The sequence below is a fragment of the Stomoxys calcitrans genome, chromosome 3 (genome assembly GCF_963082655.1).
Source record: "Stomoxys calcitrans chromosome 3, idStoCalc2.1, whole genome shotgun sequence".
NCBI classification, from domain to species: Eukaryota; Metazoa; Arthropoda; class Insecta; order Diptera; family Muscidae; genus Stomoxys; species Stomoxys calcitrans.
Window position 1 is genome coordinate 124,381,610 of NC_081554.1, and position 225,743 is coordinate 124,607,352.

The window sequence follows — 225,743 nt, forward strand, 5'->3', positions numbered from 1 at the left end:
TTTATTTGTTTGTATGTCTGATGATTTGTATATAAAGTTATCGCCTTCATCGTTTGCGCATTGTTTTGTTTGTTGGTTTGTTGGTGTGACGATTTCTTGCTATTTCGTCGTATTAGTCTCTTTTTGTCTGTCCATCGAAACAAGGTGCCGAGCTGATGTTGTTGTTTTGGTTTTTTTTTCGTTGGCGCATTATTAGCGTATAAAAATATACAAATTGTTGTATAAAGATGTGGTTGTGTATGTATGATTGGATGTATGTTTTTAGTGCTTAATTTATCTCCTTCCCCCCCACCCCCTCCCCCCCACCCAAAATAAATACATATAGTATATTCTCCAACAACAACTTTGTCGGCGACAGTTGGCAGAAGGCAAACTGAGCAGAATTACCTATAGAAACAACAACAACACTAATAAAATACTGAGCAGATATTATAACCGTCATCGCCTCTGAACGATGACTTTTAAGCAGTGACAAGCAGTTAAGTATGCAGCGAGCCATAAGCGGGTACGTTACGTCGGACGGTGTATGGCGACTCTTTCTTCAATTCTTCTTCTTCTGTTAAGTCGGTGGCCATAAAGAAAACCATTCGATTAAACTCGGGATATCGAAATTTTTTGTTTTCGATTCGTTTTCAATTTATTGGTGTTGTGATTTATTTGCTCATTGGTGTTCTTCACTCAGTAGTGAAAATATTAAAAAAAACACGTAGTTAATGGTTGTCCTACACTACGTTTATCCCAAATAGTCGTTCGTACAAGTGTTAATCAAGAGTTTTTTTTAAAAAAAAGGTCAATATAATTTTGGAATCGATACCTACTATGTGCATAACAGTGCCTGAAGAAATTAATAACCAAATTCGCTTTTAAATATCAATCGAAGGTCCCCAACCACTCTCGCGTGTGCCTGTTAGCGCAGAACTGGCCAACTGAGTTCGGCGTTTGGCGCTGCAGCATCAAAGCAGCGGCAGCAGCAACAACAACAACGGTATGTGCTAGTAGAGTTGCGGTGGTAACTTGTCCCTCCTTAAAAAATTATGACCCACCTCAATCTATTGGAAAGGCAAAATCGTTAACGGGTAGGCGTGAAACAAAACAAGAGTTGATTATCAAAATTTCGCAACGTCAATATTAATCACATAATAATTTTCAAGTTCACGTTTTTCTTTTTTATTTTTAATTGAACGATAAGTAGCATAAATATATCGGAATAAATACATACACATGTATGTATAACTAGCTTGGTGTGCTTCGCTACACGCAAACGAGTTGGCCCAAAATTTAAGGTTTGCCCTTATTTGTAGCATTTGGGCAATGTAAACGAGCCAAAGAACTAAAACTTTGAAATAAAGATGCTATATTTTAAATTTAATTTCGTAATCACTTCACAGATCAATGTTCAATTGATATTTTTTGAAAAACTCTTTTTTTAACTGAACATCTTAACCTAAAGAAACTAAACATTCAAGACGCTCCATTTTCTAAGGCTATTTTGCGTCTTTGACTAAGGTACGCTGTTGTCTTGTCCCAAAGTCAATTTTCTAAGTTTCAAGGATATTTTGGCATTCATTTTAGATTTTTATCTGTAACAACAAGACACAAAGTTAAGGATCTACTAGCCTAGCATTTCAAAAAAAAAATCCTTAATGTCAATGAAAATATATTTCACCAAAGGAAAGCTTTTCTTAAAAAGTTAGAAGATTAATCATGGTGTCCAAAAAAGTGTGTTTTGTTCGACGCGTCCACTGAGATCGAAATTTTGTTTTCGTTTTACCAAAAAAAAAAAATTAAATCCCACCACCGGGTTTAGTGTTCATTTGTAATGGTGTTACTGATATTTCCAAACTTGATGCAGCTTTAAAGAAGTTTTTTTTTTGCAGCTCTATTTTTATACCCTCCACCATAGGATGGGGATATACTAATTTCGTCATTCTGTTTGTAACACCTCGAAATATGCGTCTGAGATCCCATAATCGTCATGTCATTTTAAGTCGATCTAGCCCTGTCCGTCGATCTGACTGCCTGTCGAAAGCACGCTAACTTTCGCGGAGTAAAGCTAGCCGCTTGAAATTTTGCACAAACACTTTTTATAAGTGTAGGTCGGTTGGGACTATAAATGGGTCAAATCGGTCCATGTTTTAATATGGCTGCCATATAAACCGATCTTGGGTTTTGACTTCTTGAGCCTCTAGAGGACGCAATTCTCGTCCGATGTTTTGGTATCACTTCCGACAACTGCGCCAAGTATGATTCAAATCAGTTCATAATCTGGTATAGCTGTCATATAAACCCATATTGGATCTTGACTTCTTGAGCCAATAGAGGACGCAATTCTCATCCGATTTGGCTGAAATTTTGTTCAAAGGCTTCTCTCAATATACGTGGGTAATATGGTCTAAATCGATCAATAGCTTGACACAGCTCCCATATAAACCTATCTCCCGATTTTGCTTCTTGAGTCCCTACATGGCGCAATTATTATCCGAATGAACTGAAATATTACACAATGACTTCTACAATGTTCAGCTTTCAGTTATGGTCCGAATCGGACTATAACTTGATATAGTTCCAATAGCATAACAGATCTTATTCAATATTCTTTGTGGGCCTAAAAAGAAATACGGCGCATAGAACTCGACAAATGCGATCCATGGTGGAGGATATATAAGATTCGGCCGGGCCGAACTTAGCACGCTCTTACTTGTTTATGTTATATTCGTAATCTTCTCCCGAATATTTTTCATTTGAGTCTCAGAACTTCCTTGAACCCAACTTTTAATACCATATTCGTATTGTACTGTCCAATACCTTTCATTTGATACGAATACTGTCCCGATCATTCAACCTTGTTTTTGGGTGGTGTTTTTCGGGTAACGGGGGAGGATGCGGCCCTTCCAATGTCAACGAATTATAAAGCCTATTCCTACTTCCTGACTATATTCGTAATCTACTCCCGAATACTTTTTATTCGAGTCCCATATTGTCATTATTTGTTCTCTACTCTAGAATACCTTTTATTTAAGTCCCATATTGTCCCAATCGGACCACTTTATTTTTGTGTGGTACTTTTGGGGTAAGGTTAGGGTCCACCCCGCTTGAGATATGAAAAATTTATATAGCCTATTGCTCCTTCCGGACCATTCCCCAAAATCTGTGAAAATTTTAAAGGAATTAGTTCAGCCGTTTTTGAGTCTATACGGAACAAACAAATTTACAAACCCACAAATAAACAAATAAGCCAACAAACACAAATTCATTTATATATATATATATATATATATATATATATATATATATATATATATATATATAAAGCAAGCTAAAAGTAACAGCTGATAACTGACAGAGGAAAGAATGCAATTACAGAGTCACAAGCTGTGAAAAAATTTGTCAACGCCGACTATATGAAAAATCCGCAATTACTTTTTGGGCAACCCAATATATAGATAGAAGAAGAAGATAGATAGATTTATTAATGCTTATAAGCATTTTGAGGTTTATACATAAAACCGTTTGGTGCTGAATCTATCTATTAAAAGCTTATAAAACCTTTTTATTACCTCGTTATCGGATAAAGTCGATGGTGTTTTATCATCATAATTATATTTACTTAAATGCTTTTCGTTCATCAAATGTGTTATCGTATTTGTGGGACTATATCGTTGTCACCAACAATTAATTATAATAATATACCGACATTTTAACGGCCTAATCACAAAACTTCATAGGTTTATTTGACGGATTTCCTTTATAGAACTGTCAAAAAAAACCTATTTCAAATCTACATTAAGTTCGGTGAATAAGGCTGTAAGTGTGAAATAGGCATTTAGGGTTCATATTTTATGCTTTAATACACTTGGAACAATGTCTATGATATAAAAGCAAAAAAAAATTACTTCACTATTTGTATGTCTTCCACTAAAAGATGGAGGAGGTATACTGGTTACGCTTTTTAAATTCCTGATAGCAATGACATTGAAGTTGATTCTGCTCTGCCCGTCTATGTGTCGAAAGTACGCTCACTTTTGCAATCAAGTTTGACAATGATGGAAGCGTCTCGAGAACACCTGAAAAGGAGGTTTTAGAGGCTCTAGGACAAAACGTATGAAATTTCAGACAATTCGCAGCAAAACTTGTGCTCTTAGGGGCTTTTAGGGAAGTTAAATTGATGTTAGGTGTTATATCGGAGCTCAAATCGCAATCTGTTATTTTCGATTGCACTGGTCTTTTATGTAAACCACATTGGCCCAAATTATCTTTTCTCTGTAGCTGTTATATTTAGAACTCACATAACAAAAAATAATTTTTATGGTTGTGGTCACCCACTGATCTTATCGTTGAGATAAATCTCTATGGGGGTATTTTGATAAGAGAGAGCAACACATACCCAACTGACGATGTGATATGCGCACTTTTTCATAATTCGTCATGCCTGAAAAATGTTCATTATATTCCCAGATCTGCCGATGCGTCATAACATTTCAAATGTGTTAATGCTTCTAAGCTTTTGTACAATCTGAGCAGTGATACGTTAGGTTGAAAAAAGGGTGCAGATATTAATCCGCCCCATGCCACTATAAAGTAACCTCTAAAAAGAAAATTTTATGTTAGGAATTCCGTGCTACATACAAAATCCTAAATTGTTTTCAATACAACACCCCTAATTTGGTTCATGTCTGATATAGTGACCCCACCTAAGTGTCGGTATCTGTTAAACGCGAAAGCCGGGCAATAACAAAGGAAATGCTCCAAAGTCTCAGCCGTGATACTTACCACGTTTTTCTAGGTATTTCCTTTCCTCAATGGAAACAGTATCTTCGCAACGAGACAAATTGAGAACATGTAAACGCGCGAAAACGCGAAACGAAAAAGTCTTCATGCAGGACTGGGGAAGATATTCGCGGATGTGAGCAAAGCGATGATAGTAAACGGGAAAGTCAAACCACCTTTGAAACGAGACGTATACCAAGAGCTGCATTGTCTATGTCGAATGATCTGTCGATCAGACAATTTCTTTTCAGTAACTTTCCAATAGTCAAATCGTTCCGCCTAACATAAGTCTCATGGTCATTAAGCTTGACTGCACTTTGGAGAAAAAAAAACTAAAGTAATCATATACAAGCCTTTAAAAGGCTTACATAAATGATGGAAAAAGAACTTAATATTAAAGCATTAGGCAGTGTAGTGACATGAAACACAAAACAGCATAACGAACAGGGGGCCGACAATGAGAAAACCACCGATTTCTTAATTTTGGAAAGACTAATGTAGGCAAAGATCCTAATATTGAAACATTAGGTACTGCACTCATTTACTGGAGGGCCAATGATTGCGGTCATCCACATAAATTCCACCGCAGCAAAGAAAAGATTCATATTGCCTTAATTCACGAGCCACGGACGACCCTGTACAAAGTTTCTGGGCTGAACCATATCAATTACCAATTATTTTTTGCTTACACTGGAACTCGGCGGAGTATCTGCATAATTTGTCAAAAAATTTTATGATTAGATTCACGATTGGAGGGCCTCATGTGGCACTGCTTCTTGGACCATCGCTTTAGGTTTAGAACAGCACGGCCAACGCCGAATCTGAGAGATATATTTTAGATAGTTCAAGCATAGAAGACATTGACGAGAATGTCAACAGGATAACGATCTCTTCAAGAAAGGGAATACGACAAAAAAAAAAACCCCTTGATGGTTGGGGATATTCGCAACATTGGGAAAGAGGTCTTTGTACAGAACGCATCGAAAAAAGCGGCAATTTATTGGAGTGTATATTACATACGGCTCTGGAGAAAAGAGATACAACAAGATGATCAGAGTTACAAAACGTGCATCCTGGAACAGGTCGATAGCGTTAATGACGCCGCCAAAATAAAAATACCCCCTCAAAAAATATTCAAACTGAAACATTAGTGACGACATGTGAGTGAAAGCAGAGACAACGGAGGACATGTTGAGGCTTTTGATGAAAACACATTTTCCACAAGACGGGGCTTACGGAGATACCGAAAGGTTGATTAAAGACTTATCATTACAAAAATTATGGTAAATTCACCCGGACTTGATTTAATATTTCCGGCGTCCTACAGAAGGACGAGTACTTTCTGACGCACCATCGGGCCACTATCTTCTCAGACGGCCTAAGACTTGCATATACTCCGAAATCCCGTCAGGAAGCAAGGGTGGTGTTTATATCCTAGAGCGGCAAGACAAGTTATGTGACATCAAAGATCTACAGATCTATAAGCCTTACGTCCTTTCTGCTCAAAACCAAGGAACATGTTGTGGATACCATGATAGAGAGTAGTCCATCCAGCGAACTGTTCAAATACAAACAACAAGTCCATATCAAAGGAAGGTCGGTGGAGACTGCCCTGCACGAGGTTGTGGATAAATACAACAGGTTTAGAGAGTATGTCGTCTTGGGATAAGCGGGGTGATGAGGACCTTGTCGGCTAGGGCACTAGAGACTATTCTAGATATCCGACTTACAGATTAAGTGTGTGCCAGCCACTGCCGCCATGAGACTTAAGGCGATGGGAGAATGGATTGAGAATGGGAGCAGCTCATACTATCGCGGTATAATCGAGGCGACGATAGGAAACCTAGAAGCAATTGATGAGGATTCGTATTGGATACCCGAGACGACACTTGAGGTCGAGTGCGAGGCAATGCTGCCAACGGCGTCTGGAAGTTCATGCTACATCGATGGATTGAAGCAAGATGACTCTGTGGCCCTGGGGATCTTCATTGAGAACCCAGCGACTAACATTTGTTTCCAACTGCCTGCCGAGATCACGGAATGCGAGAGTTGGTATGATGTTTACGCGAGGACATCGAGTGTAAACATCATTATGGAGTAGTTAACTGGCATTCAGGGCGGTAAAATTGTTTGATTGCGGGGCCATAGCGTAGGAAGGGAGAATGAGAGGGCAAACGATTTGGACGTAAATGCCATTGGACAACCGTCAATAAACTTGGTTAATTTGTAGCTTTTCGGGGCGACGCAGTCCGAGTTAAGGGCGTGGGCGACGAACGCGCATATAATACTGTGGAACATTGAAACGGTCGGTAGGACGATGAAAATCCAATGAGGAGATTCGGATCGTGAGAAGACGAGGGTATTACTGAAAGAAAGTAAGAAGGAGATCGGTACAGCTTTCGGTATTATAACGGAACACAAAGGCTACGATCTCACTTACGCAGAATAGGTGCTGCGAGTGTAGCGTGTGTAGAGCATGTGGGAAAGTTGATGAGGTGTTGGAGCATTTCCTATGTTATTGCCCAGCTTTCGCTTCTAAAAAAACTTGCACTAGGTGAAAACACAACACCAGAAATGAACCGACTTAAGTTTGTGGTATTAAAAACGATTCAAAATTTTTTAGTAGCACTGAATTCCTGACTTTTATTCGAGTTATTTTTTAAACCCTCCACCATAGGATGGGGGGTATACTAATTTCGTCATTCTGATTGTAACTACTCGAAATATTCGTCTGAGACCCCATAAAGTATATATATTCTTGATCGTCGTGAAATTTTATGTCGATCTAGCCGTCCGTCCGTCTGTCTGTCGAAAGCACGCTAACTTCCGAAGGAGTAAAGCTAGTCGCATGAAATTTGGCACAAATACTTCTAATTAGTGTAGGTCGGTTGGTATTGTAAATGGGCTATATCGGTCCATGCTTTGATATAGCTGCCATATAAACCGATCTTGGGTCTTGACTTCTTGAACCTCTAGAGTGCGCAATTCTTATTCGATTGGGATGAAATTTTGCACGACGTGTTTTGTTATGATATCCAACAACTGTGCCAAGTATGGTTCAAATCGGTTTATAACCTGATATAGCTGCCATATAAACCGATCTTGGGTCTTGACTTCTTCAGCCTCTAGAGTGCGCAATTCTTATCCGATTAGAATGAAATTTTGCACGACGTGTTTTGTTATGATGTCCAACAACTGTGCCAAGTATGGTTCAAATCGGTTTATAACCTGATATAGCTGCCATATAAACCGATCTGGGGTCTTGACTTCTTGAGCCTCTAGAGGGCGCGATTCTTATCCAATTTGAATGAATTTTGGCACGTAGTATTTTGATATGTTATCCAACAACTGTGCCAAGTATGGTTCAAATCGGTTCATAACCTGATATAGCTGTCATATAAACAGATCTGGGAACTTGACTTCTGTGCTTCTAGAGGGCGCAATTCCTATCCGATTTGGCTGAAATTTTGCAAGACGTTTTTTATTGTTACTTTCAACAACTATGTCAAATAAGGTACAAGTCGGTTCATAATCTGATATAGCTGCCATATAAACTGATCTGGGATCTTGACTTCATGAGCCTCTAGAGGTCACAATTATTATCCGATTTGCCTGAAATTTTGTACGACGGGTTCTCTTATGACCATCAACATACGTGTTTATTATGGTCTGAATCGGTCTATAGCCCAATACAGCTCCCATGTAAATGGATCTCTCTATTTTACTTCTAGAACCAAGCAATTCTTATTCGAATTGGCTGATATTTTACACAGGTCTCCAACATATAATTTAATTGTGGTCCAAACCGGACCATATCTTGATATCGCTCTAATAGCAGAGCAAATCTTTTCTTTTATCTTTTTTTGCCTAAAAAGAGATGCCGGGAAAAGAACTCGACAAATGCGATCCATGGTGGAGGGTATATAAGATTTGGCCCGACCGAACTTAGCACGATTTTGCTTGTTTAGTATTTAGAGCGCACAAGAAACCTATTACTGGCTTAGGTTTGTGCGCATTGTGGCATGGGACTGATTAACATTCGCACCGCCTTTTCATTCTTACCTAACCTTAGTATTTCCCAGACTATAAGGCAATTTTTTAAAAACTTAAACGTTTTAGAATTCCATTATCACGTCGATTTAAAAAAAATCATTTCTTTTATTACCAAATGGGGCGTAGCTCTGAACATCATGTCTCGCTTAACGCCTAGGTTCGAGCACTACACCGAGAAAAAAAACTGCAAGAAACATTCAACACCTTCATTTGAATGTAAAAGAGTTGATTCTCAACAATTTTAGTAATTGAATTAATGATGTTGTTTGTTGATGTGAAATTGAATTGAATTGTGTTGATGAAAAAACTTTGAAATTTGAAGTATTTTCAACAAATTTGTTTTTTGAGTTAATTGTTGGTAGTCAAGGGGCATTTTTTCAACAAACATCTTACCAATTTCGGTTTTAAAAACAAATATAATTGTTAAATAGAATATGTACGACTCACCAACAAAAATTTGTATTGTTTTGCGCTCAAAAAACTAACGTACAAACTTTGTTATTAAGAATACATTTAATTTGTTGGCTAAGCGAATGATTGCTGCCACCGATTTATACTTTAGGTTGCTGAAATTTTAATTCGACTCATACAATCGGATATTGTCCGGCTGCAGACCATAGGGTAATCTGTTTTTATTACAACTAGAACACAAAAAACACTGTTTTTTTTTTAAGTTAGACAAAAAGTTGTATTTTTTCCTTTGTAATAGCATTTGACTGGTTTCCAAGATCGCGATATCGTTTGGAACCACCAAAAAACCTGTCGGTAGGATTTGTCAAAAATGTATGTCTTCAAGGTTGAAACTCTTAAGAGTATTTTCATTTTTAGCGCAGCAAGAAAAAAAATTGCTCCACTTCATATGTTTCTACCACATGAAGACATCCAACTATTGCAAACAAACACACTTGCCCAACTGTGTGTGATTTGTTGCAGGAAAATTGACAAATTTTGTAGTTCATTTTTCATATAAAGTTGTTGTTTTTCAAAATTGTGTTCACCTGTGTAGCGATAAATAAGACACCACAATGAGTGAAACAAAACATGTTAATGTAACTCACATAACACTCCCACCTTAGGGTATTATTGTTTCGATGATTCCAAACTGGTTTCTTCAAAGTCTTGATTAATTACATGCTTCTTTTCTCTCAATTCGCTACAGACAAAAAACTTACCGGGCAGCCGTTCTTGCGTCATTAAGTAACTTATTGGTTGTTTCTTTGCACCAACAAAGGTCACATACAACTGCAGAAGATCTGTGGAATGCACATATGAAGCTTTTTTCATTTTTCATGCCGTTTTGTTGTTTTTTGGTTGTGGTTTGGCAAGTCCAGTGTTACTTGACTTACTGATTTGTAGTCTAAAAATAATTTACCAAGTATTTTTCTGTTTCAACCAAAAGAGGTAATAAAAAACAAGTTGAAATCTTTTGTTTTGCTAAGAAACAACAATTTCGCCTTTCCGTTTGTAACACATCGAAATATTGATCTGAGTCCCAAAAAAGTAATTATATTCTTGTAGTGTTGACACCCCAAGTCGATTTTGCCATGTCTGTCGAAAGCGAGCTTACTTTCAAAGGTAATAAGATGGGCGTTTGAAATTTTATACAAATACTTTCAATTATTTTTTTAATTGTTGTTCATTTATGAAAGTTATATACAAATTAATTCACATAACGCCTCTATGCCGTAAGACATTTTAGAGGATGTAGTAGGCATTTAAATCAAATATTTTGTATATATTACAAAAATATCAATTAACAACTTATGGGTGTTAAATTTTGACGACCCACACAAACGAAAAAAGGACTTTGATTTGCGGATCTGCACCTGGAATGTCCGCACTCTTTATAGAGAAGGTACAGTATACGCGCTGGCGGATTTATTAGAGAAGTACAAGGCAGATATAACCGCCGTACAGGAAGTGCAATGGACTGGGAATGGCGTCACTACAACACCAAACGGTGACGAACTATACTATAGCTGCTATAACACGATACATGAATTTGACTGCGGATTTGTGGTTAGTCGGAGACTGAAACACCCTGTCTCCAGCTTTACTCCGTTGGATGAGAGGCTACCCACAATCCGCGTAAAAGCCAAATTCTTCAACATTAGCCTTATTTATGCCCATGCCCCACCGGAAGACAAAGACGAGCAGACCAAGCATATTTTCTACGAGCGCCTAGAGGGAGAATAGGACCGCTGCCTCGCCCATGATATTAAAATCGTTCTGGGAGTTTTTAATGCGAAGATAGGGAAGGAAGACAATTTTTGGTCCAACAGTCGGAAAGATTAGCCTCCACGAGATAACGTCCAGTAACGGAGGCCACCGAAGCGCAGAGGTTAGCATGTCCGCTTATGAAGCTAAACACCTGGGATCGAATCCTGGCGGGACCATCAGAAAAAATTTTCAGCGGTGGTTTTCCCCTCCATGTATAACTTCTCCCCAAAGAGGTGTCACATTATGGCACGCCGTTCGGACTCGGCTATAAAAAGGAGATCACTTTTCATTGAGCGCAATCCGTACTTGGGTACCGGAAGCATCCTCCAAGAAACCCATGGTACGACCAAGAGTGTCGAGATGCTTCTGAAGCCAAGTATGCGGCATATAGAGCAACCCTGAAATCAGTAGCAACGCGTTAGATGAAGGAGAGGTATCAGGAGAAAAGGAGAGGAGCCGAGGGGTTACCCGCTGAACTATTGTATTTAAGACCGGAGGCTGCACGCTGATAAGGCGTATGCATCAGCTTTTCTGCGCAATCTGGCCAGAAGAACACATACCCGATGATTGGAACCTCAGCATACTATGTGCCATACACAAGAAAGAAGATAGGCGGAATGTGTAAACTATAGAGGAATAAGTCTCCTTCCCATAGCATACAAGATACTCTCGAGCGTACTGTGTGAAAGATTAAAACCTAAAGTCAATGAGATAATTGGGCCCTATCAATGCGGTTTTAGACCGGGTAAATCCACCCTGGACCAGATATTCACACTGCGCCAAATCCTGAAAAAAACCCGAGAAGGACAAATCAACACCTACCATCTCTTTGTTGACTTCAAAGCCGATATCGATACCCCTTAACGTTGAAAGGTATTTCATGCCATGTCTGAGTTTGGTATCCCTGCAAAATTAATAAGACTCTGCAGGATGACACTTACCGATACGCGTTCCTCAGTAAGAATAGGAAAGAATCTCTTCGAACCATTGAAACCAAACGAGGTTTCAGACGTGGGGACAGCCTATTTTGTGATTTCTTTAATATCCAGCTGGAGAAGATTTTACGAGATGCAGATGTGAATAGATATGGCAGACTAATCAGAAGAGAACATATGCTACTCGCCTATGCCGACGAAATCAACATTATAGGCCGGTCACCGGAAGTAGTAACTACAGCCTTGGAAAGAATCGAAAGAGAGTCAATGAAAATGGGTCTGTCAGTAAATGGAGATAAGACGAAATGGATGACTCCCAAAACGCCTTGTACAACCGAGCAGATAAAGAAAATGGAGAAAGTTGGGAATCACTGAGATGGTCAGCAACTTTATCTACCTAGACACCGGCGTAACCGAAACGCATGACACCAGTTTTGAGATAAAGCGAAGCAGATAAGGCAGTGCTTGGAGTATTTGAGAGAAAGATTATTCGTAAAATATATGGATCAGTTTGCGTTAGTGGAGAATATAGGCGACGTATGAACCACGAGCTGTATGACGGCGATAGCATAGTTACACGCATCAAAATACAACGGCTGCGTTGGCTAGGTCATGCTGTCAGAATGGATGAAGAAGCTCCAGCAAAGTAGTCTTTTGAAGGCAAACACGGTGGTACACGCAAACCGGGAAGACCAAAAGCCCGATGGAAAGATCAAGTTGTGGGAGCCACCTCGATACTTGGTGTCAGAGATTTTAGAATGAGCGTTGAAGATCGAGGCGCTTGGAGTGCTATTCTACGTTCGGCAAGTGGAACAAATGTTTAGTAACAGCCAAAAAAAAAAAATTAATTAAGTTTCATTAGCTAGAATGAGAATGTTAAATCAGCTATTCAAAAGTCAAAACTAAAAAACCTTTTTTGGAATTTTTGAAACTTTGAGAAATTGGTAATTGATTTAAGATTTTGTGGCAAGTTGTTAAATCCTCGACTCACAGAATATTCAATGCGTTGCTTTGTGGTTTCAGTGCGGCACAATGCTCGAAGTTGCTGAGTGTTAAAACATCCTGATTTTGAATTATTTCAACAGAATGACGACTCAGATTATTGATAAATTTAAAAACATATGAAAGAAGTTGTAATTTATTTGGACCAAGTATAGGCAAGACGTTTGCAAAATCATCAGAATACAAACTAAAGTGTGATTTTTTAGCTATTATCTTGTTTAAACACTGGTTTGAAAAGCTCACGCACATTTCGTGTTTTGTTTCACTCTCAAACATCTTCAGTTTGGTCTATAATTTAACCATGAATCGTCTAACAAACGAACAACGCTGCAATTGTTGTCTCAATGGGTACGTAAATAAGCAAAACTGTCGATTTTGGAGTGAAGATCAATCAGAAGCATTGCAAGAACAACCAATGCTTCCAGAAAACGGCACAGTTTGACGGTTCATGGGCTGTTGGCATCATTGGGTCGTACTTCTTCTAAGATGATTCGAATCGTAACGTAACTCTGAATAATGGGAGATGATATCCAACTTTTTTTTTGCCCAAAATGCAAGAGCTTGACTTACGTGATATGTGGTTTCAACAAGACGGTGCCACATGCCACACAACACGTGTAACAATGGACCTATTGAGAGGCGAGTTCGGGGACCATTTTATTTCACGTTCGGGACCTGTCAATTGGCCGTCTAGATCGTGCGATTTAATGCCTTTAGACTATTTTTTTGTGGGGCTATGTTAAAGTTCATGTCTATACAGGCAAGCCCGCTTCAATTGACGCATTGGAAGACAACATTGAAGCATTCATTCGTGAGACAGCGGCCGAAATGTTGGAAAAAGTATGCCAAAATTTGACTAAGCGGATGGACCATTTGAGGCGCTGTCACGGACAAAATTTGCATGAAATAATCTTCAAACATTAAATTATAAGGACCGTACTATTTATGTGTTTTTTTTTAACTTTCCTATAGCTCTTAAAAAGTCACCCTTTACCTGTAGAAAAAGTACCGCCCAAGTTTAGAACTGCTTTTAAGGACCTATTTTGAAGTCGCTGCAGCGATTTCAGCTCCGAGCTTTTCTTATTGGCATATACCACCCCCAAGTAGTTTAGGTTACTGTAAATCAGTGCTTGGTAAATGAATAATTTAGTATCCTTGTTGAAATTATATTTAAACTTAAATAAAATTCCTAAGACTGGAGCAACTTAATCGTAATTTTTTTATCTGTTCATGCCAAGACATATTGGTTTGGTAATGTGGACCCAAATATCGAACTGAATTTACTTTTGTGAACAATGTGAACATATTTCTTCCGATTCCGTAAATATGACCCAATAAGATCTAACCCGTTGCCATTAATTAAAGTAGGTCAGTTTAGATTGTAAATGGGCCATATCGGTCCATGTTTTGATATACCTGCCATATAACCTGATCTCGGACTTTGACTTCTTGAGGCTCTATAGGACGCAAATCTTATCCGATTTGGCTGAAATTTTGTACACTGAAAACATGTCTGCTCTAAATTTAAAAGCAAAATTACTTTAAAGATCGTTAATTTCTTTTAAAGGAATCATTCGCTTTGGTGAAAAATATTTTCCATCATATTAAGGATTTTTTATTTTAAATGATAGGTTAATAAATGTTTAACTTTGCGTCTTGTTAGGTTAGGATAGTTTAAAGTAACAGTCTGCCAGGAGAAGCAAGATACCTTCTACTTCCTACCGTTGAACCATCCAGATCGCTTTAAAAAGCCCAACAACTTACGAATGTTCACATCCGCTAAATCCGACAAGTTCTAAAAGAAAGAACTTCTTCTGACAGCCAGTGCGGGACACACACACAGCAGATGTTCTATAGTCTCTTATTCCTCGTCGTCTCCACAGCTTCGGCGAAAGTCACTACTGGCAACCTTCAGTCTGTCAGCATATTTTCCCGATTAGACAGCGACCTGTCATGACGGAGACGTCTGTTCAAGCCAGTGACAGCAAAGCGGTAGACCTCTTCAATTCTAGATTATTTTAAATGTCCTGTACAGCAAAACACACAGGTATTTTGTATGTTCAGATATAGTACTAAAACGTCTTAAACGGATTTACACCAAGACCACATTCGGTTGCCTACTTCGCCGTCGTACGTAACCGCAATAGCCATGTCATCAGCGTACGCTACCACTTTTACACCTTTTTCTTCCAAAGGCAATAATAAATTTTTAATGGCTACTTTCCAAAGTAGAGGAGACAGTACAGCTCCTTGAGAAGTTCCTCTGCAGACCCATCTTTTTAGTTATACAGATCTAAGCCCGTTGTAATGTTATTAAAGAAAGATAGAAAGTTATTAAAAAAATTTCTTACGGTAATGTTGATGCCTAGAAAGTTCTCAAAGAAATGAGAACCTAAAGTGAATCTCCTTCTGACTGCCAGTGTGGGACACACACAGCAGATGTGTGTCCCTTATTCCTCGACGTCCTCGTAGCTTCTCCAAAAGTATTTTTTTGCTACCTTCAGTCTATCAGCATGTTTTCCGATCAGACAGTAACCTGTCATGACGGACACAATGACTGAGATCTCTGTTCTTGCCAGCGACAGCAAAGCAGAAGACCTCTTCAAGTCTATATTAGGCCACATAATTTTGGAATGTTCACATTCCACCCTATGTGACCACCTGTCATTCGTTGCTCCTTGGGCCTGATTTTGAATACTTAGCTTACATGTCACTAGAGGCATATTTCAGAATCCAGTGCCCCTGAAATGTATAAGGTAGTTCCTAGGCTTGCAAGCTGATCTGCTTTCCCTGGTGTGTCTCTGTGGCCCGGCACCCAGAGCACGAAAACTTTGAATGGTTCGGCCATCTCGTTGAGAGATCTGTGATAGTCAGTGGCTGTTTCTGAATTCAGAAATATGTTCCCCAGCGATTCAAGGGCTGCCTGGCTGTCCGATAAGATATTGTGTCAATCGACATTAGCCATCATCTTTAATTGCAAGTATCTCTGCTGGATATACACAGCATTGGTTGGATAACTTTCTCGATATGACCAGTCCTAGTTCTTCAGAGTGCACCCAAAGCCCTCCTGGTCATCTAGTTTGGAACCATTCATATAGAAGTCTATGTAACTTCTATTACCAGGGATAGTGTAGTTCCAATCGGTTCTTTCAGGAATAGTGGTACAGTACTTTCTATCAAAAAGCGGCTCAAGCTATGTATAATCTACACTGTCTGGAACATAGGGCATTGTATCAAGGATAGCATAGTGTCCGTAACCGCCGCATGACCAAAGAGAAAGTCCCCTAAGCCTCACAGCAGTGTTCGCTGAAATTTGTGTATCCACAATATACAGGGGCATTGGGTGTAGCATAGAATTCAGTGCAACAGATGGTATCGTCCCCAGCGCGGCTGTGACACACAAACGCCATCCACCAGACCACAACACCATATAGCGTTATTGGCATGACCATGATGATACATACCCTATGCATGACACGCGGTTTTAAACTTCAACGATTGCCAATGGCTCATTTGACTTGCCTTTCTTGTCCTTTCCAAAATTTTTGATTTGAAGTTCAATGTCCTGTACAGCAAAACACCCAGGTATTTTGCATGTTTAGATATACAATAGTACTCATATAAACTGATCTCCTGATTTGACTTTTTGATTTGAGCTCCTACACGAAGCAATTCTTCGACTAATGTATACAGTGTGTTATGGTCATTGACCACATTATTAATTACTCAAAGTTGGGAGAACTTATTTATGGGAGCTATATCTAAATCTAAACCGATTGTGATCAAACACTTTAGATATCGTTGTAGTCATCAAGAAACACGATTCGCAAAATTTTGGAAAAATTGGTGAATAAATGTGCTTGCAGTGGCTCCAGAAGTAAAAATCGGAGCTATATGTATGGGAGCTATATGGGAGCAATTTCGATAGGCTAAGTCTCTAGGCCAAAAAAGTGGCTGTGCCAAATTTGAAGACGACCGGATGAAAATGAAAGATCTATACTTTGTACACCAATTAACATGGACAAACAGACAGACAGACATAGCTAAATCGAATCAGAAAGCGATTCTGTGTCTATCGGTATACTTATCAATGGGTCTAGCAAATGGACCATATCGGTACAGATATAGATAAAGCTCCCATCAGGGACGTAGCCACTGGGGGGAGGCCCCCAAAATTATTAAGCCCCCCAAAATCATTAAGTCTAAGGAAAAAATTTAAATTAAATTTACTATAAAAAAAAATTTCTACCATTTTCTAAAATGATAAAATAAAACACAAACATAAAATAAATAAAACAAAGACAACATTTTGCTGAGGCTAGGGGTGATGTATCACCGGTTGAATTACAAGCTGTGCCTGATAGGCTGGTTCCCTGGCTTATGGAAATATACTCTGCTTGTATCAGAATGTCATATATACCTGTGGGATGGAGGGACACGAAGGTCATTTCCATTCCGAAAACAGGAAAACCTTAACACACGAAGGCGAATGACTTTCGTTCTATTAGTCTGACATCCTTTATGCTGAAGACTTTTGAGAGGTTAATAGACACACATCAAATATAGGGCAAATATCCCTGGAGATCGCCTGTCGCGGCAGCAGCATTCATATAGTAAAGGCAAATCCACTGAAACAGCACTTCACGACTTAGTCGGCTACATAGAGGGTTCTCTTGCTGTCAAGGAATATACAGTGGTAGCATTTTTTCACATTGAAGGTGCTTTCAATAATGTAAAGCCGACGTCAATCATGAAGGAGTTGGAGTTTCTGGGCATCAACTCTACCGTAAGAAAGTTTATTAATAACTTACTTACTAAAACATGCATTACGGCAGGCTTGGGATCTGTGGATCTAAAAAGTTGCGTCAGCAGAGGAGCTCCTCAAGGAGGTGTACTGTCTCCTCCACTTTGGAATATAGCCATTAACAATATATTATTGTCTCTGGAAAAAAGGCTCAAAAGTGGTCGCATATGCTGATGACGTGGCAATTGCGGTTAGGAGAAAGTTTCCCAGCACTCTAAGAGATATACTTCAGGAAGCTCTACGTGCAACAGCAAAGTGGGCTACAGAAAGTGGTCTAGGTATAAATCCGTGCAAGACAGAAGTAGTTCTTTTCAGCAGGAGATACAAGTTGCCTAAAGTGGAACCTGTCACTTTGGGTGGAAGGAATGTTCCATTTACAGAAAGATCAAAATACCTGGGTGTTTTGCTGGACAGGAAATTTAACTTTAAATCCAACATTTTGGAAAGGGCAAGAAGGGCCAGCCTTGCCCTATACACCTGCTATTATGCTATATGGTGTTGTGGTCTGGTGGACGGCGCTTCAAAAATCCACCTACTGCTCAATACTTAACCGGATCCAAAGGATGGCTTGTTTGTTTAATGCTACATCTTATGCCTCTGGACATTGTTGCTACCCAAATTGCAGCGACCACTGCCGTGAGATTAAGGGATCTTTCTCATTGGTCATATGGCAGTTACGGACACTGTGTTATCCTTGATACAATATCCGATGTTCCAGGCAGTGTGGATTACACGCTACCTGAGTCTCTTTTTGATAAAAATTACTGTACCACTATTCCTGAAAGAACCGATTTGAACTACGATATCCCTGGTAACAGAAGTTACATAGATTTATCTACGGATGGTTCCCAACTAAACGACCAGGTGGGCTTTGGGGTGTATTCTAAAGAAAAAGAACTGGTCATATCGAAGAGGTTACCCGACCACTGCAGTGTGTATCAAGCAGAGATATTTGCAATTAAGGAAATGGTTAAGATATAATGTCATTTCGACGATTGCAAGACTTGCAACTACCTTACACACTCCAGGGACACTGAAATCTGTGGGTATGCCTCTAGCGACGTATAAGCTAAGTTTTCAGGACCTGGCCCGAAGGGCAACGAATGATAGATGGTCACAAAGAGGGGGCTGTGAGCATTCCAAAACTATGTAGCCTCATCTAGACTTGAAGAGGTCTACTGCTTTGCTGTCATTGACTAGAACAGACGTCTCAGTCATTGTGTCCGTCATGACAGGTCACTGTCTAATCGGAAAACATGCTGACAGACCGAAGGTTGCCAGCTACGACTTTTGCAGAAGCTGAAGGGACATCGCACTAGCAGTTAGAAGAAGTTTCATTTTAGGTTCTCATTTCCTTGAGAACCTGTCTGATTTAGCGGATGTGAACATTCGCAAGTTATTGGGCTTTTTAAAGCGAACTGGAGGCTTCTGTTCCTGTGGTATCACAATGGACGAAAACGTCTATGTGAGTCTGATGGCAGACTAAACCTAACCTAACCTATCCTAGAGGCACCTTAAAATAATAGTAAAACAAAATTTTAATGAATTTTTTCTAAGCAAATTTAAAATTTTTCTAAAGAGAAAATTTCTGCGTAACATTCATTAATGATAAAACTTCAGCACGGACCGGACCCAATAGAAATAATTTTTTGAATTTTTTAAAATTTTTTTAAAGGCAAAATTTTTAATTAAATTTTTTCTAAAGACTAAATTTTAACGATTTTTAAAGAACTAAATTTCAGCGAGAAACTTTCTAAAGTCAACCTTACTTCGAGATTATTTTTTAAAGCCAAAATTTCAATAAATGTTGCATTTTGCAACACTGCATTTTGTTATGCAAAGTCTTTTTATTATGCTTTTTCTGAATTCCATAATACACAATACAGTATCTAAGGCAATTGATACGGAGCTCTTAATGATTAAGAGACGAAAGTCTAGAAACAATTTGTTAGATCCATTGGCTTTGTGCGTAGATTTGAGCACAGTGAAATATTATGAAAAACATTATAAAATTTACTTTTTGAATTATTGATTTTCTTCAAAGAAAATCTTTTAACAAGAAAAGATTTTGAGAATAATGGTTTCCTTATGTGTTATATACGAAAACCTTTAATGAAATGTTTACAAAAAGGTGGATATTAAGTTCGTGTTTCACAGTGAAATATCACTGTTCTTCACGATTACGTTTTTGAAAAACTACAAAAATGTCACTGATAACATAACCCTTTTTTTTAATTTTATCATAATTAATGGGAATGCCCTAATGAATGAAACAGAAAGTCTTTTTGCATCCAATCGTAAATAATATTAATTTTCAATGTGATACACTTAATCACAACTTAATACCCACCTTAAATGAGGAAATATGTTAAAATAATATTATTCAGCAGACTTTTATTGCCGCTAGGTCATTTGATATCAATTTGTGGGTAAAAAAAGAAAAAAGTGTACAACTCCATTAACATAGAAATATTTTTGTAGTTTCGCTTTTTAGTTCTACCACCTTTTCTTATTTTATCTGCAATGAATTAGGTAAACTTTAGGACTTGATGATTAAGACACGATGGAAATTATAAGCATATAGTTGGATGGTATTTTTGCCGAACATCTTTTCCATTAAAACGGATTTTTGATCGACTTTAATTAAGTTCGCAGAAGGAATTAGCGACATAATTTAAGCAGAATGTATGTGGTTCTTCGTAGAAGATGTTTAAAATTCATTTTTTTTTAAATATTTGGTAACAAGCAACTAGCTTGATGTTTCAGTTTGTTTGCGTACAATTTTATGGAAATAAAAGTTATTTAAACCTATAGACCGACAAAAACAATATCCTGTTGAAATCATAAAACTAGTTTGCCTATAAGTGGTGTGTTGGTAAGCAGTGCGAAATTCAGCCCTAGCTTTATGACCAAACGTCAACGCTAATGGGTCAGTGGCTGCTCCCAAAAGCGAGATATCTTAACCAATTCCACGGTAATAGCAGAATATTGGTAATTTTCGATTTTGATCATATGAGGGTGGGCCCCCAAAATAAAATCCTGGCTACGTCCCTGGCTCCCATATAAACCGATCTCCCGAGTTGACTTCTCGAGCCCCTGGAAGCTGCAATTTTTTGTCCGATTTTCCAGAAATTTTGCACATAGTGTTTTGTTCTGGCTTCCAATAAATGTGTCAAGTACGGTCAAAATCGGTCTATTACCTTATATGGCTCCCATATAAACCGATCTTCCGATTTGACTTCTTGAGCCCCTGGAAACCTCAATTTTCACCCGATTTGGCTGAAGTTTTGCACATAGTGTTCCGTCATGACTCGCAGCAACTGTGCCATGTACGGTCTAAATCGGTCAAGAACCAGATATAGCTCTCATATAAACCGTGGGTTCCCAAGATACTTGTTTAGGTTAAGATTAAAAAATAATTTTTTACAAAATAATTACTGGACAGTCATCTTTGAAGTAAAATAAGTCATACATATTTCAAAAATTCTTTTATAGTGTCTCTTTAATATTTCAAAAAAAAAAAAAAAATAAGCGCTGAGTAAGCCTGGAAGATATCGAGAGGAGGCGCAGCTGGAGATGATAAACAATTTGTATTCTAAAAATCTTTAAAATTAAAAGATAGGATTTAATATAAATACAAGGGAACAGTTCATATGGGGACTATATATATTTATGGACTGGGATCTCTATGAGTGTAGGGGGGCACAAGTGTACCTCACGTACCAAGTTTTAGCCAAATGGGATGAAAATTTATTTTTCTAGTGACCCAAGAAGTCACATCTGGGGATCGATTTAAATAAAAAGTATTTATGCAAAATTGTAAGTGGATATCTTCATTCGTTCAACGGACATTACTAGATCGACTCTGAATTAATTTTTTTATAGTCTTGGAGATCACTATTTAGAAGTATTACAAACGAAATGATTAGTTGAGTCTACCTCCATACTATGGTGGTGGATATAACAAATATATGAACAACTAACACAGATCCCTATGTGTTGAAAATTCAACTCCTACCGCTTAAAGTAGGCGTGGCATATGTCACTCCAAACTTTTTCAGGGTCATTTTGATGCCCTCACAGTTCAAAATTTTAGATTGCCTGCTGCTTCTTAGAATTTGTTGACTCTAAAACAAGAGTGCATAGTGCGGTGGTTATGAAGTATTTTTTTCATTTTTGCATTATATTTCTCTTTGTACATTTGATTTATATTTATATTGACAAGAGTTTAGATAACCCAGTTATTTAACATTTTTGCAATTATTGCTTTTTTTCTATCAACCAACGCGCATGTCCCCTTTGAATGCCGTGTATTGGAAAAGAATGTAGTGCTTATTAACATTTGTCTTAAATTTCTGAACGTTACAAAGGGTGGGAAAAACATTAGCCGGAAGTCGATTCCATATACCAATGGAAAAAAGAATGCTCTATGTAATGCATTGTCCAGTCCGATGGCCAATCAATTACAAACGGGTGTGGGTTCCTGGAATATCTAGTATTTCTGACAAACATCCTTACATCAGGAATAAGAAGACGAATATTAAATGAACACACACCTTTCATGGTGTGAACATGAAAGGTGTGTGTTTATCTGATATGCGCTGTTCAACCGATTGAACAGCGCCAAACAACCCACATTGCGGCGATGTTCAAGGGAGGCAATAGAATTGGATACCCTGCTGTCCCCAACCAACGACATCGCTCTCCTCTGTACACGGTCCAGTAGCTTCAGGGATGGTTTTGAAGCTCCAGCCCATACACGTGAGTTGTACTTCATTTTCTGCCTTATGAAAGTGGTATAGGTGTTAACAAGATCAGAGGGAGTGAATTAATTTTTACACCGTTTAAGGAAGCCTAAGCACTTGAATGCTTCTTTCGACACTTCAAATATATGTTTAGACCAACAGGCATCACTTTGTATTTTCATGCTCAGAGCATCAAGAGCTTCTGATTGCTCAACATCTATACCGTTGATAGACAGACATGATCGAAATGGGTAAGCGAAACGTTTGTGTGACAACAAACAACATTGAGTCTTCTGTGCATTAAAATCAACATGATTCATTCGATACCACTCAGAAATGGCCAGCAAATCCTGGCAGAGCGTATTGTCCATAACCCGCCTCTTGTCCTCAATCTCTCGAAGACTTGGGCTATGTAGAATGAGTACGAACGACAGAGACTTCTGACTTAACAGGTCGTTGATGAAAATAAGAAAAAAAAGAGAAGAAGAAATGATTGAGCCCTGGGGTACACTTGCGGTCAAGTTATGCTCATGGGATGAAAACATATCTATAACGATTCATATAGTACGTTATCTGAGAAAGCTCTAAATAAATCGAACGAAGCCATTTCCGGCAAATGCTTCGATAGTAGTGCACGGTGTTAGTCCCTATCAAATTTCTTGGAGATATACAGAGCCACATCCTTACTCTCACAAAACTGTTGGATTGAGCGACTCCAATGTTCCAACAGAAATGCCATGAGGTCGCCCGTAGAGCGATTTTTGCGGAACCCATGCTGTTGGTCGTTAAGAAGGCCTTTAGACTCTAAATATTGGGTTGACCAAAAAGTAATTGCGGATATTTTAAAAGAAAGTATGTAAATGCATTTTTAATAAAACTTAGAATGAACTTTAATCAAATATACTTTTTTTACACTTTTTTTCTAAAGCAAGCTAAAAGTAACAGCTGATAATTGACAGAAGAAAGAATGCAATTACAGAGTCTCAAGCTGTGAAAAAATTTGTCAACGCCGCCTATATGAAAAATCCGCAATTACTTTTTTGGGCAACCCAATACTTCACTAGATGGTTATTAACCATGCTCACCATAACCTTGGAGAGAGCGGAGCATATCGCAATTGGTCGGTAATTCGCATTGTTGTTCGCCTCACCTTTATTGGGTATTGGCTGAACGTTCACAACCTTCCGGGAAGACTCCCACACTATAAGTAAGGTTGAAAAGGTTGCGTAATGGACGGGCAAGCGTCGAAGAACACTTGCGCAAGACAAGGTCATCCGGGCGAGAGGATTTATTTACTTCGAGATTCTGAAAAACCTTTTTAACTCCATGATATCGATGACAAGGAAAGTAAAATACGCACTAAAACTTATTTGAATTATTGAATAGGAGGTGTGATTCAAAAATAACCATTATTTTCAAGATTAGTGCGTTAGGTATGTTCGAATTTCCCTTTTTTTTCTCTTATGTTGGTACACATGTCTGTTATATATGTTGGTAATATCAGCCATTTTGGATTGTAAGTTTGTTTTTGACAGATAAAAAGGTTAGTAGTAGTGTTATGATGTGCTCTTCGATTTTTTACTATTCGAAAAAATGGATCAGAGAAACTGTATTAAGTTTTGTGTAACCAAAAAACGAGTTTCAGTAGTGTTTCGAGGATTGGAAAAAACGGTACAAATTGGAAAAATATCTAAGGGAGATTACTTTGAAGGGGATGAATAATTGATGAATTAATAAATACTTTGTGAAAAAATAAAATAACGGTTATTTTTTGATCAGATCTCGTATAATGATTCAAAGATATGATGGGTGTGTTGAATTTGTTCACCTAGCCGATTTACCTTTTCTGGCGCTCAATATTTGATAGCATACCTTAAGGCGTTTGCTAATTTTCCCATGAACATTTATTTTATGCCCGAAGTATTTCAAATTTGTTTCTTTACTACAATATTTTATTTCAGACATCATCTACAGCATGAGGAGACTTTTATCCCACATTCATCATCATCTCAGTAAAAGCTCATCAGTAAACTTGTCCGAAAGATGAACCATAATTCGTCTTCTAGTCTTAAGCTCTTCATTACCCTTATGATTGGCATAGTCATTGGCTTCACATTTTCTCAGGTGATGGACACATCTCGATATGAGATACCAAATTTAGGAACATCCTTAAAAAATCCCGATGTTTGGTCCAATAATCCTTGGCAAGAGGAATATGCTGCTTTTAATTTCAACGATACTAATGAAACAATTAATGAGTGGTCTGCAAATTTATCTGAACTCAATACCAAAATGGCAGACCAATTGTATGACGAGGTGAAAGTGCTTTGTTGGATTCTTACCGGACCAGCCAACCATGAGAAAAAAGCTATCCATGTGAAAAATACATGGGGTTCAAGATGCAATAAATTATTATTCATGAGTTCGGCGGAGGACTCCAAATTGGGGTCCATTAAATTACCAGTAGGAGAGGGCAGAGGAAATTTGTGGAATAAAACCAGAGAAGCTTTCAAATATATTTATGATCATTATTTGGACGAGTACGATTGGTTTCTGAAAGCGGACGATGATACGTGAGTACCCGGACGAAATTTCCATTCGTTGTAAAATACTTCATATCGGCCATTTCTCTTTTCAGCTATGTAATCGTGGAGAACCTTAGATTATTTTTATATCCCATGTCCACAGAAGCTCCAGTATATTTTGGCTGCAAATTTAAGCCCCTCGTCAGACAGGTGTGTTGTAGGATACTCTTCGATTGATTAATTTCTTCATATTTTCTTTGTAGGGTTACATGTCTGGTGGTGCTGGCTACGTTCTAAGTAAGGAGGCTCTTAAACGTTTTGTGGAGTTGGGCTACAGCAACAAAACTATTTGCCATCCTGGCAAAGGGGGCTCTGAGGACAAGGAAATGGGCAAATGCCTTCAAAATGTTGGAGTAGTTGCCGGTGATTCCCGCGATGATCAGCATCGTGGACGATTCTTTCCCTCTGGCCCTAATGGCCATTTGAAGCCAAAACCAAAATCGAATTGGTATTGGCGTTATATATACTATGCCACAGAAGATGTAAGTGATATTTTTATGGCAAACTAGGTTAAGTGAGCAACCAATGGCCTACCGTAGCGCAGAGGTTAGCACGTTTGTCTATGACGCTGAATGCCTGGGTTCAAATCCTTGTAAAAACTTCTCCCCAATGAGGTGTGGAAGTGGGGCACGCCGCATGCAATTTGCTAGAGAACGTTCCAATTACTGTAAATGTAAAATTTGGTTCAATATGTCCAGTAGTTTTGTGTATATTAGGGTTCAAATTCAATGTTTAATGACGAAAATTAAAAATTGCATCTGTTCTCATAATTTTAATATTTCGAGAAACGGTCAGTAATTTGGGATGTAAATAATTTGACAGTATGTTTTTTTTTGAAAAAAAAAAAAAATATGGATCATATGGAATTTATAGTTACCCAAACCAGAAGCGCTTAGTAAGACGAACTCGTGGAAGTGGATCCCGACTTAAGTAGATCGGGAAAAAATTTGTTCAAAAACGTTGGCCTTAGTGTTTTGGTTTTTATGTCTGAAGTATATTCTTAAACCTTTAAAAGTATCAGCTGCATCTGCTAGCAACAACAAAAGTTTTTAATCTTTTTAAACCCGCCACCATGGTATGGGATAATAACTCCCATATAAAGTGGTAAATCGATTTGACTTCATGAGCCACTAGAAGCCTCAATTTTTGTCCGATTTAGCTGAAATTTTGCAGCCAATCCGGATAAGAATTGCTCAATCAGTCAAGATCTAAGATCGGTTTGTATGGCTCCTATATCAAAACATGAGCCGATACGGCCCATTTCCAATCCCAACCGACATACACTAATAAGAAGTATTTGTGCAAAATTTCAAGCACCTAGCTTTACTCTTTCGAAAGTTGGCGAGCTTTCGACAGAAAAACGGACTGACGGACATGGCTAGATATACATACTTAAAATGTCATGACGATCCAGAATATATATATGGGATCTTAGATAAATATTTCGAGGTGACGAAATTTGCATGCCCCCATCCCATGGCGGAGGGTATAAAAAGCCGTATGGAATGTAAACAGGCACTGAGACACACATCTGCATTTGTCTACTATTCAATATCTCATTCAATAACTTCCACAAATCTGGCTGTGGCAACCTTTTTATTGGTCTACCTATGTATGTATTCAAGGCATGACAAGTATTGTCGCTTCTTACTTTTCGCTTCTGGGGGATACTGGGGGCTTTATCCATTTCTCATGTATAGAAAAGTAGAACAACAATAATACAATGGTATTTTAAATAGGGAAATGCCGCTTACCTATTTGATACGTGTGACGCATGTGTGCTGTCTACTGTTAACAATAACGATGACCCTTTTTACTATGTCATAAAACGCATATGCGCAGTCTGTGCTCAGAATTCTTTTACAAACAGCGTGTGCGATAAACAACAACAACAAAAGGTAATCCTTTTGTGTGCAAAAAGGCCGCAACCTTTTTTCTTCCGATTTTCTTTCCAAAAATCTTGTCTTTCATTTTAGTTCTTCTAACAAAGCCATCATAAATAAGCAGCAGTAAATTCTGAAATTGCAGAACTTCCGCTGTAATAGCAGCAAAATTAACTACTAAAAATCAGCAGACAGTGTTTGCTTTTTTCAGCAGACTTTTTTTCCAAGAGTGTATGCAATTAATTAAAGTGAAATTTGCGTTGCCGCAGCGACATGTCGCTGTTTTTTTTTTTTCAAATAACTCATCACCATCATGAGTTCGCATTTTCTTAAAATTAAATTAAAAAGTTAATATGTTAATCAAATCCACAGTTTGAATGTTGAAAGAAGGGAACTACAAAGTACGGATCTTATTTTTAACAAAAGTCCCATAGAAAATTGCGAATGGTCCTTTTTGAAATGCATAAAAACAGACCACGTTAAATTAAATGGGTAACAGATAAAATGTCAGCTATAAAAAAGTAATTAATATCTTACAAAATAGCTCTGAAATTGAGACATTTCAACACATGCTAAATTTTCTTTAAAATGTAATGATTCATGAATAAAGTATCAACAACTAACGATTTTCTAAAATAATTATAAAAAAGCCTAACTTAGTGCAAGTGCCAACTTTGTGCACTTTTTTTTGTGGGAACTTAAGTCCTAACCTAACCTAACACCCGGTGCCACTACAGGGATATATATGCCCCATAATTTTACTCATAGAAGGAGCAAAATTTTTACTATTTTGGAGACACTTTAATTAGTAAATATGAAAAAAGCTGAAAAATTTACCACATTCGTTCATAAAAGCTAATCAACACATAGATGTTATCAGGTTAACCAAAAAATGTGCATAAACAGTGCTTGTGAACGAAACGTCCACACCCGTCTGACAGCGTCTTGTGTACAGTTTTTTAAAAGATTCCAAAAGTTTTTGTGTGCTGATGAGTTTCGGACCTGTGCTCCATCCATCCCATTAAATATTTACAAACCCCTTACCACATTGCACCACAGCCTGCTATGTAGAGATGTAGTCGAAGTTGATTTTTTAGACTGTAGTTACTGTAGGTTGAAAACTATAATGGGAACTATATCTAAATCTGAACCAATTTTGATAAAATTTGGCAGAGGTTTTTAAATGATTAATCCAACATCCCATAGCAAATGTCATGCAAATCCGCCTTTTCATGTGTAAATCGGGCGAATTATATATATGCGAGCCAAAGCTAAAACTGAACCGTTTTTTACCATAATTGATAGCATTTGTCCTTGGACTAAAATAGTGATATGTGAAAATTTTCGAGATGATTGGAAAACAAATGCGATCTGTACCTTAGTTACAAAAAGAAAACGACAGACGGACTATTAGAACTGAGAGGATTTGCGGACAAACGGACATGGGTAAGCAGAATCATCAAGAGCTACTGAGTCCAACTAAAAATTTTTTCACAATCACAGTAGTGGTGCAGGGTACAGTTTTGCTGTTGCAATAAATTCCATATAAATGTATACTTCGTTTAACAATTTCATGCTGGGACCTGGGAACTGGGAATACTCAACTTGAATTCATAGAAAGCACTACATCCAACTTTGGATGCCGTTGTAGCATGTGTTATCGTAAACCGATCGTCATAATATTTAGTACTTCGCTTAATGGGATCAAAAGGTATATTGTATTACTCATTTAAAAGCCTCTGCAAAATTTAATCAAAATCGGTTCAGATTTACAAAAAATGGAGTGTATGTGTTTCTCTATTTGCCAAAGAATTATCTCTCTTATAGGATGAAACGGTTTAATGTACATACAATGTTTTTGAAGTCATCTACACATACATATTTTGTAGGCATAATGTTTAAAACGGTCGGTGCATGAAACAACACTGGTGCATGAAACAACACCGGTGCATGAAACAACACAAATTCATCCACGCTTGTTAACAACATTTCCAACAACTTCTGGGTATGATAATGTGCATGATTTTCTAACGTCTTTTTTCTATCATTGTAGGACTGTTTTAAGAAAAAATATGCAAAAAAAGAATCTAAACTTTATCGAGCGAGAACGAAAGTTGACCCGATGTAAACAACTAAATACTTATTTAAATATACTATATTTATCGATTTGTGTCTTTGTCTTTGCCTATGTCTTTCGAATAGGAAAGCAAAAGAACAAGGTGGGAAGGTGGTGTGCAAAACTATATTGGGCTGACTACAATGATCGCCATTTCGGCATTACCAGGGGTCTCATCAGATTGTTATGCCACTAAAACTATATTTGGCTTTGTGTGTTGCTGATGATAGATGTCCCTTTGAGCAGATGTTGGCTGTTGGATTTAAAATTTTTCTTACTGCACTATAAGAAAAATTTGACTAACAAGACCCAACATTTCATTCGAATCGTATGCTTCCCCTATTGCAAATATATATTTGCCCATGGTGAGGTATTAAGAGTCTAATGGCCTTCTTAGCGATCAACAGCATGGGTTCCGCAGAAATCGCTCTACGGGCGACCTCATGGCATTTCTGTCGGAACGTTGGAGTCACTTAAGCCACCAGTTTGGTGAGAGTAAGGTTGTGGCTCTGCATATCTTCAAGGAATTTGATAGGGTCTGACACGGTGCACTACCATCAAAACTTGCCGCATTTGCCGGAAATGGCTTCGTTCGATTTATTTAGAGCTTTCTCAGAGATCGTACTATATGAATCGTTATAGATATGTTCTCATCCCATGAGCATGAATTGACCGCAGGTGTACCCCAGGGCTCAATCCTTTCTTCTTCTCTTTTTTTCTTATTTTCATCAACGATCTGTTGAGTCAGTAATCTCTGTCATTCGTAATCATTCTACCATAGGTCAAGTCTTCGAGAGATTGAGGACAAGAGGCGGGTTATGGACAATACACTCTGCCAGGATTTGCTGGTCATTTCTGAGTGGTATCGAATGAATCGTGTTGATTTTAATGCACAGAAGACTCAATGCTGTTTGTTGTCACACAAACGTTTCGCTTGAGCAATCAGAAGCTCTTGATGCTTTGGGCATGAAAATACAAAGTAATTTTCGTTGGGCTAAACAAGTATTTGAAGTGTCGAAAGAAAGAAGTGCTTAGGCTTCCTTAAACTGTGTAATAATTACTTCACTCCCTCTGATCTTCTTAACACCTATACCACTTTCATAAGGCCGAAAATAGAGTACAACTCACGTGTATGGGCTGGAGCTTCAAAATCATCCCTGGAGCTACTGGCCCGTGTACAGAGGAGAGCGATGGCGTTGATTGGGGACAGTAGGGTATCCAATTCCATTGCCTTCCTTGAACATTGTCGTAATGTGGATTGTTTGGCGCTGTTCTATCGGTACTTTCATGGTGTGTGTTCATCCGATATTCGTCTTCTTATTCCTGATGTAAGGATGTTTGTCAGAAATACTAGATATTCCCCCCTCCAATTCCTAATTTTTTATTCGCCAACGCAATGCACTGCATTTATAGGGGACATCCCCAGCGTGAAAAAGGATCAGGAGCAAACTTCTCACATTTAACTGAGTGCTGTCTGATTCAAGTTTAAGCTCAGTGTTGAGGGACCTCCTTTTTATACCCTTCACCATAGGATGGGGGTACACTAATTTCGTCATTCTGTTTGTAACACCTCGAAATATGCGTTTGAGAACCCATAATGTATATATATTCTTGATCGTTCGTCAGTCCGTTCGTCTGTCTGTCTGTCGAAAACACGCTAACTTTTGATGGAATAAAGCTAGCCGCTTGAAATTTTGGACAAATAATTTTTATTAGTGTAGGTCGGTTGGGATTGTAAATGTGCCGAATCGGTCCATAATTTGATGTAGCTGCCATATAAACCGATCTTGGGTCTTGACTTCTTGAGCCTCTAGAGCTCGCAATTCTCATCCGATTTGGCTGAAATTTTGTTCAACGGCTTCTCTCATGCCCCTAAACTTACGTGCCTAATATGGTCTAAATCGATCAATAGCTTGATACAGCTCCCATATAAACCTATCTCCCGATTTTGCTTCTTGAGCCCCTACAAGGCGTAATTATTATCCGAATGAACTGAAATATTACACAATTACTTCCCCAATGATGTAGTCTTTTAGAGGCAAACAATCTGATGGGGCCCCAGGGAACACTGAAATCGCGATCATTACATTACATTTTTGCACCGCACATTGACGTGACTCTTTAAAAGGTTTTATATTGTTTTGTTTTCCTATTCGCAATAGAAGCAAAGACGAAGACACTTTCGGCAAAGCTGGAAGTAAATAGAATAACAAAATGAAATAATATTAAGACAAAACGAACAAAACTAAAAAATATTTGTACATTTTCTCGTTGCAGGGTTTGAACTGTTGTTCGGATTATGCCATATCATTCCATTACATACATCCGGACCAGATGTATGTAATGGACTATTTAATTTATACACTACGACCTTTCGGTATATTACCGAATTCACTGCAACTGCCACCTAAAAAGGATATGAACGAGTTATTGGATAAATGGAGAAATGAAACATCAAATAATCCTTTATGATGAATATTATCCTCAGTAAAGCATATTGTGATTGAGAAGCAAAATTTATTGCAGAAAATTGCCTATAAATCGAAATACCTATAAGTCAAACTTAAATTATTACAAAAATAAACTTAAACTTTTCGAGTTCATAGTAAGAACTTCATAACCTGTTAAAAGGCTTAAAAATATTTGCAATAAGTCGAATTGGATAATTGGTTTGTATGGTTGCTACATCCAGAATACTAAATCAAAAATTGCAGGAAAACATTCCAAATTTTAAACTTAAAAAATCTCGAACTTCTTAACAATAATTAAAGCACGCCTAATACAACATAAGAAGCAATTCCGTCTCAAGGACATACAAATTAAGTATGAGACAGCCACTGAAGCTTTGAGACTAAAATCGATGGAAGAGTGATAAAAGACAGAAAAGAACCTGTTTGGATTGGAAAAGTTTCAGAGACAACACTTGAGGTCGACTGCAAGGCACGAACTGCATTAACACAAGCAAATGGTCTATAAAGGATATCGAATGTGCCACCAAGTAATTTGGGATAGACGGTGGTCGGAATTGGTACCCCATCGACTCTCATATCCAAAGAACTTCCACTGCCCGTGAAATGAACAATGTGGCTGATGATTTGGTGGTGTATATCTCCTACTCCTCTTGTCGTCAACGTGGAGGCTCGAAGCCCCATACACCACCCAATCTTCAGCCACATTGTTCACTTCACTAGAATTATGAAATTTGTAACGAATGTTGGTCTTGGGTCATAGGCACGGGATAATCGTACGTTTAGCTACTAAAAAGTACCAAAAAGTTCCAAATGGTACATATTATGCTATGCTCTTAGGCTCAAATTAAAGTGCGTCTCGAAAAAATAAGTTTTTAGAAAATCGTACCGGAAGTAGGAGAAACAGTACATTTAGTACCGCAATTGGTAATTTCTTTGTCAATTGGGTGTCTATAAGAGTTTTCATACCCTTCACCATAGGATGGGGGTATTCCAATTTTGTCATTCTGTTTGTAACTCCTCGAAATGTACGTCTAAGACCCCATAAAGTATATATATTCTTGATCGTCATGACATTTTAAGTCGATCTAGCCATGTCCGTCCGTCTATCTGTCGAAAGCATGCTAACTTACGAAGGATTTAAATTTTAAAATTTTGCACAAATACTTCTTATAAGTGTAGGTCGGTTGGGATTGTAAATGGTCTCGACTTCTTGAGCCACTAGTGGGCACAATTCTTATCCGATTTGGGTGAAATTTCACATAACGTGTTTTGTTATGATTTTTAATAACTGTGTCAAATGTGGTTGAAACCGATCCTTAACCTGATATAGCTGCCATATAAACCAATCTGCGATCTTCACGTCTTGAGTCTCCTGAGGGCGTAATTATTATCCGATTTGGCTGAAATTTGGTTTTTTTGTTTTGTCTCCCATGATATACGTGGTAAGTATGGTCCGAATCGGTCTCTATACTTATAAAGCTCCTATATAAACCAATCTCTCTTTTTTACTTCTTGAGCCCCTAAAGGGCTCAATTCTTACTTGAATTGGCTGAAATTTTACACAACGACTTCTACTATGGTCTCCAACATTCAATTCAATTATGGTCCGAATAGGACCATAATTTGGTGTAGCTCCAATATTATAGCAATTATTTTCTTTTATCCTTTGTTTGCCTAAAAAGAAATATCGGGAAAAGAACTCGTCATATGCGATCTATGGTGGAGGGTATATAATTTTCGGCCCGGCCAAACTTAGCACGCTTTTAATTGATGCAAATTTGTAGCATTAGGTACTAAAAAAGTACCATAAAGGGTAATTTTTAAGAGCTATAGGAAATTTAAAAAAAAAAAACATTAAATTCAGAAAAATGCATGAAAACTTTATTTGAATCGATAGTACGTACCATATAATTTAATGTTTTAAGATTATTTCATGCAAATGTTGACCGTGACTGCGCCTCAAACGGTCCATCCGCTTAGTCCAATTTTGGAATACTCTTTCCAACATTTTAGCCGGTATCTCACGAATATATGCTTTAATATTGTCTTCCAACGCGTCAATTGAAGCGGGCTTGTCTGTATAGACACGAGCTTTTACATAGCCCCACTAAAAACAGTCTAAAAGCGTTAAATGTCACGTTCTAGGCGGCCAATTGACCGGTCCCGAAAGTGAAATAAAATCTTCACCTAACTCGCCCCTCAATATATTCATTGTTACGCGTTTTGTATGTCATGTAAGTCAAGCTCTTGGATTTTGGAAAAAAAATGTTGGATGTCATCTCACAGTAGCGCTCACCATTCACAGTTACGTTACGATTCGTATCATCTTTGAATAAGTATGGTCCAATAATGGCACCAGCCCATAAACCGCACCAAATTGTGACTTTTCTGGATGCATTGGCAGCTCTTGCAATGCTTCTGGCTGATCTTCACTTCAAAATAGATAATTCTGCTTATTTACTCACCCATCGAGCCAAAAATGTGCTTCGTTGTAAAATGGAAAAAGCGCGCGAGCACACATTTTGACAATGAAATTCAATATTTTGCAAGCGTTGTTCGTTTGTTAAACGATTCATGGTTAAATTATAGATCAAACTGAAGATGTTTGATAGTGAAACAAAATGCGAAACGTACGTGAGCTGTTTAAACCAGTGTTGCCAAACAGATAACAGCTGAAAACTCACCCTTTATATTGAATGATCTGTTCTTTATTTGCATCACTTTGATTTCGTTTTGAATAAATTTTTCGGCACCCCACTTCTGGCTAAAAATTGCTAATTTCGATTTGAAGTTGTTTTTTTCGAAAAGTTTTGCCTATTTCGGTTTGTTCGATTTTAAGTAGAATGTTTCGGTGTTCTTCCTTTTGAGATTCGTGGAAAGAGCTTAATATCTTTGTGATGGATAATATTAATAAATAACTAGGACATACTTTCGTGGTTTTTGCTGATGTGGAGATATTTGTCTTTGTTCTACCTTTCCTCTCGAAGCATTAATTCAGCGTGCCCTTTTTTATTAGGATCTCAGATATCTTCGGTAAATTCAATGCCCATTTTAGTTTTGCTTAAGATGAGAAATTCGACGTTTTCAGTCATGAAATTCGCTCTAGTGAGCTTACAAGTTGTGGGCATCATTTTAAAAAAATGTGACCTATATACAGACAGCGGATAATGTAAGTGTCGATGAGTTGGATTCTGCGGATGGCAAATTAGAAGCAATCAATAGCAACCTTTCGCAATTTCCTATGTCTCGAGATGCATCAGCTGATTCTTCAATCACTTCCGCCACATCCTTTGGGCACCAGGCGTGTGCGACACATAAATAAGCACAGGACAGTATAGTACATCGCATCCTTTGACCGGCGGGCCTCGGGATTCTGCAATTTTAGGTAATGCTGATCGCAGTTTCAGAAGGTTAGGTACGTTCGTCAATCCTCTCGTTGCCTCCTTGTTACACTGAAATATTTGAAGGCGATTTCCTGGCTTGGCCCACTTTTCGAGATTTATTTCACGCGGTATACGTCATTAATTCCCGGTTGACTGATGTTGAGCGGTTATGTTATTTGGTGAGCTAGACTAGTGTTGAGGCTAGAGAATTTGTTTCGAAATTTCATTTGACCCATCGTAGTTTTGGACTTGCGTGGAAAGCTTTGAGGGATGCCTACGATAACAAGCGTATTCTGGTCCATAACCAGCTAAAACCCCTTTTTGCTTTCCCATTCGTTTTGAGTGAGACTTCTTTTAGTTTAAAATCGATTCAACAGCGTTAACCGAATACTACACAGTATTTGTTGGAGTAGTGTTCGAAATAAATCTGCTCTTTCGTCGTGGGCAGATTTGGATGCCTTTCTTTCCGAGAGAATTAGGACATTGATGTGTTTTCACGACCTCAGATCGTTAAAACACTCGAAAACAGAGAAGATTCGCGATCGTTTTACGAATTGTTCTACCAAAGTCTTCCATTTTCTACCTAATCTGCTTGTGTGGTTTGCCATAAGCAAAATCATAAAGTCTTGATTTGTACCGAATTTCGAGGGTTGTCTCCTTCTGATCGTTTCACATTGACTAAAGGTCACAAACTTATTATACTCTTGTACTATATGTAGACAGCGGTCTCACAATTTGACCCCTTCAATACTACATCCTCTCCGTCCACATTTTTGTCCAATTCAGTTGCTAGTTTTCGACTTGCAACTTCTCCCTCTGTGGAACTACCACATTCTTCAACATCGTCTGCGTGTACTCCTCGACAGGTATTTCATATGATCAATGTGGTTCACAAGCACTCCTTGGCCCGATAATATGATGGCGCAGTGGCAAACTATATAAAATGCCGCGAAATCCGCACTTGGGTACCGGGTACAAGAAACCCATGGTACGACCAAGAGTGTCGAGATGCTACTGAAGCCAAGAATGCGGCATATAGAGCAACCTTGCAATCAGTAGCAACGCGTTAAGAAGTGATATCGGGAGAAAAAGAGAGAGGAGAAACGTCTATTTCGCAGAAAGCAAAATGAATTAAATGAAAGGACGTGAGTGTGAGCGCATTGAGATGTACAGGAGTCAGAATGAAGTCTGGAAATTCTACCAAAGAAGTAGACATCAAACCGATGGCTTTGGTGCAGGCACATCCTCCTGCAGAGACAAAGAAGGAAATCTGGTAACTGACACAGATAACATGCTGAGGATATAGACAGAATATTTTACCCAACTGTTAGTGTCCGACGTTAGCGGAAAAGAGGATACCGCAAAACCTATCCCTGATGATGGTATAGAATGTTTGCCTCCTAGTCAGAATTGAGGTCCAAGTAGCAGTGACCCGACTAAAGAACAACAAGGCATCATGAGCCGACGGGTTACCCGCTGAACTGTTTAAACCCGGTGGCGGCACGGAACGCATACTCGATGATTGGAACCTCAGCATACTTTGTCCCGTACACAAGAAATGAGACAAGACGGAATGTGTAAACTTTAGAGGAATAAGTCTCCTTCCCATTGCATACAAGATACTCTAGATCGTACTGTGTGAAAGATTAAAACCTAAAGTCAATGAGATAATTGGGGCCAATCAATGCGACTTTAGACCTGGTAAATCCACCCTAGACCAGACATTCACACTGCGCCAATTCCTGGAAAAGACCCGAGAAGGACAAATCAACACCCACCATCTCTTTGTTGACTACAAAGCCGCTTTCGATACCCCTTTACGTTCAAAGCTATTTTGTAGCCATGTCTGAGTTTGGTATCCCTGCAAAATTAATAAGACTGCAGGATGACACTTGCTGACACGCGTTCCTCAGTAGTAATAGGAAAGAATCTCTCCATTTAATACCAAACGAGGTTTCAGACAAAGAGACATCCCATCGTGTGATTTTTTTAATATCCTGCTGGAGAAGTTTATACGAGATGCAGATGTGAATAGATATGGCACACTAATCACAAGAGAACACATGCTACTTGCCTATGCCGACGACATCGACATGATTGGTCGGTCACCGGAAGTAGTTACTGCAGCCTTTGAAAGAAGAGAGAGAGTCGGTGAAAATGGATCTGGCAGTAAATGGAGATAATACGAAATGGATGGTTTCAACTCCCAAAAAGCCTTGCACAACCGAGCAGATAAAGAAAATGGAGAAAGTTGGTAACCACAACTTTGAGACAGTCAGTAGCTTTATCGTTTCGGTTACGGCACCGCACGAATGACACCAGTTTTAAGATAAAGCGAAGAATAATACTGGCAAACAGATGCTACTTTGGACTAAGTAAGCAGTTTAGAAACAAGGCCACCTCTCGACAGACGAAGATTGCACTATACAATACACTGATACTACTGTGCTCTTACATGATTCTGAAGCATGGGTACTTGTGAAAGCAGATGAGATATTGCTTGGAGTATTTTAGAGAAAGATTCTTCGTAAAAAATATGGACCAATTTTCGTTAATGGGGAATACAGGCGTCGTATGAACCACGAGCTGTATGGCGACGATAGAATAGCTACACGTATCAAAATACAACGTCTGCGTTGGCTAGGTCATGTTGTCAGAATGGATGAAGAAGCTCCAGCAAAGAAGTCTTTTGTAGGCAAACACGGTGGTACACGCAAACCGGGAAGACCAAAAGCCCGATGGAAAGATCAAGTTGTGGGAGACACCTCGAAACTTGGTGTCAGAAATTTTGGAATGAGCGCAGAAGATCGAGGCGCTTGGAACGCTATTCTACGTTCGACTAGTGGAACAAATATTCTGTCATAGCCAATTAAAGTAAAGTAAAGTAATGTGGTTCACAATGGTGTTTCATATCCTGCACGAGCCATTGAGTCGTCTTTTGTGACTGAAAGTTTTCATAACAGTTCGAAACTTCCAGTTTGGTTAACTAGTGGTACGGTATCGGGTATAAGTGGCACTGTTTCGGCCAGACCTCACTTCAGAATTCGTCAATTGTGATAGAAACTACGGCTTTGGTTTTACCATCGATATTGGGTGTTTTGCGTCATTTACTGTTTCTGAAAAGCGCTCATCTCAAATGCCATGAATACAGCTGGCTAATCTGAATCTTTTTGTATCACGTCCAGTGGATATTTTGCTAAGAGCGGATTTGTATCCGAAAATACTAGTGAATCATTGTTTGAAAACCGTGGCAGGCTCGTTAATCGCTTAAAATAGTATTTTCGGTTGGCTTGCAACAGGTCCTATACCAATGGCTAATATTCGGTCATTATTCACTACAATAGGTGGAAAAGAGGTGGAAAAAGTAAACCACCTTCGAAACAAATGTACATTTGCTTGTCGCGATATTGTTGTGGATAATTTGGTCGCTTCTAACCGAAAACCTCAATTGCCTTTGCGTCACGAATATTCGATCCCAATAAGCCTTAGTGAGGCGACTTAACACTGCATTGGTCTTGTTGATCAACTCGATTAATATTCGTATGACATTATTCTAGTAATTGGGCGAAAGGCTTTTTTTTGGTTCTACAGGATTCCTACTGGCCGATTCGTTAATCTTTTCGTGAATGTGTAGCCTCTTCTGGCTTCGTCGGGGTACCTACTGGCCCAATCCAATCACGAGGGTCTCTTCTGGCTCAACAGGGTCCCTTTTTTGCCGATCATTCCAGTTTAAGGTGTAAAATGCGGAAAAGAAAAATAAAGTGAAAACTCACTTTCTGCACTATACCAGTTTTTCTCGTATTCTTAGTCTAGTTTTAGTGACAACATACCTCGACGTTGCAAGGTGACTGGCAATTTTTAAGTTCAATTGAAACATTCAGTTTTAATTTCGTATATTTATTTTATACGTGTTTATTGACCCTAACTTGATTGAAGTTCTTGTTAGAATCTTTCTACTCCCTTTGAGTGCAACTTTGGAGTTAAAATGTCAGATTCTTACATCCAACTAACCCTTTTTGTAATACTTGACCCGCCACCTTTCTCCATCTTGTAGTAATTATCACTCGTTTTCGTACTTTTGCAACATATGGTCCAATATTTCGTGGTTTGTAAGAGATAATCCTGTTTACCTCCTTTTATCGTGGATTGATTAAATAAAGCTTACGGCTACAATTTTATTCAAATCAGTCAGAATGCCTCTCTACTAACTGGTTCACCTCTATCAGAAGACAAAGACCCAAGCCATGCGAAACATAACTATTGGGTTGCCCAGAAAGTAATTGCGGATTTTTTAAAAGAAAGTAAATGCATTTTTAATAAAACTCAGAATGAACTTTAATCAAATATACTTTTTTTACACTTTTTCCTAAAGCAAGCTAAAAGTAACAGCTGATAACTGACAGAAGAAAGAATGCAATTACAGAGTCAAAAGCTGTGAAAAAAATTGTCAACGCCGACTATATGAAAAATCCGCTATTACTTTTTGGGCAACCCAATACATGCTGTCTAATCAGTACCTTCTGCGATGTTGCCACAGGAAGCATCCAAATCACTATCTTGCGAATAGGTATCCACCACAAAAGCCTTAAGGTAAATCAAGATGATCCAGAGCGTGAGGGGAATGTGGTCCTTAGAGAATGACCGGCAAACGTGATTAGTTCTGATTCAGCAGATTCAGCCACATCAACCCCTAGAGGGCAAGGATTGATTCCAACGTGCATGATGTATTTCTGATTGTGACCATGGACCACATTATACGTCACCTGTTTACTGTCCAGCCAGACCAAATCGACACACACACACACAGTTCCCTCGAGACGCAAACCCACCTTTGTCGCAGAGTTCTTGGATCTGGATATTCAGTAGAACCAATCAGACGAGGTTTAGGATACAACACACTGCTACAACAACAACAACTTCCGTGATGTTCAATAATTTGAAAAAATCAGTTGGAAAATCTGTTGCATTTCTTCGGATCAGTTACGGTTACGCCGAAAAAAGTCACCGATGTCCTGGGGTATGCAACCCGCTGGTATAAAGCTAGAGTTTGCTGCATTAATAAAAATTCGAAATTTCTTTCGGAAACGGCGATTGCTGTAGTTCCTGAAGCTTTCCCAATCGACATTTTTCTGATTTACAAACGTCCTGTATTCAGAGGTTATGAAGTCGGGGACGGATAATAGAATTATGAATTATGGGATCACGTTCCCAATGAAATTACGGGTTGCTAGGAAACAGCATTCTCCAGATCAGGTGACGCCATCAGAACATCTTCATTCAACGTGCAAAACATGAAGCCATCAATCTGCACTACCAGTAATACCAGGCAAGAACGCCATAGCTCGTGTTGTGCATTAAAGATTCATAGTGTTACTCGCTCAAAGGCAGATAATAATTGACTGATGTCGGGCTTAGAATCTAAGACACAATATACACTTTGTATAGCTCTACCTAGGGAATACATTTAGTTATTGTTGTTGAAACGCCCGTTAGCTCCTAGCTAAGCTTTCCGTGATAACGATGAACACCATACAGATCGGAGTTTGAAGCTCGTGTTATGCTCATAACAAACAAGACTCCGGCATTAAGGTGGGGACACAATACCAGACATGGACAGTTCCTAACTTAGATTTTCTTTTTCGAGGTTACTCTTTATCAGTTAGATCGCACTAGTCGATAACTGGGCATGGTCTGTTTAACAACCGCACCCTCTTTTCAACCTAACCTTACCCATGCTCATAGTTATCCCGTGCCGGGATACATGCAGTTATATACTTGTCCAACAGCCAGCCATGTAAACGATCAAAACTCAAATTTAAGTTTTAAAAAATTTTACTTGAGGATTTTATTTTTGTAAACTTACTTTCTTTGGATCATTTAAAGTTTATAGAATTATGCCTTACTTATGTATATTTTGAAGTTTCTTTGAATAGGTTACTTACATACATACATACATACATTAAAATGTTAATGCGAGAGCTGTTACTTACAATAATAAAACAAAATAACCAAAAATAAATCTTTAAATAAAACGCAAACAAACAATATCAATGGAAATATTTTGTGCTACAAAGCGTTTTGAATTGGTTCCTTTAAAATGAATCACAAATTAGATATAAAATTTAATTACGTTTTTGTTTCACTCTTGCCACCAACTTTTATCCTGGCTACTTTTTAAAACTATTTGCAAGGAAACTATTCTGCCAATTCCAAAAACGAATTGCTTACAAATCGAATACTCTTAAAGCGTCTCTTTCATCAATGTTTAACCCTTCCTCTTCACAAAAGGGACAATTTATTATGGGCAAGCGTTTAATCTACATACAATACCTAACTAGTTCATACATACATTTAATAGTATATCGATGATAGTACTCATTTTTTTGAAAATTGAGATTGTATATATCTGTATAATTAAATTAAAATTATCATATGGCAAATGATGTTTAGCATTTCTGCATTTCTGCACTACTTTAAGTTATTGGTATTTACATTTGAGGGGGTATTTTGATTTTTCTTTGGGTTGGTTTTATACAAAATTAATGAGGATTATTAATATTAAGTGATTTACGATGCTTCAGCCACATTCTCAGATGGTGCTATGGGCGGTGGCTCCGTTTTACCAGGTTTCAGCTTGTCCGGCAACATTTCGGGAGTATTGATAATGCCGTATGGCCTGAGATGATAAATCAGATAGTCTAGCACATACATTTGGTTGGGGGTGACATAATGAAATGAGACAGCGTGATCAGAGCAACAATCAAGACCCTGAAAAAATTTAAAAACTTAGTTTAGATAATGTTGAATAAGTAGAAAAATTCACTAGAATTGGCGACAAGACCGCAATGCCATAAAGTCTCAATGAAATATAGCCCCAAACGGAATACGAAATAAGGCCCAAACTTTTTACACGAACACACAAAATTAACAATAACTGAGGATTTATTTCGTTTTAGGACTTTATTTCATTTCAAAATAAAGTGTTTAATTTCTTATGAAATAAGGTTCCAAATTTAGAAATAAAATAAAGCCCCACAACTATTTCTTGGGACTTTATTTGGTATTACTAAATTTAAAATGAACAAGAGACAAAAGTCCCGCCGTGCGACAATTTAATATCCTACATCTACTCTTTAAGTGTAAATTGGGAGAGCCGATTTTGATGAATTTTGTCCAGCATTCCAAATGTTAATCAATTACTTCCAACTACCGTCTAGTCATGAAAGGAAACTTTGTGCAAAATTTTGAGAAAATGCTATGAGAAATGCCCTCGCAAAAGCTATGAGAATGAAAATCAGGAGTTCATACTAGCTAGCCCGGTGCGCTGCGACACTCACTAGAATTCCTTTTCGCAAAAAAAATTTTTCTTCAAATATTTTAAAGCCAGTGCCCAAAAAGACGCTCACAACGCCAAATTTTAGATTATTATTCTACTCCCAAAGACCTTTCATTAATGTCCCGACCATAGCACGGGCCCAACCTACAACCCAATCAAAAATGTTTGTTTAATTTTTTTGTGTCATAGAAAAATGCAATAACTCGTATATTTATACTTATATAATCTCTCTAGGCCCAACATTTCAAATAAAAGGCTAAATGCTTAGCTCTTTCCATTGAAATGCGTTACTGATCGAAAAATTCTCGCTTTATATGTGACTTAATTGGTTGGCGAAATTCCTTGAGCATCACTTACTTCTGTATGGCTTATTGATGTCGATTCCACAAAAGCTCGATTTCAAGTGGCTCTCAAATGTCAATATACTAAGAGCTTGTAAAATTATGTGGATGCTAGCGTGTTTATTGTGAGTGTTTCGGAGTACTTTTCTAGTAGAATTTGCATGAAATTTAAAACTATTGTTGACTTTTTATATCTTGTCCCATAAATCCGAATCATTTGTGCTATAACAACCACATAGTAAACTGTATTTTCCAAAAAAAGTCTTCAAGCTAATTATAAGGTTTAATTAAAAAAAAATTAATTTTTTTTTGTGTCTAACAACTTAAAAAGAAAAATGCTCGCCATGTCGAAGGCATTAGACGATTCTAAATGTTCAAACTTTAATGTCAGAATACAAATTCGAATTTCTAAATTATCTGATATATACGGACTGGACTTTCTCGCCGAAGTCGATTGCTTATTTTTTGAAAATTGATTTACACATCAATTGGATGGACAGAGTGCCCATTTGATGCCATTTCCTGCTTCGGGATTGATTGACATATAAGGCTCCACCAAGGATTGGTTATGTTCTTTAGACTACATACATTTAAAAGCTGGAGCTAAACTTGTATTCATATCAGGTAAGAATTGCACTCCCCAGTTTCGTAACGAGGTAACTCTGGAGATCGGTTTTTAAAGGTTTGAAGTCATAACAAAAGTCCTTGTGCACAATTTTCGCTAAATCGTGAAAAATGGCACCTTCAGAGGCCCGAAGAAGTGAATAGTGTCATAGGACGGATTAATATCCGCACCCTCTTCTCCACCTAACCTAACCTACACCAATGTTTGAGCATTCCATTTCATGCCAAAGCCTTTAAAAATAAGATAAGCGGAATACCTATTGGCATAGGCAAATATTAAACAGATGTTATTAATGCAAAAACAATAACTTCGAGTCGAAAATTCCTTTCCAAACAATTTTCTCCGAATATCGGATTTTAAAGACGAATGCGAAGAAATTGGTTCTCATTTTCAAAAAAAAAAAAAAAATTGATTTGACCTTTGCAGCTCTCATTTACCAAACTCTTAAAATCTGCTTGCTCCCCAAAAGCTTCAATTTGTGGGTGATTTGGAAGAAATTGCAGTAAATAAATTTAAATGTTTATGATATTATTCAGGGCTGTGTTTATTTAGCAAAATTTAGTCATTTATTTGGGCTCACATGCTTTGAAAGACTCGTTTTTGTGGCAAACGAGTCGTGTTGCCCTCATAAGTTTTAAAAGAAATACGCGTCGTTTTTAGAGGATTACAAAGGGAAAACGAGTCGTTTGCTCAAAACAGCTTTGGCCTTAATATAATATGAGACCATCGTGTTATAAAACACAGCAACGACTTCGCCTTGTTGATGCGCGAGTCGAATCCCCTGCTACTACTGTTAACTATTGAATGTATTCCCTGCATTTCAAACCTTCCGATTCTAAAAATTAACGTTGAGGAAAACTTTATTGGTTTACGAAAGTCGTTCGCGTACTTTATTTGCTAAGCAGTGGGCAGTGTGATTAATTGAGAAGCTGCCATATTTACTGGACGTTTTTCTCATAAGCAAAATTATATATTACATATCTTCTTTTTATAAACACTCTGGCATAGAGCCACGTTTTATTGCCATTAGAAAATCTAATTTTCCGTCCAAAAAAATCGAAAAACCCCTACATACAAGGTGGGGAGCAGCCCAAAATTGAAAAATGCCCAATTCACTCAATATTCTAATTTTACAAAACTTTTATATTAAGAGTAAAACCAAAATAAATCAAGCACGGATTATGTGTTCCAATTTTGATGAAATTGGGTTATAAAACATGTCATACCAAATTTCGTGCAAACCGCTTGAAAATTGCACCAAACATCATTATAAGTGAAAATCAAGGTATATACATGCATGATAGCTATGTATATCTTAATCTGAACCGACTTTAACCAAATTTCATTGCATTTGACTTTGAGCTATAAAAGTGGCATGTGGAAATTGATTGCATGCAAAATCAAACTGTACCCTCTACTATCACAGCCAAGCTAGTTGTGTAAGGCACAATATATGTTTCTATTTATAATAACCCAGTAGTCCATGCCACTAGTTCCAAGCCTGCTTATTCATAAGTTCCAAAGTAATCAGGACAAGTTTCACATTTGTTTACTTTCAGTAAAAACACATGGTGAATTTAATATGGGTTTGTCATTGGAGTAGCCAGCTGAAATTTGCTAATACCAAAAAATTAGTTTCGTAATTGATTTCTTGTGACATTTATCGATGTTTGAAAAATAATTTAAATTTTGTGCTTGCTCTCGGTTTTTCCTTTGTCACCCTCTCTACTTAAACAATTTTGTAAGTTTTGTCAGTGGTCGATGAGGAGATTTGAATTCATCGTCTTATGTATGGTCGCATCCTCTAGCCTACCGACATCACTTTGTTAATGATGGAATAACGCAATAAGCATAACTGCACCAAAATAATTTGCTCAAAAAAATTAAATTAAAAAAATTTAAAAATCACTTTAAAACAAATTTTTAATGAAGATACACACAAAAAAAAAAAATACGCCGAGTAAGTAAACCGACCCCTGTCAGCAGTAGCTTTTACTAGTTCGGTAAATAGTATTTGAGAGCCAAATGCAAAAATAACTAAATTTCTTGGAATTTTGCGTAAAATTGAACTGCAGGGACTAATTTGGCTTTAAAAGTTAGCTACTGAACTAGATGATTGTGCCAACTGGTTACCTGGAAAATGCCACATGAAGGTTTTCTTTATTTGCCTATTTTGAGTTATGACCGAAAATACGCAACTGGAGTCCCTAGAACTCACTACATCCAATTTGGACTTCATGTCAACGGATTATAGTTAAACGGCCTCCAAAATATTGCGTATTTTGCTTATTGGGATCAAAAGAAAAAAAAACATTAAAAATAAATGTATAAAATAGAAAAAGTGAACGCGTTTTATTTACCTATCTGTATATTAGATGCATTGCTAGGAAGTTCCTTACCCGAAGTATTTGGTCGAAATGACTACATATGGACATATAAACATGTTCGATTTAAAATACAAAAAGTGTATGTCCCGCATAAGTATAATATTGGTGTAACATTTTTTTCGGAATCGGAATCACAATAAGACGATCTACTCATGTCCGTCCGTCTGTCTACTGAAAGCACGCAACAGTCTTTAAAATTTAAGATATTGAGCTTAAACTTTGCACAGATTATTAAAGGGTGATTTTTTTGAGGTTAGGATTTTCATGCATTAGTATTTGACAGATCACGTGGGATTTCAGACATGGTGTCAAAGAGAAAGATGCTCAGTATGCTTTGACATTTCATCATGAATAGACTTACTAACGAGCAACGCTTGCAAATCATTGAATTTTATTACCAAAATCAGTGTTCGGTTCGAAATGTGTTCATTCACCGTAACGTTGCGTCCAACAGCATCTTTGAAAAAATACGGTCCAATGATTCCACCAGCGTACAAACCACACCAAACAGTGCATTTTTCGGGATGCATGGGCAGTTCTTGAACGGCTTCTGGTTGCTCTTCACTCCAAATGCGGCAATTTTGCTTATTTACGTAGCCATTCAACCAGAAATGAGCCTCATCGCTGAACAAAATTTGTCAAAATTTGAACACATTTCGAACCGAACACTGATTTTGGTAATAAAATTCAATGATTTGCAAGCGTTGCTCGTTAGTAAGTCTATTCATGATGAAATGTCAAAGCATACTGAGCATCTTTCTCTTTGACACCATGTCTGAAATCCCACGTGATCTGTCAAATACTAATGCATGAAAATCCTAACCTCAAAAAAATCACCCTTTATTATGTCCATAAGCAGGTTAAGTACGACTATGGCTACAACGGACTATATCCTGATTTAGCCCCATATAGGCCGATCTCCCGATTTAGCGCCCTAGGCTCGTAAAAGCTCTATTTATTATCCGTTTTGATTGGAATTTTGCATAACGATTTGTATTAAAATCCTCAACACCTGTGCCGTATATGGTTCACATCGGACTATGTCTTAATTTCGCCCCCACATAGACCGATTTTAAGGTCTTAGGCCCATAAAATCTGAATTTATTACCTGATTAAACTGAAATTTAGACAATAATTTGTGTTAAGATTCCCGATATCTGTGCCGAATGTAGTCCATATCTGTCTTAATGTAGTCCCCATATACAACGATCTCCCAATTTTAAATCTCAGGCTTATAAAAGCCAAATTTATTGCACGACTTCACTGAAATTGAACACAGTGAGCTGAGTTGTGTATGGTTTAGGTCGGACCATTTTTGGTATAGCCCTCATAAAATTGAAAATTGATCGCCCGATTGAAGGCCTTTCACCCATAAATAGGGAGTTTTTAACTAATTTTGCTGAAATTAAGAACATTGTGCTATGTTAAACCCCTAAATATCCTCCCCGAATATGATACTGATCGGATCACATATGGATTTTGTTTAAATTTTTGAAGAGTGATTTGTGGCGAGTGGAGTCCAATTCTGACCAAATATCGATATAAGTGCTGCAGGGTCATAATGGTGCATATTCCCCAATTGAATGTGGAGATAGCGATCCTCGTCAAGCTCAAAAGCCCGTTCTAGCCATAGGGCAGATCGCCGCGGGAAGATTATGGCCATTGGTCATTTAAAGGCGCAGGTAACTTTTCTTGTCATATCAAGTATCACTGGCACTGAGTCTTTAATCCGGTACCGCCCGGCTTTTCATGCTCATAGTCATACCGTAACGGATTTTAACGAAATGGTTTTATATATGCTGGTAGGTATACAATGTTTGGTCGGGCGAGCTTAATATTTTTTTATTTGTTTTAAAGTTTTGCTGTAGTTTGGTTGGACTGCAGCACCTCCAGCAAAATGTCTAGCTACGCCAATGTTCAAGACAAAAAGGAATCAATGTCCAGTTTTGCGCTGCGGCTTAGGTAAGCTGTCCTTTTATGCTGCCGGCAAAACACCACAACGACAAAGGGTTGCACATATGTCGTCATTGGAAATGAAAAACGTTGGTAGTATTCCAACTCCTGTGTCGGAAAATTAAATGGGCTACAACACAGCAAAGTTTAAAGCACACCCCGGGTACGACAGCATACCTGGATCCAGCAAGGAAACTGTGAAAGACACCAACATAGTGCTACGGTTACGGTAGAAACTTTGCCAGGACTCTTTGTAAATTTCATAACGTAAGATCTTACAGATCCAACATGAGCGTGTAAATCGAGGACTGATCAAGTTTCATAAGACCAGGCAGAAGTGGATGGTGAAATAATTCAATGAATAAATAGAAGAATGGATGAGACGATTGGTGAGTGTGAAAATAACTTTTGTTCCGGGTGGAATTATGAGCTTGGTAACCGTGAGATCATGCACTCGCCCGTATAAATTATACGGGTCATAGGATCGAATTCATAGTCCCTGTTATAAGAGATGTGAAGGTGCACACCACAAATCGCAAACTAAATTTGAATACCGTGGAAGGAAATTTCGACTCATTGATTGGCAGAAAGTGGATTTCATAGTTTTCAATGAGCTTAATTTTTGAAAACTATTTTCGTTATCAGAACAGGTTAGTGCTAGGTTAAAATGGATTCTCCACGCATTCTCCATGAATCTCAAGCACTACAGATGGCGTTTTGTTCGATTTGAAGATATCTTTAGTAATACGGCTAGTAAGTGGGATTATCCACCTATTAAACTACATCTAAGACAGAACGCCAGACCGGTATTTTCTTAGGCTAGAATAATACCGTTTGCATTAAGAGAAGCATACGCTGCTGAGATTGATAGGAAAATAGAATCTGCGTTCTTTAAGTAGACTTTTCGGAATGTGCCTGGACGACACATGGTGTTTCCAAGAAGGATGGACGAATCAAAATATCAATCTAAAACCCGATTCCAGAGCCCGAACAGCTTTTAACAAAATGAGTGGAGCGAATATTTTTTTGTTATCTTAACACCACTGGTCGAGGAGGAGTTGGCACATGCCTTTAAATTGAATACGCCCATCCATGGTTTAATTCGACCCACCCGTGCTGTGTATGGTGCTGCAAAAATACCAGCAATATGACGACGGCTATGGAGTCTGTTTTGCAGGGCATTTCAAACGTGTGAAACTCTTTCGATGATACATTACCCTATGCGAAATCGTAAATTGTTCTAAATGCGTATTGAGTGCAACGCCAGAGGAGTTTTTATTTTTAGAATTTGTTTTAGAATTGATGGGGATGGAATCCATAAATCTGATAATCATAACCATGTGGAGGAAGTGCAGGATGCACCTCAGCCGACAAGCCACACAAAATAGTAGACACACGTAGTAGACCACTGGATGCTGTTAAAAAAACCGTTCCAGTGGACGAAAGAGGGTGAGCACGCATACGAGGACCTTGAGAATGCACTTGCTTCATTACAAGTACTGGTACCGTAAGGAGGCAATCGTAGCACGAAGGTTAGCATGTCCGCATACGACGCTGAAAGGCTGGGATCGAATCCTGGCGTGAACATCAAAAAATTTTTTCAGCAGTGTTTATCCCCTTCTAATGCTGGCGATATTCGTAAGGAACTATAAAATTGTATGTCAGCCATGTAAAAACTTCTCTCAAAAGAGGTGTAGCTTTGCGGCACGCCGTCCGCACATTTACTGGCACGGTATAAACCGGCATTACTCAAGATGGATTTCTACCGGGTAAATACCCAACGCTTGGGTATTTATTCGGAAATTATTGGGTATTTATAATTTTGCCGATATCTTGCACATAAAAATATTTTCCAAACAATTTTTGATGATTTCGTATTCTTTGTGTATAAACCTGATCTTCTGATCTCATAAAATCGGATTTTAGTCATATATAGCAGCTGTATAGACCGATATCCAGACTTAATGTCTTGAGGCAATAAATTGATCATTTTTCATCCGATTTCGATAAAATTTGGCACAGTGATTTCTAGTAGACCCCTTCCCATCCCTGGAAAATGTGGTTCAGATCGGACCCTATTTGTATATAGCTGCCATATAGACCCGATATAGTGTAATGAGCCTATAAAAGGAGCATTTTTCATCCGATTTCGATGAAATTTGAAACAATCTGCAAAATTTGGGTATAAATGGGTAAATACGCAGGTATTTACCCTATTTACCGGGTAAATACCTTTTGAGTATTTACCCATCGCCCATCTCCAGGCATTGCCAATTATGCTTGCTACCAATGCCAGCAATGCGGCTTCGGGCGCAGTCTTGTCTCACTGCATGCTAGACGGTCGGACAACCTACCGTACCGTGTGAGCCTTACGCTATCGGGCTCTGAACGTACCCCCAGATAGACAAACAGACCCTTTCAATAACGACCGCCATTTTATACTTATTACGGAGCACAAACCACTTGCCCAAATTTAAAATCCGCATATATCTCTACCTGTTTTATGCATCTGAGTTGATTTCTTGTGGAACTTTGATTTCGATGTCGTATTCAAGGCTATGAAGGCCAAAACCAATGCGGATTATTGCTCAAGATCCATTGATGGGAGTGTAGTGGAAAATATGATGTAAGTCGAGGAATATAATGATATCGATTTATTGGCAATAAGCCAAATTGATCAATTGCCGATGAATGCTCAACGAGTGGCTTTGGAAACACGCAAAGACGAGGAGCTGGGAAAGATATGAGGATTCTGGAGCGCGGTAAGCTTCTCCGCGCATGTGGCTAAAAATCCCCGGAGATAAATTTCAAAGTTACAGGTGGCTGCTGGACTCGGGGAAGATTTACACTCGGGTCATTTAAGCAAGACGAAAGGTATCGCGAGTTAATTTGTGTATTGGTAGGAATTTGACGTTAGATCACCACTGGCACTATGCAAGTGGCCCTAGGGAGAGTATTTACGTAGACTGCGCAGGACCATTTCTGGGCACAACGCTCCTTTTAAAAACTGATTCATAGAGCAAATGGATTGAAGTCAAATATCCCCGACATATAGCTCAGCCGTTACAATCAACATCCTCGATGAATTATTCGCCAGCTACAGGCAACCAAATACAGCTGTTTCGAACAACGGAACATGTTTCGCATCAGCTGAATTCAAGTATGGAAAAAAGCGGCCAAAAATACAGAAAAGCAGCATTTATTTCCAGATTCGATGAACTTTGAAACAATGTGTTTTACTGTGCATACCAATGTCTGAACCGAATATGATCTAAAGAGGACTATATTTTCATATAGCTGCCATATAGACCAATCTGCCAATTTTCAGCAATTGCCGCATTTATTACCCGATTTCTCTGAAACGGTGATTATAACTTCGAGGGTTGCAAAAAGTTGCAGCTAAAATTTTACATGCAGCATCTTTACACCACCATTGGCATTGGACTAAAAAAGGGGAACATAAGTAACACCTTACTTGAAACCTAATTACACTGGCGAGATAACATAACAAAGCCTAGAAATAAAACCCTAATTTTAAATAATCTACAAAACAACTTGACATACACAATACTACATAAAACGTATGTTAATACCTTTCCTTTCATTATGAATTTTGTCAATATAAATTTGATTTATTTTTATACCCTCCACCATAAGATGGGGGGTATACTTATTTCGTCATTCTGTTTGTAACTACTCGAAATATTCGTCTGAGACCCCATAAAGTATATATATTCTTGATCGTCGCGACATTTTATGTCGATCTAGCAATGTCCGTCTGTCTGTCCGTCCGTCCGTCTGTCCGTCCGTCTGTCTGTCGAAAGCACGCTAACTTCCGAAGGAGTAAAGCTAGCCGCTTGAAATTTTGCACAAATACTTCTTATTAGTGTAGGTCGATTGGTATTGTAATTGGCCCATATCGGTCCATGTTTTGATATAGCTGCCATATAAACCGATCTTGGGTCTTGACTTCTTGAGCCTCTAGAGTGCGCAATTCTTATCCGATTGGAATGAAATTTTGCACGACGTGTTTTGTTATGATATCCAACAACTGTGCCAAGTATGGTTCAAATCGGCCCATAACCTGATATAGCTGCCATATAAACCGATCTTGGGTCTTGAGCCTCTAGAGTGCGCAATTATTATCCGATTGGAATGAAATTTTGCACGACGTGTTTTGTTATGATATCAAACAACTGTGCCAAGTATGGTTCAAATCGGCCCATAACCTGATATAGCTGCCATATAAACCGATCTTGGGTCTTGACTTCTTGAGCCTCTAGAGTGCGCAATTCTTATCCGTTTGGAATGAAATTTTGCACAACGTGTTTCGTTATGATATCCAACAACTGTGCTAAGTATGGTTCAAATCGGTCGATAACCTGATATAGCTGCCATATAAACCGATTTTGGGTCTTGACTTCTTGAGCCTCTAGAGGTCGCAATTATTATCCGATTTGCCTGAAATTATGTACTACGGATCCTCTCATGACCATCAACATACGTGTTTATTATGATCTGAATCGGTCTATAGCCCGATACAGCTCCCATATAAATCGATCTCTCTATTTTACTTCTTGAGCCCCCAAAGGGCGCAATTCTTATTCGAATTGGCTGACATTTTACACAGGTCTCCAACATTTAATAATATAATAATAGCAGAGCAAATCTTTTCTTATATCCTTTTTTGCCTAAGAAGAGATGCCGGGAGAAGAACTCGGCAAATGCGATCCATGGTGGAGGGTATATAAGATTCGGCCCGGCCCGGCCGAACTTAGAACGCTTTTACTTGTTTTTATTAATGTGTAGTTTTCACTTCACTTTTGCATTTAACTCACTTCTGAAACCAAGTAATTACATCTTCTCTCTTTTGGTGCTATTCATTGAGAGTACCGTTGGAATGAGTTAATCACATGTATACTTTTGACATGCCAAGCCTCTTTAGTTGAGTTTATGTATGCATATTTGGGACTAAACATTACACTTTTATTTTTTGAATTTTGGTCAATGGCAGCGACCACTGCCCAATGTGGATGTTAAGTTCCGCAAGTTCGCGGGACCAAACCACCTATCAACTAATGGCCAGACTAAACGATCGGTGCAAACAGTTAAAGGTACACTCAAGACAATGGGTGCAAACAGAAAAAGTCTTCAGAAGAAATTGAATATTTTTTTGCGCCAATGCAGAATTGCACCCCACTGCACAACTGGCAAGCCTCCTTTAATGTTGTTTTTCGGACGAATGTTACTTTGGATTTACTTCTATCTCAGAATATGACATCAAAGATGACTGAGAAACAGTATATTCAATTTAATGCAACCTTCCGTAATTTTGAACCAATACAGAGTGCATATTTTTTGCCCAATAACCAATGTTCAAACAAATGGCTGGCAGGATTGATATTAAGTCGACTCGGAGATTTACATTATGAATAGAATCCGGATTTGTATGCAAAATCAAAACTTTGAATCCATTTTTTTCCAAATGCGGAGGTATTTTGTAATAAAATTTAATTTTGTGAACATATAATGGCTTTAGAACTTGGATTCTGCGTGTGTTTATGCAAAACACCAACGAATATATCAAATAATTGATGGCAAAATTTCGATTTTGCATTAAAATCCGGACTCGAATAGTCTCACGATGGTAACGGCATTAAATGTCATATTGATCCTAAACGAAGAATTAGATTCTCGCCGGAATGCAGAATGATGTGGGAGAGGAGCATTGGCATATCTAGACATTTTTCTGGGAAGAGCTACGGCCCAACTAAAATAAAATTATTTTTTTTTGTTTCATATACCTGTTTTAAAAATTAAATCAGAGGGGTCGGTTTTTATCACATAAATGGTCTCTTGTGCGCTAAGTGCCTTGGGCACCATATACTTCTTTATGATTCTTGATGTTGGTTTCACCAAAGGAATCCAGTGCCGTATTTACTGTAAGTGTTTAAGCCTTCTTTTTAGAAAACGTAAACTATTCTTGCCAGTTCTTTTTGGCCTTATTTTTAATAGAAACAAATATTTTAAGTTTAATTTTAACAATTCTTATTACAATGACTTAAAGTTATTTTGTACATACGACATTGTTTGTTTTCAGACATTCAGTGGTCTGAATGGTCTAGACGTAAAAGCTGATCGCAAAAGTCGGTTCTAAACGATCACCTAATCGATATCAGAATACAATTTCGGATTTCCGAGTTATCTAATATATTCAGCCGAGACTTCCTCGCAGCAGATATAGTCGATTACTTGAGAAAATATTTGCAAATCTTGAGGACGGATGGCGAATTTAATGCCATTTAATTGCACCGAAGTTTTAGAACAAAAATTTCATTGAATCAATAAGTTCTTACTTAAACGGCAAAAGCGAAATATGTTTGGCTTATATACCTCCCACCAACGATGTCATTTGTTATATTCCTTGAACTAATACATTTATAAGCTGAATTTAAAAACTAGTTAAAGGTTATTCCAGGTTCTCAACAAGTCACATATGTTTGAATCTGACTGCAGTCATAACAGAAGTTTTTGTGCCCAGTGTAGTCAAAATTGAATAAGATTTACACCTTTTAGGGACTGAAGTATATGAAGATCGGTTCGAATTTCGGTCATTTGCAATCACAACTGTTCCGCATCAATAAGAAGTAATTGTGCAAAATTTAAGCTGCTAGCATTACTAGATATACATTACTAGATATTTCAACAGACAGACGGCGATCGAGAATCTCACATGGCAATCATGCACCAATATTTGGACGTTTAGCAAATGGAAAACCGAAATTTTACTAACCCTATCCCACGCTGGAGCTATAGAAATTCCATTATTTAACAAGTGTTGTTATTAGCGCAAATATGAGGTCTGATCAAAACCAACCGTTATTTTCAAGTATCAAAGAAACTGTATCAGGTTTTGTGTAACCAAAAAGTGCGTTTAACAAGTGTTTCGGAGTTTGAAATAATATCTGGGGGCATTACTTTGAAGAGGAAAATATAGTTATTGATGAATAAATAACGACAAAAATTTTAAATAGCCCTTTTTTTGATCAGGTCACGTATAATTTGTTGGGTTTCAGATCATTACTTCGATGAATTACAAACAAAAGGATTACTTCGATCGGTAACAAACGGAAGGGCGATGTTAGTATTAATTTGAAAGGGACAAGGTAGTTTTTGATGCATACAAAAATACATTTTTTTAAAATTTGAAAATAACATCATATTCCGTTTTTTTTATCAGATATTCGCCCTGCACCACTGTGGCTGTGATCAAATGTGAAGTTCGTCTCAGAAATTTCTGCTGATCCATTTATTCGCATATTCTTCCATTCAAAAAAATTCTCTACATCATATCTCCAAGTTCAAGTCATAAATTTTGACTCAATCTCCAAAACAAAGCTCCCATATTAGCAGAATATTCTTAGGAACTTATCTTCACTATTATTCACTTTTAGAGTCAACTGTTTTCAGTGGAATACAATTTATTTATTGTGCAATTAAGTTAAACGAAAATAAGTTTATATTAATTTTACAATATTTGTATGGACAAAAATTCTGGGGCTACAATTTTCTGGGTGTGGCTGAGCTACCTCCAAGACGCCCCGCCCCCTTAGCTACGCCAATGGAGAGGAGTGCTTTGTATTAATCTGGCATTCATATTATATGAATTGTAATTTTCATTCGATTGCAACCCTGACATATAGAAAGAGTGTTAATGTAAAAGAGTTACATTTTGTTTGTATTGTATTTTGTAAGTTGTATTATTTTGTTGCGTTTCAATATATAGAAAAATCTGTCTGCAAAACCATCATATATGTTCATAGAGTGTCACAAAAAACAAAAAATATTTTTTGTTTGAAACGCATACCCTCAATTTTTTCCCTTTTGATCCCAATAAGCAAAATACGAAATATTAAGGCGATTGGTTAACGATAACTCATGCCGCCATGACGTCCAAAGAGGGATGTAGTGCTTCTAAGAAATCTAGTTGGGTATTTTAGGTCCAAGCATGAAATTGGTAAACTAAGTAACATATGGAATATGAAAAAAAAAACAACAACAAACTTCGCCCTGCACCATGTGATCAAATGTGAGGTTCGTCTCAGAAATTTTTGCTGATCCGTCTATTCGCATATCCTTTCTGTGCTTATAGTCCATCTGGCGTTTGTGTCCAATCATTAGGCATATTACTTTTTTAGCTTAAAGACAAACGCCATAAATTTTGATAAAAGTCGGTTCAGATTTAGATATAGCTCCCATAGATATAATTCCCTAAATTTAAATTCCCTAGTTACTGCAACTGTCAACAGATTTGCATGAAATTCGGTGTGGATTAGTGTTACACATCTGATAGCTTCTGCTAAATTTTATCAAAATCGGTTCAGTTTTGGATACCAAATGAAAATCGGGCGATATGTATATGGGAGCTATATTTAAATCTGAACCGATTTCCACCATTAACCGATCGTCATGATGTATTGTATTTTGCGGAGGGTATGAGTTTCTCTATTTGCAAAAAAAAACTCCCTTATAGGATGGGAGGGTCTTATGTACATGACACGTCAGTTCCAATAGATTGGTCAAACTCGCCTTTGTCATGTTGGCTATGTGAAATGATTAGTGTGCTGGGATATTTTTCAAGAATCCAGTTTGGGAATATCACTTCATTTTGCGATCCCCCACACTGAAAAAATGTTTGTCCTAATTTTAAAGATTCCAGCCAAAAATTTGCATACTTAATTTAAAGATTATCAATTTCCTAACATTTTTATGAAACATTGCCTTAGGTGAAAAATATTTTCATTTATATTAAGGATTTTTTATTTTAAATGAAAGGTTAATAAATCCTTAGCTTTGCGTCTTGTTATTAAAGATAAAAATCTAAAATGAATGTAAAAATATATAATAAGTGTAATTCATTGAAGAACTCTATTTCTTAAAAGCCCACTTTTAGCATTACGCAAACGACTTAGAAGCGGATTACGCCATGTCGGTCTCCTTTCAGACTTAAACCTCACAGTGAAACATATATTGCGAAAGCATCTGTGAACTGTATTTGAAATTCGATTACAATTATGTGCAACCGGTAAGGATTTATAGATCTCAGATTTGCAAGAAAATTCCAAGGCATGATATTCCAAAATCATTTGAAACTCACACAAAAATGCCGTTTGTGAGTGAAATGCGATTCTCCATAAAGACATTTGGAATTTCGCCCGGAAGAGTTTATGAAATATTTTGGAAATGTTTAACATTCACTTTTTTGCAATATGACATTTAAACAAATGTTTTGAGCTAAAAGATTTCAATTAGTTTGCATTTGGACCCTTGAGACTTAAGAGTGCCTTCTTTCATTCATCTCTCCACTTCGACAAACGTTTTTACAGAATAAGTATTAGATGTGTAAAAAAGACTTACCTCATCTGTTTTGTAGTAAATGTATTTCCAGTACCAAAATTTCTTATCCGTATGATTTGGTATTAAATGATGTTCAGGAACAAAGGGAAAGAATCGGCCTCGAGCTTGAGCATCTCTGGAATCGCCAGCGATTACATGGACTTTCTCCAAGCATTTACCTATTTCCACGTCTTCAGCACCACTATTCTTTTGACTGCATAACTTTGGATTCGGAATAGCCCTTTCTACAAAACGTTTGACGGCTTCTTTGCTTAACGCATAACCAGCGCCACCAGACATATAACCCTGAAAATTATTCAAACAATATTATCATTGGCTTTTTCTTTCTAAAGCATTGCATTGGATCCATTATAATTAACCTGTTTCACAAACGGTTTAAAACGACACCCAAAGTATATTGGAGTCTCCGGGCTATAGGGATAAAGGAGAAACCGCAAATTTTCAACTATGGTATACGTATCATCATCGGCCTTAAAAAACCAATCAGCGTCATCCAAATGATTTGCATAGATATACTTATAGGCCTCCTTTGTTTTGGCCCACAAATTGTTGCGGCCTTCGGCTACGTTCAGAGCCACTGTACCAAGATCCTTATCTTCAGCAGAAGACATAAATAATAATTTATTGCACCGTTTGCCCCAGGTTCTCTTCACATGTCTTGCCTTGGACTGATGGTTCTTGGGATTGGTCATGATCCAGCAAAGGACACGTACTTCGTTGTAGAGTTTTTGGGCTACCGTGTTGTTTTCATGGACATGTTGATGGCTACCCACATCCATTTCCGGACCGGCCAAATCCATTAAGCCATGACTATCGTGAGGATCGTCGTTTACATCACCATGTTGATGACCTGAATACAACATCCACTCCGGCTTCTCTGGTGTGGATAAAACAAACAGTTCGGCCAGGCAAAATCCCACCACCAGACCCACTATAAGGGATACTAGGGAACGACGATTTGAGCGAGATCCTGACACAATAAAAATAATACAAAATTGTTGTTGCCACATGCAAAACTGCTAGACAATATTTACCTTCTTGCACAATTGTTCTGCCTAGTAAGCCGTTGGCGGTCATCTGTGAAAGCTTCATTTGTTGCCTTTTGTGGAGTGTGTTATATGTATTTGCAACTAAATGTAGTAACTAACTTTCTAACTTGTGTCGACCTAGGACATATTTTGAATCAATATCCCTTCAACTATATCGATTTATCACAACTGCTATTCTAATTGTTAGTACATAAATATATCTTTGGTATTTGATTTCTGTTGGTCGTCTTTGATTTTAATTCACATTTTCTGAAAAAAGAGAAAAACAGAGGTGTTCTTAGATATAATTAAAGATAATTTCCAAACACTTCAAATTTTATAAATAATTTGTATAATTCACAAAATTAGCCATAGCGCTATGTAAAAAAACCGATATTTGGTCGGATTATATCAGAATTATAATATTCCCTCTTTCCATTTTCACTGAAATACTTGACATATGTATACCCATTACCATAGAATGGAAGGTCTATTCATTGCTACTGCAAAATTTTTATATTAAACATGTCGAAATATCGGTTTTGACTCGTATTTGGACGTAAAATTCTAAGACCATTAAGCAGTCTTAGTCTTTATTTCTGTCCGTCTATTCGTCCCTCAGTTGTCATTCAGAATAGAGATATTGCACTGAAATTTGGCAGAGATCTGCCTAAGGTCCCTACGCAGGTTTTTTAAAGGGCTAATTCGGACGTAGAAGGCGTCTGCCCTTCCAAGAAAATTCACTAATTTGATAGCGCGACATACGCCAATCACCGATCCATTCCTGACCAGCTCATCTGCCGCTTCGTGAAATCTCTCTTCAACTTATTGATGTCTTTATACCAGGGATTGATATTATTTGGGAACTATAACTGACTATAGGCAAATTAGGACGTTACTTAATTTTTTCTACTTTACTCTTAAATGTATGAAAATCTGTGTACATTTTTATAGCTCTATGTTCACCCTTATCATTTTTGTCCAACAAATGAAGGCCAACGAATGTATGTGAGTCGCCAGTGTCGCTTGACTGCACACATACAATGGCACAGAATAGTCCACATACCCCACTCAAAAAACACGTTTTACAAAACGCAATTTTTTATGAAAACGTTGTTCTAAAAAAAATTGAATGTTGCTAAAATTGGTCACTATGGTTACTTGTGTTACAAATACATAATAATTATTGGCTAAAGTTATATCCAAATAAAAATGTCAGTTTACGTAGCTGCCATTGGCCAAAAGGTATGTAGACATATATGTGCCACTGTATATCGTGATAGTCCCCAGGGACTTCGGGACCGCAAACATGCCCGCCTAAAAGACGCTACACTCGCCAAAAAGCCTGTGTAATTCCCCGATTTCAGGGAATGAAGAATGCCGTCCCAGTGCCCCCACGTTCGTCCGACTCCCATAGTCTTGCGGCGATCTTCATTACCACACACCCAATATACAGGTGCATGCGACTTAGATTGAGAATGGTATTCAGCGCCTCTCTCATGGCTGATCTTTCCTCCAGAGATCAGCACTGCCACGGTATCCTGAATCTTCTCGCACATCTTGCAGAGGGCACAGTTGTACAGAGCCTTATGCCACACCAGACATTTAAAGGTGAAAATTGACCAATCAAATGTCATAAACATCCAGTGCACCGTTCCCGGCATAAGCCTTCAACTCTTTCCTGTTGAGTTCTGTCCCCTTTTGACCCCTTCTTCGACATTCTTTCCCCAAGTTAGTTTCGGGTCAACAATCACGACCAAAAACATGGCCTCCGAGGGAGCGGTAGGGTGCAAATGTCGATTCAGGACAGATCGGCTGAAAACACCCAACTTCCTCCTCATGGCGAAAAGTCAACGTAAAGTAACAAAAAACGGCCCACCACCATGATTAAGATGTCCATGTAGGCAACGACCCTAACTAAGGCCTCAGAATCCCATTGATAGCCAGAATCCACAAGATAGGGGACAAATCCCCTCCTCTCGGGGATGCTTTTGTCACAATATTCTTATCGAGGAATCTGCCAGTAATGCGTTGAAAATCCGGCCTTTCACCATCGTATCACCCCAATTTACCAAAAAGACTTCAACTACACGTTATTAAAGCGCCCTCTTTGTCCAAGAAGGCCCCCAAAACGAATTCGCCCACACCCAAATTCCCCTCGATGTAGCCAACTAATTCACTGTCAACCTCCGACCCTTAGTTGTTAGCCGCATACCAGTGAAGGGTGTAGACTGTCCCTAATAAATGTGTCACAATTAGTCTCTCCAGGGCCTTTAAAATGAAGGATTAGACACTGAATGACCTGTTCTACTTTAGGATAAAAACCACCCTAACCTTCCGCCACCTAGTAGGTGCGTTTTCCAGCAAAACAAAGTACCAAAAAATCATCTAAATGAGCCGTATAACAAACGGGCTTGCCTTTTGCAACATAGCAGAAAGTACGCCATCCGGTCACGTTGTAGGGTTCAAACGAATTCAGCGCCCAGAGTTTAGTTTCAGAAAGGCTTTCGAGACTCTATTTTCCTTTAAAAGAATCATAGGTAACAGATGGATTAAAGGGAAAGAACTAGCTATACTCGACAGTGGTGCGGCCAATCCTGGCGTAAGGATGCAATGTCTAGTGGCCTGTGACTATAAGGAACATGCTGGAACTGGGCAAGATTAATGCGATTGAAATTAATAAGCGGTTCTATAGGTGCTATCGCGATTAGGTTTCTAGGGGATGTTGTTGGAGTCCATCCAGCAGAAAATCGGGCATGAGAATGCTAACCAGATTCACGCAACTTAAACGATTTCAAAAGATGTCGAACAGACTTATCCTTCTCGTCAGGGGATGGCAGAGAAGGGGATTTTAATATTATTCCAGATGGATCGAATATAGAACGAATTTTAAATTGCGCAGAACTCGACTTAAACTTCTCTTTTCGTATCAGTGCTGCGCAGCGGTAGGGAATATTTGGGACAACTGGACAGACATTTCGACCATATTTTGGGTTCCTGGTCACAGCAAAGCAAAAGAAAAGATGAAGAAAATGCATCTGAAATGGCAAAAAAAAACAACACTTTAAGCTAAGTCTTTTTATGACACCCCCAAAAGATGGTTATAATTTTCTCTGTCATTGTTTGAGTAAGAAAAAGGAATCTTTTTCAGAGGAATTACAGTGAACCTCAAGGTGGCATCCGAAAATAGCTTGACATCCAGTGTTTAGTATAGTCCTCTTTTAACCTAAACCAAACTATGCAGAAGACATCCATGCCTGAAATGCCACAAATCGGACCAATGTTAGATATAAACTGACTTTTGTCTTCTCTTAAACTTATGAAAGGATAATTATATTCCATGAAGTACAAGCTTGGGAAGAATCAGCGCTGATTTTTCTTGTTAAAAAAATAGCGGGGATACTTCTCTTTATTGGTGAGCCCCAACGTTTTTTGTTAACAGCCGATACCAAACCTAATCGTTGAAGATCTTTCCTTGCTGTCCACTCACTGTCAGGCTTGGTTATGGCGGCTGTTTTGGTGTTCTTACTCTTAATTACCAGTAAACCTTTCACAGATCAAGCGTATCTATTGGAAAGCAAATATTGCCGAGATTTTTTGACTTCTGGTGCTTCAACGTTTCGCCTCTTTTGCACTTTTAAAACTGTTCTGAATTATTCTTTTTTGTCAATTCAATGGTTTCTTTTTCACTGGCTTGATATTTCCGCATTTTTTCAAAACCATTCATCAACTAATAAACACGTGCCAGTTTTGTGCATTGATTTCTGCTGTTAAGCTATCAAAAAGCCTAAACTACAATATAGTGGTTGCCACCTTAAACAAAAGCGCGTTACAGTGGCTTCATTGTCATTTTCAAAAGTGAACTTAAAGTACATACTTAACTTGCACAATTAACAATTTTGGTTAAATTTAGCGATGAACAAAAAAGTTTATAAATATTTCAAATTCACTCTTCGTAATTCTGTATCCAAATGTGATCGACACAGTATGTTTAAATTTGGACAAGAAGTCCAATACTTTACAACTAACAATTCCAAATTTCAATGATATGTGTAATGTATGAACTATATGGCGACTATATCAGGTTATGGACTGATTTGGACCATATTTGCCACAGTTGTTGGAAGTCATGCCGAAACAGCACGAATCTTATATGCACTCCATCATGGAACGACTTTGTCAAGTTCCTTAAATGAATTTTACAAATCTATATGAACTATATATTTCTATATGCCGTAGCGCAGAGGTTAGCATGTCCGCCTATGACGCCGAACGCCTGGGTTCGAATCCTGGCGAAACCATCAGAAAAAAATTTTCAGCGGTGGTTTTCCCCGCCTAATGCTGGAGCCTTATCATTGAGCTTAAACTTGAATCGGACTGCACTCATTGATATGTGGGAAGTTTGCCCCTGTTCCTTAATGGAGTGTTCATGGGCAAAATTTGCAATATGAACTATATCAAGTTATTGACCGATGTGGACTGTACTTGTCATGGCTGTTCGAAGTCATAGAAAAATACCCCTTAAAACAAATCGAGTAATAATTGCGCTCTCGTGAGATTAAGAAAGTCAAATTGGGTGATCGGTTTCTATGGCAGGTTATGAACCGATTTGGACTAGTTGTTGAAAGTCTTACCAACACCCACATATCAAAATTTCAACCAAATCGGATAAGAATTGCGCCTTCTAGAATTTCAAGAAGTCAAAACCCAAGATCGATTAATATGGCAGCTATATCAAAACATGAACTGATTTGGCCAACTACAATCTCAACCGACCTACACTAAAAAGAAGTATTTATGCATAATTTCAAGCTACTAGCTTCTTGAAACCGGTTTATTTGGCAGTTATATTATATTATGAAACGATTGAACCATGCTTGGAACAGTTGTGTCAAGTCATAATAAAACACCTCATACAAAATTTCAGCCCAATCGGATAAGAAATGCGACGTCTAGAGTCTCAAGAAGTCAAGATGTTGATTCTCAGATCAATATTTGAATGTGTTACAAACGTAATGACGAAATTAGTATACTCCCTTCATATGGTAGAGGGTACAATTAAAGTGTTGCGCTTTGTTTGTTTGTTTGCTTGCAGGATCTCGGAGATGGGTACACCGATTTTAGCGAAATATTGTGTACACACTTATGGCAATTCAGAGACACGAACCTGGTATATCGAATACCCTGGGGAGGGTCCAACCAACAATACCCCCAAAATTTATAGGTAACGCGAGTAGGGGTATGGATGTCAAATAAAAGGCATATCGAAGTAAAGTACGAATTTAATATACATTTTTGGAGCCTAGAGCGGTACCGCCCCATCCCTAAAAACCCCCCAACAAGACGTATTTACCGCTTGCGGAAATACGGGTATCAAATGAAAAGTATTTGGAAGTATAGTACAAATGTGATATAAAAAATTTGGTCAAGGTATCTGGGGGTCCGCCCTACTCCTAAAAACCCCCCAACAGAACGGGCTTGCCGGTTGGAACAATATGGGTATCAAATAAAGCGTTTTTAGAAGTACAGTACGTTTATGATCGCCACAACCCCCAAAAAACAACGGCACGTGATAACCATGATCATCTCACGGGTTGGATCTTCGAGCTCCAATCTTTGTGGGAGCTAGCGGGCGCGTCCACAATTTGCGGAGAGTGGAATTCTCCATACAGAGTAACAGTAATTGCTGTCGCGGGCAACCGAGTGGTGAGCCTCTGTGAGAGGTAGAGCTGATGTTTTTCTCATCGATACTATCGGCAAAGTTAAATTTTTTTGAAAGTTGAACAAAATAAGCGATCCAACACTAAATGTATCTTATAAGACACATTGCTCCTATAAAGGACGTAATTTTCATCCGATTGGGGTAAAATTTTGCGCAATGATTTTTCTCATGACTTCCAACTGGCTTTACAAAATTTGGTTTTATTCGGTATGTGCATCGGTATAGCTTCTTCATAAATAGATCTCCTCGAGATCTCCTTGAGAAGTAAAAAACGCATTTCGTTTGAAATATAAGTGATGGAAAATAAGCGATGGTATCGATACTTTCGATATTTTATTTTATAAAAATATCGAGTGTTGTGATTATCGATAGTTTGCCAGCTCTAGTGAGAGTCCGGCCCGTGATACTCGATATGACAAGGCGGGTTATTGGCGTCTTTAAATAACCAATGGCTATCATGTTCCCGAGGCGATCGGACTTACGGACCGGAACGGACTTGCTCACCTATAGGAGCTTGACGGGATCGCCACCTCCACATATAAATTTGGCGACAACAACAACACCGAAAACAGATATGTCAGGCGTCACAAAATGGGCATCAAATGAATGGTCTTAGGGGGTAGATTATGAATCTGGTATATAAATTTGGGACAAAGGCTGGGGGCCGAACCCAAGAAAGCTCCCAACAAGACACGTAGATAGATCGGGTACATATGAGATTTGAATGAAATGTCTTTAACAACAGAGTATGAACCTCATATTCATATAAGGGATAAAATTTTGGGTAACTTCAATATCGCGGCAATAATAAACTCGAATAGAATAACTTTGAGTATAAATTTTATTTTATTTGCGTCCCCTCCAATGTAAATAACTGCGAATGGTCATATAGGCTGACCAGGAGAAAATGAGAAGTCCATGGGAGTGGAGTTTGAACCCAATATCCAGTTTTAGTAGCAGAGCAGAGAACTGCATAAGACCCAATATTTGGCACTCAATGGACACTTATGATAAGATATCTTTACTCGTTTGAAAGTTAGCATGCTTTTGGACAAACAGATTATTTTTTAGCATAAAAGGGTAAATACATGGCGCCCTCTATAGGCTGAATAAATATAATCGGGAGATCAGTTTTTATGGTTATGGTTATGAACCGATTTGGACCATTTTTGGCGTAGATGTTGTAATTCAAAACAAAAGAGTTCATGAAAAATTTAAGCCAAATCGGATAATAATTACACCCTCTAGAAGCTCAAGAAGTCAAGATCAGAGATCGGATTATATGGCAGCTATATCAATTTATGAAACAATTTTGACCATACTTGGCATAGTTGTTAAAAGTCATAACAAAATCTTTCATACAAAATATCAGCCGAATCGGATAGGAATTGCGCCGCCTAAAGGCTCAAGAAGCCAAAATTCAAGATCGGTTTATATGACAGCTATATAAAAACATTTATTTTCACAAATCAAATTTGTTTTCCCAAATCAAAGCAATGTGAACAATTACCGATAAACACTTGCCAATTTGTAAATTTTTGCATGTTTTTTTTAAAGCAGAATTTTGCAACCATTTGATGTGATAACCAATCAGACGACTTCAACAAGCGTCTATTTGTTAGAAAGAGGCACTTCTCACCTTTCTGAAACGACAAACCGTTGCAATTTTACAATCAGAAAACTGCGAGTTGCCCTGTGACACCACTGGGGCGATCCACATTAATGTGGATGTGAAATGCAATATCTGGGACCAAGCTTCAAAATATGTATATATTCATAAAAACAATCTATTTTCCAAAAGACTTTATAGGATGTAGCGAAGCGTACCAAGCCAGCTAGTAGGTCTATATAACTGCCATATCAAATGACCTACAACATATATGTGGATATGAAATGGACCCATACACTTGAACCTCGATTATCCGGCTCGCTAGGGACCGAGCTTAGCACGAAAAATCGAAAAACAGGGTTAATAAAGGTTTTTTGAATGTCATTCAATATGTATTTATATTGATTTCTTTCAATACCATACAGATTTCTATGATCTTATATACATATAGCGGTATAAAAATAGAGTTTTTAAATAAATATACTAAATGTTATATATAATTATTTAAAGTACTTATGAAGTGATGTTTGTTTTTGAGCGTGTATTTTTTGTTTGAATAGATTTGTTTGAATGCGATGTACATGCATTACATCTGGCTCTGAAATTTCTGGAATTCTATGGTTTCCAAAAAATCCAAAAGAACACTGCATCCTTCTATTGTTTGAGCCAATATGAGTATTTCTGGATCTTCTGATACTTCGGAATCCCCATCATTCTCGTAATCTTCGCTTTGATTTGCCATTCGTATTATGTCGGTATCAGATAGAATAGCACAGGATGCGACATCATCATCGAACTCGGTTCACTTTGAGAGGTCATCAATAGAACATCCAGGCGGTATTACAATGTCTGATTGTCGCATTTTCGTCTTCTTGGGACAGCAGGTTGTTCCACACATTGCGTAATACTTGGGGTGTTACCTTATCCTAAGATATAGCAACTGTCCACAAAGCTGTCTTAATATTCGAAGACTTGGAGAAATCATGTCTGCTGTCTGCAGCTAAAAATTATTGGACGGTAAATTTTCGGTAATCGCATTTGAGCTTTGAATTACTCCTTGATCCATAGGCTGAATTAAGCAAAGTTGCGATTCGGTGGAAGAAATTTACTGCAACGTTTTCAGATTTCAGAACATTTACATATGGGTGTGTTGGACAATTATCTAGAAGCAAAATCACCTTCCAGTTTCTATCGAAGCCAATATTCTCTTACTTCTGGCACAAACTTGTTTTTGAACCACTCGAGGAAAAGTTCTTGTATTACCCAATTCTCTTATTTGATTTATAAATTCACGGAAGGTTGGGAACATTTTTTAATGTTCTTGAATTTACACTTTTTGATCGATTTTCACTTTCAATAATTCGCGTAAGTCTTCTACAAACAGAGTGGCTTATTTATAATCAGCGAATTCTTTTTCCCCTATCACTTTAAGCCGGCGATTTCTACATAATTTTTTGAATTTTTCTAGCCAACCAGTTGAATATTTGCATTCCAAATTTATGTTTAGTTTTTCATAAAAATATATCACAACCAAATTTAATGTCAGGCAATAAAATTGTTTAATTTGAGTCAACTCATCTGAAATTGGGGTGAAACTTTCTTGACGAAACTATTCGTATTGCGTTGCGAAATCAACTTTTTTTTCTGATAACAAAGCAATGGACATAATTTTACTGTGATCTTTCCGTTCTAATTTTTCCTGAATTTAAAGAACTTTACCTACCCTTTTTTCTCCTTTGTTGTTGAATCCATTTTCGAACAAACACCTTGACCGGTCAATTTTCAATAAGCTACTGAATGTGACAGGCTCTAAATAAAACATGTAAAAGCGTGATAAATTCGGCCGGGCCAAATCTTATATACCCTCCACCATGGATCCGCATTTGTCGAGTTCTTTTCCCGGCATCTCTTCTTAGGCAAAAAAAAAGGATATAAGAAAAGATTTGCTCTGCTATTAGAGCGATATCAAGATATGGTCCGGTTTGGACCACAACTAAATTATATGTTGAAGACCTATGAAAAATGTCAGCCAATTCGAATAAGAATTGCGCCCTTTCGGGGCTCAAGGAGTAAAATAGAGAGATCGATTTATATGGGAGCTGTATCGGGCTATAGACCGATTCAGACCATAATAAACACGTATGTTGATGCTCATGAGAGAATCTGTCGTACAAAATTTCAGGCAAATCGGATAATAATTGCGACCTCTACAGGCTCAAGAAGTCAAGATCCCAGATCAGTTTATATGACAGCTATATCAGGTTATGAACCGATTTGAACCATACTTGGCACAGTTGTTGGATATCATAACAAAACACGTCGTGCCAAAATTCTTTCATATAGGATAAGAATTGCCCCCTCAAGAAGTCAAGACTCAAGATCGGTTTATATGGCAGCTATATCAAGAAGTCAAGACCCAAGATCGGTTTATATGGCAGCTATTGGGTTGCCCAAAAAGTAATTGCGGATTTTTCATATAGTCGGCGTTGACAAATTTTTTCAACGGCTTGTGACTCTGTAATTGCATTCTTTCGTCTGTCAGTTAGCAGCTGTTACTTTTAGCTTGTTTTAGAAAAAAGTGTAAAAAAGTATATTTGATTAAAGTTCATTCTAAGTTTTATTAAAAATGCATTTACTTTCTTTTAAAAAATCCGCAATTACTTTTTGGGCAACCAATATATCAGGTTATGGACCGATTTGAACCATACTTGGCACAGTTGTTGGATATCATAACAAAACACGTCGTGCCAAAATTCATTCAAATCGGATAAGAATTGCGCCCATCGGTTTATATGGCAGCCATATGAAAACATGGACCGATATGGCCCATTTACAATACCAACCGACCTACACTAATAAGAAGTATTTGTGCAAAATTTCAAGCGGCTAGCTCTACTCCTTCGGAAGTTAGCGTGCTTTCGACAGACAGACGAACGGACGGACGGACATGGCTAGATCGACATAAAATGTCACGACGATCAAAAATATATATACTTTGTGGGGTCTCAGACGAATATTTCGAGTAGTTACAAACAGAATGACGAAATTAGTATTCCCCCCATCCTATGGTGGAGGGTATAAAAACACAGGGTATGGTGGAGGGTATAAAAACACAGGTTAATAGAGGCCCGGATAATCGAACTGTATGTATTCATATAAGTATTTTTTTTCCAAAAGACTTTTTAGGGTGTTACGCTTCGCTACACCCAAGCCAGGTAGTAGGTCTATATAACTGCTAAATCGAATGACCTTTGACATTTACAGCACTCACATCCACAATGTGTGTTTAACTTATACTACTCACTGTTCCAAGTCTTCCTAATTCGGATAGAAAAAGCACCGTTGTACTATATTAGACCTATAATACAGTAAATTGAATGATTTACAGATATGACAGCTATATCCAAATATGGTCCAATCAAAACCAAGGTGTTAACACAATGAGAATGATATTACAATGTCAAAATGGATGAAGAAGCTCCAGCAAAGAAGTCTTTTAAAGGCAAACACGGTGGTACACGCAAATCAAATCAAGACCAAAAGCCCGATGGAAAGATCGAAACTTGGTGTCAGAGATTTTAGAATGATCGCAGAAGATCGAGGCGCTTGGAACGCTATTCTACGTTCGGCTAGTGGAACAAATGTTCTGGCATAGCCAATTAAAGTAAGTAAGTAAGTAAAGTAGATATTACAATCAGCTCATGTTCCACCATTTGATGTTATTTTCATAGACTTAGAAAATTATTGAAGTGGTAGCGTAATTTTAATGCTTTTCTAGTTATTGTATAAATATGTATCGTACATCCTTCGGATCCTTCACCAAAAATGAACCTGTAGCTCAGTAAAAATTAATCGCTTAAATCTTTTCCCAAGTGCTTTTTATAGTTAAAATCATTTTCGTAAAGAGCACATCAGATAATAACATTTTGCACTATAAAATCTTCTAAGACAACAAGACTTGCTTGAGATTAACCTAAAGTAACAGCTAATTTTATAATTGCCTTATGCCATCAAGAACCAGGCCTCACCTTTCGAAACAAACAAACCATATGTAGCATATTTGGGTTTATCTATTTAAACGAATACATACGGATCTAATTAGTGGAAATAAAACGATATGGAAATGGAAAAGGCACAACAAAAAACATTCCGTCAAAATTATCTTTTTTAAGGTTGGACAATAAAATAAATGTCACTTTACTAGAAATGAATTCAAACTTGTTACGATATCAGTACAAACAAAGTACTCACCTCACCCAATAAGCTAAGGTAAGACCTTAACTTTATTCATTCATTCATTTCATTTCATTTATCTTTCCTACGAAAATAAAATTAAAGCGGGTTAGAACATCAAAATTTGTATTCTTTACGATACTAAATGGAATTGTTTTCAACATTGAATAGATAAAAATAAATAATGAGTTTGTTATGTGATTTAATTGACTTGCAACTATAAACAATCCCATATTTGCACAATAGATTTTAGTATAAAGCTTTCGCTGTAAAATATTTAGACCATATCAAGTGTAACTTCCGTCACTGATTGCACTGTTCTGTTCTAAAGAAGCATGCATCAATCGAAAATGAATTCAATAAAATCACAAAAATCCTAATGTTCAGCTGTCATACTTTGTCTTGGTTTCATTCCATTCTAGTTAGTGACGTCATTTGTGACACAATTCAAACATTAACCTCAGATTCTGTTTTGGTTCATTGGCTCAAGAGAGGTTGCATGTCATCTTCAGATTGCCCTGCGACCCTTCCATTCTCTACAAATAGTACGTGACATTATCTAAAACCTATAAAGTATATATCGAGCTCTTCCCGCGATAGATAGCGATACATGATGGATACTAGAGGATGTCCTCTCAATATATCGGAGCTGTACCATGCTCCTGAAATGAAATCTGAGCGAAAATGAGTTTGGTGTAAACGCCATTAAGGGTTCTTCATATGACATTTTGCATGGCCGCGATATGTAGCTTACATCAAAATTGCACATCAATACAGTTAAACCTCGATTATCCTGGTCTCTATTAACCGTTTACATCTGTTAACTGCCACGCTGTGCTTTTGATTTTGGACCTTGATAGAGGTTCGTGGTATACCTCTAATATCCATGCTTCAATAATGCTCCCTCTATTAACCGTGCTTACCTCTATTATCCGTGCTTCAATACTGCTCCCTCTATCAACTGGGATTACCTCATTATCCGTGCATCATACACATGATTTTTTGTTGTAAAATTCTGGGAATTCCTTTTTATTTTTATTTTGAGTTAAAGTTGACTAACAGGCTCAAACAACAAAATAGAAAAAAAAGCATGTAAAGTTCTTCCAACTCAGGCAAAATAAGAGCTGATTAAAGATTACAGTAAAAGCTTGTCCATTGTTTTTTTTTATCAGAAAATACGAAGTAGGCAAACAAATTTTACACGATTTAATAAAAATAAAGGAAACCATTTTAAAATATGCCTCTAGAAGTGTATGGTATAAACAAGCTGGAAGTAGGGCAACATCTACAAAATATTGGCTTCGATAAGGAATGGTTCTAGATAAGTGTAACCCAGTTGTAAATGTTCTGATATCTGAAAAAAATTACAGTAACATTTCTTCCACCATATTGGACATGCTAAATTCAGCCTATGTGATCCATATGGTAATCCGAAGCTTCATATACCGTAAATTAATCGACCAAAAAAGATATATTTATTACCCGATTTGAAATTTGGGACAGTAAGTTGTGTTAGAACTCTAAATATTCTTGTTCAATGCGGCCCGTATCGATCCAGATTTGAATATTGCTACCTATAGACCGATCTCTCGATTTAAGGTCTTGGGCGCATTAAAGACGTATTTAGGACAGTGAGTTGTATTAGGACTCTCGACGTCCTTGTTTAATTTGGCCTAGTTCGGTCCCGATTTGGGATTTTAAAAATAGCTGCCTTATAGACCGATCTATCGGTTTAAGGTCTTGGCGCATTTAGTGTCCCATTTCGCTGAAATTTTGGATAGCGGGCCCGAACAATATGGCCCAGATCGGCCCAAACCCCAAAATCGAAAATTGGCGAAATTCTTCTGTTACTGTGAAATTGGTAAAGATACTTAATATATTTTAATACCCTCCACCATATGATGGGGGGTATACTAATTTCGTCATTCTGTTTGTAACTACTCGAAATATTCGTCTGAGAACCCATTAAGTATATATATGTCCGTCCGTCTGTCTGTCGAAAGCACGCTAACTTCCGAAGGAGTAAAGCTAGCCGCTTGAAATTTTGCCCAAATACTTCTTATTAGTGTAGGTTGGTTGGTATAGTAAATAGGACATACCGGTCCATGTTTTGATTTAGCTGCCATATAAACCGATCTTGGGTCTTGACTTCTTGAGCCTCTAGAGTGCGCAATTCTTATCCGATTGGGATGAAATTTTGCACTACATGTTTTGTTATTATTTCCAACAAATGTGCCAAGTATGGTTCATAACCTGATATAGCTGCCATATAAACCGATCTTGGGTCTTGGCTTCTTGAGCCTCTAGAGTGCGCAATTCTTATCCGATTGGTATGAAATTTTGCACGACGTGTTTTGTTACGATATTCAATAACTGTGCCAAATATGGTTCAAATCGGTTCGTAACCTGATATAGCTGTCATATAAACCGATCTTGGGTCTTGACTTCTTGAGTCTCTAGAGTGCGCAATTCTTATCCGATTGGTATGAAATTTTGCACGTAGTATTTTGTTATGATATCCAACAACTGTGCCAAGTATGGTTCAAATCGGTTCATAACCTGATATAGCTGTCATTTAAACAGATCTGGGGACTTGACTTCTTGACCTTCTAGAGGGCGCAATTCCTATCCGATTTGGCTGAAATTTTGCAAGACGTATTTTATTCTTACTTTCAACAATTGTGTCACATAAGGTTCAAATCGGTTCATAACCTGATATAGCTGCCATATAAACCGATCTGAGATCTTGACTTCTTGAGCCTCTAGAGGTCGCAATTATTATCCGATTTGCATAAAATTGTGTACGACGGATTCTCTCATGAGCATCAACATACGTGTTTATTATGGTCTGAATCGGTCTATAGCCCGATACAGCTCCCATATAAATCGATCTCTCTATTTTACTTCTTGAGCCCCCAAAGGGCGCAATTCTTATTCGAATTGGCTGACATTTTACACAGGTCTCCAACATATAATTTAATTGTAGTCCAAACCGGACCATATCTTGATATCGCTCTAATAGCAGAGAAAATCTATTCTTATATCCTTTTTTGCCTAAGAAGAAATGCAGGGAAAAGAACTCGAGAAATGCGATCCATGGTGGAGGGCATATAAGGTTCGGCCCGGCCGAACTTAGCACGCTTTTACTTGTTGTTGTGGTCGCTATTGCAGTGCAGGAACTGACCCATTGGCGGTGACATTTGCTCTTAAAGTCAAAGCGAAATTTTGCACTGATTGCCAATACACTATTTATAGGCCTAATCTAACCCTTCAAACAAAGTGTGGTTGTCTTATGAATATCTTTTGGCTGTTGTATAAATGGCTTCGAACGTTAGACAATGGCAACGGCTCTTGCTGCAGCTCCGTGTGTCCAGTGTCGAATTCCAGCCGTTCGGATCTCTGATCATTGAGCTCGTCTCGAAAGAGAAACAATATAAAAAAATTGTGATATTAAATATTCTTCGCCCTAACAGGCCAAAATAAGAACTCGAGAATACAAATTCGGCAGAATCCGGCCGAGTTTCGAACCTGGCCGCACGGTGCAACAGCGTTTAAAACAATCACAAAAATTTTATCTTTTGAAAAAATTACATTGCGATTCGGTCTTTAAAAAAAATGCACTAACCCATTAACGACGAAAAATGCCCAAGAATATAGCTGCCTTAGAAAAATTCTAGCTCGAGTTAGGAAAGAGGTATCGTAATGAAATTTAGATTTACGTTAAAGTGGACGACTAAAACTAGCAACAACAATTTTTTCCTTCATGTTTTCGAGGTCCGGTGTATGGGTTAAAATTTTGTCTTTAAAAATGTCTATTGAAATTTGTATACAGAAAAATGTTTAGAAAAATGTTGTTTGGTACAGTTGAACATAATAAAACGACTTTTATGTAAAATGTAGTGAAGCACAATTCAAAATTTTTTGAAATTTTCGTTTTAAAAATAATCTCTAGGTTAAGTTGTCTTCAGAGAGATTTTCGCTGAAATATTGTCCTTAAAAAAATTCATTAAAATTTAGTCTTTAGAAAAATTTTTATTGAAATTACTTTTTCACAAAAATTTTGTCTTTTTTTAAGAAATTTTGTCGTAATAAAAACAATTTCGAGGGGGTCCGGCCCGAGCTGAAGTTGTGTCATTAGAGAATATTACGCTGAAATTTTGTCTTTAGAAAAATTTCATTAAAAGTTTGTTTTAACTATGTATATTATTATAATTTTGTCCTTAACAAATTTATGAATATGGACATTATAAATATTAAATTTTGTCATTTTAAAAAATGTTACTGACATTTTTTGTTTAGAATAAATTTAATTTAAAATTTTTTCTTTAGACGAGGTGGTTGGCTGCCATTTATACCGATCTCCCGATTTAAGGTTTAAGGCCCATGAAAGGTGAATTAATTAATTACCGAGTATGTATATAACACAAAAAAACGTGCTAAGTTCGGCCGAGAAGAATCTTGGGAACCCATCACCAAGGAATCTGCTAAAAATTTACAAAAAATAAGTTTAGTTGAATGGCATAATTTTACTCTACGTACAAAATTTTTAACAAACCAGGCAATAATTAATACAATATTTCTTCCAAACCATGCATTAATTATAGCTTCTCTATCTATAACCTCCATCCTTTGGTGGTGGGTACAAAAATTAATTAGTGTTTGGTTTTTTATTTGTGGTTATGTAAGCGGGGCCCCCACTCCCCTAAACCTCTTCCAAAATGGGAATATAAGCCGATCATTGCAATAAGGGGTTAAAATGAACGGTATTTGGGAGAAGACTACGAATATAAAAATAAAACTTGTGTCCACGTATCTAGGAGGCAATCTACCCCTGAAATTACCCCAAATAGGTTAACTGAACGACGATGACAATGCACAGTGGACGAAATGGCCAAACTAGCTGTATAGATGGCTTAAGTTTGGTAGGAACGCTTAGTGGTATGTAAGCTATCTTAAAGGCAAAAATTGCCCAGATACACGCAAAAAATAATTCGTTTCACATAAAGGACATTTTCGCCAAGTAGACTTCTTTTCAAAAAAACGTTGAGCTTTGTTTATGATAAAGGTACTTGTTTTTACGATTAATTCGTGCAAGAATTTGTGACAAGTATTAAGTTTTTTACCCTGACAATCACTTTTTTATTGATATGTAGAAAATCTTTTTCGGAATTTCAACTAGTTTTTCTTTATCTATTAATTAATTTGACGTGAACTTTATGTATGTTTATTCTTTTTTGTTTTTTTAATAGAATGTGCTTATGGAAAAAAATGCCAAGTTCAATTTAATGTTGAAACATAATTCAAACTCAAATTTTACCAATTATATGCACACACAATTTGATGCACAAGTCTATTAAAGGCCTTTCATTTTTGCACAACTCCATTATGTTTTGTATGAATTATGCTATAAATAAATTAAAAATTACTTATTTGAGTTGCTGTTTTCGCACATTGAAATATCTACTTTGGGATGGACATGTCTCTATCGCGTACATATTACCAAAAGATGTATGTGCCCTAGAAATTCTTGTCTAGCAGTCATGTGTCTGTTGCTCTAATGATTTTTAGCATAAGACATACCACCATTTTTTCAGAAAAAAATGTTGTTTGTGATAATAAGAGTGTTCGCGTACTTAAAAAATTGTGCAAATTGTTGCTGGAAGTGGGTCGCATACATCATTTGCTAACAGAAGTACTACTTCGCCGTAGACTTCTGTTACTAACACTCCGCTTGGATACACTTTTTCTTAGTGGTAGGCAACGCCTCATAGTTTGGGTATGTGCATTTCGAGCCTTCGTGCCGGATAGAAATAAGAGAGTTTAGTATTATATCGATCAATATAAAAGTGCTTCGTGGGGAGAACTTATTATGGTCCGTCTGACACCAACTTCAATATACATTAATTTTTGTGGCAATATTTTACTTTGAGTTTAACAACGATATTGTGGTATCGTTTCATTTTTCTTCTCTACAGTATAAGCTTTATAGAGAGAGAGAATGTTCTTAAATTATTGTGGATTTGAAAATGGTTGCGGGTAGAATATGATGATGGCTCTTTTTCTAGCCTCAACCATTTATGGAAATGTCTGGTGCAATTAAATCTTTATTTATTCATTTAAGAAGTCTGTTTATTTATCTTCAAAAATCGTTAAATCTTCGTACAATTTTTCCACATTTCCTTAAATTTTACTCTAAACATTCGATATATTTTTGATATAGGGAAATATTTTCCTTTTATTATTTATTAATCTTGACCACACAACATAAGATGTATCAAAATTACACATGTTCTCCTTTTTAACATAATTTATGTTTGAAAGCTCACAGCTAGTTTCGGAGCCTATGGTTTGTTGGCAATCTAGAATATCGAAGAACATAACCATTTCTAAGACGAAAATTGAATTATGACACGCTAGACTTGTCGTTTCGTTCACAGTGCAATGTGGTAAATAATGATAGACATTTTTAAGTAGAGAAAAAACCTTTTGAAACTTCTTTAACAAGTGCGAACCTAGCAACATTACAAAAAATACTAAGTACTTACTATGTATGATACATAGTAAGTAAGTAATCATATATTTCGCGTGGTTTAATGAAGACGCAGCGAAGCGGGCCGGTTTAAGCAAGTTTCTTAATTTAAAGCCAATATCTCATATAGTTATAAACTGCCATCAACTGTAATGTGTGTTCAAGAAACTTGGTTTGAAAGAAATGTTCTGGACTTGTATACCTGTAAGCAATAATGTACACGGCTGTCGAAGTGCTGTGTATTCAGGAACATCGACGTAGAGTGCTGCACAAAAAAATGTTCAGCTGTAAAGAGGAGACCCCTTATCATTGAGCTTTAAAACTTGAATCGGACTGTACTCATAGATATGTGATAAGTTTGGCCCTGTTCCTTTGTGGAATGTTCATGAGCAAAATTTGCATTTCCATATTAGAAAATAAACAAAAACAAGAAAAATCGTCCTAAGTTCGACGGGACTGAATCTCACATACCCACCACCATGGATCACATTTGTCAATCTTTGCGCGGAATTTCTTTATAGGCAAACAAAATATAATGAATAAGAATTGCCATACTATTGGAGCAATGTCAGATTATAAATCTATTCTGGCCATACTTGGCTTGGATTTTAAAGGCCATTGTAGATCCCATTGTGCAAAATTTCAGAATTACGCCCTCGAGAGGCTCAAGAAGCAAAATCAGAAGATCGGTCCATTCTTATTTTACTTTAATTGTCTATGAGAGAACATTTGTTCCACTAGCCGAACGTAGAATAGATTTCCAAACGCCTCGATCTTCTGAGCCCATTTTAAAATCTCTGACAACAAGTTTCTTGATCTTTCCGTCGGGCTTTTGGTCTTCCCGGATTGCGTGTACCAACGTGTTTGCCTTTAAAGACTTCTTTGCTGGAGCTTCTTCATCCATTCTGACAACATGACCTAGCCAACGCAGCCGTTGTATTTTGATGAGTGTAACTATGCTATCGTCGTCATACAGCTCGTGGTTCATACGTCCCCTATATTATCCATTAACGCAAACTGGTCTATATATTTTACGAAGAATCTTTCACTCCTAGCACTGTCCATCTGCTTTCACAAGTACCCATGCCTCTGAACTATATAACAACACGGGTAGTATCAGTGTCTTGTATAGTGTAATCTTCGACTGTCGAGAGGTGGCCTTGTTTCTAAACTGCTTACTTAGTCCAAAGTAGCATCTGTTTGCCATTATTATTCTCCGCTTTATCTCAAAACTGGTATCATTTGTTTCGGTTACGGCGGTGCCGAGATAGATAAAGTTACTAATTATCTCAAAGCGGTTCCCAACTTTCTCCATTTTCTTTATGTACTCGGCTGTACAAGGCGTTTTGGGAGTTGAAACCATTCACTTCGTTTTCTCTCCATTTACTGCCAGACCCATTTTCATTGCCTCTCTTTCGATACTTTCAAAGGCTGCAGTTACTACTTCCGGTGACCGACCTATGATGTCGATATCGTCGGCATAGGCGAGTAGCATGTGTTCTCTTGTAATTGGTGTACCATATCTATTCACATCTGCATCTCGTATAATCTTCTCCAGTAGGATATTGAAGAGATCACACGATAAGCGGTCTCCTTGTTTGAAACCTCATTTGGTATTAAATGGTTCGGAGAGATTCTTTCCTATTCTTACTGAGGACCGCGTATCAGCAAGTGTCATCCTGCAGAGTCTTATTAATTTTACAGGGATACCAAACTCAGACATGGCTTAAAATACCTTTGAACGTAAAGGGGTATCGAAAGCGGCTTTGTTGTCAACAAAGAGATTATAGGTGTTGATTTGTCCTCCTCGGGTCTTTTCCAGGATTTGGCGCAGTGTGAATATCTGGTCCAGGGTGGATTTGCCAGGTCTAAAGCCGCATTGATTGATTATCTCATTGACTTTAGGTTTTAATCTTTCACACAGTAAGCTCGAGAGTATTTTGTATAGACTTATTCCTCTGTAGTTGGCACATTCCGTCTTGTCACCTTTCTTGTGTACGGGACATAGTATGCTGAAGTTCCAATCATCGGGTATGCACCCAGATTGCACAGATAAGCTGATGCATACGCCTTATCAGCGTGTCGCCTCCGGTCTTAAATAGTTCAGCGGCTTCTGCTGTTTTGTTGTTCTTCAGTCGGGTCACAACTACTTGGACCTCATTCTGACTAGGAGATAAACATTCTATACCATCATCATTGATTGAGACCGGTCTATATGGGAACTATATCAGATTATGGACCTATGCAGACCATATTTGGCAAGTTTGTTCGAAGTCATGTATACGGTGATTGTGCCAAATCTTAGCAAAATCAGATAAGTATTATGTCCACTAGAAGCTCAATAATTAAAATTGGAAGATTGGGTTATATGGAAGCTATATCAGGTTTAAGACCGATTTTAATCATACTTGGCACGTAAGTTGGAAGTAATTGGAGAAGTCATTGCGCAAAATTTCGGCAAAGATAAGAATTGCGTGCTTTACAGGCTCAAGAAGTAAATTCTTGAGATCGGTTTATATGCACTCAACCAAATTAATTATTCAAAACAGCAAAATGTTTTTGCTAAAACAGCAGTTTTTGTCTGATGAAAATGGAAAAGCATACATTACTTCTGTTGGAATAAACATAAGGCTGTTGTTGTATTAACTAATATTTTGGGTCAGCAAAATTAGCAGAAAAAATCTGCTGTTTAAAAATCTCCTGAAAAAAATTTTATGCTATTTTTTTGTGTTTTTTTTTTTGTTTTTGTTACTGTAAAGAAGCTACAAGATCCATCCATTAATTGATACTGAATGGATGGATAATACAGCAGTATACTGTAGCAATACGAGAAATACTGCTACAATAGCAGAAAAATTAATTACTAATATTCAGCAGACAGTGTTTGCTATTTTCAGCAAACTTTTTGCTGTGAGTGTGGGAGCTATATCTAAATATGATACCGATACGGATACGGCATTTACAATCCTAACCGACCTATACTTATAGGAAGTATTTGTGCAAAATTTCAAGCTCCTTCAACTCCTTCGAAAGCTAGTATGCTCTCAATAGACAGACAGACGGACGGACATGGCTAGATCGACTTAAAATGTCAATACGATCAAGAATATATAGACTTTTATAATTTTACGCATAAAATTGCCAACTACTTGTTTTTGCATTTTGCATGATATTTGTTTGTGTCTTCATATGTTCTTACTTTTGTGCAGTACTGTATATACATAAAGATTAAGTATTTACTTGAGCTTTGCGAAAGTGATCATTTTGTAGAAACAATTGTAATATCGTTGGCTGAGCAGAAACCCAATGGATCATCATTAATGCTCAAGACCTTTTATAGGTCCCAAAAATGCAGCGCTAATAATGTAACGCCCTATATTATAGTTGCCATGAGACGAGCCATGAATTTGGCTTTGGATTTGTTGTTAGTCGAAGAATGACACACCTTGTCTCCAGGTTTACCCCGGTGGATGAGAGACTAGCCATAATCCGCATAAAGGCCAAATTCTTCAACATCAGCCTTATTTGCGCCCATGCCCCGACGGAATACAAGGACGAACAGATCAAGGATATTTTCTGCGAACGCCTAGAAAGAAAATTTGACCGCTGTCCTACCCATGATATTATAATCATTCTGGGAGATTTTAATGCGAAAATAGGGAAGGAAAATATATTTTGCCTAACAGACGGAAAATTTTCCCTACACCAAGAAATTTCCGATAAAGGATTGAGGCTAATATACATCGCCGAGGCAAAGTACATGGTAGCACCAGATTCCAACATTGAAGGATTCACACGGACACATGGTTCTCACCCGATCCAAACACCTTGTTGCAGCAAAGGCGAAAAATGTACGATCTGTGGAAAGCTGGACATTGAAAAGCTGCTAACACAACAGATGGATAACAAAGATATTCACACTACGCTAAATCCTTGAAAAGACCCGAGAAGGACAAATCAACACCTATCATCTCTTTGTTGACTACAAAGCCATACACGTTCAAAGGAATTTCAAGTCATGTCTGAGGTTGGTATCCCTGCAAAATTAATAAGACTCTGCAGGATGACACTTGCTGATAAATGTTCCTTAGTAAGAAAAGGAAAGAATCTCTCCGAACCATTCAATACCAAACGAGGTTTGATACAAGGATACAGCTTATCTTGTGGTCTCTTTAATTTCCTGTTGGAGAAGATTATACGAGATGCAGGTGTGAATAGATATGGCACACTACTCACAAGAGAACACATGCTACTTGCCTATGCCGGCGACTTCAATGTCATAGGTCGGTCACCGGAAGTTGTAACTGCAGCCTTTCAAAGAATCGAGAGAATCAGTGAAAATGGATCTGGCAGTAAGTGGAGATAAAACGAAATGGATGGCATCAACTCCCAAAACGCCTTGTACAACCGATCAAATAAAGAAAATGGAGAAAGTTGGGAACCGCAACTTTGAGACATTCAAAAACGAATGACACCAGTTTTGAAATAAAGCGAAGAATAATACTAGCAAACAGATGCTACTTTGGAGGCAATTTAGAAACAAGCCCACCTCTCGTCAGACGAAGATTACACTATACAAGACACTGATACTACCCGTATTGTAATATGGTTCCGAGGCATGGGTACTTGTAAAAGCAGATAAGGCAATGCATGGAGTGTTTGAGAGAAATATTTTCTTCAATAAATCGATTGTAGGGCACGCTATGTGTTTGTGGAACCTTGCTTCTGAAACCACATGACGACCAGGTCATTATCTTCGCATTCAGGTTAAAAATAATAAGTGAACATGGTGCGGTAGCGGTGTCCATTCACGGAAGCATCACGATTTGCATCGTCGACAAAGAAATATGGCCCAATAACGCAGCTGGCATGCAAACCGCACCAGACAGTTACTTTGGTGGATGAAGTGCTGATTCGTGAAGCACATGTGGATATTCACCTGAATAATAACATATGTTCTGCTTATTGACAAACTCATTAAGCCAAAAATGAGCTTCGTCACTGAAGATGATTTTGCTCTTAAAATAGCGGACACCGATTCCGAATTTCGGTGCTAAATTTTGATGATTTGCCGACGTAGTTCGTTCTTATACTTTACCATGATGAAAATCTTGAGTTTGATGATTAGTGTAAGAATGCGTTCACAAAAAAAATTCAAAGTTGTCAAGTGTCTATTGGAAAATCCTTCATAATGTTTAATATGTATATATATATATATATATGTATATTTATTTTTGATTATCTTGTTTATTCTAAATGAATAAACATGCTGCAGATGGCCTTTATAATGCCAATAGGCGTTGAGGCACTTAGAAATTTTAATTTTAATATATGTTTATAGAAATTAATAATAATATAAAAAATTTCGTATAAATGAATTCTGTGTGACTCTCCACGTAGCTTCTGAATTTCATAGAAATTGGTTCAGATTCGGATATAGCTCCCATATATATGTATTGCCCAAATTTTCACTTCTAGAGCGTTTATCTGCGTATTTATCAACCGATCATTTTCAAATTTTTCACATCAATGATTTCCACTACCACAATGTGTCCATACATTTCACACATACATGTCCATCGAAATAGGCTATGATTTAGATATAGCTAAAATATATACATATATTCAGTTGAATCTCGATTATTCAGGCTTATATTAATCGGTTACATTAATCGGTTAACCGGCATGCTGTGCCTTTGGTTTTGGACTTCTATAATCCGTGGTTTACCTCTACAAACTCTTTTGGGAATGACTTTTGGGAATCCCCTTTCTTTTTTTTTTCTTTTTTTGGAGTTAAAGTTGAGTGTCAAATGGCATTCAGTCTGCGCTTGAAGAAAGGTACCATGGCATGATCCAATGTTGGTCTCAAAGGGGCGTGATTCTACCATTATACAGGTCACTAATTAGAGAATAGATGGAAACATATAATCTTTTTGGAGCTTAGCGGACGGATGAGAAATTTATAGCACAATCTAAATCATAATCAAAGCCTATTGGTTACAGCTGGTCAAAGAGTGCTCATATATGCATATGTTCATCCGATTTCTGTACTGGAGGTTTGGTTATCCACCTGAAAACCTCTACCAAAGTTCAATCATTCGGAATTGGATATAGCGTCCATATTCCCAATTTCCCCCTTAACCTTTCGTTACACGTGGGATATATGTATGTAGTTCAAATATGTACTGATCGGCAGATTTGCGGTTGCGGACCAATAAAAGCCTGTTTTTGGAACAGAATTGTCTTTGACCTTTAGACATCAGTGCGGGATCGGGTCAGATCGGACTATTTTTAGGTAAAGCTGCTATATAAGCCGATTCGCTGAATTAACTTCTTGAGTTCACAAAGGGTGCATTTTGTACAGAAATTTTACGAAATTTGTAAATATGAATTTGTGCGAACTTAGTGTATTTTAACTTATTTGCCTGGACAGCAAATTCACATTATACCGTTCGCAACTTATTCATCTGTTCCTTGGTTTATCAGGACCCATATAAAATGGCAAATTCAGTGGATGAGAGTATCAGTTCTTGATTAATTGATGACAACTTCGATATCAATGCATACTGAAAGGTAGGTATAATAGGTACCGAATTTGCTTTCAATGTAGAGTACTATATTGCGTAGGTCTTTAATAGATCGGCATTTCTTGTAGGTATAAATATGTATGTAATGTAGTCAGATACACTGCAGTTTTTAGAATCCAAGTATGTTGTCAATGTTTCGGCTACGTATATAGTATACCAGATCGATCGTACTATCCTAAAATCACTTTTCATACTATTCGAAGAGCATTCGTCCGTGCGATGAATAAAACAATCTTCTCGAAGATTTTTATTCCGTAGGAGTAGCGAAATCATTGGACAATCCAGTGCCTGTGCGGATTTTAACAACTCTTCGCGACGACTATCTTACAACTCATTGCATAATAATCGTTCGTATGGGAGGCCACCGTAGCGCGACCCATGTATATTTTTCAATTTGCATACGTCGTGAAACAATCTTCTAGGACATAATTGGTTAATCCTACGGAAGTTTTAGCCACTCTTCGCGGCTATTATTAGTTTTAGCAACGCTTCGCTACGATTATACCGCAGCTCATTGCGATATTTGTTTGTTTAAAAATCGCCTGTGTTAACTTTTCACGATTTGTTTTTATTTTTATGTCTAGTGCTTATAGGACTTGAATTGAATTATGTTATTTTATGCTTTTTTGTGATTGGACAACTTCCAAACAAAATTCTTACTTGATTTATTTGACGATTGATACTATGTATGACGAATAATCCGAAAATTTTTTATAGTTTTTTCGGAATTGTCAGGATTTCGATGAACATACTTATCTTGATTTGCATTTTTAGATCTTGTTATTCGTTCGGGCGAGTAATGCTAAACTCTTATTTTATCTTATTTTAAAAATCTTCTTAAACACTCATTTATTACTTGCCCACAAGATTCTTCCGCGATTCTAATTCATTCCAACACTCTTTTGATTTACACAATAGAAACAAATATGGATAATTTGCGGAACACTCTTCCTCCTCACGACGGGGAAATCGTCTTCGTCTCTTAGACAAGCTCGTCCGCGATCAAAACCATCATCGCGGAATTCGCGTATTATTTGGTGATCGAAAATGTTTGCAGGGTAGTATCATTGCATCAGATATTCCCTGATATGCCATTGTATTCCGTTTTATGCTTGGGATCACTAGCATATCCACAATGGCTTAAATTTCTTCATCGCCTTTCCTAAGTCGTTCACCAGCGTCTTGAGTTGTGTATATATACAAATGTATAGCAACTTATTATTCTTACTGATCTTAGATTCATTAAAGTTTATTTTGAACCTAAGTAAGTAATTTATTTAATACTATCTCACTTTTCGTCTGTATGACATTATTTGACATATATTTAAGCTTCTTAAACTAATTTATATTCGATTTTTGAAACAATTCACTTGTAAAAAATTCAAACTTGAACACTAAATTTTTCGTAGAATATTCATCGTCTTTTTTTTTTGTCAAACTTAACTCCGTTTTATCAGATTTTTACGCACCATATTCACTTTCATAACAAAACTGGTGGCTGATTGTTCACAATGCCTCTGCTTAATTGAATATCGTATTCCATATTATGTGGTCATGAATAGTTGATGGCCACAGATAGCACTCTATCACAACTAATTCCAGACATGATCCCTCATTTAGGTTTATGCCTAATCAAATAATGAAGGTGTTTTTTTTTTTGTTACTTTTTTATCGCAGAAGTGCAAACAAAGGAATATAATTTGTTTTTGCCTTACGCAAAACAAGTTTAAACAAAAAATATGAATAAAAACCTACAGCTAGAGAAGAGTGTTACTTATAATGGTATGCAAACGGATGTAGTATTCGAAATAACTCCATGTTGAACTATAAATACTTTCAGTCGGTTTTTCCAGAGCCCATTGAGTCGTACACTAACAGTTCGAGACTTTCCAGTAGTCCGAATGGGAAAAAATTATTCGACTGCCATTAAAACTAAAAGTATAGAATTTTACCACGAGCATGATACAAGTTATGAGTTTGTAAAAAATCATAAGTTGTGAATGAGCAATCTTTTTCTACGAAATAACAAATTACAATCCATCAAACAGACGGACAGATATAGATAAGTGTCTTCATGGGGTCGGAAATAGATATTTCGAAATGTTTTAAATGAAAAACAAAACGAAATGAATATACCTTTCTTCAGTGGAATGTTCATATGCAAATTTGGATTGCATATGTTGACCTGATGGGTATATACTTTATTTGGTAAATAATGATATCTTTTTACCTCGTATCACGAAATTAATTGATCCAATTAATTTTTTTATATGATAATATCAATCGCAGATTCAGAAAACATTGATTAAAAAAAAGTTAATTAAAAAAAATGCAGATACAATTAAAAAATGATTGAAAATTTATTGATCTAATGGTTAAAATTTTCAATTAATCCAACAAAAAATATAATGGAAATTTCCGAAGTATTCAATTAATTTTTTAATTGATTAATTAAAAATATATTTGAAAATATTAAAAAAATGCAATTGCCATATTAAAACTTTTGCCGGAAAGCGAGATGTATAAAGCGCACCCTCGGTTTATATTTAATATGGTTCACATACGTTAAACTCCTGGAACACGAATTTGAGGTTTATGTTTGGATTCATGATAACTCCTTAGAAACAAACACCTACGGGGTTTCTTCCAAAAATGCAGCGGAAAATATTCTTTCTCGAATTATAAAAGGAAGAGTAGCGAGGCAAATTTAAGTCTAGCTACACTCTAAAAATTTTTTGGTAGAAATTGCAAAGAAAAATTAATTTTTTCTTGATTTTTAATCAAGTGTTTAAAGTAAACAAATAAACGTGAAATTTGATCAAAAATCAAAGATATTGGAGATTCAAACATGCAGTAGTGCAAAAAAACATAATGTACCTATAATTAAACACAAACTTTACAAGAAAAGGAAGAACAATAATACGCATGGCGACGCCCAGTTGCTTTTTTCGTGATACTGAGCAGACGGCACTTTGTTTATCTGTAAAATTTTTTACATTATAAAGTAAAAAAAAGGCTTAAATATTATGCATATTTGCAATAAAATTCTGCTTAATTCATATTAACATAAAGCAACCACAACAAAATCAAAAGTTTTCAATATGTGGAAATTGGATAAAATTGGATATAACAGAAGCCCACATACCTGAAAATTCTTACGATCTCATTATCAAACAAATAAAAACGTGCTAAGTTCGGCCGGGCCGAATCTTATATAGCCTCCACCATGGATCGCATTTGTCGAGTTCTATGCGCGGTTTCTCTTTTTAGGAATTGAATAAGAACTATTATGCTATTGGAGCTATATCAAGTTATAGTCCGATTCGGACCATAAATAAATGCCGAACATTGTAGAATTCATTGTGTAATATTTCAGTTCATTCGGATAATAATTGCGCCTTGTAGGAGCTCAAGAAGCAAAATCGGGAGATAGGTTTATGTGGGAGCTGCATCAAGCTATTGACCTTCGACACGTATGTTGGAGGTCATGAGAGAAGCCGTTGAAAAAAATTTCTGTCAAATCGGATGAGAATTGCGCCCTCTAGAGGCTCAAGAAGTCAAAATCCCAGATAGGTTTATATGGCAGCTATATCAAAACATGGACATATTTGGCCCATTTATAATCCCAAACGACCCACACTAATAAAAAGTATTTGTGCAAAATTTCAAGCGGCTAGCTTTACTACTTCGAAAGTTAGCGTGCTTTCGACAGACAAACGGACGGACGGACATGGCTAGATCGATTTAAAATGACATGACGATCAAGAATATATATACTTTATGCGACCTTAGACGCATATTTCGATGTGTTACAAACGGAATGACAAAATTAGTATACCCCCATCCTACGATGGAGGGTATTACAGAAACAAGTAAAAACGTGCTAAGTTCGGCCGGGCCGAATCTTATATACCCTCCACCATGGATCGCATTTGTCGAGTTCTTCTCCCGGCATCTCTTCTTAGGCAAAAAAAAAGGATATAAGAAAAGATTTGCTCTGTTATTAGAGCGATATTAAAATATGGTCCGGTTTGGACCACAATTAAATTATATTTGTGTTGGAGACCTGTGTTAAATGTCAGCCAATTCGAATAAGAATTGCGCTCTTTGTGGGCTCAAGAAGTAAAATAGAGAGATCGATTTATATGGGAGCTGTATCGGGCTATAGACCGATTCAGACCATGATAAACACGTATGTTAATGGTTATGAGAGAATCCGTCGTACAAAATTTCATCCCAATCGGATAAGAATTGCGCACTCTAGAGGCTCAAGAAGTCAAGACCCCAGATCGGTTTATATGACAGCTATATCAGGTTATGGACCGATTTGAACCATATTTTGCACAGTTGTTGGATATCATAACAAAATACAACGTGCCAAAATTCATTCAAGTTGGATAAGAATTGCGCCCCTTTAGAGGCTCAAGAAGTCAAGACCCAAGATCGGTTTTTTGACAGCTAAATAAGGTTATGGACCGATTTGAACCATGCTTCTCACAGTTGTTGGATATCATAACAAATCACGACGTGCAAAATTTCATTCCAATTGGATAAGAATTGCGCACTCTAGAGGCTCAAGAAGTCAAGACCCAAGATCGGTTTATATGGCAGCTATATCAGGTTATGGACCGATTTGAACCATACTTGGCACAGTTGTTGGATATAATAACGAAACACGTCGTGCAAAATTTCATTCCAATCGGATAAGAATTGCGCACTCTAGAGGCTCAAGAAGTCAAGACCCAAGATCGGTTTATATGGCAGCTATATCAGGTTACGTACCGATTTGAACCATACTTGGCACAGTTGTTGGATATCATAACAAAACACCTCAAGGAAAACTTCAGCCAAATCGGATAAGAGTTGCGCACTCTAGAGGCTCAAGAAATCAAGACCCAAGATCGGTTTATATGGCAGCTATATCAAAACATGGACCGATATGGCCCATTTACAATACCAACCGACCTACACTAATAAGAAGTATTTGTGCAAAATTTCAAGCGGCTAGCTTTACTCCTTCGGAAGTTAGCGTGCTTTCGACAGACAGACGGACGGACATGGCTAGATCGACATAAAATTTCACGACGATCAAGAATATATATACTTTATGGGGTCTAAGACGAATATTTTGAGTAGTTACAATCAGAATGACGAAATTAGTATACCCCCCATCTTATGGTGGAGGGTATAAAAAGGCGTTAACTTCGGCCATTCGTCACAATCCGGTGAAAAATGCATAATTTATGCCCCCATAGCAGCAATATCGAAATATGGTCCGATTTGGACTAAATTCGACACGGACATTGTGTAATCCAATAAGTACAAGTCATTGTTCAATTTTGAAAAAAAAAATTGGTCTTTTTGATAGCCATATCCAAATATAGACTGATCTGAACCATATACGACACGGATGTCGAAAAGCCTAACATAAGTCACTGTGTCAAATTTCAGAGAAATCGAATTATAAATGTGCTTTTTATGGCGCCAAGACTTTAAATTGGCATATGACAGCTATATATATCCAAATCTGAACCGATCTGAACCGATCGGGGCCAAATTGTAGAAGGATATCGACTGGCCTAACACAACTCACTGTCCGAAATTTCAGCAAAATCGGATAATAAATGTGGCTTTTATGGGCCTAAGACCCTAAATCGGCGGATCGGTCTATATGGGAGCTATATCAAGATATAGTCCGATATAGCCCATTTTCGAACTTAACCTGCTTACGGACAAAAAAAGAATCTGTGCAAAGTTTCAGCTCAATATCTCTATTTTTATACCCTCCAACATAGGACGGGGGTATACTTATTTCGTCATTCTGTTTGTAACTCCTCCAAATATTCGTTTAAGACCCCATAAAGTATATATATTCTTGATCGTCGTGACATTTTAAGTCGAACTAGCCATGTCCGTCCGTCCGTTTGTCTGTTGAAAGCACGCTTATTTTCGAAGGAGTAAAGATAGTCGTTTGAAATTTTGCACAAATACTTCTTATTAGTGTAGGTCGTTTGGGATTGTACATGGGCTATATCGGTCCACGTTTTGATATAGCTGCCATATAAACCGATCTGGGATCTGGACTTCTTGAGCCGCTAGAGGGAACAATTCTTATCCGATTTGGCTGAAGTTTTCCTTGAGGTGTTTTATTATTACTTCCAACAACTGTGCTGAGTATGGTTCAAATGGGCCCATGACCTGATATAGCTGCCATATAAACCGATCAGGGGTCTTGACTTCTTGAGCCATAAGAGAACGCAGTTATTATCCGATTTGGCTGAAATTTTGCATGAGGTGTTTTGTTATGACTTCCAACATCTGTGTGAAGAATGGTTCAAATCGGTCCATAACCTGACATAGCTGCCATATAAACCGATCTGGGGTCTTGATTTCTTGAGCCGCTAGAGGACGCAGTTATTATCCGATTTGGCTGAAATTTTGTATGAGGTGTTTTATTATGACATTCAACAACTGTGCTAAGAATAGTTCAAATCGGTCCATAACCTGATATAGCTGCCATATAAACCGATCTCGGGTCTTGACTTCTTAAGCCACTAGAGGGCGCAATTATTATCCGATTTAGCTGAAATTTTGTACAACGGCTTCTCTCATGACCTTTAATCTACGTGTCGAAAATGGCATGAATCGGTTTATAGCCTAATGCAGCTCCCTTAGAAACCGATCTCCCTATTTTACTTCTTCAGCCCCTAAAGTGCACAATTCGTTCTAGGTTTGGCTGAAATTTTACACAATAACTTCTACTATGTTCTCCAATATTCCGTTCAATTATGGTCCGAAATAAATAAACCATAACTCGATATTGTTCCAATAACATAGCAATTATTTTCTTTTATCTTTTGTTAGCCTAAAAAGAGATACAGTGGCAAGAGCTCGACAAATGCGATCCATGGTGGAGGGTATATAAGATTCGGCCCGGCCGAACTTAGCACGCTTTTACTTGTTAAAGACTGCAGCGTGATTTTCCATCCTACGATGGAGGGTATTACAGAAACAAGTAAAAACGTGCTAAGTTCGGCCGGGCCGAATCTTATATACCCTCCACCATGGATCGCATTTGTCGAGTTCTTCTCCCGGCATCTCTTCTTAGGCAAAAAAAAGGATATAAGAAAAGATTTGCTCTGTTATTAGAGCGATATTAAAATATGGTCCGGTTTGGACCACAATTAAATTATATTTGTGTTGGAGACCTGTGTTAAATGTCAGCCAATTCGAATAAGAATTGCGCTCTTTGTGGGCTCAAGAAGTAAAATAGAGAGATCGATTTATATGGGAGCTGTATCGGGCTATAGACCGATTCAGACCATGATAAACACGTATGTTAATGGTTATGAGAGAATCCGTCGTACAAAATTTCATCCCAATCGGATAAGAATTGCGCACTCTAGAGGCTCAAGAAGTCAAGACCCCAGATCGGTTTATATGACAGCTATATCAGGTTATGGACCGATTTGAACCATATTTTGCACAGTTGTTGGATATCATAACAAAATACAACGTGCCAAAATTCATTCAAGTTGGATAAGAATTGCGCCCCTTTAGAGGCTCAAGAAGTCAAGACCCAAGATCGGTTTTTTGACAGCTAAATAAGGTTATGGACCGATTTGAACCATGCTTCTCACAGTTGTTGGATATCATAACAAATCACGACGTGCAAAATTTCATTCCAATTGGATAAGAATTGCGCACTCTAGAGGCTCAAGAAGTCAAGACCCAAGATCGGTTTATATGGCAGCTATATCAGGTTATGGACCGATTTGAACCATACTTGGCACAGTTGTTGGATATAATAACGAAACACGTCGTGCAAAATTTCATTCCAATCGGATAAGAATTGCGCACTCTAGAGGCTCAAGAAGTCAAGACCCAAGATCGGTTTATATGGCAGCTATATCAGGTTACGTACCGATTTGAACCATACTTGGCACAGTTGTTGGATATCATAACAAAACACCTCAAGGAAAACTTCAGCCAAATCGGATAAGAGTTGCGCACTCTAGAGGCTCAAGAAATCAAGACCCAAGATCGGTTTATATGGCAGCTATATCAAAACATGGACCGATATGGCCCATTTACAATACCAACCGACCTACACTAATAAGAAGTATTTGTGCAAAATTTCAAGCGGCTAGCTTTACTCCTTCGGAAGTTAGCGTGCTTTCGACAGACAGACGGACGGACATGGCTAGATCGACATAAAATTTCACGACGATCAAGAATATATATACTTTATGGGGTCTAAGACGAATATTTTGAGTAGTTACAATCAGAATGACGAAATTAGTATACCCCCCATCTTATGGTGGAGGGTATAAAAAGGCGTTAACTTCGGCCATTCGTCACAATCCGGTGAAAAATGCATAATTTATGCCCCCATAGCAGCAATATCGAAATATGGTCCGATTTGGACTAAATTCGACACGGACATTGTGTAATCCAATAAGTACAAGTCATTGTTCAATTTTGAAAAAAAAATTGGTCTTTTTGATAGCCATATCCAAATATAGACTGATCTGAACCATATACGACACGGATGTCGAAAAGCCTAACATAAGTCACTGTGTCAAATTTCAGAGAAATCGAATTATAAATGTGCTTTTTATGGCGCCAAGACTTTAAATTGGCATATGACAGCTATATATATCCAAATCTGAACCGATCTGAACCGATCGGGGCCAAATTGTAGAAGGATATCGACTGGCCTAACACAACTCACTGTCCGAAATTTCAGCAAAATCGGATAATAAATGTGGCTTTTATGGGCCTAAGACCCTAAATCGGCGGATCGGTCTATATGGGAGCTATATCAAGATATAGTCCGATATAGCCCATTTTCGAACTTAACCTGCTTACGGACAAAAAAAGAATCTGTGCAAAGTTTCAGCTCAATATCTCTATTTTTATACCCTCCAACATAGGACGGGGGTATACTTATTTCGTCATTCTGTTTGTAACTCCTCCAAATATTCGTTTAAGACCCCATAAAGTATATATATTCTTGATCGTCGTGACATTTTAAGTCGAACTAGCCATGTCCGTCCGTCCGTTTGTCTGTTGAAAGCACGCTTATTTTCGAAGGAGTAAAGATAGTCGTTTGAAATTTTGCACAAATACTTCTTATTAGTGTAGGTCGTTTGGGATTGTACATGGGCTATATCGGTCCACGTTTTGATATAGCTGCCATATAAACCGATCTGGGATCTGGACTTCTTGAGCCGCTAGAGGGAACAATTCTTATCCGATTTGGCTGAAGTTTTCCTTGAGGTGTTTTATTATTACTTCCAACAACTGTGCTGAGTATGGTTCAAATGGGCCCATGACCTGATATAGCTGCCATATAAACCGATCAGGGGTCTTGACTTCTTGAGCCATAAGAGAACGCAGTTATTATCCGATTTGGCTGAAATTTTGCATGAGGTGTTTTGTTATGACTTCCAACATCTGTGTGAAGAATGGTTCAAATCGGTCCATAACCTGACATAGCTGCCATATAAACCGATCTGGGGTCTTGATTTCTTGAGCCGCTAGAGAACGCAGTTATTATCCGATTTGGCTGAAATTTTGTATGAGGTGTTTTATTATGACATTCAACAACTGTGCTAAGAATAGTTCAAATCGGTCCATAACCTGATATAGCTGCCATATAAACCGATCTCGGGTCTTGACTTCTTAAGCCACTAGAGGGCGCAATTATTATCCGATTTAGCTGAAATTTTGTACAACGGCTTCTCTCATGACCTCTAATCTACGTGTCGAAAATGGCATGAATCGGTTTATAGCCTAATGCAGCTCCCTTAGAAACCGATCTCCCTATTTTACTTCTTCAGCCCCTAAAGTGCACAATTCGTTCTAGGTTTGGCTGAAATTTTACACAATAACTTCTACTATGTTCTCCAATATTCCGTTCAATTATGGTCCGAAATAAATAAACCATAACTCGATATTGTTCCAATAACATAGCAATTATTTTCTTTTATCTTTTGTTAGCCTAAAAAGAGATACAGTGGCAAGAGCTCGACAAATGCGATCCATGGTGGAGGGTATATAAGATTCGGCCCGGCCGAACTTAGCACGCTTTTACTTGTTAAAGACTGCAGCGTGATTTTCACAGACGGACATGGTTAGATGGACTTAGATTTTTACGACTATCAAGAATGTATATACTTTATAGGGTCGGAAATGGATATTTCGATGTGTTGCAAATGGAATGACAAAATCAATATACCCACATCATTCGATGGTGGGAAATAAAAAGGTGAAAGATGTAATCATAATCTTCCTTAAAACACATTACAATTATTATTCTTTCCATTTCAGCAAAAGTGTGCTCTATCAATGGAAACAGACTTGTTCATAGAAAATATATCTAGTTGAATATGCACGCTGCAAGATAGTTTTAATATTTTTAAATTGTGAGGTAGCCTGGAGCACGAGCAAACTTTATAAAATGCCTATACAAAACATTGATCAACGTGGAAGTTTTTATTTTATTTCCCTCTAAATAAAATATTTTTGTTCTATAAGATCCATACACATTGAAAATATATTTTGTGAGGCATCTTGTTGCCTATTATTATCATTGTGATAATGGTTAGAAAATAGACATATACTAATAATAATTAATGTATTTTTATACCCTACACCACTACTGTGGTACAGTGTATTACAACTTATTTACAGTAACTTTATGGAGTAAATAAATTGGGGAAGTAAACCCAGCAGAAAAACATTAATATAGAATATGTTTTAATTGGATTGATGCTAAAGAAGCGATCATGTCATTAATATACATCTTTTGATCATAAATAAGATTAGAATTGCGTCTAGAAATTCAAAAGTAGTCGAAAAACTATTTTTAGGGGAATTTTGTCTTCTATGTATAGAAAGTGTTTATCAAAAGTTTGAGCGGCAATAAGAAAAAAGTAAGAGGTCTAGGCCGTTATTCTTTAAATGTAGAAGATTCATTTTCAAACCGGGTCCGCTCCGCTGCGCCTTCCTTTACTCTCTAACATTTTTTAGGATGGGGACACTTCGCCCTGAATGTGTATGTCGAATTCGTGCCACTGTAGCCTATGTCCGCCTATAACGGTGAACGCCTCCGTTCAAATCCTGGCGATGACATTGGACAAAATTTAAAGCGGTGGTAATCCCCTCTTAATGCTGGCGACATTTGCCATGCATGGTCATGTAAAAAATTCTCCCTATAGAGGTTTCGCACTACGGCATGCCATTCCGACTCGGCTATAAAAAAAAGTCCCTTATCATTGAGTTTAAACTTGAATCGGAAAGCTTTCGATGATGTGTGAGAAGTGTGTCCCTTCTCGGTTCCTGGGTAAATTTTTACTCCACTCCTAAATACCTTTATTTTGAGTTTTAGAGAGACTCTATGTAAGAGAGACTCTATGATTTAAATATACGCTTCGTCCTCTACTTTTAAATATATTTTATATGAGCTCCATAATGACATGATCGGTAAATAAATTCTGTTTGAGGATGGGGTGGACCCCAGGGTCACCTAGACTTGAAAACAAATTTTAATGTCATATTCGTAATCTACTCCCATATACCACTCATTTGAGTCCCATATAGACATGGTCGGCTAATATGCCCATTAGGGGGTACTTGAGGGTGAGGCGACCTCCCATTACATGGACCTATTTCTTATGCCATATTTGTAATCTACTGTCGAATACTCTTCATTTCAGACCTATATTGACATGAACGTCCAATATGTCTGTTTGGGGTAATTTGGGGGTTGGGGCGGCCCTGCGGGTACTTAGACCCAAATTTTTATACCATATTCGTATTCTATTTTCCAATTACTTTCATTTGATAGACATATTGTCCCGATCGGTCCACTTTTGATTTTGGATGGTGTTTTTGGGCAACGGGGGAGGGTCCGCCCCTTCCGAAATCAAAATATTATAAATCCTTTTTCTCCTTCCTGACCATATTCGCAATCTACTCCCGAATACCTTTCGTTTGAGTCCCACATTCTCACGATCGTCCAAGAAACCTATTTTAGGGGGTTTCGGGGTTTGGGCGGCCCCCTAGTTACTTGGACCCAATTTTTAATATGAAATTCGTACTCTACTCCTGAATACCTTTCATTTGAGTCCCATATTGTCCCTTCCGGTTCACTTTTATTTTTGGGTAATACTTTTGGGGTAAAGGGGAGAGTCCGCCCCCTTCCGATATCAAAAATTGTTATAGCCCATATTTCCTTCCAGACCAATCTACATAGTCTGTGAAAACTTCAAAGTAATCGGTTCAGCCGTTTACAAACAAACAAACACAAATTCAATTTTATATATAAGATTTTTGTTAATTTCAATTAAAAAGTATTATTGAATTAAGTTCAGATTCAATTAAAGAAATGATTGAATCAATTAATTTTTATAATTGAAAATGACAAAAATTTTAATCACGATCCTAAATGAAAAAAAGTATAAATTCAGTTAAAAAAAATTATTGAATCAATTACTTTTTTAATTGAAAATTGCCTATATATCAATCACGATCGTAATTGAAACAAGTAAAAGCGTGCTAAGTTCGGCCGGGCCGAATCTTATATACCCTCCACCATGGATCGCATTTGTCGAGTTCTTTTCCCGGCATCTCTTCTTAGGCAAAAAAAGGATATAAGAAAAGATTTGCTGTGCTATTAGAGCGATATCAACATATGGTCCAGTTTGGACCACAATTAAATTATATTATGTTGGAGACCTGTGTAAAATGTCAGCCAATTCGAATAAGAATTGCGCCCTATGTGGGCTCAAGAAGTAAAATAGAGAGATCGATTAATAGGGGAGCTGTATCGGGCTATAGACCGATTCAGACCATAATAAACACGTATGTTAATGGTCATGAGAGAATCCGTCGTACAAAATTTTAGGCAAATCGGATAATAATTGCGACCTCTAGAGGCTCAAGAAGTCAAGATCCCAGATCCGTTTATATGGCAGCTATATCAGGTTATGAACCGACTTGTACTTTATTTGACATAGTTGTTGAAAGTAACAATAAAAAACGTCTTGCGAAATTTCAGCCAAATCGGATAGGAATTGCGCTCTATAGAAGCTCAAGAAGTCAAGTCCCCAGATCTGTTTATATGAAAGCTATATCAGGTTATGAACCGATTTGAACCATATTTGGCACAGTTGTTGGATATCATAACAAAATACTACGTGCCAAAATTCATTCAAATTGGATAAGAATTGCGCCCTCTAGAGGCTCAAGAAGTCAAGACCCAAGATCGGTTTATATGACAGCTATATAAGGTTATGAACCGATTTGAACCATACTTGGCACAGTTGTTTGATATCATAACAAAACACGTCGTGCAAAATTTTATTCTAATCGGATAAGAATTGTGCACTCTAGAGGCTCAAGAAGTCAAGACCCAAGATCGGTTTATTTGGCAGCTATATCAGTTTATGAACCGATTTGAACCATACTTGGCACAGTTGTTGGATATCATAACAAAATACTTCGTGCAAAATTTCATTCCAATGGGATAAGAATTGCGCACTCTAGAGGCTCAAGAAGTCAAGACCCAAGATTGGTTTATATGACAGCTATATCAGGTTATGGACCGATTTACACCAAACTTTGCACAATTGTTGGATATCATAACAAAATACGTCGTGCAAAATTTCATTGCAATCGGATAAGATTTGCGCCTTCAAGAGGTTCAAGAAGTCAAGACCCAAGATCGGTTTATTTGGCAGCTATATCAAAACATGGACCGATATGGCCCATTTATAATACCAACCGACCTACACTAATAAGAAGTATTTGTGCAAAATTTCAAGCGGCTAGCTTTACTCCTTCGGAAGTTAGCGTGCTTTCGACAGACAGACGGACGGACGGACGGACAGACGGACGGACGGACGGACAGACGGACGGACGGACATGGCTAGATCGACATAAAATTTCACGACGATCAAGAATATATATACTTTATGGGGTCTCAGACGAATATTTCGAGTAGTTACAATCAGAATGACGAAATTAGTATACCCCCCATCTTATGGTGGAGGGTATAAAAAGATCCGGATTCAATTAAGAAATGATTGATTCAATTAATTTTTTAATTGAAAAGATTTCTATTTTCAATTAAATTTTTAATTGAAAAAATTTTATTTTTCTATGTAGAGGGCGTACTTCTTAAAAACACATTTTAATTATAAATGAAATATAATATGTAAAAATACGCGAGAGCCTTTAGTACTCTTGGCCAACCAATAAAAAAATTTATTAGTAAACTAATTTTGGCCTGTTTTGATACTTTGGCAAGAGAGATGAAATTATAGAGGAAGAAAAGAGGAAGCTACCCCATCTGGCTTAAGACACGAGAAAGGAAGAGAGTACATTCGTTTTTATCGCGGGATGAACATTGATGCTCACCCAAATCGAAATCGGCTTCCAGTATATCGGCTTCCTGGTATACCCCATACCAAGTTAAACACCGATGCAAAATTTGAGCCCAATCAGATAACAATAACGGCTCAAGAAGTCAAGTTAAAGGACCATTTCGACTTCGAATGTGAAGACGATTAAAAATATATATTTATGCAAAATGAAGTCGCAGATCCCAATTTCGAGGTACTATAAAAGGAATGGGTTTATTTGTATACCCCCATCATATGGTGGTAGGTTTAAACATTTTTATCGTAACTTTAAAGCAACAAATTAGGAACTTTGTTTTTCAACTCTTTAAGTAAATATGTATAGGGTAATTGTTTAGCTATTATCTATTTGGCAACACACATATTTGCGATTTGTGTCTGCTTAGCTCGTCAAGGCTAAGCTCTTCCTAACATATTTACCTTATTCTCTGAAATATAAATGCATCCTGGTACACACCAAATGTGCATTATGTCATGTGGTCAGAGTTTTTGCAAGGATTTAATGCATTTTATCGGGCGCTTCAACTCGTCATCTATGGTCTCCTTCTCCGTACTAACAGCATAAATATTGAGTTTTGAGGGTGGAAGATTTCCCCTCCGGATTTCGATTGCGGTAACTCTTATGCGGCAGACCTATGCCCGGAAGACAATAGTAGACAGTTGGACTCCATCTAAAGGTCTAGGTCTCATCGTTGTAAAGCACATTAACTGTCGCCAAATCGTCCCATTTAGGCATGGACATCCTAAAGATATTATCATTAATAGATTTAATTGTCAAGTAGTATGATAACTTTTCTAGTCTTTTCAAATTTCATAGAAAATGCATCAATACGTTATAAGGGAATCTTGAAAGTATTGTTTAAAATTAAGATTTTTTTTAAATAAGTTTGTCAAAGAAAACTTCATTGGAATATCATTTTTGTAGACAATGACCTCGAAATTAATTCTCTGAGAAAGCTTGCATAACATTTGGTTTCTAATGGAAAAGAAATTTTTATTGGAAATTTTATCAACATTAACTCTCAATTTAAGTGCTGTTGAAAATTTTACATTTGTTGCCACTCAAGGGCAGTAATAGAACTAACGATTTTATAATGAAAATTAAAACTTAAACGGGCGGACTCGAGTGTCAACCACTTAATTGAATCTTGTTTCTCGATTGCAGAGTTCGAGGTGTTGTTTTAAGTTATCATTGCAAATTGTTTGCTTTTTAACATGTTAAAGTGCCGCTGCATTGTTCATAGAGAATAGTGTATATGTGTACATTAGGGTGGTTTAAATTTTTTTGGCGGAACCTACCTGAAATGTTTCATTTTGTTAGATTTTAAGATTCCTAAAATTTGAGCCTTATTGGAAGAAGTTAACAAGTGCTGCTGAGCCTCAAAATTTTGAAAATCTCGATTTTTTGGCTATATGTCAACTTCGGCGACCCAAGTCTCCGAAACGACTGCAGCTATTTGCCCGGGCCATACATCAAATTAAAGGTCATTGTCTTTTTAACATTTTATGTTCAATGACGAAGAACGTAAGTAGTATTGAATTCGAGATAATAAGCCAATGTGCCTAAAAACGTGCAAGGTAACACTCGAGCTGAGAGTCAGTCTGTCGTTTTTATACGCTACACCATTACTGTGGTACAGGGTATTATAACTAAGTGCATTTGTTTGTTACACCCAGAAGGAAGAGAGATAGACCCATAGATAAGTATACTCAGAATCATTTTCTGATTCGGCCCGACCGATCCTCTTGGAATTTGGTAGGAGAATGGCAGCTATATCTAAATATGGACCGATTTCTATATATCATAAATATATATATATCTCATAGAAATCGTTCCAGATTTAGATATAGTTGCAACACATGTAAATCGCCCGATTTTCACTTCTATGGCCACTGCAAGCACATTTATTGACCAATCTTGCCGCTTTCCTCAAAGACTACCACAATATCTAAAAAGTTTGCTTGAAATCGGTTCAGATTTAGATATATCTCGCATATATATGTTCGTCCGATTTTGATAAATATTGCAATAAAGTACAACGCTTGTGTCGCAATCTGCCAACTGACAGCTCTATCCTAAAGATTGTCATTATTGCGGTTATACGTACTCAGAACGTTTTGACATACGAGCGCTATTTGTGTTGTTTACAGTAACTAAAAAGATTCATCTCGCCCAAACAAAAAAAATGGAATCAAATCGTGAACATTTTAGTGCGGTTATTTTTTACAGCTTTCGACGTTTATTAACTCAACAACAGTGCATCTATAAACTTAATTCAATTTGTGGCGATGAAGCTCCATCAAGGACCAGTGTTTATCAATGGTATGGTGAATTCCATCGAGATCGTAGTTCACTCTAACACGAATTTCGTAAAGTCATCCAAAATCAATTGTTGTTCAAAAACGATACGCGAGCTGGTATTGAAAGATCGACGTGTGACCTATCGTAAGATTGAGACAACCTTAGGCATTAGTGGGACCAGCATTCATTCAATATTGCATGAACATTTGACCGTCAAAAACATTTGTTCGCGTTGGATCCCACAGAATTTGTCAATCTCTCAAAAAATGGTTCGTGTCGATTGGTCGAAAGAAACGCTACAAAAATACAAAACAACTGCAGTTTTGAGCACTCAAAACATCAATTTGATGAGTCATCCACCGTATAGTCCTGACTTGGCACCGAATGACTTCTTTTTTTCACGTACGTAAAAATAAAACGACTCTGTTCAAGAAGCGGTTGAACACATCATGTTTTGGAGATACCTCAATCAGAGTGGCAAAAGTGTTCGACAATTGGTTCAAATGCATGAACCAGATCTTAATGGGGAATATTTTGAAGAACAATTAAGCGATTTTCGATGACTAATATTTGTTTTTGTGTTCTCTAATCCCTAAATATAAAAGGAAACCCTCGTATCAGTTCAAAATTATTGTAACTACGCTCTTTTAAGTGTAAATCGGGCGAATTATATATATAGGAACTAAATCTGAAAGTGATGTACGTAAATTTTTGTGATGATCGGAAAATAAATGTAATCTCTACCTTAATTACAAAAAAACGACAGATTGACACAAGGGTTACTTTGCACGTTTTTAGGGACATTGGCTTCATTATATTGAATTCAGTACTTCTTAAGTTCTTCGTTATTGAACATAAAATGTTAAAAAGAGATTGTTAAAGCCCATTCTCTTGAATGTATAACACGGTCAAATAGCTTTAGCCGTTTCATAGATATGGGTTGCCGAAGTCCCAAAGTCGCCAAATAGCCAAAAAATCTAGATTTTCAAAACTTTGAGGCCTTAGCAGCACATGTTAACATCTTCCAATTTTGCTTACATTTGGAAAATTAAAATCTAACAAAAGGAAACATTTTAGAGGGTTGACGCCAAAAAAATCGATTTCTTCCACCCTAGTGTATATATATGTACATGCAAGTTGATGGAAAATTAAATTATCTAATAGTTTTTAATTGCACTTATTGCAATTGATTCTGTTCTATAAGTTGTGCGTCTAATTGAGATAGATGTCATAGATATGAATCAAAAGTTGCCATATAGTTAAGAGACTTGGTTTATTTTAAACTGTAGTTCAAATATTATTTTGCTACAAAAGCCCGATGGAAAGATCAAGTTGTGGGAGACACCTCGAAACTTGGTGTCAGAGATTTTAGAATGAGCGCAGAAGATCGAGGCGCTTGGCGCTTTTTTTTGTCATAGCTAATTAAAGTAAAGTAAGTAAAGTACATATGTAATACCTAACCTACTCTTGGTCTGGTGTTGGCCGGCCGCAACGATCAATTATTGATCTTGCAAAATGTTTATTGTTTCCTATCTCAAAGACAGGGCGAGATATATAATATCATTGTTGGCAACTAGGAAACACTCCACATAGGCGGAGGGTGGCGATTTCGTTTAAACCCTGCAAGTCAACGGGACCTGATGGTGTGCTGCCTATGGGACTGCTTGGGATGATTTTTAGGAGTTGCATTTAGAATTTTTGGTTGCTGCGTTTTGCTGATGGTTAGGATGGTTTTCATTCCGAAGGAGGGGAAAGCGAATCACTCCCTGCATAAGAAGTACATGCCAATCAGACATTCATCAGTTTCAATTTGAAGGCCTTGATACATTTATTAGGAACCGTCTCACTTCTTCACTAGTATGTGGCTTTCAGCGTGGTTACACTACGGGTCGGTCGGTTGACAGTGCTTTTCATGATGTGATCGGCTACATGGTAGGTAAATTTGGATGTTGGCCACTTCACTTTGGCGGACTTCATGGACATAGAAGGGGTTTTTAGTAACATGAAGTTGGAGTCCATATATGACGCTTTGAAAGATATGGGTTCCCTTCCTCTTTTAATGAATTAGGCTGATGCAATGCTAAAAACCCCGATTATCAACTCATCGTTTAGGAAGATTGTGACCTGAGGAACTTCCTTAAGAGGGGATTTATCCCCTTTTTTGTGGCTTAATAGGGTTTTAAGATCTTTCGAAGGTGAGTGGGTGAAGTTCGGATGTCTTGTCATGGTCGTTTCCTATATACTATTTCCGTCCTCAATCAGGCGGCGTTGAGGAAGCTGTTTGGGTTGGCGAGATTCAGAGGGTTTGCATAAGCCCCAGAAAAACTGAGCTGCTGCTTTTCACCAGGAGGGGAAAGCTGGCGCTCTCTGCTCAGTCCAAGTACTTTGACGTGATTCTTGACCAGAAACGGTAAAAGGAGACTGAATGCGCTCTTTTCCGATTGCAACTTCCTAATAAGGGGTTTAATGTCGGGTTTGATTCAGGGTTTAATGTCGGGTTTGATTCACTGAATGTTTACGGCGAAGAACAACAAAACTTTTCGGGTCCATTATCGTCTTATTGAGTCCTTCTTCAAGTAAATCTGAACTTTTTTAATTAAATTGGTAGGCAAAAAAAATTGGGGAAACATTTTTATTTTACTTTGGGGCTTAATTTCACCATTTGGGCGCACAAATGTTTTTCTTTTTACCGTGATTTCAAGATCCGAATATGATCTTTGCTTTCTATTCAAATGGTATCGTAGCGAAGAAAAGTTGAGCTTGTGTGTTATTATTCAAAACACTTTGACTGGTCAGTGGGTCATAACTTTAGATACGCCATGTATCTTCATCAGCAACTTTGTCAAATTGTTTAAGGTGCCCTACCCAAAACTATTGAGTAGGGTGTAGAGCACGCTTGTGTTTTGAAACAGGGCTCAATAAGTCCTCCAACTCTTCTTAGCGCAGCAAGAGAGAAGAAAACCTTACTTTCCACTATTCCCATACAAACTAATCATCAATGCTAAGAACAACAAACACATCAACATTGCCAAACTCATTTTGTTATGCATTTGAACATTCTATGAATGTCACTGCAAGTGCTTTTTTGTGCTTAGGCAGCATTGGCCTACAGTATAAAGCTGGCAAAATATCGGTGGCACAATCCATATTTTATTTTTTGTCTGCATATCGGCAAAGCTATCGGCAAAGTTAAATTTTTAGCAAAATTTAACAAAAATAAGCGATCCGACACTGTATCTTTAAAACACATTGCGCCTATAGAGGGCGCAATTTTCATCCGATTGAGCTAAAATTTTGTGCAATGATTTTTCTCATGACTTCTAACTGACTTTATTATAGTTAGTTTTATTTGGATTATGCATTGATATTGTTTCTATATAAATCAATCTCCTGATTTTTACTTCACATTTTATTATTATATTATATTATTAAAAGAAAGATATTTATTATTAAAAGAATCGAATTTTGCGAATATCGATAGCTTACCAGCTCTACTACAGCACAGCGACGGGCCGGTTCGTTTGGTGTGTCTATTTTCGCACTTTTATTTTACTACAAAACCAACAATTTCCGAATTTTAAATAGGTGTCAACAAAAAAAATATTTTAGTTGTTTCAGATGTTTTGTTTGTAAAAAAAATTCTAAAACTCGAGCGATTTTTTAATACATTCTTCGACTTTTGCCTACTTTACTCAAAAAAATTTAAAACTATTTTCAAAAAGTTGAGTAATTTTTTAAAATATTTTTTGGTGTTTTGGATGAAATTGCATTATGAAAAAATACCCCAAATTCTAAATCGCAAATTGATCTCATTTTAATATAGGGACAGCATTTATTTGTGGGGTAGATTTGCATACTTGGGGAATCGTTTGTTTTGGGGTGTTTTTTCATCAAGAAAAAGCAACCCAAATTTGGGGCCTTTTTCATTTTCATTTTAGGGTGCAATTGTTTGGGGCCTCAGTCATGGCACCACTATAGAGGCCACCGTGGCGCGGACATAAGCATGTCCGACAATGACACCGAAAGCCTGCGTTCGAATCCTGCCGTGGAGTGACCCGAGAAAGCCGCTGCATGGCATTCGACTTTTGCATCTGTATGTTGGGTGCATGTCAACGAAGATCACCCTAAAACTGAAGAAGTCAGTAAACTGGCGCTTCTCAAACTTTAGGCATTCATCTCCTATCCAGGGATATGGAGATGCGTTTTGGCGGCGTACTATTTGCGGCCAACAGATGATATACGAGGTGAGTCATTCCTTGCCGACGGTTGGAAGTCATTTTTCCGAAAAGGGATATTTGGGCTGGGGATACCCCACTCTTCTGGCAATGTTTTTTATACACGGATGGTTCTAAAGCAGCGGTGCAGATCTCTACAGCGGGGAAGAGTTATCCGAGAGAGGCGCTGCATGTCGTTCTCGATTTTAGACTTTTGCACCTGCATGTTTGGTGTGTGTCAACGAAGATTACCCTAAGACTGAAGAAGTCTGTTACCTGGACCTACTCAAACTTCTAACATTCTTCTCCGATTTGGCGGCATGCTAATTGCGGTCAACTAATTATCTATTAGGGGAGTCCTTCCTTGTCGCCGTGGGTCTAAATTGGATGCGGCAACGGGATAGCAGTCTTGTAGCTTCTTTTTGGCGGAGGTCTTTACCGTCCTAAAAGCACTGAGTGTCAATATATATGTCGACATTCAAGCGGCGCTGAAGGCTCTACTGTCGGGTTATATCAGGTTGAGACTGGTAAGAAGACCTAAAGAACTTATTCGAACTTTGGGAAAGGCTGTAAGGCTCCGCCGGATTTTGCATCTTCAAGGGATTGCGGGGAATAAAGCGACGATGACCGCGAGAATGAAGCGTTGACTGATGCTGTTTGTGACAAAGTGACAAAGTCCCAGTGGCCGAGTATTCCCAGAAAATGACGTCGCTTGTCCGCAATCCAGACGTCTCAGTTATTGTGTCCATCATGACAGGTCCCTATCCAATCGAAAATCATGCTGACAGACTGAAGGTTGCCAGCAGCTGCTTTTGCATGTGAGGACATCGAAGAAGAAGAGGCTAAAGAACACCTTCTGTGTGTGCGCAGTCAGAAAGATGTCCACTTTAGGTTCTCATTTTGTTGAGAACCTGTCTGATTTAGCGGATGTGAACATTCGCAAGTTGTTGGGCTTTTTTAAGCGATCTGGATGGTTCAACGGTAGGAACTAGAAGGCATCTTTCTTCTTCTCTTGTTTCTGTGGTATCACAATTGGCGAAAACGTCTAAGTGAGTCTGATGGCAAACTGTCACCTAAACCTAACCGAACCTATCCTGGGTCCGAGGAATCAAGACTTAGGATTGATGACACACTTAAAGAAATTTTTTAGTAAAAACAGCAAACATTTTTGTTGCAACAGCAGAAAATCTGCTGAAAATGATACTGCAGTAATTTCTTGCTAAAACAGCAAACAGCCTGTTGTTTTCAGATAGAAAAAAGTTAACAAAAATACTCAAAGATATGATATACATTTCAAAAATTCCCATATATCCCCTTATTATAAAACGAAAAAATGTTATCCAATTATCGTCAATTTGGCAATATTTGAACGAATTAAAATAGCAGCACATAAAATAACTACACTTATTATATTTATGCTTAAAAAAATAATGTCAAAAATTGGCAAAATGTTTCAATGAATATATAGCATATTGCTCAATTGTAGTTTAAAATTTGTTTGTTTTTCTGAGTCTCAATTGCGAGGAGAAGACAAAAGGTAATGAATGAACACCTCTTTCCAAGCTTTGATTTCCTAAAGGCACTTAGTCCTCTTCTCATACTGGATTCCTGTAGAGGCCTGAATTGCTTGACTGAACTATTCTCCCAGCGTTGAGAGTTTCTTTCGGGTCCGCCTAGTTCCCTACTTTTTTTATTCATTTTCTGTCGTTGTTGATGTCTTGTACCGTGTTCTCTCTGCTCTCTTTTATCTATTTCTAGGGCTAACGCAATGGTAGTCTAAGTGAAGCAGCTAGTATCTGTGATTGATAGTCGCGTGGCCTCCAACCTAAATAGGACAGAGAAGCACATATGGCTCCGAAAGTATTTATACATTGATATATTTAATACCAAAAGGACCAACCGTAATCTTTTCCGGAATACTTTTCTTGTGAATTCCATAGTGACATGATTGTACATTATGCCTATTTGGGAATTTTTGGGGTCAGGGCGGTCCCCTAAGACATATTTGAACTCTTATCCAAAATACATTTGATTTGAGTCATATATTGTGCAGATCCGTCTATTTTTGATTTTGGGAACGTGCTGGTGGTAAGGGGGAGGGTCCGCCTCTTCCGATATGAAAAAATGATATAGCTGACGAGGTCTGATCAAAAAATTACCGTTATTTAAAAATTTTACAAAAATTATTTATTTGTTCATCAAAAACTATCTCGTCCCTTCAAAGTAACGCGCTTTTTGGTTACACAAAACTCAATACAGTTTCTTTTATCCATTTTTCCGAGCAGTACACCAACACAAGACAAACCATTTTATTTGTCAAAAATAAATTGGCAATCCAAAGTGGCTGATATTACCAACATAAATAACAAACATATGTACCAACATAATAGAAAACAATGCAAATATAGAACATACACTCAGAAAAATGGGATAGCTAATCTTTTTAATCTAATTTGGTTAAAATTTGATTAAAACAAGGAAAAATTGCAAATTTTTAGTTTGTTTTACTCATCTGCAAATAATCGCAAGTAGTTCATAAACTTGGTTTTTCGAAGTCATTTTACTTAACCTAGTTTTTTCTTAACAAGCTGAATATTCCTATAGCAAACAACGTTTTTATTTACCCAATATAAACATGTTGTTATGTTGAGTTCAACTCTTGCTACACCTATATTCTTCAAATTAAATAAATATTCGTTTAAAATTGTTTGCGAATTTCCAAATTTGAGTATTATTGAATAAATTTAGTTGATATATAAGATTTAACTTGAAATTTTGTTAAAAATAAAGTTTGGGTGACAGATTCTGTAACAGAGATGATTAAATCCATTAGCATCTCAGAAATTCCAAACCTATCTTTAATGAAGGTGCTTTTTAAACACGTTGTTTGTCAGTCATGCCATCATCAATCGGTTAAAAACGTAGAATACCATAACACGAGAGCGTTTGACTTGTGACTTAACTTTGTATAGGACAATAGATCCATGTTAGAAACCCTAAATAAAAAGCCATTTGAAACCTTTAAATGTTTATTACTCATATAAATTCTTATATAAAACGCCAAATCCGCCTTTTACATCTTCCTCTGTCTATTTGACATTCTACATGTTTACCAGTGACCCTTTTATGCTGGAAAAATGAGAATATTTTATGCTGTTATTGGACACTGTCTGTGTTCATAATTAAATCAAATATGCAATAGTCATGCGCAACGTCATATACCATTCAGAACAACGCAGATGCATGTACCGCCGACAAAAAGGCGTCAGCAACACACACAGATAACAGCTGAAGCCATGCAAACCATTTCGCAAACCATACGCATTCGCCAAGAAAAGTCGTACGCGGTAACAAGAAAAAAATGAAAAAGTGCAAAAAAATTAAATAAAATGACCAAGGTAAATTTTGGCGAGTTACGATATCTTTCTGTTCAAATAATATTTTTCTTTCTCTCGTTAGTTGTCATCGCTACTGCTCAGAATAACCCAAACATGCAGCGGACACGGCTTGAAATTTTGATAAGCATTAGAAATAAAAAACAATAAAAGCGTGCTAAGTTCGGCCGGGCCGAATCTTATATACCCTCCACCATGGATCGCATTTGTCGAGTTCTTTTCCCGGCATTTTTTTCTTAGGCAAAAAAGGATATAAGAATAGATTTTCTCTGCTATTAGAGTGATATCAATATATGGTCCGGTTTGGACCACAATTAAATTATATGTTGGAGACCTGTGTAAAATGTCAGCCAATTCGAATAAGAATTACGCCCTTTTGGGGCTCAAGAAGTAAAATAGAGAGATCTATTTATATGGGAGCTGTATCGGGCTATAGACCGATTCAGACCATATCAAACACGTATGTTGATGGTCATGAGAGGATCTGTCGTACAAAATTTCAAGCAAATCGGATAATAATTGCGACCTCTAGAGGCTCAAGAAGTCAAGATCTCAGATCGGTTTATATGGCAGCTATATCAGGTTATGAACCGATTTGAACCTTATTTGACACAGTTGTTGAAAGTAAGAATAAAATACGTCATGCAAAATTTCAGCCAACTCGGATAAGAATTGCGCACTCTAGAGTTTCAAGAAGTAAAGACCCAAGATCGGTTTATATGGCAGCTATATCAGGTTATAAACCGATTTGAACCATACTTGGCACAGTTGTTGGATATCATAACAAAACACGTCGTGCAAAAATTCATTCCAATCGGATAAGAATTGCGCACTCTAGAGGCTCAAGAAGTCAAGACCCAAGATCGGTTTATATAGCAGCTATATCAGGTTACGAACCGATTTGAACCATACTTGGCACAGTTGTTGTATATCATAACAAAACACGTCGTGCAAAATGTGTGTGTTTATATGGCAGCTATATCAAAACATGGACCATTTACAATACCAACCGACCTACACTTATAAGAAGTATTTGTGCAAAATTTCAAGCGGCTAGCTTTACTCTTTCGGAAGTTAGCGTGCTTTCGACAGACAGACGGACGGACGGACATGGCTAGATCGACATAAAATGTCGTGACGATCAAAAATATATATACTTTATGGGGTCTCAGACGAATATTTCGATTAGTTACAAACAGAATGACGAAATTAGTATACCCCCATCCTATGATGGAGGGTATAAAAAAACTAAAAAGTATTTTGGTGTATATTTAACTTGCAGGAACTTTTAAAATTGAAATGCGAAATACAATTTATGCAGTAATAGAATATTTTCAGGCAAATGATTTATGGGAGCTAAATCAGATTATAGATCGATTTGAACCGTACTTGGCACAGTTGTTAGAAGTCAAAACGAAACACTACATGCAAAATTTCAGCCAAATCGGATAAAAATTGCGGCTTGTAAGGGCTCAAGAAGCCAAATCGGAAGATCGGTTTATATGGGAGCTATATCTAAATCCAAAACTATATGGCCCATTTGCAATCCCCAACGACCAACATCAATATAAAGTATCTGTGCAAAATTTCAAGTGGCTAGCTTTACGCGTTCGACCGCTATCGCGATTTCGCCAGACGGACGAACGGACGTGGCTAGATCGACTCAGATGACCAATAACATATATACTTTATGGGGTCTTAGACGAATACTTCGAGGTGTAACAAACTGAATGACTAAACTAGTATACCCCCATTCTATGGTGATGGGTATATTAAAGAATATATTAGTTCCATTTAGTTAACGTTGAACCATAACGAAGTTCATTTGATGTAATTATATTTAAGAAATGCATTAACTAAAAACGAATAAAACTTAGCGCTAAAGGAGTCTTTAGCGCTATAGGAAGTTGAACTTTATTCGAAAGTAGTTTATTTTAACTCAACCATTGGATCAGTTTTTTTAGTGTGCATAGCTCACGAAATTTGAAAATAATGTTTTTTTTAATTGGACCTCGTATTACTCCTTTCAGACCATTCTACACAATCTGTAAAAATGTTAAGAAACTCTGCTAAGCTGTTTTTGAGTCTATACGAAACAAAATATTTACAAACCCACAAACAAACAAACACAAATTCATTTATATATATATATATATATATATATATATATAGAACATCTATATATTTTTCTGTAGATATATACATACATAATTTTTTTAACCGAAATACATACATATATTCAGCTTTCTTAAAAGAACATAGTTTTTGGAAAAAACTGTTTCAATCTTTAAAATTTTCAGCTTAAAATCAAACCTTTCATTTTGGCCGTTTTGGTTTAACCAGGTATAAAAAATCGTGGTCTTTCTAGTGTTAAATATCTATTTACTGCCAGAACCGCTCGATTCATTCGCCAACTCACCAAAACCATCTGTTTTTATAGAGGAAAAGCAGCCGATTTCAATGATTTGGGGAACGAATCAAGTGACAAAATGTTTGTGACTTGGCAGTTATTTTTAAAAATTCATTTAAGGGCGTAGCGAAGCACACCGGGCCAGCTAGTTATATATATAGAATTTGTTAAAAAAAAATGTTGCTTAGTTGTTAAAAAAAGTAATTAACTATGAAAGTATGTGGTTCAAAAGGCTTAGCTTTCCAATAGTTAGAGTATCGATATGAGCTCAAACAAATTGAATTTAATTGTAAACACCCCCAATCTAATTAACGAAATTAAAACACAAGTGACTTTGTCACACGAGCATATCTCAGATCAAACAGCCCAAATAATAGATAGACTACACAAGCGTGCAGCTGTTCTATTATTTTATTTCATTTTTTACTTTAAGCCCGAGATAATGCCTTAATTATTAATTTGTGTGTGTCGAAATTTTTTTATGCCGCAGCTTAATTTTGATCCAAATTAAAATAAATAAAAGCAACATTAAGTGTTGTCAAGAAGAACTATTTATACCCTCCGTCTATCATCTACGGGATGATTATGTACACTTTTAAAATTACTTAAAACAAGTTGTGTTAAAAAAAAGGAATAAATATTTTTTTTTTTTTTTTTTCAATTATATTCCTTCACCAAGTGTGTATGCAAAAATAACAACCAATAAATTTTAAATTTTGATTTTTATTCCAAATGCGTTGCTACTTACATTCTGGGATTTAGAGATTTCCACTACATTCCTTTTCCTCTCCTGTCGCCCAGAGATGGCACGCACAGAATAAATGCAACACCAAAAGTCACATTGCAGTCTACACTATCTTTCGAATTACATATACATTGCCCGCATGCTCGTAAAATAGCCAACTCGAGCATTGAAGCTCTGGCTAATCTCGGGCTTGACATAGCGTCTGTTATCATTTTTTTCATACAAAATGACAAGCATTGAAAAGACCCATGCGAGCATTCATACAGAAGGGGATGGGGGATTGATTATATTTTGTATAGACTGGGATATGCCGGCCGTCGATCTTTGCATGTTTAATTTAATCAGAGTTGTTTGTGTTTTTTTTTTCGTTCTTTCATTCACTTTGGCTTTGAGGGGTAGAAAAAAACTAAAACCATACAGAGGCTCGATGCAGCAAGCGGCCTTTTTTTATACGACAACAAAGCAAATTCTAGTATATCCCATCCAGAGTTGCCGTTTTCATATCTTTTAATACCCTCCCCCATAAGACGGAGGAATTCTAATTTTGTCATTCCGTTTGTAACACTTCGAAAAATTGGCCTTGGAGTTAAGCCAAGTCCGTCCGACTATCTGTGGTACGCTAACTTTCCAAGGAGCAAAGCTTGAAGCGCTTGAACATTTGCACAAATACTTCTAATAAGTGTAAGTTCGTTGGGATTGTAAATGAGCCATATCGGTCAATATTTAGGTATAGCTCCCATATAAACCGATACGTCGATTATAATTATTAAGCCTCTAGAAAGCGCAATTTTTATCCAATTTAGCTGATATTTTATACTATGACGTTTTCTATGATATTCAACAGAGTGCCAAGTATGGTCGGAATCGGTACATCACCTTATATAGCTCCCATACGAACAGATCTATCGAATTAACTTCTTGAGCCCCTAAAGAGCGCAATTCTTGTCCGATCTTATCCGAAACATCCAAGCCAAGTATGGTCGGAATCAGTTCATAACCTGACATAGCTGCAATAGCATAGTAATTCTTATCCATTATTCTTTGTTTGCCTATAAAAAGATTCCGGGCAAAGAATTTGACAAATGCGATCCATGGTGGAGGGTATATAAGATTCGGCCCGGTCGAACTTAGCACACCACTACTGTGGTACAGAGTATTATAACTTAGAGCATTTGTTTGTAACACCCAGAAGGAAGAAAGATAGGCCCATTAATAAGTATACCGACGACTTAGAACCACTTTCTGTTTCGATTTAGCTATGTCCGTCTATCGATGTTAATTTGTGTACAAAGTACAGGTTTACTTGATTATCTTGGTGGTGCATTCATACAAATGCCACATTTGGGAGTTAAATAAATCGAATCAATTTCTGAATTAAACGAATGTTGGTTAGTCAAGATGTAAAGGAAATAAAATAAATTGATATTATTATGGTTGCCTATTACGCAATTTCTTTTCGGAAATCAATTAAAATCCTTCAATTTCTGGTGATGTTCATTCTCATGGTCATTAGCTCGACTCACTGCCCTTTGGGTGAAATAACGTAAATTGATATTATTTTAGTGGCATTGAAAATAATAATTCATAGGGGGTGGAATTTTCAGGTGTTAAACTAAAGAGGTATCAACCCAACCTGGGTTTGGTACTGAAGCCTATAACAGTTTGGTATTAAAGCAATAGCTGTTTCGTAAATATTTTATTCATGCCAGGCTGCCGTGTGTTGATACCATACGGGGATGTTTTACTATCAATATCGCATGGCATCGAAATAACCACCTTTGGTATACCACACAGCATTGTTTTGCAAATATTCAACAAGGTTCTATTAAATCGAATGTCTGACCCACTAGAGAAAACGCTATGTAGGAATCACGCCGGTATCAAAGCGGGCAGATCATGTATTATAGAGCAATCAATCGAAAATTATACTAGGCTCTACACTGATAAAAAAAATTAAGGTGCCGCCTGCTATATTTTGTTCTCGTCATTGGCAAAGACTTTTGATACCATTTGGCATCAATTCAATACCAGACTTTTTACTTAAAATATTCATGCCATAATAAAATATTTTTTAAATAAATAAATAAATGTTTTAATACAATTTTAATGAGTAAAAACCTGTTCAAATAGCCGAAAGCGGTGAAAATGAAAATAGTAAAAAGGATACTCTACATCCAAAAAATGATAGTCTGTTGTGTGGAGAGCTATGCGGTGTTGGTATATTCATATAATACACTTCTGGGTTCATTAAGGGGTGGAATAATCCATGACGGTTTGGTACTAAAACCAATAACGGTATGGTGCTAAAACCAATAACTGATTGGTATTAAAACCAATACCAGTTAGGTAATAAGGCTAGTACCAAACGGTATAAATCATTTTATGGTTCTTCCATACCATCCGGTATTGTTTTTGTACCATACGGTGTTGCTTTACTATTAATACCGTATGGTACTGAAATGAGCACGTTTGGTATCTACTTTACGCTGGGTGCAGTTGGCGTTAGTAGATTATGAAAAGGCATTCGACGCCTTAAATAGAACATACATACGGGATGTACTTATAGCGAAAGGAATTCCACAAAAAATTGTGTAGATAATCATGATTAGCTACGACGGAACTACACGAGAGTGTTGCATGAACGCAGCGGACCCTTTTCTGCTACAGGAGGAGTGTGCCAAGAATGCAACCTCTTCCCATTACTATTTATTGCGTTCCTTGATACCGTGTTCGAAAAGCTGGACGACACACTATCAAGATTAGGCTGCAAAAAAGCTAGGGGATCTGGAGTACGCCGACGATGCAGTTCTTTAAACGTCGACTAATTCTAAAAAGGCAGGCCAAACTAAAAGCCCGGTTGTCGACGTCGCGCGGTTGCTTTTCGTTCGTCTGGGTTTATTTTTTCGATCTATATTCGTCTTTATAGACGATTTTTTTGTATTTATTTTTGATGAGTTATTAGCTCTTTTGACTTTGATGAATCTGTTTATACATCGAAATTCCTCCCTTTTTGCTCGAATTGCTGTTTAAACAAACTCTTGAGCGATGCGAAAAATTCGTTTCGAGATATACAAACAGGCTATAAATAAGCTATACGCAAAAGCTAACAAAAACAATGAGGATTTATGCAAATAACGAGCAGCCGTTTAAAAACTAAAATGATGAGGTTAACAACGTGGATCGCTTCAAATACCTCGGCAGCATCCTAGCAACAAATGGTGGTATGGTAGAATATGTAGAAAACCGAATAAGAAAGGCACAGGGAGCGTTAGCATTTCTAGGAAATATATGGGCATCAGAAACTATGGAGCTTAGCACTAAAACTAAAATATTTAAGGCGTATTCTAATAAACGGATCTGAATCTTGGCTTATCACCAGCATCACAACCAATAAACTACTACTACAAGTGTTCGTAAACCGATGTCTTCGAAGAATATTGAAAATATGGTGGCCTCGAACCATAGCAAATGAACGATTATGACATATAACTGGCCAACAAGCAATACGCGGTGGCATAACCCAAAAAATAAAGGACGAAATTGCACACTCAATCTTTCAGTGGAATCCCCAAGCACAACGCAACAGGATCAGGGCAAAAATACATGGAGAAGAACAATAGCAACAGAAAAGGAATATTCCATCGACGAATTAAGATGTTAAGCAAATGATAGAGGGAAATGGAAGGACTTTGTAAATAGACTAAATTTGTAATATGTTAACATATATAAACATGTCATAAAAATAATACAAACTTGTTTGGTATTAATTCACGATGTTGTTTTACTATCAATACCTTTGATACCGTACGGTATCAAGTTTTCTTTCGTTGTAGACACAAAAATTAGATGGAAAGATCACGTGAAAAAAACAAAAAATATGGAAATAAAAATAAAATTCTCTTCTTTTGCATAATTTGGGGTTGCACTGCCAAGAATGATGTATAAACCGCTAAGGAATGTGGGAGCTATATCTTATTCTGAATCAACTTCTTAGATACTGTGGTAGTCGTCGAGGAAAGCGTTGTGCAAAATTTTGGCAAGGTTGGTGAATAAATACGCTTGCAGTGATTCTAGAAGTGAAAATCGGACGATACACTTATATATGGCGGTTATATCTAAATCTGAAACAATGTTCTTGAAATTCACCAATAATATTAACAGTCATAAGAAAATCTTTCCTCTACAATTTGGAGAGAATCGGTTAACAACAAACGATCACTTTATTGCAATATTTCTTAAAATCGGACGAACATATATATGGGAGCTATGTTCAAATCTGAACCGATTTTTTTCCATTCAGTACGCTTTGTCTCTACGCCAAAAAAATGGAAGACGATCGGACGAAAATTGCGACCTGTAGTTTGTACACAAATTAACCTGTCGACCGGTATATTTATCAAAGGGTCCATCTCTCTTTCTTTTGATTGTTACCAACAAATGCACTAAGTTATAATACCCTGTACCATAGAGGTGGTGTAGGGTATAAATTAAAAAAAAAATTAATAATCGTACCATATTTAATGCACCTAGGTAATTACGAAACATCAATTTTGGGAGTGAGGACAATATCAGAAGAACTATCCATCAACACCTTCAAACATTCAAACCAAGTACAGAGACACGTTAACTCTGACTTAAATAATATTGTTTAAAACTTTCCAGTCATGAGAAGACTGCAACGGACGATACTAATGGAGGCTATTTCCACAACATATATTAAAAGTAGACCAAATTTGTATACCCTCCACCATAGGATGGGGGTATACTAATTTCGTCATTCTGTTTGTAACTCCTCGAAATATACGTCTGAGACCCCATAAAGTATATATATTCTTGATCGTCATGTCATTTATTTTATTCGAATTGGCTGAAATTTTACACAACGACTTCTACTATGGTCTCCAACATTCACTTCAATAATGGTCCGATCGGGCGATAACTTGATATTATAGCTCCAATATCATACCAATTCTTTCCTTTTATCATATGTTCGCCTAAAAAGAGATACCGGGAAAAGAGCCCGACAAATGCGATCCATGGTAGAGAGTATATAAGATTCGGCCCGACCGAACATAGCACGCTTACTGTTCATTGTTGCCCGGACGTTGTGGGTTCAAACCACGGCTTAGCCATGTTTTGCACCAAAAATTTTAGTAGCCTCCTCCACAGCAAATTTACTAAAGAATGACGATTTTGAAACCGTCTTTGCCCGAAATGGGTGTTTAGTGGAAAAATTCGGGTACTTTTTTTTGTTTTTTAAGGACAGTTTTATCTGCAAAATTCAAAATTTTCGTTTTCAGAAAATTGGAAATTTGATAATGGGCTTGTCAAGGGAGCCGCACCACCTAGGGCTTTCTAAAGTTATCTCTGCAAATGCAAATTTGCCGAGTCCGAACGGCTCACAGTGTTCCCCCGGTGGACAAAAATACAAAAATTGGAAATAAAAATTATTATAAAATCTTTTACAAATCTTAAAAAAAAACACTTCAAATAAAAAGAATTAAAAAAAATATATTTATATTTGAGGTCCCCCTTCAACTAATCGGCAAAAATAAAGCAATAACAGTTAAAATTGAAATTTTCAACAGAGTGGATCTAGAAAAGTCCGACTTGGGTCAGCCTAAATCTTTTTCAGTGTTCTTTAGGGAAGTGTTATGAATAAAAAAGTCAAATTTCAGCTGCACGAACTTGCACCATTTATATATTTTGGATTATTGTTTAAAAACTACTTTTAAATGGAATTCCAGCATATAAACAATCCTACAAAAATATTTGCCGAAAAATTCAACAACAGTTCCCTGACTACACCAAAACCCAAAACTTAACATAAACGCCCGAAATCAGTAAAACGGAAAACACTATTCAGGGATAAAGTCATACGGTGAAGTAAACGCCTTCTATAGGCTTAATAACTCAAATCAAGAGATTGGTATATATGGGAACTATATCAGGTTATACACCAGATCAGGGTTCATAGCAGAAGTCATTGTTCAAAAATTCAGAAAAATCAAATAATAATTGCATCCTCTGGTGGTTCAAGATGTTAAACCGGGAGATCGGTTTATATGGGAGCTTTATCAGATTATAGACCGATTAAGGCCATACTTGTGGTAGTGGTTGAGACTCATATCAGAGGTTATCGTGCAAAATTTTAGCCAAATCGGATAATATTTGCGACCTCCAGGAACTCAAAAAATCAAATTGGGAAATCGGTTTAAACGAAAGCTTTATCAGAATAATGACCGATTTGGATCATACTTTATTACATTCAAATGCACGTCAGTGTAAATTGTTTGAGCTCTATGTTAACTCTAACTATTTCTGTTCAACGAATACATTAAGAGGCAACACTGTGCGTCATGCTGCAGTGCGACACCTTTTTGGGGAGAAGTTTTACATGCCATAGAACCTCACAAATGTCGCCAGCATTAGGAAGGGATAACCACCACTGAAATATTTTCTTCTGATGTTCTTACTATGACTGCCGACATTCATGCCGCGTAAGGTCTGGTTCATAACCTTATATAACTCCCGAATATGAAATTTATTAGTTGAACTCCGATTACCCGTTTTTAGTTTCTGCCAATAAAGCGAAACAAAGAACTTGACAAATATGTTCTATAGTGGAGGTTATATAAGACCCGGTCGAACTCAGCCCATTTTTACTTTTAGATAGTCAAGTCCTTTGTTCTACATCAACAATTTACTTGTGGCAACACTGATTCAATCGAAGTATTGTCCGAGCGAAAAATAATGAAATATCAACGTACTCTGGACTCGCCGATAATTCTCTTCTAAGTCGCTGGTTTTTTTTATTATCGTTGATATTATTCGTCTGTTGCGGTTGTCGTCGCATTCGCTTGGATGGGGCCTGTTTTAAACGTTGCGCTTACAACGTCAGACGCATTTACTTGAGTTCCGTTTAAATCACGGGTAAACTATGCATGTACGAATGGCTGAATGGGCGTGCATGTGAATGTGGTTAGGGTATTGTATGAAGTCTAATTTGTTGTAGTTTCCATTCAGAGTGTATTTGTGTTCTGGGTGTATTTTTTCTTCTTTTTTTTAATTCATTTATTGTTAATTTTATTATTGTATTGTCGTTGTTTTTTGTTGCTATGATAAAAAACAACAACAACAAAATATTTTGCATATGTAATAGTTTCATACCTCTCAGTCGCCCTAAGTTCTTTTGTAGTAACAGAGGCCATGCGTCGCAGTTTTCCTACTTTTTGTTGTACTGTAGAGAAATCATTTATTTTGTATAAATACGAGCCCAATGATAACAACCAACTTCCAGCTGTAGCAAGCATGGAACGTAGAACTTCAAATTCGTATAAAGAGCTCGAGTGTGTCGCTTTTGTTTTCATTGGAGGACTTCCGTTGTAGTTTCGTTTCATTATTCCATGCTTTAATGCCATACAATAAAAAGTTTCAGTTCCGATTTAGTTTCAAATACCACCTAAAATTAAAAATTGTTGCCCAACTTATGATCTACGTATGGAAAAAAATAGTACATAAATACTTTTTTTGGAATAAACCAATATCTATGTTTCAGCTTTAATAGCAAAGTACTTTCATCTCTAGTATTCCCATGAACATTATGGCCCTGCCAATGCAACGATTATCAAATGCGCTCAAATATGTTAAACAGCTTTGACGATGTATACATATTCTCGGTTTACAGTGTCAACAAAGATCAGTCCACTGCCCAATTTCCTTTCTTAAGCATTCATCCTTCTAAGTCGTTTACGAAAACAGTGTCTCGTAATTTGATTTGAGGCTAAGGCTCGATATTCTGCGTCTCCGCAGATTGGTCCATCATTTTACAAAGAACCTATCACTCGAACACAGGTAGTACCCACGCTTTAGAGTCATATAACAATGAGAGAAGCATCAGTGTCTTATTATTATTTTTATACCCTCCACCATACTAATTTCGTCATTCTGTTTGTAACTCTACGAAATATTCGTCTAAGCCCCCATAAAGTATATATATTCTTGATAGTCATGACATTTTAAGTCCATCTAGCCATGTCCGTCCGTCTGTCTGTCCGTTCGTCCGTCTGTCTGTCGAAAGCACACTAACTTTCGAAGGAGTAAAGCCAGCTCTTTGAAATTTTGCACAAATACTTTTTATTAGTGTAGGTCAGTTGCGATTGCAAATGGGCTATATCGGTCCATGTTTTAATATAGCTGCCATATAAACCGATCTTGGATCCTGAATTCTTGAGCCACTAGAGCGCGCAATTCTTATCCCAATTCGCTGAAAATTTGCAAGAGATTGTTAGACTTTCGTTATGATTTCCAACAACTGTGCTAAGTATGGTTGTAATCGGTACATAACCTAGTATAACTATTATATAAACTGATCTGGGGTCTTGACTCCTTGAGCCTCTAAAGCTTGCAATTCCTATCCAATTTGGCTGAGATTTTGCATGACGTGTTGTGTAATGACTTCTAACGACTGTGCTAAGTATGGTTGAAATCGGTCCATAATCTGATATAGCCGTCATATAAACCAATCTTTAATCTTGACTTCTTGAGCCATTAGAGGGCTCAACTGTAATCCGATTTGGCTAAAATTTTGCATAACTTCCAACAAACGTGCTTAATATGGTTCAAATCGGTCCACAACTTGATATAGTTGCCATATAGACCGATCTGGGAACTTGACTTCCTGAGACTCTAGAGGGCGCAATTTTTATCCGATTTCCCTGAAATTTTGTACAATGACATTTACTGTGGTCTCCAACATTCAATTCAATTATGGCCCGAATCGGACCATAACTTGATATAGCTCCAATAGCATGGCAATTCTTTTCTTTTATCCATTGTTTGCCTAAAAAAGGATACCGCGAAAATAACTCGACAAATGCGATTCATGGTGGAGGGTATATAAGATTCGGCCCGGCCGAACTTAGCGCTTTTACTTGTTTTTTTTTTTTTTTTTTCATTCGTTCCCACGTCACTCGCATCCGCCCCTGCCGACGAAATGGCCTACGCCCAGTTCGTAGGGATGCGTTCGACCTATGAAAACTCAGCATCTAGTTAGGAACTTGAGTTGGATCAACATATGGCTTAGAGTATCAAAAAATTCAGACGCATTCCACGTTAAGCCTCTAAGCGCCAAGAGAAGAATTAACACATTAAGACGATACATTTTCGTTCTATTAGTCTGTCATTCTTTACGCTGAAGACTCTTGAGAGGTTGGTAGAAACTATCTTATGGCAAAGATTACTGGAGATCACCTGTCTCGGCAACAGCATGCATATAGTAAGGGGAAGACCACTGAAACAGCCCTTCACGACCTAGTCACCTACATGGAGGGTTCTCTCGCTGCGATGGAATATGCAATTGAAGGTGTTTTCAATAATTTTAAACCGATGGCAATCATGAAGGAGCTAGAGTTTCTAGGCATAAATACTACCGTAAGAAAGGTTTTTAATAACTTACTTAGTAAAAAATGCATTACAGCAGGCTTGGGAGCTGTAAATCTAAAAATATGGATCAACAGAGGAACGCCTCAAGGTGGTAAACTGACTCCTCTACTTTGGAATATGGCCACTAACAATAGTATGTAAGAAAAAGGTTTGAAATTGGTCGCGTATGCGGCTCACGTGGCTATTGCGGTTAGTGGAAACTTTCTAGGCACTCTTAGAGATATACTTCAGGAAGCTTTACCCGCGACAGTGAAGTGGGCTACAGAAAGTGGCATAAACGTATGTCCGTGCATAATAGAAGTAGTTCTTTGGCAGGAGATACATGCTACATTGGGTGAAGATAATGTTTCATTTACTGAAAGCACAAAATACATGGGAGTTATGATGGACAGGAAATTGAACTTCAAATCCAACATTTTGAAAAGGGCTAGAAAGGCGACTGTTGCCATATTGGCAAAAGTTGGTGATTTAAGCCGCTTTTTATGCACTGGGTGTTTACTGCAGTTGTCAAACCTATAATGCTATGTAGTGTTGCGTTCAATACTCCAACGGATCCAAATGAGGTTTTGTTTTTACATCGCAACCGCACTGCGAAAGACACCATCTGATGTACTGAATTTAATGCTACACTTAATGCTTCTGGACATTGTGGCAAGACAAATTGTTGCGTCCACTGCTGTGAGGCAAAGGGAGCTTTGTCTTTTGTCATGTGGCGCCTGCGGAAACTGATAAAATGTCCGATGTTCCATGTCCGATGTTCCACATTGCCTGAGTTGTTTTTGATAAAAAGTGCTATATCACTATTCCCGACAGAATCGATTCGAACTACAATATCCCTGGTAATAGAAGTTGCATAAACTTCTATACGGATGGTTCAAACCTAAACGATCAGTTGGGCTTTGGGGTGTACTATAAACAACTAGAACTGGTCATATCGAGAAGGTTACCCGGCCACTGCAGTGTGTATCAAGTAGAGAACCTTGCAATTAAAGAAGTAGTGGAATGGCTAACTTATAATGTCATAACGACAACTGGCATAAATATATTCTCAGACAGCCAAGCAGCCATTAAATCTCTGGAGAAGGTATTTCCGAATTCGACTGTGGCAGATCTCTCAACGAGATAGCTAAACAGTTAAAAAATCACCTGTTCTGGGTGCCGGGTCTCAGAGATATCAAAGGGAATTGTAGAGTGGACGGGTTTGCGAGACTAGGAACTACCTAACACATTCTAGGGGAGCTGGAATCTGGCGACATTTTAAGTTTTCAGGATCAGGCCCTAAGGTCAACGAATGATAGATGTCCACAAAAGGGGGATTGTGAGCATTCCAACATTTGGCCTAATGTAGACTTGAATGACTCGGAAGTATATTTCTTTAGACAATAATTGCATTTGGTCTTTTACAAATAATCTTATCAAATTGTTTGCCAATACTAATAATAATGATAGTGGCATGTAAGATCTGATCTTATTTGGGATCTTACCATGGTCCGGAATCAATATTAATTCAGCAACTTTCCTTTATGAAGGTGCGTACTCTAGCCGAATTCAAGATCTATTTAGCTTTGCTAACGATATTATGGTCAGTTGCACGAGTGTTTCTGCACTTATGAGATCAAACTGGGGACTTCGTGTTTTCGATTTCAATGAGTACTTCCTTTAGCGTTACTCTAGGGATATATTCTTGGCGTGATGTTTGAATGTTTTCTGTCATTGGGGCTGATGTTTTCGAGAAAATTTTACGTAAATGATGTGCAAAGGCGGCCGCCTTCTCAGCGTCTGTTCTAGCCCACGTATTTTGCAGGGTCCGAAAAAGATAGTTGGTTTTGTTCGGACGCTTTAGTTTCTTTGTTGCCATCCATAGAGAATAATTTGTTTTGCTCTCATACACAGAAAATAATGGACCAGAAATTTTCAATTAAAGTTTTAATTAAAATTAAATTTGTTTTCTAATAAGTATTATGGATTCAATCATTTTTTAATTGAATGTGCATTTTTTCAATTACTGTCGTGATTGAAAGTAAAAACAAGTAAAAGCGTGCTAAGTTCGGCCTGTTCAAATCTTATATTCCCTCTACCATGGATCGCATTTGTCGAGTTCTTTGCCCGGTATCTCTTCTTAGGTAAAGAAAGAATAATGATTTTGAGAATTGATTTTGGAGATCTATCAAGATATAGTTCTATACGGACCAGAAGTGAATTGAATGTTGAAGACCATAATAGAAGTCATTGGGTAATATTTCGGTCCATTCGGATAAGAATTGCGCCTTGTAGGGGCTCAAGAGGCATAATCGGGAAATCGGTTTATATGGGAGCTGTGTCACGATATATATCAATTAAGATCATATTGGACACGTATATTGAAGGTCATGAGAGAAACCGTTGTACAAAATTTCAGTAAAATCGAATAAGAATTGCGCCCTCCAAATGCTTAAAAATTCAAGATATCAGATCGGTTTATATGACAGCTATATCAGGTTATGTACCGATTAGAACCTTATTTGGCACAGTTGTTGAAAGTAAGAAAAAAATACGTCTTGCAAAATTTCAGCCAACTCGGATAAGAATTGCGCAGTCTAGAGTTTCAAGAAGTCAAGATCCAAGATCGGTTTATATGACAGCTATATCAGGTTATGGACCGATTTGAACCATACTTGGAACAGTTATTGAATATCGTAACAAAACACGTCGTGCAAAATTTGATACCAATCGGATATGAATTGCGCACTCTAGAGGCTCAAGAAGTCAAGACCCAAGATCGGTTTATATGGCAGCTATATCAGGTTATGGACCGATTTGAACCATACTTGGAACAGTTATTGAATATCGTAACAAAACACGTCGTGCAAAATTTGATACCAATCGGATAAGAATTGCGTCCTCTAGTGGTTCAAGAAGTCAAGACCCAATATCGGTTATATAGCAGATATATTAGTTAATGAAACGATTTGAGGAATACTTAGCACAGTTGTTGGACCTCATAACAAAACAACTCATGCTAAATTTCAGCCAAACCAAAATGCCATAACGATCAACAATATATGTGCTTTATGGGGTCTTAAACGCACATTTCGAGGTGTAACAAACCGATGATGAAATTAGTATACCCCCATTCTATGGTGGAGGGTATAAAATTTAATGGATTCAAAAAAATTTATAATCGGCCCTCAAGTTAAAAGTCAAATATGGCGCTTAAGTTAATTATATTAAAGGCTATTTTGTGCCCCACAATATTAGGGAAAGAAGATTTAATAGGCCTATACGTCCCACATTTCGACAAATCTATAACAATATCATGACAGACGGTTCTGTGTGTTGGATTAACCCCGACAACAACACTAAATCTAAAGGGCACCACTACCTGGCTTCCGAAATTATTTGGAGAACTCCCGCGACGGAGTTGCTATTTATACGGGTGCCCAAGGATCTTTGCCCAAACAACGCACTTCAAATTCATGTTCCAGGAGGTTAACATCCGTGTGCCTAATAAAGAAGTTAAAAAGAATTATAAAAACAATTCAATCATTTTTTAATTAGATCAATTAATAAATTAATTGAAAATTTCAAAAATGTCAATCATATTTTAATTGGATCAATTAAAAACTTTGTTAAAAATTTCAATAATTTTGTTAATTGAATATGCAATTTATTTAATTGAAAATTCTTGCAAATCCTTTTTCAAGAACGGTGATTATTATTATAATTTTCGTGATTAAAGTAGTTTCAATTAAAAAAATAATTGGATCATTAGTTTTGTGATTAAAGTAGTTTCAATTAAACAATTAATTGTTAATTGGATCAATTAGTATTAGTATTTTATTTCCTTTATTTCATTTCTAGTTCTTTGGTTCTACTATATAGTATTTATTTATTTTTATTCGAAGTTTATCTTCTTATCTGTGCACTTTTAATTTTGTAATTAATTGCACTTAATTTTGTAATGCCCCTATAATTGTTATTGAAGAAAATAATAAATCTTGCTGCATGAATGAGGAATGAGTCAAATATAGAAGTAAGAGTATATATATATATATATATAAATATATATATATATATATATATATATATATATATATATATATATATATATATATATATATATATATATATATACATATATATATATATATATATATATTTAAAGAATATTTGCTGATACATCATCCGGTCTTGCAGCTCTCCAATGATTATTAGCCATTCAGCACCTCATCTTCAGTAAAAATAATACTTTGGAAAAAATTCAACCTATCAACGTTATGACCATAACTGCAAAGATTGATAACTTTGTGTAGTTGCATTGGAAAAAGTAGGCGAATATATAACATATTTCCGGATCATCATACGATTCCCTACAATCAAGCTTGCCTAAAATTAAGGAACATTCCTCTTGGAATTTGGAAGTTGCTTCCTCATCCTGACAAGATAATCTCGCTCTCGTATAATAAGTGTTCAGTGAAGAGTTCTTAAATTTCTTAAGAGGTATACTTTTAACACCCAGCAAAATAAGTTGGAGGAGCATTTAATACGCTAATTTTTAAATGCTTCCGTAGAATATATAATTGGGGGAGTTATCAACGAAGTGAATTCTTTTGAAATTTCAAAGCGACATATCCTTGTTTATTCATTTCCACATTTCATTAAGGAACACGGTGAAAACTTCTCTCATACCAATGACTGCTATTTGATTCAAGTGTATGTTCAATGTTAAGTGACCTTCTTTCTATAGCCGATTCTTAACGGCGTGTAACAGTGCAACACCTCTTTTGGTGTGAATTTTTTTCATGGTAGATATACCATTTTTTCAGTGTGAGTGTTTGAACCATTCTATATTGAAAATTCCAAATTTTTAACTGGACACATTTTCGTACGTTACCATTGCAGGTTTTTCAAAAGTTTATTTAGGTGTTTGTGAAATATTTAACAGTTCAGTCAAACAAACGCAAATTTGCTCCACTTTGATCACAACCATATAGGGGTATGTGTCATAACACAAAATGAATTGGTTTATATCACTGAGAGGTATTTAAGTATTGAATTATATAGGGTGACCCACGAAAAGTTCGAAACCGTTAGGCGACCTTATAAATGTTCTCTAAATACGAATAAACCATAAAGCCGGTCAACTTTATCGGAACATCGGTTACAGTGACCTCGTCGGGATACCTCCCTCTTACACGTGTACTGCTAAATGGGCCCTTTATATTTAGTTAACGCCCGTGAATACTAATGTACTCCTACGTCAATTCCTACTCGAATACAGTGGATGGGTTGATCTATCATCAACTGTGTCAATAGTAGCAGTTCATGTTTCGGAAAAACAACTGTGTTTTCCTACATCTATGACAGCAGAGATAAGACACACACTTTTGGCTTAGCGCAGCAACACTTGACAATATACATAGGTTAACCAAACTAAGTCTTGTAGCACAATTTACGTTTTTGATAGATTATTGGTTGGTAAAAGGAAAACTTAAGGTATGGCTTATATATCATATGCCGGTCTAGAAAGCATTTCCATTATCGATAAAATTATAATTGTGTTAAGCAAAAACAAAGAATAGTGTAATTGGATAAATGCTAATGTAGAAGAAGTCATTAAATAACCTGTTTTTAACACCTGGAAATATTGGCCTAAAGGCCTGGTTATGCTCTCGTAAATGTACCGTAAATGTAAAGAACGTAGCAAATGACATTACAAACAACACTAATCTTGGGGCGAGAAAGGATCTGACGTCGAGGAACTTTAGGCATTCCACGAAGTGGTGTGTCCTTCAACTGAAGGAGTACGCGATAGCGGCCTTCCTGAATGTTGAGGGGGCATTTAAAAACGAGCATATGGGTCGACAATCACCGCCCTGAACCGCTCAGGAGTCCACCCGAGTTTCTTCCGGTGGACAGACTGTATGCTACGTGACAGGATTATCAATGCGGACTTCGGAGATAGTGTGTTCAAAAGGCGGGTGATAAGTGTTTAAAAGGCTGGAACCTAGTGGTAAACGAATTCCTGTTGGATGTAAACATGTTGCAACACATCAAGATTTATCTTCGGAGCTGTGGTCTATATTCAAGGTTGCGCTTAGGCAGAGGAAACTTGGCATGCTTTAGGAGACAGAATTTGGTCAAGGGTTCCTTCTACACACTATGGATGCGGTGGGCAGACGAGGAGGGGTTTAGACTACCTGGTACCAAGACCGATTTGAAAAATCTGCTTCGTTCTTCAGGCAGAGCTCTGTGCTATAACGATAGCCGCAAAAGAAATTCCGGGAAAGGATTTACAGTCTTCGAAAACAATATATATGGTGGCCCTCAAGGCTGTGGGTACTTGGACGGTGTGGTCGAAATGTGGCGCGTAGTGTGTGGAATTCCTGAATGTACTGTGAAACCGGTTTTGAAATTTGTTTAAACTTTTTATTTTATTTTATCAGCTGACAAGAAAACAGAACGTAAAATGTTGTTTTTACTGATTTCTACATTCCGGTTACAGTCGACAGACGTTCAGTTATCATTTGTATGTGTATTCATAAGCCAAAACAAAACAGCTGATACGTTTTCCTACATTTACGGTACGTTTACGAGAGCAAAACCAGGCCTTAAGACCCCATACATCATATGTATATATTTTTGATCGTCATAAGATTTTAAGACGATATAGCCATATCCGGCCAACGAAGCGGAGAGATTAGCATCTCCAGCTGTGACGCTGAACACCTAGGTTCAAATCCTGAGAAGAATATCACAAGGTATTTTCAATTGTGGTTATCCCCTATTCGAGCACCCAAATACGAAGAGTAAGAGAAAACTCACATTTTAAACTTCTTTCCAATATTAGGCAAAAACTAATGAGTGTCGACGGAAGGAAAAAACGATACTGTTTGTTCTAAAAATATACTATTGTAAAGGGTGATTTTTTTGAGGTTAGGATTTTCATGCATTAGTATTTGACAGATCACGTGGGATTTCAGACATGGTGTCAAAGAGAAAGATGCTCAGTATGCTTTGACATTTCATCATGAATAGACTTACTAACGAGCAACGCTTGCAAATCATTGAATTTTATTACCAAAATCAATGTTCGGTTCGAAATGTGTTCATTCACCGTAACGTTGCGTCCAACAGCATCTTTGAAAAAATACGGTCCAATGATTCCACCAGCGTACAAACCACACCAAACAGTGCATTTTTCGGGATGCATGGGCAGTTCTTGAACGGCTTCTGGTTGCTCTTCACTCCAAATGCGGCAATTTTGCTTATTTACGTAGCCATTCAACCAGAAATGAGCCTCATCGCTGAACAAAATTTGTCAAAATTTGAACACATTTCGAACCGAACACTGATTTTGGTAATAAAATTCAATGATTTGCAAGCGTTGCTCGTTAGTAAGTCTATTCATGATGAAATGTCAAAGCATACTGAGCATCTTTCTCTTTGACACCATGTCTGAAATCCCACGTGATCTGTCAAATACTAATGCATGAAAATCCTAACCTCAAAAAAATCACCCTTTATTTATTTATCTTTAGCTACGCCCATTATAACGTGCCAAGTGTAACTGCAAGCTTCAACAAAACAGATATACCTTATACTATGGGTATAAATGTTAGAATGAGTGTAACAATATAGGTATGGATTTGGTTGTGCGTACTCATTGAACAATAACAGAAACAGGTGTGTGTTGCATACGGGTGAGGAATATATTTTTTGTTTTCTTGTTCTATCTGTGATACCACAACAATATTCAAATTAATGGTAGTGAAACTAATAAAATCGTGTACAAGTCGTTGATGAGCACCAACACACATCTGCACATAATTTCATAAGCCCGCGGGCAACGGAAAGTCGAAGGGAGCAAGCAATATTTGTTGAATCACCACCAATATCTGTTTATATCTGTTTGGAGAAACCATAGGAAAACAGATATGCTACTCACTTGATCTCGTTGAAAAAAATAACAATAACAATGCTGGAAAACCACCAAACTGGTACAATCAGTTCTAACTGTGCGTGCCTTTAGTTTAAACCCCACTGGTGACAAGAGGTAAATGTAGCACTCATATGGAAAAATGGATAAAAATTAAAAGTTTAATAAAAAAACAACATTTAAATGTAAAATAAAAAAACAAAATACTCGAGCAATTTTTTTTTCTAATTTAAGACATTCTTAAAAATGAAAAACAAGAAGTCTGTTTTCAGCGGCATTTCAGAAGGCTTATTAACGCACTCTATCATCAGGGCTTGTGTAAAGTGTTAACTGTAGAAGTGAAAGGTGATGCCCTCTTCGCCAATGACACGCCATGCAAATTTGAAAGCGAGAGCTCATGGGCCTGTTATGTCTCCTGAGTTTTGTGTGGGTATTTTAAAATTACCTATTTTCCGCCTATACACGATGGGCCCAATCACCAGTTTCAGAGGCAAAAGGTCCATTTCTGAACTTAACAAACTTTATAAAGTAAAAACGGTGTTTTATGCCTATGAGTTTGGAAAGCACAAAAAACAAAATATTGGACCAAGGTGGAAACTCTGTATTTAGAAATGACCAGATAAAGTTGTCGGTAGTTTTGTTTAAATGAAGGGTTAAAAAAAAAATACATATATATGTATATATACATATATGTATGTATATATATATATATATATATATATATATATATATATATATATATATATATATATATATATATATATATATATATATATATATATATATATATATATATATATATATATATATATATATATATATATATATATATATATATATATATATATAATGCTCCTACAGAAATGTCATTTGAAACAAAATAAAAAAGTCTGGTAAATTGTTATTGTAGACTAAAATTTTGGATGTTAAGGTTTTTCGCCTTTTGTATGAATCGTAATTTTCCTCGTGTTCCTTAGATCACAATTTTGTTCCTGCTACCTAATATATACATCGGCAGAAAGGTAATTTTGTCTACTTTCATGTTTATAAGGATTAAATTTCCCGAATTTTCCCTCAATGGGGAAATGAAATCAGTATTAAGATATAGGTCCCTAATAAACCGATCTCTAAATTGATTTTTGAGCCCCTACAGGTCGCAATTATTATTCGAATTGCCTTAAGTTTTGCAACACTGACTTCTCCGATGACCGCCAACATCCAAGCCAGGTATGGTTCAAATCGGTCCATAACCTGATATAGCTTTCATATAAACCGATCTCCCGATTATAGTTCTTGAGACCATAGACGATGTAATTCTTTTCCGATTTGCCTGAAATTTTGCACGATCTGCTATAACCTCCAACATCCACGCCAAGTTTCACCTGAATCGATCCATAATCACATAAAGCTGTCATATAAACCTAACTCTCAATTTGACTTCTCTTCAATCGAGAGATAGTTTTATGTGAGAGCTATATCAGGTTATGGATCGATTCAGGCCATACTTGCCTTGGATATTAGAGGCAATAATAGACTATCGGCATTTAGGGGATCAAGAAATATAATCGGAAGATCAGTTTATACGAGAATTATATCTGGTTATGGACCGATTTGAACCGTATTTGTCGTTTATGCTGGCGGTCGTAGAAGAGGTCAGTATGTAAAATTTTATACAATTCGGATAATAATTGCGCCCGGTAGGATCTCAGGAAATCAATTTGGAGGAGGTCATTTCAACGCTCACTGCTAAAAGTAGGCGTCGCATAGATCATATTGACTTCATATTTTTCAGCGTCGCTTGTGTAATAACTGCTTCCGGTGACTTGTTGTCTCTAAAACCCCTCATTGGACCATAGTGCGCTAGGTGCAGACTATTCTAGTTATCTGCCCCATAGACATACAGATTAGTCCGGGGCAGCCACTGAGAACGGATAGATGATGGGAGCAAATCAAATCGTCGCGGTATAATAGAGGCGACGATAGAAAACCTGGAACAAATGGAAGAGATGAAGGACTTTACCGGGTCAATCCGGTTCGTTCAAATGGCTGTAATGGGATAATGGGATATACAGAAGACTGGCCTCAGTGCAATAACAATCAGGACGGTTAGGAGTGTAAAAAGGAAATTACGACCTTATCTGAGGATGGCACGATCCGCATTGTAAGTTTGGCTGGCCTTGGCTGAAATAAGGGGGAATGGAAGAACACGATTTGGTAAACTTATCACATAACAATGGGTGCTGTCCGATTCAGCCTAGCCTCTGCACTACGATGGCAACTGTCAGAAAACTTGGCTAACCCTTCGGGGCGATGCTGTCCGACTTAAGGACTTTGAATTCTTTTTTTTAGAGGAAATTTTGTTAACTTTCTGTGGTTTGACATTGGAGATTCTTTTGTTAAAATTTTGTACTTAGAGAAAAGTTTGATGATAACCGTTTCATAACCCCTAAATCGATTTTATTTCAGAAACTAGAACAACAGTTAAAAGTTTTTCTTCTTTCTTCTTTTAAACCCATTTTAGTTTAACAAATTTTAAAATGGTTAACTTTTTTATAAGAGTAACCGTAAAACCGATCCTTTCATATTTCAAAACTTGATCAAAAATATACTACCTTTTGAAATACATCGAAACCCGGTTTAGAAAAAGGTTTGTTTTTACACCCTTCACCATAGGATGGGGGTATAAAATCTCGGGTAACACCTCGAAATATTCGCCTACTTCTCTCATGACCATCACCACATGTGTTTAATATAGTCTGAATTGATCTATAGCCTCATACAGCTCCCATGTAAACCGATCTCCCGATTATGCTTCTAGTTCCCCTACAAGGCGCAATGGACTGAAATATTACCCAATAACTTTTACTATGGTCTTCAACATTCAATTCAATTATGGTCCGAATCGGACTATAACTTAATATAGCTCCATTAGCATAAAAATTCTCACCCATTATTCTTTGTTTGCCTAAAAAGAGATATTGCCAAAGAACTCGACAAATGCAATCCATGGTAGAGGGTATATAAGATTCGTCCCGGCCAAACTTAGCACTTGGTTTATTACACTAATTTATAACTTTTTAAAATCTTTTCGTGATTTTTCGAACCTCTTCCAGCTCGAGATCATATTCAATGCTTTCTATTCAAAAAATGGCATATCAAAGAACTGTTGTTATTCAAAACACTTTGACTGGGTAATGCATCATGATTTATGTTACGCCATGTAACTTCATCAGCACTTTAGTTACATTGATTAAGGTGCCCTACATACCCAAAGACTATTTGGACACGCTAACCGAAGTTTAACCATTAATTTTATGCCTTATAGCACGTTTACATTGAAATTGTTATGATCTGGATTTAACTAAATGCAAAAACAAATCCTGTCCGTTTAAACTGAGTTTTTGGGGATTTAAGTGGCATACACAAGCGAACATGCGTATACATGAATGTGCATATCACATCATATCAGAATTGTATTGGAAATCAAAGTTATGCCTGAATTTTGCAGAAACCCAAGGCCACTGACTATTTTTTCATTCTATTCTCAACAAACGTTTAGCGACACTTAGCAAAGAGATAAATTAGGTACCTTTGTCTATATTGATAAACTAGGTTCCTCAATATTGAATTTGAAGTATGGCATCCCTAATTTGATTAAATTAAAATGCAAGTTGCTGACACCGACATTAGCAGCAGCAGCAGCAGCCACATGTGTGTGCATACGTACATAAGTATCCAACAGAGCCATATTGTGTGCAGTTTGGCATTCTGAAATGCCGCAAAGGCTGTCTGTTTTTAAATTTTTGCACAATGGAGAAATGAGAGGAGACTATTGCAAAGGCACCAACAACAACAACAAAGATTGGATCTGACACAAACATTTGGTTTGGCCCATACGAAACACACGACGCACACATCCTCCAACTAGGTTTCACACTCTCTGCTCACTGAAGGTATTAAGAGGAGTAGGCAATTCGGTCTTTTCACCTCTCATCCAATTGGATGTTGATATGATTTGGAAAGATTGTAAAGACGTAACATAGGAAGAGAAGATAAGAGATGGCATGGAGCATGTCTACACAGAATCATCTCAATACAGCATAAACAATGAAAAACTTCATTGTATAATAAGCACATGGTTGAAAAATTCAGAAATTATTTAGTTTTCGCTGTTTTGCTTGTTTGTCCTATATATGTTTGTTATGCTAATGACACTCACTTTCTTTCAGGGGTTACACGACAGGACTCTCCATTCGGGCTTACATTGATTTTTTGCACATTTTGTTTGTTAAACTGTGGCAACCTGGTTGGTTAGCTTTTTGCCCTGTTATTGTTATAGGGGTTGTTTACCTTTTACATCATTTTTTTATGGTATGTATTTTGCTAAGATAGGCAATTTTTAACTAAATTTTCACTTAAATGCAATTTTTCCCGACTTATAACAATTTTGTTTTCTTAACGCACTGAGCAATTTGTAGTTTTAGTACGCTCGCAGAATTTGCCACAAACATTTTTTGCATGAAACAAAGAGGATGACTTTCTCACATTTTTCCCGTTTATTGCACAACGGGAGATTTTTAATTTTTCACTTGAAAGAAAATTTTGATTAGACTTGTGCGTTGTGTTATTCTTATTATTTGTTTTTTTCTTTTTTAAATATATAGCAAAACAAAGAGCAATCTCATTGACAATTACCAGCACCACCACCTCCTCGACATCCACTTTGAATGCCTAAGCCTTTGCTACTAACTATAACGACTATAACTGCGACCGGCAACGTCCGATGGCTGAGGCTGCAGCAAAGACTAAAAATTAAACCCCCAAAAACCATATGGGACGACGAGGTCTGCTTACTCTCTGTTCTGGCTCGCTGCCTTAATTCAAATACTCCCCTAAGTAGCGCAGTCGACTGCAGCCAGCCGTCTTTCATTTCATTGTCATTTTGCGCTACTGCCTCCCTCTCTGTGAACGAGCAGATGGTCACATACTCTCAGCCAAAGAAAATGTACTCACCACGTTCTGTTCGCTCAGAATACTTTTGTTTATGAGTAGGGATGTCAGCTTTTGTTTTTATTTTCTAACGCTAAGGCCTAAACAGAAGGAGCGCATTGAAAATACAACTTTGCAAACAAATGGTAAAAAAAACAACTCGAAAAAGTTAAAAAATTTTCGCAATACAAAGTGAGAGACCTCGATGTGTAGCTCTCCGCAGTAGATTTCACATCCGGATCCATTTGTAAAAACTATTAAACTTCCCAAACTTTTTAGTTACCAGCGCGTACACCCTAATGTCCACAATGTACATTTTCTATAAGTAGTCAATCTGCAGGTTGGCCATAGCCCTTGCGCGCTTGTATTTCTGCCACGCTCTCAACGAATTTTTTATTCAAAATATTAAAAAAACTTTTCGTGATTTTTCGAACATATTCCAGCTCAAGTTCATATTCAATCCTTTCTGTTCAAAAAATAGCATAGCAAAGAACCATAACAGTTGTACAAGTGCGTGGTGGATAGCGATTTCTAATACGCCATGTATCTTTATCAACACCGACGACTATTGAATACGGTGTAAAACATGCTTTTGTTTTAAAACAATTCTCAATAAATCCTCCATCTCTCCTTAAAACTCTATTACTCGGCATGTAGTTGTCTTATGACATGTCAAATTTAGCGCATGTTGAGTTGTACATGTCGTTTGTTACAAACGAAGCAAACATATGAGAAGCACATGGAATTTTTTTTCGATTAGAGTGTGTTCTATTCCTTCTGACAAAACATAAAGAATGAAAGCAAACCCAAATAAAATTGTTTTCGCAAATTTATGATTTAACCAGCTTTATCACAACTTAAACAAAACAGATTTTGCTCAAATTTTTAGGTTATGTCATACGAAAATAACATATAGGTGTAATAGCAAAAATGATGAATCGTATGTAAATTGACAATTTTGACAAACATTTTCAATTACATGTGAATACAAAAAGTGTCATGTCATAAGATATCTACATGCCGTGTAATAGCGCTTTTAAGTATTTTGTTCAGTTTTTCGAGCGGAATGCTATCAAACTCCATTTAGAAAATGTCGGCGAAACGTTGGCTGAAAATCGGCGCAAAAGTAGTACTCTGTTTATAGTGAGGAAAATGGCAACAAACTATTATTGTGGCAACACTTGGAACTATTGGCGGCATCATTTTAGTTTGTTTCATTGGTTCGAATTTCTTTATTTGTTTGAGAAAAAATATATAAAATAGAGAAAACAATAAGTACAGATAAAAAACGTGTTTTGGTATGGAAACAAAAACATTTGGTTGCTGTCAAATTTCGCTTGCGAAACAATTACAAATTTCAGCGGCTATTCCGAAAACAGAATAGAATACCAACACTTAGTGCAGTAATGGAGAAGCAAGCCTTACTTACCTCTATTCCGATACAATGAACTCATCAACATGACCAAACTCTTTTTGTTGTGCACTTGAACATTCCTTTCCTTTGACCCTTATGGTCGGTAAATTTGTCCGAATTGGAAGTGTTTTGGAGGTGGGGCGGCCCCTCAAGCACATAGCCGAGATATGAGATATGGGATTCGTTTTCTACAATCATTCGCCTTTGATTTGAGTCCCATATTGTCACGATTGGTTTATATATCCGTTTAGTAGATTTTGGGGGGTGGACGGTTTCCCCAGGTACTCCACCCAAATTAAAAAACGGTTTTGTTTTTTGGGCTAGGGTGAATCGCCCCACCCATACCCGATATGTGAAGTTTTTGAAAATGTGTATGCCTATTACGACCGGTCAAGGGTCTTGTTACATTTTGGTGTTTTTTTTCTGGCTGCGATCAGGCAATCTCTTCTCAGTTTCTTTCCAAAAATAAAAATCTCCTCTTTTATTTTACTTTTCATCTACAAACCCATCATAAACTGAGCAGCCGTTTTGAAATTGCAAACATTTAGCTGTGTAAGCAGAACTACTGCCTTAATAGCAGCAAACTAACTATTAAGACTAAGCAGACAGTATTTACTGTTATTAGCATGCTTCTTTCTATGAGTCGATTCTCTGATCTAGGGCAGTCGGCTGGATCCCCAATAACACCTTAAAGGACGACACACAAATCTCATAGACAACATATCCATAGCCAGCGCATATGACATGTATTCCTTCACAGGCCACCAGACATCGCATCGTCAAGTCGGAACTGTTTGCACAACCACCGAGTAGAGCCAACTATTTCACTTTCCTAAGATACTAGCTGACCCGGGTCCGCTCCGCTGCGCCTTCTTTTACTTATGGAACAAAAGTTTCCTTGGAATATTTATTTTCGACAATTAAAGATTTTCTAGTGAAATACCATGCTACGAAAATAGTATATCGCTTGATCGCCAGCAGTTTAACAATATTGGTCTACGAATTTAAGTTTGGATATAATGTGTACTCCCAGATACTTGGGCCTGAAAAAATATCAGCATCGTGCTCTTCTCTCAAATACCATTTATTCAAACCCAATATTGCTATTGGCTTAAGAGGAGTTTACAGGATGAGGCGTCCCCCAAACACATGGCCCCAAAATAGGTTATAATTTGGATATCAAATTCGTATTCTACTCCCAAATGCCTTTATTTGAGCCCCACATTGCGATGGTCACTTAAAAATTGCTATGTGTGGGGTATTTTGGGAAAGAGGTACACCCCCAGAAAATTGGTTCCGAAAATGGGTATCAATTCTTACTCTACCCCCCAATACTTTTCATTTAGGTCCACATTGTCATGGTCGTAAATATGCCCGATTTAGGGGTGTTTTGGGGATTGGAGTGGGCGCCCAAACACTAAGCCCGGAAAATATATCAGCAACGTGCTCTATTCTCATACATCTATATATCATTTATTTGAACCCCATATTGCCATTGGCCTCAAAATTGGATATCATATTCGTTTTCAAATCTCTTTTAAACTCCTTATTGCAAAAGTCAGCAAATATGTCCCGTTTGGGGTATTGGCCTTAAAAACTATAAATATTTAGTTCCACTCTCTTTACGACCCAAATTGTCTTGATGAGCAAATACGTCCTATTTGGGGGTTGTTATGGTGGTGGGACGTCCCCTAGAGAGTTGGTCCCTAATGTTGATAACTCCCAAATACCTTTAATTTGAGCCCCATGACCGGCTTGGGGGGTGTTTTGGGGGATGGGCGGCCACTCAGTGTGTTGGCCTTGAAAATATATATCGGATTCGTGTTCCACTTTAAAAACCCTCTTATTTGAGCCTCATATTGCAAAAGTCAGCAAATACTTCCTATTTGGGTGGTGTAGTGGGGGGTGTGGCCCCACAGACTCTTTTCCCAAATATTGATATCAGATTCGTGCTTTACTCCCAAAGACCTTTCTTTTGAACCCTAAATGGCTATGGTCGTAAATTTGTACCCTTTGGGGAAGGTTTTTGGGGAGAGGCGGCCCCCCAAAACTTAGTCCCATATTTGGATATCAGATTTTAATTTTACACTCAGATAACTTTTATTTAAGACCCATATTCCCATGGTCACTAAATAAGTGCTGTTTGGGGGGTGTTTTAGGGAAGGGGTCCACCCCCCAGAAATGTGATCCCACATTTGGATATCATATTCGTATTCTACTCGCAAATACCTGTCATTTGAGTCCCATATTGTCATGATCGCTTTATGTCCGATTTAGGGGTGTTTTGGGGGTGGCGTGGACACTTCTCCCGAATATTGATATCAGATTTGTGTTTTACTCCCAAATACCTTTCATTTGAGCCCCATGTGGATATGGTCGCAAAAGTCAGCAAATACTTCATATTTGGGTGGTGTAGTGGGGGGGGGGGGGTGTGGCCCCATAGACACTTTTCCCAAATATTGATATCAGATTCGTGCTTTACTCCCAAAGACCTTTCATTTGAACCCCAAATGGCTATGGTCGTAAATTTGTCCCCTTTGGGGGATGTTTTTGGGGAGAGGCGGCCCCCCAAACACTTGGTCTCATATTTGAATATCAGATTCTAATTCTGCACTCAAATATCTTTTATTTAAGCCCCATATTCCCATGGTCTGTAAATATTTGAATATCAGATTCTAATTCTGCACTCAAATATCTTTTATTTAAGCCCCATATTCCCATGGTCTGTAAATAAGTCCTGTTTGGGGGGTGTTTTGGGGAAGGGGTGGACCAGTAACGTGGTCCCACATTTGGATATCAGATTTGCATTCTACTCGAAAATACCTTTCATTTGATTCCCACATTGCCATGGTCGTAAATATGTCCGATTTGGGGGTGTTTTGGGGGTTGGGGTGGTCCCCCTAACACTTGGTCCGACAATTGGATATCAGATACGTTTTCTTATCCTAAATACCTTTCATTTGAGTCCCATATTGTGGTGATTGGTCTAAGTATATGTTTGGTTGGTTTTAGGGTGGGGCGGCCCATTCGAAATTTGGATACCAAATTTTTATTTTTAGGGTACTATATGAGAGCACACAAAATTTCGCTTAAATCGCACCACCCATCTCCGAGATCTGGCATTTCTGAAAATTAGGGAAAGGGGGAGGGTCTGCCCCCCCCCTTCAGATATCAAAAAATGTAGTACTCTATTTTCACCACGGGGTCATTATGCACCATCTGTGAAAATTTCAAGAAAATCGGTTCAGCCGTTTCTGAGTCTATAAGGAACACACAACATACAAACAAACAAACAAATCTACAAACAAACACAAATTGATTTTTATATATAAGATATGTCACAAAAGTAACAATTGAGTTAATCTCAATTGCAACGACAGACCTTTAAATGCCCAACTCTGGGCCCCAAGAGTTTACTCTCTCACTGCCACGCTCTTGAGTGGGTTTTGTATATTTCTGTTTGGCTTTCTTATGGTTGGGCAAGCACATGGAGGCAAAAGCAGCTGACAATAACCAAACATCTCTCCGGCAAATGTGTTTCCACCTCCCTTCGTGGCCCCTCTCCCATGCTTGGGGGTAAACCAAACAAACTAAAGTGAACATAAAAACACCCAGAGACCGAAAAAACTGCCGCAGTACAAGAGCAACCCCCATTTCTAGTCGAACGGTTTACGACAACGGTTTATCTCGTCGGTCTATATTTTCTGTTTTTTTCCATGTTTTCTTATTCATATTCGATACTATGCGATTCGATTAAGTGGCTGTGGTGACCAATGCCTTTAGCATTGAAATTTTAAAATACAAAACCCAAACACCAAAGTAACAACAACAACAGAAAGTGCTGTGAAATGTGAGAAGCGGAGTTTTACATGAACATAATTGACCGGCATTTAGAAATGTCAAATATAAAAATGAATTTGGTGACTCGGCTGTGTGAAAGCAGCATGGATTGATAAACATTTTGACACTTGGTCACAAAAGAAACCAAATATAATATTGCACACACACACAAAACATGCATAAATCAAAAGAAATCCAGAAACTGTCAATTCCACAGAGAGTATTGAAGTAGAGAGAGAGAGGGAGAGAGTGAAGAAGAAATGCGAACTGTTAAACATTAAAGTGCACCAACTGATGGTTAAAATGTTAAGTAAATGGGGATTAACAGTAGATGGGGGGTTTAATACTATTGCAAATTTTGTTGATTTGTTTTGACAAAAGCAAGTTTTTTATTTGGTGACATTTCATACTCGAAAAATATCATATTGCATAAATCATGAGATATGTTTTAACAATAGTGAGTAACGAAAATAACTAATGGCATAATTCGTAATGTTTTGTACCAACTGGCTTTTACAAGACTGGAATTCCAACCTCTTTTTTATAAACAAAACAACAGAAAAAAGTCTCCAAAAAATGTTCAATTAGTAATTTAATTAATTGAAAATGAAAAAGATTTCAATCACGACTGTAATTAACAAAATGATGGAAAATGATTTTTTGTATTAAACAAATTTATTTTTAATTATTGGAATTTTTTGCGTTTTTAGTCACAATCGTGAATAAAAATTTTGCTAGTTTCAATTAAAAAATTAACCGATTCAGTATTTAATTGAATTTGATAAAATGTTCAATAAAAGATGTGATTGAAAATCTTATCTTCAATTAAAAAATTAATAGTTAGTTTTAATTGAATCGAAAAATTTTTGAATTGCAAGATGGCCATTAACCTCGTTTACAATGCTCTTTAAATCGGGATTTAACGGCTCGATCTCCTATTTTCCCTTTATAAAATCAGCTGACGAGAGCCTTAAATTCGGATTTAATGGACAGTGTAAACAGTTTTAAGGCATGACATAAGTCATGAAAAATTAGTAGTGTTCCGTAAACAGCTGAGTATAATTTTTCTCGCGAAGTGCACCATCTGTCAACGAGTTTTGGTTGTGTGTGTATTAAACCCCGTTTACACTGCTTATGAGCTTCTTTAACATTTTAAAATTTGATATCAACAGAAAGTGTTTGCTGTTTTAGCAAAACATTACTGCTATCCCATTTTTAGCAGACTTTCTGCTGTTACAGCAAACATTTTTGCCTTTTCAATGAGTTTAAACCGATCATCCGAGAGTACTTCTTCAGCACCTGGAGTTTGCAATTTTTATCCAGTTCGACTTCTATTGCCTCCAACATTCGTGCAAAGTATGGCCTGAATCGGTCTGTAATGTGATGTAGGTGCCATATAAGCCAATCTTCCGGATGTACCTCTCGAGCCCTAAAAGTGCGCAATTCTCATCGTACAATGACTTCTGCTATGACCTCCGAAATTTGTGCCAAGCATGAATTAGAATCAGTTCATAACTTGGCATAGTTTCCATATAACATATTTCTTGATTTGATATCTTGAGCAACTACAAAAAGCTATTGTAACTAGAAAGACCAACCGGTCATTTTGACCGATTTTTGAATTTCATTGGAAATTCTGTTCGATGTAAAATTTTATTTTGGCCGAAAATTTATATAGCTTTTTATTGTACTGGTGCAATCGTTATGTTTAACATATTCTTTTATTTTAAAAAATATATATTTGCGGATATACGTAGTATGTGGTATACCTAGATAGACCAACCGGTCATTTTGAACCCTTGTATAAAACAGTACCGCTGTTCGCCAAATTTTATCAAAATACTACTTAAACCCAATTTGTAGAGGAATATAGGAACCCTGTGATAAAATAAAAGCACATTATAATTCCATGTATTTCTGTATTTCTTCGAATAAAAAAAAAACTCTAAACTTTTCTTGTGATATATTTCATTTTTCTATAATGTATGTAAAACCTTAGAAAGATTAAATGTTTTATATGAATACAAGCTGAATGTAGGCCGCTCCGTTGGTCTCTCAAATAATTGGACATAAATTTTGATGTCACATTCGTGATCTACTCCCAAATAACTTTCATTTGAACACCATTTAGACATGATCGGCTAATAGTCCCATTTGGGGGGTTCGGGGGATTTTGCGGGGTGGGACGGTCTCCCATTATAAGGCCCTAATTTTTAATTCCATATTCGTAATCTGCTCCCGAATACCTTTCATTTGAGTCCACATGCCTATTTAGGTAGTTTGGGTATCGAGGCGGCCACCTAGGTACTTGGACCCAATTTTTTATTTCAAATTCGTACTTTACTCCCAAATACTTTCATTTGAGCCCCATATTGTCCCGATGGGTCCAGTTTTCACTTTGGGTGGAAAGGGGGAGGATCCGCCCCATTACCATCTGAAAAAATTATATAGCTTATTTCTCTTTCAAGACAACCTGTGAACATTTTAAGAAAATCTGTTAAGTTGTTTTTGAGCCTACGCGGAACAAACAAATTTACAAACCCACAAACAAACACAAATTCATTTTAGTATATAAGGAAGATCTATATGTTTTTGTATGAATATATGCTTATATGTTTGTTCTTTAATAGTATTGGTGAAGGAACATAATGTATTAAAAAAATTGTTTCAATCTTAAAATTTTTCAGCTAAAAACCAAACTGGTCATTCTGACCGGTTTGGTCCACTTTCTTGAATTAACATTTTTTAATAAAGGGCTATTAATATTGCCATTTTCGGGATTTCAGCAGTTTCAATTAAAAAATTAATTAGATCAATTTATTTCGAGATTGAAACCGATTTTTATTTTTTTCTGTGTATGTAAGTTTTAACAATAAACTTCTCCATAAAGAGGTATCGCACTGCGGCACGCCGTTCGGACTGGACTTTAAAATGGAGGTCCCTTATCACTGAGCTTAAACTTGAACTGGACAGCACTCATTGATATAAGACGAGTTTGCCTGTGTTCCGTAATGGAGTGTTGGTGGGCAAATTTGAAATTTCAAAGGGCTTTTCATGCTTACGCCGGGATCGAACCCAAACATTGTTGTTGTTGTTGTTGTAACAATATGTTGTGTCTTCATCTTAAATTTGCTTGCTGGGTTTCGTTAAATATCCAGATATACAAACTCTGCAACTTGGATGGGTGCGTCTACAGTGATCTTGTAGTAAGCAGAGTAGGATCGCCTATGCGGATGAACAGGTGGCATGGTTACAAACGGGATTTAAAACTTCTGCTGAAAAGTAGTTTAGCCAGAACTCGGGTTTACAAACGAAGATTAATTCACTAGCCCAGCTGATGAAATTTTCCAATTTCAATGTTGTAATCAAATCCACCACCACTAGAATGTCAAATGTTTTGTTTTTTGTTCTTTTTTCATATTTTAATTTATACATTTCACATAAACATTCACAAATTTCTTACTTTTATGGCAGCTGCAAATAATAATGGACACAAAAACTCGTCAAAATGTCAATTTGACAGTGTACAAAAGTTTGACAGCCTAGTGGGAATTTGCGCACCATACCCACAGGGTTGTATCGTTGATTTTCTTGTTGACGAGCAAGTGACTTACAGCCTACACCAGTAATTCAAAATTTCGTTCATTCGTAGTTTACAGAAAAAAAAAATTTGCTTGTTTTTAGTCCAGTGGATGAACGAAATAATCGTCTCATGGATATACATACATTGAATCGGAAGAACGACATATCTGCATCGTGATTACAACTGATGGACGGACAGTCACACCGAAGTTTGTAATTCGTTTTAGTCTTGGGTTTAAGAGCGGTTTTTAATAAAAACAAAAAGGTCGGAAAAGGGGATGGAACGAGTCCTGAGGCCAAGCATTGAAATTCAGGACCTGTTTGGGGGACAAGATTTCTACTCTAAAATAACTAATTCTCGTTTTTCAGAACAATCACACCGAGACAGACAATCACATCGATTTAGACAGTGTTTTACTATAGTAAAGGTAGTCCCTTTAACCGTCTGCTTCAAATTTCAGCGAAATTAGATCAAAAGATTTCATTGTTTGTATGACAATCCACCTAAGTAGTGTAATATTAAAAAATTGCGATATGGTGTCACACCCTATGGAAAAATCAATCAAAGTATTTTTGGGGGTCAGGATATGAAAAACATCAAACGTGAAATTGAAGCACAAGGTTCGTTGTAGCTAATAGGCATGCCAAGGTGAAGGAATAGTGGAAAACACTTGAAGCAGCCAAATCCAATTTTTAGTTCACATTTTTATACCCACCACCGAAGGATGGGGGTATATTCATTTTGTCATTCCGTTTGCAACACATCGAAATATCCATTTCCGACCCTATAAAGTATATATATGTATTCTTGATCAGCGTAAAAATTTAAGACGATCTAGACATGTCCGTCCGTCTGTATGTTGAAATCACGCTACAGTCTTCAAAAATAGAGTTATTGAGCTCAAACAAACACAGATTCTTTTTTTGTCCATAAGAAGGTTAAGTTACAAGATGGGCTATATCGGACTATATCTTGATATAGCCCCCGCCGATTTAGGGTCTTAGGACCATAAAAGCCACATTTATTATGCGATTTTGCTGAAATTTTGGACAATAAGTTGAGTTAGGCCCTTCGACATCCTTCGTCAATTTGGCTCAAATCGGTTAAGATTTGGATATAGCAACCATATAGACCGATCCTCCGATTTAGGGTCTTAGGCCCATAAAAGCTACATTTTTTATCCGATTTCGCTGAAATTTGGGACAGTGAGTTGTGTTAGGCCCTTCGACATCCTTCGTCAATTTGGTTCAGATCGGTCCAGATTTGGATATAGTTGCCATATAGACCGATCCTCCGATTTAGGGTCTTAGGCCCAAAAAAGTCACATTTGTAATCCGATTTTGCTGAAATTTGGGACAGGGAGTTGTGTTAGGCCCTTCGACATCCTTTGTCAAATTGGCTTAGATCGGTCTTAGGTTCATAAAAGGCGCTATTATTGTCCGATGTCGCCGAAATTTGGGACAGTGTTTTATGTTAAGCCCCTTGACATACTTCTGCATTGTGGGACAGATCGGTCCCTATTTGGATATAGCTGCCATATAGACGGATCTCTCGGTTTTGTTTTGAGCCCATAAAAGGCGCATTTATAGTCCGAATTCGCCGCAATTTGAAACAGTGAGTTGTGTTAGGCCCTTCGACATCCTTCTTCAATTTCACTCAGATCGGTCCAGATTTGGACAGTGCTGCCATATAGACCGATCATTCGATTTAATGTTTTGGGCCCATAAAAGGCGCATTTATTGTCCGATGTTGCTGAAATTTGGGACAGAGAGTTAAGTTAAGCCCCTCCAAATATTTCTGCAATTTGGTCAAAATCGATCAAGATTTGCATAAAGCTGCCATGTAAACCGCATTTATAATCCGATTTATCTGAAATTTGACACATTGACTCATGTTAGGTTTTTCGACATCCATGTTGTATATGGTTCAGATCGATTTATTTTTTTAGATATTGCTATTAAAAAGACCAATATTTTGCTATACACAATTGAACAATGACTTGTACTTATTAGTATTAGGTCGGATCATATTTTGATATAACAGCTATGGGACATAAGGTATGCAATTTTCATCGGATTTTGATGATGGTTTACATATATACCCGAGGTGGTGGGTATCCAAAGTTCGGCCCGGCCTTGTGAGGTACTAAGAAGGTTCTTTATCATTGATCGTAAACTTGAATAGGCCACCACTCATTGATATGTGAGAAGTTTGCTCCCTGTTCCTTAATAGAATGTTCATGGGCAAATTTGCATTTGCATTGTTCATAAACAGAGTTTTTTTGAACCGGATTTTGATGAAATGCGATCAATTTGACACCCAGAGAAATTAGGTCCCTGATATTAGAAGAATTTATACAAAATTTTTGAACTTCTCAACAACAATTGAGGAATTTGCTTTAGGTATATTAATAAAAAAATTTGCTAATTTTGGGCGTTGTTTTTTTTTTTGTTTTTTTTTTTATTTAACAGCATTTATATAAAACAGTAGTAGTTATTTTGTCTACCCTTATTTAAATTCGTTCAAAAATAAGAAAATTTTAGAAAGTTTGAAAAAAAATGTACCTTGCATGATTGTAAAATTTCGAAATGAGATCGAATATAAAAAACAAAAGAACATTTATGACATTTTTGTATTTTTTTTGAATTTTTACCATATTAAAACAGCAGAAAATGTTTGCTGTTTCAGCAAAAAATTACTGCTGTCCCATTTTCAAAAGAAGGTTCTGTTGTTACAAATATTATATTATTGCAAATATTATTGCTGTTTTTGCTAACAAATTTCTCTGAGGGTATGTATATTGGAGATGGTGGCTACCCTGTCAAACTTATTTGTTAAGCAATCATTTTCAATCATCAAATTTGTTTACTTTTCGGCACACCCTTGCGTACATAGTTTTGCACTTATCCACTTATGCTTATAGTATTTCAATGAAATAATGACGTACACACAGCGTGCATATGACTCAAAACGTCAATTACGTAGATATGACTTTCGTTTTTGTTTTTGATAACAAGTGGAGATAGAGAGACACCCAAATATGCTCCATATGATCTACTCCTCTGCTATAGATACTACTTCGATACTCTGGTTATGTCATTACGACTCATAAATGTTTCGACAAGTGAGTGTTATTTGTCATCACTTTATAGCCCGTTTACACTACATGGTGTGAAAGACGGAGCATTTTTTAACAAGGAAAGCAGTACATGGTGGAAAACGCAATGCAATAAAGCATAATTTTAAAGAAATTCATAATTCATCAATTGAGGGAATGTAGTTTTACTTAATGAGAGTGTAAACCCCACATAACGCGAAAGTGCCAAGAGATTTTAGTGTTCGGACACTTAGATTTTTTTTGGCCATGAACTTAAGGGGCAAACTTCTCACATATCAAAGCGTGCTGTCCGATTCTAGTTTAAGCTCAATGATAAGGGGTCTCCGTTTTTATAGCCGAGTCCAAACGATGTGCCGCAAAGCGACACATCTTAGGGGAGAAGTTTAACATGACAAAATACCACACAAAGGTCGTCAACATTAAGAGGGGATAAATACCGCTGAAAAACTTTTTCTGATGTTCTCGCCGGGATTCGAACCCATGCGTTCAGGGTCAAAGCCGAACATACTAACCTCTGCCCTACGTTGGTCAATATGTGGGCCTGGTAAATTAAAGGACAAGTTTTTATGCATATTGCAAAGGATGTCATGGCATAGGCAGAGTTCCGTTTTTCTATTTAAATCATATTTTAACGAATGCAACTCTCATAAAATGAAATGGCCAAATTTCGGTCACCTCAATATGAGGCATTGGCGTTGTTGTATGTACAAATGGTGGCATATACTCACATATTAAAACCATTCACTGCTGTTTATAAATATAGTCCATTATTAAGTTTTTTTCAACAAATTGCCCTACAACATGGCAGCGAGGCTTATTGAATAATGAAGCGACATTAATGAGCCTCCAATCCCATTACGGATGTTATTATGGAAAACTCAAGCCTTCCAATTCCAATCAAAAAAATCAAATTCGCGTCATTTTGTTTAACAATCGTGGCTTATGACAGAAGAAACAAATATACATAATAAATAAATGCTACACCCTGGGACAATTTCTTCTTGACTCTCACCTTGCCTCGTGGAGAACCACTTGTGGTGGGTGGTGATGTCAGCCGATTGCCATTACCACCAAAAGTACATGAAATTATTGTTGCGTTTACAAAAAAGGCGATGGCGTACATTGACCGATGAAATAAATTTCCAAATCCATATTCAAAATGAAATGTATACATGTGCGTTATCATCATCTCTTTTAGTATAAATCAAATTAATCATTTAATAAGTGTGTTTAGTGTGAGATCATCTGAGTGAATAATAATAAGAAGAAAGCAAGAATGGTTGATTTATGGTTTCAAGAACCTATTTTCGAAAGATAATTTTGGTATCGAACCAAAACCATCTTATATAGATTTCCGGAGTAATTAGTTTGCAGAGGTGATCAGTAAAGAGGTAGAATTATAGCAATCTGGTGGTCATTAGGGAACATATTGGTCAATACATAGAGTAAGTGTACCACTAGTCGGCAGTTTAAGGATTTTGCCTTTTTCAATCCATTCTCCTTGAATGGGTGAAATTTGGTTTTTACAATTCGAAAGTTTGTTTTGATGTAGATGTATTAACCAAAAATTTCAATTTCTTGTATTAATTTTGTGAAATTTCCATTTCAAAAAAAAAAAGTCGTCGGCACCGTTTCCCAATGTTTGGCATGACATGTTCCTAAAGTAGGCATATGGTATTTTGGTAAAGTAAATATAAATTCTTAAAGAAAATAACTGCTGCACTTATTTTAAAGCACAGGGTTGATTTTATTAACTCACATACTTGACACAAAAAACAAGGAAAAACTAAAAAAGCCATCATTTTCTCGCCCGAGCCAAATATTAGGTGCCCACAGCCATAGATTATTTCTCATTTGGAGATCGGTATATATAAAAGCGGCATTTAACCAAGATTTGGTGTGGACCGTATTAGGAAAGCATGTAGGTTAGCATGCGGTTAAACAAACACCATTTTTGAGGCCAAGAAGTTCAATCGAGAATTAGATCTATATAGAAAGTATATCTAAATATAGTCCGATATGGACGATAATCGACTCGAATATAGATAGTATTATACTCCTCTCTCTCTCTCTCTCTACAACGCATTTATTCAAAACTTTGCGAAATCAGCTTCAAAACTAGCCTTTTATTTAATTTCTTAGCATATCAAAACTTGAAGATCTGTTTCGATCTTCGAATCTTTGTGTTAAATTTCGAATAACAGTTTTGAACATGTCCTCACCACATTCTCGATGAAGTCTAATTGTTCAATATAACCTATTTACGTTATATGATCTTGAGATTTTTATTTTGTATTTTTGCGACCAAATATGGCATCTATAAGTGATAACAGGACGAATACATGTTTGGTATAGCAAAAGCTTATTTTTGTAGTTAGAGTTGACTTTTGGTTTAGCAGGGAAAATAGAGCTATCCCGCACCTAACTGACTTGTTTCGAAGGTAAGGTATGTGCTGCTTAGAAGTTAACTTTTGATCTAATATAACTTTTATGATTTTATAAAAGTTTTAATAGGAATTGCAGAAAACTGGAATGTTAAAAGAATGGTTGGAATCTGCTTAGGGGTTTTGTTAAACGCAAAAATTAAAGCTTGCCTTTTTTTGCATTCCGTTTGCAACACATCGAAATATCCTTTTCCGACCCTATAAAATACATATATATTCTTGATCATCGTAAAAATCTAAGACGATCTAGCCATGTCCGTCCGTCTGTCTGTTGAAATCACACCGCAATCTTTAAATATAGAGATATTGAGCCGAAATTTTGCACAGATTCTTTTTTTGTCCATAAGCAGGCTAAGTTCGAAGATTGGCTATATCGGGCTTTATCTTGATATAGCCCCATATAGACCGATCCGCCGATTTAGGGTCTTAGAACAATAAATGCCACATTTATTATCCGATTGCGCCAAAATTTGGGACAGTGAGTTGTGTTAGGCCCTTCCACATCTTTCTTCAATTTGGCCCAGATCGGTCCAGATTTGGATGTAGCTGCCATATAGACCGATCTAACGATTTAAGGTTTTGGACCCATAAAAGGCGTATTTATTGTCCGATGTCGCCGAAATTTGGGACAGTGAGTTATGTTAAGTTCCTTGACATACTTCTGCAATATGCTACAAATCGGTTCAGATTTGGACATAGCTGTCATATGGACAGATCTCTCGATTTAAGGTTTTGGGACCATAAAAGGTGTCGAAAATACTAGTCCGATGTCGCCGAAATTTGGGACAGTGAGTTGTTTTAGGCCCTTCGATATGCTTCTTCAATTTGATCTAGATCGTTCCAGATTTGAATATATCTGCCACATAGACCGATCTCTCGATTCAGGTTTTGGGCCCATAAAAGGCGCATTTATTGCCCGATGTCGACGAAATTGTGACAGTGAGTTATATTAGGCCTTTCGACATTCTTCTTCAATTTGGCTCAGATTGGTCCAGATTTGGATATAGCTGCCATACAGACCGATATCTCGATTTAAGGTTTTGGGGCCATAAAATTCGCATTTACTGTCCGATTTCGCCGAAATTTGGGAAAGTGAGTTGTGTTGGGCTCTTCGACATTTTGCTGCAACTTGGCCCAAATCGGTCCAGATTTTGATATAGCTGCCATACAGACCGATATCTAGATTTAAGGTCATGGCCCAATAAATGGCGCGTTTATAATCCGATTTCACTGAAATTTGACACAGTGACATATGTTAGTTTTTTCGACACCGTGTCGTTTATGGTTCAGATCGATTTATTTTTAGATATAGCTACTAAAAAGCCCATTATTTTGTTATACACAATTGAACAATGACTTGTACTTATTGGTATTTGGTCCAAATCGGAACTTATTTCGATATAGCTGCTAGGGGGCATAAGATATGCATTTTTCACCGAATTTTGACGAAAGGTGGTTTACATATGTAAACCCGAGGTGGAGGGTATCCAAAGTTCGGCCGGGCCGAACTTTACGCCTTTTTACTTGTTAATTTGTAGGTTAGGTTAGGTTGTAATGAGGGTGCAGATATTAAGTAATCGGATTGTTGAGCGCTCACTATAAAAGTAACTTCGAATAAGAAAATCTAAGTTAGGAATTGCGTGCTACCTACAAAATCCTTAATTGTTTTCCATGCCAGGCGCCTAATATGGTTCATGCCTGGTATTGTGTCCTCAATGATGTATGTAATGCTCCAACGTTTCATCATCTTCCCCGCATGCCCTACACATGCTATGTGTCCCGTTATGATACCGAAAGCTATACTGCCCTCCTTCTTACTTCCTTTCAGTAATAGCCTCGTTTTCTCACGATCTGGATCTCCCTATAGGATTTTCGACGTCTTACCGACCGTTTCGCTGTTCCACAGGGTTGCAAGTGCATTCGTCGCCCACGCCCTTAACTCGGACTGCGTCGACCCGAAAGGTTTCCGGTTAAGTTTGTTGACGGCAGTTCTCTAGCCTTCACTGCGAAATCGTCTGCTTTCTCATTCCTAGTTAATCCGCTATGGCACCCAAACAATGCGGATTTGGCCATCCTCACAAAAGACGTTAATCTCCTTCTTTATTTCAACACTGTTCGTCGTAACGCGACGTCCTCGCGTTAACACCACACCACCTCACGCATTCCATGATCGCACGGATCTCCGCCTGCTGGATCGTAATATTGTCAGGCAGTCTAAAACAGATCTTAAAGTAGACCCCTTGGCCCGCTTTGACCTCTAGTTTTAATTTGTAAATGAGGCTATTATGTCAAATGGAATCGAACGCCTTGCCAATATCAAAAAAGACAATGGCCGCACTAGTATTTATATTTACAATTCTCATTACTTAATGAATAGTTAAATTATCCTTTCGAAAACTAAATTACTCTTCTTTCAGAACTGAATTTTTTGCCCTTAAATTAACCATTTTATTCAATTTTTTTCAAATATTTTATCGAAGCAATTCAGCGTACTGAGGGCCCAATAACTATTCGTGAATTTAGGTTCTTAACCCTATTAAAGAATGAGTATTCCTTGGCATGTTAAAAAAAAATTTTAGAAAATATCCATTCTTGAAACACTAGTTGAAACCAGTTGGTACTAACTAATGTTATAGTGATGTTGGCATTTGGTTTAAAAAGTTGCTTTAATTTCCATTTTAACTGTTGTGTGATTAAATTTCTTTAAGTAGCAAAAGTCAGAAGACCTTCTTCTAGTTCAGGAACACTCTGATTGTCAAGCCATTTTTTAAGTTTAGAAACAACACCATCTGACGGTGAGATCATATCCCTTGTAATTCCATGCTTTCGTTCAAAAATGTCTGGCTCCACTTCAACGTCATTAACTGTCAAGAAATAACAGCTGGTGCTCATTTATTGAATGGTTGCCACCCTGCCGGTGATAAGTACCAGCTGTTATTTCTCTCTTTTGACACGTCGGTCTCAATTAGAATTCTCAGTTGTTTCAAGACATTTTTTTCCATTTTAAGTTTGTGACAAAGTTTCACCTCTCGTCATTACAACACATCTGTCATCCGCGTATGACATTTTCTCTACGCCAGTATGCGGGGGCGAAATGGCATAGAGAGGTAGAGGTAAACATTTAACGGGGTGATAACGTCCCCCAGGAGAACTCCTTGTTTAAATCGACGGGGCTACGACTTCGCTTTTTTAATTCCTACATGGGACTGGCGACCGCATACGTAATTCACAATCCACCTCTTCGTCCAGTTAGGGAGATCAGACTCGATGACATCACTGAGAAGTGAGCGGTACGTTCGCAGGCTGTGCATCTTTTGAGGCTGATGCTGACAATCAGCTGGAAGCAGTGATGCATTTAAGCTTAATAGAAAAAGAGCCTCTATTGTATTTGCGATCGGCCGTAGTCTATACGATTCTCTCGTATAGAATCGGTCTATACGATTCTCTCTGGTCCACATCTTTTCATAGTTTGAGTGCAGGTACCACCTATTTTGCATAGTCCGCTGATGATAGTTAAAATTATTCGATCGTAAAGCTCGTCTCGAAATAAAATGATGAAAGAAACAAAATTCAGTGCGGCCCGGTGGGGACTCGAACGTGCACACTCAGATCGATAGCGAGAGCCGTTGCCGTTGTCTACCATTCGGAGTTACGAGTATTAACATAACCGAAAAATGCACAGAAACATGAGTATACCATGGAAGTAATTATAAATAGTTGTCTGGACAAGTGGACAATTAATCCATCACTACAACACAAAATATATGCAATAGAACAGAACAGTTTGTATGACAGAATAGCGAACGTGGTTAGTGTAGTCGCAATATGCGACCCTTGAAGAGATCGAAACGCATCACACCATAGTTGCTATTGTCGTATATTTTGGCATTACTTTTCCATTGGAAAAAAAATCTTCTATTATTAAGCTTGTCTCAGAAAATAATCTTCCCCTTAACTTTCAAAAATTTTAAGGAAATAGTTAAAACTGTTAGAACTATTAAATAAGTAGCTCTGCTGTTATAGCTAAATGTTTGCAATTTCAGAACAGGCGCCCCGGTAGCCGAGTTGGTAGCATGCTTGGATTACCAGTGCAGGGGTCGCGGGTTCGATTCCCACCAGAATCCTCTGTCGCTACTGTGGTATCACAATGGACTTAAAATTGTGTAAGTGATTCTGTAAAGGACTGCCACTCTTACCTAACCTAACCAGAACAGCAAGCTGATTGCTCAAAAGTCTGTTGTTTGCTGATATTGGCTGATGCTGTTGTTATTGTGTTTCAAAGAAAAATTGCAATAAAATAAGGTTAAAATAACAAACAACAACATCCACCAGCAATGAATAGAAAGCAAGGAACAAAAAGTTGCTGTTGCATTGCACACAAGTGATGTGATCCTATTGTTGTTGTGAGTACTTACAGCAGTGCGTAGTAAGCAAGCCCAAACAGTGTTGTAGCACTGAATGCATTACTCATACATACATAGGTATGTAGTCCAAAAATTTAATAAATTTTGGCACAGGCAATTTGCAAACGGATTTATGTGTCCCAGTGGATGTTACAGTGAATGCAGGATAGCCGGAAAAAGAATAAATGTAACCACAGGCAGATTTAAGGAAGTTTCATGACTGAGATGTTGACCAATAGGCAGATGGAAATGTATGTCTGTGGTTGTTTATCATTCATATTCTTATTACCAGAGCAATAAAATTGACCTGCGAATTTAGTCACCTTTCGAAATGTACAATAGTGGATGCGAAGCCATGTGTACAAGGAATCTGTTGATCAGGTATTTCTTTTCATTAATATTCCACTAATTAAAATCTTCTCTTCCAGTATAATTTCTCATGATCATTAGCTTGACTCCCTTGTAAAAAACTGTCTGAAGTCATAAAAACACATGACCGGCCGTAATAGGCAAACATAAATAATACCATAAAATAAAACAATCTTTGTATTGTACATCTTCAATATATTAACAGATTTTGTTAGATGCAAGGCATATATGGAGAAAGGGCGGCATTAATAATTGAGTTCATAAGGTTTAATAGTCTCGTTCTGAATGCGAATTTTGGCAAGATTCAGCCCTTATTTGATAAATCATTCAATATTTAGCGTCTTTGTTGAAGACAATGATATCCTTGAAAGTGATTCTGTGAAATATTTAGGAGTTAATTTCCAAGGTAATCTATCATGGTCTCTGCATATTAAAAATTTAGAGAAGAAATTATCACCAGCTCTAGGGAAGCCCTATAAATTAAAGCTAAAGTAAATCAAATTAACTCAGATAACTTTGTATCAGTCCCCTATACATAGTCACCTAGATTACTTACCTATTGTATAGGATAGTAACAAAAATAATAAGGTTTTATCGCTGCAAAGACTGAAGAAAAGGCGCTAAAGTCGATTGTCAACCAGTAATTTACGAAATGTGCAATGACACTGTGCAAAGACATTTCACACAATATTCTTCCAGCTACAGGTCTCTACAAAATGTAATTGCTTTTGTACGTCTTTAAATCTATTAAAAAAAAAGAAATATATGTATAGAAATATATATATATATATATATATATATATATATATAGCAATTACATTTTGTAGATATATATATATATATATATATATATATATAGGACACCACACAACAACAGAGTTCTTAAACTCAGAGCAATTTGTAAGTAAAAAAGCAATAATGTTTGCAGTAAAAGCTGAAAGTGTGCTGAAAAGGGAACAACAGTAATTTTTTGCTATAACAGCAAACATTTCCTGCTGTTTTCAAGTGCCAAAAAATTAAAAAAAAACTCAAAAATATCATAATTATAAAAAAACAATTTTAATTTCTAATGTATCTTTCAATTTTACATGCATATTACGTAAATTTCTTTCCAATTTTCTGAAATTTGACAATTTTCAAACAAACTTAAATAACAGGGGGCGAATAATGCATACGTGAATGAAATCGTTCGAAATATCGCTATTGTGAATTATGTGTCCTTTTATTCAATGAGATTTTTGAAATTTAAAAACTCGAATATTTAAATCGATCATTATTTATAAAAACTTTGACAAAAAAAAATATATACAAGTGGTATAACTTCCATTAAATACAGCAGTTTGCGTCTGCTGAAAATAGGAAAGCAGACATTACTGCTGTTTCAGCATATATAGGGCTGCTGTATTAGCAAACATTTCTTACTGCTTTTTCAACTAGAAAAATCTGCTGTATTGGGTACACAAGTCTGCTGAAAAAATGTATGTTACTTTTTATGGTGGCCTATTACTTGTTTTGATTACTTTATGTATTTTGTAGAATTTTTTTAGAAATTTGGTGGAAGAGATAATATTAGATTGTGGAATATTACTGCAAAGAAGCTACCTGATCCATCCATTGCTAACATTTCGAATTGTGGCTGAGCTAGCTCGTATTTTTTGTTATTGCTCTACTAATGTGCACATGACTGGCATGGCCTTTGTATCTTAATTTGAAGAAAAAATGTTATGGAAGCATACATTCAGTGGTGATTATAAACATCCACTAAGAAACACATTTACATATGTGTTCTATTTTTTTTTTGTAACAACCCCTTCATAATTAAGCAGCAGTCATTGTCAGCAAACAACAGACTTTTCAGCAGTAAGCCTGCTCCTCTGAAATTGCAGTACTACTGCTGTAATACCAGAACTATTGCTACACTGGCAGCAAAATTAACTACTTATATTCATCAGACTGTGTTTGCTATTTTCAGCAACATTTTTTCAATGAGTGTAGGCGTGCCAGGATCCTTCGAGTGCACTTTGCGCAACCGATATGCCTTCTAGTGCTTTCCAATTCCCCACAGAATTTTGCGCAAAAATTCCTCTTCGTTTTCCTCGTCTTATTTTTGAACTTGCCAAGAGCCTCGAGATATTCGCCCCAGCCCTCTCCCGTGGTCTCTCTCTTGGCCCTATTGGAAAGCCTTCAACTCTCTCTCCAGAGCACTTTTACCTCCGGTTACCACCATGATTGGCTGGTTTTACGCGGCGGTACTCGTTCGGGAAACCCCCTGACAAGATCCACTGCGGCCTCTAGTTCTCTTGAGTCTTCCAGAGGCCCCCTTGGGAGCTCCAGCTTCTGCATCTGTTCCCTGAATTTCTCCCAGTTTATACTTCATGGGTTTCTGTATGGTCTTCTCCTCCCCATCTCGTGCACGACCTGAAAACATATCCTATAGTAGTTCGAAACTGGCACTGGGTGGAAACATTTCCAGTCCAAGACCTTCACCGAGTTACTGTTCCTCATAAGCGTTTTATCCATAACCTGTTCCCTGATCCGGTTGTAGAAAGTAGAGGCGTTTCCCCTATTGTATACAACCAAGTCCGTGGATAAAGTGTCATCAAAAGTGACTCACCTCTCTTATTGACGTCACCTCCTAGCACAAAGTCATGCCCCATTTCCTCGCACCAGCTGATCACGGCCCGGATTGTGTCTGTAGGGGGGTTTTTTACATCGTATGGTATCTTCATGCATGGCAAGACCAGTAATGGTTTCCGCGGCCTCTACAGGGCCACTACCGTTAAGTTTGCATCGCTTAAACGAAAAATCAAAGTTAGATTAAAATCCATACTGGCTGCGATACAGCTTCTAATCTTACCTTCCTTGCTACTTTGTAACCCCGGTTCCTGAACGAGGGCTACATCAGTGCCATCTCTCCTCATAGCTGGTACCGATGATATTAAATAACGGGGGAAATAGAAAATTATGTTGCTATTCTAACAACATACCGTAAACATTCACTATATTTTTAATTAAGGGAAATATTTTTTATTTAATAATCTTGTACCACACAATATAAAATGTACCAAAACAACACATGTCCACCTTTTAAAACTTAATTTAAGTTTGAAAGCTCACAACTAGCTGTGAGCTGTATATAAAATAACAAAAACAACTAGTTTCGAAGTCAGTGTTTTGTTTGTTGGCAATCCCTATATGAAATTTCAATTATGACGCACTATATTGGCATTTTCGTCCACTGCGGATTGTTCCGAAGACAACTTTATCTACATTTGGTCTGATCTATACAGGGTTCAGTACCCATATTATTTATTTATTTGTAACAAATTCAGTAATACTAAGCCTACTCGGCCTGAGGCCTTATAAAACTTCAGTTTCGAATTTCAGCTAAATCGGATAAAAAATGCGTCCAAGTTCGTTTACTCGTTTTATAAGGCAGATGCAATCAAATATGTGTATGGACAAAAGATGGATCTGCGAAAAATATCAACTATCTTTTTTATATTTTAAAATGGTAGGGCGATTACAACAGATGTATCAGATATCGCTCAATCATCCTAAAAATGCGACAAATACACAAATATATAAATTCTTAGTGGTCTCGACATTTCAAGACAATCTCACCCTGCCAAACCATTTCTCTATTGTCAACAGAATATAGTTCTTTAAAGTATAGACAACATTTGTTCAGATTAGCCAATTGTTCATTTGCAGTTCAAGATTGAAGATTGGTAATATTGGACTCAATCTTAAAATAGCAGCCATGTTCACCAATTTTCATACGATTTTTTTCCATTTTATTTATTACAACTGAGTCATACTCATCTAGTTATTTTAAGTTAATAATTTACAAAACTTAACTGCTACTTAATAGCTAGCATTTTATAATTGTTGTGACACAATTCAGAAATTACACTCTATTACAATTATGTGTGTTTTAGGGGACTAAATCCATAGGAGTTGTCTTTTGAAGCCTTCTAGCAGGTTTTTTTTGGATTTTCGAACATGTTGTTTAGATCAGAGTTCACGTGTATCCTCAGTTTATTGGCATGCCTCTGTGCAGTGGATGAGATCTCTTCCACTGTTGTTTTCACTTTTAAGTCTCTGTGAAGATCAGCATTTCTAATATACCACGGTGCATTGACAATCGTGCGCAGGATTTTATTTTGCGTTTTTTGTATTTCTACATCGGTCTTTGAAGCACAGCCCCAAAGCTGTATTTCATACCCCCATATGAGTCTGATCATTTGATTGTATATCATCTGTTTGTTCTTTATTGATACTCTGTTATCCACTAGCAGCCAATTTCAATTTTATTTCTTGTACCTTCCACCTGATTTCGGTATCAAGAGTCATTCCAAGTTATGTTTGCATAAGGCGTTTTTACATTGTTTAAATATATCGGAGTTGATATGTGATATGTGGTGATGTGAATACCATGTGAACTGATTTAATTTCATTAAGAGGCATTCTCCATTTGCTAATCCATGCATGTATTTCTAACAAAGTGGATTGAAGGTTTGCAGTAGCTTCTTTTTCAGTATCTGTGGTACATAGGATTGCGGTATTTTCTGCGAATGTAGCTATGGTTGAAGTGTGGGTAGGATTGGAATATCTCTGGTATATAAATGATATTAAACTGGCCCAGGGACACTTCCTTGTGTTAAGCCTGCATTTATTGGTTTGAGCTTGGAGTACTCATTATCTAGTTTAACTCGGAAGTGGTTATGTATAACCAGTATTTTAGTGATTTTAATGCCAGTTCTTTAATTACTTTCCCCATAATTAAATCATATCCTGGAGCTTTTGTTGAGCTTAAGTCATTTTTAATAATGTGTACAAGTTCTTTCAACTTAGAAGGTTTGATTTTTTCGCTATCCGATCTTGGTATTTTGCAAAGGTTTTAATTGGAAGATGCCTGTAATGGTTGGAATATATTTTGAAAATATTCCGCTGACAATTCAGATTTTTCAAGAGGTTTATTTGTCCAGTTGCCATGACAGTGTTTAATTGGAGGTATTTGAGGCTTGCATTCTTGATGGTGTTTTGTAGCTTGCCACAAGCTGTAGTTTGTTTCTTTTCGTACAAAATCGCTGAATTTTTTACTGATAATAACCTGTTAACATCAAACAAGAATAAATTGACCGATGACATCTTCAAAACACCGGAGGCTCGATTTTCATTCAAAAATGGTGAAATATCAACTGATGATTAAAGGGTTCGTATTTTATCAAAGCATTTTTGTCAATTTTTCTTTTTGACCCACAGCAAGAAGAACTTTCATGCGGGTTCGCAGCGTTTTTGATGATTTGATGCTATGCACTTTTTTCCTATTTGAGCACTTTAAAGGCTCATTCTTCATCACGCTTCACAGATTTGAACAATACATCATCATACATACACTGAGAAAAAAGTTGGCCCATCTTTACCTAAAAAAAACTAAATATTTAAAGACGCTCCTATTTATGTCTTTAACTACTGTTCACTGTTGTCTCACCCCAAGGTCAATTTTGATCGATCGATTTGATATTTTGATCTTCATTTTTCATTTTTGTCTTTAATAACAAGACTCAAAGTTAGAGATTTATTGACCTACCAGTTAAAATAATAAGTTCTTAACAACATTCCCTTGTTTCCTTAAAAATTGATGATCTTTAAATTACGTTTGCTAATCTTTGGCTCGAATCTTCAAATACATGACTCATTTAACTAACCCCCCTAAAAAACTATAGAGGAACCACACATAAATATCGCCCGCATTAGTCTATATACTACCACAGATAAAGAAGCTAACCTGTCGTACTTCTTTAAAATAGGAATCTAAATTCTTTTTTAAAAGGAGCCAAAAAGGTAACATTCCCAAGCTTTATTATACCAAACCCAAAAAAAAGCTTAGGCGAATGCTAATATCACTAAAGATAGTATGACGTAACCAAGAAAAATAGCATACTGCAGCCGATCCGTATCTTAAACAAAGGCCTTCGTTGGCTCCACTCTTCCAATTCCACTGGTTTCCCTTTTACGGATACTGCTGATTTTGTTATGCCAAGAAAGTGATAGGCAAAAAAACTATTGTCACCTAATAGACGCCAAATTTAATGCATAACAGTCCTCGGTTGCAAATCTGGAAAACTCAAATGTCATCATAATTGAACCATACCCAATACAGTGTTACATCTATTTATACTCAACACATCTGGAGATGATCGAAAAGACAATAGAGCTTTCATTGTAGCATAAAATCTTTGTTCAATGGTTCAGTGACCATCAAGTATAGTAGAGTCCATCGTCAAGTTGATCTGCCTGTTTGCGGAAGCAAAACGTCAGAGCGATTTTGCCACACATCGCCAGAGTCGTTAATTTTTTGTTTGGTTTTTAGCATTTTTCGCATTGGCAATTAATTCATAAACATTTCGCTGGTTAGTGACATTCACTCAAGCATGGACTTGGTTTGGTGTTGAATTTCATCGAACAGGCAACAAAACAGACGGTCGGATGGACGGACAAGTATTGTGGGGTTCTATGCGCCCAGCTATGATTTACAAACAACAACAACAACAAAACAGCAATTCAACAATAAACAAAGTATAGAATCAATAAAAGAAAATAATATTGGATAAATGATATAAATATGTATGTTAATGTGGGTACTTACGATTATGAGTAATATTCCTTGTTTTATATATATATATATATATATTTACATGTGTCCCCCATATGTAAATGCACATGAAGGGGGGACGCAGGATGGAAGTCGTGGCGACTCAACGGAAGTGAGTTGTCTAGATGTGAGACGAAGGTAGCAAAACGACGTGTGCGTATTATGGAAATACAATCAATTGAACTCTAGGTACTCAAATAGCACTTAACTTACATGTGAGTTGCGAGTGTTGTTGACTACCCACCTACTTGACACGCACGGCCACAGTTTTTTTATCACTTTGGGCTGGGTTTTTCAATAAAGTCAAGAGGAGGCACAGTAGGATCGGTAATTTATGCTACCAAACAATATTCAACAATAAATAAATCAAGTGAAAGCGTGCTTAGTTTGGCCGGTCCAATATGATAAATGCGATGGTTGACACCCTCCACCATGGATCGCATTTGTCAAGTTCTTTGCCCGGTATCTCTTTTAAGGCAAACAAAGAATCGTAAATAAGAATTGCTATGCTATTGGAGCTATATCAAGTTATGATTCGATTCGGTCCATAAATGAATTGAATGTTGGAGACCAAAGTACAGCGATTGTACAAAATTTCAGACAAATTGGATGATAATAGCGCCCTCTAGAGGCTTAAGAGGTATAATCGGGAGATCCGTTTATATGGGAGCTATATCAGGCTATGAACAGATTTAGACCCAACTTCGCATAGTTGTTGCGAGTCAAAACAATACGCTTTACGAAAATTTTAGCCAAATCGGATAATAATTGCGCCCACTAGAGGCTTAAGAAATCAAGATTCCAGATCGGTTTATATATCAGGTTATGGACATATTTGAACCATAATGGACACAGTTTTTGATAGTCATAACAAAACACTCCATATAAAATTGCAGGCAAATCCTATAAGAATTGCGCCCTCTAGTGGCTCAACAAGTCAAGATCGATTTATATGGCAGCTATATAAAAAATGGACCGATATAGCCCATTTACAATACCAACCGACCAGAAGTATGTGTGCAAAATTTCAAGCGCCTAGCTTTACTCCTTCGGAAGTTAGCGTGCTTTCGACAGACATGGCTAAATCGACTTAAAATATATACACCTTATGGGGTCTTAGACTAATATTTCGAGGTGTTACAAACGAAATAACGAAATTAGTATACAGTATAGTATAGTGCCGGGTATAAAAACATTTACATTTAGTTTAATGTTCTATAGCCGAACAAAAATCCTGCAAGGAATCGCAAAAAAAAATTCAGTATGGAAAGGCAAAAATTGTGACTACTGCAGCCTTTAAAAGTCATATTGGATGAAAGATATGTATAGGAGCTATGTCAAAATTTGAACCTATGCTGATGCAACGTTTTACACGCAATGGGGTGCCAAATAATTGCAAAATTTTGTAAATATCAAACCTAAAGCCTTAATGGGCCATGTCGGATTAAATATGTATGTAGAGGCTATATCTAAATCCATACCGATTTTGATGAAATTTTGGGCACATATTCCGACATTGAATTGAATGTTTTGTACAAAATATTGTAAAGATCGAATCAAAGCTGCAGCTTCTACAGCTTTAAAAAGCCAATTCGGAGGAAATATATATATGGGGGCTGTATCTAAAACTGAACCGATTTGATAAAATTATGCATAGTGCCATATCGAATGAAAGATATATATAGAAGCGATATCTAAATGTAAACCGATTTAACTCAAAATCAATAACATTCGTCCTTGGACCAAAAAAAAAAAGGGCTTGTGCAAAATTTTACGAAAATCTAACAACAAATGCGAAATGGACTGAAAGACATCCGTCTTAGCAAAATTAAATTCTAAGCCGATTGGTATCCATAGTAATGGGTCCAGTTCTTAGCGTTGCAAACAAATGCACAAAGTTATAATACCCTATACCCCAGTATACCCTCCACCATGGGATGGGGGTTTACTATTTTCGTCATTCCGTTGATCTGAGACCCAAGAAAGTATATATATTCCTGATCGTCTTGACATTCTAAGTCGATTTAGTCATGTCCGTTCGTCTGTCTGACTGTCGAAAGCACGTTACCTTTCGAAGGAGTAAAGCAAGGTGCTTGAAATTTTGCATAAATAATACTTACTAGTACAGGTCAGTTGGGATTGTAAATGGGCCAAATCGGTCCATGTTTTGGTATAGCTGCATTATAAACTGATCTCTTATCTTGACTTCTTGAGCGTCTAGATGGCGCAATTCTTATCCGACTTGTCTGAAATGTTGTATCATGAGGTGTTTTGTTATAACTTCCATAACTTGACCGATTTAGCTGAAATTTTGTAGTAATTTTGTATCATTGTTAACCTAATTTAGTCCAAATATCAAAAAACTATTAGCATAAAGTTACTTAATGAAAATGGTTTAAAAAAATGTTTCTCCCCATAAAATTTCATATTTTGAGAAAAAATTAGCTGGTCGAAATCCAAAATTTTTTCGCGGACATGCTTACGTCGCGGACATGGTGGCTACCGAAAAATATCTCCGAAGATGTCTATGTCAGGCATCCATATTATGTACTACGTAGACGAAATTTAGAACTCAAAAGTTGAAAAACCATGATCATATGTCGCAAGTTCAAATTCGAGACGATTGTTTTTGCGTTATTATGCTTGCAACTGTGCATCGTCTCATTATCTCATCACTTGCCCCATCTGTTCTGCCTAATTGTGCCGATACCAATACCGATACCGATAGCTATACTGACCTCATTTCTCTCAGAAATCCATCGTCTTCTAACGATACAAATCCTTTTTTTGGTTTTTGACGCCCTACCAACCATTTCACTGCGTCTCACCCAAAAGGTTTGGCATTCACCAAGTTCACTGATTGCAGTCCTTTGACACCAACGACCAATTCGTCTAGCTTTTTGTTCCCCCTTACTTTACTATGGTACGCCACCCAAACGATGCGGTTCATGCAATCCTCAGAGCAGCCGATAATCTCTGCCCACATGACCGTATTACCGATCTCAGTCCATGGGTCCTCAATGTAGACCCCAGGCCCACTCTGTCCTCTTGTTTTGATCCATCAGTGAAGCTTAAACTTCCGGATGACAATACCGAAGTCCCGTCAATCTAAGACAGTGAATCGCTCTCTACGTCAAATGTCGTCTCAGGTATCCTCTTCCATTCCATTCATGTTTCCTATCGGCACACAGTGGCGCGGTTTGAGTTTTTCGTTGCAAAAATCATATCTTTTGAATCAAATTTTAATGAATGCATTATTAGCATCATAGTTAAATTTTGTGGAAAATTGCAACTAAGTGAAGTTAACTTTTTATTTCTAATTTTACTTTTTTCCTTTTTTAAAGCTTTATTTTTTTTAAAATTACCAACCAAAATATAAACTTTTTTTTTTAATTTTCCAGTTTTCTGTAAAACTTCATCACAATTGGTAATATATTTTTTTCAGAATATTTGTTGTGAAGCGTATAACTTTTAGTTATAACTTTTAGTAGGAAACGAAAATATGTATCAATTATTTTTTATTATTCGGAGAATTTTGCAGATTTGCAATCGGTTAAAAGAAAAAGTCCTAAAATTTCAAAAACATCAACGATACCTTGACTAAAATCTTATAAGAAATTGTTGTTAATTTAATATCTCATATATATGTACATTTTGAGTCTGTAAGATTTGTAGGGGTCTGTAAGATTTGTAGGGGCTCAAGAAGTCAAATCGGAGATCGATTTATACGGAAGCTATATCAGGTTATAGACCACTGTTGTTGGAAGTCATAACAGAACACTACATGCAAAATTTAAGCCAACCGCTTTCGACCGCTACCGTGATTTCGACCATGGAAACCATCTCCACATTCACTATGTCAAGTTTCGTGCAGATATGTCATAGAATGTCATAGAATTATTCCAAAGATTTTTTGGCTGTGGGATATGTCCTCAATACAATTTTTGAACTCTAGACGAAAATGGGGCATTGGCTGTTTAACTCTCTTATGTTAAGAGGCAATCAAAGAGCGTCTTTTGAAAAAATGGAGAGGTATAAGGTTAGGTTGAAAAGAAGGTGCCCCATGCCACCATGGACATACAACTAAGACAGTTGTCGGCTAAATACTAAGAAGTAACTTCGAAAGAGAAAATCTAAGTCAGAAAATCCGTGCTACTTACAAAATCCTTAATTGTTTTCCATGCCACTCCCCAAAGTTGGTTCATGTCTCGTTACCGTCCCCACCTAAGCGCCGGTATCTGTTAGCCGCGAAAGCCGGGCAATGATATAGGAAATGCTCCAACGTCTGATCATCTTCCCAACAGCCCTACACATACTATCGCTTGCCGCAACGATCCTATGTGTTCAATTATGAGGATTTTCGTCGTCCTAATGACCGTTTCGATGTTCCACAGTGTTATATGCGTGAAGGTGTAAAAGGGTTATTTTTTTTTATTTTCCATAAAAGTGAAAAAATGGGAACTTCTTAAATAGCGATTTATCCAGGGAAGCTCAAAAAATCATGAATAGTTTTTTTTTATAAATCTACATTTATTAAGTTTATCTATCAATAGAAAAAATTACAATTATCTAGTTTTAGAGATATAACACTTGAAATCAGACCAAATGTAATATGTTTTTTTTTTGAAAATTGGTCAACTTTGAACGATCATATCTCCTAAACAAAAAATCTGGCATTTCTAAGCGTACCATTTTTGAGATGGTTGGAATGTTTTAAATAAGACATATTATTTCAAAATTTCGTACATTACAATTTAGATTTCTTGCCGTAGTACTGAGCAAAATGAAAAATTTATAAAAAAATATTCTGGACAGGATTATGTCCAATGCTCCTGGAGGACATCTAAGAATTCTACAAGGTACTTCCATACATCGTTGGAAAGATCAAGATGTGTGCTTTCCAAAACATGTCCTTATTCGAAAATCGAGCAGTTGGTTTTTCCAAATTCCTGTCTTAATTAAAAAAAATCTCAAAAAATTTCTGGACAGGATTATGGCTAATGCTCCTGGAGGTCATCTAAGAATTCTACAAGTTACTACCATGCATCGTTGGAAAAGTCGCGATGTGTGCTTTCCAAAACATATTTTTATTCGAAAATCGAGCAGCTGGGTTTTTTCAAATTACTGTCTTTTTTTAAAAAAATACTCGAAAAAATTTTGGACAGGATTATGGCCAATGCTCCTGGTGGACATCTAAGAATTCTACAAGGTACTGCCATATATCGTTGGAAAGGTCACGATGTGTGCTTTTCAAAACATGTCTTTATATTCGTCGTCTGTTCGTCGTAAAATTCTAGGATGATTTCACGATGTCCGTGTGTTTGTCCGCCAGTGTGTCCGTCCGTCAGTTGTAATATCGCTATAGTCTTTACAAATTGAGATATTGAGTTGAAATATTGCACAGACTCGTATTTCTTCTGTACGCAGTTCTTGAATGGACCAAATCGGACTATATTTGGATATAGCTTCCATATAGACCGTTCTGGCGATTTAGGGTCTTAAGTCCCTAAGAGCCGCATTATTTGCCCGATTTTGCTGAAATTTGAAACAGGAAGTTGTACTATGGTCTCGATATTCAAACTGAATATGGTCCATATCATATTTACATATGGACTTATTTACATATAGCAGCCAAATAGACCGATATGCGGGTTTAGGCACATTTATTATCCGATTTCGATGTGATTAGAAAGAGTGAGTTGTTTTAAGCCTCCTGACATCCGACTTAAATGTGGATCAGATCGGTCTATATGACAGTTATCATATAGACCGATCTGCTGATTTAGGGTCTTAAGCCCATAAAAGCTGCATTTATCACCCGATTTCGCTGAAACTTGAAACAGTGGGCTTTTAAAACATCCCGATATCCGACTAAAATATGGCTTAGATCGGACAATAATTGAATATACCTGCCATATAGACCGATCCGCCGATTAAGGTTCTTAAGCCCATAAAAGCCGCAATTATTGTACGATTTCGCTTAAATTTTAAATAGTGAGTTGATAAAAGCCCCCGATATTCGACACAACTATGTTTCAGATCAGTCTTTATTCAAAAATTGCTGCCATATAATACCGATCTGTCGATTTAGGGTCTTAAGACCATAAAAGCTGAGACTACTATCCGATTTCGCAAAAATTTTAAAAAAATTAGTTGCTTTTGGCCTCCCTCCATCGGACTCAAATATGGCTGATTATTTTATCCATGGTGGTGAGTATCCAAAGTTCGGCACGGCGGACGGATACATCGCACGTTTTTACTTCTCTTATTTAATTTAGTTTATACATTTTAAATTAATTTTCTACTTGTGGTCAGTAAAAAGTGCACTAAAGCCAATAAAGCAATTCCCTAGTTGTTAGGAAATTATTGAACTCATAATTACCAAATAAAATACAATTTTATTCATATTCATACGCTCTTTACTTCAAAGAATTTTAACCACGACTTTAGTTAAAACGAAATTAGAGTCAAGGTTAAAATTTTTTGATTGTGGAGACAAGGATTATGCCCCTTATTGACTCTAAAATCACATCTACAATTTTTTTCAAAGCGGATATAATATTATGCGCCACCTTTCACTCCTTTCCCATTTCAAAAATTGTTCAGGAAAGGCGATTATTTTGGCGTCATACTTTTCTTTAGAGTCCGAACTTACAGAATTGGAGATGATGGTCCTGGAAACATTTTCTGCTAATATTCGACCAATATGAATGCTTATATATGTTGCTAGAATATGAAAAAATTGGAAAGAAAGCACAAAATTAATAAAAATTTCACATAACAAGTTAAAACCCCTTCAGTTCGCGCAAATCGAGTCATATGTACCCCCTACTGTTTAACAAGTTTTTTTTTAATAACACCCAAAAGAGGTTGAATATCTACTCTGGTTAAAATGAATTAAATTTGGGAAACATTGAACTTCCTACAGCGAAAGAAAAATATGAACTAAATATGAAGTTCAATTTCCCGTCCAGAAGAACACCCGCGTATTTTGGAATTTCTGTAAGTGGAACATTCTCTCCTCCTAAGGAGACCGGTGCCACTGAAGGTAACTTGTATCTCCTGCTGAAAAGAACTACTTCTGTCTTCCACGGAATTACGCTGAAACCACTCTCGGTAACCCACTTCGCTGTTACACGTAGAGCTTTCTGAAGTATATCTCTTAGAGTGCTGAGAAACTTTCCCCTTACCACAATTGCCACCTCATCAGCATACGCGATCACTTTTACACCATTCTCTTCCGGGGATAATAATATATTGATAATGGCTATATTCCAATGTAGAGAGGACAGTAAACTTCTCCGCTGACCCATCTTTTTAGATCCACAGATACCAAGCCTACCGTAATACATCTTTTAGTAATTAAATTAATTTTGGTAGAGTTGATGCCTAGAAACTCCAACTCCTTCATCATTGACATGGGTTTAACATTATTAAAAGCACCTTCAATTTCAAGAAATGCTACCATTGTATATTCCTTAACAGCGAGAGGACCCTCTATGAAGCCGACTAGATCGTGAAGGGCTGTTTCAGTGGATTTGCCTTTACTATATGCATGCTGCTGCCGCGACTGGCGATCTCCAGGGATCTTTGCACTAAAATATGTTTCTATCAATCTCTCAAGATCTTCAGCATAAAGGATGACAGACTAATAGGACGAAAATCTTTCGCCTTCGTGTGGTAAGGTTTTCCTGCTTTCGGAATAAAAATGACCTTCGTCTTCCTCCATCTCACAGGTATAGAGATCCATCTGATTGAACTAGAGTATATCTCCCTAAGCCAAGGAACCAGTCTATCAGACACAGAATAAAATAGAATAAATTCGGCCTTGTCCTTAAGACTCGAACCAGGGGTTTTAGTCAAAAGCCCTTGCTAACCAGTCGTCTGCCGGCTAGTGGAGCCTGAAGCAGCGGCTCTACCAGTCGAGGTTTCAGTACCATACAACATGCTACGGCTTGATACCATCACCGCAGCTTTTGGGTCTTTGGAGTCCATTCTAAGCCTATTTCCGGGCTCTAGATCTGCCGCTCCACTGGAAACAGACGCAGATCATCAACGGCCCGGTGGTTATCCCCTCCTATCCCCATGGCTTAGAAGCCATGTAAAAATTTCTCTCAAAAAGGAGGTCCCTTATCATTAAGCTTTAACTTGAATCGGGCAGCACTCATTGATATGTAAGAAGTTTATCCCTGCTCGTGACGAGTAAAAATTTGGTCCCTATCATACGGCGGTGAGTATAAAAAAGATTGTACGCCTTAAATGTTGACTTTGGCAGGTCAATAATATTTAGGACGAAGACTGGATCGACATAAAATAAATAAAATTACATAAAATAAAGGAATATGGCAACTAAGTATGCGCACCCATTAGCTAAATTCGCTCCCAAACCTTAAAGTAAAACTTTGATACAGCTTTTCAAGAGCTGCCTCGAAACTATGTTAGCTACTCAAATGGCAACTATTCCAACAGGAAGCTGCACCTCCTCAAAGACTTAGGTATTCTTATATAGGAAATTTTATTGATTTGTCTATGAGTTACTGTTTTTAATGGTGTTTTAAAAAATTACGAATGTGCATTTTTTCTATCAAAAAAATATATCCGAAAAAGTCCAATATGGAATTTTATCCTTTTATTTACCTTTGACGACGAATGGGACATATATGTCCCATCGGCGTATTCAGTGTAAAAATAAATAATAAATATATTTGTGTAGAAAGTTACGGTAATAAAATTTCGAAGTAGAGAAATTTTAAATTAATGAAAAAAATATTGCAAACTTTTGTGTGACATCTCACCTAAACGAAACGGCAAAATATATTCAACATATATGACAGTATTTATACACTCATTGCTTCTCTATCGAATTTTTCAAAAAAAAAAATTATAATAACTATGAATTTTAGAGCAGAAATACAAAATGGGACATTCGTCCTCAAAGGGTTAAATATTGTTACTTTTCGAGTTTTCATTACGCACTCGACCGAGCTGCTCCAAATATTGACTGCTCTTTGCTCAGAAAAGGAAATATGTGTGTGAAAATGTGTCTATAGCAGTGACGAGCACAAAATTGTAATTATGTGCAGCCCGTGGGATTGTTTAAGGCGCTATTATGCACATATAATTGAAAATGTTTGTCAAATTTGTCAATTTACATACGATTATCAATTTTGCTTCCACACCTGTATTCGTTTCGTTACTTTCATTCATATTTTTGATTTCTTCATGTTTTTGACAGAAAGAATAGAGCACGCTCTAATTGAAAAAATTATATGTGCTATTTTGAAAAGTGATTTTTATATGTTAGTTTCGTTTGTATCACACGACATGTACAACTCAGCATGTGCTGAATTTGGCATGTCATAAGACAACTACATGCTGTGTAATAGAACCTTTAGGAATATTTTCTTGTGTACGTACAGAGTAATGTGCAAAAGGATGGGTATTGTTGCCCATCACTGGTACACTCAAATACTAAACCATTCTCTCTGTTAGAAGACAGACAAGATAATAATTGTTATCCGGCAAATGAATAATCGCTTGTGGCCATCGAAACAATTTTGCCATTAAATAATTTTTGATTTTACAACAAAAGAAAGATCATTTTACCGTAGGTGAAGCTGTTGATAGGTGTACAATAAACAAAGTTAGTTGCGCTCAATAATGCCACGTTTATGGCTAACGTTGGATACATTGAACCGAAACGTTACACAGTTACAATAAAAAAAATCGTAATAAAAGAGTTTTATTTGTCGAAAAAGAGTATTAAACATATCTATTGGTTTGCGTGTAGTTGTAGAAAACCGGAGCAAAACGCTAATTACAACATTTAGCCGAATCGGAAAGGATTCCTAATCGGGAAGCCTAATCGGAAGATTGACAAAATAATTTTCTCAAACCGATTACTTGCTGACCTGTATACCACCACTATATTGCTAATATACTTTTAATCGGTTTTTATTGCAGTACTATTCAATTCCACATAGCTGTCAAAAATAACGTTGTGATGGTTTTCGTTGCCAGTGTCTACCACTGTGCGATGTTGCTTTTCAGTATTTAGAATCTGCATTAACTATCCTCGTACTCGCTATATTTTACGAGGTCAAAAACACGTATCCCACTATAAAAGGGTGTCCAAACAAAAGTTTAACAATATATCGTGGAAACTCAAATAAACATTTTTATGACTATATCAATAAACGAATTGATTATAATTTCAGTGTTGGTATACTCCATCGATTATTCGTTCATTCAGAGTCCATGGTAGCGTTTTCTTGCTTGTCTGTCCGTCTACACTTGGTGTTATTTTTACTTTGGAGACTCATTCGTGAAAGGCGTTCGAAAGCCACCACATCGCCAACGATACAAACAGCAGCAGAATTAATTCAACTTCGAACGCACTTCCACAAAGATTTCGCATTGTTAGCACAAATAAAGATTCGCAGTGTTGGATATTGTGTACTTCGGAATTTTTCACTTGTTTAAATATATACCAACTCGTATAAAAAGTCTTCAGCCACTTAATCGTTTGTCCATTGCTCTCAACCACCAAATTAAATGGTAAAATATTCACAATACCTAAATAAGTTCTAATCATCGAATGCCGCCACATGTTGTGGCCAAAAAGTATTGAAAAATAAATTCAAATTCAATTCTAAAATCAAAGTGTTCGGTTGTCACACCGCTTCAACACTTTAATTGTGATATTATTCTGAAAGAGTGCGTCCGTATGGGACGGACGACTAAAACAGGTTTTATTTATTGTGTTTTTTAAAATAAATGTCTAATTGTGCTCATACATATATTAATTATTGTGAAGAAGTTTTTGCTATATTGAATGGCTTAAGAAGAATATGTCTAAATTGAATGTCATTATATAAAAAAAAAAAAAACAATATGTGAGTATAGGATCTCACGCATGTGGTTTATAAATCTAAATGAAGAAATTAAATCTAAACCTTTAAATTTAAAACTAATTGAGAGCTTCAAATTGTTTAGCCTCTCTTTCTCAATATCCGCTTAAAATAAGAATTAAAAAATTCTCCTTTGCTTGAATAACCTCGGCATTATTTTCGCAAGAGCAATCGTTCCCGTGAGTTGTTTTTAATGTTTTAGTTAGTCACTTTTGGATCTTTTTATACCCACCACCATAGGATCGGGGGTATACTAATGTAGTAATTCTGTTTTCACCAAGGGCTCAAACTCTACCATCCGTGAAAATTTCAGGAAAATCGATTCAGCCGTTGTTGGGTCTATACGGATCAGACAAACTAAGAAACAAATAAAGCGCCACAATTTAATTTTTATATAATAGATACATAATAACCATATATAATAAACATATTAATAATATATGATATAATAAATTCTACTTTGCTTATAGCACAAAGAATACAATAGAATATAAATGGATTTGTTCGAAAATGGTCGAGGAAAGATCCAAATAAACCTTGAAAGTGCTTGAACTACATGTTTTCAAGCTCCAAGATTAATTTTAGCTATTTACCATTTTGAATAGCCACAATTCATTTTAAAGTTTATATAGGTCATGTACAATTATTAAAAAACAGATGTCGGTTTTTTATTAATTGTTTTATTTCAAATTTTTCCAATAAAAAAATATAATATATAAAAATTAAGTTTTTACTATGAATATATTGTATTTAGAAAAATCAGAAACAATTTCTTATAATATGATTTATTTATTTATAAATTAATTAGTCAAACTTTATTAATAGACCAATTTTTCCGTTAACAAAAGGATCCAAAGAATTTCCACAAAAGAAGTTTACTCGTCGAAAGTTTCGTATGCGGCTAAAGATTTTTTGTATCTTTATTCGTTCGACCATTTTCGTGATTTTCACAGATTAACGATCGGACATGGCTAAATCGACTTAGATTGTCAAGACGAGCAAGAATGTCTGTACTTTACTTGGTGGCCCGGTATGCTTCGCTATATCCTTAAGTGTTTGCGGCATCTTTTGACGTGGTGTAAGTTTGAAAACAATTTATATTCGTATTTAACTCGCAAATACCTTCGCTTTGAATCCAATATTGGTGTTTTCTCCACAGACCCAAAATTTTTTTTTTTTATAAATTTCTTAATCTACTCTCAAGTACTTTTCGCTTGAATCCCATAATGTGCCGATCGGCTAACATGGCCGTTTGTGGGTGGTTTTTTGGTTTTAATTTCCACTGCCATAGTTATATATATATGTTATTCAAATTTGGGCTTGTCCCCCAAATAGATCAGCATCATGCTCTACTCTCAAATATCATTTATTTGAACCCCATATTGCCATTGGCCTCAGAATTGGATATCAAATTCGTTTTCTAATGTCAAATACCTTTCATTTAAACCCCTTATTGCAAAAGACAGCAAATATGTCCGGTTTAGGGTATGGGCCCTTAAAACTATCAATATCGAGATCCACTCCCTTTAAGACCCAAAATTGTCATGGTCAGCAAATACGCCCTAGGCAGTTGGCCCCGAATGTTGAAATCAGATTCATGGTCTACTCCCAAATACCTTTCGTTTGAGCCCCATATTTCCATAGTCGGCAAACATGATCGGTTTCGGGGGTGTTTTGGGGCGGCCGTTCAGTGACTTGGTCCTGAAAATATATATCAGATTCGTGTCCTACTCTAAAATACGTCTTATTACAGCCCAATATTGGAATGGTCAGAAAATACGTCCTATATGGGTGGTGTTATGGGGGTGGGTTGGCCCCATACACACTTTTTCCCGAATATTAATATCAAATTCATGCTTTACTCCCTCTTCTTTTGGGGTTGTTTTTCGAAGGGGCAGCCCCCTATACACTTGGTCCCACATTTGGATATCAGATTCGTATTCTACATTTAAATACCTTTTATTTGAGCCCTATATTGCCATGATCAGTAAATAAGTCCTGTTTGGGGGGTGTTTTGCGGAAGGGGTGCGCCCCAGAAACTTGGTCCCACGTTTGAATACCACATTCGTATTCTACTCGCTAATACCTCTCATTTGAGTCCCATATTGTCAAGGTTGGTAGATATGTCCGATTTAGGGGTTTTTTGGGGGTTGGGGGGGGGGGTCCCCCAAACACTTGGTCCGACAATTAAATATCAGATGCGTTTTCGACTCTTAAATACCTTTTATTTAAGTCCCATATTGTTATGATTGGTCTATATATATATTTGGTAAGTTTTGGGGGTGGGGCTGCCCCCCTAGGTATTCCATCCGAAATTTGGATACCAAATTTTCATTTTTAGGTTGCTATAAGGGCACACAACATTTTGCTTAAATCGCACCAACCATCGCCGAGATCTGGTGATTATTAGGGTAAGGGGGAGAGATATCAAAAAATGTAGTACCCTTTTCTCACCACGGGATCAATATGCACCATCAGTGAAAATTCCAAGAAAATTGGTTCAGCCGTTTTTAAGTCTATAAGGGACACTCAAACAAACAAACTCACAAATAAACACAAATTGATTTTTATATATAAGATTGCACAATTATGGTGTTATTTTCTTTATTTCAATCACGTACATAAATTCAAAACATTATTAACATAAAACTTGCGATGTGTTTAATAAAAGGCAAATGGAATCATTCGTTGGCGTTTACTTTTTTTTGCGGGTGAGGAGGAGCCCAACATTCTACAACTACCTCAGGGCACCCCGGCACGGGATAACTATTAGCACCACACAGGCTGGAACTTTGAACTCTAAACTGTATAATGTTTACCGTTGTCACGAGAAGCTAAGCTGCGAGTTACCGGGCGCTTCGACAGGCTGAGGATAGTCAGGTGCTGCATATGGAGTAGTTGCAACTACAGTCGCGGACAATCAGCGGTATGGAGTGAAGAGTCTCAGTGAGAAGCCGGACTACTCCGGATCTCGCATAAATACTGAGTGCCAATGATGCTCGATATGACAAGGTGTTCGGCTTGTCATTTGATAAATTCTTCGTTTAAAATGAGATACAGAAGCCCAAATCAGTTTTTTTCGTTTGCAGGCCAAACAAACGCTTGCTTTCGTCGTCGACAAACAGGCCATAAGTTGCAGTAGAATCCATGGTGGTGGGTTCCTAAGATTCGGCCTGGCCGCACTTAGCTCGATTTATCTTGTCTTGTTTTAATTAATTTTTTGACATTTAAATAAATTTTTAATTAAATTTTTCTGACATTTAAATTAAATCAAAAATAAAGTTACGCCACATAAAGAAATCCCCCATACGTTTATTTCTTAGCCCATTTTCTACCAACTTCTGCAACGATAGTGCTGATTCCATTTGACTTGACAACTGCAGAAAAATAATTTCAAATGAGTGATATGAAACCACTGTTTATGATGCATCGTTTCATGGCTGAATAACGTTGACCTTGTTTCTCCTCAAGGCATTTATGAGAATCATTTGCTTTCTTCTCCACAATCGATATTTTATGTTATGAGGTAAATACAACAATAAACGAAATATTTTCATTTTTCGAGGTCAAGGCCATTAAAGAAAACATCTACCTCCAATGGCTCGATTAAACTCTAACCACTGTGCAATCTGATTAAATATTTTAAAGATGGGATGGAAACAATTCAGTAGGATGGCACTACAATTTGCATACACTCCTAGGTTGGCTGTGGTCATTTTGGTTGCAATTTCAATATCTCTCACTCTCTCGCTGCCCCTGCTCGGACAATTAAAAATGCCGCATTTCCATGTGTCTTAAATGGTCTCTGCTAGGTTTTCTCCAATTGAACGTGACTAAGAAGCAAACAATTCAAATAAGCAAAACAGCAAAGCAGTAAAGCATTCTAAACGCACAAACACTCAAATCAACCATCCAACGAACTAGCCGTAATCGATTTGTTTACACATTTCTGTTGTTGTTGTCGTAGTGGCTTGTATTGCTCCTCTCAATCGAAAGCAGATTGAAATAAAAGCGAGAAGAGAGAAATGCATGACTGACATAAGAGACGAAAGCATGAAAACCATACCCGTTCTCTTGTGTTTGTTTGTCCCCTTTGGAGGTGTGGGATCAGTGTTACCAATAGCAAAAAAAATCTTAGCCTAGTTTTCTAATAGACAAAAATGTTGTTAAATCCAAGATTTTACAATAAAATCAAATAGTTCACTCTTATCCTAGGAAATTCTTTGAATTCGTGGCTCATGCGCCGCATTGTAAACTAAATTAACTGCTTGTCCCACTAACTTTGTGCCACTCAAGTGAGTGACTCGAGTCACTCAAACGAACGGAAACCGCTCATTTTCAGTGACACAAAATTAGTGGGACAGGCAGTTAATTTAGTTTACAATGCGGCGCATGAGTTTAATTCGCTTTAAGTTCAAAGAAAAAAAATTAAAAAATTTGTTTAGACCGTATAAAGCGTGGAGCATACTTATAAACCCTTAACTCGCGATAAATACCATAAATTTTGAAAAGGGGCAGAAAAAGGGATAAAGCCTAGTACTGACTTAAAATGAACGAAAATTGTCTCTTAATTGACTGTGAAATATGCCGCATCCTATTGGACGATATAACAGAAACAAAAATGCAGCGACACTAGGGTTTTGCATCGGGAATTCCCGAGCCGGCTTCAACAAGGGGGAATTCCTGGGAAAATATTTAAGAAACATTCACAATTTTTTTTTATTGTGCGGCTACATTTCTTGTATATCAGCTTAGTAAACAGAGTTGTTTGTGGCCCAGTTCGCGAGCAATTAATTACATTTGCCATTAACTGAAGCGAAATTTATATTGACGTAGCGACATGTCTACGTTATGGTGGTTTCGATTCTGCAAAAAAAAGGTTTTACAATAATGTTGCACTTACAAGGGACAACATTTTGCAAATGTCGCCCCAACCCTCTCATAGTGTTACACTTTTTGCATTTCCAATCAAACATGTTCATGTATCCATATGTCGTCATTTCGACCAAATAATACGGTAAAAATCGCATCCTCGTATTCGTATGAAGAACTTTCTAGCAATGCATCTATTATGCCGTTAGCTAAATAAAAAGCTTTCACTTTTTCCATTATTATATATTATTTTGTCTTTTTCTTCTGTTCAACAGAATTTAGCCACTGATTTACAGTGCGACATTCTCCACCGTAGACTCGGCACGGTGAAAAAAAATGCAACATTTTTTGACTCTCTGTAGGCAACACCATTACAAACGAACACTACACTCGATGGTGGGATTAAATTTTTTGGACAAACGAACACAAAATTTCGATGTCAGTGCAGCATGTGCATGCGCAGCGAAATTTATACTGACGCAGTGACATGTTGCTACTATTTTTCTCAAAGAACTCAGTAACGAGTTCGCATTTTCTTCGTAAACATATTTTTTATAATGTGTTTTGACAGTTGTTGTGGCGAAAAGACGAAGTCAATACTAGACTTAAAACTTGAATCGTACAGCACTCATTTATATGTGAGAAGTTTGCCCCTGTACCTTAATGGAATGTTTGTGGGCAAACTTGCATAACTTCGTACTGATGTAGGAGTACGGGGAATGGCAGACACAGAGCCTGTATTCCCCAAATAGTGGTCTAAATGGTTGTCTTCTCCCGTCGCTAAGCATTGAATATTTAGTAGTAGCCAACCTTCAAATTATAAGTCTCATTACTGGCTGGCTTCCCTATATATGACACATGATTCAGAGACGGCGCCTTCAAGCTTATGCTGCTTGTTGAAGACGCTTGTACAGGGTAAAAGAGCCGCATTGTAGGAAGTGATGCTAATGCACATCACCAGATATGGGGAAGATCGGATATCAACGAAAGTGATGAGCAATGCAATGCAATTGCAATTGTCAGACCCATTATGCCATGTGGTGTTATGGTCTGGTGGACGGCGCTTCAAAAGTCCAAATTCTGCTCAATACTCAGTCGGATCTAAAGGTTGGCTTGTTTGTGCATCACAGTCGCACTGAGGACGACGCCATCTAATGCACTGAATCAAATGTTTCACCTAGTACCTCTGGATATTGTAGCTTGACAAATTGCTGCAACCACTACTGTGAGACTAAGTGAGCTTTTCCATTAGTCATGTGGTGTCTACGGACACCGTATTAACCTTGATACAATGCCCGATGTTCCAGGTGGGCTTTGGGGCGTACTCTGCAGAACTAGGTCTGGTCTCATAAGGAAGGTTACCCGACCAATTAAAGAAATCATGGAATGGCTAAGACATAATCTCATAACGACGACTGGCATAAATATCATCTCAGACAGCCATTAAATCCCTAGAACGTATTTTTGAACTCAAATACCGTCCTCGACTGTCGCAGATCTCCCAACGAGTTGGCTGAACAGTTCAAAATTCACCTGTTCTGGGTGCCGATCCACAGAGATGTTCCAGGGAATTGTAGATCGGAAGAACTTGCGAGACTATAAACTACCTAACACATTCCAGGGGATCTGGAATTTAGGTTCTCATTTCTTTGGAAACTTGTCTGAATTTACGGATGTAAATATTCGCAAGTTGTTAGGCCTTTTAATGCGACCTGGATTGTTAAATGGCAGGAACTAAATAGAAGGCATCTTCCTTCTCCTGTGGTACCACAATGGACGAAAATGTCTAAGTGAGTCAGATGGCAAACTGCCACTTAACCTTGCATAGTAACCTACATCTTTAGTTTTTACCTTTTTACCTCTACTCTACTTTTTACCACTACTCTACTTTTTACCTCTCTAAAATGGTTCCAATTTGCTGGATTGGCATCTGGCGAATTGGACGACCACTGAGTGCACGAAATGAAGTGTAAAACATAATTTTTTAACCATTCGTTCGCAACAACTCATTTGCTCTTTTGATTATAGCTTTTTATGCGTTGGTATTAGATCGAGTGTCTTTTGAAACTTGTAAGGCTTTTCCTTGAGCTCGTTTTTCATTGTGTTGCATCCTTGCATGGGATATTTTCAGCATATTAGCCATTTGATTACTGGAGACAGAGTGGGCCTGGGGGTCTACATTGAGAACCCAGGGACTGAGATCTGTTTCTGATTGCCTGGCCATAGTATGGTCCTGCTGGCGGAGATCTGGGCGAACACGGAATGCGTGAGGTTGTATGGTGTTTGCTAACGCGAAGACGTCTAGTATGAACATCTTTACAGACAGTAAACTGACCATTAGGACAATAAAAACCAGAACGGTCAGATCAATAACAGTCCTTGAATGTAAGATGCAGATTTACGCCTTCTCTGGGGAAAGCACATTCCACATTGTATGAGTGCCGGACCAAAGCGGAGTAAGGAGGAATAAAAGAGCAGACGAGTTGGCAGTCAAGGACAGTGGTTAGCAGTCAATTAACTTGGTCAATCAGAAACCTTTCGGGCAGTTCGAGTTAAGGGCATGGGCTTCTGTGGCGAACGAAAATCCTATAGGGAGTTCGGGAAAGGAAATAAGAAGAGGTCAGAAAAGCTTTCGGTATCATTACGGGACACATAGGACTACGAGCTCGCTAATGCAAAATCGGACATGACCTGACTTAGGGCGTGGTATGAAAAACAATTATGGATTTTGTAAGTAGCATGGAATTCGTGACTTAAATTTTTTTCCAGCTTAATTTTTTTATTTAGAGCGCACAACAAGCCTATTACTGGCTCAGGTGTATGGCCATAGAGGCGTGAGAACCCTATACTCGCACTAACGGTAACGCAGTGCGAGTGAGTATTAGACCTTATCAACATCCGAACCGAATATGATCGAGATCGAACCATGTTGTTGCTGTAGCAGTTTGTTGTGCTCAATATTTCGTCTGCTTGATTCCGTTGAGTGTCCAAATCCAGGAACTCTGCGACTAAGATGAGATGCGCCACAGGGATCTGGGTCTGAGTCGAGTGGGTCTGGATAGGCAGGTCATCTTTGTCGTGTGGTCCCTGGTCACAATCGGGATATACATCTTGCACGTTTGCATCAATCCTTCCCCTATTGGAAATGAGGCGGCCGCATCCGCCGAAGCGTAATTGAGCCAGAACTACTCTGGTTTGCCGGGGGAGGTCAATTTCTTTAGGTGCGTCTGGAGGCGGTCAGGTGCAACTGAGCTGATGAGACCACACTGGCGCTGCATGATTTACCACAGACCGGACAATTGCTTTGTACATAGACAACAAGGTTTCTTTTTCTGCACCCCAAGTGCTGCCGACAGGTGACTTGATGATCTTTTTTCTATTTTTGACTTTATCATAATTGCTATGGCATGCGGGAAGAATGTGTAAGAGCTGTCAAATGTGAAGCCAAGTATTTTGGGACACTTAATGGTCGAATCATTTCTTCATCGACCATAACAGTTAACTGGGTATTCACCTCACGCGTATTCGTAGTGGTCAATGTGGCAGAAGATTTGGTGGCAGATATCTTCAGATTTTTTGCAGCGAAGTTCGTTGAGGTAGACGTTCAAGCTATCGCAGCTGTCATCAATGTAGTGGAGGCCTGATGCCATTATTCTTCAATTATCCATATTTGGATATTGTTGCCACATCGATGTCCAGGTTTTGGATAAAGGCGAAATATGGGCGAATATATATATATATATTTTTACTACGGAACTTTTATATCTGAAAATTTCAAGAAAATCGAATATTTTTGAGTTATGAAATATAAATATCGAACGAGTGTATCCACACCATAGGGCCTACTTCGTATTTGATTTGTCTGAGGAGGACATTGTTGTGCATGAGAACTTTTATTGTCTTCCATCACCACGCCGAAAAATGGGTCAAATCTGTCCATAAACTACATACGTTGCTACCATAATACATAAGCCGATCTCCTGCTTAAACCTTTTAAGCTCCTAGAGAGAGCAATTCTTGGCACATTTCATTTAAATTTTGCAGGATGACATGTTGTGACTATAAAAATCTAAAAAACAATATGCTTCTTATAACCATTTTTTTTTTGTTTTCGCCTATAATAAGCTATCGTGCAAAGAAATTGAAAATTGCGATCTATGGCAGAGAGTATATAAAATTCTGCCCTTCTTCCAGTGATAATTCTACAATATTTCCAGTGATAGCTACCAGGGACATATCTTCAAAATCGAAAAATTGCCAAAATTCATGTTACTGTGAAATTGGCGAAGATACCTCAACTTTTTTTAAAACTGTGGTAGCTATTGGGTGCAGTAACTGACACATCGGCGGTGACATTTGGTCATAATGTCAGAGCTGAATTTTACACTGATTGCCAACACAGATTTTTTTTGGAAGTTGTATTAATGGCTTCGAACGCTAGACAACGGCAACTCTCTTGTTGCTGCTCCGTGTGCCCAGGTTCGCATTAACGACAAAAAATACCCAAAAATAGAGCTGCCTTAGAATAATTCTAGCTCGAGTTAGTAAAGAGGTATCGTAATGAAATTTGAATTGGGGTAAAGTAGACAACTGAAACCAGTTACAACAATTTTTCTCGTCATGATTTTCGGGAAAATTGGCTTGTCAAAAGTCGGCAATTGTTTATGTCCCATAAATCAAACGAAAAAATTTCTTAAAAATTTTTAGGAGTGAGATTTCTGGAATCCGTTTTAATGTCTTGTTGTATTTGATGGTTTCTATAAAAAAATAATTTGATGGCAATAATCCTTCTTCTTCAGACAACAGGTTCTATTTTATGCCAAAATCATTTAATCCAACTTTCTTCGCTAAATGGTCACAAAATATTTAAAAAATGATATTTTTGTTGTAGGAAATTAGGAAATTATTTTTTTTTTTTTAATTTAGAAAATTCAAAATCAAATCACAGAAAATTCAAAATATTTGAAAAAATTGTTACGTCAATATAAATTCTTTAAATTATGAATATTTAGTATTTATCGTATATATGTCAAGACATCTATAATTTTCATAGAATTTTTAAGTTATACCCCTGTTAAAGTAAATAAGCTGTTTTGTACTTTTTGGTACCGTATGATTTGTTAAAAAATCATTTATTTAGTCAAAATATATTTCTTAGTAGAATATACATGTTAAATTTCAGAGCTCTTGTTCAATTCGTAACGAATGTATAAAATGACACCAAATGCGGTACTAAACGTTTTTTTCTTCCGTTTCCATTTTTTTCATATTTTTTCTATCTACCCCCTTTATATCGCAACAACAATCACTTAAGCCAAATTTTGAAGTTGTAGCTCTACCCGTTCGCCCTATGCAAAGTTCATCTATTTCGTACCTTTTTTGGTACATCTTTGTTTCTAAATGTTCAAAAAGTAATTTGACATCACAATTTAGGCTGCCATAGTGTACCTAAATTCCAAAAATCAAAGCTCTAGCTCAATTAACAAACAAGGTACCAAAAAGTACCAATTGCGGTACTAAACGCACTATTTTTCCAATTTCCGATACTATTTTGGGAAATTTTTGTCATCAAATCTTATTTTTTCGAGACGCTCAAAATCATAATTCTAGCCCCATGCGTTCGTGCTAGGTAAAAATTCACCATTTCGTACTTTTTAGTACTTTAACGTACGGATATCACAAAACCCCATCTTATCGTGCGCCTACGATCCAAGACCCACATTTGTGCCAAATTTCATAACTCTAGCTTAAGCCGTTTGAGCTGGCAGTTGTTGCGTCAATCTATCAGTCAGTTAGCCAATCAGTCAATCACGCGTCTCTTTTATATATAGAGAGAAAATTACATCAAAATCGTACAACGAAATCGAAGGTCAGGCGTAGTGCGTTGCAATTTTGTCTTTAAAACTATTTATTGAAATTTGTGGATAGAAAAAATTTTAGGACAATTGGTTGGTTGGTTGGGACAGATAAGCGTAATAAAAAGACTTGAAAAATATTTATGCAAAATTTAAATTTTGGATTTAAAAAATAATCTAGAGGTTAGGTTGTCTTTGGAGCGTTTTTCGCTGAAAGATTGTTCTTAAAAAATTCATTAAATGTAGTCTTTAGAAAAAATTGAATAACTTTTTTTTCTAAAAATTTAGTCTTTAGAAAAAAATGTAAAGAAACTTTGTCCCGGCCGTGCTGAAGTTTTGACATAATATAGAGCATATTGTGCTGAAATTTTGTCTCCAGAAAAATATAATTAAAATTTTTTAGCAAAAAATTCATTAAAATTTAGTTTTTACTAAGAATTTCATTACAATTTTGTGCGGATTTCACCTAACTGAATGCAGCTTTTAAGTAGTTTTTTTTTTTTTGTCAAATAAAATACCCCTACTTTAAGGCTTCAATAAGATTTGTGAATACGGCCGTATATAAATATTTGCTTTTATTTAATTTTGTTTTTTTCTTTGTTTTCTTATACACCATACTAAAGGCCACAAGGCAACACTGTTAAGAGGTTTTTGCTGCGCTCACTACTATATGGGGTGATTGTCTGTGGGGAGCTTGTTATATTCTGGTATGGTGTATTGAATCATAACAGTAGTTGTTTTTATTCAAACATTTAGATGCATTTGGAGAGTTTATATGAGAATCCAAAAAAGCGAGAGAAGGTGAGAGAGAGAAACAAGAGCTCTGCTAGAGAAGGTAGAATGCGCAAGTGAGAGTTATGAACTTGACTGACGCCTTGGTTGTTTAAGGACATACACCACACACGGTGTTGTTTCCACCTTACACTCACGCGACAGGCAGCAGCAAAAGGGCATACGGAAATCAGTTGAAATATTTTATTAGGCTCGGAAACAACACCACAACTTTCGACTCAACCAGCTGAAGCACAGCAACCCTAAAAATTGTTTGTGTTTGTCTATTATTTTTTTTTCGATTTGTATTCTCTAAAGGCTGTGTTGTGTGTGTGTGTGTGTTGCTTGCCTTTTTCCCGTCAGAGCAAAAATTAATAACAAAATTTATTTCCGTGAATTTGTGGAGTTTATTAGAGTTATACTTAAACTTTTAGCCATCATAATTTAGGCAATAGATTTACTTAAATTCAGAGACCAAAATTTAATTCTGTGATCAAAATAATTTTCAGAGGACAACGAATACGGCAATGACGATTTAACTCACACTCTGCCCACTCCGCCCTTTTGAACACCGCGGAAAATCCTGCATAACATGTCAAGACGACTGGGTGACAGAGTATATGTTGTCATCGTCAGCTTGGTGGAAGAACCATTGGATGAATCATTAGCAAATTTTAAACGCGAGTTGCGGTCAGTCGAGAGTTAACCAAGCAAACATAGCACACGAAACGTGAAACGGAAGAAAATTACGCAATTGGTGCAGTTATTTTAAGCAATGTAAATAGAGGGGCAGGCTATTAAAGACACTATGCCCACAACCGATGCCCGGCCCAACAACAATGTCGCAACAACGGCAGGAGGCAAACGTTACGAGAAGCCGCGTGAAAATGAGTGGATTACCAGTGGGGCCTTGGGATCACGAGATGCCGTTTTAGTTTTTCGCACAACTGTTCTGAACTGTTCGCGTCCTCAACAGCAGGTGGCGCGTAGCGACAGTGGTAGCTCGGTGAAGGATGTGGGCGTTAATGAGGACCCTGCCTTGGAAATTTATCATCATAAACAGAACGAGAAGAGCAAATCTACCAGCAGCCTCTCCACGGTGAATGCGGAGCGAAAATCGTTGAGAAATGAAGCAATAACCTCAACCCAAAGAAGAATTGGCACTCACATTGGCTCGCCGGGGGACAAGCAAAAACGCTGTTTGGTTAGCCTCCCCAAACACTTGGAGAACAAAAAGCTATGGGATTCTATGTCCTCTAGTGATAATTCTATTTCCAGTGATGGCAACGATTCCGAGGACAATGAAAAGGATAGATCTTCTCCTGGTGCTAGCAAACGTCCTTTTCAGAGGTCACTTAGCAATCATATGACCGCCGCCGACCCGGATATGGAAAATGACAATGAGAACGAGAATGAACATGATGCGGATGGCGATGATCATGCCCCTGCCCTAGACATGCCTGCCACAAATCTTAAGTTGACCTACAAATTTTTACAAACCGAAACCAAATTACTGCGCAAAATATTCGCCCGACATGGCCTTACCGAAGCCGAGGAAGATGAATCGTTTAGCATTCTCTGGACTGGCGTACACATGAAACCTGATATGTTAAGAAACCTGTCGCCCTATCAAAGGGTAAATCATTTCCCCAGATCCTACGAGTTGACACGCAAAGATCGCCTGTACAAGAACATAGAGCGAATGCAGCATTTGCGCGGTATGAAACATTTTGATATAGTGCCACAATCATTCTTACTGCCCCTAGAGTATAAGGATTTGGTAACAGCCCACAATAAGTGCCGAGGACCGTGGATCGTAAAGCCTGCAGCATCTAGTCGTGGTCGTGGCATTTTTATTGTAAACTCTCCTGACCAAATACCGCAGGATGAGCAGGTTCTAGTCTCCAAGTATGTAGCCGATCCTCTATGCATAGACGGCCACAAATGCGATTTGCGTGTCTATGTGCTGGTAACTTCATTCGATCCTCTGATTATCTATCTATATGAGGAGGGTTTGGTGCGCTTGGCCACCGTGAAATATGATCTTGACGCTGACAATCTCTGGAACCCTTGCATGCACCTTTGCAATTACAGTATTAACAAATACCACACCGACTATATTAAGTCCAGCGATGCGCACGAGGAAGATGTCGGCCACAAATGGACTCTTTCGGCACTGTTGAGACATTTGAAATCCCAAGGTTGTGATACCAACTTGCTGATAGCGAGCATAGAAGATTTGATCATCAAGTCGATATTCTCTTGTGCCCAAACGGTTATATCGGCCTGTCGAATGTTTGTGCCCAATGGCAGCAATTGTTTCGAGCTGTACGGCTTCGACATACTCATTGATGACACTTTGAAGCCCTGGTTGCTAGAAGTCAACTTATCACCATCAATGGGTGTAGATAGTCCTCTGGATGCCAAGGTTAAATCGTGTCTTATAACTGATCTCTTGACGTGCGTAGGAATACCGGCCTATACACCAACCATGAGGGCCCACTTCGATAGTAGGTGGACTAGATTTCGCAGTGTATCGCATAGTAGGCGCACAAATTCTGCGGAACCCACAGGTGTCGGCAATGGTGCAGTAGTTAACACTACAGTCAACAAACGATCGTCGGTGAGTACTTCGGCATGCAAGAATTTAACGCTAGAAGAACAACGCATCGTACGCAATGCTCGTTTTCAAAATGCCCGCCGTGGGGGCTTCGTACGCATTTTTCCCACTGAGGATAGCATGTCGCGTTATGGCAATTTTCTAGACTCGGTTACGGGTATACCCATGTCTACACCCGTTCTACAGGGACAATCTTTCCAGGCGCCCATGATGCAGCACAATTACAATCAACTTTTGTATCAGCAATTGTATGGCGGCGCCAAGCAAGGTGCAATTTCCAAAGAGGGCAATTCCTTCGAAGAGCGCATAAGACAATATGAGCGTGTTCTCGAGACTTCGGCACCCATATTGTTTGATACCAAGCGCGTTGAACCTAAATGCGAGGAAGAAGGTAAACGATTGCGCAAGCAAGTTCTCAAGTTAATACAGAATGGATCAGAGCTGACACAATTGCAGGCGCGACAAAGTTTTAGTACTTATCTGGAGGCCATACTGCGACGTCTGGTACTTGAACCTAAAGACAGCCATGAGAAGATCATACTGAAATTTCTCAATCGCGTGGGTGGAGCTGTCAAAGCGCCAGTGTATTTTCGAAATCCCCAAAATTTTGGTGTGGTCAGCAAAGCCCGCTCTGCCATGGTAGCAAAACTGCTGGGAGATTTTCTTGACCAATACAATCGTGATACAGAGGCCTATGTAGATTCGTTCGACCATATTGCCATGATTCCCACAAGCATCTTCTTGGAATTCCTGTCACAAGCCCAAGAAGCAGACCTGGAAGCTGTTTTGGGCCTTCACACTAGCCTCACAGGCACTATGCCCTTCCTCTACAACAGATGTGGTATTTCCGTGCCTCCCACACCGCCAATACCTTCCGGCTTGCATGGGTTCCTCAAGGCTCTGCCAGCCATGGTACTGAGCGGTTCCGCAGCCCGTGATTTTAATAAAACCGACGCCTACTACAGGCCCTCCATGGAGAGGGATGCAACGGCCCCCAGCAAAAAGGATCAAAATAGAAAGTAATTAACTAATCAATCACGCCCTGCCTCCCGCCCCTTGCAAACAAATTAACAGTGTATAGTATGTTATTGGAGAGATTGTGAGCTTACTTAAAAACCCTTAAGAACACTCTCACACTGGTTAAAATAAAGCTTTACTACAATTTTACACTTCTACTCACAAAAACACACACAATTTACTAGTTAAAAGAAACCAAACCAACAAAACAAACAAAAAATACCAAGGAATAACTTCAGGTGTCATGTGATACATGAGAAATCGAAATGCTTTGAGGCCCGCTCGCTCGAAAGTGATGTCATTTATGCCTACAATGAATCTTATCTTTAATAAATTATTATAAAATTCTATGTTAAGCACACAGATTTTTAGCTATTCCATTTTTTTAATGATTAAGTAAAAACAATTTTTAAATGAATTTTCCCAAAAGAAACCGAAAAACAAAACTAAAAACAAAAGTAATATTTTAATACTTGAAACAATGAACATGATGATATGACAGGCAAAAACAATGAAAACTAGTCCTTTTGAATTCTTAATAAATATATATATATATATACACACATATAAAGAAATATCCTTAGCTAATTGTATTGTATCCAAAGCAAACAAAATCTATTTATTTTTTTAAAAAGTCATAATAAAATTCATCTATTTGCGAATTTTTTGCTTACAAAAATTTAATGTTTTTCTAATTTTACATAATTTGAGACGTTTTTGGAGAACTTGAGGGTAAGCGATAAGAACATCGAATTCGACGAAATATACCAAAAACAGGTAAGTACATGTTTTAGGCTACATAAGCGAAAATAATTGCACTACACCAATTTTCGTCCAGAGCTTTAACTTTGGTTAGGTTGAAAGGCCAGTAATCGGCTTTTTTGTGCGCCCTAAATACAAAAAAATAGTAACCTCGAAAAGAAAATCTAAGCTAGGAATTCCGTGCTACTTACAAAATCCTTAACTGTTTTCCATGCCACTCCCCTAAGCCGGTTCATGTCTGGTATAGTGTCCCCACCTAAGTGCTGGTATCTGTTTGACGCGAAAGCCGGACAATGACAAAGGAAATGCTCCAACATCTCTTCATTTTCCCCACATACCCTACACATGCTATCACTTGCCGCACCGATCTCACATAAGTGAGCTCGTAGTCGTAGTTTGTGTCTCGTCATGATACCAATAGCTATACTGACCTCCTTCTTACTTCCTTTCAGTAATAGCCTCGTCTTCTCACGTTCTGGATCCCCCCTTAGGATTTTCGCCGTCCTACCGACCGTTTCGCTGTTCCACATGTTTCAAACGCATTCGTCGCCCACGCCCTTAACTCGGACTGCGTCGACCCGAAAGACTTCAAGTTAACCAATTTTATTGTTGGCGGTCCTCTGGCCATCACCGCCAAATCGTCAGCAATTTTTCCCCCTTACTTCGTCCTGGCCCGGCACCCAAACAATGCGGATTTTGCCATCCTCAGAGAAGGCGTTAATCTCATTCATACGCTGCAAGACTGTTCGTGATGTTGTCCGTAAAGATGTTCACACTCGACGTCCTCGTGTCAGGCCGGATCTCCGCCTGAAGGACCGTATTATGGTCAGACAATCTAAAAGAAATGTCAGTTCTCAATGTAGGTCCCCAGGTCCACTCAGTCCTCTAGCTTTGATCCATCCGTGTAACATGATCTTGCAGATGGCAATACAAGTGGCAAGTCAATCCAAGACTGTGCCGCTGCAGCAGTGCCTCGCAATCGACCTCAAGGTTCATCTCAGGTATCTTCTTTCCTTCCTTCCAGGTTTCCTGTCGTCGCCTCGATTATTTTGCGATGGCATGAGCTGCTCCCATCCGCAATCCATTCTCCCATCGCCTTTAGTCTCATAGCCGCAGTGGCTGCCTAACACTTAATCTGTATGTCAATGGCTCGAATATCTGGAATAGTCTCCAATGCCCTAGTGGGCGTGGTCCTCGTCGCTCCGCCTATGCCAAGACAACATGTTCCCTGAACCTGTTGTATGATCCTTATGTTTCACTCGTTCTCCATAGCAGTCCACCAAACTACTGAGGCGTATGTAAGTATTGATCTTATCACGCTCCTGTAGAGCCAGTGGACTATTCTCGGATTTAGGCCCCATTTCGAGCCTACGGTCCGTCTACATAGTGCCCAACATCTGTGAGCCTTCTCAGTACGCTCCTGAATGTGACACTTTCAATTCAGTTTCCTGTCCAAGATCACACCTAAGTATTTGACCTTGTCAGATATCGAAATCGTCTTATTGAGTAAACGTGGTGCATTAAATTGGCCCACCTTCGTCTTCCTCATGAACAGGCATGTTTCAGTCTTCTCTGGGTTAACATTGAGAGCTCTGAGCTTAGCCCAGTCATATGCCATAAGCAAGACCCTACTGGCCCTTCTCCATAGCTGGTTCAGATCCTCACCCTTTAGAAGGGTTATAACATCGTCTGCGTAGCAGACGGGTTCAAATTTCTCCTCAGTCATCATCCGTCATAGGTCATTTATGGTGGTCACCCATAGCAGTTGCGATAAAATCCCACCCTGTGGTGTGGCTTGTGCCACTTTCTCCCTTATATTTATGTAATGGGAACACAATTTATCCACCTGTTCCTTATCCAGTCTCCACCCAGTACTGGTATAAGGATAGGATCAGTGTGTCGGTCCGTACATTATTAAAGGACCCCACAATGTGAATGCATACCGCCATTGTGTATGTTTTGCCATTGAAGGATTCTTCTACTTTATGCACAACCTCGTGCAGAGCAGTCTTCACCGACCTTCCCTTGACATAGGCATGCTGTTTTTATTTAAGCAGTTCGCTGGATGGAGAGATTCGACTTAAATTGTGACTTTTTTATACCCTCCACCATAAGATGGGGGGCATACTAATTTCGTCATTCTGATTGTAACTAGTCGAAATATTCGTCTGAGACCCCATAAAGTATATATATTCTTGATCGTCGCGACATTTTATGTCGATCTAGCTATGTCCGTCCGTCCGTCTGTCTGTCGAAAGCACGCTAACTTCCGAAGGAGTAAAGCTAGCCACTTGAAATTTTGCACAAATACTTCTTATTAGTATAGGTCGGTTGGTATTGTAAATGTGCCATATCGGTCCATGTTTTGATATAGCTGCCATATAAACCGATCTTGGGTATTGACTTCTTAAACCTCTAGAGTGCGCATTTCTTATCCGATTGGGATGAAATTTTGCACGACGTGTTTTGTTATGATATCCAACAACTGTGCCAAGTATGGTTCAAATCGGTCCATAACCTGATATAGGTGCCATATAAACCGATCTTGGGTCTTGACTTCTTGAGCCTTTAGAGTGCGCAATACTTATCCGATTGGAATGAAATTTTGCACGACGTGTTTCGTTATTATATCTAACAACTGTGCCAAGTATGGTTCAAATCGGTACGTAACCTGATATAGCTGCCATATAAACCGATCTTGGGTCTTGACTTCTTGAGCCTCTAGAGTGCGCAATTCTCATCCGATTGGAATGAAATTTTGCACCACGTGTTTTGTTACGATATCCAACAACTGTGCCAAGTATGGTTCAAATCGGTCCATAACCTTATATAGCTGTCATATAAACCGATCTTGGGTCTTGACTTCTTAAGCCTCTAGAGGGCGCATTTCCTATCCGATTTGAATTTGGCACGTAGTATTTTGTTATGATATCCAACAACTGTGCCAAATATGGTTCAAATCGGTTTATAACCTGATATAGCTTTCATATAAACAGATCTGGGGACTTGACTTCTTGAGCTTCTAGAGGGCGCAATTCCTATCCGATTTGGCTGAAATTTCCCAAGACGTTTTTTATTGTTACCTTCAACAACTATGTAAAATAAAGTACAAGTCGGTTCATAACCTGATAAAGTTGCCATATAAACGGATCTGGGATCTTGACCTCTTGAGCCTCTAGAGGTCGCAATTATTATCCGATTTGCCTGAAATTTTGTACGACGGATTCTTTCATGACCATCAACATACATGTTTATTATGGTCTGAATCGGTCCATAGCCCGATACAGCTCCCATATAAATCGATCTCTCTATTTTACTTTTTGAGCTCACAAAGAGCGCAATTCTTATTCGAATTGGCTGACATTTTACACAGGTCTCCAACATACAATTTAATTGTGGTCCAAACCGGACCATATCTTGATATCGCTCTAATAGCAGAGCAAATCTTTACTTTCCTTTTTTTTTTGCCTAAGAAGAGATGCCGGGAAAAGAACTCGACAAATGCGATCCATGGTGGAGGGTATATAAGATTCTGCCCGGCCGAACTTAGCACGCTTTTATTTGTTAAAAATATTTTTCTTAATTTAAGGGATCTTACTGATAAACGGAAATTAGACATCTAAGCTTAATTTTTTTCGAAAAAATTTAGTGCTGAGAAATTTAGTGGATGAGAAATTGTCCAAAGGTCTACTCTAGGGACTAGTCTATTTATATTATTAGGTCACTAGTGCAACGATTTATTCAAACTGTTGATCATTGAGATGGGATATAAATTTTAATTACCTGGAAAATGGTCTCCACAATTTCGGAAAGCGTGGAGGACATCTTAATTCGACGGTTAATCACCCACTCAAAAAAAAAACCCCAAATGAATGCAAATTTAACTAAATGGTAGTAAAATTTACCATGATTTGGTGCTTAAGATTTTTTGTCCCGTTTGGTATACACAATTCTTTATCTAAGGTTTATGCGAGTGACCTAAAATATAATTGAAATTCTCAAGAAGATGGATATCTGAACTCAATTTCATCATATTTTGAAAAAAAGAATAAGGAAAATTCTTACGTGTTCTAATACCACTTTCATATAATTTTGCGGTACGATAATCCTTAGTTTATTATATATAAATTTGAAAATAGTCATGTATTTTTGCTTTTTAAAAATTATTCTCGTTTTCTGTTTTACGAAAATTAATTTCAAAGTATCAGGAGAATAAATAAAATTAAGGTTTCATTTGCATTAGGCGGTAGAAATATCTAGTTCCCATGAATACTTTATGCAAAGCTTTTATATTGAGAAATAAATTGTGGTTTAAAAGTAATTTTAGCGAAAAATTTATTATTTTGCTTGCAAATATGTATTTGTTTTACCTGTACAATTCGCTATGGCCTTAACACCCTGTTTTGTTTGGCCAAAACTATTTTAGCATTATATTCGTAGTTGTAAAGACTTTATAACTTTGAAACAAGAAAGCACATCTTCTAACGGTTTTGTAGTAGAGGATATACACTGATAGACAAATGACGGTACTTTGCCAATACCGCTTGGTATTATTTTGCTCGCGTCATTGGCAAAGATTTTTAATACAATTTGGTATCAATTCAATACCAGACAAAGAGGCTGTTAAAAATTGACGGCGTCACTTTCATATTCTAGTTATCGCGCCAGAAGTGTTGTTGAGCTTTGTGCTTAAAATTTTGACGCCATTATAAAGTATTTGTTAAACAAATAAATAACATGTCTTAATACAATTTGAATGTAAAATGAAGCGGTGAAAATCGAAATTGTACAAATTCTAAGAACATTCTACATAAAAACATTGTGTGGAAAACGATGCTGTGTTGGTGTATTCATATTAAATCCACTTCTGGGTATCAATGGATATGGAATCAATTGCTGAATACAAAGAATTGAGTTGGTCACGGTGTAACATTACTTTGGTAATTAATAACATAAATAATCGAAATAAAATTAGATTAAAATTATTTTCAATGGTTTTTTTGGTTCATTAGGGGGTGGTAGTAAACTACTAACGGTCTGGTGCCAAAGCTAATAACAGATAGGTATTAAAACCAATACTACGTTTCATCCATACAATCCGGTGCTGTTTTTTTACCATACGGTGTTGCTTAACTATCAAGACGGTGATTGTGATTTCTTACAGCATATTAAATTTTAAATTCACATTAAATTTTTAAAATAAAATTAAACTGAAAGTTTAAAACACATGAACCATACTGAAACCAAGTTTAAAAAAATAATTAAAAATAAATAAATAAAATAAAAAAATTTTTTTCATCGTGATCGGCCGAAAAATAAGCATTATATGGAACAAAAACAAAAAATTGCAATTTTTAAGGTATTCAAAATCTTTTTTGTTTATTTCTCATTCGAGACGAGCTCAATGATCGGAGATTCAAATGAAAAATGAGAACCAAAGATAGCAATACACACCAACCACTATGGGTATTAAAAATCTTTGAAAAATATATGTTCTGGCAGGTCATGGCAGCTAGTTGTATAAAAAAGTGAAAGCCAATATGTTGGGCTAAAAGCCATATCAAATCTCTTTGTTCTTTTATGTATTTTTTTAGTTACAACCAATTTTATTAGCATTGAAAAAAATAATTATTTAAAAAAGATGAAGATAGCATTTATGTGTATATGTTTCCGAAAGTTCTTGTAAGAACTTTCATTTCGGGTAACACTTTCTTATATAAACAAACAATTCTGCATGTAAAAGGCAGAAAATATGTAAAAATCTATTCAAATTCAACCTTCCTCTGACTGATAATTTCTTATCATTGTTAATAAAAATTGTTGTTTCTTTCTCTTTTCGAAGTGTTTTCTATCGGAATAAACCGAAAAAATGTCAAAATTACATTTTTTTACTTTTGACCAACAAAATGGGTCATTGGAACCATAGTGCAATGTTTGTTTAACCAAAAAAGTAAAATTTTATTATTATTTTTTAGGTTTCAGTGAAGCTAAAAATATAAAATGTGATTGCTCAGTAACACTTGCACCTCACTTTTCATTAGCATTTATAAATAAATTATCTAAAACATTCTTTGACTCGTTTTTGCCATTCTCCTTTCCAATTTGGATAAATGTTTGCTGCAAAAAGCCATAGTTTCTTGTAGTTTTGATACCCGCATAGAATGTTGAAATGAAAAAAAAAGAACAAATAATAATTAGTTGAAGTAAATCTTATATATAAAAATCAATTTGTGTTTGTTTGTAGGTTTGTTTGTTTGTATGTTTGTGTGTTCCTTATAGACTCAGAAACGACTGAACCGATTTTCTTGTAATTTTCACAGATGGTGCATAATGATCCCGTGGTGAAAATAGGGTACTACATTTTTTGATAACTGAAGGGGGGCAATATGAGGCTCAAATAAGAGGGTTTTTAAAGTGGAACACGAATCCGATATATATTTTCAATGCCAACTCACTGAGTGGCCGCCCATCCCCCAAAACACCCCCCAAGCCGGTCATGTTTGCCGACTATGGAAATATGGGACTCAAATTAAAGGTATTTGGGAGTAGACCAGGTATCTGATATCAACAATAGGGACCAACTGTCAAGAGGACGACCCACCACCATAACAACGCCCAAATAGGACGTATTTGCTCACCAAGACAATTTGGGTCTTAAAGAGAGTGGAACTAAATATTCATAGTTTTTAGGGCCAATTGAACCATACTTAGCACAGTTATGGGAGAAACAATTTTGTATAATTTTATTTATTTATCCCCAAGGCAGGACGAAGGATTATAGGCCTATTAGTCTGTCATCGTTTTTGCTGAAAACACTGGAATGACTGGATTGACCTGATGGTGAGTGGGGACTGACGCCGGAGAACTTCAGTGGGACACAAATGCAAACCTCAAAGTCAGGTCGGTGGAGACGGCCCTACACGTGGTGGTACAGGAGGTCGAGACGTCTCTCCGACAGAAGGTTTAAACTTTGACGGCCTTCTTGGATATTGAGGGGGCTTTCAATAATGTGGAGATTGGGGCGATAGTCGCCGCACTGGACCTCATGGGGATTCACCCCTTAATCTCCCAATGGACAAATAATATGTTTTATGGCAGGATTATTAATGCAAACTTGGGAGATTGTGTGGCCAGAAGGCGGGTGACCAGAGGAACGCCCGAAGAAGTGCTGTTCACGCCGATGATGTGGAACCTCGTATTAATGTAATCCTGATGGATCTCGATGAGACGGATCTCGCTTATGCGGACGACGTCGTACTGCTGGTCCGAGTCAAGTTTCTGTCAACGATCAGCGAGATCATGGAAGGGTCACTGAGGAGGTTGTCGCGATGGACTACCAGAAATGGGTTGAGGACCAACCCAGGGAAGACGGAGCTGGTGCTCTTTACGCGTAGATATAAGATAGCGGAGTTCAGACTCTCGTCCTTGGCGGGGTCACCCGCGGCTGTCGAAGGAGGCGAAATACCTAGGCATAATCCTCGATTCGAAACTGTTCGGAAGAGGAACACCAAGGAAAGAAGCCGTAAAGCACTGTACGCTTTTTTACTCTTGCAGGAGGATGTCCGGTAGGAAGTGGGGGGTGACTCCCAAGATGATTTATTGGATGTGTACGGCCATCGTGAGACCTGTATTGACTTATGGAGCACTGGTATGGTGGGACGCCGTAGGGAAGAGGACGCGTGCGAAGGAGTTAGAGAAGGTCCCGCACCGCAGGCAGGCCTGGAGGCGATGCTGGATATGCATCCTATTGGGGTCTATATTTGGAACTGTGCCGCCAGGGTTGCGCTTAGGCTGAGAGAGCTCGGCATGCTGAAGGAGGATGGCTGCGGTCACAGTTCGATTCCGGGTGGATCTCCGAGTACCTAGCACCAGCGCCCACTAGAGTGAGGGCATTCGCGATTCGTTTTCTTGAGAGGGACGAATGGAGGGCGGATGGTGTACTTGAGGAGGATGAGACTTCGATCTACACAGATGGCTCCAAGATGGAGTCAGGGACTAGATTGGGGGTCTACTCTGATGCACTCAATATCAGTATGTCTCTGAGACTGCCGAACGAGTGCACGGTCTTTCAGGCAGAGGTCTATGCCATTGCAGTAGCCGCAAGAGAAATTCTGGCAATGGGCCTATCGCCCTCGAAACTCAGAATTTATGTGGGCAGTATGGCGGCGCTCAATTCCTTGGGGTCGAGGATGGTGAGGTCGAGATGCGTGGCGAACTGTTTGTAATCCCTGGATAGGCTCCGGGAACACGATGTGACGCTGACATAGGTTCCTGGGCATGAGGGGATTCCAGGGAATGAGAGGGCGGAGGAGTGCGCCAGGAGGGGTTCGTCTGCGCCGGGCGGACCATTCATCGGTCTTGCCTACGTGCCATTTGTCGAGCTACTGAACACAGTAGAGGGGGTGGCCCGGGCGGCGTCGGTGGCGAGGTGGGACACGGTGGATGGTTTCCGGACTGCGAAGGCGCTATGGCCGGTCATCGGCCGGAGGAGGACGAGGGAGTTGCTGGCGTTCGATTAGATGTCTATGAGTACTTTGACAGGGATCATTACCGGGCGTGCATGGGGATTCCGCATAATGATTCTGTAGGAGTTGCCTCGATGAGGATGAGGAGGAGACTATTGAGCACTTGCTTTGTTCCCGTCCGGGTTTGTAGAGACGTAGGCTTTCCTTTCTGGGGAGCCGATTCTTCTGTGATCTGGGTGAACTTGCGAACGTACCTCTGGTATCTCTCCTGAGATTTTTTGTGGGAACAGGATGGTTCCGAAAGGGGGGTGACATATGCTCCGGCGTAGGTAGGTCCGTGCTTGCGTAGCGAAGGGCCGTTCTTCACCTCCGACTCGGGTTTTCCCCACTCCTCCTGTCTTTTTAATTTTATTCGTGTATAACCTCTTGTACGAGGTCTTAGTTTTTTCCCCTTTTTTCTACCCCTTTCTCTCTCTAGTGTACCACAATGGGCCAAACTGGCCTCCGAGTGAACTCACCTTTGGTGGGCGACTCATTCAACCTAACCTAACCTATTTTATTTCTTTTTTGATATCGGAAAGGGGCTCGAAGAAAGGTACTTCGGGGAGCTGTCCCGATGCAAAAACCACCAACCGCTGGAGGCAATATGGGACTCGAATACAAGTTAGGAATAGAATACGAGTTCGAAATTGAAATTTGCATCCACCACTCAGGGCGATCGCGCCACTTCATAAACCACTCCAAAAAACCGTCAAACGGACTTGGAGGCCGATCAGGGCAATATGGGACTCAATTTGGAGGCATTTGGGAGAAGAACACGTCGTACTCATGTCCCCAAACTGAAATGTAGAACGATAAAAGATATTTTGAAATACAATATTAAATTGATGTCTAAATTTGGTACCAAATAACAGGCGGCCACAATAGCCCAAAAATCCTCCCTGCTCTAATAATCTCTTCTCCCTAAATCCTCTAAAAAGATAAAGTAGAGTGATTGGAGCAACAGGCGCCCCCTGTAGTCGAGTTGGTAGCCTGCTCCAATTGCCAGTGCGGGGTTCGTGGGTTCGATTCCCACCAGAGGCCTTGGTCTGTCGCTACTGTTGTATAATAATGGACTTAAAAATTTTCTAAATGAGTCTGTAAAAGTCTGGGCCAATCTTACCTAATCTAACCTTACATTGATTGGGAAAATATTGAAAAAATATTCAAGACTAGAGTAAAAATTTGGATTCCAAATTTTGAAGAATGCGTGGGGGCGCCGCAAAATAATCCTCAAAAGAACATCTGGGCCGATCGAGACTATATGGGATTGATATTAAAGGTCATTGGAAGTGGAGCACGAATCTGATATTAATTTAAGACACCAAATGTCTGGGAACCTGCCCAACTCAGAAAAAAAAAATTAAAACTAAAATATGTGACTTTTATGATATCAAATTAATGGAGATTTTGATTGTTCAAGAAAGAGTAGCATTTCTTCTGCGTGTCGAACTGAAATCGAAATTTTGTGTTGGGTGTACCTTTCGTACGAACGATTTCGACAACAGAGAGCGAAAAAACTTTGCATTTCTTGCACCTTGCAAAGTCTGCTGTGTAGAATGAGCAAAATAGCGCCATTCACTGGATTTTAAGCATATTCGTGAAAGCCAATATTTAGGTAAACCGTGAGTAACTTCACCCATAAAACAGGCGATTGCTGTCATTAAAGCAAATATGGTTTGAATGTTTGGAAATGTGTATTTTGTCCGTGTCCTCTGTTTTATATGCAAAAAATTAACATCGGTATAACGCAGTTTTAAGTAGGTTTATTTGACAGATCTCTAAAATGAATAAAAAATTATTTGGATTTTTAAAAAATATTCAATTACATTTGTTTTTTGCTTTTTAAGTTTCGCTGAATAGATTGAAAATGTAAAAAGTGCAACACTTTGAAAAGAGAGGGGCGGCATTTGCAAAATGTTGTTCCGTATAAGTGAACAATTTTTTCTAGAATTGAAATCACCACAAGAAACTTTGGTAGTAGAGTACGACCAGTAAGGTCCTATGTGACTTCAATAGGATATAGTAGGTATTTGAACTACACAAACTATAAGCAATTAAAGTAATATAGATCCGAGAAAGACTCATGGCTCTGGGCACCAGCTTCATTACATTTAAAGAAACACTGAACTTTAAATAGCCTTGGGTGTAGCGAAGCAAGCCGGGTCAGCTTGTTACATATATGCAAATGTGTACATAGTTTACCGATTTAATGCTCGATCCCAAAATACTCAACTGGATTTCTTAAGCTGCTATCACACTATACCTGCTTGTCTTATGACTTTGCATATATTAAACATCAAATTTGCATATATTAAACATCCACACATAGTGTGATACAAATGAAACTAACATATGACAATCACATTTCAAAATAAAACATGCTATTTTTTTCTATTAGAGCGTGCTCTATTTTTTCTGACAAAAACATAAAGAAACCAGCTGATTTTGTTGTCAGATTTTGTTAACATTTTTAGATTATGTTTTGAGAAAACGACATATATGTACACATCCGAAAGCAAAAATTATAAATCGTAAAAAAAAACAAGTAAAACGGCGTTAAGTTCGGCCGGGCCGAACTTTGGATACCACCTTGGGTATATATGTAAACCACCTTTCGTCAAAATCCGGTTAAAAATGCATACCTCTTGCCCCATAGCAATTATATCGAAATATGTTCCGATTTGGACCAAATACCAATAGGTACAAATCATTATTCAATAGTGTATAAAAACATATTGGTCTTTTAAGAAGCTATATCTAAACATAAACCGATTTGAACCATATACGACACGGATATCGAAAGCCTAACATAAGTCACTGTGTCAAATTTCAGTGAAAACGAATTATAAATGCGCCTTTTTATGGGACCAAGAATTTAAATCGAGATATCGGTCTATATGGCAGCTATACCCAAATCTGGACCGATTTGGGCCAAGTTGCAGAAAAATTTCGAAGAGCCTAACATAACTCACTGTCCCAAATTTTGGCGAAATCGGACAAAACCTGCGCCTTTTATGGCCCCAAAACCTTAAATCGAGAAATCGGTCTATATGGCAGCTATATCCAAATCTGGACCGATCCTAGGGCCTAACACAACTCACTGTCCAAAATTTCGGCGACATCGGACAATAAATGTGCCTTTTATTGGCCCCAAACCTTAAATCGAGAGATCGGTCTATATGGCAGCTATATCGAAATCTGGACCGATCTGGGCCAAATTGAGGAAGGATGTCGAAGGGTCTAACATAACTCATTGTCCCAAATTTTGACATAATCGGACAATAAATGCGCCTTTTATGAGCCCAAAACCTTAAATCGAGAGATCGGTCTATATGGCAGCTATATCCAAATCTGAACCGATCGGGGCCAAATTGAAAAAAGATGTCGTGTGGCTTAAAACAACTCACTTTCTCAAATTTCGTCGACATCGGACAATATAGAAAGGCCTAGCACAATTCACTGTCCCAAATTTTGTCAAAATCTGACAATAAATACGCCTTTTATGCGGATCGGTCTATATGTCAGCTATATGCAAACTTTGTTGATCTAGACCAAATTGCAAAAATATGTCGAGGGGCTTAACTTAACTCACTGTCCCAAATTTCGGCGACATCAGACAATAAATGTGTCTCTTATGAGCCCAAAACCTTAAATCGAAAGATCGGTCTATATGGCAGCTTTATCCAAATCTGGACCGATCTGTGCCAAATTGAAGAAGGATGCCGAATCGCCTAACAGAACCCACTGTCCCAAATTTCGGCGACATCAAACAATAAATGCGCATTTTATGGGCCCAAAACCTTACATCGAGAGATCGGTCTATTGTATATGGCAGCTATATCCAAATCTAGACGGATCTAGGCCAAATTAAAGATGAATGTCGAAAGGCCTAACACAATTCACTGTCCCAAATTTTGACGACATGGGACAATAAATGCGCCTTTTATGGGCCTAAGACCCTAAATCGGCCGATCGGTCTATATGGCAACTATATCCAAATCTGGACCGATTTGGGCCAAATTGACTGGATATCGAGTGGCTTAACACAACTCACTGTCCCAAATTTCAGCAAAATCGGACAATAAATGCGCCTTTTATGGGCCTAAGATCCTAAATCGGCGGATCGGTTATATGAGGGCTATATCAAGATATAGTCCGATATAGCCCATCTTCGAACTTAACCTGCTTACGGACAAAAAAAAGTACCTGTGCAAAGCTTCAGCGCAATATCTCTATTTTTAAAGACTGTAGCATGATTTCAACAGACAGGCGGACGGACATGGCTAGATCGTCTAAGATTTTTACGCTGATCAAGAATATATATACTTTACAGGGTCGGAAATGGATATTTCGATGTGTTGTAAACGGAATGACAAAATGAATATAGCCCCATCCTTCGGTGGTGAGTATAAACAACACGCATATTAGACCGTCCCATCCAATAAAGCAGAATTTTTTTGCAAATAGAGAACCGCATACCATTCATGTTTTTCCTATTGAAAATATGAAATATTATGGCGATCGGTAAACGATAATCTGTGCCGCCATAAGCTTTCAGATTGTAGTAACTAACCTCTATAATAGTAAGTCGGGTGTATTATATATATGGGAAATATATTGAAATCTAAACCGATTTTTACGGACAGGCGGACAAGGCTAAGCCAAAGCCACAGTAGTGGTGCAAAGTCCAGTTTGTGCGTTTGTAATAAATTCCATTTCAAACTAAGACCTAAATTACTTAACTGGATTGCTTAAAAAGCACTACAGAAACAAATGGGGGGTATGCGTTTAAAAGTACACTTTTTGTTTTTTAATGCGCATATATGATTTTTTTCTATATATATATATATATATATATATATATATATATATATATATATATATATATATATATATATATATATATATATATATATATATATATACTGTCCCTATATATATATAGTATTTGTACTTATTTGCAATGCTTCATTTGAAATACAGTTCCGCCAGACAATTCGAAGTATTTGCTAAGCAGCGAGTTATAAAAATTTGGATTTTGCGCGTAGTCGTTTGTGTCAAGCTCAAAGTTCCACAGCTATATAATAAAATACATTTAACACTACTGTCGAAGATTCTGACTTTTGTAATGTGTGATGCCACTGCTTCTCCAAACTTTGTTGAGTTTAAGGAAGTTGCTCCAGCCTCATTGATACGTTTATATTGAGCGGTGTCAGATTTTTTGTTCCCATCCGCATCAATTTGGCCTTAGCTATGTTTATGTTCATGTCTAATTTGGCCGCGTTCTTATTCAATCTTTCCAAATTTGGTTTTATGTGCTGAAAGCAATGCGCAAAGAGGCATGTATCATCTGTGTAAGACGAAATCTAGAAAAATTAACAACTAAAAAGGCATTAAGTTCGACCGGGCCGACTTTTGTGAAAATTGAAGCTATATCGAAATATGGTCCGATTTGGACCAAATTCGGCACTGACATTGAGTGGCCTAGAAGTACAAGTCACTGTTAAATTTTGGTTCAATATTGGTCTTTTTGGCAGCTATATCCAAATATAGACCGATCTGAACCATTAAGGACACGGGTGACGAAAGCCTAACATAAGTCACTGTGTCAAATTCAGCGAAATCGGATAATAAATGCTCCTTTTATGGGGCCCAAGACCTTAAATTGAGATATCGGTCTATATGGCAGCTATATCCACGTCTGGACCGAACTGGGCCAAATTAAAAAAAAAAATGTCGAAGGGTCTAACACAACTCACCGTCCCAAATTTCAGCGAAATCAGACAATAAAAGCGCCTTTTATGGACCCAAGACGTTAAATCGAGAGATCGGTCTATATGGCAGCTATATCCAAACCGATCTGGGCCTATTTGAAGAATGATGTCGAGTGGACTAAAACAACTCACTGTTCCGAATTTCAGCAATCGGACAATTAATGTGGCTTTTATGGTCCTAAGACCTTAAATCGGCAGATCGGTCTATATGGGGCGATATCAATATATAATCCGATATAGCCCATATTCGAACTTCGAACCTGCCTATGGACAAAAAAACTATCTGTGCAAAGTTTCAGCTCAATGTCTCTATTTTTTAAGACTGTATCGTGATTTCAACGGACAGACAGACAGTCAGACGGACGGACGGACATAGCTTTTTACGACGATCAAGAATATATATACCCTATATTTATTGGTTCGAAACTGGATATTTCGAACCAATAAATTAGGCGGCTGTTTTTCCCATTAAAACGCATTGAAACATGTGCTTTTCGATACAACTACCTAATTAACGTGACAATCTTTTCATTTCATAAAGCATGTGCCTAAAAGTATACATTAGCTTTTACACGTAATAATGTACGATAGTGTGTGCGTCTATTAAAAACATACATGAGTTATAATTAACAAGTAAAAGCGTGCTAAGTGCGGCCGGCCCGAACCAAGTCATGTTTATTGTCCGTTATCTCTTTACAGGTAAACAAAAGATAGCGGATAGAAATTAGCATGCTATTGAAGGACCGATTACGGACCGGTTCGGACCATACTTCTCACGTATGTTCAAGGTAATAGGAGAAGTCATTGTCTAAATGGAATAAGAATTGCGCCCTCTAGAGGCTCTTACTTCACCTTACTTAAATTGTTATGACAGCACATTTATGCCATAAGCCGAACGTAAAATAGCGTTCCAAGCGCATCGATCTTCTGCGCTTCTTCTAAAATCTCTGACACCAAGTTTCGAGATTTATTTCTTTCCATCCGGCTTGTGGACGCAAACCGGTACGAGTGTACCACAGTGATCATCTTCAAAAGACTTCTTCGCTGGAGTTTGTTCATTCATTTTGACATGGTCAGTTGTCAGAATGAATGGAGAAGCCAACACAACCGTTGTATTTTGATACGCTTATCTATGCTAACGTGTCTTCATACGAAGAATTTTTCTCTCAAACACTCCAAGCTCTACCCTGTGTGCTTTCACAAGTACCCACTCCTCGGAACCATATAACAACACGGGTAGAATCAGTGTCTTGTATAGTGTTATTTTCGTCTGTCGAGAGGTGGCCTTGTTTCTAAACTGCCTACTTAGTCCAAAGTAGCATCTGTTTGCTATTATTATTTTTCGCAATATTTCAAAACTGGTTTCATTCGTTTCGGTTACGGCGGTGCCTAGGTAGATAAAGTTGCTAACTATCTCAAAGTTGCGGTTTTTATCTGCTCGGGTGTACAGGCCAGAACCATTTTCACTGATTCGCTCTCAATTCTTTCAAAGGCTGCAGTTACTACTTCCGATGATCGACCTATGATATCGAAGTCATCGGCATAGGCGAGTAGCATGTGTTCTCTTCTCAGTAGTGTGCCATATCTATTCATATCTGCATCTCGTATAATCTTCTACAGCAGGATATTAAAGAGATCACACTTTAGGCTGTATCCTTGTCTGAAACCTCGTTTGGTATTGAATGGTTCTGAGAGATTCTTTCCTTTTCTTACTGAAGAACGTGTATCAGCAAGCGTCATCCTGCAGAGTCTTTTTATACCCACCACCGAAGGATGGTGGTATATTCATTTCGTCATTCCGTTTGCCACACATCGTAATATCCATTTCCGACCCTATAAAGTATATATATATATTCTTGATCAGCGTAAAAATCTAAGACGATCTAGACATGTCCGTCCGTCTGTCTGTTGAAATCACGTTACAGTCTTCAAACATAGTGATATTGAACTGAAACTTTGCTCAGATTCTTTTTTTGTCCATAAGCAGGTTAAGTTCGAAAATGGGCTATATCGGACCATATCTTGATATAGCCCCCATATAGACAGATCCGCCGATTGCCCTAAGACCCTAGGGCAATAAAAGCCACATTTATTATCAGATTTTGCTGAAATTTGGGACAGTGATTTGTGGTAGGCCCTTCAACATCCTTCTTCAATTTGGCCAGATCGGTCCAGATTTGGATATAGCTGCAAGATAGACCGATCCTCCGATTTAGGGTCTTTGGCCCATAAAAGCTACATTTATTATTCGATTTTGCTGAAATTTGGCACAGTGGGTTGTGTTAGGTCCTTCGACATCCTTCGTAAATTTGGCACGTATCGGTCCAGATAGGGTTATAGCTGCCATATAGACCGATCCTCCGATTTAGGGTCTTAGGTTCATAAAAGCTACATTTATTATCCGATTTTGTTGAAATTTGGGACAATGAGTTGTCTTAGGCCCTTCGACATCTTTTTGAAATTTGGCCCTGATCGGATTAGATTTGGATATAGGTGTCATATAGACCGATCCCTCGATTTAAGGTTTTGGGCCCATAAAAGGCGCCTTTACTGTCCGATGTCGCAGAAATTTAAGACAGTGAGTTAAGTTAAGCCCCTTGACATACTTCTGCATTATGGCACAAATTGGTCCAGATTTGGATATAGCTGCCAAATAGATCGATCTCTCGTTTTTAGGTTTTTGGTATTGTCTGATGTCGCCGCAATTTGGGACAGTGAGTTGTGTTAGGTCCTTCGACATCCTTCTTCAATTTCACTCAGATCGGTTCTGATTTGGATATAGCTGTCATATAGACAGATCTCTCGATTTAATGTTTTGGGCCCATAAAAGACGCATTTATTGTCCGATGTTTCCGAAATATGGGACAGCGAGTTAAGTTAAGCCCCTCCACATATTTCTGCTATTTGGTCTAGATCGATTAAGATTTGCATATAGCTACCGATATCTTGATTTAAAGTCTTGTCCCCAAAAAAGGCGCATTTATAATCCGATTTAACTTAATATGACACATTGACTTATGTCAGGCTTTTCGACATCCACGTTGTATATGGTTCAGATCGGTTTATTTTTAGATATAGCTACTAAAAAGACCAATATTTTGTTATACACAATTGAACAATGACTTGTACATTTTAGTATTTGGTCCAAATCGGATCACATTTCGATATAATTGCTATGGGACATAAGGTATGCAATTTCACCGGATTTTGATGAAAGGTGGTTTAAATATATACCTGAGGTGGTGGGTATCCAAAGTTCGGCCCGGCCGAACTTAACGCCTTTTTACTTGTTAATTTTGCAGGGATACCAAACTCTGACTTGAAATTTCTTTGAGCGTATAGGACTGTCAAAAGTGGCGTTGCACTGTGGGATGGAAAAAAATGAAATAAGTCTGCCATTTTAACGAATATAGATATCATTATGACATTTTAGTTATAGCTGAGGTGTTACCCAATTGATGCGAAAAATGTCAGGGCCCTAGAAGGCCCGGGGGCCATTTGGCGGGCCGTTAAAGTTGGTCACCTCGGCCCTACAAGATTTGGTTCGGGCTGCCAAGAGCGCAATTATGGTTCGATTTTTTACCGGCTGGAAAGTGCTCGAAAACCCCTACAAAAAGCATGCTTTGATGTGTGTGGTATCTCTTATAGCGTCCAAGAAATTCGACAAACAATTTTTTTTTTTTTGAAAATTTCTTATAGGGCTTGAAATAGGACCACAAATGAACATTTCGCAGCGCAAACAAAAATTGTTGGGGGATGACTTAATCAGATGTTCCACGGCTTTCTCGGGCCCTAAATTTTCGCATATCGTCTAACAAACACCTCCGCTCTCTACTTTTCAATTTTCATAAAGGATATGTCAATCCATTCAAAAATGACAGACGGATAGCCACATTGGGTAGATATTTTTGCTGATATTTTAAAATATTTTATATATAAAATATATATTTTTTAAAAGATCAGGACTTGTTTTATAACAAGGTGTCTAATCTGAGAACAAAATTAGAAATTTTGGTCGGATCATTTATGTAAAGCACAAAATGAGACCAAAATTTTAAATTTTTGAAAACCAAAATTCAAATCGAGATTATCATAAAACCAAAACCAAAACCAATAAAGATATCGTTCTAGTTTTTTAATATTTTGTAGACGAATATCTCTTCAAAACAAATAAGTATAATTTTTGGCCACATTTCATGATGGAAATGCCCAAAATCCCCATACTGGGAAAGATGTTTGCAAAATTGACATTTTAAAGTAAAATGGCCGTAAAGACCTCAACCATTGGATGGTGTAAAACATTTTTTTGCAAGTAATTAGGAACCACTTGGGGTACAAAAACATATTATCAAAGTGGGGTTTTCAGCTTTGCGTTTTGAGAACTCGAAGTGTTTTTCCAGTTTTTACGTAAAAAATGCCAATATTGTACTGCTCATAGCTACTAGCAGAGTCAACACAATTTACAAAAATTATATTTAAAACGCTTCTGCATTAAGTCCTCTTTACAGTATAGTTGAAGTATTAGGTCAAATTTTCTTTATAGAAACAATGGAATGAAATTAGCTGTTTTGACGAAAAAATCCAAAAATTTACTTTTTTCACATTTTATGATTTGTAACGCACATTGGACCTTAGCATAAATTTTATCACCTTTTGCAATCAGTCAAAAAATGTAAAATTGGTTGAGAAATGCCTTTACAAGAAACAATATAAGAGACTGGGCTCTGCGAAAATTAAACTACAAATTTCATTGTCGATTTTTTTGGTTTTTTGCAGAGTTTTTCGAGCACTTTCCAAAATTTTGAAAATCGGACCATAAATGCGTTTTTGGCAGCTCGAACAAGGTTTTGTAGGGCCGAGGTGACTAAATAATAAGGCCCACCAGTGGGTTAACGCCTAAGCTATAGCCATCTAATATTTCGTAATGATATCTTTATCCGTTCAAAAATGGGAGACTTAATTCCACTATTTTATATCCCATCTCACTGTGCGTTGTAGTCAATGCAGAGACTGTTAGAGTTGGTCTGTCCTTCTTGGGGTTTTCGCATTGATGGAACCCAATTATCTCATCAACTTTAGGTTTTAATCTTTCACACGGTACGCTGGAGAGTATCTTGTATCCCATGGGAGGAAACTTATTCCTGTTGAGACATTCTGTCTTGTATCATTTCTTGTGTACGGGACATAGTTTACTGAGATTTCAACCATCTGGTAAGCGGTCATCTAGCTAGATGCCAAGCTGATGCATAGCCTTATCAGCGTGTCGTCTCCGGCCTTAAATAATTCAGTCTGGTCATTGTTACTTGGACCTCATTCTGAATAGGAGGTAAACATTCTATACCATCAACAGGGACTGGTTTTGCGGTAACCTCTTCGCCGCCATCGTCGGACGCTAGCAGCTGGGTAAAATGTTCTTTCCAAATCCTCAGTACACTATCTGTATAAGTAACAAGATTTCCTTCTTTGTCCCTACAGGGGGATGTACCTGCACCAAAGCCATAGGTTTGATGTTTGATTCTTTGGTAGCAGTTACGGACTTCAATCTGAATCTAGTACATCTCAATTCTCATTTCCTTTTTCTGCGGAAGAGACGTTTCTCATTTTCTGCCAATACCACTCCTTAAACTGGCTCATGGCGGGTTGTTACGAATGCCGCATTTTTGGCTTTAGTAGTAATTGCACACTCTTGATCATACCATGGGTTTCTTGGGGAAGGTTTCTGGTACCCAAGTACGGATTTCGCGGCATTTTCTATGGAATAGGCAATAGATTGCCACTGCGCCGATATATCATCGGGACAAGGAGTGATTTCTTCAAGCAGTTGCGGCAGTCGAGTGGAGTATGCTGTTGCCTTCTGTTGTGTTTGTAGCTTTTCAATGTCCAGCTTCCGTCAAGAGTCAAATCGCACATCTAACACCCTGCATGAATGCCTTCCATCTATCACAACATGGTCTATTTGGTTCCTTACTTCTTGATCTGGGGACAACCATATGGCTTTGTGAATTTTTTCAATGTTGAAATCTGGTGCTACTGACTACCATGTTTTTTGCCGCGGCGAAATCTAGAATTATCCTTAACCCATCGTTGGACGTTATCTCGTGTAGACTAAATTTTCCGATTGTTGGTTCTGTCGGAAAAGTAAGTCTTCCATATCTTCGCATAAAAATATCCCAGAAAGAATTTTAGTTCAAGTGCCGGACAGCGGACATATTCTCTCTCTAGGCGCTCGTTGAAAATATCCTTGGTCTGCTCGTCCTTGTCTTCCCTCGGACCATGAGCCCAAATAAAGCTGATGTTGCAAAAATAGGCTTTTATGCCGATTGTGGCTAGCCTCTCATCCATCAGAGGAAAGCAGGAGACAAGGTGTTTGAGTCTCCCACTAAACACAAATCCACCGCCAAATTCATGCCTCGTGTCATGGGAGCTGTAGTTTAATTCGTCACCGTTTGGTGTTGTTGCCGCCATTCGTGGTCCATCGCACTTCACATAAGGTCCATCGCACTACATCCGGCAGTGCGTATGCTGCACCTCCATTTATAAGAGTATGGATGTTCCACATGCAGATCCACAGATCATGGTCCTGATTTCGATTCTACGCAATCGTCAACGTTAGAGGAGTCCATTTTTAATCAGAGTCAGAATAATATTTATAACATTCCGGGGCGGGTACATGGCCCAGCGCCCAAACCGCATGGGTTATGTAGGATCGCTAATGTACCCCTCGATGTCGCGAGCCGCTTGCTCCAAGATCCGACGCTCGCCCAAAAGCAGAGTATTCTGTTCAGCTTTTTACGCAGAATGCTGTCAAACTCCATATAAAAAACGTCGGCGAACGTTGGGTATAAATAGGTGGAAAAGTAATACTCCGCTTTAAGTGTGGAAATTGGCGAAAAACTTTCTAGTGGCAGCCCTTGAAACCATTGCCGGCATCAGTTTTGTTTGTTTTATTGGTTTCAATGCTTCGTTTTTCTTTATTTATTTGCGCAAAATAAATTAAATAGAGAAAACAACAAGAGCAGATAAAAAAAACGTGTTTAGGTATGGAAACATTTGATTGCTGACAAATTTCGCTCGCGAAACAATAAAAAATTTACGCGACTATTCCGAAAGCAGAATAGAATACCAACCCTAATCTGTGAGCAGATGCTGATGTTCACCTTATCATTTCGAGTATCATTGGCACGCAGTGTTGATGTAATACCCGTGGCTGCATTTGCGGCTACTCCGAAAAAATACGAAGCTTTCCTCTTTCCTCAACCAGTGGACGTGCCCGGTAGTTTTCAGCTAAGCTTCCAGTGATAACGATAATCACCACTCTTGTCGGAGCTCAAAGTTCCTATTCCTTCGAATAAAGCTAGGAATTTTGACTTTTGATTTGTTTTTAAACTTTTACAACAATCCAATTTCAGATGAATTTTTTATTGGATATGTTTGATGTGCATATGCCAGGCTGAATAACATTGTAAGAAAAGTCCGAAGTACATAACAACTGCTGTGTTTTATTTACTAGTCTAGGGGATTCGCTAGCTTATGGATAAATAAAACGCTCTTCCCGCTAAATGCTTTATACTTTAACGTTGGCAGCACTGGCACCACATACGAAATAATCAAATATCATTAAAACAAACAAAATTTGTCATTTTGATTTTAAATAAATGTTTCTTGGAGTTCACAAATGTGGTTTTATTAAATTCCAAGCAATTTTGTCGCTTCAGAACGTTAAATAAGTGAATAAATATGTTGAGTTCTTCCTCTTTTAATTTTGTCATTCAAATTGAATGATGACACCACATATTTTTAATAAAATGCAATAGTAAGCGGCGATATGATTAGCCGCTTAGCTAAACGGGGATAACATTTTTCTCCATACAAACTAAGCGAGAAAATCCGCTTAATGGGTAAATAAAATACCCCTATCATTAACTTCCCGTTCTTCATTACCATTAACGTGAATACTGAAGCTATTGCCAAATCGAAAAGGATGTCTGAATCTTACACCAAGAAAACTGATTTGTTGCCTCAACCAATTTTTTTGCCAACCACAACTTTGCTGTTATGACAACCAACGTTGGTGTTGAGGTTATGGTCTAGTTGATGTTATGTTACCGAAAATAAAAATTGTTTCGTCGTTCGGGTGCGCTGCGCTCGTTCTTTTCTGCTTGCTGCTGCTTCTCGCATTTTTCTCTATCTTTAAAATTAATTTTATTAGTTTTGTCGGTTGTCGAGGGGAGATTTGAACTCATGATGTCATGTTTGGTAATCTTTCATACATCCCCTAGTCTACCCACATAATTTTTTTACTGACGGTACAGGGCAATAAGCATTACTGTACAATAATAAGTTTCTCAATGAAATTTAAATTAAAAAGAGTGTAGAAACAATTTTTTAAAAATATGTTTAATAAGAAATACATAATTTTTTAAGCCGAATTTTCTTAAATAAGTTTAAAGAAAAAAAAAAAAAAAACAAAAAAAAAACTTTGGCCGGCAAGGGGACTCGAACCTCGGTTCCCGAATTCTACAGTGGTATGCGATGATTTTATATGTAGTACTAACTGCCGGAAGGATAGTTAGCACAACTACCGATAAGGGGTTAGTAGAACTCCGGTATGGCAGTTAGCACAACTACCGGTAGGGTAATAAGCAAAACTACCGTAAGGGTGTAGAGCTAACTCTTTGATGGCACTGCAGAAAATAAAATGTTGTTGATTCAATTGGCAGAAGCAAAATTAATTTAATAGTTCAAGTAGGATCTTCTTTTAACCCTATTTATTGTATCGTGGTTAAGATAGCTACTGAACTATGAAAATAACCGTGTGTGGTTCAAACAATTAAAATTGTTTTGACATTATTGTCCTTTTGTTATTATAATCGAATTCCAACCAATGATTTCTCTGGGTGTATAGGTTGAATTTTGATCACATTTCGATGTGTTATAAACGGAATGATTTAATTAGTATACCCGAAATAGAACATCAGAAAGCTAAGTGATCAAAAATTCTAATGCCATTGAAAGTCATTACACTACAATTTTCATTCTTTATCATCTGAAAAGAGAAATTAGCACATCATGAAAAAATGACCCTTAATCTAACAGGCAAGCAAAGGATAAAAAAAGTATATATAATTTTTTTTTTTTTGTTAGACTGTTTAGAAGGTTTTGAATAAATCAGATTGGCTAATGAACCATTTAATACCAAACAAGGTTTCGGAAGAGTATACGAGATGCAGATGTGTATAGATCTGGCACACTAATCACAACAGAACACATGCTACTCGCCTTTGCCGACGACATCGACATCATAGTTCGATCATCGGAAGTAGTAACTGCAGCCTTTGAAAGAATCGAAAGAGAGTCGGTGAAAATGGGAATAAGACGAAATGGATGGTTTCAACTCCCAAAACGCGTTGCACAACCGAGCAGATAAAGAAAACGGAGAAAGTTGGGAACCACAACTTTGAGATAGTCAGTAACTTTATCTACCTCGGCACCGCCATAACCGAAACGAATGACACCAGTTGAGATTAAGCGAAGAATAATACTGGCAAACAGATGCTACCTTGGACTAAGTAAGCAGTTTAGAAACAAGGCCACCTCTCGACAGACGAAGATTACACTATACAAGACACTGATACTACCCGTGCTGTTATATGGTTCTGAAGCATGGGTACTTGTGAAAGCAGATGAGGCAGAGGATGATAATATAGACGACATATGAACCACGAGCTGTATGACGACGATAGACGATCAAAATACAACGGCTGCGTTGGCTGGGTCATGTTATCAGAATGGATGAAGAAGCTCCAGCAAAGAAGCCTTTTGAAGGCAAACACGGTGGTACACGCAAACCGGGAAGACCAAAAGCCCGATGGAAAGATCAAGTGATGGGAGACACCTGGAAACTTGGTGTCAGAGATTTCTAAATGAGCGCAGAAGCGCTTGGAACGCTATTCTACGTTCGGTTAGTGGAACAAAGATTCTGTCATAGCCAATTAAAGTAAACCAATTCGAACCATTATCGCTATGGACTTTGAATATACTTATTAAACTGTCAACCGCTAAAAAGGATTTTTTTTCTAGCCTAAAACCTAGTACTGACTTCGACTTTTCGCTCAAACAACTGTCAGAACGCATTAAGCCTAGTACTGACTTTGACTTTTCACACAAACAACTGTCAAAACGCACTATAAAAAAATGGTGACGAAGATAATGCCAACACATTCCGTGCAAATGGTACTGAGTTCTATTAGCAAAATAGTGGCGACATGTCGCTTCATCAGAATTAAATTCTCACGAAATGCGCCGAATCAACTCTGCTTTATACTGTTGTCTTTGTTGTGTTGAGTGACTTTTGTTTGTGTTCTGATAAAGAAAAGAGTCCATCAGATTTCGCAATAATTTAATAGACATTTTCGCTGTGAATAAGACAGTACTAGGCTTTATACAAAAATTGGTGAAGAAGAAAATGCGAACACATTCCGCAGAAGTGGTACTGAGTTCTTTGAGCAAAATACCAGCGAAAAATGGAAACAAATGCAGGAAGCAAATGCAAAAAATTCAACATGCAAAAGTTAAACTACTTTTAACTTTGACGACTAAAAACACTATCTACATGTGGCAGCACTGTATGATGCTTACTTTCAAGCATTAAAGTTGAAAATGTTTTAACTTTACCGCGTTGCTTTTGTGGGATTTGTGTGCAGAGTTGCATTTTTGCAACACAAAGCTCGACGCGCTCATTCTGTTTCGGCCTTAAGGAATCTCTTTAAGAAGTTTACGCCTCAGAACATAAATCGTTCACAAAGTACACATTTCTATGACATTTATTGTTAAAACATAAATAAAACATTGCACCACTACTTTTGTAGTGATGGAGTGCACCGATCGACTCAAAACCCCTTTCTGATTCGAAAAACCCATGCCCGTCTTTCTGCTTTTATGCAATAAAGTAATATGTGTGAACATTTCTTGACAATTTAATAAAAAATTCGACCTGTAACTAACGACCTGCTGCGGTTTAATGCCGCGGTGAAGCCTTTTAGCCTCAATCGGTATCTCTCTCGGTTGGCAAAATTATTCAATAATTGGATTAAGGACATTTTAAGACTGATGGTAAACGAGTTTGATTTTTATATGAATTCTGGCTATTCTCTCATCCATCAGTGTAAGTTAGGTTTGGTTGAAAAGAGGGCGCCCATTATATTCCGCCCCGTGCCACTATGGGCATTAGAGTGTCCCAAAAAACAAAAAGTACTTTTTTGAAACGCATTCCTTCCATTATTTTTTCTTTTGATGAATAATGGCGATGCATAAACGATAACACGTGCTGACAGGACGTTCAGGTTGATACGGCCACCTGATAAATACGCCTTGAAAATTCCATATAAAAGTGTACTTAGCTTAGCAATTTCGTGCTAGGATCTAAAATACTCAATTGGATTCTTTGGAAAGCACTACCTCCAAATTTGGGCGTCCTGAAGGCACGGGTTATCGTTAACCGAACACCATAATATTTCATATTTTGATTATTGGGATCAAAACGAAAAAAGGAGGTAATGCGTTTCGCTATTAGCAAAAAAGAATGTCATCTTTATAGAAGGGAAGGTCCTGTGGAACTACAGCAACGTGCTGTGGGCGGAATGACTGTTATAGTGCCTCAGAACTTCATTTTTCAACTTGTTTGATATCGGAAAATGGTATCTCAATGGACCACTAACATTCAACTAACCTTATATATCAATTCTACATTGATTGAATCGTCTAGTAGAACTGCTGTAGGATGTCAAACACAGCATATGTTTCTTTCGGTGTGCACTTAGCATTAACACGTGTGTTTCGTTCATCGTCAAACAACCTATAAATTTGCATTTGTGTCAATTTATTGAACAAATATTTGTATTTTTTATATATAGTGGTTGCTTATTTCGAAAAAAAAATTATTCCTTCCATAGACTGAAACTTGCGCGATTCGAGAGGATTCGAGTTAGTTTTTTTTTCATAAATTATTATGTTGTCCTGCGATTGTTTTAATGTATGAATCATCTGCGTCCAACCGAGATATTGATTTTTTCGGAAACAATGTCGGTGCTCAGATGAGTTTATATTATATCGTGCGAACCAAATTGAGAAATAGGGGAGTTATATCAGGTTAACGACTGATTCACACCATACTTCGCACATATAGTGGACGTCATACAAGAAGTTGTTGTGCTTAATTGGGCCACATTATGGCCATTAAGAGGCTCAAAAAGTCAAATGGATGGATCGGTTTACATGGGAACTATATCCAAATTAGATCCGATATTGTCCATTTTCAATCTCCAAAGATGTAATAAGAAGTATCTATGCGAAATTTCAAGTGGCTAGCTTTACTCATTCGACCTCTATCGTAATATCGGCAGGGCATGGCTAGATCGACTTAGAATACCACGACAATCAAGAATATATACACTTCATAGGTGTTGCAAACGAGGTGACTAGATTAGTATACCCCCATCCAAGGGAGATGGGTATACAATCAACTTTTATAATATGAAAAACTGACGCAAAACTTTTAAAATATGAAAAGCTGTTGCAACTTGCACAGTATTCGGCTTATTGTACGCTATAAATTCGAAAAATTAACCCCAAGGAATATACATCAGAAATTCCATGCTGATCATAAAATCCTTAATCGTTTGACATTCTATGTTCCTAAGTTGGTTCAAGTCCTGTATTGCATCCGCATCTAAGTGACGGAGTCTGTTAGCTGCGAAAACTGGCTTTGCCATACGCCACGCCCTGCACAAGCTGTCGTTTCGAACAAATTATGAATAAGTAAGCCTATACTCTTCTTCCTACTTCCTCTCAGTAACAGTCTCATCTTCTCGCGATTCGGAACCCCCGTAGGATTTTTGCCGTCCTACCAACCGTATTATCCTTCTATAGTGCTACAGCGGGTTCGTCGCCCATGGCCATAACTTTGACGCATCGAGCCGACAGGCTTCCTATTCACTACTCTGGCCTCTACAGTCATCCCCTAAGAAGGAATTTATCTCCTTTGTACATTCCAGGACCGTCAGTGACGGTTCTGGCCCTGATGACCAGTTTGCTTGAATTTCTAGATGGCAATTGCAGAGTTCCGTAAATCGATCCGTGCAGTGACTCGCATTCTACCTCAAGTGTTGTTTCAGATATCCGATCCAGAACTTCTTCTGATCCATCCAATTGTTGCCTCGAATATACCGCGATGATATGACATGTTCATATCTTCTATCTACCCACATCTGTAGAGACAGTGCACTACCCTTCTAATCAGTCTATGACCAGTCTAAATAGTGCCCAACATCTATGAGCCCTCTTAATATGATCCTGGATGTGGTAGTTAAATTGCGACTTATATTTCATATACAAGATAACTCCCAAGTATTTAACCTTGTCGAATATTGAAATCGTTCTGTGGAGGGCGCCTCAATTTGGCCCACCTTTAACTTCCCCGTAAACAAGCAGATCTCAGTCTTCTCTACGCTTTCGTTCATAGCAGTCGTATGCCAAGAATCAGTAAAATAGATTCAAACTCCTTCCCTTTAGAAGTACCATAACATCACACAGTGGGAGAAATTCGATCAAACCTTGCAAAAAATATGCCGTGTAAGAACGGGTAGAGATATCTCTTTGAAATTTGGGATGGTTGGAGCTGAAGTGTTAGCGGGATCGTGTAATTTGTTGGGGCTGCCATCTTCGTTTGTGGTCCGATTTTCAAAATCCCTTAAAGGTGTACAATATCTCTACTGGTATCGGGGATAATCGATTTTTTTTATATTTTTTTTTTTTTTTTTGTAATTTAGACCAAGACTTTCTTCGTATATTGCAAATTACGAAAACATTTGTGGTTTGATTTTCAGTTTTTTTCTCTCACACTGTGCATCGTCTACGTAGCAGAAGGGTTCAAAACCGCTCTCAGTCAGGATCCGGAGAGAAGAGACTATTTATGATGGTCACCCATAAGAGTGGTGCTTGCGAACTACAGAAATGTGTGGATCAAGCGGCACATAGACGAATGTTAACGATAGCGTCACCGGGTTAACCCAGATGGTAGCCAGTGTCCACAATTGAGGTGGAAGATGAATCAAGACTAGCTTGGGCTTTGCCAAGTTAAAGCCACCGTTTCTTGGTTACTTGTTCATCATCCTTTACGGCCAAGCCCATCATGGTCTTATGCTCTTGTGCACATATACACATATATGTTCAATAGTTTGTGTGTAGTTGCCCATCATTGATCTAAACTTTAGTCAACATATTTAGGATTTGTGAGTTTTAAGTGGCACCCTTCCATTAGACACACAGACGACAACAGTACAATGTTACACCAGAGGAACTCTTTATAATATTAACAACCCCTTCATGAATTACATACGTGGGTTACTTTGGCAAAAGTTTTGGAATAACCTTGCATATTGTCTTATCGTGCAATGCGATGTGTTGAACAAAACAATTTGATTGACATTTTGGCATAATGTGTTCCATGATATTTCATTGGTGTGGCATATATATATCCACCACCTTCCATTTGCGTTGTCAGTCTGCATTTGATCGAAATGTCAAAGATATCATCGCACATAATTACCATAGCAGAATCATAAAAAATATCCTGGTTTAGTCAGACAATTAGGAATAAATTTGATGTGAAATTGTGGTAAATATAACTAAAATTGACTGCAACCGTCATGAGCAATGAAACCCATGCTTGACAGTTTGAATAAAAGCAGTCAAAAGATTTTGATGACTTTTGGCGCCGAAATTTGTAAAAAAGCAATAAAACGTTAAAGGTCTAGATTATTCTAGGGAATAACGATGGTGACGCACAAATGAATGGAAGAAAGTAAAAATCCATTAACACACGCAAAAATATAATTCGTTTCACATAAAAGAAATTTTCGGCAAGTAAACTTATTTTCTGAAAAACGTTGGATTTTGTTTACGATTAGAGTACCCACCACCGAAATATAGCGGTATATGAATTTTGTCAATCATTGTCGTAAAAACCTAAGACGATCTACCCATATCCGTCCGTCTGAACCTTCTTTTTTCCCATAGGCAGATTCGCAAAAGGGTATGTTTCTTGCAGAGAAACCAAACTTAACGAAAGATAGCCAAAGAGAGCAAAGTTTGAGAATAAAAGCTTTGATTTTGACAATTAGTGAAAGGAGTTCATATTAAGAGTAATCGTTACCAAAATTTTGCAGATATCTTGGGTATAAAAAATTTTCCAAACAACTTTTGATGATTCCGTATTCTTTGTATATAAACATGACCTTTTGATCTCATAAAGTCGGATTTTAGTTTTATATAGGCGCTATTTACACCGATCTCCAGACTTAAAGTCTTGAGGCAATTAATTGGTAATTTTTCATCCGATTTCGATTTTTTTTTTTCAAATTTTTGAAAAATGGTTTATACCCAAGATATTTGCAAAAATTATAAATCCCCAGCTTTTGTGTATAAATGGGTAAATACCTGGGTATTTACCCAATTTACCAGGTAAATACCTTTTGGGTATTTATGCATCGGCCGTCTCTAGAAATAATGTTTCTATAGAAATTAGTCTTCTTTATGTTCAACCCTTTTGCAATTCACCTCGTATGCGAATTCTTGCATGCATTACGTTATAAAAAAAAAATAAATTTATAAGTACATGCTGCTTCGATAGTCTATGAAATGATTAGGGACACGAAAGGTATTCAATAAGACAGATTCATTTGTCGCCTCTCTATGCAAAAGTTTTTTGTTTTGCGGCTCTCAGACACCCAAAGTGTCTTACCAGATATTAAAGCCTGGTATCTGGCTGATACCATCGCAAGATAGTCATCGAATGGATGGATATACACACATACTATGAAAATTGCAAACACGCATTTACACATCAAACGGCAGTTGTTAGGTAACAAAATATTTATTCTTAGACTATTCAAGAGCTTAATATTATTCGGTAAAGTTTGTATAACATTAGACTGTGATTATCTCACGCAAGTGTGCGACACTTTCGTTTAGGGTACGTAAAACAATTTTGAGAGAATATAAAAATTTTATACGCTTATGTTTTATGAAAATTTTTGCTCAAACATAATGTTAAGAGCCAGGATTAAAGTTTTTTCACTCGATTCTTTCGCTAATTCATATAAATCTTTAAGCTTTACTCTATAACATCAGTTACAAAATGTTAGTGGTCCTAGCCCTTAGAAACTGCGGGCATACCTCTTATATTCAATAGTGAAGACTAGGTTTTGACTAACTCCAAATTTTTTTCAAAATCGAAAAAAAAAAATTCTTCTGTTACTGTGAAATTGGTACCGATACCTAAAATTTTTTATTGAGAATTGTGGTTGGCTGCAGGAACTGACTGCCGATGCTAATCTTTCAAATCCTTCATATTGTGCTGATCTTTGCGAATATCTTAGTTTTATAGTGATAGTTTCGTCAAATCAGCTTCAGTATTTCAATGAACCTTTTTATACCCTCCACCATAGGATGGGGGGTATACTAATTTCGTCATTCTGTTTGTAACTACTCGAAATATTCGTCTGAGACCCCATAAAGTATATATATTCTTGATCGTCGCGAAATTTTATGTCGATCTAGCCATGTCCGTCCGTCTGTCCGTCCGTCCGTCCGTCTGTCCGTCCGTCCGTCCGTCCGTCCGTCCGTCCGTCTGTCTGTCGAAAGCACGCTAACTTCCGAAGGAGTAGAGCTAGCCGCTTGAAATTTTGCACAAATACTTCTTATTAGTGTAGGTCGGTTGGTATTGTAAATGGGCCATATCGGTCCATGTTTTGATATAGCTGCCATATAAACTGATCTTGGGTCTTGACTTCTTGAGCCTCTAGAGTGCGCAATTCTTATCCGATTTGAATGAAATTTTGCACGACGTATTTTGGTATGATATCCAACAATTGTGCAAAGTATGGTATAAATCGGTCCATAACCTGATATAGCTGCCATATAAACCGATCTTGGGTCTTGACTTCTTGAACCTCTAGAAGGCGCAAATCTTATCCGATTGGAATGAAATTTTGCACGATGTATTTTGTTATGATATCCAACAATTTTGCCAAGTATGGTTCAAATCGGTTCATAATCTGGTATAGCTGGCATATAAACCGATCTTGGGTCTTGACTTCTTGAGCCTCTAGAGGGCGCAATTATCGTCCGATTTAACTAAAATTTTGCACGTAGTGTTTTGGTATTACTTTCAACAACTATGCTAAGTATGAATCAAATCGGTTCATAATCTGGTATAGCTGTCATATAAACCGATCTTGGATCTTGACTTCTTGAGCCAAGTGATGGCGCAATTCTCATCCGATTTGGCTTAAATTTTGCATGAGGTGTTTTGTTATGACTTCCAATAACTGTGCTAAGTATGGCCTAAATCGATATAGAACCTGATATAGCTGCCATATAAACCGATCTGGGATCTTGACTTCTCAAACCTCTAGAGGGCGCAATTCTCATCCGATTTGGCTGAAATTTTGTACAAGGCCTTCTCTCATGACCTTCAATATACGTGTCTAGTATGGTCTGAATCGATCAATAGCTTGATACAGCTCCCATATAAACCTATCTCCCGATTTTGCTTCTTGAGCCCTTACAAGGCGCAATTTTTATCCGAATGAACTGAAATATTACACAATGACTTCTACAATGTCAATCAGCATTCAATTATGGTCCAAATCGGACTATAACTTGATATAGCTCCAATAGGATAACAGTTCTTATTCAATTATTATTATTTGTCTAAAAAGAGATAGCGCACATAGAACTCGACAAATGCGATCAATGGTGGAGGGTATATAAGATTCGGCCCGGCCGAACTTAGCACGCTCTTACTTGTTTCTTTTGCGCTTTTTTCTATCTCTCTAATTTGTTTTATGATTACACCATTTTATTATTCGTGTCAATCAATTGGTTTTAAATGAAAGGGCCGGTAGCAAACATTTTCTTCGAAAAAGAATCGCGCGATTTTTTAAAAAAAAAAATTTTGTCTCTAGGCTATTTTCAAAAAATTAAAAAACATAAAAAAATCGAGCGATATTTTTTATTAGTAATAAAAAAAGTTTGTTTTTACATGTTCTTGAAAAAAGCGCCATAGGCGAAAAATGTCCTATTTGTGTTTTCCTTTAATTTGAGTACCATATTGCCTATATTCGGCGTTATTTCGCCCGTTTGGGGTCACCCAGGCCCTAGCCACGATTTTTCCCGTAAACTGCACTTCAGTCGTTCATAACTAGTCTAGGATTTCTATCAGCAATCCGAAGTCATGGTTCCTCAACCCCAGTATAGCGACATCCTGTTTCGCGAAATACTCGACCACAAGGTATTTGCCACCCTGCAGACCAGAGCATCAGACCACGCCTCACGCGTTTGGACAAGGTAAAAGGCGTTACCTCTAACAAGAAACGTGCGCAGTGGAAGTCCCATTGATTCCGTAGCACGTTTCAGCGTTCCGGAAAGCCCACAAATATGTCCTTATCTTTTTTAAATTTTTGTATACCCCCATCCTGTGGGGGTATTCTTACATATCTAGTCATTCCGTTTGTAACACCTCGATATATTGGACTAAGACCCCATAAACTATATCTATTCTTGATTGTCTCGAAATCCCGAATCATGTTCGTCCGTTGAAATCACGTCAGCGGTCGAACGAGTAAAGCTAGCCACTTGAAATTTTGCACAGATACTTAATATTGATGTAGGTAGTTGGCCGAATTTTTTGTCCGATTTGGCTGAAATTTTGCTTGTGGTGTTCTGTTACGACTTCCAACAAATGTGCCAACTACGGTTCAAATCAGTCTATAACTTAATATGGCTCCCATATAAACCGGTCTCCCGATTATCCTTGATGGGTTCCTAGAAACTTTAAGTTTTCCTGGTTTGACAGAAGTTTGGTATATAGAAATAAATTTTGTATTTTGTGGGTTCCCAAGATTCGGCTCGGCCGAACTTAGCACACTTTTACTTGCTTAAAAATAAATTTTTTAAGTAATCAATTGTTTATGTCAAACTCATTTATTTTTTATATTTCCCCGATTTAGCAAAATTTTGTGTTGCAAATTTTAATAAGCAAGCAAAAATTTTTTCGAAATTTTGGTTTTAAAGAATAATACCGAGGTAGGACCAAAACTGGGCAACTGAGGTAGGACCAAAACTGTCTTTAGTGAATTTTTAACTGAATTTTAAATAATACAACAATGTTCAGAGAAAAAGTTGCCTTGGCGTAGCCGGAGTGATGAGGACCACGCCCACTAGGACACTGAAGACTTTTCTAGATATCCTACCCATACATATTTAATGTAAGGCTGTCACTGGGGTTAGGAGAATTAGGGCGATGGGAGAATGGAAAGAGGATAGGAGGAGATTAAGGTATAGTCGCCTGGAAGGAATGTAAGAAGTTTCAGATCAGCCTGGGGGTCTAAATTGAAAACCCAGGGGCTGAGATCTGTTTCCGTCTGCTTGACCTTAACACGGTAGGACGGCACGGTCGCGAACAGTCTTGGAGTATAAGAAGATGATTAACATTTCTCTATATGTTTAGATGCGGGCCATAGCGCAGTAAGCGGGAAAGAAAGAGCAGACGATTTGACAGTGAACGCCAGAGGACTGCCATCAATAAACTTGGTTAATACGAAGGCTTTCGGGTCGATGCAGTCCGAGTTAAGTGCGTGCGCAAAGAAACCCACCAAAACAGACGGAAGGATGACAAAAATCTTATGGGGAGATCCAGCTCGTGAAAAAACGAGGCTGTTATTTAAAGGAAGTAAGAAGGAGATCAGTAAGCTTTCGGTATCATAACGAGACTCATAGGACGCGAGCTGACTTATGCAGAATAGATGCAGCACTTGCCCTGTTTTAGGGGCTAACAGACACCGTCACTTTTGTGGGAATAGAATACCAGACATGTCTGAGTTTGGTATCCCTGCAAAATTAATAAGACTCTGCAGGATGACACTTGCTGATACGCGTTCATCAGTAAGAATAGGAAAGAATCTCTCCGAACCATTTAATACCAAACGAGGTTTCAGACGAGGAGACAGCATATCGTGTGATCTCTTTAACATCCTGCTGGAGAAGATTATACGAAATGCAGATGTGAATAGATATGGCACACTAATCACAACAGAACACATGCTACTCGCCTATGCCGACGACATCGATATCATAGGTCGGTCACCGGAAGTAGTAACTGCAGCCTTTGAAAGAATCGAAAGAGAGTCAGTGAAAATGGGTCTGGCTGTAAATGGAGATAAGACGAAATGGATGGTTTCAGCTCCCAAAAAGCCTTGCACAACCAGGCAGATAAAGAAAATGGAGAATGTTGGGAACCACAACTTGGAGACAGTCAGTAACTTTATCTACCTCAGCACCGCCGTAACCGAAACGAATGACACCAGTTTTGAGATTAAGCGAAGAATAATACTGGCGAACAGATGCTACTTTGGACTAAGTAAGCAGTTTAGAAACAAGGCCACCTCTCGACAGACGAAGATTACACTATACAAGACACTGATACTACCCGTGCTGTTATATGGTTCTGAAGCATGGATACTTGTGAAAGCAGATGAGGCAGTGCTTGGAATATTTGAGAGAACGATTCTTCGTAAAATATACGGACCAGTTTGCGTTAACGGAGAATATAGGCGACGTATGAACCACGAGCTGTATGACGACGATAGACGATCAAAATACAACGGCTGCGTTGGCTAGGTCATGCTGTCAGAATGGATGATGAAGCTCCAGCAAAGAAGTCTTTTGAAGGCAAACACGATGGTACACGCAAACCGGGAAGACCAAAATCCCGATGGAAAGATCAAGTTGTGGGAGACACCTCGAAACTTGGTGTCAGAGATTTTAGAACGAGCGAGGAAGATCGAGGCGCTTGGAACGCTTTTCTACGTTCGGCTAGTGGAACAAATATTCTGTCATAGCCAATTAAAGTAAAGTAATGTAAGGATTTTGTTAGTAGCACAGAATTCCTGACATCGATTTTTTGAGTTTTTTTTAAGTATTTAGAGCACACAACAGTCCGATTACTGACTTAGGTGTATGCCCATAGTGGCATGGGGCAGATTAACATGATTAACACACCCTCTTCTCAACCTAACCTAAAGTTAAATTTTTCGTCCAGCAAAACAACCTGGTATTTTGCGCTTCCAGTAAATTAATTATACTCTTCTTCCAAGGCGAGACGTGCCACCGTGGGTAACATACAATGGCACAGATATGTCTACATACCATTTATAACTGGCAGTAACACAGTTAGGAAACAATTTTCACTAACTTTAATACTTGGTGTGGTAAACATGGTAATACATGGTAAACAATTTTAGCAAAAATAGACGTTTGACAGAAAAAGTTTTTCAAATCGTGTCTTTTAAGTGGGGTATGTATATTTTTCTGTGCCACTGTATATCTCCTGCTAAAAACAATAACTTCCGTCTTGGAGGGATTTACGCCTAGGCCACCTTCGGTAGCTCAATTCACTGTAGTACCTAGAGTTTACTGTGTTAAGCGGTTACTAAGCCTTAACTAACCGAAGCATATGCGACCACTTTTACACCACATTTGTCTAGACACTATAGTTTATTGTTAAAGGCTATATTCCACTTCACTTTCTTTAGAAGTACTCCAACTGACTTAACCGTGTAGATCTACAGATCCCATGCCTGCCGTAATACATCTTTTAGTAAATAAATGATTAATAAACTTTCGTATTAATGCCTAGAGTTTTCAGCTTCTTTAAATTGACGTTAGTTTCAAATTGTTGAAGCCACCACCGTAGCGCAGAGGTTACATTTCCGCCTATGACGGTAAACGTCTGGGTTCGAGTCCTGGCGAGAACAACAAATAACATTTTCAGCGGTGATTATCACCTCCTAATGCTGGCGACATTTGTGAGGTACTGCACCATTTGGTATAAAAAGGAGGTCCCTAATTATTGAGCTTAAATTTGAATCGGACAGCACTCATTGATATGTAAGATGTTTGTCCATGCTTCTTAATCGAATGTTCATGGGCAAATTTGCATTTTTACCCTCGATGTGAAGAAATTCTGCCTAGAGTCTAGAGTATTCCATGTAGCCAACTAGTTCATGAATGGCTACATTTACATTTGTATTTTATTTTTATACCCTCCACCATATGATGGGGGATATACTAATTTCGTCAATCTGTTTATAACACCTCGAAATAAGCGTCTAAGACCCCATAAAGTATATATTGTTGATCGTCATGACATTTTAAGTCCATCTACCATGCCCGTCCGTCTGTCCGTCCATTCACCCAACTGTCGAAAGCACGCTAACTTTCGAAGGAGTAAAGCTAGGCGACTGAAATTTTGCACAAATGCTTCTCATGTTTTGATAAAGCTGTCATATAAACTGATCTTGGGTCTTGACTTCTTGAGCTTCTAGAGGGTGCAATTCTGTTCCGATTTGGCTGAAATTTAGCATGAAGTGTTCTGCTATGCATGACATATTTCGTATATATCCAACCACTGTGCTAAGTATGGTTCAAATCGGGCGATAACCTGATATAGCTGTCATATAAACCGATCTTGGGAATTCTTGAGCTTCTAGAGGGCGCAATTCTGATCCGATTTTGCCGAAATATTGCATGAGGTGTTTTCTTCCAACAAATGTGTCAAGTATGGTCTAAATCAGTCTATATTCTGATATAGCCGCCTGATATATCCTCATATAGACCGATCTCCCGATTAGACTTCATGGGCATTTAGGGGGCACAGTTCTTATCCAATACCGTTGAAATTTTGCATATGTCGTTTTGACTACCAACAACTGTTCCAAGTATGGTCTAAATCGATATATAACCTGATATAGCTGCCATATAAACCGATCTCCCAGTCTGACTTTTTGAGCCTCTGGAGGGCGCAATTATTACTCGATTTGCCTGAAATTTTGGAGGTGGTGCTTTTCTATGACTGGTGTTTTTCTATTTGAAAAAGTCATTCAAAGAACTTGACAAATGCGATCCATGGTGGAGGGTATATAAGATTCGGTCCGGCCGAACTTAGCACGATTTCACTTGTTTCTTCTGACATCCTCTTCATAATTAAGCAGCAGTCATTTTCAGCAAACAACAGACTTTCCAGCATTGAGCCTGCTGCTCTGAAATTACAAAACTACTGCTGTAATAATAGAACTACTGCAATAAAAGCAACAAAATTAAACACTAACATTCAGCAGATAGTGTTTGCTGTTTTCAGCAAACTTTTTTTTTTGTGTTTTTTATGCCCCTCAAACGAAATTTTCGTTACCATAAAAAATGCATTAACATATTTGTTACCGGTACAGTTACAGGAATTTTTGCTTGCAGATACGTAGCTTAAATGAAATTTTCTTTGCGTAACAGGGTGACATTATAGGCATTCGAGAATTTTTTCTTATTCGGTAATTACGAATGAAAATTTATATTTTGATAGGTCCATGCAACATGATATAAAGTTATTTGCAAATAAAAACGGTTAATTTCACTACATATGTATATTATTAGCCAAAAATAATTAATATCGGCCAAAAAGGGTAAATTGATGTCTGTCGCCATCTTGTAGTCTACATAATAATTTTCCAGTAGAGACATACATGTCTTGGCTGCAACCCAAAAATTTCGCTTGAAGTGAGTACCCCACGTTATCACAGAGAGATGGAACGTTCCAATTGCGACTTACATACATATGTATTTTATTTACAAACGAAAAGTTGTAGATGTGTATGTGTGACGTAGTATAGCCAAAGAGACCGAGGCCGCTGCCATAGCATCCAAGACACCTCGAGTCGAAGGCAGAATATTTCCAGATTGGCCTATTATAATTCTGGTTTTATAATACTTTAAATCCACGGTTGTGTTTAAAAAATATGCGAAATAAATAGAAAATATCATTAAAAACCAGATAACAGTGGGGGATTCGTTATTTTATTAAACAGACGAAAATTTTTTATTTCGTGTTGTACATTTTTCCTGCTTATGGAATCAAAATGGCCTTGGTGCACCTACATCCGATAGCTAAATAAATAGAACGTTCCGTCGGACACCAGTGACACATTAAATTTTTCAGTCGTCCTTCTTGTTGTGCATTTCAATCACCCATAACCCGATATAGCTTCTTTATTAAATCTATTGATTTTGTTTCTTAAGCCTATAGAGGGCGCAATTTTCTTCCGATTGGGCTAAAATTTTGACTGACTGACTGACTTTATTAAATTAGGTTTTAATCGGTCTAAGCGTTGAAATTGCTTCTATATAAAGTGATCTCTAGATTTTAAAATTTCATTTTCGTTGTAATTATAGATGATAGGAAATTAACAGCAGTATCGGTATTTCGATCGATATTTATCGATATGTATTATTAGAAATATCGAATGTTCTGAATATGGATAGTATGCCAACTCTACTGTTTGTCCCTTGGTTTGGCTCTAGGGCATGCTGACATGCGGGTATTTATGGGCCTTCGTGATCCACTTGACCATTATGTCTATATCCTCCGAAGTTTCCGGTCTAGAGGGGATATTCGTGCAGAATGTGTGATGAAATTTAACCCAATCCGCCTTACTTCCATTTTAGCCGGGAGACCACTTCTGCAGTACCTTATCCAAGGCTGAAGCTAATATAACGATACACAGTGTTGCCAAATCGACAAATCTTGGAAATAATTCTGGAACTTTTGAACGGATACAGATATGGATATTAAACTTAACATAGTCAATGTTGAGATGTTTCCAATAAGTATGCATTTAGGGACCCTAGTGGGTCCAGAGGCTGATCCATGGGGCTTGAAAGTTGGTCACCTCGAGCATGTGAAATTTTGAACCGCTGGGCCGATCGGCTTGATTCTTTTTTAAAAATGATAGAGCTCGTAAAACCCTAAAAAAGTCTAGAATATCTCTAACGGTTTATGAAATAATGGACAAAAAAATTTTTTTTTAAATATTGTCAAGTTATAGTCGGTATTTCTGAAATTGTGGGACTTTTTGTGAACCAAATGACATCGTTTGAAATGTTGCAAAATTCTACGAGTTAAAGCGTTGCATTCTTTTGTAAAAAATTTAACATTATTTTTTCCTTCATTACGTTTTTTCTTAAAGTAGGTGTTATTTTCTTGTTATGATTTAAAGAAAAGTAAATATAAATGCACGAAGCTGCGGTGGTGGTATCGGGCCGTAGAATGTTGTCTGCTACTGAAACCTCGACTGGTGGAGCGGCTGCTCCAGGCTGCACTAGCCGACAGATGAATGGTCAGCAGGGGCTTTTGACGAAGATACCTGTCTAAAGGACAAGGTCGAACCGATTCTTTCTCCGCATGCCAGGTTTATGGAGAGGCTTGGTGCGAATGGTCCCAAGATTCTCACTAATAGGGAGAGAGACTCCCTAAATTGGGCTCGGGAATTCGCTGCATAGGCTACCCCAAAGACTACACGTCTAGATTCGGAAACTGTACCGCAGTCAGCCAAATGCTGCGGTCACCTGGTGGACATCCCATCCCTAAAAGAACTAGGGCGAACAATTGTAAGATGGGCCCAAAAACCTCGTGCAGGCCACGGACTCTGTGTTATACTTGATACAATATCCGATGTTCCAGGCAGTGTGGATTACACCCTACTTGAGCTGTTTTTTGATAAAAATTACTGTACTACTACGATATCTCTGGTAACAGAACTTACATAGACTTCTATACGGATGGTTCCAAACTAAACGACCAGGTGGGCTTTGGGGTGTACACTAGAACTGGTCATATCGAAGAGGTTACCCGACCACTGCAGTGCGTATCAGGCGGAGATCCTTGCAATTAAGGAAGTGGTGGAATGGCTAAGATATAATGTCATTACGACGATTGGCATAAATATCTTCTCAGACAGCCAGGCAGCCATTAAATCCTTGGAAAACGTATTTCTGAACACAAAAACCGCACTCGACTGTCGCAGATCTCTCAACGAGATTGCAGTTACAGTTCAAAATTCACCTGTTTTGGGTACCGGGCCACAGAGATATTCGAGGGAATTGTAAAGCGGATGAGCTTATGAGATTAGGAACTACCCTACACATTCCAGGGACACCCGAATCTGTGGGTATGCCTCTATCGACATGTAAGCTAAGTTTTCATGACCAGGCCAGGATAGATGGTCACAAAGAGGGGGCTGTGAGCATTCCAAAACTATGTGGCCTAGTCAAGACTTGAAGAGGTCTACTGCTTTGCTGTC

General features: G+C 37.6%; 3 protein-coding genes and 1 long non-coding RNA gene across 12 annotated transcripts; 2 read left to right on the forward strand and 2 right to left on the reverse strand.

Moving 5' to 3' along the window:
* The first annotated feature begins 487 nt into the window (after positions 1 to 487).
* LOC106083666 (glycoprotein-N-acetylgalactosamine 3-beta-galactosyltransferase 1) lies at positions 488 to 31,740 on the forward strand. Its single transcript, XM_013246817.2, has 6 exons — positions 488 to 789; positions 881 to 985; positions 24,488 to 25,099; positions 25,165 to 25,261; positions 25,315 to 25,593; positions 31,388 to 31,740. The coding sequence occupies exons 3-6, from the start codon at positions 24,570 to 24,572 to the stop codon at positions 31,580 to 31,582; spliced, it is 1,101 nt and encodes a 366-aa protein (XP_013102271.1). The 5' UTR covers positions 488 to 789; positions 881 to 985; positions 24,488 to 24,569; the 3' UTR covers positions 31,583 to 31,740.
* Positions 31,741 to 41,213: 9,473 nt separating this feature from the next.
* Positions 41,214 to 132,396, reverse strand: LOC106083676 (glycoprotein-N-acetylgalactosamine 3-beta-galactosyltransferase 1). Of its 4 annotated transcripts, XM_059365191.1 has the most exons (7): positions 132,284 to 132,390; positions 131,808 to 132,176; positions 69,634 to 69,700; positions 58,058 to 58,321; positions 57,383 to 57,993; positions 57,024 to 57,308; positions 41,214 to 41,732 (listed from the first exon to the last, which is right to left on the reverse strand). In XM_059365191.1, the coding sequence occupies exons 4-7, from the start codon at positions 58,113 to 58,115 to the stop codon at positions 41,532 to 41,534; spliced, it is 1,155 nt and encodes a 384-aa protein (XP_059221174.1). In that variant the 5' UTR covers positions 58,116 to 58,321; positions 69,634 to 69,700; positions 131,808 to 132,176; positions 132,284 to 132,390; the 3' UTR covers positions 41,214 to 41,531. The 4 variants fall into 4 exon arrangements, with proteins under 4 accessions (XP_059221174.1, XP_059221172.1, XP_059221173.1 ...); XM_059365189.1 differs by having other exon boundaries at positions 131,808 to 132,396; XM_059365190.1 differs by lacking the exon at positions 69,634 to 69,700 and having other exon boundaries at positions 131,808 to 132,396.
* Positions 132,397 to 137,617: 5,221 nt separating this feature from the next.
* LOC106083670 (tubulin polyglutamylase TTLL5) lies at positions 137,618 to 184,843 on the forward strand. 6 transcript variants are annotated; one of them, XM_059364746.1, is made up of 2 exons: positions 137,618 to 137,841; positions 181,327 to 184,843. In XM_059364746.1, exon 2 carries the CDS (start codon positions 181,626 to 181,628, stop codon positions 184,458 to 184,460), a length of 2,835 nt encoding a protein of 944 aa, XP_059220729.1. In that variant the 5' UTR covers positions 137,618 to 137,841; positions 181,327 to 181,625; the 3' UTR covers positions 184,461 to 184,843. The 6 variants fall into 6 exon arrangements, with proteins under 6 accessions (XP_059220729.1, XP_059220731.1, XP_013102280.1 ...); XM_059364748.1 differs by having other exon boundaries at positions 137,618 to 137,829; XM_013246826.2 differs by having other exon boundaries at positions 137,618 to 137,810.
* On the reverse strand, positions 171,907 to 173,263 carry LOC106083671 (uncharacterized). Its single transcript, XR_001220691.2, has 2 exons — positions 173,213 to 173,263; positions 171,907 to 173,152 (listed from the first exon to the last, which is right to left on the reverse strand). It is a non-coding gene; the product is annotated as an uncharacterized LOC106083671 (long non-coding RNA).
* Positions 184,844 to 225,743: the final 40,900 nt, after the last annotated feature.

Bases quoted from the DNA above. Each gene is read 5' to 3' on its own strand.
- LOC106083676 (XM_059365190.1), bottom strand. From the start codon at position 58,115: ATGAAGCTTTCACAGATGACCGCCAACGGCTTACTAGGCAGAACAATT. The intron at 57,994-58,057 runs GTAAATATTGTC...TTATTGTGTCAG, and splicing joins CAGAACAATTGTGCAAGAAG to GATCTCGCTCAAATCGTCGT. The intron at 57,309-57,382 runs GTTAATTATAAT...AATAATTTTCAG, and splicing joins TTAAACCGTTTGTGAAACAG to GGTTATATGTCTGGTGGCGC.
- LOC106083670 (XM_059364746.1), top strand. From the start codon at position 181,626: ATGCCCACAACCGATGCCCGGCCCAACAACAATGTCGCAACAACGGCA.
- LOC106083666 (XM_013246817.2), top strand. From the start codon at position 24,570: ATGAACCATAATTCGTCTTCTAGTCTTAAGCTCTTCATTACCCTTATG. The intron at 25,262-25,314 runs GTGTGTTGTAGG...TTTTCTTTGTAG, and splicing joins TTAAGCCCCTCGTCAGACAG to GGTTACATGTCTGGTGGTGC. The intron at 25,594-31,387 runs GTAAGTGATATT...TTCTCGTTGCAG, and splicing joins TATACTATGCCACAGAAGAT to GGTTTGAACTGTTGTTCGGA.